This window comes from Puma concolor, chromosome E3, assembly GCF_028749965.1.
Source record: "Puma concolor isolate L17-30 chromosome E3, mPumCon1.1.hap2, whole genome shotgun sequence".
Classification (NCBI taxonomy): Eukaryota; Metazoa; Chordata; class Mammalia; order Carnivora; family Felidae; genus Puma; species Puma concolor.
This window is the reverse complement of record NC_141682.1, coordinates 30,395,221-30,683,578: the sequence shown is the minus strand read 5'-3', so window position 1 is coordinate 30,683,578 and position 288,358 is coordinate 30,395,221. Positions and strand designations below refer to the sequence as shown.

General features: G+C 46.2%; 3 protein-coding genes across 11 annotated transcripts; 1 reads left to right on the top strand and 2 right to left on the bottom strand.

Moving 5' to 3' along the window:
* Nucleotides 1–49,754: 49,754 nt before the first annotated feature.
* Nucleotides 49,755–218,806, bottom strand: PARN (poly(A)-specific ribonuclease). 3 transcript variants are annotated; one of them, XM_086691171.1, is made up of 24 exons: nucleotides 218,641–218,805; nucleotides 218,115–218,192; nucleotides 216,609–216,688; nucleotides 216,076–216,143; nucleotides 215,910–215,991; nucleotides 208,435–208,495; nucleotides 203,377–203,542; nucleotides 202,121–202,186; nucleotides 201,350–201,388; nucleotides 199,992–200,034; nucleotides 196,905–196,985; nucleotides 192,625–192,681; nucleotides 188,557–188,634; nucleotides 184,202–184,245; nucleotides 183,065–183,107; nucleotides 182,001–182,076; nucleotides 179,442–179,552; nucleotides 179,053–179,122; nucleotides 157,790–157,845; nucleotides 156,298–156,384; nucleotides 153,156–153,230; nucleotides 92,167–92,356; nucleotides 61,253–61,446; nucleotides 49,755–50,835 (listed from the first exon to the last, which is right to left on the bottom strand). In XM_086691171.1, exons 1-24 carry the CDS (start codon nucleotides 218,657–218,659, stop codon nucleotides 50,783–50,785), a joined length of 1,917 nt encoding a protein of 638 aa, XP_086547297.1. In that variant the 5' UTR covers nucleotides 218,660–218,805; the 3' UTR covers nucleotides 49,755–50,782. The 3 variants fall into 3 exon arrangements, with proteins under 3 accessions (XP_086547297.1, XP_086547299.1, XP_086547298.1); XM_086691172.1 differs by lacking the exon at nucleotides 49,755–50,835 and adding an exon at nucleotides 60,544–60,855; XM_086691173.1 differs by lacking the exon at nucleotides 188,557–188,634 and having other exon boundaries at nucleotides 218,641–218,806.
* Nucleotides 218,807–222,366: 3,560 nt separating this feature from the next.
* On the top strand, nucleotides 222,367–256,329 carry BFAR (bifunctional apoptosis regulator). 7 transcript variants are annotated; one of them, XM_086691168.1, is made up of 9 exons: nucleotides 222,479–222,496; nucleotides 235,295–235,354; nucleotides 236,785–237,121; nucleotides 238,675–238,879; nucleotides 239,949–240,118; nucleotides 242,807–242,951; nucleotides 250,808–250,981; nucleotides 252,920–253,122; nucleotides 254,998–256,329. In XM_086691168.1, exons 3-9 carry the CDS (start codon nucleotides 236,859–236,861, stop codon nucleotides 255,188–255,190), a joined length of 1,353 nt encoding a protein of 450 aa, XP_086547294.1. In that variant the 5' UTR covers nucleotides 222,479–222,496; nucleotides 235,295–235,354; nucleotides 236,785–236,858; the 3' UTR covers nucleotides 255,191–256,329. The 7 variants fall into 7 exon arrangements, with proteins under 7 accessions (XP_086547292.1, XP_086547291.1, XP_086547294.1 ...); XM_086691167.1 differs by lacking the exon at nucleotides 222,479–222,496 and adding an exon at nucleotides 222,537–222,602; XM_086691166.1 differs by lacking the exon at nucleotides 235,295–235,354 and having other exon boundaries at nucleotides 222,367–222,496.
* Nucleotides 256,330–258,798: 2,469 nt separating this feature from the next.
* LOC112853142 (group 10 secretory phospholipase A2-like) lies at nucleotides 258,799–273,780 on the bottom strand. The gene is made up of 4 exons (XM_086691164.1): nucleotides 273,669–273,780; nucleotides 270,530–270,680; nucleotides 268,706–268,812; nucleotides 258,799–258,999 (listed from the first exon to the last, which is right to left on the bottom strand). Exons 1-4 carry the CDS (start codon nucleotides 273,721–273,723, stop codon nucleotides 258,848–258,850), a joined length of 465 nt encoding a protein of 154 aa, XP_086547290.1. The 5' UTR covers nucleotides 273,724–273,780; the 3' UTR covers nucleotides 258,799–258,847.
* Nucleotides 273,781–288,358: the final 14,578 nt, after the last annotated feature.

The window sequence follows — 288,358 nt, the reverse complement described above, 5'->3', positions numbered from 1 at the left end:
GGCCATCTGCAGGGCAGGGCCAGGCCAAAAGGGGTCCACAGGGCTGTTTTGAACTCCAGGAGAGAGAGAGAGAACTTTCTGGGAAGTGGGGTTAGAGGGTGAGTGATGGGGGGTGGGAGATGGCTCCTAATGGCGGGGGTGGGGGGTGTTAGGAAGAGAAGAGTCCCGAGAAGAGGTCAGATCCACAGCAGTGTCCCCAGGTGGCCGCAGAGTCTGGAGACCTGGGGGGAGTTGGCTCCTAGGCAAGGGAGGCTTCGGGTGGGGGAGGGGCTGGTCACTGCTGGGGAGGGGGATCTGGTCTCTCAGTGTGCCTGGGGGACGGGGGTGGCCGTGACTGTCCACCCCACCTCATCTCCTCAATGGCATTATTACTTCAAGAGATTTTACAATGATGTCTTGACCTTGGGGGGGGGGGGGAGTCACTTCTTGCTCTGAACCTCAGTTTCCTCAACTATAAAATGGGTCCAGTGGAGGCATGAATGAATGTCACAGGATTGCTGCGGAGGCCGAGTGAGGTGGTCACAGCCATGCCCTGAATGCACGTGGTGCCAGGCCCTGCACTAAGGACTCTGTGCATACCAGATCCTTCAAGATTAGACCACCATCACCACCCCCATCTGGCAAATGAGAAAGCAAGGCACCGAGAGCTTAAGAAACTTGCCCAAGGTCACGGAGGCATTAGCTTGAAGAGCTGTGATTCAAATGTGCAGGTAAAGCACCAAGTTTAAGGCCCTCAGAAAACATTATTTTGAAGGTGATTTTAAGTTTTCTCTTTTTTTTAAATTTTTTAATTTTTTTTATTTTTGAGGGAGAGAAAGAGTGCAGGCAAGTGGCAGCGGGGCAGAGAGAGAGAGGGAGACACAGAATCCGAAGCCGGCTCCAGGCCCCGAGCTGTCAGCACAGAGCCTGACGCGGGGCTCGAACTCATGAACCGCGAGATCATGCCCTGAGCAGCAGTCGGACCCTTAACCAACTGAGCCCCCCAGGCGTGAGGGTGATTTTAAGTTTTAAAGTATGTGCACACAGCTGAAGCCCGTGTTGGGAAGGAAATGGAAAAATGTCTCTCTGTTCCCATTTGAACACCTGCCCACGCTTAGCCATAGCTGGGAAGGTGGGGACCGGAGGGGCCTGGCTAGTCCGGGCCAAAGACCACAACTCCTGCCAGAAAGAGCCAGTCAGATTTGGCAAATGGGGTGAGGGGAGCTGGGAGGGAGCCCCCAGCCCAGCCACCCCAGTGGCTGGCCTTCTCGACATCACCTGTCACAGAGGAGCCAGAGGGCTGCAGCAGGGGCTTGAAGGCAAAGGGCAGGCCTCCCGGCTGCCAAGCTCAGAAACAATGCCCCCCTCCCTCATCACTGTGCCATCAAGCCTTTATTTCCCCCTCTGCGCAATGGGGCCAGTACTATCCAGGGACTTTGAGCTGTGGCCAGTGCTCCTAACACGTCCACAGCCATCCGTGACTTTCCTTCCCTCCTGAAGCGTTTCTTCCCCCCAGAGAGGAAAAGAAGGCCATACCACACAAAAATGAATGGCTGGTGTGTGGGGGAGAGACAAACGGCTAGAAGCAGCTAGAAGCGATGTCTCCAGCCCGAAGCTTCTATCTAGGGTCCCCTTCTGAAAAGCCCTGAGGAACTCTGGTTTCCACAGGCACTGTCAGCACGGGGTGCTGAGTCACCGAGAACCTTGGTCAGTGGTTCCTGACTGAGGGTGCATACAGGCACGGGGCAAATGCAAGCAGAGCCCTGGGGACCCTGCAGAGGCCCTCCCACCAGCCAGGCACCCCGAACCAAGGCTCCGCACCCAGGGAGCCCCAGGGTGGGGCCGAAAGCCTTCACTTATCGCCGATGACCACCTCCTGGCTAGCTTTATGGGGCAATTTCTGGAGCGTCTGATCCAGACTTGAAGAGGTTCCTTGCGGGATCAGAGGCCAGCTGGAAGGACATGATGGGACAGGGACGGAGGGCAACGGGGAGAAGGTGACAAAGCCCCGGGCTGTCATCGTGAGAAATCCAGAAAGACCGGTCTGGGCCAGAGGCTAGAGTGAGCCATCCTTCCATCCCACACCCACTGCCTGCGGTCAAGGCTTGTCAGCTCCTGCGGGCCGGGCGGGGAGACCATGACACCTCGGGCTCCTGGCACACTTTGTCCCCTCCAAGCCATCCCCCAGTCTCCATGGCACTCCCTAACGAGGCCTCTCATTGCCCCCAGCTGGAACCACAGACTCACAGGCCCTCAGGGAGAGGCCAGGGACCCAGGAGTGCAGGAGGCAGGTGGGAGACGACAGGCGTGGTGGGGGCTGTGAACAAGGGGGCTCCCAGGCCCCCAACGCTGGACAGCAGTCACTTGGCTCCAACTGGTGCTTGTCATGCAGGAATGTGGGCCCAGGGCTGCCAGAGTTTTCTGTTGTCCCAGCAAGTCAGACACCTGGATTATTTTTTAATCCTGATTTATAAACGCCGCAATTCCAAAAATATATATAGAATCTAGGGGCTGGACAAGCCACGCGAAGCTGGACTGTAGCCGGCTCCGCCCCTCGGCCTCGGACAGAGGGAACCCTGGTGGACCAGCCTCTGGCCGCCTGCCCAGGCCCCTCTCCTCCTTCTCCTGCCCTCAGGGAATCCTAGAGGAGCTGCAGTTCGGACACAGACAGTGGTTCCCAGCTTCCTCCACTACCCCTCGCCCTTGGAGTTTCATCTCACAGAAAAGCATCCCTGAACTCCCTGGGGTGAGGGGACCCCATTCCCTGGGGCCCCCAGAGCCTTTTAAAGTCATGCAGCACACAGGATTCAATTAACTGCTTTCCTCCCTAACCCACTGCTGAGCTGGTAAAAGCATCTAAGGAGATCAAAAATGTACATATACTGGTTCAAATCCCACCTCATCCCTAACATCCAACATGACGTGGCCCCTGGCAACCTCTCTGAATGTTACCCCCTCCCTCATTTCACTCTCTAACAGCCTCACTAATCTTTCAGCCCCTGAATGTGTCAAACTCCATCCTGCCTCAGGACCTTTGCACACACTACTCTCTGTGCCTGGAATACTTTCCCAGCAGATCTAGAGACGGCTTGAGCCGGTGGGTGTGCGTGGGTGGGAGAACACTCATCTGCCGGCCGTCCCCAACCATACTCCCTTGTAAAGTGACCCCTTCACTGGCTTCAAGCCACCCAATCAGGCCAATATCACAGATTATTTCATACCTCAGGGCCTTTGTCCGGGCAGTTCCCGTAGCCAAGGATGCCAGTTCCCACTTGGTCCCAAGACCAGCTCCTTCTCAGACATTTCCTCCCTCCCCTTTCCACCTCCCCTACCACTCCATTCCTTCCACTCTCGTAAGATTAACCCCTTTGAACCCTGTATCAGTTCTCCCCTTCAGGCCTCAGTTCTGGGGTCATCCCCTTTGAGAAGCTTTACCTCCCAACGTCTCCAGGGCAGGTCTCCCCGAGACCCCTGGCTGGTTACTCCCTGTCCCTTTGCATTGCTTTATTTCCTTCTGGAACCCATGGCTCCCTGACATCACCTTGTTAATGTGTTCCTTTCCCTGGTCTCCCCGGGTGGATGTGAACGCCACAGAGCCAGGGCTTTCATCGATCTCCTTCCTGCTGCCTCCCCAGGGCCCCGCAAGCAACCAGCCGTCAGTGAGCGACAATAAACACGTTATGTCAAGGCCTCTTCAACAGGCTTGCTATTTGGAAGACATTCAGATCTTGGAAATTATTCACATCGGAGGGAAAACAACTACATCTCAGACGCAAGAAAGTATCGTGTCTAAAGTAGGTACCCCCTCGGCACCCTTGCCCCCTACGAGGACATGTCTGTGCTGTCTTCTCCTGGGCGCCCTGTGCCTGGCCCCAGGCGGCATCTCGGTGGCTCAAGGCTGTGACCCCACGTTCCAGGCCCTTCCTTCCGCAGAGGACGAATACGCAGTATGAAGCACGGACCAGATCTGCGAGTGCCAGGCCAGCACGACCTCTTGTAAGAGGCTCAGGCAGCAGGTGGCATTTTCCTTATTTTTCAGATGAGGAATCTGAGGCTGGCTCGGGAGGCTGAAGATGAGCCCCCCCACCCCCACTCCCCAGTCTGCCCCTTGGGCTGTCATGGGGAAGCTCAAGTAGGGACAGGAGGAATCAGCTAGAATGCCTGCCAAGAAAGCTCAGCTCCGGGCCCAGCCCCAGGCCAGGGAGCCGCTTCCTGTGGCCCTGCCGGGGTGGCCCCAGAGGAGAACCTGCTGGAATGTTTTCATCCACATGCACAGGCAGTGAATCAGCGGGGCCTGGCACATGGACAGATCTGCTCGCGGGCCCAGCCTCTAGGGGACATGGCCTTTGCCCCCAGGCCCGGGGAGGAGCTGCCCTTCTGGCCCAGCTCCCACCTCAGGTTCAGTCTTCTCCTCTTTAGACCTCACACAACAATGCTGCGGAGGCATTTTCTGTAGAAACCAGCGATCCTCTGACTTGGGCTGGGATCGGGGAGATACGTGGTACCTCGTGCCCCAGAAGGGCAGCCGGTCCATCTCTCAGCTGACCCCAAACCTACCCCATCTGTAAAACAACAACAGTGTGAGGGGCTTCAGGCCATGCAACTGGGCTGATGTCATGACTCTTTCATACCCCAGGGCCTTTGCACTGGCTGCGCTCTCCTCCTGGAACACCTTCTCTGCCTTGTCCCAGCTGCTTTGTGGACATTTCCCTCCTGAAACTTTCCCCAGCTCCTCTTTACCCCCCTCCCCTGGTAGAACTAACCCCTGTGTACCCAGGGTCACTTCTTTTTTTTTTTTTTTTTAATTTTTTTTTTCAACGTTTATTTATTTTTGGGACAGAGAGAGACAGAGCATGAACGGGGGAGGGGCAGAGAGAGAGGGAGACACAGAATCGGAAACAGGCTCCAGGCTCTGAGCCATCAGCCCAGAGCCCGACGCGGGGCTCGAACTCGGGGACCGCGAGATCGTGACCTGGCTGAAGTCGGACGCTTAACCGACTGCGCCACACAGGCGCCCCTATCCAGGGTCACTTCTATCACAGCACCTCTAAAGGGGGATTCCATTCAGCAGTCCATACATCTGCACCGCTTAGCCATGCTCCTGATACTTGGAAGGGGTCAAGGGCATGTTCAATATCAAGAAGACACTCCCAAGACGGAAGGACAGGGGGTGGCACGCCAGGTCTTCATGAATCCCCAAGAGTTGCCTCTTGACCGACACCAAACCCATGGGATGGGCCTCAAGGAGCCCCCCGCTTCTTCCTGGCCTTTATCTGGGGACCCATCCCCTGTAGTACGCACCTCAACCCTCAGAGTGAAGGACAAAGACGGCTGAGGCGTCACCAGGCCAGGGTTGACCCTCCTCTAAGACAGCCCTCGATCCAAAGGGCCTCTGTCCCATCCCTCTGTCTCCTAGAAGCCTCGTTCCATCACCCACGTTCAGCACGGGCCCCAGCAAAGGCAGAGCAGAGGGTGGCTGGAAACACCATCCTGTCCCCTGCCTGTCCCCTGAGGGTAGCACCTGGCTCTCCGCTCACACCCAAAGGCAAGTGCCTGATGTCTAGACACACTCCCAAACAGGTGTGAATGATGAATGAAGGAAGACCCGCGGGTTGAGGGTCCAGCAACCTCCAAACACGCACGTATCTGACACTTACTGTATGCCGAGCCCTGCCGGAAGTACCCTCCTATTTTGTGGTTTAAGCCGCAGGAGGCCTCAGAGAGACACAGCGAGGAGCCACAGAGCTGGGACCCCGGTGGTCCGAACTTTATCCTACTTTAGACACACCAGTTGGTCGGGGGTCAAATGCTTAACGGCTTGCGCCCCCTGGCCGTTGGGGTCCTGCCAAGGAGACACGAGGCCGAGGCCCGTGCAAGTGCTGGGGAGACCCCGAGGGGAGCTGATGCACACCCTGAGGGGCTCCCCAGATGTCGGCAGGGGGAGTCTGCTCTGCGGGGCCCAGGGATGGGGAGCCCCGGGCTCCGCACCCACACGAGGGCCACGGGAGCTACTGGCCAAGCTGGGTGGGTGTGGCTGCGTGGTGGGCACAGGGCCCGGCTCACGGTCACCCTGACCTCCGAGGCAAGCCAGCTGGGAGTCACTCTTTCCAACCCAGGCAGCAGAACTTGGCTGTGGCCGCAGCAGGAAGCCCAAGGTAAAGGAGGCTATGGGCTTTTGTTTCCAGCTGCTTCCACCAAGATTGCATTTGCCAAACTTCATCACTGTCTCCCCGGCCCCTTCAGGTCGCTGCATTGGTGTGTGTTATCCCCACAGTCACTTACCTAATCCCCTTTACAAGAGGGGCCCTTAAAAAATACAACCGTTATGCACTTGAGATGGAAATGTTCTGTCACTACCTGGTGAACTCCCAGCCCAAGGGGCCACTTACACCTGCCCTCGTGGCTTTAAAGACAACATGTAACTGTAAGAATAAAGCATGGCTCACCACTGTACCCTAAGACCATCATACATTCATCAGGAGTACAAGTGTCCCATTCTAACTTCTGGGAAAGGGTCTTAGTCACTCCTTTCTCAACCCCCAGACCCAAGAGGTCCCCTTTCTAGGCTTAAAAAAAAAAAAAAAAAAAAAAAAACATGAGGGGAGCACCTTGGTGACTCAGTTGGTTAAGCAAGTGACTCTTGATTTCGGCTCACGTCATGATCTCATGGTCGTGGGATCAACCCCTGCCTCAGGCTCTGCGCTGACAGTGAGGAGCCTGCTTGGGATTTTCTCTCCCTCTCTCTCTGCCCCTCCCCTGCGCTGGCACCCACGCTCTTGCTCTCTCTCACTCTCTCTCTCTCAAAATAAATAAACTTAAAAACGGAGGGAGTTCTGGCACATTCTTTTGGCCCTCTGTGCAGCAGGCATGAGATGCGGGGTTATAATCCAGAGTCATGTCCCCCATGTCTTCCCCGGGCAGAGACCTTGAAACCTGAGTCCAGCTGGCAGTGAGGTGCTGAGAAGAATTCCACCTGCATTAGAAGCCAGGGGCCGAGTATGAACCCCAGGCTGTGGCTAAGTCTCCCTGTGACTGTAGCCCATCCTTCCCCCTCGTCTGGGCCATGACTACAAGCAGGTATCGGCCTCCCAAGGGGATCTGACCTCCCTAAAGCTCCCAGGATGGCTGCCAGCCTATCCTGAGCACTCAGTAAGGGACAACAATGACTAGTAATGCCCCTTCCATTCCGACATCAAAGGGGGAGGTGTGTGCACCTCATAGCTGAGGGGCATGGACAGAACCATCCCAGCCCTGGAAAAATTCCCGATGCTAACAGGGTAAGAGAGGCCAGCAGGCACTGCTCAGTAATGTTCAGTGGTCTCTTGCTGTCAGGATACCACTATGGCCACTCCCTTCCAGGGGTCCCTGCCTCAGTCTCTCCATCTGTGAAACAGACAAGACTCCCGTTGAAGCAGAGACAAGAAGGGACTGAAATTCAAACACTGCCTGGGTTTGTGGATTTTTCATTCTAGACAAAGTCTCTCTGGGTGGGTAAGGGAAGGGACACACGGTAACCAGCACCATCCCAATTGTGGGGACCTGGGGTGATTTCCCCAGCACCCCCTTCAGCCTGGTGGAAGACGTGGACCCCATATCACCCACAAGCCCAAAGTGAACCCTGACTGGCTTAAACCAATCGTAGTCCTACACATAGCGGCCCAGACCTAAATCAGTCAGTCTGGGGCTGACACAAGGCTCAGGGGTGGAGGGTAGGGCCTGCAATCAGGACTACATTTAACAAATAACAATACAAGACACCCAATTAAATTTGAATTTCAGTTCAATAATTTTTTTTCAGTATAAGTATATCCCAAAGTATAGTCCACTTTAGTGTAAGTATATCCCAAAGATTGCATGCGACATATTTATGCTAAAAACTTACTCATTTTTTTATCTGAATAACTGAGTGTCGTGTATTTTATCTGGCAACCCTGCTTAGGACTCTGCTTAGCCAGGACACTGAACAGGAAGCAAGCCTTCTTGCTGTGGCTGCTACCTCCTATCCACAGAGGAAGGTGGCAGCCAGTGCACAAAGGAAGCCAGGAGGAAGGCTCAGAGGGCAGGGCTTTGCTGGGTCTCCTCCATCACTGCCCGGTGGGGTGCTCACTTTCCTTCACTGAGCATTGGAGGACCAGGCATCACGCTAATGCTTTAATTATGTTACCTCTTTGTATGTTCGCAAGAAAGCAAGGACAGGAAAGGAAATGAGTTCAGAGTCACTTGGTAACTGTGACTCAAGCTGCACCCAAGTAATTCTGCTCCTAGGGGGATAGCCTGAGCCACTGCACTACCCTTTGTAAATGTCCCTCACCTTGCAGGGGTGGGTATGGCGTCAGGAGGGCAGTGACTCCTAGTGATTAATGTGTATTTAACCTAAACTTTATGGGTCAGGAAACACAGAGCAGGATGATGCTGTGACACCCAAAGAGTGTGGGACAGGAACAGGGAGGCAGGCCACCAGCCTGAGGTTGCCCGCAGCTCCCGGAGAGGGACACCAGACCTAGAAGGAGACCTGTCCTGGTCTCCTTCCCATGAGATTCTGTTCCTTTTAGGAATAGAAGAATCATGATGGCAAATCCCACAGTGGGGTGGTACAATTCCATTGGGATTCTAGTCCAGCAAGGAGAGGGTGTGGGCCCCCAGGGCTGGGCTGGGCTCATTGGCCCTTGGGGTACAGACCCAGTCCCTGAGTCTGTGCTGGGTGAACAAAACAGAGTCTGGTTGCCTCTGGGCTCACACTGCAATCTTCAAAGCCAGCAGCTCTAATGCTTGGGGGTAAGAGGTGGGGTAGGAGGAGAAAGGAGGAAAGAATGTTCTGGAAGCTGGTGGCCCCCAGCCTGGGGTTCTGTAGGGGGGCATGAACCCCAAAGGCCACTTTGAGGCCCTCTGGAAGGAGCTGGGGTCTAAGTCAGGGGTCTAATAAGTCAGGCTTGGAGGCCCTAAGGTAGCCAAGACCAGGGTTCAGGAGACTCCCTCACTGCAAGGGAGAAGGGTCAGGGGTCAAGGGCCAGAGTATCCCCACCCTCCCAGGCAGATGTCAGGAGAACTGCCCTCTCCACTCTGACTGCAATCCCAGGCCAGCTGGGGCCCAGAGGCACCCCAGGGCCCTGAGCTTCCCCCCAGGCCCTCCCCAGCCAAGCCGGCTCAGACCTCAGGCTCCACAGACAGCTGGCCCGGTGGTCCAGGCAGAGTCTTAACTGTGGGATCTCACCACCCTCTGGCCTGGGCCTGCACTGGAAACAGACCACAGATGCCTTCCTTCAACTTGTATCCAGAATATATAAAGCACCCTAACCCCTCAGAAACAGGATGGCAAATAACCCGATGAAAAATGAGCAAAATATCTAAAGAGCCGTTTCTCCAAAAAAGGGATATAAAAAAAAAAAAGTCCACTGAGCACATGAAAAGATGCTGCCCAACCACAGGAAGGACTGCAAACGGGCACCAGGACTTGGGGGGCAGGGGGTGAAAGTCGCACAACTGCATCGTGGTCGCACGGCTCTGTGAATTTACAAACACGGAGGGAGGCACGTTTTATGATGTATAAAGTAGATTTCACTCAAGCTTGTTAAAAAAGAAGGCCTCCCAGGAGCACCTGGGTGGCTCAGAGGGGTGGGCGTTCCGGTCACGATCTCGCGGTGTGTGAGTTCGAGCCCCGCGTCGGGCTCTGTGCTGACAGCTCAGAGCCTGGAGCAGGTTCAGATTCTGTGTCCCCCTCTCTCTCTCTCTCTGCCCCTCCTCTGCTCACACTGTCTCTCTCTCTCTCAAAAATAAACATGAAAAAATTTAAAAACACAAAAAGAAGCAGGCGGCCTTCCAGAGGTATATGAAGACCGCGCCCTCCCCCAGGCCCCCCCCAGCCAGACCCTGCATGAGGCCACCAGCAGCCTTCCGGTGCTTACCCATCTGTAAAGCAGGAGGAGGGGACCTCCCTGCTGTGGCAGCCACCCCACCTCCTCCAGGGCCGCCAGCGGATGAGGCCCCCAGGGCTGCCAAGGCAGGGAAGGAGCCCCACCGCTTGGGTAATCAGTGCATTGGGAACAGGACCGCTGGCATCAGGCCCCCTGCCCCCCTTAGCCCTTTCTCCCCGACGGCTGGCATCAGCCACATTCAACCCCCACCCCCAGGCTCCCTGAGCAGACGAGAGCCCCTCACCCCTGAAATGCCACAGGGCAGAGCGGCATCCCAGCCCCCAGTAGCTCAGGGGTAGGAGGCATGGCCATTCAAAGGCCAGTGTGGCCACTATGAGCTGGTTTGACACCCAGCAAATTTGGTCACCTCTCAGAGCCTCGCTTTTTTAGCCCCCAAACTGCCGTAATAAGGTAACAGTGCCCACCTGATGGGCCAATGCAAGGAATAAGGTGATGGACACAGAACTTTCTGGGATCCTCGTCTCTTCACTGGGTCTCCTCCTGATGTAGGAGCTGGTGCATGGCAGGGCCCAGGGGTGGGTAGAGGGGATGCATTTTGCTTTTTGCTTTCCCCCTCCTACGGACAATTGGCCCCTCATGTAAAATGGTGCGGCTGCCGTGTAAGGCAGTCTGCCGCTTCCTGGGACAGTTACACATCGAGGTGCCCTGTGACCTCCCAATCCCGCTTCAGGAATACACCTGAGAAGGCTTATGTGCACACAAAACCTTGTGCACAAAAGTCCACAGCAGCATTATTCCCAGGGGCTGCGTGTCCATCAGCAGAAGACCGGATCGACGAAACCACACAGCCACGCATGGACTGTCCTCCAGCCACAAAAAAGCAGGCAGTTTCAACTCGTGGGGAGGCATGTGTCCTGAAAACCTTACACGACGTCGCAGAAGCCGGACAGACAAGGGCACATGTTCCCCGATTCCATGATTCACATCAAAGTCCAAATAGGGGAATCTGTGAGACAGCGAGTACGTGAGTGGTTGTCTCCAGCCAAGCTGTGCTGTGTGGGCGGGTGGGGAGTGGGCAGGAGGGTGATAGCTAAGCCCGTACCGAGTTAGTTGTTTGTTTTCACGGAGCTGTTGAAAATGTTCTGATTATAGTGATAGGTTGCACCTATCTGTGAACACACAAAGAACCAATGAATTTTACTTTAAGCGACGAAAATGGAGGCTATGTGACTTATATCCGAGTAAATTGTCTTAAAAAAAAAAATCCTGGGGTGCCTGGGTGGCTCAGTCAGTTGAGCATCTAACTCCTGATTTTCGCTCAGGTCATGATGTCACGGCGGTACGTGAGATCGAGCCCCGCACTGGGCTCCGTGCTGTTCACGATTCTCCCTCTGTCCCTCTCTCTGGAGTTTAGATTCCAAAGGATGTTCAAGGCCACTGGGTCCAACTCTGTCCCTAAAGACGAGCAAACTGAGGCAGGGGGAGAAGGAGAGATCTGCCCACAGGCACTGGAGCCTGCTGGGGTGTGTGTGATTCCCCCGAGTGGGGTGGGGTGGGGGGAGCACTGGGGACACAGGAAGGGTGGGTGTCTCTTGGTTGAAGGCAGGTACCCCGCCTCTACTCTAATCCTTCAAGCAGCCCAGGATCCTTCATTTCTGCCAAACTGAAGAGGCAGGAGGGATGGGTGTAGACAGATCCCCTGACGGTGCAGAGAAGGTGGGTGATGGCTCAGGCGTGTCAAATAATCCCCTCATTTTACAGAGACTGAGAGAGGCTCCGAGGGGTGAGGGGGCTCATCCGGCCAAGGTCACAGAGCAGGCAGGACACAGGGCAGGGCAGCTGTGGGATCCCAGGTCCCACAGATGGGAGGGGCCCCTGTCCCAGGCTGGGGGAGGGGAAAGGGCCACTCACCCCAGGCCATGGGGGTGGGAGGGGTGGGGATGCTCTCTGCTGAGCCACCATAGCAAGTCCCAGGGGCCCCTGCCTCCGGGCAGAGCCCCAGCACCCGTCTCCACCCCGTGGGGTCTCTCCTCCCCTGTGGGCCTGGGAGCCCCCATCTCTCCTGTCCACTCCCCTCAGGGGCCTGAGGCCAGTCCCCTCCTTGCGCTCACCCTCCCCCGAGTCCTGTCCCTGCCCAGTGCACCTGCGGGGCTCTCACAAGGAAGAGTAGCAGGGGTACCCAGGGGCTGGACTGTGCTCCCGTGTGCTCCCCCAGCGCCGGAAGCACCTGGAGATGGGGTGAACCCATCCCAGGAGCAGGAGGGGAGGGACAGACCTCTGGACCACCAGACCACCAGACCACCAGACTTGTCCTTGGCTCTGAGTCAAAGAGCCCAGAGGGATCCGGGGAAAATGGGGGCACCTGTCAGATAGGCCTTCGCTACCCCCTCTTAAGCAGCTACTTCCCCGCCCTGGATCCGTCTTACCAAACCAGACCCACCAGGCCGCTCTGCTGTTGTCAAGCCTTCAGTGGCTTTCCAGCACCTGGCACGGGGTGCTGCCATGCACCTGGCTCGCCCCATCCTCTGAGGCCTCCTTGCTTTGACACTTTTCCCAACTGCCCTTCCCCCCGTTTTGCCCAGATCATTTTATCCAGTTACTAAAACTCAGCTCCAAGCCCACAGCAATCACCCTTGGTGGCCTGGGGGAACCTGCCTCACCTCTCCTCTCTTTTCATCCTAGAAAATCGTGTCACCTCAATACATCATCTGAATGGCTCGGGCCTATGATTTGATTTGAACTAGACCCTCACGAGGTGGGTCCAGTGTCCGGATTCTGTAGGCCAGGGGGGAATTTAGAGACTGTATGACAAAGAGTGGGCAGGACCCGTAACAACGTGAATCGACACTTCCACAGATGAGAACAGAGCCCAGAAAGAGACTCAGAATCTAGTCTGCAGGGAGATGGCCTCTCCAAACAGCTGGCAAAGGGTTGATCAAGCCATCAACCAGTTTGGAAACTGAACAAAGTGAGTTCCTACTTCACCTAGAAACAATGACCAATAGTCCATTAAAGAGACACATTGTAAAGGGACAGGGTGGGGGAGGGGGTGCCTGGATGGCTCAGTCAATGTCCAACTCTCAATTTCAGCTCAGGTCATAGGTTGTGGGATCAAGCCCTGTGTCGGGCTCTAAACGGAGCATGGCGTCTGCTTAAGATTCTTTCTCTCTCTCCCTCTGTCCCTCTCCCCCACTCATGCTCTCGCTAAATAATTAAATAATTAAAAATTGAAAACAACAACAGAGTTTTACACATTGTAAAAGCTGAAAGAAAACAGACACACCAGGGACAATGAACACACCCACTATTCTGGTCTTGGTTTCTGAATTCCACCTCTTCTTCACTGAGGACTAAGGCTCTTGGGAGAAATGGTGGATCCCAGCTGAGCTTAGGATATCTTAGGTCAAAAAGCGCGAAAGCTATCAAAGACAAGAAGAACCCAAATGGGGCTTTTGAACATCAGAAAGACTAGTAGCCATAACGAACTGTAATATATTCAGTAAATAAAAATCCCTGTGTCCACACTGAGCCTCCTCACTCACAGATTCGGTCTTTGCGAATTTAGCTGCTCACTGAAATTTATTTGTAACCCCCAAATCAATATGGTACTTTCAGTCATTCTTGGACACGCACAGAGTTGTACAAAAATGAGTCAATGGGATGCCTGGGTGGCTCAGTCGGTTAAGTGTCCAACTTCAGCCCCGGTTATGATCTCGTGGTCTGTGGGTTCGAGCCCCGGGTCGGGCTCTGTGCCGACAGCTCGGAGCCTGGAGCCTGCTTTGGATTCTGCGTCTGCCTCTCTCTCTGTCCCTCCCCAACTCATGCTCTGTCTCTCTCTCTCAAAATCAAATAAACATTAAAAAAAATTTTTTTTTTAAGAAATCTTAACGAAAGCTGAGTCATCCATCAGACACGCGTGTTCCTAGCTGAGGTTGAATGAGGCAGCACTCTGCCTTCTTGTTACAGCTCTCCGACTGTAAGCAAAAGTCCTTTCTGTGGTCTATGCAGTGCCACGCTTTTCACATTTCTGTGGTGTTTTGTTGGTGACTCTGCTGCTTAAAATGACCCTCAAGCATAGGAAAATGAAATTTTGTTCTTGAGGATAATAATGTATTCATCTGCCACAGTACGGTGCACCTGGCATCTAGAGACGCCTCGGTCCAACCCCTGGTCAGAACATGGCGGCTGTTATGACCACCACTTGAAGTCAGCCCTGGGCGAGGGACAGTGTGTGCGTGGGGTCTGGCTGCCCAAGTTTGCATCCTCTGGCTGTGTGACCACAGGGAATTTGCTCAACCTCTCTGCACCGATCTGTAACATGCTGACAGCAATAGCACCCAACTCACAGGGCTGCTTGAGGATGAAAGGGGGTAAGGCCTGCGAAGGGCATAAAGCAAGTTCTCAACAACGTGAGAGGTTTGCAGATGTGGAAAGAACAGGTCGGCTTTCCACAGGCCGATTGTGACCAGTGACTGACCACGGAAGGGCTTCTAAGGCCTCTTTCTAAGAGGCATGGAGTAAACACACACACACACACACACACACACACACACACACACACACACACACACGTGAGGAGTCTACCTCCAGATCTGTGGACATATACGGACACACAGGCAATCAGTCCTCATTACTCAGTAGCAGACGTTGTGCGTGTAAAACTACTCGCCTACTCGCGAGAATTTATTTACAACCCCAGCATTGATATTCGTGGGGCTCTTGCGGTCATTCAGACATGCGCCGAATGGCAAGAAACGCGCACGTGGCCAGCTGACGCTGAACAAAACCACACCCTCTGCCTTCTTGTCTCAGCTCTCATCCTGTCAGCAAACGTCCTGTCGAGATCTGTTTAGTGCCCCATGGGAGGTTTTGGGCGGCATTTTTTTGTGCTGTTTGGTTGGCAATTTCAATATTTTAAAACTTTTTTTTTTAATGTTTGTTTATTTTTGAGACAGAGAGAGAGAAAGAGAGTGTGAGCAGGGGAGGGGCAGAGAGAGGGAGACGGAGGACCCCAGGCAGGTTCTATGCCGACAGCAGACAGCCCAGGGCAGGGCTTGAACTCACAAACCGCGAGATCACGACCCAAGCTGAAGTCAGACGCTTAAACGACTGAGCCACCCTGGCGCCCCGGCAATTTCAATACTTTACATGGCCCCCGAGCGTAGCGCCGAAGTGCTGCTTAGTGTCCCCAGGTACCAGCAGGTTTGGATAAGCCTCACAGAGAAACCACACATTAGGTCAAGTTCATTCAGACACAAGTTACAGGGCTGCTGGCTGTGACTTCAATGTCCATCAATCAACAACGTGTATTAACTAAGGTGATTAGGGGGTCTCCAACCACACACACACACAAAACCAGTTTACACACCGGTCAGTCGATAAAACCGTGAGCTAAGCCTGTACAACCCCTAAGAGCAATGGCTTGGGATTTGCTAATCCCTCGTTTGCAGTAAATCTGTAGAATATAAATACCGTGAATAACGAGAACCCACTGTGTATGATTTACCATTCCGATTATGCAGAGGAGAAGGATGGGCTTGGGAGAACGCAACCCCTCTCCAAGGTCACAGGGCTAGCTGTCCTCAGACGTGGGATTCAAACCTGGCTCTGAAGACGCCCATTCTGCAGCCCCTCCCCCAGAGCCCAGGCATCTGGAACCTTTAGGGCTGGGGTTCCCCATGGCTGCTCAACCGTGATGCTGCCTCCATCTTGGCACACCCACGAAGTGGTGCGGAGCCTTGTTTCCCAGCCTGTCCCTGAACAGGTGGCGATGAGGGTTAGGGGGCAGCTGCCTATTGGTGGAGAAGCAGGTGGCTGCAAAGGGAGCCTCGTGGGCGGCCGGTCACATATGGCTGACTCATGGAGGGTGGCCAAGGGTTAAGGGAGGCCCAAGGAGACCGAGTCTGAACCCTGCTCTCCCCCGGTTGGCTCTGACCTCAGGCCGGCTCTTTAATGCCTTTAAAGTCTATAAAAGTGGAGCTAACTTCACCTCTCTCAAGGGTGGAGAGGCACACTCAGGACACTTCGCCTTGCATCTGAGAGGCCAAGTAGCACAGTGATTCGTGTGCGCCTCTGAGCGAGCTCAGGGACAGGAGCAGGCCTTAACGCCATCCATTTCACAGATGGGGAGGCGGAGGCTCAGTGCCACGGACCCACAACACACAGCGTTTTTGCTCTCATCACACGCTCCCAGTGCGAACACAGGGTGGGGAAGGGACACCGGGATGCCAAGGCCCCTTGGAGGACAGAGAGGAAGACTAGAGGGGACCTGAGTCTGTCACAGAGCTCCCCCGACCCCTTTTATCTTTATCTGTTTCTAACTAAAGTGAAGACAACAGATGGGGCTGGGCACAGCCCACAAAGGCTTGTCCCTCCCCTACTATGTCCCAAGCACCAGGCTGGACAGAGTGATATGTGGATGCCGGAGCCTCGGGAGGCCACAGTCCAATATGGTCTATAAATCCCTGTGTGCAGGGGGCTTGTGAGGCCGAACAAGAACAGCTTTTCACTGGAAGTAGAGGGTTAGACCAGCTTTCGCCTGCAGGATTAGCAAGCCGCCCGGGAGGAGGTGGTTTGAGGAGTCACGGTGGGGGACGGGGACAGCCGAGGAAGAGGAAGGGGGGCGCACGTGGGCGGTGAGGGCATCTTTGAGAACAGGGGTCAGCAAGCTGCAACCGCCAGGACCAACCTGGCCCACCTCCTGTGTTTATAAGTAAAGTTTTATTGGAACACGGTTCATTTACATAATGCCCGTGGCTGCTTTCCTGCGGCAACAGCCGAGTTGAGTCGCTCCTTTAGAGACCAGATGGCTCCAAGAGCCTGAAGTATTCACTACGTGGCCCTTTATGGATACAGCACGCCCGCCCCTGTTTCAGCATTTCAGAAGGCACAGGAGGTTAGGGCTTGGTTAGTGCTGTCGTCTGCGATCTTTCCAGCACCTGGTGCGGTGTCCAGCCCAGGGTGGATGCTTCGGACGTGACAGGAAGCTGCTAATAACATCACTTTCTAGCTCTGTTAACGTGGGCCATTTCCAAGCACCTACTCAAAACCACATCTTCCAGACAAGTCAGTATCCAGCAAGTATCTAACCCTTGGTAGAGCAATGGGAAATAAGGAGGGGGCCCCCACCCAGTGCGGCCCTCACCTCCTTCTCGGCCGGCCTGTCCCCTGGCGTGGCTCATCTCCTGCCCTGCCCTCGGTGGCCTGGGGCTGCCCTGCAAGCCCGGCCAAGCCTGTGAATCACCGTGGACTGACTCACTCTCTGTCTAAAAATACATATTGTCTCATGTTGGCGGGTACCGCTTTGATCACTGTTTGCACTCAATCTGGTCTTTTTCTGCTTGACTTTTGAGCCGTTTGCAGGCAAGACCTGGGTTTTCGACACTCTGGGGCCCCAAGGTCAGGCTCTGTCTAGCATCTGGGAGGAATACCTTGGGTCCTGGGTTCACATTCTGTGCTACCACTCATGTGCTGTGTGACAAAGGCAAACCACCCAACCTCTCTGAGCTCACGTTTCATCCCGTGTTGCCGGGACGGGATGAGAAAAGCTGGCGCTGCCGATACCTGATTACGGGGAGGGGAAGTGACCGGCCCGATGAACCCCAGCCAGACTTTTCTCTGCCAATGAAATCATTTGACATCATTTCAGCATCCAAAGAAATCAGGAACCTGAGCTGACACCGAGTCCCGGATCTCAGTGCCAAGCGCTGGGAAAGCTCCGGTTACAGAAAACAAGTGAAAACCGCAGGCCCTGGGCTGAACGTGGAACTAATTTGGGCAGCAGTGAGGAATAGCGGAACATAACCCGGAGCCTGGGAGGCAGAGCTATCCTGAGCCAGGCCACTGTCCAGGTGGGGAATCTGGGGCCTCTTGGAATTCTCCAGCCCGTACTTCTGCACAGGGCAGGGTAGAGAGCAGGGGCCGGGACGGGGACCCACCTCAGGACGGCTGGGTGGAGACGTGGAGGAGTGTGGGTCTCATGGGGGAGCAACTTCAATCAGATCCTGGCTTCCCCCGCTCAATGCCGTGTGACCTGGGACCTGTCACCTCACCTCTCTGAGCCTCGGCTGCCATAGCTGTGAAGAGTAAGAATCAGGAGTACTTCCCTCAGAGGGCTTTGCACGGTGCCCAGGACCGAAAACAAAAAGCCCTCAGCAAGTTAGAAATGTGGAAACGTGACAGGCCGGGAGGGGCAGTAGCATCCTCCTAATTTAGGTGCTCGTTCAACAGATCCTTACTGAGCATCGATTCTGTGTCACACATAAGGCTACAGTGGGAAACAAGACAGACCCAAGCCTGCCCCCAACAGAAAATGAATAAATAATGGTGCGAGATAAGAGAAAGTATATATTGGTCTCTCCCCTGGTTCCTGCCCCGGAGCCCTGGAAACCCTTGTCATTTCCTAGGTGCTAAGAGAATCTAATCCTCTAATGAGGAGATTCAGGGCGGGCTCGTGGAGGCTGACAGTCCCAGAAGAAGAGGGAGGCGCTTGGCTGGGGAGCCAGGGCAAGAGGTCTACCTCAGACGCGACTCAGGGAAGGGCCGTGAGAAGCCAATACCTGGGCAGAGGCCTGACTTGAACGGGGCACAGTCAGAGGATGAACGGGCAGGGGGGGTGGGCACCGGCCAGGCGAGCGGCACCGCGGAGAAACTGAGGCACGACATGACTGCAGGAAGTGCTGGGGGTTCCTCAGGGCTGGGGCCAGGCCGCGGGCAGGATTTTGGATTATGCCAACCATCCTGGGGAGCAGGTGAAGGGTTTTCGAATGGGGCCTACACCATCCACAAGCCCCTCCCCTCCCAGGAGAGGGTCTTTCCCTGGAGCACAGGGCTGACCCAGGTGGCCCTCCACAGGCACAAACTATTCCAGGGGAGAGCATGGCCCAAGACCAGAAATGGGCCAGGCCTGGAGTGGTAGCCTTGAGGAGCCTTGGGGACTCCCCGGCCCATCCTACAGAGGAGGAAACTGACACCAGAGAGGAGAAGCGACTTTCCCCAGGTCACATGATGAGTTAGTACCGTTCATTCTTCTTCTCTTTTATTAAAGTTTTTTTTTTTTTTACATTAAGAAAATCTTTTCAACGTTTATTCATTTTTCAGAGACGCAGATACACAGGGTGTGAGTGGGGGAGGGGCAGATAGACAGGGAGACACAGAATCCGAAGGAGGCTCCAGGCTCTGAACTGTCAGCACAGATCCCGATGTGGGGCTTGAACCCACAAACTGGGAGATCATGACCTGAGCCGAAGTCAGATGCTTAACCGACTGAGCCACCCAGGGGCCCCTAGTCACCATGAATTTTTTTTTTAGTTTTTTTTTTTTTAATGTTTATTTATTTTTCAGACAGAGAGAGACAGCATGAGCAGGGGAGGGGCAGAGAGAGGGAGACACAGAATCTGAAGCAGGTTCCAGGCTCTGAGCTGGCAGCAGGGAGCCCGATGTGGGACTTGAACCCACAAACCAGGAGATCATGACCTGAGCCGAAGTCAGATGCTTAACTGGCTGAGTTAACCCAGGCACCCCTACAGTTTGTTTATTTTGAAAGAGACAGAGACAGTGTGAGTAGGGAAGGGGCAGAGAGAGAGGGAGAGAGAGAGAATCCCAAGCAGGCTCTGTGCGGTCAGTGCAGAGCCTAACACGGGGCTCAAACTCATGAAACTGTGAGGTCATGACCTGAGCCAAAACCAAGAGTGGGACGCCTAAGTGACTGAGCCCCCTAGGCACCCCACCATTCATTCTATCCCTCTGCCCAGAAATCATCTGCTGAGCACGTACAGCGTGACCAGCCCCGGACAAGCATGAGGGAGAGAGTGGGGAACAGTAGGACACAGCCCTTGTCCTGACACTGCCCCGACTCCAAAGATGGGACATGCAACCTGACAGAGCAGCTGGCCCCCCAAATCCTCCGCCTCCCCTTCTCCCAAGCCTGATTTGGGGGTTTTGTGATGGGGGGGCCAACAGGTGACACACACACCCCACACCCACCTGACCCCCAGATGCAGAGACATCGCCCAGTCCTCCTACCTTATCTTTGGGAGCCTGTCTCAGAGCAGTGGAACCAGGGAAACGATCTGTCCCGGACAGAAGGACAGATGGAAGGGACAGATCAAAGCAGTCAGCCTCTCCCATTCACCCCACCTCTACTTCTCCACTGGGATGTCACCAAGGGACCCTCCAGCAGGAGCCTGGCCCATTCCCAATTCTCTAGTTGGTCCAGCCTCTGATTCTGTAACAGCTGCCCCATGAGTGATGCCAACTTTGCCCGTGGAAGGAGGTCCTGAGGGAGGGGTATTTAAGGTACAGGTGGAGAGGCAGGGGACATACCAGAATGGACGCAGAATATGACAAGAAACCGTGTTGCCTGTCTCCCAAAAGCTCCGTGAGCTGGGTGACAGCAGGAAGGGGTGAGTGGGTGGGAGCCCCTGTTCCCGAGACACCGATCTCAGCTGCCAGGCCCCGACCAGGCAGGTCAGCACAGGGACGGGATGAGCTGGACCTGGGTGCAAAACATCTCCACTAGAGGATTCCAGCATGGGCAGCACATAACTGCGGCCAGCACCATTTCCACCTGTTGCAAAAAGGGAGCTCCTTGGCTCCCATCCAGGGCTACTGTCCCTCTCTCAGCCCCAAGGTCCAAGTTCAGGGGCGGCAGGAACTTTCTGGGGCAAGTGACCACTCTTGTTTTGCTGGGACATAGGAATGTCCCGGGACATAGGAATTCTAGTGCTAAAACCAGGGCGGTCCTGGGCAAAGCAGGGCGTTTGGTTCCCCCACTGGTGAGAACTGAGATTTGTGCAGAAGCTTCCTGACGGCTGCATTACCTCCCCTCCCCTGTTACTCTGCGGCCGGCACCAAGTATTGGCCTCCGAGTCGGAAACGACCCTTTCAGTGTCAACTGATACATTCAGGAGGGCAGGAGAGGCAGGCACGTCTGTGCCCCAGCAACCCCTCTTCTGGGAGTTTCCCCGGAAGAACACGAAGAACAATTTGCACAAGGAGATGTGCAAAGGGTTGCCCCCTGGGTATTGGATACTGACCTACACTATGACACGGATGAACCTGGAAATCATGATACAAAGCGAAAGAAGCCAGACACAAGTAAACCCATGTTGCATGATTCCATTTGCATGAAATACCCAAGAAAAATAAATCCAGAGAGACGGCAAGTAGGTTAGCAGTGGCAGGTGTTGGGGGGGGTGGTACGCTGGAAAGAGGAGGGACCGCTTAGTGGGCACAGGGTTTTCTGGTGGGGGGAGGTGATGAAAGGTCTTGGAACTTGACAGAGGTGGTGGTTGCATGTTATGAACTCACTAAATGCCATGGAATTGCTCACTTTCAAATGGTTAGTTTTTATGTGATTTACACACACACACACACACCCCTTACTAATAATACTGAGACCTAGAAGGCACCTGCCTTCCCCCCATGCCCCTGGTACAGTGACTGAATGGGAGTCTTCTTGTTCCCCACCCCCCCCACACACACACACATTTAACCTGCACCATGCCCTGTGTCCAGGGGTCAACGGCTGGGCTGGCAGGACAGGTGCAGAAGGCAGTCCCTCAGGGTAGGGCGGTCACAGCCTGCCCTGCTCTGGCCTACATATCCCCATTTTATTTGTTCTTCTTTTTTTGTTTTTAAGATTTTATGTTCTTAAATATTTCTCTTTTTTTTTATGTTTATTTTTGAGAGAGAGAGAGAGAGCGAGCGAGCATGTGACGAGCGGAGGTCAGAGAGAGAGGGAGACGCAGAATCTGAAGCAGGCTCCAGGCTCCCAGCTGTCAGCACAGAGCCCGGTGCGGGGCCCGAACTCAGGAACCGTGAGATCATGACCCGAGCTGAAATCAGATGCTTAACTGACGGAGCCACCCAGGAGCCCCTAAGATTTTATGTTTTTAAATTAATCTCTCCACCCAGCATGGGACTCAGACTCACAACCCCACTATCAAGAGTCCCACACTCCACCGACTGAACCAGCCAGGTGCCCCTCCATTTCTTCTTCCCAGCTGAGACTCAGCCAACCTGCCCACTCTTGCCAGGCCCTGGGAGCCCAGTTACCTGGAGACAACCAAAGAGGATTTGACTGTGAACCTTTATGTGAAAAATTTACAAGTGAAAGCATATAATGTCTGGGATTTGCTTACAAGCCTCCAGGGGGGTTGGAAATGGGGGCAGGGAAGAGGGAGGAAAGAGAAAGGGGAAGATGTTGATGATGGGGGTTGGGCAGGGGGGAGCTCATGCGGCCTCCTCCCTGTTTGGGACTAGCTAAAATCTCCCCAACAAGAAGGAAAAACAATGCACCAGAATAGGATGGATAGATGCATGACACAAGAATGGAAGGACAGGAGAGAAACCGCGTGTAGGAAAATGCTCATGAGTCCGTGTTGTGGTTTGAAAATTTTCCTAACAACATGTTGGGGGAGAAAGTAGCAAAACAAAAAATATGTTTAAAGAGCAAAGATGCGGGGGGTGCCGGGGTGGCTCAGTTCGTTAGGTGTCTGACTCTCGATTATGGCTCAGGTCATGATCTCGCTGTTCCTGAGTTTGAGCCCCGCATCAGGCTTTGCCGTGAGTGTGGCGCCTGCTTGGGATTCTCTCTCTCCCTCTCTTTCCGCCCCTCCCCGCGCTCTCACGCGGGTACATGCACTCTCTCTCCCCCTCGAAATAAATAAATAAACTTAAAAAAATACTATTTAAAAAATAAAAAAATAAAGAGTAAAAGTGCAAAGCCTTCAATGGCCCTCATTTCCCAGGACCACCTCCCAGGGCTCAGCCAGGCAGCCACCCTCCACCTGGCCCAGACCCCAGACCTGCCTGGTGTGCTCTCCCAGCGAAATGAGGGTGCCCCTCCTGGGGTAGTCGAGGGGTCTGGACTTCATGCTGGCACGCAGTAGGCACTTGGGAAACGCCGCCTCCAACCCTCGGCTCTGGAAGGCCCCTCCGGTGACGCCCAGATTCCTGGGGATGCCTGGTCACCCAGCATTTCCCGGGAGCTGGAAGCATCCACTAATAGGAGTGCCCTTCTTGTCTGCACAGGTGTCTCTCAGTCCCACGGTGCAGAAATATTTCCCGCATGCAGGCCCTGGGCTGGGTGCCGGGCTCAAGTGCTGAATCTAACCGGTCCTTGCCTATAAGAAACCCCTTCAGAGACGAAACAGTTGCAACCCAGTCAAACGCTCCCAGGACCCCGAGCAGCAAAGCAGGCCCACACCAGCCTGGTCAGTCGTGCACCATGGGCAGGCCTCAGACTGCCGACTCCCAGCGAGGCCCCGAGGAGGCCGGGGCCTCAGCACAGGCGAGACCGTGGATCCAGATTCGGGAGCCCTGGGCCCCTCCCTGGCTCCGCGGCCCCTTCCTCCTCCTCGGTGAGCCCGCCTGAGCCCCCGGCCCTGAGAGGCAGAAGCCCCAGGGTTAGTCTACAGCAGCCACAGTGGAGAACGAAGGGCAGCTCAGGGCAACGGAGGAAACAGAAGCGTCTGCTCCAGCTAGAGGCCGTGGCCACCATTCAGGGCCTGAATCAGGACACCTCTGAGGTGGGGGGGGGGGGCACCCAGGGCACAGATCTGGGTCCGCGTTCCTCAGTTTGGCCACCATCACAGCTGCGTTCTCCTCAAGCGCGGCCCAGGGCCCAGGGTTATGCTCAAGGAGCTCATTCCGCCGCACAACCACCTCGGGAGGCAGGCGCCATAATGGCCCCCAACGTGGAGGTGGGGAAAGTCAGGTACAGAGAGGTTAGACAGCTGGCCCAAGGTCACCCAGAGCCAGGCCTTGGCCACTGCCTCCTCAGGGAAGGTCATTGACCACTTCACATACATCATCTCCCTTAAGCCCCAAACTGCCCGAGGAAGGAAAAAATCATTGTCTCCATTCTACAGAGCAGGAGACTGGGGTTTGGTAACGCCGGGAGCAACTCAGCGGGGAGACAGCAGGGGGAGGAACGGCGATGATCACGGCAATCATGGCGGCCATACTCGTGTCTTACTACTGTTGTAACAGTTACCACAAGCTCAACCACTTAAAATAAGACAAATGTATTCTCTTACAGTGTTGAAGGTTCAGGAGTCTCCAACCAAGGCGTGAGCAGGGCTGCGCTCCTCCAGGGGGCTCCAAGGGAGAAGCTACTTCCATGTCTTGCTAGCTTCTAGAAGCTCCGGCATGGCGTGGCTTGCAGCAAGGCCTTGCTCCATTTTCAAAACGCATTCTCCCAGCCCCTGGCTCTGTCTGCACATCTCCTCTCTCTCCTCTGATCCTCCTGCCTCCTCCTCGAAGGACCCCCATGATGACATCACAGGCCCACGGGATAATCCAGGAGCACATCCTTATCTCAAGTTCCTTAATCACATTGTAAACGCCCCTCTGACCAGGTACATTAACATATTCACAGGTGCCAGAAATTAGAGGGAGTCACAGGCACCTCAGCAGATAATATACTTCCCACTTGAAAGGGCACACAAGAGGGGCACCCAGGGGGCTCAGGTGGCTGAGCGTCCAACTCTTGATTTCAGCTCAGGTCATGATCTTAAGGCCCCTGAGTTGCAGTCCCTCATCGGGCTCTGTGCTGATAGCGAGGAACCTGCTTGTGGTTCTCTCTCTGCTCCGTCCCCTGCTCGCTCACTCTCTCTCTCTCTCTCTCTCTCTCTCTCTCTCTCTCGCTCTCAAAGTAGGTAGATAAACAAACAAACGAATTAAGGCATATGAGATCCCTGGGGATCTTGTTAAATTTCAGGTTGTGGTCCAAGAAGTGTGGCCTCTGGGCCACAGGATCAGCTTCACCTGGATACTTGTCAACAAGCAGCTGAGCATCCGACTTCGGTTCAGGTCATGGTCTCAACTCTCGGTGAGTTTGAGCCCCACCCCGGGCTCTCTGCTGTCAGCCTGTCAGTGCAGAGCCCCCTTTGGATCCCTCTGTCCCCCTCTTTCTGGCCCTACCCCACTGTGCTCTCTGCCAGATCAATAAATATTTAAAAATTAAAATAAATCAGTAAATAAAAATGCCGAAGCCATTCTTTGCTGCTGATCCACGCAAAGCCAGACGACTGGCCAGATCTGGCCTGCTGGCCGTCGTCGGCAGATCCCTGATCTGGAATGTCGGCTCCAGGAGAGCACAGATGTCTGTCTCGTGTTTGTTCGCCGAGCACCTAACAGCTGCTGAAAACGTCTCTGATGAATGAAAGTGCAACCCTCTCATCTGCACCCACAGCTACTTGACCGAGGCGATCATTCTTGTAGCCAGGCTTGCAGAGGAGACTCTGATGAGAGTATTTTGTCTGGATTTATTGACGGGAAAAAGGGCGCAGAGAGGAGGTGTCCCAGGACGTGCCGCTGGCCTCACTCTGGCCCCATCTGTGTCCTTCCCGGCAGCCTGGGGAGCTCCCTCCCCTGCAGCCAGCACCACAAGACTGCGTGCTGGCTCCCGCCACGTTCTGCTCCCGGAAACAGCAGGTCTGGGGTCCTTCACGCAGCCACACCTGGAGCCAGGCCTCGAGCCAGGTGGAGGAAGCCGACAACCCTCTCCTTTGGTGGCTGGGAACAGCAAACGCCTGGGCAACCAGGAAGCAGCTCCCCCGGGTCAGAGGACGCTGGTAAACGCTACAGCAGGTCAGGGCCTGGTAAACAGATTCCCTTCGGGGGTCAGTCCGGTACCATAAACATGTGGAATGGGTGGAGTGGAAGCCTCAGGCGCCAAGTTGCTGCCACTGCCACAGCGGTGACAGCTTTCCCGTTTGGTGTCTTTTTAAAGCTCTCTGGGGCCAAGGGAACACATCAGCCTGAATGATGCCAGGTGTCTCCTCTCGATTTTACAGACTGTGAACTCCCACCCCAGGCCCTTTGCCCATGCCGTTCCCGCAGCCTGGAATGCTCTTCCTGCCCCCATTAATCAGCTCCTTCTCAGACTTCAAGTCCCAGAGAACCCTTCCCCAACACAGGCACCTCACGCGTCCCGTCACACTAGCAATTTCACATTTTAGCACGTGATGATTTCATCAACGTCTGTCTGTTCTCACGTCAGTTTTCTAGCGTTGCCGTAGCAAACGACCACAATCTTGGGGGCCTCAAACAGCAGGAATTTCTCCCTCACAGTTCTGGAGGCCAAAAGTCCAGGATGAAGGAGTCGGCAGGGCTGGCGCCCCCTGGAGGCTGCCGGCGAGAATCCATCCCACGACTCTCCCAGCCGTTGATGGTTAGCAGCCATTCGTTAGCTTGTAGACACATCACCCCAGTCCCGACCTCTGTCTGTCTCCTTCCCTCTGTGTTTCTCCTCTGTGTCTGTGTCTGCCTCAGATCCGCTCTCGTCTGTGAGCAGCCGTCAGTGGACGTAGGGCCCATCCTAAATCCAGAATGACCTCATCTAGATTTCTGCAAAGATCCTATTTCCAAATAAGGCTGCGTTCATAGCTGCCCGGGTCTGGGATGTGAGTGTGCATAGTGGGCCACTGTTCAACCCACTGCAGCCTTCTTCCACTGTCAACTCCATGAGGACAGAGCCTACGTCCACCAGTATATCCCCGGGACCTGCCACACAGCTTCACACACCTTCAGTGGTCTGTAGATATCTGTCAAAGGCAGGATTGGCTATGAAATCTGTGGGGCCCAGTGCAAATGAAAATTCAGGCCATCTTGTTAAAAAAGCAACAGGAAGGGGCACCTGGGTGGCTCGGTCGGTGGAGCGTCCGACTCTCGATTTTGGCTCAGGTCATGATCCCGCGGTTTGTGGGTTCGAGCCCCTCCCCCCCCCATCAGGCTCTGTGCTCTCTTCTTCTCTCCCTGCCCCCCTTCCCCTCTGTCTCTCAAAATAAATAAATAAACATTAAAAAAAAAAAAAAAAAACGGGAATTTCACGATGGTGACCACAGAGGATTCAGCCTAGCTCGGGATCAGAAGGAAAACAACTCTAGGAGGTTTGCCCACAGTTGAAACGACTCACAGACTTGGCCTGAGCCCCTGTGTCAATCAGAGCAATGTTTGCTGGGTGCTTGGCCCGGAGCGCCAGGAAGACATGCTGCCTTATCCCCATTTTACAGGTGGGAGGCTCCAGTTCAGGGTAAACTGCCCTGGGGGGTCACTGCCATTTTCTTCCCGCTCCATCTGACTCCAGAAACGGAGGTCAGCACCTTGCACCTTACAACCCCTCAACAATAATGCCAACACCAGAGCCGTAACCCATGCAGCCCCTTGCCCCCATCTCTTAAACACAGAGCGGTGACGTGCCCAAGGTCACACGATCGGCATGGAATGCAAACCCAAGCGGTGAGCTTCCCGGGTCCTTGCCGCTCACTGCTTGGCGATGCCCCTCATGAGGCTCACGTGGGGTCACACACAGGGGCCAAGCAAGGAACGTGCTACCCTCGTGGGCAGGAGACACCGATCCGGTAGGTGGGGAAAGCGTCTGGGAGTCAGCCCTCCCCACAAGCGCCCCCTCCAAGGCGAATCCAACGCAGGGGCGAGGGCACAGAGTGAGGAAGCCGCCTGGGCCCCGCCGACGTGGCCCTAGCGTATGACCTGCTGTCTACACAGCTCACCTCCTGGAGCCTCGGCTTATAAAGTGGGGGCAATGTGGCACCTGCTTCATGGGTGTGTTATGAAGACTGGATAGTTCATAAGGCACCGGGTACAAATCGGCACATGATTAAAGGCTCAAAAACTGCCTATGGGCATGTGGGACACAAAGTATTCGAGTCTGTCAACCTGCTCCCAAGGAGCCGTAACAAACCCCAGCCCTAGTGAGGGGGGCCGTCCTTTCTGGCTTGCCCAGAACCAAGGGGTTCCGAGGATGCAGAGCTTTCAATGCTAAAAAGGGACAGTCCTGGGCACACAGGGATGAGCTGGTCACCCTAGGCCCTAGCTGCCCAAGGCCTTCTCACAAAGAAGCAGAGACTTCTCTGTGAGCTTGAACAAGCCGGGGAGGGCTGGTGGGGGGGTGCAGTGAGGATGATGTCCCAAGGGAGATGCCATACGGGCTCTCCTTTGAAGTGGCCCCAGCTGCAAACATAATGTGGCCTTTTCTGCTAAAGCCTTTCATCGGCTGAGAATTTCTTCTTCTGGAAAGGGACCCAGGGTCCCACTCAAAGTCTCTAGGGGATGGGACAAGAAGTCCGTGGCTCAGGAAAGCCCCTACGTTGGACTCCCAGGGCTGCAGTAACAAAGTGTCACAGACGGACTGGTGGCTTATGCTCTCACGACCTTGGAGGCTACAAGTCCGAAGTCAAAGTGCTGGCAAGACTGTGCTCCCTCTATAGACTCTAGGGAAGAATTCTTCTGGCCTCGTCCAGCTGCTGGTGGATGAAAAGCCCTTGGTCTTCCTTGGCTTATGGAGGCATCGGTCCCCTCTCTGTCGTCAGCTGGCATTTCTCCCTGTGCGTGTCTGTGTCCCAATTTTCCTCTTCTTATAAAGACACCGGTCATTGGATTTAGGGCCCATCCTAATCCAGTGTGACCTCATCTGAACCAGATTACATCTGTCAAGGCCTTCTTTCTGGGTCACATTCACAAGTGCCAGGTAGACATGAATTTGAGGGATGCTCTTCAGTCCTGTAGAGACCCCTGCTCCGCCCCCACCCCGGACAGGGGATCCACCTGCACCAGGCCTGGATGGTGGGTCAGGGGCTGGGCCCCATCCACTGCCTTGGTCTGTGCCGTGGCAGTGGAGGAACCTAGGCAGGAGGAAGAAGGCGCTGTCGGTCAAGGCGTGCCAGTGGCCAGGGTGGGGGCTGATGGCGATGGATGATGCAGTGGCATCTTTTCTCCTCTTTGTGGCATTGAGGCCGAATTTTCTTTGGAGAACTTGCCCCTTCCCCGCTCTCGGTTCAAGAGGTTTGGGTAGAGAATACCACGCCTAGTTCAGGTGTGGCCTGGCCAATCAAAGCAGTGCATCCCATGTGACACAGGAATTGGCTCAGGCCTGGAGAGATGACCCCATCAGCACCAAGGACACTCGACCTGGGCTTCTGTTGCGACTTACCCTAGGGAAGCTGACAAGTTGGCAGCCATCTTGCTGCTATGAGGACAGAACGTGCATTTGTGTGAAACCACCCCAGAGAAAACTAGAGTCAGTACAAAGGATTCCTGATACCCCGTTTGAGGGCCTGGATCCAGCTGCTCCTGAAGCTCCATCTACGCCTGCACTGTGGGAGAGAACTGGGACACGGTGCGAAAGCGCCTTGAACCAACGTATTGACATGGAAACTGAGGTCCGGGGGCGGGGGGGGCTGGGCAACCTTCCCAAGGTTATTGTTCTGACACCTGTATTGTAGCAGCTGCTGGGCTAGACAAAGTTTGGTCCCTGCTTAGTGGAAGACAAGGAACAATTACAGTGTCAAGGGACAAGGCCACTTTGAGCATTTCAGTCCCCAGGCCTACCCAGGAAGGTAAGAATCAAAAAGAGGAGTTCAAGCATGGTCCCAGATCGCAGAGGGATGGAATGGGGTAGGGGGATTCAAGTGGACATGCTAAAGAGGGGGCTGGGAACAGTTCCCCAAGACTGGGGAGGAGCCTGGGGCTTGGCAGAGGCCCCTGTGGGGAGACAGAGGGTAGAGTGAGGGCTCTCAAGACTACGAATGTTCTTTCTGGCTGCTGGGAAGGGGCCTGGTCCCCACCCTTGGCTCAGGAGTAGTGGAGCGACCACCTTGGAGGGCTCCGGGCACTTAGAGTCAGAACACGGGGTGGCCTCAGTGTGGATTCGAGACGAGAAGGCCTTTCCATGCGTGTTCTGACTCCATACGGTCCTGAGACTCTCTCCCCAATGTAAGGAGCGAGGGCGGGAGCCCCGGTACCAATAAACAGATAGTGACTCAAAACACATTCCCCTTGACTGAGAGGAGTTAAAGACAGACATCCTGTCCACCCAAAAGCCATCAACGCCACCCAAAGCCATCAACAGATTCTATTACACACCACTCACAAAAATGAACTCAAAATGGATTCAAGACTTAAAGATAAGAACTGAAACCATAAAGCTCCCAGAGGAAAACACAGAGAAAAATGCTCCTGGACAGTGGTCTTGGCAATGAGTTTTGGGACATGCCACCAAAAGCACAAGCAAGAAAAGCAAAAATTACCGAGCGAGACTCCATCAGACTAGAAAGCTTCTGCAGAGCCAAAGAAACCATCCACAAAAAGATAAGGCAACCAGAGATGGGAGAGAATATTTGCAAATGATACATCTGATAAGAGGTTAACATCCAAAATATATAAAGAGCTCCTACAACTCAGTAGAAAACAATCCGTGTTTAAAAATGGGCAGAGGAGGGGCGCCTGGGTGGCGCAGTCGGTTAAGCGTCCGACTTCAGCCAGGTCACGATCTTGCGGTCCGTGAGTTCGAGCCCCGCGTCAGGCTCTGGGCTGATGGCTCAGAGCCCGGAGCCTGTTTCCGATTCTGTGTCTCCCTCTCTCTCTGCCCCTCCCCCGTTCATGCTCTGTCTCTCTCTGTCCCAAAAATAAATAAAAACGTTGAAAAAAAAATTAAAAAAAAAAATGGGCAGAGGAGAGGTGCCTGGGTGGCTCAGTCGGTTGAGCATCCCGCTTCGGCTCAGGTCATGATCTCACTGTTTGTGGGTTCGAGCCCGATGTCGGGCTCCGTGCTGACAGCTCAGAGCCTGGAGTCTGCTTCGGATTCTGTGTCTCTGTCTCTCTCTGCGCCTTCCCTGCTCACCCTCTGTCTCTGTCTCTGTCTCTCTCTCAAAAATAAATAAACATTAAAAAAAATTTTTTTTAATGGGCAGAGGAACTGAATAGACATTTTCCCACAGAAAACATACAGATGCTCAGCACGATGGATCATCAGAGAAATGCACATCCAAACCACAATAAGGGGCACCCGAGTGGCTCAGTTGGTTAAGCGTCTGAATCTTGATTTTGGCTCAGGTCATGATCCCAGAGTCATGGGATCGAGCCCTGTGTCAAGCTCTGCGCTAAGTATGGAGCCTGCTTGAGATTCTCTCTCTTCCTCTGACCCTCTCCCCACTCGTGCTCTTCTCTTTAAAAATATGAAAAATTTAAAAAATCTTGATAAATAAGTTCTGGGGATCTAATGGATAGCATGATGACTATAGTTACTAACACTGTATCAAATGATTAAAAGTGTTTGTTTTTCAGGTGTTTTTGTTTTTGTTTTTATTTATTTTGGAGAGACAGAGAGTATGAGCTGGGGAAGGGCAGGGTGGGGTGGGGGAGAGGATCAGAAGCGGGATCTGTGCTGACAGCAGAGAGCCCAGCTTGGGGCTGGAACCCACAAACTGTGAGATCACGACCTGAGCTGAAGTCCGTAGCTTAACCGACTCAGCCCCACCACCACCCCTTTAAAGTATTTAAGACAGTAGATCTTAAATGCTCTCACCACGAAAAAGAACAGGTGATTAAGTGACACCAAGGGATGCCATGCGGGGGGGTTTAGCTAAGATATGGTGGTAATCATTTTGCAACATGTAAGTGTATCAAATCAACACTTTGTATTCCTCAAACTGACACAATGTTATGTGTAAATTCTATTGCAATAGAGCTGGAAAATTTTTCAAATAAACAAGTGTTTTTAAAAGGATTGTGATGTTAGGTTTCTTCCTAGGTATCTTATGGTTTGGGGTACAATTGTAAATGGGATGGATCCCTTGATTTCTCGGTCTGCTGCTTCATTATTGGTGCATAGAAACGCGACCGGTTTCTGTACATTGATTTATATCCTCTGACTTTGCTGAATTGATATATCAGCTCTAGCAGTTTTCCAGGGGAGTCTTTTGTGTTTTCCATGTAGAGTATCAAGTCAGCTGCGAATAGCTGAAAGTCTGAGAGTCTGTACATTGAACACTGTAGAAAGCGTATGAAAGAAACTAAAGAAGACCCAAAAAAACCGGAAAAACATCCCATGCACATAGACTGGAATAACAAATAAGCTTAAAATGTCTATACTACTCAAAGCAATATACACATTCAATGCGATCTCTACCAAAATAACACCAGTGTTTTTCACAGGGCTAGAAAAAACAATCGTAAAATTTGTATGGAACCAGAAAAGACCCCAAATAGCCAAAGCAATGTTGAAAAAGAAAGCCAAAGCTGGGAGGCATCACAATCCCAGACTTCAAGTTATTATTATAAAGCTGTAGTGATCAAGACAGTATGGCACTGGCACAAACACCGCCACAGAGATCGATGGAACAGAATAGAAAACCCAGACACGGACCTACAACTGTGTGGCCAACTAATCTCCGACGAAGCAGGAGAGAATATCCCCTGGAAAAAAGACAGTCTCTTTAGCAAACTGTGCTGGGAAAATTTGGTAGTGACATAGAGGAAAATGAAACTGGACCACTTTCTTACACCCTACACAAAAGTAAATTCAAAATGGATGAAAGGCCTAAATGTGGGACAGGAAGCCATGAAAATCCTAGAGGAGAAAACAGGCAACAACATTTAACTTCAGATGCAGCAACATTTAACTAGACATGTCCCTGGAGGCAAGGGAAATAAAAGCAAAAATGAACGACTGGGACCTCATGAAGGTAAAAACTATTCCTTGCACGGCAAAGGAAACAGTCAACAAAACTAAAAGGCAACCGATGGAATGGGAGGAGATATTTGCAAATGACATATCTGATTAAGGGTTAGTATCCAAAGTAAACCAAAGTCCAACTCTATAAAGAACTCACCAAACTCAACACCCAAAAACCAAATAATCCGGTGAAGAAATGGGCAGAAGACATGAACAGACACTTTTCCAAAGAAGACATCCAGATGGCCAACAGACACATGAAAGGATGCTCAACGTCACTCACCATCGGGGAAATGCGAATCAAAGCCACAATGAGATACCACCTGGCAGAATGGCTCACATTAACAACTCAGGCAACAACAGATGTTGGCGAGGATGCGGAGAGAGAGGATCTCTTTTGCATTGTTGGTGGGAATGCAAACTGGGGCGGCTACTCTGGAAAACAGTATGGAGGTTCCTCAAAAAACTAAAAATAGAACCGCCCTATGACCCAGCAATTGCACTACTAGCTATTTATCCAAATGATACAAAAATGCTGTTTCAAAGGGACAAACACACCCCAATGCTCATAGCAGTGCTATCAACAATAGCCAAATTATGGAAAGAGCCCAAATGTTCATCGACTGATGACTGGATAAAGACTATATAATGTATATATACAACGGAGTATTACTTGGTAATGAAAAAGGATGTAATCTTGCCATTTGCAAAAAACATGGATAATAAGTGAGAGAAAGAGATATCATGATTTCACTCATATGTAGAATTTGAGAAACTCAACAGATGAATGTAGGGGAAGGGAAGGAAAAATAAGAAAAACAGAGAGGGTGGCAAACCATAAGAGACTCTTAACTACAGAGGACAAACTGAGGGTTGATGGAAGGTGGGGTAGGGGGAATGGGCTGAATGGGTGATGGGCATTGAGGAGGGCACTTGGGATAAGTGCTGGGTGTCACATGTAAGAGATGAGTCACTGGGTTCTACCCCTGAAGTCAAGACTACACTGTATATTAACTGACTTGAATTTATATATATATATAAATATATAAACAAGTTAAAAAAAAGAAAAAAAGGAGTGTGACGTTTGTGGAGTGAAATTCATTCATCTAACTAATGATGGCATATCCCAGCAAGAAGGCTACTGACTGCTAACCCCCACCAGCCTCTAGCCCCTCTATCTGCCTCTTCTGAGCCAGGGGTCAGCTGTTAAACACACACAAAGCACTTAGAGCAATCTCTGACTCACAGCACGGCCACATAAATGCCCGTTCTTACTATCACTGTTATGACCCTGTCTGGCACTTTCCAAGCCTCAGGTGAGAAGTCCTAAAACACCTGGACATCCTCCTGGGACAAAAGTCTCTTAAAGTGCTGAATATTAGACAGAGGGGGAAAAAAATCAAGTTTTCTTCCAAATCTTTAAGGAGGAAAAAGTAAAGATGCATTGGTGAGTCCCTGAAACGTCCCCTCACCAGCCTCCCTCCTTGGGCTGCTGACCTGACGGAGAGCCTAACCTTGTCATTACTCCCTTGCCACTGTTTTTAGAAACCATGGCCAGTGGCTACCTGTTTCCTCCCAAGCTGGTGCTTCCTGAGAAACCTCTTCAGGGCTCAGTTTTTGCACCAGCTTCACGCAGAAGATTCTGGGACCCACCCCACAAACAAGGTGAGGCCACCATGTTCTCTCCTCACTGGATTCCCGGTCCAGCCCAAGACAGCCATGCACCCAGACCCCCGCTGCCTTCCAGTTGAGGCTGGCTCCCACGATGAAACCTAAGAGAGAACAGTCCTGCTTCGCTGCAAACACACGACCACCCACGACAGTGAGAAGTGGGTGCACACAGAGCATGGGGTGGGGGAAACCAGGCTGAGAGAGGGAAACCATCCCAAATGAATCCTGGTGGGCACGGGGTCCCCACCCGGACACCCTTTGACCAGTGACTTTTGTACCCACAGCTTTAGCTCTGGGGTTACAAGGCCACACCCCGGGGTCTGAACAGGTGAGGGCTAGGAAGTTGCCGCTGGCTAAATACTGATGCCAGGGTCACAAAAACGCAAGGTAATGTTTCCTACGGATGACACAAGAGGCCCATTGTTAGCCAACAGCCAACTCACTCTGTCTTTCCAGTGTATCAAATTCCTAATAGAGAATATAATGGCAGAGCTCGGTGTGGAGAAAAGCAATCACCTGGGTACGGGTCTATAACTCTGTCGCTAAGCTGAAGACCAATCAATTACTCATCGCCAGGACTCAAACTAGGCACATACCCACCTCCCTGCTGCTTTATAAACGCTCCTGTTCTTTATCAGAGCAGAAGTGTTAATTTCCTCCTCTCCTGCGCAAAGCCCCCCTGGGCATATGCGTGTGTGCCCACACACCCACTCACTCACGCGGCTCAGTCTGCTCTCCCTTCCCAGAGGAGAGGGTGTTAAACCACTCCACGCGTCATTTTGTTGTGACAACTTTGTAAAGTCAGAGCGCTTGGCCTCTCCATGCCTTACCTCCCCAGGTCACGCCGGACTTCTCAAATTAGGTGTTCGCGGAGACATGAGTAGACAGTTCTCTGCTCATACAGCGTTCATACTGGTAGAGTTCCTCTGCAGGAACCCGGTAAGCATTTGCAACATCATGCTAAAAACCTATTTAAGTCAATTTTTCAAATTTAAGAAAGTGTGTTAACACAGCATTCTTCTGTAAGTTCTTGTATATCCTAGTTCACTAACGAAAATAACAAGCCGGAATATTGGCATATTTTATCTTTCATCATTAAAGTCTTGGGACTTGTCCTTTGTTTGTTTGTTTGTTTCTCCCTGGAATATTTGTTTTCACTGAAAGGCCTTGGTCGTTATCAACCCATTCTGAACAACTGAGATTTTCATTGTATGTGAAATGATTTGGGAGCCCACCTTCTTCCACAGTGAAAAAAAAAAATCCCTACATCCTTGAAGGTTGTAGGGATACAAGGGGAGACTCAATTCTTGAGTCTCAAGGGGAGACTCAATTCTTGCCTTAGTTAGGTGCACACATTACTGTGGAACCCAGGGGAGCATTCTCTAGATTTTTCTCCCAGTTATACACATGGAGAATAGGCTCTCAAGACACTGTACAGACCTTAGGTCTTTCTGGTCAGGTAAGAGGAAAAGTCCTCAAAAGCTCAAAGGGAAACCGGGAGAAAATACGGTGCTTATTCACTCAAAAACCTCCTCATGTCCCATAAACCCGACTTCAACTCCTCTTGGGGAGAGAAAATTGGGTTCAACTAATGCAATTTCTTTAAAAGAGAAAAAGAAAAAGAAAAAGGAAAAGGAAAAGAAAAAGGAAACAAAAAAGACAAAGACAGACAAAGACAGACACAGACAAAGACAAAACCAGGGAACTTCACAAGTGCTCCAAACCCTGGGCTCTGCCTCAGCAAGAGCAGTGCAGAGAGAAGGTAGAGAAGAAGGCAAGGATATCACTCCAGAGGGGTTCAGAGCGTAAGACGGGGGCTGGATTAAGCCCCCTTTCCTCTGAAGTCTCACCGTTTTGGGAGCCCAAGAGCCGGCTTGGGGACCTTTGGTTTTGCAGGAGTAGTCACTCTCCAGGCTGGATTTGGTGGAGTCAGTGGGGGTGTGAGCTGTGGAAGGGAGAGGGAGGAAGGGAGAAAGGAATAAAAGTCATAGCACAACGGTATCTCCTGGGGGAGTTTGGCAAGAAGCCTGGGAAGTAGAGTCTGGACGGTGGCCCATCACGAATCACCTCGGTCTGGGCCCTTTCTGGGTGCAGGTAGACCGTAGGTGGGCAGTCTACAGACTTCCCTCATTTCATCCTTACAACAGGTAGGCAGGGGCGGGAGTGACTACTGGCTGCTTCCCAGGCCCATCTTCCCTTCCTCCTTACTCACAGAACCCTGGGAATGTGTTCACTTGGGAAAGTGTATTAGTTGGTTGTCGCGTGTAACAAAAGAGCCCAAAATTTAGCAGCTGAAAACAACATGTTTTGTTTCTGTGGGTCAGTGTTGTGAGCTTTCTGGATCAGGTGTCTCAAAAAATTGCAGGGGCGCCTGGGTGGCTCAGTCGGTTAGGCATCCAACTCTTGGTTTCGGCTCAGGTCATGATCTCACGGTTCATGAGTTTGAGCCTGTGCCGGGCTCGGTGCTGGCAATGTGGAGCCTGCTTGGAATTTTCTCTCTCCCTCTCTCTCTGCCCCCTCCCCGTTCGTGCTGTCTCCATCTCTCTCAAAATATATCGATAAACTTAAAAAAATAAAAACCAAATGAAACTGCAGTCAAGATGGCCCACCAGGGCTATGGAAGGACAGCCTGGATGTCCTTCCAGGCTCACTCGTGTTGCCAGAGACACCAGTCCCTTTTGCCACATGGATCTCTCCATAGGGCAGCTCACATGTCAGCTGGCTTTCCTCAGAGCAAGAGAGGGCACCCAATATAGAAGCCGCCATCTTTTTGTAACCTAATCTCAGAAGTGACCTCCCCACATTTTTGCCAGATTCTATTGATTAGAAGGAAGCTACTAGGTCTTGCCCACACTCAAGGGGAGGGAATTGCACAAGGGAGTGGACAGCAGGAGGCAGGGATTGTTGGGGCCAATTTAGAGGCTACCTCCCACAATTACCTTTCCCCCAGACTCTCTTGCAGCCAGACATGACCACGTGACTCACTAGTAGCCAATGGAACGTAAGTGGAAGTTTTATGGTGGACTTCGGGGACGGCTTCTAAAAAGGTGAGTCATGGGTGCCTGGATGGCTCAGTCGGGTGCATGTACTACTCTGGCTCAGGTCATGATCTGACAATTCATGAGTTCGAGCCATGCATCGGGCTCGCTGCTGTCAACGCAGAGCCTACTTTGGATCCTCTGTTTCCCCTCCCTCTCTCTGTCCCTCCCCCTTTCACACACACACACACACACACACACACACACACACACACTCTCTCTCTCTCTCTCTCTCTCTCCCTCTCAAAAATAAAAATTTAAGAATATATAAAAACTTCTTTAAAAGGTGAGTCAGAATGTACCTCCTCATTCTTACAGATTGGAATGTAATGGCTGGAGTTCTAGCAGCCACCTTGGACCATGAGTAGACCTTTAGAATGAAACTAGCGCTGGAAGACTGAAGGAGCCCGGGTCCATGATTTCACAGATCTATCCTACAAGCCTTGACTGCCTGCCTTGGAAGTCTTTGCTTTGTTTTTTGCAAATATCCTTTTTGTTTTTTGTTTTTTCTTTTTTTAAGTAGGCTTCACGCCCAGTATGGGGCTTGAACCCATGACCCTGAGATCAAGAGTCGCATGCTCCACCAACTGAGCCAGCCGGGAGCCCTTACATCCTTTTTCTGAATTAAATTTTTTTAATTGTGATTTTATATTTTGAGTTAAAATACACATGACATAATATGTCCCATCGTAGCCATATTTAAGCCTATAGCACAGGGGTACTAAGTACATTCACACAGCTATGCAACCACCCCTGCCATCCTCCCCCAGCACACTTCTCAACTCGTAAATCTGAACCTCTGTACCCACTGGACACTAACTCCCCACTCACCCTCTCCCCACACCCTGGCAACAATCACCCTTGGATGTCTTTTACGAGTGTTTCAAGCCACCATATGCAGACCCCTGTCGCTCACAGCTGAACCAGTCTCAAGCCCTATTGCATTCTTATCTCCATTGTACAGAGCAGAAAATTGAGGTTCACAAAACGTATCCAAGGTCCAAAGCAAGCAAGTAATTGAACTTGGTCTTTTTTTTTTTAAGGAGGCTCCATGCCCAACGTGGGGCTTGAAGTCACAATTCTGAGATGAGGAATCACAAGCTCCAATGACTAAACTGCCAGGTGCCCCCATAGCCTGGTCTTGACTTCTAATTTGTCTCATGACAAAATGTATCCTTCTCCCGATGCTTCTAGGGATCTGTGGGGGGAAATCATCTGAAGCTCCCGCCCCATCTTCTAGACGGTTTATACCACGTGAAGGCAAGCGGAAGACAGAAGTGGTCTATGATTGCAGCAAAGCAGTCCCTTTGCTAGGGTGGGAAGCAAAGATGGCTGGCTTTATTCGTCGTGTCCCCCATCTCTCCTGTGGGGACACTCAGCAAGGAACACTGCGGACCGGGCAGTTGTTGGTTTGGGAAATGTTCCCAGCTTCAGAAAAAGTGATAGAGAAGGCTGGATAGAGCAAGAAGTCTGGACAACAGATGGTCTGTGTTTGAAGCCAGGGCAGGAGGCTACGGGCCATATGCAATAACGCCCTCTCGGAGCAGAGACCGACTTACACGCTCCAAGGCACAAGGCTGTCCCCTCTGGAGAAGAGCCTCGTCAGGCCCCCCCAGAGTAGAAGGGCAGGCTCTCGCTGAGACGGGGCATCCCCCAAGCAGTGAACTCCATTTCAAACCCCAGAACCTGCCAGAGACAGCAGCCTTCCATCAACCAGAGGTCTGCATGGCCTCTTTGTGGGTAAGGACTTTCTTCTCCTTCCATGCACTCACCCCATTAACGAAGCTTCCTGGATGAATGGGGAAGAGGGATTTGCCGTAGGTCAGTGACAGTTTCTCCAGGGCCTGAAAAGCCTGGACTTTCTCAACCTAAGCTATACACACCCGTTTGACTCTGCATTAGTCTACAGCCGGTCTATATACTGGCGAGCTGTTTTCACAGACTACAGGCCCCCCCTGTGCCGAAATATTCCCTCTCATGGTCGGGGCTTCTATAGTGGCAAGGGACAGAAATGTAACTCAAATTGAGATAAGCGGGAAGAGGGAGGTGACACGCTGATGGACGTCACTGGAAGGGACGGGGTGGAGGGATCCAGTGGTGGGAAAACACGGATCCAGGCCCCCGGGGATGCTGTCTATATTCATTCCCAAAGCGGGTGGCCTCCTCGACTATGGCGGGTGGGTTCTCCACGCGACCAGAGAAATGGTTGCCCAGCAGCCTCGGGTCACCTTCTTCCAGCGCAGCGCCCCAAACTGCCCAGGGAGTGACTGGCCCCTCCCGGGGAGACGGGGGCACTCTGACCGGCTGGCCCCGGGGCGTGTGCCCACCTCCTGGGCCCTGCTTGCAGGGAGGGGGGCTGTGAAAGGCAGGTCTTGCCAGAAGCACATGAGAGTTCAAAGAAATGGGATGCTTCCAGAAAAAAAGACAAAAAACAAAAAACAATCCATTTCTGCGTCAGTCCAGCATTGCAAATACGTAGATGCAGCTTTGTGCTAAACCCAAGTGCCCTACAGCCCCAGCTTGTTGCAGATGCTTGCTCTCCTGAACCGGGCAGCGGGCTCCCTCCCTCTCCCCTCCCTCTCTCCCTCTTCCCTGCTTTCTGTCTTCCTGACAGTCTCCCCTCATCCTTCCCACCTGCTTGTGTTTGCAGGGAGATCTTAACCACCAGCTGGGGTGTTCCTGGGGGGCAGACCCCTCCATTCTCCCCGCAGCGCTCCCCTGAGCACGCACTTTCTCCGTCGGCAGAGAGGGAACCCCCACGCCAGTCCCCACCTAAGCCTCCCCACAGCTGCCCTCATGCCCTCTGAAGACAGAAGAGCTGCCTGTGAGCCGGGCTGCTAATTCCAGAGGACCCTGGACCTTTTCAACTCCTACCGCAACTCCTCAGAGAGCCACAGCGGCGTTGACAGTTCTTGGCCACAAGGAGCAAAGTTAGAGACCCCATCCAGCTCCTGCAGGAAGGGGCAAGCGGGTCAGATTTGCTTGATGTGTCCCAGTTCTACGCAAGGTGACCTGGGGTCTGCACTCATTTATGGGGTGTTTTTTTTCCCCCTCCAAACTACTTGGGCCATAAACTAAAATGCTCCTTTCCAAGGAACATGACTCTGTTGTGACCCTGCACGTAGCGTGGCCAGGAGTCCAGGGCAGAGGACCACCCAGATGGCTCTCAGGCTTGGCCCCACCGCGGTGGCAGGAGGTCGGCCGACCCCGACAGCGGTCACTGCCGCTCCCTCGCTGCTGCGGACAGGCCAGGGTCGCTCTCTTAAGACAGTGCCAGATGAGCACGGAACAGAGAGAGGGCGAGAGCAGCCTTCCGGAGTCACGATGGACCTCAGGAGTCTGTCCTGCCACCTTTCCTTCTTTCACAGCCACATCTCAACCCCCGCTGGGCTGTCAGGCTGGTGTATTAAAGGACACCTTGCTGAGGGGCACCGCCCTCGATCTCTAGAAGTCTGCGTTTTCTGTCTAGCCACACTTTCTCCTGCTGCGCGCCGTCCCATTTTCTTAGCCGTGTCACCCGTGGGGGGGCAGAGCCGAGAACGAACACGGCAAAGGGGAGCCGGGCCCGCAGACCTGCTGGGTTTCCAGGCACTGACTTGAAACCTTCCTTTTTGCCCTGTGTTTCCATTGGCCCCACTGGTGACGGTGGAGCCCCGGTGACAGGCAAGACTGCTTTTAAATGTTTGGCTTTTCTCGCTCTTGCTCCTCAGTGCTGGGGTCCAGAGGGAGGCAGAGGAGCGGGGCCGAGCTTTCCAAAGGCCCCGCTCAAGCTCCGCGCAGAGGGACATTTGCTTCCAGAATGGAGCCATTTCTCGGCATCTCGGTCTATTTTTGCAGCAGGGCCGGCTGCCCCGTGCCAAAGTTTCTTCCCACAAATAGAACTTCTGGAAGGGCTTCCTGGTTTCCTCTCGGCTTTCAGACACCTCTTCACATTTCATTTGGCTTCCCTTCCGTGGCCCCAAAAGGGAATATTTGCAGCCTCTTCTGTTTTGATGGCAGGCCCTCTTGAGACCCTCCACGGGGATGCCTCTGGGGTGGTGGCAAGCCTTCAGGCTCTTCGGTCTGGCCTCTGGTATCCCCCACTGCCACTCCCTGGAAGCTGGGCCACCAAGCCCCAGGGGAAGCCAGAGGGCCAGTGTGGATCCCAAACTGTAGGCTCTCTGCCCGCCCCGCCCCCTCCCGCCCGGGGCAGGTGATAACAGACAAAACACAGGTGCCCATACTCAGCGTCCCCTCAGACCCCTGCCCTCCCGAGCGACTCTGGCCCCTGCCTGTCACTTGACACAGGACTTGAGAGCTCATTGCATAAAGTGTCACAGAACTCAAATGATCTACAGCTGAGACGCTCACCTACCTACCAAGGGATGTCAGCAGTCCGGAAACTCTAGAAGAAATCCTTAGGAGTCAAAATGAAACACGTGGAGGGAAACAAAAGATCGCCTCACTAACCGGCTAGGGATGGTCAACCAGGCAAGAGTTAGGTGGGTCCAAGAGCAGCTTGGGTTTGTCCAAGTACAAGGCTACAGGAATCGGGGGGAAAGCTACTACACAGCTTCGGAAGATTTCAGAACAGCAACAAACCCAATCATTTGAAAGGCGCCCGCGTTATGGAAGGATCTCAACTCCTTCTCTCAAGCGGTGTGGCTATGAAGGGCACAGTTTCTGGCAGACAGACGGGGTTCCAATTTGAGTTCTGCCACGTACAAGCTGTGTGATGTTAGGCTGTTGCTAAACTGCTGTAAGCCCTCCTTTTCCCTTCCGGAGGGAATAATAACAACAATAATAATAAATAATAATAATAATAATGTGCCTGGCACATAATACACCTCTTAAGTACAAATAACAATTGCCTAGAAGAGCCAGATCCTTAACATGAAAGAGTAACATTTTCCACATGGTTCTAATTATTCACCTAAAGATGCGAACCAGCTAAGGTGACGATGTTGACCGTGAGCTGGAGATGGAAGTGACCTTGCCCTTGGATTTGCTCCCGGCCCTCACGGAGTCAGTTTATAAAGCATGTGCATTACCCTTGCAGCTTTCCCAAGACCGGTGGCTCCCAGACCTGAGCAAACACTGGAAATACCCAGAGGGCTTGTTTCCAGACAGCTGGGCCCCGCCCCTGGAGTTTGTGACTCAGTAGGACTGGGAGTGAGGTCCAAGAATTTGCATTTCTAGCAAGTTCTCAGGTGATGCTGACGCAGCTGCTGGGAACACACAAGCTTCAAAGACCAGGGTGTGCCTTCCAGCTCTGGATCCCCTTCAGGGCTTCGTCGGGTGAAATGACTGGCTGGCTGGCTCACTGGGCAGGTGGGCCTTTCCCACACCTTGCCGCTCAGAGTGTGGAGGCTTCTGGTGGGATCCTAAAACGGAGATCGAGTTGGCCATGCATGTCCAGAGCCTTTATGATGCCTCTGCTTCCTGATGCTGTAAATCCTCCTCTGGGAAGCTGTCCCTTAAGGAATTGTCTAAGACGCAGACAAAGCCTTATCATCACCTGTAGCTTGGACGAGGAGGTGGCAGGTCTGGGGATGGACAGGGTGGGGTGGGGTGTGAAGAGAGGGGAACTTGGCCACAGTCCAGTGCACGGACTTCAGCCGGACACGGGACGTGCCCCCATGAGCCAGCGGCCCCGATTCCCTCAGGACGTATACTGCTGTCACTTCTTTATTCCTGTTCCACGTGATGCCCCTCATGTGGACATAAGGCAGTGACAAGTCTTGATTAGGCACATGGGCATCACTGGGGTTTGAATTCCGGCTCTGCCACTGGCCGTGACCTCCAGAGAAAGTCACCTAACTGTCCGGAGCCTCGGTTTTATCTTCAGTGGGGCGTAAGATATCTACATGTCAAAAAATCACAAAGCATTTAGAATAGAGTATGCTTCTATATGCATTCCCCAGTATGATTACAGAAAAACACACAGTAGGGTAGACAAGAAATTTTACTTTCTTTCTTTTTTTAAATGTTTATTCATTTTTTAGAGAGAGGGAGAGAGAGAGAGAGAGAGAGAGAACTCACACACAAGCAGGGGAGGGGCAGAGAGAGGGAGACACAGAATCGGAAGCAGGCTCCAGGCTCTGAGCTGTCAGCACAGAGCCCGACGCGGGGCTCGAACCCACGAACTGTGACATTATGACCTGAGCCGAGACCAAGAGTCGGATGCTCAACTGACAGAGCCACCCAGGTGCCCCAAGAAATTTTACTTTCAAAAAGCAAGGACTGAAGACTGGAGGAGGAGTTTACTTTGAAATGGAAAGTTCCAGAGCACAGGGGTTATGTGTTTTCAAACAGGAGACTCTTGGGTTTTTCCCAGTGTAAGTGAATGACGGCAGCCAAGTGGACAAAGACCTATTATCTGGGAGGGGGTGGCGGGGGTCCGGCTGGAGGGACAGGAGACTGAACTTGAGCTGGCGTCCTTGTCCTGGCCGTGAGCTCAGATCTGGGCAATCCCCGACTGCAGATGCTGGGCCTCACAGCATGCTGCCTCGGCCATGCGGTTTCTCAAGCCGGGGTGTCCGTGGAAAGGCTTCCAAGTTTAAGAGACAGTGGGCAGACAGAAAAGGGGAGACGATGAGGGCTCTGAGGCTCCATAAGGTGGGGTGCGCCCGATTCACACTCCACAGAAGAGGGATTCAGCTGCGCCATGGAGTAATGATGGGGGTTGTAAAATGAAAACACCCAAGGACTCTCCACCTCCCCGACTTAGATACAGCCTCCAAAAGCGGCACAAGGCTACACTCCCAGACCACGATCATTCATCAAGGTGGCTTGTAGGCACAGAGCCCCCTTCAACAAATGAAGGGCAAGCTTCCGGGTAAGATCAGCCCTTCCTGAGTCCAAGGAATGACGCCGGGTGCCCAGATTCTGGGTGTTGAGAATTAAGAGGCTAGGCTGACCGGGCCACAGTGCACAGAGGGGAGGAGATATGAACACAGTTTACTCTCCTCGTCACTGTAGGAAGAGGGAGGGAACCCCCTTCAGTCAGTGTTTTTTGGAGGTCTGGCCATTTGCCAGTAATGAAGATTCCACCTGCTGGGGAGGCGGGACGGAGAGTTGCTGTCTCCACCGTCCTTGTGCTGGAGCAGGCAAGCGTCAAGAGGCAGGCGCCTGGTCCTCCTGCTGGCCTCAGAAATGTGCAATTACATCCCCACAGATGGATCCCACGAGACAGGTCTGGGTACACTGGCTTCCTCTGCACGGGGTTCCCGCGTGTATACGCATCACACACACAGGCGAGGTTCTCTGGCTCCAAGCTCTCTGTTCTAGTATTTCCCTATGTTCTCATTTAAAAGAAACAGGCATAAGGGTTCTATCTTTTTTCTGAAACACATTCCCTTCCTCAAAAAGAAAAAAAAAAAAAAGAAGAAAAAGAAAAAAGAAAAAAACGGGGGGGTGTCTTTCTATTTTATTTTTCTTTTTTAAATGTTTTATTTATTTATTTTCAGAGAGACACATAGAGTGTGAGCAGAGGAGGGGCAGAGAGAGAGAGACACACACAGAATCCAAAGCAGGCTCCACGCTCTGAGCTGTCAGCACAGAGCCTGACTCGAGGCTCCAACCATGAACTGCGAGATCGTGACCTGAGCTCAAGCCAGACGCTCAAATGACTGAGCCCCCCAGGCGCCCCTAGTGGGGGACTCTTTCTAATTGTCCTTTCTTTTATGACAGAGTTGTCTTGTCTAACACATTTCAATTTTAAATTGCCTAACCCTGTCAGCTTTTGTGAATGTTTTCAGCAGGGACAGCCACACCAAGAGCTTTTACTCAAGTTCAGGGCCATGGCCTGGCTGAGACCGAGGGGGGCCCGAGACGGAGATGGGCAAGCGGCAGAAGACAGACTGAACTGCTCTCACCAGGGACCAGACAACTTGCAGGCCAGGGTGGCTCACAACCAGGGGAAACACGAACTGGCCTCCAGGTATTCCATTTCCCCTCCTCGACAAAATCGGACGCATCAATTTACCCCATGAATCATTTGGGGGGAAATAAAGATTTCAGTCGAAGTCATGAAACTTAGGTCAGGAGATTCAAAACAAAACAAAACAAAACAAAAAACATCCAAAAAGACTGGACTATTTTTAACACTCACTCGTTTCCCAGGTCAGGAGAGAGTGGCCTGGCCTCAGCAGGAACCAAGGATCACAGCATTTTCCTCTCCGCGTCAAGCGAACGGCCCTAAGATGTCAGAGTGGGAAATGCACATGCAGGAACGCATGAGAGCCTCTCTGTGCTGCTGATTGGCCAGAGTGACAGTGCACTTTAAAAGCACACAGGATGGGGCACCCGGGTGGCTCAGTCAGTTGAGCGTCCGACTCTTGATTTCAGCTCAGGTCATGATCTCACTGCTTGAGGGTTTGGGCCCTGCGTGGGGCACTGCGCTGACAGTGCGGAGCCTGCTTGGGCTTCTCTCTCTGCCCTTCCCCCACTCACACTCTCTCTAAATAAATCAATAAATGTGAAATAAATTAATAAAAAAAACAGATAAAAGCACACATGCTAAGACCCAGCTTTGTTAGTAGGTCGCAAGATTTTTGTGCAAGGCACCAAAGCAATCCAATTGGAAGAGTGTTCTTTACAAATGGGGCTGGAATAACCAGATATCTGCATGCAAACAAAGGGACCTCAACTCCTGCCTCAGGCCATACACACAGAATGAACGCAACACGGATCGGACACGTAATCGTAAAGCCTGGAACCCTAAAGCTTCCAGAAGAAACATGAAAGGATACCTTTACAACCTGGGGGTTTCTGAGAAAGGGCAGAGATCTGGCATGATATCCCCACAGATGGGTCCCAGGAAGGAAGGAAGAAAAATGTACGAAATAGATTTCATTAAAATCAGAAGCTTCTGCCCCGTGAAAGATACTGTTAAGAAAATAAACAGGCTTCTGGGAGGTTGATCCTGAATGTTCTCACCACCAATTAAAAAAAAAAAAAAAAAAGGGGGCGCCTGGGTGGCTCGGTCGGTTAAGCGTCCGACTTCGGCTCAGGTCATGATCTCACAGTCTGTGAGTTTGAGCCCCACGTCGGGCTCAGTGCTGACAGCTCAGAGCCTGGAGCCTGTTTCAGATTCTGTGTCTCCCTCTCTCTCTGCCCCTTCCCTGTTCATGCTCTGTGGCTCTCTGTCTCAAAAATAAATAAACATTAAAAAAAAAATTAAAAAAAAAAAAGGTGATCATGTGATCATGTTGGCTAGCACTATGGTGGTTATTATTTGCAGTGTAGGAATGTATTGGGTCAACACGCTGAACACATTAAACTTACACAATGTTGGGGCACCTGGGTGGCTCAGTAGATTAAGCCTCTGACTTTGGCTCAGGTCATGATCTTGCAGTTTGTGAGTTCAAACCCTGCATCGGGCTCTGTGCTGACAGCTTAGAGCCTGGAGCCTGTTTCGGATTCTGTGTCTCCCTCTCTCTCTGCCCCTCACCCACTCACACCGTCTCTCTCGCTCTCAAAAGTAAATAAACATTAAAAGAAATTTAAACTTACACAATGTTGTGTATCAACTGTATCTCAGTAAGGCTGGAAGAAAAAGAAGGAAAAGAGACAAGCTATAAACTGGAACTAAACATTTACACAATAATTATCAAAGAACTGACGTCCATAATATATAATGAGCATCTACAACTTACTAACAGAGACACAACCCGATAAAGTACAGGCAAGAGGACTGAACAGATACTTCACAGAGGAACACATACAAATGCCCAATAAACACATCATCAGCCATCATCACGGAAACGCAAAGGAAAACTACAATGAGATGCGCGATGTATCTGCCAGGATGGCTGAAGACTGACAACATCAAGTGTTGCCAAAGACGAAAGCTACTGGAACACTCATACATTGTGGGTGAGAATGTAAATGCTACGACCACTTTAAGAAAGACCTGGGAGTTTCTAGAATGTTCCCAGCAGCTTTATTCCTAGAAGCCCCAAAACGGGAACAGTCATAGCGTCCATCAGTTAAAAACATGGGGCTTCTGGGGGGCTCAGTTGGTTAGGCGTCCGACTTCGACTCAGGTCATGATCTCGCGGTTCAGGAGTTCGAGCCCCACATTGGGCTCTGTGCTGACAGCTAAGAGCCTGAAGCTTGCTTCAGATTCTGTGTCCCCCCCTCTCTCTCTGTTCCTCCTCTGTTCTCTCTTTCTCAACAATAAATATTGAAAAAATTCTCTAAAAAAACAGACTCGGCCACAAAAAGGAACTCCTGACACAAGCAATGGCATGAATGAGACTCAAAAACATCATGCTGAAAGAGGCCTCACTGGAGAGCACACCCTTCATGATTCTATTCCCATGAAGTTCCAGAAAAGGTCAAACTACTCTGTAGTGGAAAAAAAAGCAGGCTGGTGGGTGCCTCTGGGGGGTGGCAGCGGTGTTGGGGTTGACTAGGAAGAGGCAGAAGAGAATATTCTGGGGGTGATGGGGATGTCTGTATCTTGGTAGTTATGGTTGCATTTGCTAGAACTTCTTAATTGGTACACTTAAGATGTGAGCATTTCAGGGGCGCCTGGGTGGCTCAGTCAGTTGGGCGACCGACTTCGGTTCAGGTCATGATCTCACAGTTCGTGGGTTCGAGCCCCCCATCGGGCTCTGTGCTGAGAGCTCAGAGCCTGGAGCCTGCTTCCGATTCTGTGTCTCCCTCTCTCTGCACCTCCCCTGCTTGTGCTCTGTCTCTCTCAAAAAAATGTTAATTAAAAAAATTTTTTAAAAAAGATTTGAGCATTTCACTGTAAGTTTTATCCCCACTGACTCCCCCATCATCAACAAATATTAAACCCTGGCTAATGAGAAGCATGCTGAAGTATCTGGTAGGGGGCGTGCACCCAAGTTTATGACTTCCTTCAAAATACATCAAAAACTAGGCTGAATTGGGGCACTTGAGTGGCTCAGTTGGCTGAGTGTCTGACTCTTAATTCTGGCTCAGGTCATGATCTCACGGTTTGTTTGAGCCCTGTGTGGGGCTCTGTGTGGATGGCATGGAGACTGCTTGGGATTCTCTCTCTCTGTCTCTATCTCTCTCCCTCCCTTCTTTGCCCCTCCCTTGCTCTCTCTCTCAAAATAAATAAACAACACAAACAAAAACTAGGATGAACCGATGGAAGAAGGGATAGCTGGTTATGTAATAATGCAAAGATAGCAAAATAGTAGCTGTACCATCTAGGAGGCACGTGAGTAAATGGGTGTTCACTGAGTAATTCTTTCAACTTCTCTGCATGTTTGAAATTTTTGACAACAGAATGTGGCGGGGCGGGGGGGGGGGAGGTACTGAGTGAATTCAAAACTACAGAAAAGGACAGAACGCAGCATTCAGTCTCCACCCCAGCCCTGAAATCAAAGGACCACAGAACTATCTGCAGGGAAAAACGGAGGTCCCCACTTCCACACCCACCTGCAGCTTTGGCTCCACAGGTAACAAAAGCCAGAAACACAGATCCATGATCATCATATGGCCCTGGGCCTCCGCCTCGAAAGCCAGAGCACCACCCTAGGGTTTGATGCCCCAAGAGACATCGAGAAAGCCTGTATGTGTGTGTGGGGTGGGTTGAGGGCCAACCCAGGACAAGTGTTCCAAGTGACGGGGTCCAGTTGGGAAGAAAATAGGGGTCTGAGCACGGATGAGGGCTCTGCCATGTATTTAATCCTGAGCCAAATCCCCGGTGACTCAGCTCCAGTTGACAGACGACGACACAGGGTCTCAAAAGCGTCATCTTCAAATCTAACTGCCATTTACCGCGCACTTGTGTATGCTGGGCCTTTTACGTGATTTCCTTTAGTCCTGGCAACCACCCTGAGAGGCAGGTTTATCGCCCTGATTTTATCACTGAGGAAACAGAGGCGGGGAGAGGGCAATGTGTCCGAGAACCCACGGCTGGAGCTGGGGTGCAAGTCCAGCTCTAGAAGGCTCCAGAGCACAGGCCCCTTCTAGCACGCCCCCTCCCCGAGCCCTCCTCTGGAGTCGGAGCAGCCGTGTGTGTGTGTCTGTGTGTGTGTGTGTGTGTGTGTGTGTGTGTAAAGCTTTCTGAGCAGGGAGAACCGGGCTCAGGGTGCCACGCAAGTGTGTTCCTCAGGCCACACGTACTTCTCCGACGTGCGCCAATCACAGTCTGTGGTTGGTTTTCCCTCTTGTTTACTACGTTAGAAAGTATCAGGCACTACCTGTTCCTACCTGTCAGTTTCTGAGACCCGGCACAGCCCTGGCAGTGCCCTGTAAGCCTCCTGTAGACATCAGCCTTTATCTGCACCTCCCTGTGCACCACCCCGCTGGGCTGTGAGCAGGGACGAAGCTCTAGAAGGGGTGGGAGCTCCTCCCAGACAAGTTTGGGTTTGTAACTCCGCACAAACTCTTGGGTAAGGCAGGGTGGGGGAGGGAGGGGAAGCGCTAAGAGGCTCTCAACTGGGGAGAGTGTCTCACTGATCCGAATTCACACAGCACCACTGATGGCAGAGGGCTCCACCCGCCACGCAGGACACCCAGACCCTCCTACACAGCCACTCTCCACAGGGCTTGGCTCCAGCAACGGGCATCTGACTCGTTAACGCAAGTATAAGGAGTTGGAGGTTAAAAAAAAGAAAAAAAAATCCACGAACACCAGGCTTCCTGACTTACCAGAGCTTTTTAGGGGTGATCTTTAGAGAGAAATACATCTATGTAAAGATCAAATACGTCATTCGCTTACCAAAAAGAAACAGGAGAAAACCAGAATCCTAAGAAAATTTCTTTAATTTTCATCTCTTGGAAATACATTTTTCATTTTTATTTTCCATGATACAAAAAAAATGTTAAATATCTAACAATGATCTACATGAAACAGACCTACGGAAATACATCCATGAAATCCTGTCGCTGCTGTGATCTGTTTCAACAGAGAGAGGGCTGGTACACGTTGTAATCTGTGATTTCACACACACACGCACACACACACGCACGTGTACACACACATGCCACCTTACCCCCGGACACACTCCCGAACAGAGACGGCGAGCAGGCTAAGGTACGGAAAAGGGAACAAACACAGCACTACGTGTAAAAACAGAAGTGAACTTTTTGTACTCGTCCAGTTCGCCTTGAGAAACTCACAAGTTAGGAAGAAGGACTCTAAATAAAAATGCCCCAAAGGCCAAGGCATATGGTAAGCGTCTTTATGGGTGGACGGCGTTAGACATTTTCCTACTGGAAAAACAAGCTGGAGTGCTTAGTATTTTCAGGCAGCTATGGCGGGAAGTGGGCAGACGTGAGGGGTCTCTCCACGGGGGAGACTGTAACCGCGTGCTGCGGAGGCCCCCAAATCTGCGCACGAGAACACGAAAAGAAATCTCTCGAAGCAGTAAAGACTTCAACCCCAAAACTCACGATCCGGCGCCCAAGAATGTCGGCTCTTCGCTTATTTCACAGCCGACGATCCCCACCAGGTAGGTTCTTAAACGCGCTAAAATTCATGACACTGGAAAAGGGGTTTCACGTGAGCAACAAATCATCAACTGGTTAATAATGTGCACATTCAAGACGGCCTACAACCGTGCTGAGTGTCAGCAGACAGTTTACATTAAAAAGGAAGAAAAGAAACACAGCCACACAAATAAAAGAAACTGGGTTTTTGCCAGGACACAGACTTGGCTTCAAACCCCTCCCATACCACATTTCATGAAATTAAATACAGTATGGCTTCTGAATGTGCCAGCTGGGTCCTCCTCAGCCACGGCACCAGCGATTTGTTTTCCTTCGGGTCTCGGTTACCACGTGTCGGGAACCTCGAAGAGCTTGGCAGGGCTGCCCCGGAGGCCTCCTGGGGGGGGGGGGAAGGACAAAACAAGGTGAACAAGAAGAGGGACAGCACCTGGGGGACCAAGCGACCGGCTGGGAGCAGAGCGCCCACTGCCAGCCGCAAAGGCCGAGGCAGACGGGGCTGGGCTGGGCAGAGATGGTTCACAACAGGCCTTGCCCACGGACAGCAGTGCCCAGCAGACGGCGGCGACCCCACAGAAACTTCGCACGTAGGATTAGGGACACACCTCCCTGGACGGACGCCTCTGTTAACTTCACGGGGGTTAAAGCAAGGATGCTCACATATCTCTCGGGGAGCACGTACTGTATTCTTTGCCACCACACTGGGCACTTGGTTCATTTAATCCTTTTTTTTTTAATGTTTATTTATTTTGAGAGAGAGAGAGAGAGAGAGAGAGAGGTTTGTAAGCAGGGGAGGGGCAGAAAAAGAGAGGGAGAGGAAGGATCTGAAGTGAGCTCTGTGCTGGCAGCAATAAGCCCAATGTGGGGCTCGAACTCCTGAACTGTGAGATCATGACCTGAGCTGAAGTCAGCTGCCCAACAGACTAAGCCACCCAGGTGCCCCTCCTTTTTTTTTTAAGCAAGGTTTACACCCAACATGGGGCTGTATCTCAAGGCCCCAAGTTCAAGAGTCACATGCTCTACTGAGCCAGCCAGGCAGCCCTCCGTTCATTTAATCTTCATAAAAGCCCAGCATGGTGGTACCAGTATCCCCATTTTACAGATGCAAGAGCAGACTCAGAGAGGCTAAGTAAGATGACCAGTCTCACTGCCAGAGAGCGGCTGAGATGGGACTGGCTCCTCCCATGGCATGCAGGGCCCTGTCGCGTCCCAGGACACCAGGCTCCTCTGTGCTGGGCCGTACCGGCACCCAAACGAGAAACCCGAAGGGCTGGCGGCTTTGCAGAGGAGAGAAGCTGACCTATGGGGGTTCAGAGAGACCCCAAAAGGCAGCCTTTGCAGAGTCTGGCAACACTGGCTAAGCCCTGAAGGTCCTCTCCAGTTTAAACAGTTTCACCAGGCAGCTGGAGGCTCTTCTCCACTCAGGACACTCCCTGGAACAGCAGCGGCACAGCTGGTCTGGGCCTGGACCAGGCATGCCCGGGGCTGAGAGAAGGGGAATCAAGTCAGGGAAGAGCGTGTCTGCGATGGAAAGTGGGACAGACCGGGGCGGGGGGGGAGGGGGGGGGTGGCCCCGGGGTTCAGGCAGGGCTGGCAGGGAAAGCCGGCAAGGCTAACCCCAGCGGCAAATGCTCCAGCATTCCAAAAGGAGAGAGGGCTCTGACGCTTGCCTAAAATGGGAAGTTTAGGGGCGCCTGGGTGGCGCAGTCGGTTAAGCGTCCGACTTCAGCCAGGTCACGATCTCACGGTCCGTGAGTTCGAGCCCCGCGTCGGGCTCTGGGCTGATGGCTCAGAGCCTGGAGCCTGTTTCCAATTCTGTGTCTCTCTCTCTCTCTGCCCCTCCCCTGTTCATGCTCTGTCTCTCTCTGTCCCAAAAATAAATAAACGTTGAAAAAAAAAATTTTTAATAAAATAAAATGGGAAGTTTAAAACACGGAGGAGGTGCAGCGTCCTGCAAAGTAGGAAATCATATGGCCACCAGTGGCCACCTGAGGGACAGGAAATGTCCAAAGACAACCAGATCTGAACACACCAAGTAACACGGGATCTCGGTCACCCAAGGCAAGAATTTCCGCGTGGGATCACTGCCGGAGATACAGTGTGGACAGATGGGACGAGGGGTCCAGCAGAGGGACACTCGGGAAGTCTTCTGCCCTGGGTCTCATCTCTGTGTCGGACACTCATGTGTCGGCACTCACAGTAAAGACCGTGAGGCCCCTCCGGTGAGCAGTGATGAGGGACAGGAGATGTTCTGGGGATCCAGGTTGATCAGAGAAGGAAACGCAGAGAGGCTCCCCTCCCCAGAACAAGGAAATACTGCAGACGGGCTGTGATGAGACCTGGCCAGCCTGACCTTCTCAATCATGCATTTATACAATGCCTAACTGGAAGGAGGAAAAGAAACATCGATGAGGGCATTTGTATGATTCACATACCAAAAGAAATATTACAGCAGCCAAAGAGCCATTTTAAAGATTTCTTTTTAATTTTTTTTAATGTTTAATTCTTTGAGAGACAGACAGAGCATGAGTCAGGGAGGGGCAGAGAGACAGGGAGACACAGAATCCGAAGCAGGCTCCAGGATCTGAGCTGTCAGCACAGAGCCCGATGGGGGGCTCGAACTCACGAACCGTGAGATCATGACCTGAGCCGAAGTTGGATGCCCAACCGACTAAGCCACCCAGGCACCCCGCCAATGAGCCATTTTAAAGGCAAGAGCCACACTGCCCAATGTGGGGGACTGAAGTAAATTAAAACTAGCTGCGAGGAAAACAAATAAAACAGCTAAATGGCTGAAAGCGTAAGTCATCCTTACAAGAGCACCTGCTGCTGGCTGGATGGGACTGGGTGTGGGCGTGGCTGCAGGCCGGCAGAAAACACAGGAAGTGACTCGCCCAAGAGCTGGTGAGGAGGAATGGAATTGGCGGGAGCTCTGGATGAGGCCAGCCTGGCTTGGCCATGTGACTAGCTGTATGGCTCTGAACAACTCTCACAGCCTCACCTATCAGTGGGACTGAAGACTACTTTCATGCCACACTGGCCTGCTGTGATATGGCAGTTCCTGACACATGAACATGTTTAATGCATGTCAGGTCCCTTCTTCTTATCAGTAAGGTGGCCCGACACTGAACATGGTCGTTGCCCAGGAAGCCAACAGCCTCCAGTCAAGAAGGGCCTAGTTTCCACTGCCTAAAATGTACAGCTGCTGAGCAACAATGATGTGTCCAGAGGAACCAGAACTTTAAGAACCGTATAAAGGAGACCTAGACCAGAGGGGGCTGGAGGTCAGTGATGGTGTTCTTTCCAGCACTTTCTGGAAAGGGAGCACTGTAGACTGAGGGATGAGTCTCAAAGCTAGTGGGTAAGGAGCTGGGGTCAGTGTTCGGGGGAGCTCATTTTCACAGGCCTGTTTTACTAAAGCGCAGAGAATTACTCTGGAACGATTCTTTTTAAATGAGTATCTCAGGACATCTGCCTCCTGCTAGAATGGATCTCAATGCATACCCTGCATCATACACGAAAATTAACTCAAAATGGGTTGTACATCTAAATATAAAACCTAAAACCATAAAACCTCTAGAAGAAAACACAGGAGAAAATCCTTGTAATGTAGAGTCAGGCAAAGACTTCTTAGTTGTGACACCAAAAGCATAATGCAAGGAAACAGACATGATACAATGGACTTCAGCAAAACTGAAAACTACTATTTGGAAGATAACATTAAGAAGATGAAAAGAAAAGCAGAGTCTGGAAGAATGAGCAAAACCCAAGAGGACTTGGATCCAGAATATACAAAGAACTCTCAAAACTCAATGAGAAGAAAACAAACAAGCCCATGAAAAAATGGGCAAAAGATGTGAAAAGACATTCCACCCAAGAAGAGATCTGGATGGTAAATAACTGCACAGAGACATGCGTAGCATCATTACTCATTAGAGGAAGTTCAGGTCAAAGCCATAACGAGATATCACTACAGACCCACTAAAATGGGCTACAAAGGACAATCCCGATACTGGTGACCGTGCAGAGCCGCTGGAGCCCTCACACGCTGACAGCGGGAATGCACGATGGTGCAGCCACTTTGGAAAAGGCCATGCCAGTGTCTTATAAAGTAAAACACTGCACTTACTACCTGACCCAGCAATTCCACTCTTAGGTATTTACCCAAAAGAAATGAAAACTTAGTTCAAACAAAAACCTGTTCGCAAATGGTTACAGCATTTTTTTTACTTGCTTAAAAGTGGTAACAACCTACACGCCAACTGGCAAAATGGACTGACAGGGATACGTCCATAAAAAGAACACTACTCAGCAGCAAGGAGTAAGGAACCACTGGTAGATGTAATAGCATGAATGTATCTCGAACGCATTTGGCTGAGAAAGAAGCAGATCAGGGCCAGGATCTAGGGGTGGGAGGAGGGATGGAGGCATGAGGGAATCTTCTGGAATGATAAAACCATTCTCTCTCTTGATCACAATGATGGCTGTACACATGTGTTAAAATTCCTCAAATTGTGCACCTAGAAGTGAGGACTTACTGTACGTAAACTGTATCTTTTTTTTTAATATGAAATTTATTGTCAAATTGGTCTCCATACAACACCCAGTACTCATCCCAACAGGTGCCCTCCTCAATGCCCATCACCCACTTTCCCCTCCCTCCCACCCCCCATCAACCCTCAGTTTATTCATAAATTGTATCTTAATAAAGCTGACCCTTAGGAATGTTGCTTCAAGATCCAACAAAACTGGGGCACCCGAGTGGCCCAGTCAGTTGAGCGTCCGACTCTTGATTTTGGCTCAGGTCACGAACTCAAGGTTCATGAGATCAAACCCATGTCAGGCTCTGTGCTGACAGTGTGAGGTCTGACTGGGATGCTCTCTCTCTCCCTCCCTCTCTGCCCCTCCCCTGCTTGTGCGCTCAAACACACACACTGTCTCTCAAAATAAATAAATTAACATTTAAAAAGAAAGCTAAAAAAAAAAACTGGGGCGCCCCGGTAGCTCAATCAGTTAAGCATCCGACTCTTGATTTCAGCTCAGGTCATGATCTCACGGTTGTGAGATCAAGCCCCATGTCAGGCTCCACGCTGAAGACTGCCTGAGATTCCCCCTCTCTCCCTCTACCCCTCCCCTGTGTGTGCCTCTCTCTCTCTCAAAAAAAAAAAAAAAAAAAAAGCCAAAAAATGTAAAAATAAAATATGCTATTAATTAAAATGATTTGACTGAGAGTTTTTTAAATGGGGAAAAACACTGGATACTAAATTGCCTAAGAAGCATGATGCCAACCAACTACATATAAAAATCCCAGACAGACTAAAAACACTTATGAACAGAGTATCAGGCAACCACGGGGCTTCATTTTCTTCCCGTTTTTCTTCATTTTACAGATTTTCGTAGTGAGCGCACGATTTTTATTAACAAGACCACAACAGAAAATGAAAAGTGGTCAACACAGCAGGTGACCGTTGGTGCTTGTGTACCTTTCTCCTGACAGAGCTGACAGGGAGAAATTCTAAGAGGTAAGAGATTTCTTCCCTCAGGTGAATCCAGAGCAGAATCTAAAAAACTACATGGTACCCTGGAAAAGTGCCATCATATCATTTTCTGCAGAGTGGAATTCTGTATACAGAAAGATCCTTTGGGGTGTTACACAAACACTTTTAACCGGGAAACGTTCCAAAGTGCCTGGTGAGGGGGCGGTTTCCCACCCCCGAGAAGGCAGGGTTCCCGGGTGGCTTACGGGGAGCCCTGGCGGGCTGCCATGAGGAATGGGGACTGAGCAGCACACACCTCATGGGTCACACGGAGGCCGTCAACCACATTTCCATTGAGGAATTAAAAAGCTTGGCTGGACCTCCTGAGCCTGGACTGAGTGCTCAGCAAAGGCAGACTGAGTGACATCTAAGTAGATCCTCCATTTTCCATGCTGTAACCTTACGGGTCTAAGCATGAAAGGTTCAACAGATTAGTCAAGACCCCAGTGAAACTGCTGGTTCTTGGTAAACATTTAAAGGTCTAATGTGTTGTGTTTTAAATGTAAGGAGGAAATGGGGTGTCTGGGTGGCTCAGTCGGTTGAGCGTCCGACTTCAGCTCAGGTCATGATCTCACAGCTCGTGAGTTCAAGACCCGAGTGGGGCTCTGTTCGGAGAGCCCAGAGCCTGGAGCCTGCTTCAGATTCTAGGTCTCCCTCTGTCTCTGCTCCTCCCACGTTCACACTCTGTCTCTTTCTCTCTCTCTCAAAAATAAATAAAACATTAAAAATAATGAAAAAAAATAAACGTTAGGAAGAAAAAGACTTGTAGCGGCCTATCATATGACGAAAAGGATCACCAGGGAGAGTGTCTCTGGGCACTCCTCTGTGCGCTCACAGGACCCGAGAGAACCCCTGGGTACTGGTCCATCAGTATTTTGAGGACGGCCAGTCTTGTCAGCATCAGGACAGTGGGGGACACTATTCACTTATCCTCGAGAACAAGTGTGCTGTAGAAACGCATCCATTAAGCACTGCCCAGAGAACATTTCCCAGGGATACTTTATTCCAGCATAGATGACACGCGGAACTGGGTTCCTTTATGTGCCAATGGAGAATGTACCTTGAATTCTCCCAAGGAAAAGTAGATAACACTACCAATCTACGCTAATCATTAAAAATCTGAAAGGAGGGACCTACATTATGTGTAAGATTTTGGGGCGCCCGGGTGGCTAAGCCAGTAAAGCGTCCAACTCTTGATTTTGGCTCAGGTCATGATCTCACGGTTCGTTGAGTTCAAGGCCTGCATCAGGCCCTGCACTGACAGCGTGGAGCCTGCTTGGGATTCTCTTTCTCTGCCCTTCCCCCTGCTCATGCTCATTCTCTCTCTCTCTCTCTCTCTCAAAATAACTAAAAAGTTTGGGTAGATTTCACATACTGCAGAGTGGTCCAGTGTGTGAGCCCTCCCCACGGCCCCCAATACCAGCTATATTTTGCTTTGCAAGTTTCTAATTCTTTGAGCCTGTTTCCTCTCTAGAAATTGGAAATAATGACACCTATACTTTACAAGCTTCTTATACGGGACAGACAGTAAAGGATGCTCCTGGCACAATGCTTGGTACGTGATAAATTAACAGTCATTCCTTTTGCAATTTAAGTCATTTTATTAGCTGGAAAGGGGTCTAGTGAACTCCTGTGTATCTTAGATATTAAAATGTATAACTTGGGGCGCCTGGGTGGCGCAGTCGGTTAAGCGTCCGACTTCAGCCGGGTCACGATCTCGCGGTCCGTGAGTTCGAGCCCCGCGTCAGGCTCTGGGCTGATGGCTCAGAGCCTGGAGCCTGTTTCCGATTCTGTGTCTCCCTCTCTCTCTGCCCCTCCCCCGTTCATGCTCTGTCTCTCTCTGTCCCCCAAAAAAAAAAAAAAAAAAAAAGTTGAAAAAAAAATAAAATGTATAACTGACACAGAAGACAATTTTGTGTGGGATTCACTGAGCACCAATTGCCCCAGGACTGCTACTATAGACAATATTCTACGGTCCTACTTTTTGCAACTTCCTCCTTGGAAAACAGCAAGCTCCCTAACAGATGAAACGCTTTCTTTTACACTTTTTGTGCCTTTGCTGACAGTGCTGGGCACCCAACACACCTTCGTGAATCACCTGAGGTCCTGTCAAGACACTCTCGCCAGGAGGAGAGCTGGGAGCTGCCTGGACAAGACAGACCTCCCCAGGCTGCACCGAAGTGTCCGACCCGGTAGCCGCACACCCCCCAACCCTCACAGCTCCTGGAATCCTCTGAACCCTTCAGAGCTTAACACGGACCCTTTGTGGGGTCAGACTTTTGTATTCTCCCTCGATACAGGACCTCGTGAAAGTCACCGAAGTCATTGACTCCACAGGTTCAGAGCCTGATATCCCGACCCACATCCTGCTGACAACATTAGCACTAACTGCTTACCACAAAGCAGCTAAGAATGACCCGTTAAACTCCCAGCTTTGTGCTGCTGGAAGGTCTCACTCGGTGAATGCTGCTCCAGAAAGCCCAATTATCTCCAGGTCTCTGGTTCAATTAAAAGCTGTCAAGATGTTTTTCTCTTTTAGTGGGACTGGTGAAGAAATACAAAATTTATCATTTTTTTTCTTTTTTAGCCCCTAATTTGAGGCCGTGACAGATTTACTGTCAATGGGAGGAGAATAAAAACCTATTTTAATGACGGCATTACACATTCGAGACCCCAAATAGCTTGTAGAAAGTTTTCACTTCGCAAGATTAAAGTTATAAAAAGGAGCTAATCTATTCATGTGGTCTATTGTTAGGTATTCTAATGTTAATACCTTTAAGATTATGCTGAGACAGAAGGGGGGGAGACCACCTGTCATCCTGTCCCTGAGAAGTAACAGATAAGCTGAAAATTCAGAAGAGAATGAGGTCAGAAGGAAAAGAATACGGCACGCTGCTCCTGATCTCTGAAAGTCATGCCAACATTTAATATGAACATTCGCCGAGCAAGGACAATGTGCCAGTGGTAAGAAGGTATCACAGGTGAGGACGAAGTATGGTACAGATTAAAAACTTCTCCAAAGTCAATTTAGGGAAGGGAAGGGTGGCAAGTCAAGGAGAACCCGGGATTCAAGGAGGCAGCTAAAATAAACAATCTGATGGGGCACCTGGGTGACTCAGTGGGTTGGGCACCTGAATCTGGCTCAGGTCATGAGTTCGAGCCCCACGTCCGGCTCCATGCTGACAGCTCAGAGCCTGGAGCCTGCTTTGGAATCTGCGACTCCCTCTCTCTCTGCCCCTCCCCCGCTCACGCTCTGTCTCTCAAAAAATAAATGTTAAAAAACATTTAAAAAAATAAACAATCTGGGCTTCAAACAGGAGTTCAGTTTTTAGTTGAAGTTAAACCTCAGCATAATGTATAAAAACATATGCAACATTTCTGCTGCTTCTTTGATTTCATTATTATCAAGGAGATTCAGAAAACTCCCTGTGGTCAGATCAGGCCACATGTAAAAGAAGGAACTGATTTGAAACACGATGAACTCTTTAGCTTGTGTATGAACCAAGTTCCAGGGCTTTACCACTTTCCTTTGATTTGACTGTAGGTTCTGCTGCCCAGAGACCGCGGTGATCCAAGACAGAGGAGGAACCACGGGGGCTCGGTCAGCGGCCCTCCCGCCCTCCCATCCGGAGCAGAAAATATGCAACTGTGCTTGTAAGCCCTGGCTTTCCTGCAGGGCAGACTTAAGGGCTCCGTGACCTTGGGCAAGTCACGTTAAACTTTAAGTTCTCTATTCTCTGAACTGTAAAATGGACCATGGTGACTACCTCAGAACACTAGAGCCAAGCACTTCTGCCGGGCATGAGATGCCAGGCCGGACCCTTAGCAAGCAGGGATCAGCAGGGGACGTAACTGTCGTCCCTGTGACAGCTGGTGGACCCGGTAGGTGATGGCTGGATCTCCCGGGCAGGGAAGTGGCCCCGCGGACAGCAAGCCCGTCCCTCACGTCACGGTCCGGCGCCGTAGAGGGTCTGTGCACGGAAGGCTGGGTTAGGTCATGAAAACCACCCCCACAGCATCCGGGTGGTGGAGAGAATGTGGCATTCGGCTTCGGGCAGGCCTGGTGCTCCTGCCACAGCACCTAGCACATACTAGGCTCTCAACATGGGTTGGCCTCCGGTTTCCTCTGCTTCTTATGTAATTCTGCTTATGAGAGAAATCCAGACTGCCTGGCGTTTTGCTGGGAACGGTGAAAATTCTGCCGCTGAAAATAACACGTGTAGGAGTAGGCCTCCGTGCAAATTGAAATGCACATTTAAAATACCAAGGCTACTTACACACATCAGCAAAACCTCTAAACCATGGAGGAGAGAGAGAGGATTACCAAAATGGACTAACCATCTTTAACTAAGAAGGCCCCTGCCAAGCCTTCCTCTATCAAGAGACAGGGCTTTTTAGGGATTCCTCAAATTAAATTAAATGGATCCTAAAAGCAGCTGGTCCCATGGAAAACTACAGCAGCCCCCCTCATCTGCGGGGGACACATTCCAAACCCCCCAGAGGAAGCCTGAAACCTCTCTAGGTACCACGTGATTTCCTGCACATACACATGCGGGATAAAGTTTAATTTATAAACGAGGCACGGGAAGAGATCGACAATGGCTAATAGCAAATGAGAACAGTTAGAACAATGTACTATGATGAAAGTTCTGTGACGTGGTCTCTCTCTTAAAATAGCTTATTCAGGGGCGCCTGGGTGGCTCAGTTGGTTGAGCGGCCGACTTCGGCTCAGGTCATGATGTCACGGTCCGTGAGTTCAAGCCCCGCGTCGGGCTCTGTGCTGACAGCTCAGAGCCTGGAGCCTGTTTCAGATTCTGTGTCTCCCTCTCTCTGACTCTCCCCTGTTCATGCTCTGTCTCTCTCTGTCTCAAAAATAAATAAACATTAAAAAAATTAAAAAAAAATAATAAAATAAAATAAAATAGCTTATTCACCCTTCTTGTGAGGATGTGAGATGATAAAATGCCCTCGTGACAAGACGGAAGTGAGCTGAGTGACGTAGGCACCGTGACCTAGCATTAGGCGACTGTGGACCTTCGGACGATACATCTGACCTTCTGACAAGGATCACGTGCTTCTGGACCTTGGTGGACCGCGGGTCACTGAAGCCGTGGGAAGCGAATCGTGGACAAGGGGAGACTACTGCACATGGGCTTTGCCACCGACCGAAGCCCTGCTATCATTTCTCGCCCAAAATATGAGTTTCTAGAGCGTTAAAGAGTACACACCTCCAGAACTTGAGTAAGACCTTATACAAACCTGCTGGCGAAAGCTCCTTCTTCATCCTTTTTAATTTCTTGGCCTTTTTCCTTCCCTCGGAGAGGGATTCTGCACAGGACTCTGTCTGCTCCAGCTCAGTGTCAGAAATCTCCCCTGATATTCTGGTCTCCAAGTCAGCTTCTGCTGGGCTGGGGCTCAGATTTCTCTTTCCTACCGTGCTGGTCGAGGTAAGACTGAAAGGCACACAGAGGAACGACATGAAAGGTGTGGAGACTATCAGGAAGACGAGCCTATAACGTGTCTTAATACTCTTAAGTCCATTACCACTTCACTAGCAGTCAACAACATGGGTGGCTGCCACCTGCAAGTACGAGTTAAAGACCTTAATGCGAACTGAAATCCAAAGGTTTCCCCATGCAAGTCAAGGTTATCCAGGAGCACGTTCTACGTTACGCTTGTGTCCCTATGCGTACGAATCGAAGCTGCTCTGAGTGCTTCAAAGGACAACATTTTTTAAAGAAAGTTCCTGGTCTCTGTTTGGCAGGAGAAGAGCAGAACAGAAGAGTAGAGCTGAGATAACAAGATAAGAGTCGTCGTGGCGCCACATTGGAAGACAGCCCTGTTCCCTTCATGACTGCCTCACGGACACACGGGACAACAGGGCACTTCTTGAGTGTGTCAGCTGTCACGCTGCTCGTCATCTGAATACACTTACAGGGCAGAGCCCACCTTCACAGAACTCTCTTCTATTCCAAAGCAGTGACTTGTCAAATTTATAATTAAACCTGGCTTCTCTTTTAAAGCTTTATAGGATGTGACATGTTGAATTAAATCAAATTACATGTCCTGATTTCTCCTTGAGAAAATATGTTCCCTGAAATATAACTTGATAAAAACAGAGACCGCATGGCCGATGTGAGTCCTGTCTCCTCTAAATGGGTCTTATAAATAGATCTTTTTTTTATTAGAGCCCCCAAGTTATGAGAAACATTTAAGAATCAACTCATTCCACTTGAGGGCGGCCATTCGGGAACAGGGAGGGGGCGGGAAGGCAGAGAGCAAATGCGTACATACCCCTATTCAAGCCTTTTCTAGGAAGTGAATACTTAAAACGCTGCATACAAAACAACACTGGCCAGCCGATTATTCCAGTTCCTCCATGTTACTCCTGCACTCACAGCTGCTCTGTACTTTATACTCGTTCACTCACGTGAAGGAGAGGAATAAACTGCTTCCCTGGTGGTTCTTAGAAGCCACACGAGGCAGAACAGAGCTCAGAGCACACGGCCTCGAAAGACTAGCTGGCCCCTTTTTCACACGTGTCCTCTTTTTCACATACGTTACATGCACTTTTCTGAAACACCTCTTTTATGGAAGGGATATTAAGGGGGTATACCAATGGTAATATTTTGGGAGGTTATTAAAAATTCATGCTGAAGTTTACGGTTTAAAAACCGGTAATACCTTGGGGCGCCTGGGTGGCTCAGTCAGTTAAGTGACGGACTCCTGATTTCAGCTCAGGTCATGATCTCATGGTTTGTGAGTTCACACCCCGTGTGGGGCTCTGTGCTGACAACATGGAGCCTACTTGAGATTCTCTCTCTTTCTCCCTGCCCCTCCCTTGCTCCTGCTCTCTCCCTCTCTCTCTCTCAAAATAAATGAACTTAAAAAAGTTTTTTTTAACATTTATTTATTTTTGGGAGACAGAGAGAGACAGAGCATGAGCAGGGGAGGGGGAGAGAGAGAGAGGGAGACACAGAATCCGAAGCAGGCTCCAGGCTCTGAGCTGTCAGCACAAAGCCTGACGTGGGGCTTGAACCCACGAACCACGAGACCATGGCCTGAGTCAAAGTTGGACGCTCAACTGACTGAGCCACCCAGGCACCCCAAAGTAAATGAACTTAAAAAAAACCCTGATAATATCTTTTAAAAGTTTTCTTAAAGGGGCACATGGGTGACTCAGTCTTAGGTTAAGCGTCCAACTTCAGCTCAGGTCATAATCTTGCAGTTCATGAGTTCAGGCCCTGCATCGGGCTCTGTGCTAACAGTCCAGAGCCTAGACCCTGCTTTGGACTCTGTGTCTCCCTCTCTCTCTCTCTGCCCCTCCCCTACTCACTCGCTCTTTCTCTTTCTCTCTCTCTCAAAAATAAATAAACAAAAAGTTTTCTTAAAGACAAAAATAATTTTGGCCGGTTTCTGAACATTCAGAAAATTCAAAAAGTGTTAAAAAACAATAAGGACCTGCTTTTCTACCACAAAAGGGGAAGGGGCCAAAAAATTCCTCTGTACTGTAAATCCTGGAACCTGGTAGCCTCTGAGACATAAATGTTTAATGAAAACTCAGCTGGGACTTTGAGAAATACAAAGTCTAGAAATAGCCCCAACTGCATCATAGAAATCTAGAGTATGATAAAGGTAGTATCTCAAACTACTGGGCCAAAGATGAACATTTCAACACTTTTCCAGGGTTGGAACAGCTGAAAAAGGATGCATCAGACCCATTCTTCACTTGGTACAAAAGAATAAACACCAAATGGATCAGATATCTAAGTGTAAAAAATGAAATTATCTAGGGGCGCCTGGGTGGCTCAGTTGGTTGAGAGTCCGACTCTTTTTTTTTTTTTATGTTAGTTTTGAGAGAAAGAGAGAGAGACAGAGTATGAACAGGGAAGGAGGAGAGAGAGAGGGAGACACAGCATCTGAAGCAGGCTCCGGGTTCTTGGCTGTCAGCACAGAGCCTGATACAGGGCTCGAACTCATAAACCGTGAGATCATGACCTGAGCTGAAGTCGGAAGCTTAAGTGACTGAGCCACCCAGGTGCTCTGAGTGTCTGACTCTTGATTTTGGCCAAGGTCACAATCCCAGGATTGTGGGATCAAGCCCCGCATCAGGTTCTGCACTGAGCATGGGGCCTGCTTGATTCTCCCTCCCTCTCTCCCTCTCCCTCTCTCTCCCCTGCTTGCTCTCTAAGTTAAAAAGAAAAAGAAAAAGAAAAAGAAAAAGAAAAAGAAAAAGAAAAAGAAAAAGAAACTCTCTAGTACCACAACAAAACATGGGTGAATTCTGGGTATACAAAAAGGCTTTCTCACTATGACTCACAATCCAGATGCAATAAAAAATTTATAAGTTTGACCTCATAAAAACCTTTTGCATGGCAAGAAATGAGACGAGCAAAATCAAAAGGCAAATGAGGAACCAAGAAAAAATATCTGTGACATACATCACAGATGAAAAGTTAATGTACCTGATATACAAATAACTCTCAAACTGAAGAGAAAAAAGGATAAAAAATCCTACAGAAAAATGGGCAAAGCTATGAATTCACTGTTATGGAGGGAAAGGTGACAACATCTAACAAAACTATGTATTCATTTACTCTTTGAGCCCACAATCCCACTTCTAGGAATCTGGAAGGCACACCTCCAACATTGCAAAAATATGTAGGCACAGGGGATTCGTTGCAGCTTACGGTTTGTTTGGGTTTTTTTTAACTTTTAAAAAATGTTTACTTATTTTTGAGAGAAGAGACAGAATGTGAGCAGGGGAGGGGCAGAGAAAGAGGGAGACACAGAATCTGAAGCAGGCTCTAGGCTCCGAGCTGTCGGCACAGAGTCCGACGTGGGGCTCAAACCCTTGAACCCTGAGATCATGACCTGAGCTGAAGTCAGGCGCTTAACCAACTGAGCCACCCAGGTGCCCCACTGCAGCTTTATTTGTAATTAGGAAATACAGCCAAAATGTCTAAGCATGGGAAATTGGTTATGTAAACTGTGTACACATAATCAATGAAGTTCGGAGCAGTTGTAAGAAACAATGAAGATCTCAGAACACTGATAGGGAAGGATTTCTAGTAAGGAAGGTGAAAAAATGCAACTTATGAACCCAGTACTCCCCATCTGGAGTGGGGTGTGGGGAAAAACCCTTAAGGAGTTTTGCATCTTCTGCTGTTCAGTGAGTGAAACCATTCCGAAAATACTTAGATGCGTTACGGCACTGAGTGAATCTGAATGCGCTGATGTTGCTGGAAGCCAGACATAAAAATACTAGAATGGGGGAAGACAAGGAAGAGCCTCATGGGGATGGAGTGGAACGGTTTTTAAAACAAGTACGTTACATGTGCGCATCCACACACGTGCATGTGTGCGCACCACTATGTGGGTGTGCACGTGTGTATATCCGTGCGCTACCCACTGAAAGGGCCTAGGAGCAAGGAGCACATCTAGTGTCCATATCTTAACTTCTAATACCATAACCTGAAAAAAAACCAGGGCTTCTCGAAGAACTGGCCCATTCCACAGGTGGCCTAAAGGAGGCACAGAATGAGCCTGGAACATCCCACAATATTACCACAAAGGAGGAAACTGCTCAAGAGATGATGAGGTGTGTATGTCACGGGACCTAAGGACCAGGTGGAGAGGGCTTTCACTGGCCAGATATTTAAGCACCAAAATAATTAAAAGGCAATAACAAATTCTAAACTGTTGAAAACATAGAAATCCATGGGTTTAGAGAATACATAATACAGGGTAGGGGGGAGGGAGAAGGGAGAGCTCTTCTAGTTGAGTAGTAACTATGAAATGGTAATGGCAGAAGACAAATGGAGTTCCCAGGTGACCCTTCTGCAACCATCACACGAAGGATGGTTGAGGCAATTATCATCGGTAGCTGCTACATCTGAGGAGATTTTTTTTTAATTATTATTTTTTTAAGTTTATTTATTTTGAGAGAGAGAGAGAGAGAGAGAGAGAGAGCATGCGCGTGCAGTGGAGAGAGGGAGAGGATCCCAACCCAAGCAGGCTTCACGCTGTCTGCACAGAACGCAACGTGGGGCTCAAACTCACAAACCCCAATCATGACCTGAGCTGAAACTAAGAGTGAGACGCTTAACCAACCGAGCCACCTAGGTGCCCCATCTGGGGAGATGTTTTGATGAAGAGGAGGATATCTTCACGGTCTGAAAGTGTCTCCCAACACAGTGATACCGTCACAAAGGCACAGCATCACTTATGTACTATTCCGGTCAGGACTGTGTGACAGAAACGTAACCATGATGAAACATCAGACAGACCCAAATGAAAACCATTTTACTGAAAAAGGGTGCTGAGGGGAGGTGCTGGTGTTCCTCAACAGTGTCACTGTCATAAAAGAGACCAGAGAGCCACCGAAAAGTAGATGTTAGACATTCTCACAGACTGGGTCTTCTAACGGACGGGGGAAAGTGATACAGATAATGCTAGATCAAGTAATACAACTTGGATATGAACAGTATATTAAAATATTATATCAATGTTAAATTCCTGGGGCCAGTAACTGTGCTATTATTTACATGCAATGAAATTCATTCGTTTTAGGGGTACAGTTTGGTTAATTTTTGCAACTGTGTGTACAACTATGTAAGGACAAAGACAACAGAAACAGAAGAGTTCCTTTTCTCTAAAAAGATTCCTTGGGCCACTCTGCCCCGAATTCTCCGATCTGCCTGCAATCCCTATAGTTTCGCCTTTTCTAGGAGTTGGTATACGTGAAATCACACAGTCTTTGGTCTTTTGTGTTTGACTCTTTCACTTAACACTATACCCTGAGAACCAGCCATGCGGCTGCAAGTGCTGCCATTTTATTCCTTCTATTACTGAGCATCATTTCACAGTATGGCCATACCACAATTCGCGTGCCAGCAGACGGACATTTGGGCTGCCTCTTACATTTCGCTGTCATAAATAATAATACCGTGAACACTTGCGGAAAGGCTGTTCTGGATCTTTTTTTTTTAAGTCATGGTAAAATACACATAACATTAAATTCACCATGTTAACCACTTTAAGTGTATAGTTCAGTGTTATTAAGTCCATTTGTAATGTTGTGAAACCACCATCACCATCCATTTCCCGTATTCTCAGTTTGCAAAACTAAAACTCTGTACTCATGAAACGGTCACTCCCTGTTCTCCCTTCTTCCCAACCCCTGGCAACCACCATTCTTTCTTCCCCTTTGATTTTGACTACTCTAACAGGTATCTCATATAAGTGGAATCGTGTAGTATTTGTCCTTCTGTGACTGGCTTATTTCACTTAGCACGATGTCACGCAACGTTCATCCACGTTGCAGCTTGTGTTAGAACATCTTTTCCTTTTAAGGGTGAATACTATTCCATTGTGTGCTTATCCATTCATTTGTCAATGGACATCTGGGATGCTTCCGTATTTTAGCTGTGAAAAATACTAATTTGAACCAGGGTGTACAAAGACCTTACTTTCAATTCCTTTGGGCATATACCAAGACATGGAATTGCTGGATCAGACAGTTAAGTTTGTTTTTAGTTTTGAAGGAACCATCATACTGCTTTCACAGCAACATTCCCAAACACAGTGCATAAGGCTCCAAATTCTCCACATCTTCTTTAACACTTGTTCTTTTCTGGTTTGCTGTGTTTGTTTGTTTGTTTGTTTGTTTTTTACGGTAGTGATCCTAATGGGTATAAGGTGGTATCTCACTGTGGTTTCCATTTACATTTCCCTAATAATTAGTGATGTTGAGAATCTTTTCATGAGCTTATCTATCGGCCATTTGTATATCTTCTTCAGAGATACATCTATGCAAGATCTTTGCCTGTTTTTGAATCAGGTTGGTTTCTGTTGAGTTTTAGTTCCCTGTAAATGCTAGATATTGATCCATTATCGGAGACAGGAGTTCATTCTGTGTATGGTGTAAGGTAAGGGTCCAACTTCATTCTTTGCATTTGGATATCCAGTTTACCCAACACCACTTACCGAAAAGTCTGTCCTTTCTGCACAAAATGGTCTTGGCATTATTACATCAAAAATGATTTGACTGTATATGGGAAGGTTTATTTCTGGGCTCTCTATTCTATTCCATTGGTCTCTGTGTCTGTCTTCAGGCCCATACCACACTGTTTTGGTTACTGTAGTTGTGCAGTAAGTCTTAAAATCAAAGTGTTAGTCCTCCAAATTTGTCCTTCTTTTTCAAGATTGTTTTGGCTACTTAGGATTCCTTGAGAATATATATAAATTTTAGGATGGACTTTTCTATGTCTGCAAAAAATGTCATTGGGATTTTGATAGGGATTGCACTGAATCCATAGATCAGTCTGGCTGGTACTGACATCTTGACAATATCAAGTTTTCAATCCATGAACATGGGGTATCTTTTCATTTATGAAGATCTTCTTTCTTTTGGCAGTGTTTTGTTGTTGGGAAGACAGAGCCAGCTCTCTCCATCTTCCTCTTCTTACAAGGGCACTAATTCCACCATGAGGATCCACCCTCATGACCCTATCTAACTTTAACCACCTTCCAAAGGACCCATCTTCTAATACCATCACATTGGGAGGTAGGGATTCAACACATGAACTTGGGGGTGCAGGTGCCACAATTCAGACTAATAGCACAAGGTCACTAATACTTTTTTCCATCTTTTCTTCTAGAAGTGTTATAGTTTTAATTCTTAAATTTAGGTCTATGAGCATTTCAAGTTAACCATGTATATGGTGTGATTTAAGAGAAGTTCAATTTTTGCATACCACTACACAATTGTTTCACAACTATTTGTTGACAAACCTAACTCTGCCTCCTGGATTATCATCACCTTTGTCAGGAATGTCAAATTTTTCCAACTTCCTGACAGTTATTAATCTTGAGAGTTTGAGAACAAGAAGTCAGAATTCCTGAATAATAAATTATTCTATACTTTTCATAGCACTTTACTACATGTTTTTAAGTAATAGTTATAATCGTAAATAATGAATCACCTTTCTGTGACAGGGTTATATTTAAAGTTTCAGGGATCAGTTCAGTAAAATAAGATATAATAATAAATGTATGGTTATTATGATTACAAACTATATAGTGTGACAAAATTATGTATTTCCATAACATGTAAAAATAATCTCTACCTGATATATATATTTGGTAACAGAAAACATTAAAAGGATAAAACACTAGCACTGAATGGATGCCCAATAAACATCATTTAAAAACTAAAAAATGGAGCACCTGGGTGGCTCAGTCAGTTAAGCATCCGACTTCAGCTCAGGTCATGATCTCCTAGTCCACGGGTTTGAACCCCGCATCGGGCTCTGTGCTGACAGCTCTGAGCCTGGAGCCTGCTTCAGATTCTGTGTCTCCCTCTCTCTCTACCCATCCCCCATTCACGCTCTGTGTCTCTCTCTCTCTCTCCCTCTCTCTCTCAAAAGTAAATAAACATTAAAAAAATTTTTTAACTAAAAAATGTCACAAATATTTAATAATTAAATATTATTAAAATATTAAATATATATATTATATTATATTAATATATATTAAATATAAAAATATTAAATAATTAAATAATTAAAAATAAATAAAGGTTGAAAAAAAAATTTTTATTTTTTTATTTTTTTTTTCAACGTTGAAAAAAAAATTTTTATTTTTTTATTTTTTTTTTCAACGTTGAAAAAAAATTTTTATTTTATTTTTTATTTTTTTTTTCAACGTTTATTTATTTTTGGGACAGAGAGAGACAGAGCATGAATGGGGGAAGGGCAGAGAGAGAGGGAGACACAGAATCGGAAAGAGGCTCCAGGCTCTGAGCCATCAGCCCAGAGCCCGACGCGGGGCTCGAACTCACGGACCGCGAGATCGTGACCTGGCTGAAGTCGGACGCTTAACCCACTGCGCCACCCAGGCGCCCCGAAAAAAAAAATTTTTTTAAAACAAAAAATAAAATAAAATAAAATACATAACTACTAATTGCTACTATTTGTCTTATGACAAATAATCCAGATGCAGAAAAGTTTCTTTCATGTTGTGCTGAAGTTGGTCAAATTGTTCTGAGTGTGTCCAAAGCAAATACAAGCTGGGTGTTAAGATTACATATTGCTTCATGTAAGCTCATTTCCTCTTTGAGGGATGAAAACATTTTGTCTGCTTGCCTTGATTTTGGTTTTGATATTGCTTGGCCTAATTCATATTTTGGATGAGCTGATTGCACATCAAAGTATTCCACGATGCTATTTACATCTTGCCTTTGCATTTCTTCCGTAAAGGTAATTACAAAGAACTGTAGCCTTACAGCAAATATTCAAACACTAGAACGCCACTGGATTCCATTAAGATGACATAACATTTGGGTATCCTGGCAAGGTCCATAGAGCTATTACAGAGAAACATGTTTCAGAACTGCCAATTTAAAGACTGCTTCCAAAACTTATTATTTCTTGGAACAAGATTTGCAGGATTTTTATAAAGTGTACTGATGTGAGTAAACTCATTAATATGTTTTTATTTATAAAAATGACTCACTGTTAGCAACAGCCAAGGCTACGACCATACACTTACAACATGGTGGCAGTGACGAATGGGAATGACGGATGTGACCGTGGCCCCTTCTGCTCCGTACGATCCTGTGCTGGTCTCTGAAATGCTGACCTTAACCTTTGACACTGATTCCACTCTTGCTTTCAACTTCATGTGAGTGGATTCCTTTGAACTAGTAATACCTATGTTGATCATTAAACTTTAAGGCCCACAGATTTTCTTCCTTTATCCTGATTAGTTGACTGATTTTTCTCACAACTTGGAATAACATAAAATGTCCCTAGAGGGGTGCCTGGTTAGCTCAGTCGGTTGAGCATCCAACTCTTTATTTCAGCTTAGGTCATGATCCTCTAGTCATGGGATTGAACCCCACATCGGGCTCTGTGCTAAGCATGGAGACTGCTTAAGATTCTCTCCCTCTCCCTCTCTCTCCCTCTATCCCCTTCTCTCCCTCTGTCCCTCTCCCCCACTTGTGCACACTCTCTCTCTAAAATAAAATTTAAATTTAAATTAAAAAAAAAAAGTCCCTAGAAATGTCAGGAAGAGATTCCTGCATGGAAACGCTGCTGGAACTCAACAGACCATAAATGTGTGGTTGTGTTTCTGGACACTCTATTCTGTTTCATCATCTATTCGTCGTTCCGTATGCCAGCACCACACTGTTATTATATCTGCAGCTTTATAGTAAGTCTTAAAGACAGAGGATAAGTCCTTCAGTTGGCTGGGAGGTTCATGCTGCTGGATAAAATAGCCATTTTTCGTTTTAAAGGGCTACCCGGTTTACAAAATTCTCTCGTTTGATACTTGGAGATGAACATTTTAAGCTGGATGTGTGTTTTCATTCCCCTATACAGGCGAGAAACCTCACCTTCAGAGTAAGTGACTTCCCCCTGGTTGGACAGCCGGTTAGGTAGATCTGAGATGGTCCTCCCAGTCCGAGAGGGCCTTCAAACTGCTTCACTACCTACCCGCCCTGCCCAGTCCCAAGTTCCCAGCGCTAGTGCTCCTTCTGTAGGTCCACGTGAAAAAAGAGGCCCTCCGAAAAGTTTCCCTGGACACCCTGCAGAGCCCGAGAGGCCCCTGCCCCTGTTTTGTTTTCCTCTGAAGACTCATCTCTGTCCGGGCTTTGCATTTACTTCTTTGCTTGTTTATTCTCTCTCTCTGCCACTACCATGTAAGTTCCGTGAGAACAGGTTCTCACAATCCTTGATGGCCAGGGGCCTCTCAGTACCTGGGTCGGGGCTATCAGTCAACCCTCTGCAGTCAAGGTTTGCTGAAGGGATGGAATAAATGAAGTGAATGCTTCCCCTCTAAGAGCAAGAAGGCAAGCGACAAACAACAAACTGCTCATTTCATCCTCAATTATGTATGATGTTAACATGGTTTACATTCCAGTATATAGTCAACTTTCCCTATCTGTCTGGATAAAAACACATTCCCTATGAGATATACCTAACGGAAAGAAGGAATCTAATCTCCCTCTGAGCAAACTACCTCACAAAGCAAAATGAACTGGAAAAATCTGCGGAAGTGGGAGCTAGAAAATGCATTTTTATTGTTCTCACAAATTCTCATGCTGAATTCAAATTCCACGAGCATGAGTGTCTCTGTGTTTGTGGGCATGATCTGGGTGGCCAGGGGAGGATGTTTACTAGGCTACGCTCCATTCAGAAGGCAATCCCTTGGACACAGCTGATGAACTGTGACTCTCATTTCTAACAAAGAATTTGAGTTTGAAAAGCAAAATTAAAATCAAATAAGGTATGTCTGTATGCTAGCTACCCAGGATTAAGGGATATCTCTTAAGGAATGAGAGAAGCATTATTCCCCCCTCATATGGGGGAAGCAGGGAAAAGAAAGAGAATATATGAATATATTGTGTGAGTATGTGGCTCAGTCCTAGGTATCAAGTTCACAGTTAAACAGGAGATTGGCCTAAATAAGTGAAAAATTGGTTCTGGTTGCAAAGAATCAATGGCATTCAACGTGGTTTGAACTCACTTTAATTCAACACAGAAAAAATTAACTGATGATGCACAGAGAAATTAATAATAATTCCTAGATAAGGAATTTATACTCAACACATAATTAGTTGAAGCCAAATTCAGAACAAACATGTGAAATTTTCAGAGGCTGGGATGAAATTTACTTTCGCACTAAAGTTTACTTTTGTCTCTGATGAATGGATTTACTAATCAAATCAGTAATGTGAGCAAATCAAAACAACTCCCCCTATACCAAAAGTCCAACTATTGCAGAAAATAAACAGCTTTTTAAAAATTTCCAGGAAGTTAAACACGACCAGTTGGACACACATATTTATCTGTAGAGAGATATAAATAACTTGACCAAGGCACAGAGAACAGGAGAGGCAGCATCAGAGGACAGGATGTCAGCTCACTTTGGAGACACTCTTTGGAGACGACAAGGACAAAGAAGAGTGCCAAAGAACTTTGCACAGAGGAGGAAACAGAAAGCTAAGTGTTGTATAAAAAGCTGATTCACTCTCAGCAGAGCCCTGCAAAGTCTCAGCAAATAAGAGGCACCAGATTCCTAAAACAAGGAGGTGACAAGACAGGAAAGGCCTCCTAGGATCCCCGCCCCTGTCCCAGGGAAGCCGGAGACCAGCATACCCCCAGGCCAAGAGGAGTGGGGGGGGGGGGTTTGCTTTCTCCCAGAGGCACTAAGCCCAGAAGTGCAGAGTGGGATTGACTAGGACAATAAGGAGCGGTGAACAGGGGAAGGAGCATCCCCCACATCCTGAGAAGGGAGGCCCCCAGCTCCCTCCTGCCGATCAGTACTCAGAGCACCAACAGTCAGGCTCACTTCCCCCGAGGTACAAATCAGAAAATCAACATCTAAAAATACCTGAATCCTTACAGCTAATGCCACAATGTTGAATACTTTTGTCCTAAGATCAGGGATAAGACGCCAAGGCTGGCTGTCACTATTCTACTTAACAGTGTGCTAGAGGCCCTAGCCAGTGCAATAAGACAAGAGAAAGAGATAAAATTTATATATGGGGCGCCTGGGTGGCTCAGTCGGTTGAATGTCTAACTCTGGCTCAAGTCATCTTGAGCAGTTGGTGAGTTCGAGCCCTGTGTCGGTCTCTGTGCTGACAGCGTTGAGCCTGGAGCCTGCTTCAGATTCTGTGTCTCCCTCTCTTTCTGCCCCTTCCCTGCTCACGCTCTGTTCTGTCTCTCCAAAAACTAAAACAAAACGTTAAAAAATTTTTTTTAAAAAAGAAAAATTTAGGGGTGCCTGGGTGGCTCAGTCGATTAAGTGTCTGACTTCAGCTCAGGTCCTGATCTCACAGTTCGTGAGTTCGAGCCCCACATCAGGCTCTATGCTGATAGCTTAGAGCCTGGACCCTGCTTCCAAATTCTATGTCTCCCTCTCTCTCTCTCTCTCTCTGCTCCTCCCCTGCTCACACTCTGTCTCTCCTTCAAAAATAAATAAAAACATTTAAAAAAAATTTTTTTTAAAGAAAAATGTATATGGTCCATTGGGCAGGGAAAAATACAGTTGCCTTTACTTACAGATATGGTTGTCTAAACAGAAAATATCAAATACTCTATAAAAAGTTATTAGAACTAAAAAAAAAAGTTATTAGAACTAAGAAGTGAATTTAGTGAGTTTCAACAATACATGGTCAAGATATACAAATCAACTGTATTTCTTTATATTATAAATGAATGAATGGAATCAGAACTTGAAAATACATGACGTACAATAGCATCAAAAAGCAAAATACTTAGGGACAACTGTAATAAAGCATATGTAAAATCTGTATGGTGAAAACTATAATAAACTGATGAGAAAAATCAAAGAAAACCTCAACAGGTGAGAAGATATACCACGTTCATGAGTTGGAAGGCTCAACACAGTTAAGATGTGAATTCTCTCTAAAATGATCTATAGATGCAACATAACCCCAATCAGAGTTCTAGCAGGCTTTTTTTTAGTTTATTTTTTGAGAGAGGGAGGGAGAGAGAGAGAGAGAGCGAGCACGCGTGCTCGCAAGTGGGGGAGAGGCAGAGAGAGAGGGAGAGAGAGCATCCCAAGCAGGCTCCACAGTGTCCAGTGCAGAGCCCGACGTGGGGCTCGAACTCACCAACTATGAGATCGTGACCCGAGCCGAAGTCAAGAGTTGGGATGCTCAACTAAACGAGCCACCCAGGCACCCCACCTAGCAGGCTTTTAGGAGAAGTCAACAAAATGACCCTAAACTTTATGTGGAAAAGTGAAGAACAAAAATGAAGGATTTAGTATCTGATTTTAAGACTCCCTGTAAACCTGTCGTAATCAAGACAGTGTGGTGCTGGTAAAAGGATAGACATGTAGACACCTTTTGACAAAGAAGTCAAAGTAATTCAACATAGGGCAGTGTTGCCAAGACAAATGGACACCTATGTGCAAAAAATGCACTTGTGCCTGTGTCTTACGCCACACAGAAAAATCAACTCGAAATAGATCGCGTGCCTAAACATAAAACCAAAAACTGTAAAATTTACAGAAAAGAAAATAAGAAAGTCTTCCTGACTCTGGTTTGGGCGAGGGTTGCTTAAGTAGATCACAAAAAGCACAAGCCGTAAAGAAAATCGGAAGCCTCAGGGAAAACACATGTAATTGCAAAGCCAGCTTCTCACCTCATCGCTCCACAGAGAAAAGACACCAATGACATTAGCCTCCACACCCACAGCTTCTCATCTCTTTTCAGTTTATTCTTACAGAAACCAAAGGAGTCAGATATTTGAAGAAAATCTTCAACACAAGAGTCAAAACCCAGAGCAGACCAGCATAAAGAGAGAATCAACTCTGAGGAAACAGACAATGCAGGGAGGCGGGAAAACTTTAACCACTATGGGCAGTCTTTCCACACACTATTAGGACCATAAAAATGACTGGACAAGCCTACCATTTTTCTAAGTCAAGGGATAAACAGAAAAACTAAGACACAGCAATAATTGCATTACTTGAAAAAAGTAAGTATCAAAAGAAAAGAGTGGAGAGTGGTTGGCCCTCAGGGAAAGGAGGAGGGCATCAGGGACAGCTGCTTTCAATTATAAAATTTTTCTATTACTTGGCTTTAAAAAACAATGTTCGTGTATTTCGCTGAAAACATTCGGAAAGAAAAAAAAGCCAAGGACTTCCCGAAGATGCACTTGGCGTTGTGAAAAACCTTCATACCAGTAGTAGGTCCTTACTTGTCCATGTTAAACGGGCATGCTCAGCTCTCCTACACCCACTGCCTTTGAGACTTCGAATAAGACACCGCTTTTCAGAGCCTCCAGTTCTGCTCTCTAACTCCAGGGAGAGCGGACGAGATCACCTTCAAGCATCTTCCGGCTCCACGAGCGTACAGTGTGATCAAGTAAAACTTTTGCTCACACAGTTACAGGTGCGACCGAGTCCTTCAAAGAATCTATCACATTTCTTCGCAAATGTCCTACAATGTAGACTAGTCTTCAGTCTACACTTCCATCCGTCAGAATTAGTGTGGTAACACAGGATTGCATAGTTTTGAGCATTTGCAAGTAGAAACGACTCTTAAGAAAAAAATTAAAACCAGTTACCCAAACAACAATGAAATTCAAAGCATTAGGATTTTAATCCTATATATTTTTTAAGACATCCCATCTCCTTGGAAACTGGTGTTTTTTCTCTTGACTTTTTTAAAGTTCATTTATCTTGAGAGAGAGAGAGAGCAGGGGAGGGAAAGAGAGAGAGGGAAAGAGAGAATCCCAAGCAGGCTCTGTGTGGATGTGGGGCTCGAGTTCACAAATCAAGAAATCATACCTGAGCAGAAGCCAAGAGTTGGACGCTTAACTGAAAGAGCCACCCCAGTGCCCCAGTTTTTCTTATAAACCCACCAAATCCAACCTGAGAAGGAAAAAAAACCCATGTCAAGTGAGCATCAGGCTCAAATTTGGAAGAAAACTGTTCCACAAATGATGAAGAAGAAAGTAGGTAGGTGGGATATCATATTCATGAAGGATCCAACTCTTCCTCCCTGGATGGGCACTCACACTTACTGCAGCCAAAATGGTCTCAACTAACGGAGAGGGAGACACGGGCGACGAAAGATAGTAAAAAGAGAGAGAGAGAGAGATAGAGAGAGAGAGAGAGAGAGAGAGAGAGAGCGCGCTACTGACCACATGGAAAATGCCACTCTAAAGTCTAGTTAGTAGTTTCACTACAGCCATCAATTCCACCATTCTGAACGGACATTTGCATCACATATTTAATCAAATTAATGCTGCGATGACTTCATTAGCACTACCGATCTGACTTGATGAATCAACAGGGTATAATGGCTTTACCAGGACAAGACAACATCATCTCTGCTCCTTCGGAACAGAGGACCTCCCGGAAGCTGTTCTGACATCAGGAAACCACACGCTTCTTGCATCCTGGTTCGGGTTTTGAAGATCCTTCTGGAGTAATTTGTGACTGCAGCACGCTAGAATCAAATCCCTTCCAAGAATTTACAACCGTTCATCTAAGATGACGACCTCATGATTGCTCCCAAGAATTCCCTGATTCTTCTACCAAATCGAGGACAACTGATGTGATACTCAGAAAATGGTGGCCTGAACACGGATTTCTGTAGCATGAGATTAACTGCCTTTTATGTTCCCTTAAAACATTGTGATAAGGCACACGTGAACAATCTTCTGCAGAGCTGATATTCCAAGGATCCAGTCAATCTACACCCACCTTCATACGGCTCTTTCAGTCTAAACAACAAGACGATAAAATAAAGTGGATTATGGTATAATTATAAAAGAATGTCATTCCTTTCAGCCTTGTTTTTAGCAAAGAAAGCATTCCTAGTATGATCTATATTTTTCAAAAAGGAAAAAGCAGGGGCGTCTGGGTGGCTCAGTCAGGTAAGCGGCCGATTCTTGATTTTGGCCCAGATCGTGATTCATGGTGGTGAGATCGAGCCCCTCATTGGGCTCCGTGCCGGGCAAGGAGTGTGCTTAAGGCTTTCCCTCTCCGACTGCCCCTCCCCCTCCCACCCCTGCACATATAGGCATGCATGTTCTCCCTCAAAAAAAGAAAAAAGGGAAAAAGTAGTCTTCAGGACCTTTCCCCAATACGACACTAGGTTAGAAGGTATGTTCCCAGGGTGTTATGAATTCTCTTATCCATTCAGTTACTTAAACCTTTCTTTGAGTGACCACCAGGCATACGTTAGGTCCTGGAACGCAGTATAAATAAACGGTAGCTTTTCCCCAAGGCGGAGAATTCCCGAGGATCCCAGGTGGCCTGGACGGCATCTCAGAAGGCATTTCTGGCAGCAGAGAAGGATCACAAAAGGGTGTATGAGGAGGGGGCAGACACTCTGGAAAGAGTACAAATGGGATCTGGGATGAGAGCAATGAGGGCCCGGATCCGGGTTCTGTCATTTACTGGTTTGGGGACTCCGGACAAATTCCCGTACTTTGGTGAGTCTCAGTCTCTTCAGTTAAGGAATAGGCTATGACGAGGACGAAGGAAGAAAAAGAAATACAAGAGCCCAAGCTACAGTGCCTGGCACGTGGCAGACACCCGGACAACGGTGCCTTTGCTGTCCCTTCGCTGTCCCCTCCCTGTCATGCGGTGGGCATGGGTGGGCATGTTTTTGGAGATGATGCTGATGTGAGTCTATAGAGCCGGGGTCCAAACCCTCGCAACCCATCAGGAAAGGAGGAGAGACAGAGACAGAGAGAAGGGGGAGCGGAAGGGAGTCGCAAGCAGCCTGCACAGGTCGTACGGGCCGCAGGGGGAGGAGGGCAGGTGTCCAGCAGCCTCCCCGGCGGGCGTGAAGCCATCGGCCAACTGCCACCTGTCCGACTCATGGGTGCGTGGAACCTGCAGATCGTCAAGAACCTCCCAAACGCCCTACCCTGTTGGAAATGTACACGAGGCTTCCACAAGACACGGTTCCGTTTTCTTCCCCAGCAGTATGAAAACTTCACATGCACAGAAAAGTTTCAAGAAACGCACAGTAAACATCCATTTAGCCATCACTTAGACTCTACGGTTAGTTCTACTTTGGGACTGAAGATACGAAAATATACAGCAAATTTTAGTTCTTTTGCATTTGGGAAAAGGGGCACAAAAGGGAGGCTGTGAACGCTCCCATCTGGCAAGCATCCACGTGCTGTCTGCACTACCAGCAGCGCGACCGAGCGAAACGGAATCTGTGCTTCGGGGATCCTTGAACAGACAAAGCGGAGCCCCTCAAATCTGTGGACGGCATTTACACCCGGAAGCGCCTACGAGCACAAAGGCCAACGTGGTGCTGGGCCACAGCAACCATAGCTGGGCCTCACAGCTGACCTTCGCCAAATGAACACAAACCTCCTGTTGCTTCTGCTGACTTAGGATGGACTAGCAGAACTGAAAAAAATTTTTTTTATTAGTTTTCTTTATTTTTGAGAGGCAGAGAGAGACAGAGTGTGAGCGGGGGAGGGGCAGCGAGAGAGAGGGAGACACAGAATCCGAAGCGGGCTCCGGGCTCTGAGCCGTCAGCACAGAGCCCGATGCGGGGTCCGAACTCACGAACTGTGAGATTAAGACCTGAAGCTGAAGTCGGTCGCTCAACCGACTGAGCCACCCAGGCGCCCCCAGAATTTTTTAAAAGCATACAGTGTCAAAAAAAGAACTGCCAGAAAAACGTGAAAAATGTCTATACTTCAAAATTCATCTACACAATTTTCACATTTCATATTTTATTTCAGCTATGAGTACTACAAGAAATACAGAAATAATCCTAACTGCACTGATCTGCGGAAATGAAACAGGAAATGTGTTTTTCTTTAGTTAACAGACATATAAAAACAAGTACTTCCCTGCCCTATCTAAGCCTGCCGAGGGCAATTTCAATTGTTAGCACCATTAAAAAAAATTATAATCGGGGCACCTGGATGGCTCAGTTGATGAAGCATCTGACTCTTGGTTTCAGTTCAGGTCATGATCTCAGGGTTGGGGAGTTAGAGCCTTGCATTGTGCTGACAGTGGGGAGCCTGCTTGGGATTCTCTCTCCCCCTCTCTCTCTGCCTCCCCCCCCACTCATGGTCTCTCTCTCTTTCTCTCAAAATAAACTTAAATGTAAAAAAAATTATACTCTTACATGAAGATAAGTATGAGGAATGTAACACATTATTAGAAACACAGGTAATTACTTTTAATTATGGTTGATCAAATAAATAACACCAAGCATATGGAAAGAAAACACCAATTCTCAAACACCACTGCCATTATGAGACATGAACACGTTTCCAGTCATCAGAAGTCGTGTGAGCGCAAGATGCTATTCAACTGAGCTTCCGTGTTCTTTAACATAAAATCTTGACAGGACATTCTGCTTTCAACTGTGAAGGAAAAGAAGCCTTTTCCATTTTTTGCTTTTGTCAGTTTTTGCAGCGTTGACGCTTCGTACTCTAGATCTGTTACGGGAGACCTTCATCTACAAATCAACCCATCTGGGTGCCAGCCACACGACAGCCCATACAACAGACGAGAAAAGAAAGGCCAGATCTCAGCAGCGTATTCCAACCAAATTCAACAACTTCTCGTCTTATCTTGACAATTTTTCATCTACAAACACATTTAAATAAAGTATAAAACAGATGAGCAGTAACTGAAAAAGATGACTTCATCCCCTCTTTTTCTATCAAATTCATAATTTTCTATTCAAATCTTTAAAGTATTCTAGGTCTATCATCAGCGCCCTCCCTTCCCCAGGTACCGCGAGAAAGAAAGGCTCTAAAATACACATAACATGGGGCACCTGGGTGGCTCAGTCGGTTAAGCATCCAACTTCGGCTCAAGTCACAACCTCACAGTCCGTGAGTTCGAGCCCCACGTGGGGCTCTGTGCTGACAGCTCAGAGCCTGGAGCCTGCTTTGGATTCTGTGCCTCCCTCTCTCTCTGCCCCTCCCCTGCTCATGCTCTGTCTCTCTGTCTCAAAAATAAATAAAACATTAAAAAATAATAAAATAAAATAAAATACACATAACAAAATTTACCACCTCAACCATTTGAAACGTGCAGGCCAGTACCGTTAGGTATGCCCGCAATGCCGCGCAACTGACCTCTTAACACTCTTTCCATCTCGCATAACAGAAATTCTACACCTGCTAACGCCCAGCTCCTCACTCCTTCTGCCCCCCCGCGCCCCCACCATGGTGGTCACTATTCCACCTCACGCCCACGAACGCGACAACTCCAGGTTATCTCGTCGGAGGGGAATCGTACAGTATGTGTCTTTGCGAGACGGACTTCCTGCACTGAACGCTAGGTCTTCAAGGTTCACCCATGCTGTGGCACATGTCAGACTCCCCCTCCTCTGTGAAGCTGACTAATATTCCACTGTATGCATCAACCACATTCTGTTTATCCAATCTCCTTGTGCCTCTTTTTATATGATTCTCAGGAATCCTATGGACGTATCTCCTCCGAGAGAAAGCAGTGGTGTCCTGATCTACCGGCCCAAGAGAAGTTGAAGGGGAGAGACGAGCTAAATCAGTTCCTTTCTCCCTAATGCTGGCCAGTGGATGGGACAAGGGATATTTCTTAAGAGTTGCTCCTAGGGGCGCCTGGGTGGCGCAGTCGGTTAAGCGTCCGACTTCAGCCAGGTCACGATCTCGCGGTCCGTGAGTTCGAGCCCCGCGTCGGGCTCTGGGCTGATGGCTCAGAGCCTGGAGCCTGTTTCCGATTCTGTGTCTCCCTCTCTCTCTGCCCCTCCCCCGTTCATGCTCTGTCTCTCTCTGTCCCAAAAATAAATAAACGTTGAAAAAAAAAAAATTAAAAAAAATAAATAAATAAAAAATAAAAAAAAAAAAAGAGTTGCTCCTACATCCTGTTTTAAAATCTCTCAGGTTTTATGTCTTTTTAAGTTTATTTATTTATTTTGAGTGGGGGAGGGGCAGAGAGGGAGAGAAAATCCCAAGCAGGCTCTGCACTTTCAGCAGACAGCCCGACACGGGGCTCAAACTCACAAATGGTGAGATCATGACCTGAGCCGAAACTGAGTTGGACCCTTAACTGAATGAGCCACCCAGTCGCCCCTCCTAGGTTTTATGTCTTAGGGACATTCTGTGGTAAACCCAATTTGCATGGTTAATCATTCCATTTTATTAGTAACTATGTACTTTAAAACTCTGTATTTTATATTAACCAGACTCTAGTTTTATGCTCCGTGTTTAATTCCAATATCTTAAAATACCCCCTTGAGACCAGACTGATCCTTTCTTCCAACTGCTCAGATGTGGAAAGGAAGAAGCAGGAAGGCTGAGTGGAGGGCCGTGGTCATTTTTCCTCAGTTATTACAAAAAAATCATTCAGAACAGATGTTAAAGGTCTCCACCAGCTTTGCAGTCTGAAAGTAGCACAGCCCGCAGAAGACAATTAGGCCTGGCCAAAATCAGCAGAGAGGAGGGGAAGGCAGCAGAAAGAGCTCTGTCTATGGCAGCACCAGCTCCAGGATCCGGAACAAGGCATGTCCCTCTCTGAGTTTTCTTAGGAGGCAAGCAGGACACACACTAATAATGCCACCTGAGTCTCCCCCAGGTTCTTCCTCAGCCCTGGGTGAGGACAGAGAAATCACTGCTCTTCTCGTAGGCACCTCAGGATCTTAACCATGGTTCCTCCTGCCCTTCCCTCCAGTGGCTGTCCCAGGCTGAACACACCATGCGTGTCTGTCCTTTCTCACCGCCAAGTTATGTTCCTCCGGCCTCGCTGTAGTTCCTCTACTTAAAATCAACCCCTCAACCCATCGAAGCCCAAGACTGGATTCTACTAAGTGTTGAACATACCAGGGGATGACACTTCAGGATTTTTGATATTTATTGGCTTGTACAGGGTCATTCCTGTTTCTTTTAAAATTTTTTAAAAACTGGGGCATGTGGGTGGTTCAGTCCATTAAGCGTCTGACTCTTTCTTGGGAAAGAGTGTGTACTTGTGCGCATGTGCGCAAGTTGGGCAGGGGCAGAAACATACACACACACACACACACACACACACACACACACACACACACAGAATCCAAAGCAGGCTCCAGGCTCCAAGCTGTCAGCACAGAGCCTGACGAGGGGTTCAAACCCATGAACCGTGAGATCATGATCCGAGCTAAAGTTGGAGGTTTAACCAACTGAGCCACCCGGGCAACCCAAGCGACTGGCTCTTGATTTTAGCTCAGGTCATGATTTCACAGTTCGTGAGTTTGAGCCACACATAGTATGGAGCTGCTGGGATTCTCTCTCTCCCTCTCCCCTGCCTATGATCGCATGCTCTCTCTCTCTCTCTCTCTCTCTCTCTCAAAAAAAAAAAAAAAATTAAGAAAAATTATTTTTAAGCTAACAATTTTACATTGATGATGTAGATGATGACTAGACATCTAAATCCACTCCCCAAAGAAGTAAGGTTGAAATTCAGAGGTTTCAGACTTAGGGTTTAACACACGTTTTTTTGTTTTGTTTTGTTTTGTTTTGTTTTGTTTTCTTAAGAAAACATAATTTATTAAAATGAGACCGCATCTCTCTCAAACTTGCAGGCTCACAGGTGTAGATGTGCTATGTTCCTAAGAGGCAACATAATGCACTGTAAGTAAGAATTGTGTGTCACTTCAGCTAAATTATTCAGCTTCTCTGAGGCTCAACTTTCTCATACATAAATTAAAAATATCACCAAGGGTTTCATTGAGTTGTTAAACAGATTTTTTTAAAAGATGTAAAGCATCTAGCACAGTGCCTGGAATGAAGAATCTGCTTAAAAAACAAATATATATGAACATTTTCTTGCTTTTCACTTAGGTCCAAAGATATTCCAAAAGCAGGCATGGTGTCGGTGAGTTTTACACCTTCACACTGATGGGACAGAGGAAGAGATGGGAAGGTGAGAAAAGGGAAATGAAGAATGACGCCTCTCAAAAGGAGCACAGGTCATGGATTCATTTTTCACAAACCATCTGACATACAATCTTCGTGAATTTCACCATGAGGTTGATCCCATGAACTAGGAACACACACCAGACTTAGCTGTGTGGGATGTTCTGTTATGGAGGCTCAAGAACACTAAAGCCATCTGCAGTGCAAAGAATCTCATTTCACCTAAAGCAGAGTAACAGGGACCTCCAAGACACATGGCTAAATAAAGAACGGAAGGTAGAGAAAAGTCCATACGGTCCATTCCCATCTACCTAGCAGAAGGTGAGGGTTTATATATGAAGTTGCTTAATACATTTGTAAAATAGAAGAATATACTAAAAACTAACAAAACTGGTCGCCACGAGGGAGGGAGAAAACCAGCTGGGGAAGGCAGGGAGAAGAGCTGAGGAGATCTGACTCTGGAACCACATAAATGTTCTGCATACTTATAAGGCAAAACTGATTTGAAAAAAGGCAATCCCTAAAGTTAGAAATGAAACAAACATAAATGTTTATTGAGCTGGCAGATTAACCACACAAAGGAATTATCTCAAGTGACTTTAAAATAAGGTGGTTTGTTCATCTCTAGTCAGATACACTCTAGGGGGAAAAATTACTGCAAAAAAATTATTTTCAGTAATTATATTACTTGTAGTGGTACTGTTATAGTTATTCTGAAATTATTATATATAATAGTATAAAGCAAATAAAAAAACTACTTTAATATCACTGAGAACCATAACGGTCAACATAAGAAAAAAACAAAAAAACAAAAAACTCCTGAAACCATTATTACATTCTATGTTAACTAACTTTGATTTAAATAAAATTTTAAAAAGAAAAAAGAAACAAAATCTTAAAAAGTTAAAGAAGTCCTGGAGTCTAACTGGAATTGGAAATAACAGTATAAAATAATTTTAAAAAGAAAAAGGAAAGAAAGAAGGAAGACTTCCTTGTTAGCCCTTTTAATTCAAAACGGCTATAAACAACAATGAATCCAATATCAATAAACACCCTGAGAACCCAGATTACGGTTTCTAAATACCATTTTCCATCAAAAGGAACAGGCCCCTTGGAGAAATGGCTGATTCTAAACATAAGGGAGGAAATACACAGAAGAGCCTGGGATAAAAAATACTAGCAGTGAAAGAGGCTATTAAAGGCTACTGGGATTGTACCAGAAGACTCAAGAGACAACTCAAAATTGTTTCCAGTGCTCAGAAACAAGATAATTAGAGCATCAAAAAGAACAGCAACAGTGGGGCATCTGGGTGGCTCAGTCGGTTAAGCCTCTGACTTTTGATTTCAGCTCAGGTCATATCACAGTTCCTGAGTTTGAGCCCCGCATCAGGCTGGTGCTGACAGCGAGAAGCCTGCTTGGGATTCTCTGTCTTCCTCTCTTTCTGCCTCTCCCCTGCTTACATGCTCACTTTCTCTTTCTCTCTCTCAAAATTAAATAAACATTAAGAAAAAAAACAGCAACTGTAATGCACTAAAATACATAAAACATATGTATTTTAGAAACCTCGTGATTCAAACAAACAAAACAAAATCTCACTGCCCACTGTTAGAAGGTGATAGGAAACCAAATAATTATCCTGAAAACTGGTTTTTACAAGGTGTTTTGGGGGGGGGAGAGATTAAACAATTTATTCTGCTTTTCCTATATGAACTGTATCTCCAGGTAACCAAAGAGATGATGAGAAGAAATTTTTTATTTTATTTTGAGAGAGAGAGAGAGAGTGAGTGAGTGAGCAGGGGAGGGGCAGAGGGAGAGAGAATCTTAAGCAGGATCCATAAGCAGCACGGAGCCCGATGCAGGGGCTCGATCTCACAACCCTGAGATCATGACCTGAGCCGAAATCAAGAGTCAGATGCTTAATGGACTAAGCCACCTAGGCACCCCAGAAATTTTTTAATTTAGTAAGAGCATTTGGGATAAGAAATGAAGTAAACTAGAATATTACCATTTGCATCCTTAATGAAATAATGAATGTAGCCTTTGATCATTAATGGTCAGTAAAACCATCAGGTAAAAAGCTGATAGGGAACTTTACACTGGATGGACCAGGATGGCAACATCTGAAGCCACCTGATCAATCTTATCACAAAAAGACAGACAAGTAGACAGTTGGTGCCACCCAATGTGATGTTATAGGAAAAATACATCACCACCTATGAAATATTCTTGCCATGAGTTCAGTCCTGAATCTGACCAAGTTTGTAAATCTCACTACCAGTTCATTTCAAATACAGTAGTCGGGGGATGTGTTAAACTTAAAAGAATATACCAGAATGTGGGAAATTCTACAGAGCTAACAACCTACCTTCTTAAGCACACTGGGGGTTGGGGGAGAATCCACAGAGGGAATTCTAAATTGAGAGAAGATGAGACATATCATCCAAATGTAATACACAAATTATTTGGAAACTAGAGCTCAAACAAAACAATTGTTAAAAAAAAATCTGTAGGGCACTTGGGTGGCTCAGTCGGTTAAGTGTCTGACTTCGGCTCAGGTCATGATCTCACAACTCATGAGCTTGAGCCCCACTTCCGGCTCTGTGCTGACAGCTCGGAGCCTAGAGCCTGCTTCGATGTCCGTGTCTCCCTCTCTCCACGCCCCTTCCCTGCTCATGCTCAGTATCTCTCTGTCTCTCAAAAATATATATAAAACATTTTTTTTAATTTAAAAATTAAAAAATTAAAAGTTAAAAAAATAAAAATAAAATAATCAGTGAGCAGGAAATTTGAACACCGGCTCTCTGATATTTGGGAGTCATTGTTAATTTTTTTGTTGTTACTAGCAATGTAGTTCTGTTTTTAAGTGACTGCCTATCTTTTAGATACATGCTTACATAGACCTATGGCTGAAACAATAGTCTGTGATTTGTTTCAAAATGACCAGAAGGGAGAAGGAGAGAAAGAGTATTAATTAAAATAGGACCGTCCACACACTAACTGTTGACACTCTGTGATAGCACGCTAAGACTTTCTTATATTATTTTTACTACTTTTGTTTATGCTTGAGATTTTTCTGTAACGAAAGCTTTGGGATTCTTCTAAGCAGAAATCCAAAAGGGCCTCTCTTGTGCTTCCCAGGATATTGCTTTTAAATGAAAAGATACAAGCTCTTAAGACGTTTTCTTTGCTGGTGTGGGGACTACAGTCAAGACAATTGTCCCCTATGTGGCACGTACCTAGAGGCAATCATTTGAGTCCTTTCTTCCCTTGAGGACAGGACTGGATCTACCAGAACTGGGAAGATGCAGGGGGGCGGGGAGGGACATGGTGGAAAGAACAGGGCTCTGTAGATAATCCTGATATCAAACCCACATCTTTGCCAAGAGCTGTTTAATTTCCCTGAGCCTCTGGGAGAGGGGGACAGACCTCACCTCCCTCATGATGCTTCTTGTGAGCATCACAAGAGCGAAAACATGACCTAGCCCAGAGCCCACACTGAGGAAACGGACACTCCAGTACTTATTCATCCATTAATTCACAAAAACGTCTGCGAATGTAACTCTGGGTCAGACTCTAGGGTAGGTGCGAGAGATAAAAAGACACAGAAAACGTGGCACCTGCCTTGAAGGAAAACAGGAAAGCAGATTATTGGTTACAGTGGGAAGAGCAATGTATTTATAGTTCTGAGAGGATAAAATTTTATGATCTAGAATTCTCTATCCAGCAACATTATCAATTATGAAAGTGAAACAGACACATTTTCATAGGGTTTACTAACCATACACTATATACGCAAAAAAAAAAAAAAATCAAAATCACTCAAGCAAAAGGAAATTGCTTCTCTCAAAAAGATCTACACAAAAAAGCCTGGGATATTTAGAAGCTTCTTGGTTGGACAGCAAAGTTTTATGACACAGCAATACACTTTCTTCCCCGTGGGCCCTGCTGCAACTTTTTTCCTTCAGACAATTGCATTTACATAATCATAATATAAACAGGACGTATGCCTGTTGCCATCTCTTAAAATCCACTTCTCAAAAGAGCACAAAAGTAGAGACACAAAAAAGTAGTGAACAATATAAATAATATAACGAACGCTGGGGACAAGAGAAACAGAGAGATGGAAGGTAATATGCACGTGCTAAATTTGTCTTTTAGAGAACTGACCGAGGTATATTGGTCAAAGATGGTAAGAGAGGTAGAGCGGAAACCACCGAAAGAAAAAGGAAAAAGGGCACGTGGATGGCTCCATCAGTGAAGCATCCAGCTCTTGATCCCAGCTCAGGTCACGATCTTGCAGTTCGTGAATGCGAGCCCTGCGTCAGGCTCAGTGGTGACAGTACAAAGCCTGCTTGGGATTCTCTTTGTCTCCCTCTCTATGCCCCTCCCCCATGCTGGCTCTCTCTCTCTCTCTCTTTCTCTCTCTCAAAATAAAGAAATAAACTAAAAAAAGAGAAAGAAAGAAAATGGAAGAGTAGCAGGCACTGGGAAGAAGAGGCGGGGAGGGAGGAGCAACGATTCTCTCCTCTTGCATTTTATATACTCCTGTCCTAGGCAAATCTTTAAAGATTATGTGCGTTTATCATTTCAATGGTTTAAAAAGTGTCACGGGAAACATCATCTCTGCTCAAACGTACCCAACCCACAGGCTCGACACTGAATCTGCCGACACCCGCCCTTCCCAAATACAGGAAGGGTTGCAAGGTGGCTAGCCGAGAAAACTTCAGGAGCCCTCCCAGGAAGTGTAAGGTCTTTCCAAGGGAACATGCAAACTGGGGAAACGTCATTTGGACGTCACGTCTGTTCCTAAAGTACAGAACCCAGAAGCAGACAAGAAGGAAAACAACGGTATGTCCCCCAGGAGAAGCAGCAGCAGTTAAAGCTGAACGGAAGGAACTAGTGGTTGCCAGAGGGGTGTGGGGGGAATGGGCGAAACAGGGGAAAGGGATTAAGGGGTGCGATCTTCTAGTTACAAACCAGTCACGGGGGTGTAAGGCACAGCAAAGGGAATACAGATAACAGCACTGTAATAACGCTGTATGGTGACTACACTTATCATGATGAGCACTGAGTCATGGATACAGTCATGTACTGAATCACTGTATTGTACACCTGAGACTAATATAATATCATATGGCAACTACACTTCCATTTTTTTTTAATGTTTATTTTTTTGAGAGAGAGATGGAGCATGAGCGGGGGAGGAGCAGAGAGAGAGAGAGAGAGGGAGGGAGACACAGAATCCGAAGCAGGCTCCAGGCTCCGAGCTGCCAGCACAGAGCTTGGCGCGGGGTTCGAACCCACGAACCGCGAGATCATGACCTGAGCCGAAGTTGGATGCTTAACCTACTAAGCCACGCAGGTGCCCCTACTTCCATTTTTTTTTTTTTTAATTTAAAAAAAAAAAAGAAGAAGAAGAAAAAGCTGAACGAAGATCTCTGCCGTGGACCAATGGAGCCAGGGCAAGAAAAAAGAAGCAAGCGATGGTCAACAAGGAGCTTGCAAATGCACTGCCCAGTCTCTGAGAGTGAGCTGCCACCAGGGTAAAATGGGTGGCGCTCGGCTACAGAGACATTCTGAGACAGTGGGAGGGGTGCGGGGGGCCTGAAGGCGAGAGGCCACCCCTCTAGTCACAGAAGCGGGAAGGCAATGAACGTGTAAGCAAAGGACCAAGACACAGAGGACAAAAAGGGCTGAGACCCAGTCGGATGCACCACGGGCTAGTGGTTTCCGATCATCCTGAATCACAGGGAGAAGAGCTTCTGAGAAATTCTAGAGTAGGTACAGGCGGCAGGGAGGAGGTTAAAAGGCAGTGCCCACTGAAATGGTCAGGGATCTTTTCTGCATTTGGTGCACCGTCGTTTACGATTTCATTGCAGTAAAAGGCATTCGTAGGTCTGCTTGTGACACCGGTTCACCCATTCTGGTCTTTATTATATGTTCCTTATCTAAAATTTCTCCAACCAGGGGCATTTCAGCACTCTCATTCACAGGTTGAGAAGAAACTACTTGCTCCCTGAGGAGAAAGTCAAAGGGTCTCCAAAGCGTGCGTCCATTTCTTCCTCGCATTGTACATAGTAAATACATCTGGAATTTAAGACCCAAATGAACTTTAACAAAATGCCTCTTTTAAGATGAGAAGACAGAGGCAGATACTGGGCTCTGGAAGGGTATTTACTAAAGGGAAGAGCGAACGATGTCATTTCCAAGGTACCGGAAGAGCCTGAACTAGAACCCTTGTCTGCTAGCTGCCTGGGGAGTCAGCCGCCTCGCCCCTCCACGGCCTCGCCCCTCCACGGCCTCGCCCCTCCACGGCCTCGCCCCTCCATGGCTCCTGCTGTCTCCAGGGCATTTTTCAGTAGGAACAGAGAAAACACCTGTCCCACATTTATAAGTAAATGTGCAAGCAGCAGTCTGACAAAGCAATGGGTCCTGGAATACAGTCAGGTTAATCAGAATTCTTGGTCTCTAAAGGGCAGCCCCTCCTTTTCCCTACTGTAATAAGCTCATTTGGTCACTTGGAGAAAGCCCTAACTTTTGACGACAATCATGTGGAATCTGAAAACCGTAACTCTGATGTATGCTTTAGCGTTTCTTACATAAGCAGGAATTCCCAGGAGCTACTACATTGTCAAGGAAGGCCGCAGTGGAGTCTCACAGACAGAAAAGACTAGAAAGAAGAGACGAGCCAAAGGGTTTTTCCCAACAGGTGAAAAATGCCAAATTGCAAATAATCTGTAGATAAGACCGACCCAAATCTCGAAAGGGCAAGGTGGCTTTGAGGACAAAGTGGCTTTGAGGACAAAGTGGCTTTGGAAAACCTTTTTCTCTAATTACAGAACATTCTTGATAAAATGAGAATGGTAACAGCACCTGCCTTTCAGGAATCTTTCGAGCATCAGTGTTTACTTATGGGGACTAAATACCTATTAGGGAGATTTTAAGTGTTTAAGTATCTACTGTAAAGAAGGATTCTTCAGACACCGTGCTAACCTGTATTTATTTATTCAGATTTCATGCCACCCAACCAAATCTCTCCCTCAAGCAAATTTATGTCCGGTCCAGTTTCTCAGAATCTCAGCCCTAGTTTTGTCCAGTTATCAACCTAAACTTCTTGAATATTCTGGACACTGAATCTCTCACCGGAAAGAAAAGAAGCATGTGCCTTACCAATGCAAGCAGCTGGAGAAACTAATGTCCATTTCTATCAGCACTGCTAATAGCCCCCGGGAGAAGCTCAGCGGTGGTGACAGCGCTCCCAGGGTCTCGGAGTCCACTCGCTAAGGCTGAGAGAAGTGAGGCACGCAGCTGCAGGGGTCCTTCCTCTCGACCATAAGGGCCCCCACAATCTTAACTGTACCTTTAACTAGGAAGGCCTGAATTTTTGTGAGTATACGTATGCCATTTTTATCATGTTTTAGACCCTTATTTTCTTTAAAAGTATTGACTGTTTAAAAAAAAAAAAAAAAAAAAGGAAGGGGGCACCTGGGTGGCTTAGTCGGTTAAGCATTCAACTCTCGGTTTTGGCTCAGGTCATGATCTCACGGTTCATGGGACCGGGCCCCGGGTCACACTCTGTGCTAACAGCATGGAGCCATTTTGGGATGTTCCCTCTCTCCCTCTCTCTGTCCCACCCTTGCTTGTGCTCTTTCTGTCTCTCTCAAAAAGACATAAACTTAAAAAAAAAAAAAAAAAAATCTTTTCCTTAAAAAAAAAAAAAAAACTCTGAAATAAACATCTTAGACCTATGCATTTTATTATATATTAATTATATCTCAATTTTTAAAATCTCTAAACAACCACTTAAAATGCATGAAGGATCAGGGGGCCTGGGTGGCCCAGTTGGTTGAGCATCTGGCTCTCAATTTCAGGTCGGGTTATGATCCCAAGGTTGTGGGATCGAGCCCAGCTTTGGGCTCCGCACTGGGCATGGAGGCTGCTTAAGATTCTCTCCCTCTCTCCCTCTGCCCCTCAGCCCCACTTGCACGCTTTCTCTCTCTCTCTCTCTCTCTCTCTCTCTCTCTCTCTCTCTCTCCCCCTCCCCCTTGCTCGCACACACTCTTAAAAAATAAAAAAGAAAGAAACAAAAAGAAAAAAGACATGGAGGGCAATCCAAAATATTAACAGTGATTGTTTCTGGGTGGTGGGATTATGGTTCATACTTTCTTCTTTAAGTTCACACTTTTCTAATCTTCATCGTTTTCTGTAATGAACTTTCCCTCCTGGTTTTCTACACCTGTATTTTGTCCTTCTACTAAGAGACAGCATGTGACCAGCCTATATCTTCTGAAGGAAAGGTTATGGGTCATGAGGGGTAGTAAGTCAAGTTCTCTTTCTACAGCAGGGATGTGGTTCAGTGTCTCCATGGGATCTGCAAGGAGGCCGGACACTCAGGCAGGGGCACGATGGTGGACCGGGGGGAGGAAGGGGGCATAGACTGGACACGGAAGGGGTTCAGCTCTGATCCTGGTTCTCTCACTGGACTGGCGGGCAGGTCAGAGAGCCCCAGCTGCCGCACCCTCAATTGGGAAGAACACGTATCCGGTCTGCCTCAGTGGGGCCGTGTGAGTGTTAAGCACAGGAGTTGGGTCTACACGGCACGGAAGGAATGAAGGTGGCAATAACTTCTGGTATGACGTGGAGAGTTAGAAAACACTCTTTCTCACAAGTCAGAATTATGACTTCTAGTCCTGTGAGAACAAGAAAAGCCGTTGCTAGAACAACTCTGCCCATTTAAATCAAGCACCGAGAACTCTTACCTATTGGCGTGGGGATAGTGATTCTGCAGAGCATAGGATATGCACTGAGTGTTTAACCGCTTTCTCTCAACCTCCTTCCAACTATCTTCTGTCCACTTTCTCTTGATCTGCTTCTCCTCGTGTTTTTTTCCCACATAGTCAGCATAGGTCTGGATCCGATAGCTTTCCGCGTATTTGCTGGTATTGACGGCTACGAGGAAAATAAAAAAAATCCATGTAAAAATGTCTGGCCTTGCCCTGGAGATGTCACTTTCAAAAGGTGGCCAGAGGTAGTAAAAGAAACCAGGGATTCAGGTCTGAGTTCTGACCCCAGCTGTGCCATTTACAAGCCAGGTGGCCTCGGGAATGTCCCACAGGCTCTTCAAATCTGTTTTCTCATTGGGAGAAAAGAGAGCCGTCATACCCCAATCTTTGTGATTCTGTGCAAGTGCTCTGTAAACTATAAAGAACCATTACGAGATAAGTAAAGTGCATCTGCAGGTAACATTACTGGCTTGAAAATTACTCATTTTCAGAGTAAGAAAATGGGAGAAAAAAAAACCCACTAAGGGAAAACTGTAAACTCCTCCTTGTTAGAAAGTGAAAATGAAAATGAAAGCAATATTGACAGCAGAGCTGAGACCACCGTGTCCGATATGGAAGGTCTACCCTATGTCTGTGCCCAGTGCCTTCCATACGAGATGTCTAACCTCACAACACATTCGCAAGCGAGGCACAGACGTTGGGTGGCTGCCACAGGCCACACGGCGGGCTGGTGGCAGCGCTGGGAAGCAACACCAGGCTGCCTGGACCCGAAGGCCAGGGCCCTTCTTGTCACTCTGCACGTCACTTTCAACTGTGCAAATTCAAGATATCCCCACAAGCACGCCTCTCCTCCTTCCACACCGAAAGACTGCTAATTCTCTGCAATGTGCCTCTGGCTGGCGGGAGCGCTTGGAAGCTGGAGCTCATTCCCTCCTTAGTGCTGACATTTCACTAAGGCCAGGTCACTTTTCTTACAGTCTTCGCTGCCTGCTCTTCAGAGGCTGGTGGACAGAACGCTCTGGGAGCGTGGGACCGACGACCCGGGGAAGACCTGTTGGTGGCCGGGTGGCCATTTTGCTGGTTCTGGCTTCTGCAGCTTGCGCATAGACTCTCCGAGCCCACGGTCACCACCAACAGTGACTGCCCACAGTGGCGGTGAGACGGCGAGAGCCTGGCCATGCCGGCAGGGGCCGTTAAGGGCAGACCTTCTACCTGGACAGCTGCAAAAGCACCATGATGTCTACAAGAGGGTCCGTGTCCCCACTCCTGGCAACGTCCTGGGTGCGGAGTAGTTCTCAGTAAATAACACGCAAACAAATGCACGGCAGTGACAAGCACGCACGGCCCGTGAGCACATCAGAACCAGACAGGGGACTCCAGGACATCGGGGACCTTAAATCAGAGGGAAAGACAACTGTATGAGAGGCAGAGGCTCCACATATCTGACACCTAACGCTTCTCACCTTCGCTCTAAGTGGGCCAGATTTGCCTAAAACTTCTAAGCACAGCAGTGGTTTACAGAATGTCATGCCCTAAACGTTTAGCCATCTGAGGAGCAAAACATAACAACAAAACAAGAAAGAAAGGAAAAAAAAAAAAACCAACTCCACTCTTGAAGAAAAACACGTATTTTTACTAAGAAGTTTGCTGTAACTTTTCAAATAATCACTCTAGAGTTAAAGAGGAAAAAAGGTGGGAGGGAGGACCCTCAGAGTATTACAGAACTTCCCTATTACAGCGAGTCTCCCAGAGAAGGAGAGTGGGTTGCTGAGATGTGTGCTCAAGGCGGCGTGCCCTGACTCACTCGCAAGAAGATAAACAGAAGAAGCATCCAGTTTTGGAGACGCACTACCGGCCAAAGTCACTCTGAGCACAGAACCACAGAAAACGGGATCCTTTCTTGAAAATCTTACTCCGTGGGACAGCTACTTCTGCTGCTTTCAGTGGACTGCATTTCTGACTTTCTCCGCTCACTTAACCACCCGACCATTTATGCATCCAATACACATCAACCACCCATGCTTCCCACCTGGCCACTGCTCGCTGTCCCGGGGACCGTGTCAGATGTTCGGGAGAACGAGACACAATTTCCACTCTCTGAAGCTTATCCTGTCACATGCAAACGTCACGTGGAGGGGATTTCACTGGAAGCGTAAGACCACCTTACTGACACGGGTTAAACTTTCAGCGTGATCTATGATGAGAACCCAAAGATTCTATCATCACTGTTCGGTCCTGATGGTCGGCCAATGAGCAGCTCCCGAATTTCCTTGTCTTAAATTCCATTCCTTCTTCCAGCAGGTTTATTTTGCGAGCATGCCCCAAAGGGATGACATCTGCAATGATTCCTCTCTCGAGTTTCATTTGGACTCCCAAGTAAAAGAGTAGGCTTGAGTCAATATTCCCCATGAAAGCAAAGGTGATGATAGGGTCATAAAGGAGCCAAGATGATCTATTTAACAGTATCTGGTCGTTTCCAATAATCCAGCGCGCAGCCCCACGGACAAATATTACAACAAGCCCCTGACCACGGTGGGGAATTTACCCGAGAACATGTGGAATGGGGATCACTTAAAAGGGGAAACAAATAACAAGCCACTTTTCACCGCTGGCCTTCACATGGCAGTCATTTACCAGCATTCCTTCACGTCCCAGCAGCTCCAGAGCTCGCGGCCTTTCATCTGGAAGCCAAGCTCTGGCTCACAGCCACCCCTCCTCGAACGGATGAATCAGCAAAATGAATTGGCTGTCAGTTGTGTCCTCCAGTGGTTCCAGCTCGCCTGTCAGCAGCAGCATGTAGCGAGCCGCGCGGTAATACTAACCTTTTCCAAATTTGTCAGGGAAATGATTCAAGGCCACCTTTTGGTGGTGCCACTTGGTTAGAGCCTCTGGGGAAGCGCGCATGCTAACGGCCCTCCCCACCTCCTTGGAGGGGAGCCAGGGCAGCCCCGCCCACCACAGCTTCCCTGGGCCAGGGCCGCTCATCTCCTGACACCCGGCACGCATTACAGCATTTCATCTTCACGGGGGCCCCGCAGGGAAGGGATGCTCTAGTCACCACCCAGGGACAGAGACTGACATCAGGGAAGCCAGGCTGCTGGCCTAAGGTCTTGTAGGCAAGTGACAAAGCTGGTGTGGAACCAAAACATGACTTTTTAGGTGATACCACCATGTGTCTGCCATATATTTGTATGTACTTATGTGGTTATTTAGATTGATGGTTGTCTTCTAAAATGCTTCCTTTACTAGGGGTTTTAAAGAATGTTTAGATTTTTCCCTAAAAATTTAAGAACTTTCTATTACTGTCACGCAAAGCCTCTGCAACGAAGTTGGTGGATACGTTAAGATTATGGATGAGGTGACTTAAGATATAGATTCCTTCCTAACTTGATCTATAGACTTAATTCCACATTTTAATAAAAGATCGAAAAAATTAAAAATGAAATTAAAAACAAGTATCAATAGAAAACAGAACAGGGTGACTGGGGGAGGAGGTGAAGTACAAAGGGGATGAGGGAATTTTGGGGGGCGATGGAACAGTCTTATTATATCTTGATTGCGGTGGTGGTTACAGGGCTATATGCATTTGCTGAAACACAGAGTTGCGCAACAAAGAAGGTATTTTTACTCTACAAAAATTATACCCCAATTATTCTGTGGAATTGGAAAGGTTGATTCCAAAAGTTAAACAGAAGAACAAATGGGCCAACAATGGCCCAGACATTTCTGAAGAAGAATAAGGAAGGGGGACTTGCCTTGCTAGCTATAAAAGCTTCCTTTAAGCCAAAGTAACTAAGATGGTGTATAAATACACAGAGATCAACAAACTGACCAAGGGTACAGAAGAGCCTAGAAACAGACTGATGCATCTTTGAAACTTTGATTTTTGACAGAGACAACATGACAGAAAATGTGGGAAAGGAAAAGTTGGAAAAATTGTTTATCCATAGGAAAAAAAAACGAAATTGGATTCTTAGTCACATCACGCTGAGAAATCAACTCCAGATGGATGAAGAAATGAAATGTCAAAAGCAAACTTTGAAAACTTGAAAAGAAAATATAAGTGCATATCTTTTCTGAGCTTGAAGTAGGAAAGAATTTATGAAGACACAAATAACGTTAAGCATTAAAATAGGTCAGTTAGTAGGACTACATTAAATAAAAACCTGTCCATCAGCAGACACTTTAGAGAGCAAAGCCAATCCACAAACCGGGAGAAGATGTTGGTAATGCGTGGAACTGGTGAAGGTTTAGCACCAGAATACATAAAAACACCTACAAATCAGAAAGAAAACACCCAACACAAAAATGGGCAAAAGACATGAAAAGCATGCACAGTCATTTCACAGAAAAGGAAGCACAGAAAGCCAATAATCATTTAAAGAGATGCTCAAGCTTAGGCAAAGTCAATTATGAGCACAGTAAGATCTCACTTTGTGCCTGTTTTGTTGGCAAAAACAGAAAAGACTAAGAGCAATGATGAGGAAGATGTGGAGCAATAGGATCTCCACCGGTACCACCGCTATGGAAGACAATTTAGCATTCTCATTTGAAGTGGACCATGATGCACATACCCTATGACCCAACAATTCTACTCCTAAATATAAAATACTACGTATTACAAGGTAAATACAAGGATTCTTTTTTTTTAAAGAACACACTGGTTATTAACAGCTGGGGGGCAGCGAGGGAAAGAGGAAGGGAGGGAGGGAGGGAAGGAGGGAGGGAGGGAGGGAGGGAGGAAGGAAGGAAGGAAGGAAGGAAGGAAGGAAGGAAGGAAGGCAGGCAGGCAGGCAGGCAGGCAGGCACAATCCAAATGTCCATCAGCAGGTGAATGGACAAATTGTGGTATATTCCCACAATGCAATACTATGTATCAGTAAACACAAATGAACTACAACAACATATAATAAAATGGATAGATCTTAGGGATGTAATAGTGAATGAGAAATTCAAGTCTTAGAAGTTCATTTGCAGAATGACACCTTTTTATTGTGTTCTAAAACAAAAATCAAACAAACAAAAAACATATCCCAGGAGGTGTGCGGGTGTGTGTGTGTGTGTGTGTGTGAGAGAGAGAGAGAGAGAGAGAGAGAGACAGAAACAAAGACAGAGACAGTCAGAGAGACAGAGAACAAAAAAGCAAGAAAATGATCAACACAGCTTTCAGGAGAGGGGTCGCCCCCGGCAGGGAACCAGAAGGATGGGGCCGGGAGGAACAACAGAAAGATGTAATTTATTAGCAGTTTAGGTCCCTGGTTGAGTGGCAGTTTCACAGATGTTCCTTACATCTGAAACAAACAAATTCTTCAGGTTTTCTGTAGTTTACCCTGTCCAAGTACTAAGGGCCGTTTCTGGGACAGATGCTCCAAGTTGGAAGGTGTCTCAAAGACAAGGTGAGAGTCTCTCCAGGTTCAATGTCCTCAGTGATACGGCGGTGCCGCATCTCCAAACTTCCTCAGGAAGCCAGGCACATCAGTGCCACCTGGCCACCTGACGGCTGAGGTCGGTAAGGTGTACCATCAGCCCCACGTGTGGCGTCTGCAACGGCCATCCACAGCGGACATTAAGTTCTCAATGTCTCACGCTTCATTCTTACTAGTCTAATCGCTCTGGGAAGGAGAAATTTACTGGATGCTCCCTCCGCCAGGCATAGGGAATCCTGTGGGCGTTATCGTGACTACACAGGTGAAGAAAGTGAGGCTCAGACCAAGGGACTAGCCCAAGGACCTGAAGTGCTTGGGCTAGGATCCAAACCAAAGCCTACATTCTTTTCATGACACCATGGGCGTTGCAAGGGTCCCAGATGGGTTAATGCAGGCATCTACCTCTGTCTTTCAAGAGAATCAGAGTCTGTCTCTCCACAACAGTTCTGTGTACCTGACAGAGAAGACTGGTAAGCCAGTACGTTCACCCACCAGCCGAAGACGCTCTGCAGACGCAGCCCGCAGCCCGACTCCCTGGGCGTCAGCGTGTGCTTTAACCGTCATGCCTGCCTACGTCAGACACTGGAAGAGGTCCTCTCCCTCCTCCTCCCACGACCGCAGCTCAGGGCCCTGCACCACGGTGCTGTCATTTTGGGTTGTCACCCCACACCAAGGTGACGCCAAATGTTGTTTTGTGTTTGCTCGTTTATCTAAATATGAATGTGGTAAACACGAGTTTTCTCACGTTCCACCTGATTTTGACCAGGTTGGGTTTACAACAGCTTGACCACCTTTCCCCGTTTACCAGACAGAGCATGGCAGCTGTTCTCTTGGATCCTACTGGAACCCAAACTTTAAAGTCTTTTTTTTTTTTTCAACGTTTATTTATTTTTGGGACAGAGAGAGACAGAGCATGAACGGGGGAGGGGCAGAGAGAGAGGGAGACACAGAATCGGAAACAGGCTCCAGGCTCTGAGCCATCAGCCCAGAGCCCGACGCGGGGCTCGAACTCATGGACCGCGAGATCGTGACCTGGCTGAAGTCGGATGCTTAACCGACTGCGCCACCCAGGCGCCCCGCTTTAAAGTCTTTAGAGAAAGGAGTTCAAAACAAAACACCAACACTCGACCCTAACGGTCACTCTGAACATCTTCCTGTGTTTGTGAGTGGACATCCCCTCCATCGATCAGAGAGAGCAGGCCCAGCCCGAGGCCAGGGCAGGAATGGGGGACCGAACACAGGTGCGCTGCTGTCTGAACAGGTCACGGCGGTGAGCCGGCCAGCCTGGACAGCGGCGGCCTCTGGTTTACCCTCTGCTGTCCCTCCTTCCCCTCCAGAGCCAGGCCCTTCTCGAGTCTTGCTGAGAAAGTGCCAGCGTGCTAGGGTGCTGTCCAGGCCGTCAGCCGCAGCCTCGCGTGGCCGGCTGCCGGCCTCGATGCCCGCTCTTTCCTCACTCTTACCCGACAGGCCCGGGTGCTCTCTGAGGGCAGGGCCTGTGCCCTAGCCATGTTTTTGGCAACTAAGACTGCGGCAGGAGAGGGGTGGGGAAGAAGCACAGCTTTGATACTTGTTGGCAGCCTGTGTCCATCCGAGAGGGAAAATGCAGAACCTCTTCGGTTAAGAAGTCCATGCTGAAGCCCGAGCTGGTGTACGAGAGCCCCGGATTGCAAGCGAGGCTCTGGCTCCGGCTCTCAAGACGGGCTTCCCGGGGCAGTGACAATCGGTGCACGTCACCCCGCCTGAACCTCACAGCGACACTGGGAAAGCAAGGCATGAGCACTGCTGACAGCTGAGACTGGGGAAGCCTTAGTCACCGGGTGAGGACTCAAGACCCACAATTCCTGGTTCCTTGTTCTTCCTTCCATGCAGTGGGCACTTCTCCAACAGATGGTATTATCTTTTAAGGATTTTATTTTATTTTTTAAAGGAATCTCTACACTCAAAGTGGGGCTCAAACTCACGACCCGAGATCAAGAGTTGCATGCTCTGGCGACTGGGCCAAATTATTTTTTCAAAGCGCTGAGGCTAAAAGAGTGAGACCTTGAATAGCCAAAGTAACACTGAAAAAGAAAACCAAAGCAGGAGGCATCACAATCCTGGACTTCAAGCTGTATTACAAAGCTGTAATTATCACGACAGTATGGTATTGGCATAAAAACGGACACTCGGATCAATGGAACAGAATAGGGAACCCAGAAATGGACCCACAAACGTATGGCCAACTAATCTTTGACAAAGCAGGAAAGAATATCCAATGGAAAAAAGACAGTCTCTTTAGCAAATGGTGCTGGGAAAACTGGACAGAGACATGCAGAAGAATGAACCTGGACCACGTTCTTACACCATACACAAAAATAAACTCAAAATGGATCAAAGACCTAAATGTGAGACAGGAAACCATCAAAACCCTAGAGGAGAAAACAGACAATAACACCTTTGACCTCAGCGGCAGCAATTTCTTGCTTGACACGTCTCTGAAGGCAAGGGAATTAAAAGCAAAAATGAACTATTGGAACCTCATCAAGATAAAAAGCTTCCGCACTGCAAAGAAACAATCTAAACAAAACTGAAAGGCAACTGATGGAATGGATAAAAATATTTGCAAATGACATATAAGATAAAGGGTTAGTATCCAAAATCTATAAAGAGCTCACCAAACTCAACACCCGAAAAACAAATAATCCAGAAGAAATGGGCAGGAGACATGAATAGACACTTTTCCGAAGAAGACATCCAGATGGCCAACAGGCACATGAGAAGATGCTCAATGTCACTCCTCGTCAGGGAAATAGAAATCAAAACCACACTGAGATACCACCTCACACCAGTCACAGTGGCTAAAATCAACAACTCAAGAAACTACAGATGCCGGGGTGTAGAGAAAGGGGAACCCCCTGGCACTGTTGGTGGGAATGCAAACTGGTGCAGCCGCTCTGGAAAACAGCATGGAGGTTCCTCAAAAAAACTAAAAATAGAACTACCCGACGACCCAGCAAATGTACTACTAGAAATTTACCCAGGGGATACAGGAGTGCTTATGCATAGGGGCACTTGTACCCCAATGTTTATAGCAGCACTCTCAACAACAGCCAAATTATGGAAAGAGCTAAATGCCCATCAACTGATGAATGGATAAAGAAGATGTGGTTTATATACACAATGGAATGCCACTTGGCATTGAGAAAGAATGAAATCCTGCCATTTGCAGCAACGTGGATGGAACTGGAGGGTATTATGCTAAGTGGAATAAGTCAGGCAGGGAAAGATACCATATGTTTTCACTACTCATTTGTGGAACTGGAGAAACTTAGCAGAAGACTATGGGAGAGGGGAAGGGGGAAAAATAGTTACACACAGAGAGTGGGGGAGGCAAACATAAGAGACTCTTCAATACAGAGAACAAACTGAGGGTTCATGAGTGGGGGGCAGGGGAGAGGGGGAAATGGGTGATGGGCACTGAGGAGGGCACTTGTTGGGATGAGCACGGAGTGTTGTATTAAGCGATGAATCCTGGGAATCTACCCCCGAAACCAAGAACACACTGTACACACTGTTTGTTAGGTGACTTCACAAAAAATTACATTAAAAAATAATAATAATTAATTAATAAAAGGGTGGAAACGAAAGCCCTCAAGGCCTGTGGAAGAGGACGCACAGAAATAACGAGGGAAGAGGCAGAGGGGACGTGATGCTGTCATCTCTGCTTCCCCGAGGTCCCCCACGGAGCGGCTGACACACAGGAGGCACCCGGTAAGAGAAGGCGGCCGGGGACCAGGCTACAGAAATGTGAAGGCGGAGGGAGAGCAGAGCGCTACCGAGCCCGCTCAGGGCTCCTCACCGCCAGGGCAGGCGGCGCCCCTGCGTGCTGACAAGGCTGAGAGAAGGAAGTGCGTGTGACCCTGGCTCTGCCACCTGCAGGCCGTGCCCGTGACTGTGTTCTCTCCACATCACCCCCTCCATTAAAGACAGACGGCCACTCACTCTGCCCGCTGCTCCCATGCCTCATGTCACCTCCCAACTCTCTAATTAAGGCCGAAGAAGTGGCAAGGAAAACCCACTCTGCAAAGTGCAGAAAGGCTGGCATGTAGATGGGATGACATTGACTTAAAACCTTAAAACCCCTCTGACTTATTTAATTTTTTTTTTTAACGTTTATTTATTTTTGAGACGGAGAGAGACAGAGCATGAACGGGGGAAGGGTCAGAGAGAGGGAGACACAGAATCTGAAACAGGCTCCAGGCTCTGAGCTGTCAGCACAGAGCCCGACGCAGGGCTCGAACTCACAGACTGTTAGATCATGACCTGAGCCGAAGTGGGACGCTTAACCGACTGAGCCACCCAGGCGCCCCCCCACCCTCTGACTTATTTAAAAGGAAGGCAACGAAGTGACAAAACCATAGGTTCTGAGGCCACAGAGGCCTGGGTTCAAATCCTGCCTGAATCTTAACGTGCCCCCTGGCTTCTTTTCTTTACCCATAAAATGGGCTTCCTTACTTACTTTATGAAGCGGCTAGAAGCGTGGACACTGTGCATGCAAAGCTTTTAGCACAGGGCCTGGCACATAGTAGGTGCCTCGTTAGGGAGGCTACTGCTGTTAAATCACAAAACATGTAGTTCGGACAAAGAGAACGGCGCTGCGGCCCATATGGATGTTCTACAGCTGACACGGAATCAGCGAGCTGTAACTCACCACGCTTTGGTGTGCCCGAGGCGAGCGTGGCCTGACATCCCCGAGTCCGCACTAGCTCATGGGACACGCCGTCGTTTAGAACACGGATGCCATCTAGCAAAAGCTTTCCCACGCAAAAGCGTGGAAACCAAACGGAAAACGGGGGGACCGGTATACCAACCGTACTCGACAAGTGTAAAATCCAGAAGTCTGTAACTATATTTTTCAAAACCGTACTGAGGCCAAAACAAATCCAATCGTTTTCACTAACTCTGCTGACAACACCACAGTCAGCTTTACAGACATTCACCTCAATCATTCATTCACAAACACAGGCGCCGCGTGATGCGCTGGGCGCCGGGGTGTGGCAGGAGAAATGGGACATTCTCCGCCCTGAAGAGGCCCACAATCTAGAGGAGGACAGGAAGGGAACAGATTGGTAGCAAACACCAGGTAGGCAAGAATCCAGGCATGAGGATGTTCACATGAGGGCAGGAGGGAAGGAGAGGGGAGGACCAACACCAACTGGCTAAAGGTAGACTTTGAGGGCGAGGGTGATAGTTGGGCTCTAAGCCCCCGAGGCCTAGGCCTACGCCAAGCGCCTTAGCATCCAATGAACGAGGTCACTAAGGAACACTGCTTCCATTAACTGGCTGGTGTTGCGTTTGTTCTTTTTCTTTTCGTAGTTCCTAGCTGAAAAGTCAACGAGAAATAAATAAAGCTCCCATTTACTGAGTATTTACTGTCTATAAGAACTATGTTAACGCTTTACAAACAAATGTACTTAGTTCTCACTTGGTCACTTCTTCGTGCATCCATTAGTTTATGAATACAGACACTGATGTATTAAATTCTCATTTGTCCATTCATCCATCTATCCATTCATTCAGGAACAAACATGCCATCCTCTAAGCCTCAGCGACCGGGGCTGTGAGGGTGGGTCAGAGACACAGGCCCTGTGTTCGCCGGGAGACAGACTGTGAACAGAGCACCACACGTGTACGGAGGGATGGAAATGGAGAGGCGCTCTGGAGGCCCCACGGGGAGCTGGCCAGGCCCAGGATGCGGGGACGGTTCCCTAAGGAAAAGACACTGGGCTCTTTCCTGAGACTGGAATGTTGGGAGGCTACTTGGGGGTGGGAACTGTGTTCCGGGCAGAAGGAACATGAAGTGACCAATCTATGAATGAGGAAGCACAGCCTTGGCCGAGGAAGTAGAAGACCATCATGGCGGACACGGAGGAGGGGGCGGAGAGGAGCCCACGCTAAAGCTAGAGCGAGGGGCACAGTGCAACAGCCTGAGGCCACGCTGCATGCAGGGGGAGTCACCACGGGGTGTTTAGTCAGGGGGAGGGATGTGATCTGATGTGTGTTTCTACAAGACCGCTGCCCCTGATGGGGCAAGAACAAGAGGAATGGAGACAGCCCGAAGTAAGAAAAGAAGTCATAACAGAACTCCAAGGAACGCCAACACTTCCTCATCATACACGTGGGGAAGCACAGGCATGGGCGCCCGGGAAGCCACAGGCCAAGGAGGAGGGGGACTAACCTAGAGAGCACGGCTCTGTGGAATCCAAGAAGGAATAGGACAGGGGACTGAGTGACCAAGGCCAGAGGAGGGGAGAGCCTGGTGGCTTTATGGCACAGAGGTCACAGGGACATTTGCAAGAGTGACTGAGTGGTGCGCGGGGTCCACCGACAGCCGAGTGAGGGAGGACACGGGGCAACACATGCACGGCACTTGACTTTACAGAAGGAAAGCCATCATCAGGAGCAAAGGCGAACTGGGATCTTGCGAGTCTTTTGAAAAGACAGAAGGGATTCAGCAGGTTTCCACGCTGTTGGGAAGAAGTCAACGGGTGGACACAGGGACAAGGTGCAGCACAGGGCGCCGGAGAGGACACGGGGCCCCGGGCACACGATGGGATCTGCTTCTGAGAGAAGGGAGGTGTGGCGCAGAGCTTTAGGAATCCAGGGGTAGGAGGCAGCACCCGGAAGTTGGCTGTTTCCTGGGTGAGCACCGGGGTGCAGATCGAGAGAACGGGAGAACAGCTGTGGGGCCAGCTGCTGATGAGATGAGGATCCGGCCTGAGACAGCGGCCATCTGTGCGGACTTACCGACGCGCCCCTGCACCTTCTCTTCAAAACAACCCCACGAGCTGGGCAGTAAACTCTATTTTGACAGACGCCCCTGACTTTGATGCCATGCTTCTATGACTGTTTTAACCTACCCCTCACGGCCGTCCACAAAGCAGCGGCTCTAAACCTTAGCCACAAAAAACAAACGAACAAAAAGCAGGTCTCAAGTGCTGACACAGCTCCTTACAAGTGGTGTTGAGGCGTGGAGACCAGAAAGGAAGAAGGGATTTCACGATGGAGTCACACAGGAGTGGACCAACTTCCAACAAAGTTTAAAAGTGAGAGTTACTTTGAGGGAGAGTGGGGGCGGGGAGAGAGAGAGAGAGAGAGAATGCCCCCCACCCTTTTATTTAAGACACACAACTTAAGGGGTGCCTGGGTGGCGCAGTCAGTTAAGCGTCCGGCTTCAGCCAGGTCACGATCTCGCGGTCCGTGAGTTCGAGCCCCACGTCAGGCTCTGGGCTGATGGCTCAGAGCCTGGAGCCTGTTTCCGATTCTATGTCTCCCTCTCTCTGCCCCTCCCCTGTTCATGCTCTGTCTCTGTCCCAAAAATAAATAAACGTTGAAAAAAAAAAAATTAAAAAAAAAAAAAGACACACAACTTAAAATAGGACTTGGGAAGAATCCCATACTTACTAGTCTTGGTCAACCTGACAGCTGAAAGACCTAAGTAATTTACACCATTCTTCATCCTCCCTGGGAGAAGATCAAGATTGATGTCTCAACTACACAGGAATAATTTAAGGTAAAATCAAAGATCTCCGAGATTCTGCAGCACAGCAGATTTGAAACATCAGACCCTAAACGTCAAGACCACTGAATAAATTCTACTCCGGGGAAGACTAAATATAAATAGTACATGCCTCAGTTACACTATTTTCTAACAGTGTCTTTAAGGTCTGGCCATATACATCACAAAGGAGCACAAGTGAAAAATCATCATGGCTTACGGAACGGTTACCGTGCACAAAGTGTGATATTAGCTCCCACCCCTGGTATGTTACCCTATATTCTGTAGGATCTTAATATATTAATCTTAACACACACTCCGTCTGTAACCCTACCTCCACAGAAGTGCCCTATCGTGAACATGACAAGACAGAGCCCCAGACGAGTCACTTGCCTGATGTCACAGTGTTAGACAGTGGAAATGGACAGACTTAAGTCACCGCGGGCACAACGCCCCTGCATCAGAGTCCTTGGGGCTCCAAAGGCAGCAGTGCGCAGTAAGTTTTAAGCTGTGACAGCATCGCCAAACAATACCCACCTTGACGACACGCAACCCACTCTGATGTCTTCTGCTCTGTTTCTTTCTACCTTCTTTTTTCATACTGCTGTCGACCAGCATTGATTTCCTGGCCCACAAATGGGCCCTGATCCGAAGTCTGAGACACCCCACGGTTCACTGACGCCCACCATTCAAAACGGCATTTCTGTGCGACAATGAGCTTTGTGTTCTCAAAGGTTAGTCAACAAAGGAACTTTTAGGACACAACCTATTCACCGACCAGAGCATGCCTGTAACTGAACTGCGTGCCGGCTGGAGGCAGTGGCTGGGCCCACAGTCCGACTTAAGTGGGTTCTCTAATCCGGACTAGCTCTCGCTAACACTTCGGATGCCAGATCCAGATATGCGCCCAGTATCAACGCACACCACACACGCCAGGACAATACTTCTGGCAGCTTGTTGCGCTGTTTATGAAGCATTAAATCTGCCACAATGTCAGTGCCATTGCGATAAAGCATAAGCATCCCATCTTCCCTCTACTTCCCAAAGCCCTGTCTGCAAAAAGCCTGACAGGGCAGCTCCATTTTCAGATTTAAAGGTTTCAGGAGTGAAAAGCTTAAAGTCTGTTTGTTTATAAGCCAACCAGATACGGGATGCTGGGCTGTAATATTTACACCTTCATTAAATGTCTCTGCTGGATGTTTTGATGTGGTTTTCATTGGATAAAGGCATTTATTTACTTACACCTCATGACTCAGCTTATTCATTAGCCAAGTGAACCGGGGAGGGAAGGAGAGCCCTGGAGAGACAAGAATGACAGGCCCTTATCAGCCAGGCAGGGCCAAGCCATCTCACCTGCAAGGTGAGTCATCACCCCTGGGAGGGAGAAGCCTTTCCCAATAAGGAAAGGATTCCACATAAACCCTGACAGTTCTGCGTGTGGGTCCCGTTAACTGTTTCCTGTCATGCCGCCAGTCTGGCCCCACTCGGCGCTCTCATGATGGCACCACGAGGCCACCATGTGAACGCGAACGTTCTCTTGAGCTCTACCTTTCATCTCCTCTACTCTACGCCTGCGATGTGCCTACAGAACATTCTGAAACGCACCCGCCTCCTCAGCGTCTCCGGGACACCCCACGTAGGATCTGTCACCACCAGAAAGGTTCGGAAAAATGCCAAAACAACCTCACCTAACACTGAGGCCAGCCACCTCCGCGCCTTCACGGAGCCCTCCTGGCTGGCCCGGGGCCCACCCTTTGTGGGGAGGTAATCAGTTCAGAACAAAAGGAATGAAATCTGCTCTTCAGATACAGGTTGCCTTGACACAATGAAATGCATTTGTTGTAACTGGCAATGCTTGGCCTCAGAAGAGAAGTATCCAAAAAGAAATCACACACTTCTCCAAAGGGCAAACAAAGAATTACAAAGTGAAGTCTCATTTTCCACATCAAGTTTACTCTGCTTTGCTGAGATGTGCCCAAAGACTAATGTATTTCACGGGTGGGTCCCGTGTGTAGGGGACACATTAAAACGCTAAGGATGCCCAAACATGCCAAAGGGGCAGCAGGAAACTGGATGAGAACTATTTCAATTTCCAAGCCCCTCCCCACTCAGCACTTAACACGTTCATTCTGCGCCTGCATCATTTTTCTCCTTTCATGTTACCAAATCACTTCTCTAGGGACTTCACAATCTGAGGGAGACTGGTCACCTCTTTATTTGCTAAGTAAGTCTGTGTCCCTGTGATGGCAGGCTCCCGGTGCCAGGAATCCGTGGTCAGCCCGACAGGCAGTGTTGGGCTCTGACGAGGGCATGTCAGGCTGTCAAAAGCTGCTGAGGCCGACTCAGTGACACTTCTCTCCAGTCAAACATATGTATACACAGGAGAGCGAGCGGGAGAAGGAAAGAGAGAGAGGAAGAGAGGGACAGAGGGACAAGGAGGGGAAGTGGGCGGGGAGAGCCAGGAGAACAGCTTTTCCCATGTGGTAAGTGCTTTCGGAAGGCGGTGCCTCCCAGAAAATCAGAGAACGAGTGCTTCTCTGCTCCTGAACATTTGAAGAACCTACGAGCCTCTCTGCCAGCAGGAGAAAAAGGAAGGTTTGGGGGGTTTTTTTTTTGAAGTTTTATTTATTTATTTTGAGAGAGACAGAGACAGCGCAAGTGGGGGAGGAACAGAACGAGAGGGAGAGAGAGGGAGAGAGAGGATCCCAAGAGAGTTCCACACCGCACTGTCAGCACAGAGCCTATTGCGGGACTTGAACCCACGAGCCATGAGATCATGAACTGAGCTGAAACCAAGAGTCAGACACTTAAGCGACTGAGCCATCCAGGCGCCCCGAGGTAGATTTAAAAACTTTTTTTTAATGTTTTCAACTATTTTTGAGAGAGAGAGAGAGACAGAATGCGAGGAGGGGAGGCACAGAGAGAGAGGGAGACACAGAACCCGAAGCAGACTCCAGGCTCTGAGTTGTTAGCACAGAGCCGGATGTGGGGCTCAAATTTGTGAACCACGAGATCAGGACCTGAGCTGAAGTCGGACGTTCAACCGACTGAGCCACCCAGGCGCTCTGATTTTTTTTTTTAAGTTAAGCTTTCCTGCCTCGAGTTGTTACTATCTCTTAAGTTGTTCTAAATACTCATTTTGTCTTCTACATCCTAAGGAGAAAGTAATGTAGATATTTTTGTCTATTTGGACATTCAATGCCAAATCCAACTGGTTAGATAACGCAGCCAAGTGTCACACTTAAAAACATTTAGGGGTGCCGGGGTGGCTGAGACAGTTGAGCGTCTGACTCTCAATTTTGGCTCAGGTCATGATCTTGTGGTCCTGAGATCCACCTGTGTGCTGGGCATGGAATCTGCTTAAGATTCTCTCCCCCTCTCTCTCTCTCTCTCCCTCTCTCCCTCTCTCCCTCTCCTTCTCCCTGTGACTCTTATCCCTGCTCGTGTTCTTTCTCTAATGAAAATTAATTAGTTAATTAATTAATTAAAAACATTTACATGCAGAAAAGAAAAAAGCAATTAAAATAACTACCTACGTACATAAATAACAAAGCCGTTTACATGAAAAACAACAACAGAGTGGCAAGCGTCATGACATCACTACACTTTGACGTATTTTGGAATGTTGTGTAACATTTTTCTCTTAAAATTCCCAACGACCCAAGGGTTTCCCGCAACGTCAAAACAGCCGACACAAACTGGGAAGCTGGACAATGGCTTCTGAAAATCTCGTATCGATCCAGAACGCAGAGTGCTTGATCATGCGGCATCCGTGGATTTTTAAAAGTACTCTACGTTTACTTCTCCCTACAAAAACGGTACCGTCCTTTAAATCATACCTCTGAGGCCCCGCATCTAGGGCCTCTGACACCAGCCGTCTCGATTGAAGGCCTGACAGCTCCAGCATGTTTGTGTAGTGACTGGACGTGCTCACGCTGCCTTTGCAATGGCACCGTGCTATGACCATAACGGAGGAAGACGGGAGTGTGCGACAGCGACGTCCCTGGGACCCGGAGGCAGAGCTCCACAAAGCACATTTTCTCAGCAAGCTCACACACAGCGCCCTGTGCCAGGATGGGGCAGCCGTCAGAGGCCTTCAACCGCAGGACAAGGACGAGCCAGGCTGGCTCGTCATCAAAACCAAATCCGTAGCAAGGATGCGCCTGGCCACAGACTGCTGCTACGCGGCTGACGCTCAGGGAGACCGGCCACGGGCCTGATTCACAAATGAAGTAATGCTGGATGTAAATTAAATGATAATTAAATTAAAAAAAGAAAAACAAAGTAATGCCGACTCCTCTACACAAAAGGGCGTGTTTTCGGGAGCTAACTCCCCTCAGGACTCGATGTGGGAGTCAAACCGTCCAGCTGCTAAAAACATTTAGGGGTGCCGGGGTGGCTGAGACAGTTGAGCGTCCAACTACATGACACGCAAACGAGAACGGAAAAGACAACAAATGTCAAAGCGCAGGCGAAGGCATGAACACTAAAGAGGCCGGCCCGCAGAACCAAGTTTATCCGCTACTCCTCCCGGAGCGGTCGGCAGGCGCTGACGCAGGGCTTCTGGGTACGGGAAGGAGGAAAGAAATCCCCACCGCCCCACGTCCACATTTTCTCACAGCGGCGGCCGGCGGAGTCCCGAGGGCGGGCCGGAAGGCTGCATCCCGGCGCTCCGCGGCTCCCCCTGCGCGTTCTCTCCCCACAAACATGGGGGGCGGGGGTGGGGGCAGGGGTGAAACGCGAGGAGTAGCTACCTGAAGGCGGCCTTGCCGATCAGGGGGCATATTCTTTCTCCAACTCCAGGCAGAGCGCGGCCGGCAGGCACCGCAGTTGCCAAAGAGAGAGCTCGGGCAGAGCCAGTCCCCGGTTCCCTGGAAGCCTGGACTCAATGCTGTGTGGGTTATTTAAGGGAGGAAAACGGTGTGATCGCCTCACGGTTTGAAAGACTTTCCTAAGACCGCGTGCGCACAGGCCCAGTGGGAGGATGTGTCTTCTGGGCTTGGGCAGTTACCGCTGGACTGAGTGGCTACCAGCACTTGAGCCTCCCCAGACGACTGTTGTCTTATCTTTGACAAGTCAAGGTGTTTCCGCATTCGGTTCGGGGGCGGGCGACCAGCGCTGCGGAGTTGCAAGAGTGTGCACGTGTGCAGGGAGGCTAAAGAGGAAGACTGCGTCAAAGTTACCCTTGAAAACGTTTGCCCTTTGGGGGCACCTGGGTGGCTCAGTCAGTTAAGCGCCCCAGTCTAGGTTCTGGCTCAGGTGACGACCTCACGGTTTCATGAGTTCCAGCCCTGCGTCGGGCTCCGAGCTGACAGTGTGGCGCTTGCTTGAGATATTCTCATTCTTTCTTTCTTTCACTCCCTCTCTCTCTCTCCTCCACTCCCCTACTCACGCCATCTCTGTCCCTCTCAACATAAATAAATAAAACTTAAAAAAGAAGAGAAAATGCCCTTGAGAGGTGCCACACTGGCATCCCACGTGGCTGTTCCTCCCCTCAAGGTCAGAACGTACACCGCGTTTCCTCTTCCCTCCCACACCAGAGGCGGAAGACAGGGCGCACGTGAGGACCACGCAGCTGACCACACTCTAGACAGCTCGCTACGGGCAGAAGGGGAGAACTGATATTCACATGGCAGAAGCAGATCCGTATTTCCCATTTCATCTCCGACTCACTTGGATGCATCCTTTCACTGGGTGGAGCGACCAGCAAAACCAGTATTGCTGCAAAAAAAAAAAAAAAAAAAAAACCACCTCCCCCAAATGAGTAAGTTTGAATGGCTGAATTTACTCAAGCTTAAAAATGTTATGAAGCAACTGTGGTTGGAAAACTAGTGACTACACAATCCACGCCTTGTGCCTGTCCTCTAACCACACACGCCCAGGCCAGTTCTCGGAAGACAAGGAATGTGTTTCAGTCATCCTGTATCACCAGTGACGTTTCTCTGGGAGAGAATATCTCATACGGTTACCTCTCTGCTTCCGAACAGCCCCGTGCCTGCAGACTTACTACAAGCCACTGAATAACCACATCTGAACTTTCCCGGAGCATGGATTTTACTGGAGATCGGGAAGGAAAAGCTGAATAATTAATCTGGTAATTTAAAACATTTTAATACTAAAATAAAAGATGTATTATAGAGTGGAATTTTTTAAATTTGTGAGAAGGGTTTAAATAAAACACGAGACTGCACAGAAATGCCAACTCCTTCCTCTATCTCTCCTTCCACTCCCCCACTCCTCGCCCCCAATGCCCTTGAGCGTTCCTACCGGCACTCCTTTGGTGTTAGGGGTATTTAGTGGAAGTTCAGGATTTTAAGAATCACGTTCTCCCACAGAGGCCCTTGGGAATAAATACTGGCTGAATGAATGACCAATTCTCTTTTCTGCTAGAGTGAGAATATAAGAAGGAAGAAGGAACCCCCACTTTCTCTTGGCAGCCAGGAGGTGGATGTAATATACATAGAGAGTAGCTTACACAGGACAATTTGTACTCTAGATTCACAAACGACATTCATGGCGCTGTTAGAGGAGTTCTCTATAGTTAGAAGCAGTCCTGGAAAGAGCTGACTGGTATGAGAAAAGGGTAATGGGTAATGCAATATCTACTTTTCCAGCAAAGGTGCCAGAAACGGATGTATCGTGGACCAGCTAGGAAAGGCAGGGGCAGCCCGTGCTATGAGGGTGCGCTCTCAAAGTTCAAATAAATCTGTCCAAAAGGGGTTCTGACCCACGGAGGTGTGGGCACAATGGAAGGTGGGAATCCTGTCCTGCAAGCTCACACCCCATCCCTCACTGACCGGACAACTATGTCTTGGCCTGGGTGAAGGGGTCCCCTTGCATCAGTCAGCTAGCTCGTCTGAATGGTACGGACCAGGGCCTGGGGGAACTTTGAGCAGCGGGGGCCACGTGCACCAAAGGAGCCGCTGACACTTGCTGAGACCACATCCGGCATGGTCCACACCGCTGACACTACCCTCTGCTCCCCACATTGTGTAAAAGGAGAAAACTGAAATCTGCGAACTGACTGGACCAAAGTCTTGCAGCCTATGTAATGCGAGAAAGTGGCATTCCCAGACAAGGCATTCGGTCACTCTAGCGACCAAAGCAAGGAAGCTGCCACGCACTGGCCACCTACGCTAGCTGTTCTCGGACATAGGGGACACAGTCCCATCCCGTCAGTCCTCTCTGTGTGCCTTCTGCAGCAGACAGTCCACAGACTGTCAGTGAATGTTCTATCTACATGAGAAGGGGCTTAAAGAAGCTCATATCCTTTGACCTCGTGATTCTTCTTTTAGGAAACCAGTCCATGAAAACAACCTAAGATGAGAACTGATTTTTTTATGCACAGAGACGTTTGGAGGTGAAAATGTATATACATACATTTAAAAAAACATAAATAGGGGCACCTGGGTGGCTTGTCAGTTAAGGCTCTAACTCTTGGTTTCAGCTCAGGTCATGATTTCACAGTTTGTGAGTCTGAGCCCCACAATGGGCTCTGTGCTGATAGTGCGGAGCCTACTTGGGATTCTTGCTCTCTGTTCTTCCCCTACTCGTGCTCTCTCTTGCTCTCAAAATAAATAAATAAAACTTAAAAAGAGAAACATAAATAAACCTCCTAAATGTTCAACAGTAGGGTAAAAGCTAAGTAATGTGCTAGTCATATTCACTAAAAGTTATGCCTTTCAAAGGGATAATAACCAAACAAATAATCAGTAAGTTCTCTGGCTAGTTATTTGGACAAAAGTAACTTGGATGCCTAGCCCACAGGTTACAATACTGATGCACTCAAGCAAATATGTGCTGATCACCCACTATACGTGAGGCACTATTTTCGGCACTGAAAATACATTTAGAATAAAAATCTCTGCCCTTCTGGATGGTGGTTAGATGGGTATGTTCACTTTGAGATAATTCTTTGAGAAGTACATTTATGATACATGCAGTTTAAAAAAAAAATTTTTTTTAAGTTTGAGAGAGCATGAGTGGGGGAGGGCACAGAGAGAGACAGAGACAGAGAGAGAGAGAGAGAGAGAGAAAGAGAGGGAGAGAATCCCAAGCAGGCTCCGTGCTGCTAAGTGCAAAGCTGGACATGGAGCTTGAACTCACGAAATCATAAGATCATGACCTGAGCCAAAACCAAGAGTCAGACGCTTAACTGACTGAGCCACCCAGGTGCCCCAATACATGCACTTCTGTGTATGTTAAACTTCAATTAAAAAAAAAAAAAGTCCTGCCTTCATGGATTTTGCATTCCAATAGAAGAATACAGACACTAGGGGCACCTGGGTGGCTCAGTTAATTAACCGTCTGACTCCTGATCTTAGTTAGCTAAGGACTTGATCTCAGAGTCATGAGTTCAAGCCCCGCATTGAACTCTGTGCTGGATATGAAGCCTACTTAAAAAAAAAAAAAAGAAGAAGAAGGGTGCATGGGTGGCTCAGTCGGTTAAGCATCCAACTTGGGCTCAGGTCATGATCTCATGGTTCCTGGGCTCAAGGCCTGCGTCGGGCTCTGTGCTGACAGCTCACAGCCTGGGGCCTGCTTTAGATTCTGTGTGTCCTTCTCTCTCTGCCCCTCCTCTGCTCACACTCTGTCTCTCTCTGTCTCTGTCTCTGTCTCTCAAAGGTGAATAAATGTAAAAAAAAAAAAAAAAAATAGACACACTAAACAAAAACTTGAAAATACACCATAGATGAGTCGTGCTTTGGAAAAAAGGAAAAGCAGGGAGTGCTGAGATGGCTTTACAGTTTTAAATGACATAGAGAAAGGCTTCCTGATGAGGAGGCAAATGAAAATACTGAATGCCCAGTTACAGCTGAATTTCAAATAAGCAACAGATCATTTTTTAGTATCAGTACATTCTATACGATATCTGAGACACACTTATTTTAAGCAAAATCTGGCAACCCTAAATATTTACCAACAAGTGTCATTTGAGCAAAACTCGTTCCTATTGGATTAAATATTTCATGCTTCTAAAGAAGATGCCAAAGGTAGAAACTATGAAAAAATAAATTAATAGCTGTTACTATGGAAAAATGCAAAGGTGTGGTGTAGTCAAATAGACCTATGTGAGGAAGTACATGACAAACGGGGGTAAATATCTGCAAACACAAAACCCAGAATTAATCTCCTTAAGCATCCATTTCTTCTGTGAAATGAAGGGGGGAAATCATACCTGTGTTCCACAGAGTTGTTAGGAAAATTTGATAACAGCATCTAATATCTAATAACCGATGGTTCGCTGAGTATTAAAAATAAATCACAATCATAACATAAGTATACTTACAAATCAGTAAGAAAAGCACACAATTCTCTAAATAAGAAGAACCAATTAAACTGTCAAAGTAACCCCAGGGCCGCTGGGACAACAAGTACACTGAACAGATGATATCCTTGCACGAGTCTTATCTGTGGAGTGCTTATTAATCACAAAGGGGGAAAGCTACAGGGGAGAGAGAAGTCACCACCTAACGAGCTCATCTACTGCAACATCAGTAATAATGGAACACACTGTCGCTGAGAACACATCGCCTAGGTAAGACTCACGCCACAAGCTCTTACTTGGAATCTTATGGGACGGACAAAGCACACAGAGCAAAATGACCACTGGGCTGAACTCCTCAAGAATGTCAACGCTGTGAAAAACAAAAACGTGCTGGGGAACTGTTCTAGAATAAGGAACACTGAAGAGCCATGAGGACTAAATACGTGATGACTGGTTCTTGTTTCAAAATAATAAAAAACTCTAATAGGCATTAACTGGGACCTAAACCAAGATCATGCATTTCCTACAAAGAAAAATACACGCACACACATTGATATACGCTATTTTGTTATGAATGTACGTGTATATGTGTGTGTGCACATGTATGTGCCTGGAGACTAAGGGGGAGTTAAAGCAGATACGACAAAGTTGCTATCTTATCTACAGGTCTGAAACTTCTCAAAGTATAAAGTTGGGGAAAATAGCAAAAACTAAACAAAATAAAATGCATCAAGTCCAACTGCAAGGAAAACAAAGAAAGAAAATACATCCTTCCTCAGCAATCAAAGAAGTGCTGATAATGTTTTGAAAAAAAAAAAAAAAAAAAAACCTAACACTGGATGGATTATAAACCGACATAACACCTTTGCATGGGGCAAACTGGCAATATGAGAAATTCTGATTTGTAAGCCTTTTATAAAACCAAAAATCGTGCCACAGACAGAGACCAAGTGACACTCCAGAGACTTGGAATTTTGCACATGGAATTTCTTCTTTCATATAACATTCTTGTGCCCAAAGAGGTCTGACAGTGTTATTGATAACACTACAAATGAAACACAGCTTAAAAACTCCATAATAATATTGTTGGGTAAATCATGGTATATCGACCCAGACTGATTTAACGAATGCAGCCAGTTTTCACAGAGTTAAAATAACTTGAGAAAACTTCTCACAACTGTTATTGAAAAAAAACAAAACCTCAAGCTCTGTGTATGGTATGATTCTACCCACATAAGATAAAGAGGCAAAATACAGCAAGAAAATATGCCTGAATGTCATCACGATTATTTCTAGGTGATTTTGTTTTTTAATTCTGTTGGTGTGTTGTGTGTCTCTACTTGATTTTCTACAATGAGCACGTATTCAGGGCACCTGGGAGGGTCAGTAGGTTAAGCTTCCGACTTCCGCTCAGGTCATGATCTCACAGTTCATGGGTTCAGGGTGCACTTCGGGCTTTGTACTGACAGCTCAGAGCCTGGAGCCTGCTTTGGATTCTGTGTCTCCCTCTCTCTCTCTGTCCCTCCACTGCTCATTCTGTCTCTCTCTCTCTTTTTCAAAAGTAAAACATTAAAGAAATTTTATAATGAGCATGTATTCTGATTTTTTTTTTTAAAGTATTTTTAGGGGCATCTGAGTGACTCAGTCGGTTAAGCGTCCGACTCTTAGTTTCAGCTCAGGTCATGATCTCACGGTTCCTTGGTTCGAGCCCCACATCAGTATGGAGGCTGCTTGAGATTCTCTCTCTCCCTCTCTCTCTGGCCCATCCCTGCTCGCAGTGTCTCTGTCTCTCTCAAAATGAATAAATCAACTTTAAAGATAAATAAGTAAATAGGGTTGCCTGGGTGGCTCAGTCCGTTAAGCATCTGACTTCCGCTCAGGTCACGATCTTGCAGTTTGTGAGTTCCAGCCCCGTGTCGGGCTCTGTGCTGACAGCTCAGAGCCTGGAGCCTGCCTCAGATTCTGTGTCTCGCTCTCCCTCTGCCCCTCCTCTGCTCATTCTCCCTCCGCCCCCCCCCCCCCCCGCCGTCTCTTTCTCTGTCAAAAGTAAACATTAAAGAAAAATTTTTTTTTTTTTTTTTTTTTTTGGGACAGAGAGAGACAGAGCATGAACGGGGGAGGGGATCAGAGGGGAACAGAATCGGAAACAGGCTCCAGGCTCTGAGCCATCAGCCCAGAGCCTGACGCGGGGCTCGAACTCACGGACCGCGAGATCGTGACCTGGCTGAAGTCGGACACTGAACCGACTGCGCCACCCAGGCGCCCCTAAAGAAAAATTTTTTAAAGTGTCTTTTAAAAATAAAAGACCTTGGGGCGCCTGGGTGGCGCAGTCGGTTAAGCGTCCGACTTCAGCCAGGTCACGATCTCGCGGTCCGTGAGTTCGAGCCCCGCGTCAGGCTCTGGGCTGATGGCTCAGAGCCTGGAGCCTGTTTCCAATTCTGTGTCTCCCTCTCTCTCTCTGCCCCTCCCTCGTTCATGCTCTGTCTCTCTCTGTCCCAAAAATAAATAAACGTTGAAAAAAAAAAATTTTTTTAAATAAAAGACCAAAAAAATTGGCAATCTTAGACTTGAAACATAGTGAAATTTTTGTTACTGTAGTTACCTTGTCTGATGACCTGAAAACTGGGTGCAGGGAATACAGGCTCATGTTCCTACAGTGCTGTCCTCTGTAATAACTAGGAGAGAGCTCTATTTAAAAAGAAAACTTTTTATCTGGCCGCGGTATAGCAAAGTTTCTGAAAATTATAGAGGAAGGCTATGAGTTATGAATAAGTTTACACAAATTATTATTAATATGCTGAAATGCTAGATACTCAAAAGGATTGATTTAATGCCAGCCAACACCGAAATAAATGCAGTCTCAATATTTTATTTAATTAATTCGGTGTTTGGCTATAGCTCAACCTCAAAAATCCTAATCGAGACACAACCAAAATTCCACAATTCATTTCATTTATGACTACTCACTGGCTTAAGAGATCACAAAGTAAATGGAAATCCCTCTATCATTTCTTTTTTAAAATTTATCTTTTTGGGGCGCCTGGGTGGCGCAGTCGGTTAAGCGTCTGACTTCAGCCAGGTCACGATCTCGCGGTCCGTGAGTTCGAGCCCCGCGTCGGGCTCTGGGCTGATGGCTCAGAGCCTGGAGCCTGCTTCCGATTCTGTGTCCCTCTCTCTCTGCCCTTCCCCTGTTCATGCTCTGTCTCTCTCTGTCCCAAAAATAAATAAACGTTGAAAAAAAAAATTTATCTTTTTATTTGAGAGAGAGAGAGAGAGTGTGCATGCGGGTGGGGGAAAGGGGCAGAGGGGGAGGGAGAGAGAGAGATAAAGAGGGAGGGAATCCCAAACAGACTCCATCCCAGCACGGAGCCTGAGGCTGGGCTCGATCCCATGACCACGAGATCATGACCTGAGCCGAAATCAAGAACTGGACGCTCAACTGACTGAGCCACCCAGGCGCCTCTCTATCATTGTGGAACGTATGCAAATCAACATCTTAACTTGACAATTTCTACCATTTGATAGAATTTAAAAATTACTCTTAGAGGTATAGTATTCTGAGAATAATAAAATCATTATGAGGATCCCGGAGGTAAAACTTCCAAATAAGCTGAATGACTAAAAAATAAAAATTATTCTGAAATCATACGTAAAGTTTGCCATAAAATAAACCACGTAGTGGACTGTGCGTACTGAGACGAATCTCCCAAGAAAGCCCCCTCTACTGAGAAGGGAACCTTTCCCAGGAGGCTACAAGCTGCCAGACTAAACAACACTGTGTCAACCTGCTTCTCTGACTTCCCCGGTCGGCCCCCTTGTCCATGCAGACAAGGACACCACCGCACAGACGGGTACTCTGACTCCAGCCTCCGTTGTGAGAATGTCGTCATTACACTGGCCATGCTGCTTCCCCACAGAAAGAACAAACAGTGTGCACTTAACAGTTACTGAACTGGGGGTGGCCAGAAGGGGAAGAGAAGACTCTATCCAAAAAATATGATGTATTGCATGATTAGTTACTAAGTTTCTCTGCAGCTAGAAGAGATTATTTTGAAATGTCACAGATGGTAAAGCACTGTAACTACCAATCCACTTTCATGGGAAGGAATACTTGGGGGACGAAATGTTTAAACCCTTAACCCTGCCCATCTCGTAAGAGCTATCAAATGAATATCAAATTGTAAACTCTGATCATTCTTGTTATGATTTAAAACTCACAAATATTAAGCTCTAGTACTTGATCAAAGATCACAATATCTAAGAGTACCTGAAAAGCATTTTTATTTGTAGTATTAACTGAAACACTGTGTTAGGGTAAAAATGTATTAAAGCAAATTAGAGACTTGCATAGCTGAAGTAAAAAACAAACAAACAGAAGCCTACAGAATCTAGTGTTCCAGGGAGAAATTCCTTTCACAAGAAAAGGTGCATTTCTGGGGCCCCTGGGTGGCTCAGTCGGTTAAGCGTCCCACTTCGGCTCAGATCATGGTCTTGCAGTTTGTGGATTTGAGCCCTGCGTCAGGCTCTGTGCTGACAGTTCGGAACCTGGAGCCTGCTTCGGATTCTGCGTCTGCCTCTCTCCTCTCTGCCCCTCCCCCGTAGGCGCATGGATGTGTGCACTGTCTCTCTCTCTCAAAAATAAAACATTAAAAATTTTTTGAAAACAAAAAAAGAAAAAGTGCATTTTCTAACCCATGTGGGAGGTGGGGCGGATTATATATATTTTTCTAGTCTTGAAGGAATAAACACTCGGGTAGCAACTTTCATTAGTAGGGAAGAATATGGTTAAGTGCCCTTGTTCCTCCTGGTCCCTAAGAAATGGGCTTCACAACTCTCCAGAGTGGAGGTAGACAACCCATCGTGCTACCATGGTCCTAAATTTTCTTTCAGTAGAAAGTTCTAACTCCTTATCCAGAGCCAATAAACAAACAAAAACATCCCAACAAAACAGTGACAGAAACAGCTGGCAGAAACACTTGTATTCAGTGAAGATTCCCAGAAATCCAACGGTTACTAATTTAACCTACTCAGTATTGCCACGGGGCACTTTCAAGCTTGTCTGCTGCCTAAGACTCTTCCCTGGAGGGGAAATACAACAGCAGAGGGCTGGGGATTTGTTCTTTTGTGAGGAAAAGAAAAGGTCAGGGCCATTTCCAAACCTTGGGGGTAATAATGAGTTTCAGCAAACAAATTTCAACAAGAATTGCAAAAAAAGAGATATTCTCCTAAAACTATAAACTGCCATCCAGGGCAACTCCTAATACATATTATAATAGCTAATTTAACCAGTACTGTGTTTTTCTATCATTCTTACAAATTCTAGAAAAAAATGAAGGCTGGGAAAACTATTTACTTAGGGATAATTAAGTCCCTGTGTAGAACCACAAATGATACAGGGATTTATAAAAATTCACTTTTTTAAAAAGTTTATTTAATAATTTTGAGACAGAGCGAACAAGCAAGCATATAATTGGCAGTGGGGGGCGGGGGGGAGGGGTGGTGGTCTATGACATCAGCACAGAACCTGATGCAGGGCTCGAACTCAGGAACTGTGAGATCATAACCTGAGCCGAGATCAAGAGTCAGACGCTTAACTGAGCCACCCAGGAGGCCCTAAACACTCATTTTTTTAAAGCACAAGAAGAGAGATTAATCTGTATGATTTGAAGAGGAAAAAGGATGATCTAGGCAAGGAAATAACTGCTTAGTGACAATGACAAAGAAGGAAGCCCAAACCGACAGCCGGACTTAGTTCCTTAATCTACCATTCTGCTTTTCCAAAGACCACGGGAGGTCCCTGCATTTGGAGCCCTGGGTCTGCACACAGTGGAAGCACAGGGCATCAGACCATGTACCTACCACCCCCTTTGTGACATGGTGTTTTGACTTAGCTATGCAGACAACGCTTATCATCCAGCCAAGCTTGCTCTTCTGTTAGGATAAACCAGGAAGGAGGAAAGACAAGAGAAGAAAATAAACCCACACAAAGAGCAGAAAAGGTAGAAAAGAACCGAACCACAAAGCAAAAAAAAAGGGGTTCACCAATTTCCAAAGTTCTGAACGCCACCCAATCATGAGGTTGTACAATAAGGTACTTTCTGGATCATTTTCCATTTCAAAGTCCCAAGAACACACAAAAATCAGATCACAAATTCTTACTCTTATTTTATCTACAATCTATACAAATATTTCTTTAAGTTGTACAATGGTCTTCCCTTATACATAAAAAAATTTTTTTTTAATTCACTGCCAGCTCAGACTATAAAGCACAGACCTCGCTTATCTCCATGAGCTAACACAGGGCAGGGCGGAAAGTCCAAGGTCCTGTTATCTTTTAAAGGTCAAGGATGAGATAGCTTGGCTCATTCTAGGGACACAGTCTATATCCCTAACACCCTGCTTGGAAATGAATTCTGCTGATCACAAAGAAGGGGGAAAGAGAGTCTAGACATATTAACACATGTATATTCCCATTGCTGAGAAAACCCCAAGCCACATCCTATTTGATGGTTCGTTAAAAAAAAAAAAAAAATTTCTTGGGATGCATTCAAGCAAGAGATGATTACAACATTAGTCAGAGAGGGTAGCTGATAAACACATCACACATAACATAAGCTTGAATCAACGCACTGAAATCAAGACAAAGTTAAGATTGAGATCTCTTGGCTCTCGTATGCCTCTGCAGTTACTACATTTAACAGATTCAAGTTGAGACCCATGGACCCAAAGGGTTAAATGCATCCAAAAGTAATTCTAAAAAAAACCTCCAGGGTCTAAAAATAAGTGATTTTATTTTCTCCTTTTGGAAGGCATATTTTAAAAGCCATTAATTGTGTACAAAACCCAGCAAGACACATAACTTTGTCTTCCGTTCCCTACGTAAGAGCTACTAGCACTTAGCTGGGCGCTTCCGAAGGGCCAGGCCCGGGCTGAGTGTGGCGCTAGTCAGCCTCTCACATATCGTCACCCAGCCTCCAGGCCTGTGACAAAGCAGCTACTGGGAATGGGGCTCCATTCCCAGGAGGGGAAGCTCCTGATTCCGTGGAGGGGAGGCTCCCTGACTTGCTATAGGTGGGTGGGCAAAGTAGGATTTCAGCTCTGTCTTAAAACAGGAGGAAGCCTCGGCTCAGAAAGACTGCACAAGTAACTGGCCGACGTCACACAGCCATTAAGAGCCAGGACCCAGAAGTCACACAGGCCTGTCCATTCTGCCCTAGTGCCTTGGATACTTTTTTTCATCCATACGGATCTATAAAACTTGACCTTTCCGAGGGAGACTAGCACTGAAAGCAACCATCTAGTACATTTTAAAGGTTTCCTCCCCCCCTTCTTTTTTTAATCTTACAACTAAAATAAATGCTTCTCTTCCAGGAGCACTTAAAATAATATTTGCCAAAATTCAGCAAATAAGTGTACTAGTAAGAACAAAAACATCACAGTACCATAACCTTGCTAACACATAATGCAAACATGAACCATTTACTGTACATAAGTTCATTTTATCCGAGGGCTCTCAAAATCGCTATGAGGGAACCATTTGTGGGCCATGAAGAATGGATTCCATTGTTAATCATTCTAATGTCATGCTGGATGTCCTGTAAAATCCTGTGTTTACTATACATCTTGTGATAGACCGTACTGTCTAGGTTCTGACCCAAGCGACGTGACTGTGACTGGTATAGCTTTCCGGAAGTTCACCAAGAGCTAGTCGAGGGCTGGGCCTAAAGGGTCTGCTGGGCGGGCGGCTGCACCCAGCTGCCTGCTCACCTCTCGCCCGCTCACCTCTCTCCAGCTCCCCGCCGGGGCTCCAGCTGCACTGGCCTTCTTCCAATTCCTTGAACTGAACAGGTCACCCTTGCTCCCGCTGGCCACTGAGTCTTTGAGAAAGGTGCTCCGTCTTTCTGGAACACTCCCCACCACGGTCACAAAGCTCATACGCCACTGTTCCTTCATTTTTTAGCTCAAAATTCTCCCTTGGAGAAGCCCAACCCGACTGCCCCGGACTAGCTCTGCATCCCTGCTCTGCCCTCTCATACAGCACTTTCCCCACTTGGACTAATTTAAGTCCCCTCTCCCACTAGCCCCCAAAATTCCATGAGGGTGGGGGCAACTTGCTCTCAGCACTATCCTCAGCACCGAGGTGAGGGCCCAGCATGCATGCACTCATTAAATAAACCTCTGCGTGCCGAGGGTGGATCCGGTACTGTTCTAGGATCCAGGGATCTTTCCTGGACCTTAGGTTCTGATAAGGGGAAACAGACATGGGGCGGGTGGGGCGGTGCTGGCAAAATGGAAAACCAAACAGTCACATTGCTTTGGAGAACAATAAGGCAAGGAAGCAGGCGGGGATGGAAGAGTGACTTTTCAGTGGAGTGAGGCAAGGCAAAGCACCACGAAGAATTTTTGAGCACTGATTCACAGGAGCTGAGGTGAGAGTGTGAGTCACCAAATTTCTGGGGGAAAGATCATTCCAAGTGGAGGAAGGAGCCAGTGGAAAGGCCCACAGCAGGAGTGAGCCTGGAACAAGCCGGCATACAGTGGGCACTTGATAATGACGTTCTGTACAAAGGAGACGGGGCACAGAGGAGCCATGTGAAGTGAAACTATTCGTGATCACAGCTGCAGAGGTGAAGCAAAGTTTTCGTCACAGAACTCCTCTGTTGGTAATAACATGTCACGTGGTCCAGGGAACACACTCTTTACAGGAGGCCCAAAGCAACACTTGCCCGTTCCTTACTCTCCCCTTGAACCAAATTTGCCCATGTCATTGTGTTGGTCAAATTCTAAAATACGTACTTGCTGTTGACTCTCACTGTTCAGACATAAGCATTTCACGTATAACGCGGACCCATGGACTGGGGAGATGCTCGCGTCCTATTTTCGTATTTTGTGGTTTTTAATTTTTTAATGTTTATTTATCTCTGAGGGGGAGAGACAGACAGAGCACGAGTGGGAGAAGGGCAGAGAGAGAGAGAGAGAGAGAGAGAGAGAGACAGAATCCAAAGCAGAGGCTCCGAGCTGTAAGCACAGAGCCTGACTCAGGGCTCGAACCCACAGAGGGTGAGATCATGACCCGAGCTGAAGAAGAACGCTTAACCGACTGAGCTACCCAGGCGCCCCTCACTTCCTTTTTAAACAATGTCCCCAACATAAACATGAAATGGCTGTAACTCACCTCAGGAAGTGAATCTCAGGTACGCTTCACTGCCGTTAGATCACTGGACTGACAAGTGAGCTCAAGTATGTGTACAAGAACATATTTTATTGCCAATTTAATGTTTCTTCAGGGGTTTTAGTAGTAAAAAGAAAAAGAGAGTACAGCCAAAATGAGTAACAGAACAGGACTGTGCTCAAATCCCATGGGAAGTTATTATAAAGAAGCAGTGGAAAAATTATCCCTATAGCGGGTGAGAGCAGGCCAGTCAGACATGCCTGCAAAAGAGATGAAAACTGAACCTAATATTTTGAAAGGAACTGAAAGAATTTAAGACCATGATCTAATGCACGAGGACAAAATCACAAGGAGAAAAACTCAGAAAGGAGGTGACGGCGCTTAAGAGAACAGAACTCAAGAAAGAATCAGACACAAAAGAAATACTTTTATAGATGACGAAATCGGAATACAAAGGTGAGTACGTGCAACGTGTCTTAGGAGAGAAAAGATGAGAAGGAAGACACGTTTTAAACCAAAAGGAATGAAGAGATTCAAAATGACATGCAAGAAAGTGACACAGAAGACAGGTAAAAAAAGGCCCAGATGGGTTTGTGTTTGCACAGACAAAGACAAAAGCAACGGAACAGAACAATGCTGACAATGCTAACTCAAGACAACTTGGCTGAAGTAACCAACAACAAAAAAAGACACGGTTATTTCCTGCACAACAAAAAGACACACTGCAGGGCGCCTGGGTGGCTCAGTCAGGTAAGCGTCTGACTTCAGGTCACGTCATGATCTCGAGATTCGTGAGTTCGAGCCCCACATCGGGCTCTGTGCTGACAGCTCAGAGCCTGGAACCTGCTTTGGATTCTGTGTCTCCCTCTCTCTCTGCCCCTCCCTTGCTTGTGTGCTCTCTCTCTCGCGCTCAGAAATAACAAACGAATAAACTTAAAAAAAAAAAGAAGTCATTTAGAAGAGAAAAAAAAAAAAAAAAACCAAATTGCCCTAACACTCCAAGAGAAATGCTATAAGTCAGAAGGAAATGGAATACCATATTCAAAATACTCAAGGAAAGAATATTTGAACTCTTCTAAATAAAAATATATATCTAACTAAACTGGCTTTCAAACCAACATGCCAGAATTCTGGGAGCATTTTTCCCACGACTTCCTAAAAACCTTACTAGAGAAGAAGTTTCAGATAGCCAAACTGAAGAAGCGTCATCGGAGGAACTAAAAGGGAGCATTACATATTCACCTGTCCAACTAAGACCAAATGATGGCTGTGAGGGAGAGAGTGTGGTGTGTAAGGGCCATTTGCTCTGACAATGCAGGTACGGTATAGTTATTTAAAAAGAAAACAAGAGGGGTGCCTGGGTGGCTCAGTCGGTTAAGCATCTGACTTCGGCTCAGGTCACGATCTCACAGTCCGTGAGTTTGAGCCCCGCGTCGGGCTCTGGGCTGATGGCTCAGAGCCTGGAGCCTGTTTCAGATTCTGTGTCTCCCTCTCTCTCTGCCCCTCCCCCGTTCATGCTCTGTCTCAAAAATAAATAAACGTTAAAAAAATAAAAAAGAAAAAGAAAACAAGGGAGGGTATACAAGAAAAGCAGAAAGAGAGGGGTGCCTCCCTACAGTTAACAATGGTGAGTAAAAGGGTATTTCTTCGAATCAGATACCCGGGAGAGGGAAGGCAGGGAAAATGAAAGATTACGGGCTAAATTTCAATACTGCTCACCGTGGGAAACCAACAGACAATGACAAAAAGTAGACCAGATAAAAATACTACATAGTGTTAGTTGTGGCAGATTATAAAATGGCCAAAAATTCTGCCTTATTTTTATGGTACACCCTTTGCAATGTGGCTTTCCTACTCTTTTCATCAAGAGTAAACTTACTTCTCCCTTGAATCTAAAATTGTCATGTGATCTGCTTCAGCTGAAGGCATATTAACAATCATCACGCACAGAAAGGGTACTAACAGATGATAAAACAAGGGGGTGGCTAAGGAATTATTTAGTGCCATTAGAATATGCAGCCCTCAGAATAAAAATGTGAGGTTGCTCTAAAAAAAAAAAAAAGACAGGAAAATAACCAAAAAACATACTAATTAAAGGAGAAGAGAATAAATAAAACAGACCATATAGAGAAAGACTATCTGTATAAAAGACTTGTGCACATACGTATGTAATATAAAATAATGACAGAACTGAGGAAGCTTTAAAACAGCTATCAGATTGGGCTTCCATCAAGGGAGATACTCTAAGCTAAAAAGGAATGCAAAAAAATATTAAACTATTCTCAATGTCATACTGTTGGTGAATGCATTGGTTTTGTTATTCTGAGACTGCTGGGTATGTATTTTCAGATAATGCAAATGAATAATTATATGCTATTCTATTTCTACCATTCCTGGTATCATTAAGAACCAGGATTCTTCATATAGGATAAAGAAGATATATATGTAGGACACAGAGAGGTTAAATAAAAAAACTGTAGTCTTGATGCTGAATAAGGAATACTAGTTTGAACTCAAGATGTATTTTTACCTGAAAGAGAGAGAAACAAAGAGAAAATAAATTTTCTTAGCTCTGTCTATTAAAGGCTCAGAAACTACGACCAACCGAGTACTGGTTAGCTAACTCTAACACTCAGGTCGTGGTTTTGAAACAGTATTTTAATGAAAAGTAACCAGAGCTTCTTGGAGAAGTGCTGATTGCAGGCAGGGGGCAGAAAATGTACAAAATGAGCCTAGGAACATCTTGTCATATCACAGGGCAAGTCAAAAGGACTCAGCCAACCTAGAGAGGCTCTCACTTGCACTAGATCACTAGTAAGTGTCAAACTGTAAATGACTGCATCACACTGAAGATATTTAGATGTCATATGTCCATGAGTTCATAAGGACAGTAAAACAAAGTAACTAACTGACTGGTCACCAATGGAGAATTCTAGTAAAGCAACTCACTTTTTCAACAAGCAGTAAACAAAAGAAAAGAATCAAATATATATTCTGCTTTTCCTATCCCAACTGCAAGCCACACAGGAGGGAAGTGAGAGTTTCTCTATATAGATGTAGCCCAACAAATACAGGAAAAGCAATGCGAGAATTACAATAGCTGCCATATAGCAACTGCTAATGAAATAATGGATCTAGGTTAAAGAGGAGGACAGAAGAATACGTAGAACAACACAAGGGGATACGATCAGTCAAATCAGGACTGCGGGAAACTGCAGACAAGTGACCCTGTCTCCTCAATAAATGAGAGGAAGAGACTCTGAGAGGGACCTACAGGTTAAGAAACCTAAGAGACATTTCAACAATGGCAATGTGTGGCCCTTACATGGATCTTGACTCAAACAGAAAAAGAAAAAGTCATATTTGTGAGATAATTGGAAACTGTAACAGCAAATGAATATTTGATGGTATTAAGAACTTATGTGTTAAGAGCAATAATAATATTGTGGCTATGTTGCAAAAAAAAATTGTCTTTAAGACATACACAGTGGAGTATTATTTTTTTACCAGTGAATATGATGTGGTATCTAGAACATGCTTCAAAGTAAGACAAAAAGGGAGAGAGTGAGGGTTGGTGGAGATCAAACAGGATTGGCCATGGTAGGGAGGAAGGGGGAAAGGGTGAGTCCTAGAAGGGTTCATTATGACACTGTTCTGTCTTTTCTGGCTATCTTTAAAAGTTATCTACAATAAAAAGTTCACCCAGGGGCGCCTGGGTGGCTCAGTTGGTTACGTGTCTGACTTCAGCTCAGGTCATGATCTCGTGGTTTGTGAGTTCGAGTCCCGCGTCAGGCTCTGTGCTGACAGCTCAGAGCCTGGAGCCTGCTTCGGATTCTGTGTCTCCCTCTCTCTCTGGCCCTCCCCCACTCACGCTCTGTCTCTGTCTCTCAAAAATAAACATTAAAATAACAACAACAATAACAACAACAAAAAACAGTTCACCCAAGTAGACAACCAGACCACGGGAGCCTCTGCCCTCCCCTCCTCATGCCCCTCAAAGAGCCTACAAGAATTTTCTGTGGCCCAAGACTCTCCATCGTACTGGCCTCTATGGTAATTATGCTGCAATGCGTTACCCTTCAGTTTTCCACTCTACTTCCCCAAAGAGCTTAATTAACTAAGGTAAAAGATTTGTCAGAACGGCATTTTCGCTTCTGCTGCTTTTCAGCTCTCCCAAGAGCTGTTATAACAACACACTCTGGCAAACCAAAGCATTCTCTTTTCTTTTTCACATGTTAAAGGAAAATAGAGCACTTGACATGCAACAGACCAAGTTCCTCTAATCTTTTTTTTCCAGAATAATCCAGACGAGGCCTAGGCATCAGCTAAGACATCTTTGGCTTAAGTCACAATCTGGCTCCCCTGGAACATTCACTCTCATGGGCATTAGGAGTTCAAGCAATAAATGGAGCCAACACATCCCCAAACTCAAGCTTTTATAGCAGTTTCCTGAAAGCAAACCAGGGTTGCCAAAAAATTCAACGGCCACAGGTCCCAGCCACCCGTGATCCTCCAGCAGGGCAAACATCCGACGCGTGGTAAAATCTGGACAGAGTCACGCATCAGTAAATGAACACGTGGAGCCACTGAACATCCGTGCACACCAACAGACAAATACGGCTATTTTCCACTCGGAATCTCTGTGAAATATCACCAGGGGGCGACGTCAAAGGTAAAAGCAGTTCAGCAGGTAAAAGCAAAACAGCCCGACCCACCACCACAGGAAGACCCACAGCCACAGCCGTCACTTATATCACGTGAAGAAGCAAAGAGAGGGAGGTGCCATCGAGGAGGCCGAGGGAGCTAACACACGATGCAGCGTTTCCTCCCACCAGAAACACACAGGAATGGCAGGGAAAGCAAACTAGCACCACGTTCCCCCCTCTAAACGTCCAGCGGAGCTAAAAAGAAAGAAAAGGAAACCCTTAGGCGTCACCAAGAAGAGAACATAAAGCCAGGAGTTCAGAAGAGAAGCAGCAGAGGCGGTCCTGAGAGGAGGACCAGAACTGGGTAGAGGCCCCAACACCAGCAGCCACACACAGATCCAGACCCGGGTGCAGGCGTGTGTGGGCGGGAAGCTGACCCGAGGGCCCCGCACCAAGCCGGGCACACAGAAGAGCTGCCCTCTCACAGAGACCAGCCAACTGGCCCGGAGAAGGGCCGACCAAATCTGTCCCTGACGAAGGCTGCAGCTGGGAAGAGAGAAGAAATCACACCTCGAGCCTCCTCCACAAGTGGGTGTGACAAAAAAAGAAACAAGCATGGTAAACAGTAAAGATAAATTGACCAAGTTCACCATTTATAATTTTTTTAAGTTTACTTATTTATTGCTGAGACAGAGAGAGAGAGGGAGACCCAGAATCTGAAGCAGGCTCCAGGCTGTCAGTGCCAAGCCCAACGCGGGGCTCGAACTCACCAACTGTGAGATCGTGACCTGAGCCGAAGTCAGATATTTAACTGACCAAGCCACCCAGGCATCCCGACCAGATACACCATTTAAAAGACAAACATTCGGGGCGCCTGGGTGGCGCAGTCGGTTAAGCGTCCGACTTCAGCCAGGTCACGATCTCGCGGTCCGTGAGTTCGAGCCCCGCGTCGGGCTCTGGGCTGATGGCTCAGAGCCTGGAGCCTGTTTCCGATTCTGTGTCTCCCTCTCTCTCTGCCCCTCCCCCGTTCATGCTCTGTCTCTCTCTGTCCCAAAAATAAATAAACGTTGAAAAAAAAAATTTTTTTTAAATAAATAAATAAATAAAAATAAATAAAAGATAAACATTCTTGGGGCGCCTGGGCGGCTCCGTCGGTTGAGCATCTGACTCTTGGTTTCAACTTAGGTCATGAGCTCACGGTTCGTGGGTTCGAGCCCAATGTCTCCAAATGAAGAGCTGACACGACAGTGGGAGCCTGCTTGGGATCCTCCCTCTCCCTCCCTCCCTCCCTCCCTCCCTCCATCTCTCTCTCTCTCTCTCTCTCTCTCTCCCTTTCTCTCTGCCCCTTCCACGCACACGCACACTCTCTCTCTCAAAAATAATAAACATTAAAAGAAATAAAGTTGGGGGCGCCTGGGTGGCTCAGTTGGTTAGGTGTCCGACTTTGGCTCAGGTCATGATCTCACAGTTCGTAGGTTTGAGCCCTGCATCAGAATCTGTGTGGACAGCTCAGAGCCTGGAGCCTGCTTCGGATTCTGTGTGTCCCTCTTTCTACCCCTCACCTGCTCATACTCTACCTGTCTCTCCCTCTCTCTGTCAAAATTAAACATAAAAAAAAAAAAAATTAAAAAACAAAAAAGTTAAAAATTAAAATAAATAAAACACAAACATTCTCAGACTGAAGAGACGCAAATCTGCATCTAAATGCAACTCACCAAAGACATATACGCACGCCTGGAGCCACGCAGAAAGGCTGGAAGTAAGAAGACGTACAAAGACATCTGTGGCAGATACTAGCTTAAGAAAGCAACAACTTACTAGCAACAAGTTATATCAGACAAAATCGGGTTCAGGTCCAAACCATGAGACAACAAATCACTAATTAGAAGGACAACATTCAACTATCCAAAGCAAAAATGGACAGAATTACGAGGGACAACCAACCATGTCAAAAGCATTGTAGGAGTTAAAAAAAAAAATCCCAATTATAGATTTATAGATCAAACAAACAAAAGTAATTCGCAAATAAGTAAGACGTTAAAACTACATATTTAACAAGCTGGATCTGCCGGACATATGGAACCCTACACTTCACAGTTAGAAAACTATACTTTCTTTCCAAACACACTTGGAATTTGTACAAAAATGAACCTGGTCTTATAAAGCAAAATTCAACCAATACCATAGACTATCTTTTTCTTTTTCTTTATTTATTCTTAAGAGAGAGTGTGTGCACAGAAGAGGGGCAGAGAGGGAGAGAGAGAATCCCAAGCAGGCTCCACACTGTCAGCACAGGGCCTAACTCAGGGCTTGATCCCACGAACCATGAGATCATGACGTGAGCTAAGATCAAGAGTCGGATGTGTAACCGACTGAGCCACCCAGATGTCCCTAGACTACCTTTTTTTTAGAGGCACTAGTGGAGGAGAAGGGCAGAGGGAGAGACAGAGACAGAGAGAGAGAGAGAGAGAGAGAGAGAGAGAGAGAGAGAGAGAGAGAGAATCTTAAGCAGGCTCCCCGCTCAGTGCGGAGCCCGACTCAGGGCTCAATTCCACAACCCTGGGATCATGACCTGAGCAGAAATCAAGAGCAAGACGCTCAATCAACTGAGCCACCCAGGAGCCCCTACCCAAGACCGTCTCAACCACAGTCTGTAACATGATGTGAATAGAGCCAGGAACTCTGCGGTGAGGACTGGGGTACAAACTGGAACAATCCTCACTTTCTGCCCCATTTCTCTGAGCACAGAACAGTCTGTCCTCCAGCTAACTTAACACGAATATTGTATATACGTAGACTTCCTGTACGACCACAGGAAAGGCTATACGTTCATATAGTACAAGGAATGATTATGACACAATATCAAAGACAGAGCAGCTAACCACATGAGGAAAACAAAACCTGCCTGACCCCAGTGTCTCCTGGGAGCCATGAAGGATCAAGGAGACAACAAAGGACTAAGTCCTTCAGGGGAGCCCAGAGACGAATCAAGTAGCTGGTTCTAACCTGTGAGCTTTATTTAAATTCTCTTTCTTCCTCAGTCTAAAACGCCTAAAACATTTCAGGAGCTGTTGTTTCCCCAGGACAACTACCTATGGATTCTTTTGTTTTGTTTTTCCTTATCAGTAAGCTCTCAAAGAAAAGCCGAGGCCTGAAGGCAAACCAGTATATTATCATACCCCGGTCCGTCACCGGCAGTTGAGATAATCAAGATTCATTACCGGGTACACCTTCCTGTCCAAACATGAATTATGAAAAAAGATCTTTACTCCTAGGGGCAGCTGCTCACCGAGGCTGCTAGATGGCAGCGTTAAGAGGATTCGATTTATCAAGATAAGAAGCCGAAGATCAAGCTCTGACATAATCACTTTTCCAAATGCTAGCAAGCATGGCAGGGGAAAAGTTCCCTGTATTCAAATGAGAAATCCAATGAAAATTTAGAGGAAAGTCTTTAAAGTTACTTAAAATGCTTTCCTGAAAACACTTCCTCTCCACTTTTATGTAATTTCGCACACATTTTTCCCTTAAAATGTCTCTGAAGCAATATTAAAACTGATTATCGACTGGTTGTAAAAATTTCTCCAAGGAGTGAACATCAACAAAATATAGTCATCGGTGGTGCCATTCAGACCCTGGCCTATGGTTATGGTGTGTATCTTTCCTCATTCAGATCCACCAAATCTTTCTATTACTAGATACTGCGGTTGCGTTTTACATATGTACGTATATACATCCTTTCAAATACAGCCCGACCCAGTATATGTAATAGCAAGGAAGAAAGGTCTAACTTCATGAGGAAGGACAAAAAGGAGGATTTAAACGATGACAGATTTTAAACCAGTCTAAGCTAGATATTTTCCTGAACAAATACTACTACTCCTAAGTTTTTTAAAAACCAACACACGGGGGTCTTGAAGTATTTCCTTGTTTCTGCCCGTCTGACGTGATCCAGAATACTTACAGATAATCTTGTCACAGAATTTCAGTCTGGAGACCTCTGGGGAAAACAACCAGATTAGGTTCCTATGCCACTCTTAACTACAGATGAGGAAGGAAACGCACCAATGGATACAGGCCATTCTCTGCCAAGAAATGAAACAGATGACGCCCTCCCATCTGAAAGATAGGGATGTGTCTGGAAAATGCAGGAAGCCTGGCTTGAAGTTGGCCAAGGCTTGTCAGTGTCAGTAGTTAATACTGATAATGGTCCCGTCGATGCAACGGTCACCAAAGGGGCAACCCGTCCAAGACAGCAAGGCAGGGCACCCCATCGTTCCCAGACGGAGGCAGGGTGCGCAGACACCCCACTCCGATGAAAGTCGGTGAGGCCGTGTCTGTGGAACAGGCTCCCGGGTGGATGAGTGAAGGCGGTGGCGGGCCAGCCGGGCGGTCACGGGGGCACAGGACGGTCCGGCTGGGCACGTCCACCACATTCCCTGCTGCCTCTCCTCATTATCGCCCACCTGGAAAGGGGTCCTGCAGGCCAAAGGACAGGTCAGAGCTGCGCAGTGAATCCAAGGATTTGATTCGCTTGACAGGGTGAACACGGCACTTTCCTTCACTGTGGCTCTACAGGGGGAGGTCCGTGCGGCACGTGTGCAGAGGTGCGAAGGCAGAACACAGAGCGCGACAGATTTCTACTCGTTCCTTTCCCAGCCACCTGCTGAAAGAACTAACGGAGTCCTCCACTAGGTTATACTCTTCTCCCATCTCAGTCCTTTCTTCCCTCAAGGGTTGAAATTTTCTCACCAGTTAAAGTGAGCCTGAAATGAAAGGGCCGGCAAGGCAAACCACGTGGCCGTGCTTCTGCCAAACCTCACCCCACGATGGAAACAGTTAAGGTAGAAGTGCATCGGAGGACTGATCTGGAGACAGGAGGTATCGAGAGAAAAAGACAACATCATCTTTGACTACAGTCAAATTCAAGGCACAGAATAAAAAGCACAGAACAGATATTTGGGGCTCCAGGGTGGCTCAGCTGGTTAAGCCTCCAACTCTTGATTTCAGCTCAGGTCATGATCTCACAGGTTCATGAGTTTGAACCCCACGTCAGGCTCTGCGCTGACAGCGTGGAGCCTGCTTGGGATTCTCTCTCCTTCTCTCTCTGCCCCTCTTTCACTCTCCCTCTCTCACTCTCCCAAAATAAATAAATAAAACCAAAATAAATAAATAAAAGCACAGATGTTCAATACACAAATAAATTTAATCTCAATCCTTTACCTATAGGGACTACAATTTCTAAAAAGTGACCAAAGTTGTAATAAACTGAGAATATGGCTCGACATTCTCGTCTCACCAAAGAAAGACCCTATGTCTCCATCCACCTAATCCTCTATGACACAGCCAGTGAGTATGCAACTCAACTTGCGACACTGCGTCGCGGAGACAACCCAGTGCTCCTGTCAAGTAAGGGCCAGGATGCTCTTATGAATAGGTACCTGCCCTTGTAAAACAAATAAAAAGCAGGTGGCCCAGAAATCCTTTTCCCTAAGGGCTCTGGGCCAAACCCCCTGGAGGAGAAAGGAAGGCAGAAGGGAACAAACGGCGGTCTGTGACCCACTGCTCCCACAGAAAACCAGGGTTAGGTTCCTTCGAGGCTTTAGTCCCATCTCCGTAAACCAATCAACACGCACTCCTGATTTATGCGTGCTTCTGTTCCAAGACACCTTACTTGATATACATTGTTGGTTCATTAATACTGAACTTGCTAACAACAGCACAATGACTCGTGCCTGGACGAAGCGCGTCTGACACCCATATGTGCTCCAGAAGGCACATCCCAGGCTTCTCGGGCCCAAGAACACTTGACAGCATTTGCACACTGTGCCGGGGGGAGGGGGGCATTTCAGAGAGCAAGACCAACCGGCAAAAAGCACAAAGATGTAGAAAACGTGGCGCTAAACAGACTGTGCGAGGACACTCGTTTACAGTCTGAGGGCTGCAACGGGAAGGCAGAGTGTCTCCTTGTTCAACCTCCACTGGGGAGCACGTGCGTTGGGCGACTAGAATTTTCAGCACTCTGCGCAAGTCAGTGAGTGACCGCAGAAACTCCGAGAGTGCTGATTTTGAGGTTGCAAAAAAATTTTAACGAGTAGGTGAACTCGCAAACACAGAATCTGTGCAGAATGAGGACTGACTGTACTTTGGAGACCGTCCCCAGACCAGCTACCCAAACCAAGTCTGAGGATAAATCCATAGGCCGACCTCAGAGCAATCTTACAGAATTCTCTGTGTCTGCAGAACTCTCCTGTTACTGAGGAATCTGCTGGAGAGCCACCCTCCATCACGGACAGCTGAGCCAGGAACTGTCAGGTGGACCCACCGAGAAGGTTCGGGGGGAGAGCCCTCATTACAAGGATAAGGGATTCATTAGAATGGCAGTCCGGCTGTCGGAAGCCACGGAAGAGAAAAGGAAAGACAACTAAAAACCACTGTGGCAACAGTTCGGGCCTTCTGTTCAAAAGGTACAGGCAGGAGAAGCTTCTAACTGGAAGTCCCTTACAGCAACAAACGTGGCCTCACCTGAAGGCCACATCATCCTGCAAGCTGAGCAAACGCCAAGAGCTTATTTTAATGTCTGAATTTCTGATTTTTCGTGTTTGAATATTATTTAATGTCTGAATTAATCCGATGTCCCTTCTGAAAGGGGTGACATGGGGGGAAGAAGTGGACACTGACCAAGCAGCTGGTGCCAGGCACTGTGTTGAGAACATTACCTTTATGACCTCCGTCAATGTTTCCCAGCCCTGAGCGGTGGATCTTTCCAACGTCAGGTCGCAGCTGCAGGCTCAGAGAGGTGCAATCGGGCACCCAAGATCACACAACTTTACTCCCAAGTCCATCATCCCATCTGGGTTTCTTTCAAGAGGTTAAAATAAATCGAGAGATGGCTCAGGTATTTCAAGCTGAACGCTAGTTCAGGGTTTAATTAAGCCCTGAACCACGCACAGTATCTCTTACAAGTTAATTCATGAGTCTTCCTCTAAGTACTCAGATCTTTTCCAAAAAGAGAACAGGAAAAAATGTTTTCCGTCTATGGAAACTGTTCTTGTCTCTATTCAGAAATCTTCAAACCAAATCATGGAAGACTGCACGCAGATGAAATGCATGCTACGGGAGATGATGGCGAGGGCGTGATCCCCAGCTGACCCACGGGCTGGCTCTGGGCCCTCGGAGGATCCTCACCCCCTCCCCTGTCCTTGCCCGCCTACCGTTCCCACAGTGGGAGCTGTTTCAAGGACACAGCCTTGAGACCACAAGGTGGTGTTGCAACCATCTGGGCAGTATACGTGACTGAACCTCATTAAGGCCTCTACATAAACTTGGAAGATTCTGGCCGGCAGGAGCAGAGATCTATTTGTCTTGCGGCGCCCGTGACAAGCCTCGTAAGTTCCCTTATTAAACCTGCTGCCTACCCATTTGGGGCGGTCTGCCTCTTTCTGCTGTCTCCCCGTGTCCTCTGTGAGTACGGGGGTCAGTTTACAAACGCACATAGCACCTAAAGGATGTTTTCACTCTGACTCTAACAGTATCACTTTACCCCAAGTGCAAAGGTGGCCCCGAGCGAGCACCTTAAAACCAGGGCCCCTGTGGCAGCTTTCTATAGCCCCAGGTCCTGAAGGTTTGATCCCTCGAATGTTCCTTGTTGCCTATCCGGCGACACACTGCATGAGGGGTACACGGCGCACACAGCCTGCTAAATCTGTCTGCATTACTTAGCATGAATAAGCATTCGGCTGACAAGTTTCCCTTCAAGAGGGAACGGAGGACTGGCTTGCCAGCACGCCAGCACCATCTTCTGGTTGGTGAAACGTAACTAAGACACAAAGTCGGCTGTGGAGTTAAACAGCCCTTCAACAGTTTGGTAATTGACCCAGAGGGGAGGCAAACTAGAAAATGAAGCTTTCACAAAATCTGAACCATGTCAGTGGTAAGTAAACACCCTAAGAGGCCAATCATGGACAGAAAAAAAAAATTATTTTTTTTGTTTGGGGGGAGGGGTAGGGAGAAGGAGACAGAGAGAGAGAGAGAGAGAGAGAGAGAGAGAGAGAGAGAGAGAGAGAGAGAACCCTTAAGCAGGCTCCACACCCAGCTCGGGCCGATGCAGGGCTGGATCTCACTACCGTGAGATCATGACCTGAGCTGAAATAAAGAGTCAGACGTTCAACTGAGCCACCCAGGCGCCCCTGAACAGACACAATTTGAACAAGGGGTCCCTACTGGTTGTCATTCCACTTCTGGAAACTTTAGAGCCCCACCCAGCCTCTCAGCCCTCCCACACTGCAGAACCTGTCATGCCCCGTGAAAGAGATTCCTCACCATGTCCCCAGGGTCACACCCATACCCTGCTGGGTGTGCAGAAAGCCTTTCCCGTGGCTCACATGCCACACCGAAATGTGACGGGGCCAGCCACCGCCACCCGGGCCGTCAGAATCTGGCCCTTTCCGACCACACCTCCCACTGGTGCTGGATGGCAGGTGGGGAGCATCACCCTGTCTCAGGGGTCCTCACAAGTCGAGAGAAAGATGGAAGATGTGACTCAACCTCGCTTCTGTGTCCCCCAAAGTCGAGGACTCCTCAGGAGGTGGCGTCGGAGATGGATCTTGGGCCTGAGGTAAACGGGGCCTCCTACTACACAGCTGCTACCACCGCCAAAAAGAACCAGCCCAGGAGACCCCATCGTGAAGAGACCGGACGGCTGCAAGGAGCCTCTACACTCCCCACTGCTTCCTAGTCTGTGCTGCCACAAGGGACCCCAACAGCTGGCTTCCAGGCCTGCCTTCTTCAATGCAGCACCCCTACCTCCCGGCCAAAAAGGCCCTTGGCTGTGAGATAATCAGATAATGACATCCGTCCTCCTTCCACAGGGAGGCCCAAACAAGGGGGACGGACAACAGGGTCAGATGTTTAACCGTAATCTCCCTTTCCTGGTGACAAGCGTAAAGGTCTCCTCCTGGCCCTTGGAGATGTGATGTAAAGGAATGAACGTGCCTCCTAGGTGCTGTCCACACGAACCTGTGGCGCCAGACTGGTCTAGAGACAGGAAGCACCCGAGGATCAAGATCTTTGTCCGTTACCCTCACTTCCTCCCCCACTACTAACACCAGCTATCGTGCTCTGCATGCATGGCGGTCTCCTAAAGCATGCGAGCTCAAACCTTGGGGACCAAACCTGCAATGATATTGTTTTATTACAACCTGGTACACATACACGTATATCTGCATGTACAGATTTATACCTAAAAAGGTTACATGAAAAAAAGCGACCCTTGGGAATGCAAGCTGGTGCAGCCACTCTGGAAAACAGTATGGAGCTTCCTCAAAAAACTAAACACAGAACTACCCTACGACCCAGCAATTGCATTACTAGGCATTTATCCACGGGATACAGGTGTGCTGTTTCGAAGGGACACATGCACCCCCATGTTTATACCAGCACTATCCACAATAGCCAAAGTATGGAAAGAGCCCAAATGTCCACCGATGGATGAATGGATAAAGAAGATGTGGTACATATACACAATGGAGTATTACTCGGCAATCAAAAAGAATGAAGTCTTGCCATTTGCAACTACGTGGGTGGACCTGGAGGGTATTATGTTAAGTGAAATTAGTCAGTTAGAGAAAGACAAAAACCATATGACTTCACTCATAGGGGACTTTAAGAGACAAAACAGATGAACATAAGGGAAGGGAAGCAAAAATAATGTAAAAACAGGGAGGGGGACAAAACAGAAGAGACTCATAAAAGTGGAGAACAAACTGAGGGTTATGGGAGGGGTTGTGAGAGAGGGGGTGGGCTAAATGGGTAGGGGGCATTAGGGAAATCTACTCCTGAAATCATTGTTGCACTGTAGGCTAACTAATTTGGATGTAAATTTTAAAAAACTAATAAAAAAAAAAAAGCAAGCCTACCTTTATTATATGGGACTCACTCTGAAATTTCCTAAATCCTTCCTTTTATAAAAATGCTGCTCATGCCCTCCCCCGTTCATGCTCTGTCTCTCTCTGTCCCAAAAATAAATAAACGTTGAAAAAAAAAATTAAAAAAAAAAAAAATGCTGCTCATGGGTGCCAGGGTGGCTCAGTCGGTTGAGCATCCAACTCTTGATTTCGGCTCACGTCGTGATCTCACGGTTCAGGAGATTGAGCCCTGAGTCCAGGCTCTGTGATGAAAGCATGGAGCCTGTCGGTATTCTCTCTCTCTTCTCTCTCTGCCCCTCCCTGACTTGCACGCACACACATATGCACGTTCAATCTCTCTAAACATTTTTTTAAAAAATTTTTCTAACCTTTATTGATTTTTGAGACAGAGAGAGAGAGAGCATGAATGGGGGAGGTTCAGAGAGAGAAGGAGACACAGAATCTGAAACAGGCTCCAGGCTCTGAGCTGTCAGCACAGAGCCCGACGTGGGGCTCGAACTCACGTACTGCGATATCATGACCTGAGCCGAAGTCGGACGCTCAACCAACTGAGCCACCCAGGCGCCCCTAAACATTTTTTTTTTTCAACGTTTATTTATTTTTGGGACAGAGAGAGACAGAGCATGAACAGGGGAGGGGCAGAGAGAGAGGGAGACACAGAATGTGAAGCAGGCTCCAGGCTCTGAGCCGTCAGCCCAGAGCCTGACGCGGGGCTCGAACTCACGGACCGCGAGATCGTGACCTGGCTGAAGTTGGACGCTTAACCGACTACGCCACCCAGGCGCCCCTAAACATTTTTTTTAAAAAGCTGGTCATGCTCACTAAAATGATTTCACAACCCACAGAGAGAGTGTGAAGCAGCGTCTGATAAACGTTGTCGCCAGCATCCACTTTCATTCGGCCCTCTGGTGCTTGCACGTGCCTCCCTCTTCTCAGCTAACCCAGAGGCAGCCCTCTCAAGGACCACACCCAGGCCTCTCCTCAAAGCCTCCCCAGCTCAGCGCCCAGCACCTTCCCAGATTCCAAGGATGTAAATGAACAACCACAGCTGGTTCCCACCCTAGTCTACTGAGACAAAGCGAGCGCGACAAGATTTGGCTCAGACACCTCCCCTGCCCTGAACACAAAACACCTGCCACCGGCATTCCTTCATTCGGTCATTTACTCCCCACCCTGACTCGCCCCAGAAATGCTTCCGTAAACAACATTTAACAGTTTATCAAAAGATGGATCCATCAAGTGGAATTTCTTTTTTTTATAATCTTGTTTGTCAAGGGATAATTTTCATGAAGTCTAAATTGGGAACCGAAGTGCACTGTCACCAATTCTTGGAAGCCAATGGCCCATTTATTACTCTGTGCAGCATTTATAGAGGTGGCAGCTTCCCAGATAAATTCAATTTGGCCTCAGTCTCTCAGAGAGGGCTATGAACTAGAGTAAATGCAAAAACCACGCTTCTAGACTTTTAAAAATAAATAGAACTTGCTCGAATATGTCCGTCTATTTCTGACTCGGTACCACAACGCCACCATACACATATGGAGGAGTGCCGTGGGGACGGGGGAGCCAACTCCGACAACAATGAGGCTTTCCAAAGGCGGCTCCCTGTTTGGTCGACAAACTTGGCACTCAACACCTGGAAATTCTCTCAAAAGCCCCGGCTTCTAAAAGAAAACTAGTCAGACGTAGTATTTTATTTTTAAAACTTGATTGAATTAAAACAAAACAAAGCAAAACACCGAACCAACCTTACAGCAAGATGTGTACAAAGGGTAAAATTCAAACACACAAACTTCTGTGTTTCTACCTTCTAACTTCCCCTCCAGCCAATCCACCACATGGACCCTCTGCTCCAGTCCCACCAAAGGATGCGCCAGTCGTGCTCTCCAGCAAAGCTTTCTGAGCCTTCCTGTACCAGGTTACCTGCCGGGGTGAGCAAAGGCGTCACCTGCTCCAGGAAGCCTTCCCTGTCCCCCCCCCCACCCCCACCCCGTCTGCAACTCCACGCCAGGCGGGGCGGGTTCTCCCTCATCACGGCACTGAGCGCGTGTGGACGCGCTAGCTGCCTAGATACCCATCTGCATCATTAGGCCATGAATTCCTTGAGTGCAGAGACTATTATTTCATATCTATTCCCATCTAAATTTAGTCCCTCCGTTCTTCAAGAGTAGACCGGCAAATATTTATGCAAAGATGAACACTGCAGATTTCAGAAGAAAACCATGTAATTAAAAACTGTGCAACATACCTTCATAATTATTCTCTTCTACGTTGTTACTATAAATAACACTAAACAATTAATTATTAAAAATTATTAAATTTTTAATGATTTTAAATTATTAAATAATTATTTTAAATCATTAAAAATAAACAATTACCGAAATCAGATGTCCTGTAAGTGGCTCATATTTTCTTTTTGCTACATAATATGCTGTCATAACTTATTTCCCTTCCCCTGTTAACTACATGGTAATAAAGGATGCATGTGGGGAAAAAAAACTCAGTTTTAAAGTTTTATTTTAATGTGTTGCCTTTTCTAGGCTCCCTTTTCCTAATACTACAGCAGGTTGCTCCCTGCCTTTGATGCAATTAGAAAACAAACCAAGGGGCACCTGGCTAGCTCAGTGGGTTAAGCATCCCAACTCTTGATTTCAGCTCAGGTCATGATCTTGTGGTTCCTGGGATTGAGCCCCTAGTTGACTCACGGCTGACAGCAAGGAGGCTGCTTGGAATTCCCTCCCTGTCTCTCTGCCCCTCCCCCACTCACAGTGTCCCTCTCTCTCCCCCTCCCTCTCTCTCAAAAATAAATATGTAAACTTAAAAAAAAAAACAGTACCCCACATTTCTCCAATTAACATGTAGAAAGGACAAAGGCCATTCCTTCTAACTGGACAGTGTTAATATAAAGCCTTGTTACTAAACAGTTATTTTAAGCAATGTTTGCTTCTTATAATCATACAACTTGAAAAACACTAATACCTAGATATATTGAAGTGGGGTATGGAAGTTAAGGCAAAGCCATGGTCTGAAGTGTTAGGGGCCATCACCACCATCAATTATAAGTTACTTAACACTTCAGTTGTCTAGCATTTTCTGGCATTTTTGCTAAACATAATGAAGTGACGTTTAGCCTGCTACTAAAGTGATATCTGGGCTTCTTTCCAGGCCAAACAAGAAAAGACAGGTTGTAAAAATACTCAACAGTGAAAATATTATCAACAAATATCACGTATCAAAAATATTTCATATTCATCCTTTCAGAATAGCAGATTTAAGCCAAGAAATTGAAGGAGGAAAATTCAGAGAAACTAATTCCATAAATTTCAGGATTAGAAAACAGACACATAAAATAACTACAGTCAAACCGTATGAAGGAACTATTCTGCCAGCCGTCTGTTTCAAAAGCCAAATGTTTCCCTTTGCTGTGCTCCTGCACGTATATAAAGGCAAGTAATGTTTCAGTCTTAAATTTAAATATTTTAACACATAGGTAAAACCTGTTCACTCTAGAAAAGTCAGAAAATGAAAAAAAAAGAAAAACCACAACACACAATAAAGCAAAACTACCTGTAATTCCATCACCCCAAGTGACTCGCTGGTGACATTTTTAGTAACAAAATAGTATTTTGTTTTTTTTTTTAAATTTTTTTTTTTCAAAGTTTATTTATTTTTGGGACAGAGAGAGACAGAGCATGAACGGGGGAGGGGCAGAGAGAGAGGGAGACACAGAATCGGAAACAGGCTCCAGGCTCTGAGCCATCAGCCCAGAGCCCGACGCGGGGCTCGAACTCACGGACCGCGAGATCGTGACCTGGCTGAAGTCGGACGCTTAACCGACTGCGCCACCCAGGCGCCCCACAAAATAGTATTTTGAATTAGCCATTGATGTGCCCCCAAATTATTTCACGTATACCATTTCAGATTTGCTAAAACCAGATTTATTTCATTTTTAAAAATAATCAGGTTGTAAAATGTGGAATCACGGATGAGAGAACAACGTAAACGCGTAAAGACGGACACAGCTAACCTACTTCATCAGCAGTTTGCTATTTCTGATGACAAAAACACAACACCTACTGGCACTGGAAGCCTCAGGAACAGCACTCAGGCACAACGTTCACACTGAGTCCTCAAAGTTTGTCTATCAGGGGCCTGAAAACAATCAGACAGATCGGCCTCACAGCTTTAAACGTCCTACTACCACCAACATTCCAAAAATGTACTAAGAGCGACACGGCACTAAATCAGGCACGATTTAGTATTCTGCATAACCTTAAATAGTATGTACGATAAAAATAACAATGAAACATACAACTCCATTCAAGGATACACAGAATTATCTGAGTGTATAAAGGGACACATCATATCCCTAGTCATACAGATTCAGTATGTCCAAATAAAGATGTCAATATAATTAATTGGTTAAGATGTCAGCGAAAAATACCAATGGGCTGTTTGACTGACCCTAACAAAACGATTCTAAAGCTCAATCAGAAGAATAAATAAAAGCTTATTTTGGAATAGGAGTCAAGAGGCCTAGAATTGCTTAAATGTCCAACAAAGAAAACTGTTAAAAGAACAAACTGTGAAACAATACGCAAAGCATACATTACTTTAGATGAAATATACACTTAAATACCATATACACAAGTGAAAGGTAAATCGCAAATATTACTGCAATTATCTTTGTTAATAAAGAGAGGGACACTGGACAATTTTTTGAGTTCTCTGGTAGTTTAAAATGTTACTATTAATAACAATAAATCATCACTGTTTACTAAGAAAAAAATGAGCTGTTTTTAGATTTTTTTTTTTTTGTTTTCATTTGAATCTAATGATTTTTGCATCTCCAGAATTTATTTTAAAAATAAAATTGTGAGTCTGAGCCCCGTCAGGCCCTGCGCTGATGGCACGGAGCCTGCTTGGAATCTGTCCCTCCTTCTCTCTGCCTACCCCCGGCTTGTTCTCTCTCTCTCTTTCAAAATAAATAAACTTGAAAAAAAATGTCTTGAAATGAAAGATAGACTAAGGCATTAATAAAGACACTCTTTAAATTAAAGAATTTAAAATAGTAAACACCTGTCATCCAAAAGGGACATAGTTAAATAAGTTACGTGAAATGCAACGCATCCGAAAAAGAAAACACTCCCAGAAAACCGTGTGACAGCACGAGAAACGCTCATGACCTAATATTAACTAAAAAAGCAGACTCAAAAATGCATCTGAAGTCAGATCCCAATTGATTTTTAAAAGTCATGAAAATACTCATCTCTACAAAATACAGTAACTAAAAAGAAATACTAATCAAAATAATACTAGTATTTATGACTAGGTTGTGAGACCATGGTCGAATTTTCTTCTTCATATTTTCAAGTATTTTTCACATTTCGAACAATGAATTTGATTTACTTCTAAAACTGGGGGCAAGAGAGCACAACAAAAGCAGTTTGTTACAAGTGATACTACAATTAAATATGACAGATCCACTAAATACTCTGATAGTGTAACAGAAAGCCAACATTCTTAGATCCAGACAACATGGGCTCGAGAACACAAAAATCAAATCCCATGCTTTGCTATGGACCAGAAACAATTTAACAGAACATGAAGATTCAGCCTCCAGAGCTCTAACACTGCATCTCTTTCTCCTGGTTACATTCTCACTGCCACAGAACTCATTTTCTTATTGCTGCTTTAAAGCGGGTAATTATGTTAAGAACTTGGGAAGCCTTATCTGGCAGTCAGGAAGCTTTCTGCCCTATTCTCATACCAGCTAATGCCCTAAAGAATACTAATTAGGGAGATTTCAAGTTATCGCTACTCTCTTAAATAAACCTGCCTGATACAGATCTCATAGGACAGATGTGCAACACTGCTAATTCTCAAGATTAAACACATGGGAGAATTAGGAAAACAAGGCTCTTAATAAATATTATTAAAAATTTCCACAGTACTTTCTGCAGATTAAGTGATTTAGAGGAGTTAAAAAAAAAAAAAAAGCCAATTGCTTTACGAAGTTTTCAACAGAAGATATATATACACAAAACAAGACATTCACACTATCTCACTAATAATAATTTTCCTTTGCCAATAAGCCACTACTACAAAAACTTCGCCTGTATAAAAACAAATGCATTGTTTCTCGGATGCAGTACTTACGGCATGAAACTCATGTATCATTTAAACACACAAGTAATTTATTAGGGCCTCCCTCTAAAACGAGCTCATTTAATAGAACCATTAGAAAGTCATGTCACAGCTGAACTCATTTATCTATTGCTATATTTATAATTCAAGATAACTGTTGTACAGTAACACTACACAGAGTTTAAGATTAGGAAAATTAACATGAAAGGAAAAACATTCTTTTTTTTTTTTTTTTGGTTCTTTCTTGAATGTTCTGCACATTTCCTCTTTGACAAGAGTAAATACACAATAACGCACGAGCCAACGATGAAAAAGGCAACAAATAGAAAGAAGCAAAGATATCAAATCCTTTGATTTTGTCTATTGGCATACATGCCTACCCAAAAGGAACTGAATTTAAGTCACTTTTAATTGGTTAAAGGAGCTAAGTCCCAGGTTGTTTGTTGTTTTTTGTTTTTAAATGCATTAACATGATATTTTAAAATGTTATTTAACATGGAGCGCCTGGGTGGCTCAGTTGAGTGTCCAGCTTTGGCTCATGTCATGATCTCACAGTTCGTGAGTTCGAGCCCCGTGTCGGGCTCTGTGCTGACAGCTCAGAGCCTGGAGCGTGCTTCAGATTCTGTGTCTCCCTCTTTCTCTGCCCCATCCCCACTCAAGCTCTGTGTCTCTCTCTCTTAAAAATAAATAAAACATTTAAAAAAATTTTTTTAATAAATGTTATTTAACAAACAGAAAGAGGTAGTTAAGCACGACATAATAATATGGCAGGAAGTGTTCCACCGAAATCATATACTACACAATTGAAAAGCACAAATAAAGGTAATCTGCCTCCAGTACTGGAGAAATATGCTTCTGACAAATCAACTTTTCTGCTGATCTGAGAAAAAGTGAAAAAACAAAAACAACCCCAAGTATCTGAGGGCTCTGGAATATAAACAGAAACAGGTAGATTTTGCAAAGGAGTCAAAAATTGGAGGAAGCCAGCTGGCACAAAGTGAATTTCCTGGGGGTTTGTTTGTGTGTGTGTGTGTGTGTGTGTGTGAGAGAGAGAGAGAGACAGAGAGAGACAGAGAGAGACAGAGACTATGCCCTCAAGGGAAATTGCAGCTAAAGGGGTATAGGGCAACTAAAACTCTGAAAGAAGAATCCTATGTCTTCCTGGTAAGAGGAACCAGAAGCATGAGGCAACCAGTGACAAAGGAATCCCAGAACAGAAGAAACCAGAAAGTGGGAACTCCAAATTTGGTGTATAGCCTCAGCCCATGTGTCTGCATGATGCTTACTTAACCTTTTTAAGATTTTATTTTTAAGTAATCCCTACACCCAACATGGGGCTAGAACTTACGCCCCTGAGAACAAGAGCTGTATGCTCTACCAACTGAGCCAGGTGCTCCAACCCTTACTTAACCTCACATGTGGCAGACTGAAAGCAGTCTGAGCTGAGATCTGAGCCACAGACCTGCCACAGACATGAGTTTGTAGTCTGAGTTTAATTAAACTAAATGCTTGCTAGAACTAAAAATATCAACACTCTTCTGAGGGATCTAAGTGAACACAGGGTCTCCAGAAAAGAATATTCACAATGTCCAGGAAAACAATCCCAAATTACTTAGCATGTGAAGAGCCAAGAATACATGACCCATCTCAAGGGAACCGTGATCAACAGGTACCAACACATAAGTGATGCAGATGCTAGAATTATTAGACACAGACTTTAAATAAGCTATTCTAATTATGTTCAGTGAGGTAAAGGAACAGAGGCTCAAAATAAATGAAGACAGGAAACCTCAACAGAGAAAAAGGAAAGATAAAAATAAACTGAATGGAAATAACAGAACAGAAAAATATAATACACGAAGTAAAATTCACTGGATGAGCTTAACAGTAGAAAAATGAGAACTGAAGGAAAAGCCAGTGAGCTTGTAGATCAACAGAAATACCCAGCAAGAAGAAAAGAAAGGTAGGAAAAAAAATGAACTACTGGAACAACATCAAAAAGCCTCTAACATATAGGTAATTGGAGCCCCCAGGAGGAGATACAAGAGAATACAGAACAGGAAAAAAAATATGTGAATAATGTCTAAAAACTTCTTAAATCTGGTGAAAGACATACATTTATAGATTCAAGCAGCTCAGTCAACACCCAATGGGATAATTACAAATAAAGCCATTCCTAAACACATCATAGTCAAACTGCTGAAACCAAGGATAAAGAGATAATCTTGAATATCTATATTTCTATATGGCAACAATGATGCAATTATTGTACACTTCTCCTCAGAAACTGTTGGAGACCAGGAGACAGTGGAACAACATCTTTAAAATGCTAAAAGAGAAACCCAGAATTCCATACCCAGCTAAAATAACCTACATGGATGAAGACAAAATACAGATATTTTCATATAAAGGAAAACTAAGAGGATCAGCTGCCACAACAGCAGCATTATAAGAAATACTGATGGAAGTTCCTTACACTAAAGCGACATGATACTCTAAAGAAACTTGGACCTTCAGGAATGAATGAAGACATCTGAATTGGTAAGTATCTGGGTAAAGAGAAAAGAATCCACCCTTTTAATATCTTAAAATACATATGACCGCTTAAAGCAAAATTATAACACGACTTTGTAGGATTTATAATGCATGCAAATATTATACATACACCAAATACAGCTTGAAAACCAATGGGGACTGCAATAAATGAACCTGTATGGAATGTAAGCTTTCTACATCATGTGTGAAGTGGTATAATATGAACTCTAATTACACTGAAAAGTTATGAACAGATGTTAAAATATCTAAAGCAACCACTAAAAAATAATGTAAAGAAGTGAGCATTAGAAAGGCAAGAGAGAAATTAAAATGGTATTCTTTAAAAACTTCAAATAACCCAAAAGAGGACAGGAGAGGGAGAAACAAAGGAACAAAAGTAGAGGGAACAAAGAACAAATTTTAAAATGACAAAAGCACTGAGGCGCCTTTGGGCTCTGCGCTGACAGCTCAGAGCCTGGAGCCTGCTTCAGATTCTGTGCCCCCCACTCCCTCTCCGCCCCTCCCTCACTTGTTCTCTCTGTCTCTCTCTCTCTCTCTCTCAAAAATAAATAACACTTAAAAAAATGTGTATGCACCTAATAACACAGTCTTAAAGCTGACACGATTAAAAGGAAATAGACAATTCCATAATCACAGGAGATTTTATTAACACCCTCTCTCAAAAATTAATAGATTAAATAAAACACTGGTAAAGACATTGAATATCTAAGCACCAGTAACCTTTATACACCAAACCATATACTGCAGAACCCACATTCTTTTCCGGGGCACACAGTATGTTCAGCAAGGTAGACCTTACGTAAGGCCATAAAAGCAAGTTTCGGTAAACTTTAGAAGACTGAAATCATAGCGAAACCTCTAATCACAACAGAATTAAATTAGGAATTAGTGTCAAGAGTTCAAGGAAAATTTCTAAACACTTGGAAATGAAGCAATATGCTTCTAAACAATCCAGGGTCAAAGGAGAAATTAGAAAATGCATCTAATTTAATAGTAATGGGATTACAACACGTAATTTGTGGGAGGCACCTAAAGCAGTGCTTAGAGAATAATTTGTGGCTTGCAATGTTTATATTGGAAACAAAAAAGGTCAAAGTCAATGGCTAGGAAAGAGCCTCGGCTACATCCACAGTGCTAGCTGGCTGTGAGGGCTTGCACACCCACACAGAAAGTAAGAAGGTACAGCTGAGAGTAAGAAACGGGGCAGACGTGCAAACTGCTTACACGTCACATATCTTCCCCAACCCAGCTGGCAAAAGGTAGAAGCCTCACCGGCTCGAGGTATTTAAGCACACACATGACCACTCCCTGGCTGACCACTGAGCTATACTGACCCAGGGGCGACCTTTAGGAAGCCAGGGGTGAACAAGTGTAGAAGAACGTTTAAAAATCAATCACAGAAGGCAGCTCTTTCTGCCCATGGGTCCTGTCCCTGTGCTTTAATAAAATCACCTTTTTGTACCCCCCCCCCAAAAAATAAAATATAACATAAATAAAATAAAATAAAATGAATAAAATAAAATAAAATAAAAATCAATCACATAGGGCTCTACTTCAGGAAGTGGGAAAAAGAAGGGCAAAGTAAGCCCTAAGCAAATAAAAGGAAGGAAAAAGGGAAGAAAAAAAAAGGGCAGAAACCCAGTAAATAGGCAATAATAAACAATACAGAAAATGAATTAAAACAAAAGCTGATTCTTTGAAAAGACCGTCGAAATTAGTAACCCCACCAAGCATGATCAAGGAAAAATAAGAACACACATCACTAATATCACATATGAAGCAAGGCATTATCACTACAGACTCTGCAGGCATTAAAAGGAAAACAAAAAGCACAGGTAAATTTTAAAATTATAAGCACCCTTTAGCAAAACAATGCTGACTAATCGCCTCGGGTCATATCCACAACTCAAAGATTTGCCTGTTCTGCGCAAATAAAAGCTGTGCGTTTAAAAGTACAATTTAATATAAACATGCTCATACTCTAAAGTGAAGTGAAGCAAGTTTCTCCCTCCATCCCAACAAACTGTCCTGAACGAGCTCCTAAGGCAGCATATCAGAAATTTATACAACTACCTGCTGGCTTTACAAAATAATTGTCAGATTTCTACCTCTTCTGAAGTGCCTTTATCAATTTCTGCTTTTTAAATATTTCTGGCAGTATGCTATAATTTCCAGCTTTCAACATAAGTGAAAAGGTTTTTTTTTCTCAAGCTATTACTATGAAAATGTATGATGCATTTAGGACACTCAAGACAAAAATACTCAATGTCTAAACATTGAGGGTATGACTAGAAGGTTCTCTGAACTTTTGAAATATTGCTGGGCCCCTCCCTAACAAAACTACATTAGGTATATAAAAATCTTGGGTTTTTTTGCAAGTTTATTTTTATTTATTTATTTTGAGCGAAAGAACACAGGAGAGGGGCAGAGAGAGAGAGGGAGAGAGAATCCCAAGCAGGCTCCAAGCTCTCAGCACGGAGCCTGAGGCGGGGCTCAATCCCACGAACCATGAGATCATAACCTGAGCTGAAACCCAGAGCTGGATGTTTAACCAACTGAGCCACCCAGGTGCCCCAGGAATATAAGAATCTTAAATATGAATGAGCAATTCAGAAGTTACAATGAAAGGTGATTTCTCACTCCAGTTCTTTGAGGAAAATTCCCCAACAGTGACATTAAGTGACATTCTCCATGGTCACGAACTACCTTACCTCAAGAGCTACCGGGGAACAATGCTCAATGTATGGCTTGAATGGGCTATCACCACCTGAACAGCCCAAAGCCACAAGGACCCTCACCTTGATGTTTTGCAAACAAACAAAACAATCAGGAATCAAACCAAATGGCACTCAGTAGAAAGATTTTAATTATTAGTACAACAACGTTCCCTAGAAAAAGAGAACTTTCATATTCAAGATACTGAAAATGTTTTGGTTTTTTTTTAAATCTTGGTTAGACTTAGTATTATCAAAAGACAGGTGTCAGTTTAGAAGCCATTTCTTAAATGTAAATCAAAAATTAGTTTGTAACAGAGCCAAAGAAGCCATTACAAGCTGCTATATAAATAGGCATTTAATGATTTTTCCAATGTTACATTATTGATCTAACAGGCCCTTTGTTTCCGCTGAAATGAATAAGTAATTTGTTTAAGTTAACACTAATAGGATTTGCAGCACATTAGCTATCCTAGGTCTCTCTCATCATCAGAATTACTACTATAAAAAACAGATTTTTACACTTTCAATGAAACTGCATAATTTTAGACATCACGGCAAAAGACCAGAGACATTATAAATATCCATCCCATGTAAAAAGGCATTTTTAAAAAAACTTTTTAAATGTTTTTTTATTTATTTTTGAGAGAGAGAGACAGAATACAAGCAGGGGAGGGGCAGAGAGAGAGGGAGACAAAGAATCCGAAGCAGGCTCCAGGCTCTGAGCTGTCAGCACAGAGCCCCACACGGGACTCAAACTCACGAGCTGTAAGATCATGACCTGAGCTGAAGTCAAATGCTTAACCGACTGAGCCACCCAGGTGCCCCAGCAAAAAGGCATTTCCAAGTCATGATACTTTGACTATCATTTACCCAGCTCAATAAACATTTACTCTCAGCACTAAAAACACCACGGTGAGCAAGAGGTCTGGTTCCTGCTCTCAAAGAGTTTACAGTTCACCAGGGAAGATAATCAAACAAGGTATATCCATGAAGGATGCCAGGCTGCACAGAAATGGGGCCCAGAGAAGGAGACATCCAGAGAAATGGATGTTTAAGCCGACATGAGGCAGGAAACGGGACATAGCCAAGCTCTGGAGGAAAAGGATGGTAAAGAGGTGGCTTGTGGCAAAGAAACTTATGGTCATAGGCACAGCATGTGCAAATGGCCAGGTATTTCTGTTAAGTGTTGTCCTCTGTGTAAGAACCTACAATGGAAACTGAGACTTTACTAGTAAAGCTGCATCTCTTGAGACACAATAGTCACCTACTTCAGGTAGGAGGAAAAAGGTAAAAAGGTCACAATTTCATCTGGGCCTCTTTAATTTCATTTTAATTTCATCTGGGCCTCTTCCCCATGTTACCCACTCAAACACACGTTTCTACTCATGCCACGGTGCGTTCCGGGCACTGGAGAAGGAGTCAGTGGGGAATGAGGCAGACTCAATACTGCCCTGAGGGAAGCAACACACAAAACCAATCAAATGATGTGCCTCCGGAGCAACGTGATTCTGAAATGCAGTTCCCAGATTTCAGGTATCGCTGAATGAAATACTGAGCTCGAAAGCTACCGCTGGAGGCATACTGCGATCGTAAGTAAGGGAGCAAGCATTACTAGACGTCAAACATGGTACCACAGGAACGTCACAAGAAGCTGTGATACCGCATACACATAAACGAGGAGTCTGCTCGTGTGTGCAAGCAAATACCACCAGCTGGTGCTTTACACATCTCACGGCACGTTCGCACACTCTCATTTTTACTGTTCGCAGCAAGGGAGGCCACGCAGATATGGGAATAATCACCTAGCATTTGTCAAGCACCGCTGGTGGAGTGCCAGGCCCCCCACTAATGTCCGTGACCTCACTTCACAAAGTACCCGTCACCGAATCCACCTCTCAGATGAGGAGCCCATGGCTTGGAGAGTTCACATAACCTGCCCAAAGACACACAGCCGACGAGCGGTGGGGCGAGGGTAGGCCCCGGGGCAGTCTGCATCTCCTCTACCCCACCGTGTGGCTTCAGTGTCACACAAGTATGCGCTGTGAGGGAGGTGAAGGGTGATGCTGGGCCAAGGAGGTGTGGCTAGACTTCCAGCCAAAAGTTCTAGTTCTGTGTCCTTGCAGCCGCAAGAAAGTCTTGTTACACTCTCGATCTCAGAGTCCCTTTCCCCTCCCCAAAGTTATCTTTGCCTCTCTAATAATCAGTCCCTCTGGGGGCCATCTCAACAGCCTTTCTAAGGATCGCAAGAGAATGAATCACAGAAATAAGCAAATACCAAAACATTTAACAAGCAACATCATTCACACCCTGTATCCAACACTATTCTCGGTGTCACATGCTCCTGAAGGACATTTCACACTGAAATCCACTACCAAGTAATCGTCATACACGTTCAAAGCTGTGCCAAGCTTCACCTACATCATCTCCTGTAATCTTCACAATAACCCCAATAAATTCATACTGTCATCCTCACTTTACAGAGATAAGCAGAAGCTTGTCAAGGTTAAAGAACTTGCCCAAGGTCATACAACTACAGGTAGGGCAGCAGTGTGATTCCAGAGCCTAAGCTCTTCACTGCAATGTAACCTATATTCCTGCAGTGGTCATATAATTAAGAAGAAACACCAAAATACTCTGATCTGAATGGGCGTACTTGTGGAAGTTTTCATATATAGTTACTCATTTAGTTACATTATCAGAATTATATAGTTTCAGTATGTGGTACCTTGTTAAATAAACAAAAGTTTAATTAGACATATCACTTTAGGGGAGCTTGGGTGGCTCAGGCGGTTGAGAGTCAGACTCGATTTCAGCTCAGGTCATGATCTCACGGTCGTGGGATCGAGCCCCGCGTCAGGCTCTGTGCTGCTGAGCATGGAACCTGCCTAAGATTCTCTCTCTCTCTCCCTCTGCCCCTCTGCCACTCACACAAGCACTCTCTCTCTCAAAGTAAATAAATAAACATTAAAAAAAAAAAGACATAACGCTTTAAAATTCCACACAGCTTACATTATTAAGCACCAGGGAAACTTGAAATCTATTTGAGGAAGCAGCTGTTTAACAACACATATTTTATCAATAACTTTCAATCCTAAGGAAATACATTTTCAGATGGTTAATAGCAAAGTTATTTAGGATCCAGTAAGAGATGTGGTGTTCCATCTTTTACTGTTCTATTTTGAAAGCAAATAAAACATCTTCCAGTGTGTTTGTAAAACAAGTATTCGAGACAAGTTTAATGAAATGAATAGATGACAAAAACATAAATAAATGGAAAAAGTACAGAGACGAACAATGGATACAGGTATCACTTTTTGATGCTCCCCATTCTGCTCAATTTGCCACTTTTAATTCTCAAAGCCAATCTGCAACTCGTTTTAAAAAAGTGCAACGCGAGGGGAACAGAAAGGAGGCAATCTACACGTGATACTGACTGATTACCCCCTTTATTTTAGACACAGCTCTAAACAAACCAGGCAGCAATGCTTGTGAATCACAGGACTGGAGCCACCGCATAAAGAGGGCAAGCTTGCATTTTCATTCATATACAAAACCTCTACCCCAAGCACTCACCAATCTGTACTTGTTCGGGCTGGCTGAGAGAGACAAACGCTGATGTGTCATCAATCCAGGATATCTGAATGTTACCTGTAATAGCGAAATAAAAGTAAAGGGAACATGTGACCCTTCAGATCACTACCAGACGTCACTTGCATGTCTGATATAGTTCAGAATGTGTTAATTTTTTAAAAATTTTCCCCTAGTTTTCCTTTTTAATATTTATTTATTTTAGAGAGAGAGAGAGAATGAGCAGGGGAGGGGCAGAGAGAGAGAGGGAGACACAGAATCTGAAGCAGGCTCCAGGCTCTGAGCCGTCAGCACAGAGCCCAATGTGGGAGTCGAACCCACAGACCGTGAGACCATGACCTGAGCCGAAGTCGGACGCTTAACCGCCTGAGCCACCCAGGCGCCCCTGTTTTCATTTTAATTAAAAAAAACAAATGACTTGTGTGATACTGGACAGATAATCTCTCTGCATCTCTGTCCTCATCAGATGATGACGATGGCACTTACTGCATTAAGCATTTCAGGAGAGGCATAAGCTTTGAAAATTACAACTGGAAAACACAAAAGGAATCCAAGTAGCAAGAAGTGAGAAAAACTCAACGTTGATCTCAAGGCCAGGTAAAGCAAACAGGTAGCAGGTAGACGAGGACCAAAGAAAAGAAGGTGTCAGAGAGAGGAAACCAAGACGGACTAACGGAGGCAAGAAAAAACCGAGAGGGGCAGAAAGCAGTCTAGCGAAACCAAGTGATGTTCACATGAAGAGAGACAGACCTTCCAGAAAGGCTAACCACCTGCAGACAGACAGAAGGCACGAGGGCGCTGGGGAGAAGGAAGGACAGGCGTGGTGGGGCAGGAGCTCGAGAAAACTGAAGGGGAAGCAGAGGCCTAATTATTCTGCTACCGCTCTCCTCAATGACTAAAGTCCCTTCTCTATTGTGTGTGTTTTAGATAAATAATAATAGTCAACATTTATTTAGTCGCTGTAGGCCACAAACTATGCTAAATGCCTTCCACGAATTAGCTCATTTAGTCCTCGTGAAATGCTGAATACAGTAAGTGGCATCATCAGCATCTCCGGTGAGGACACAGACACACAGAGAGATTATCTGTCCAGTATCACACAACTCATTTGTTTTTTAAGTAAAATGAAAACAGGGGCGCTTGGATGGCTCAGTCAAGTTAAGCGTCTGACTTAGGCTCAGGTCATGATGTCACAGTTCATGGGTTCCAGCCCCACATCAGGCTCCAAGATGGCAGTGCAAAACCTGCTTGGGATTCTCTCTCACCTTCTCTCTGCCCCTCTCCCACCCAGGCTTTTTCGCTCTCTCAAAATAAATAAACTTAAAAAGAAAAAATTGAGGGGCACCTGGGTGGCTCGGTTGGTTGAGCGTCCAACTCTTGATTTCAGCTCAGGTCATGATCTCAGGGTTGATGGGTTCAAGCCCCGCATTGGGCTCTGCACTGACAGCGTGGAGCCTGCTTGGGATTCTCTCTCTCCCTTTCTCTCTGTCCTTCCCCTGCTTGTGCTCTCTCTCTCTCAAATACATAAATACACTTTTAAAAAAATGTTAAAAAAAAAAAAAGAAAACAAAATTCTCCCCTGAGCCTTCTACTTAATTTACCCAATTAAAGGTTGACTAAATAGGGTAAGCACTTCGCAATTCGAGAAAGAACGGCAACAACATCAAAAGCTCTCAAAACAAATTAGCCATGAAATTCAATTGCATTTCCAGATCTGTATTTAAATTAACAAGCAAGACCAGAATTTCAGACGTCATTGAGATGGCTGCAAAGACTGGGAAACATACCTTGCTTTGCTTAGGTTTCTAAAAGTTAAGTCTGTAAAGTGTTTTGCTTATAAATTCTAATACATATATGCTTATTTTAGGAAATACAGAAAAGCATAAAGAAGCCTATCTCACAGTCAGCGATGGGGCGCCTGGGTCGCTCAGTCAGGTGAGCGTCTGACTCTCGATTTCAACCCAGGTCATGATCCCAGGGTCGTGGGATCGAGCCCTGTGTTGGACCCCCACTCTGAGCGTGGAGCCTCCTTAAGATCCTCTCTCTCTCCATGAGCCCCATTTCGGGTAAGCTCGATCCCTGCTTGGGGCAAGAAACATGAGCCCTGACTTTCTCTCTCTCTCTGTCTCTCTGTCCCTCATGGGACTCTCTCTCTCTCTGCCCCTTGCTCACTTGTGCCCTCTCTCTCTCTCAAAAAAAAAAAAAAAAAAAAAAAAGATTCTTTCTCTCCCTCTGCCCCTCCCTGCTCCTGCTCGCACTTTCTCTGTCTAAAAAAATAAAAAATAAAAAAACTCAAAACAGTCAGTGGTAATAGCATGAAGCTTCCTTTCAGTCTGGTTTCTATACAAAGTGTTAACAAAAAAGTTATATAGGAATCCTACTTTGTACCTGCTTTTTACACGAAATGTTAAAATATAAACACTTTACCATCTTTTAATAAACTCTTCAGATATTCTTTAAAGGGCTACATTTTAGAGGATATTAGCCCGGTGAAAAGGTACATAAACATTAACGGACAGTCTTAGTATTGGCCATTTAGATTTCGTGCTGCCTTTACCTAAAATTTTAAAGGAGAACAGCTTAAATATTTCACTGGTTAAAGAGGAACTGCTGAAGACTTCAGAAGGGTCATTATAAACCCTCATCGGAAGACTGTTCGATTCCACCTATCACCTGACCTGATGAAACGGTGCCCTACCGCCCTCATAACTCCTATCTCGGTCCTCTTAAACATCTGTGTTCATGTGCTTGGACTATTCAGTGTCAAGCCGTGACTTGCCCTTACGAAACAGACGTTCTCTCTGAATTTAATCTTAAACATGATTTATCCTCTGCCTAGATTTATTTTCCATGGTCAGCACTAAGGGCAGTCACAGTAATAGTATCCTGCTTTCCGTGGATTAATAATAGCACTCTATTGTGGGGCGCTATTAAAAGTTCCTCAGGTCACATTAGCACAAAAATAGCAATATATCAAACCCTGAAATACTCCACGAGTGCGACTAAACTCTTGCAGAGCAATACTCTTTCACGTCCGAGCTGAAGCTGTCATATACCTGTGGCCACCTGCACAGACCAAAAACATAGCAAAATCCTAAAAGTACATATGTCCTTGTGATTTACTTACCAAAGGCACTAAAAAGCTGGTAAAGGTCGCTCGTTTTCCATTCTTTGGGGAATGTCACATGGAGAACATGATCACGTTTTGGTTGCACTAGGAGACAAGTTTTGGGTAAAAGGTTGACAGCTGAAAAGTGAATGATATACCAGTGGTTCTTTAAAGGAACTGCCTCCAAGCTAACTTGAGGAATTGATGTGAAGGACTCATGATTACCAAACAACTCCTAAAAGTATTCTTTGGAACGGCAGCACTCTGCCATCTCACCCTCGACTCAGGCTCTGATACTTTATTGAACCCACAACAATTTGAATCCTGACAATTCTATGCAGACCACAGGAACTCACGAAGTTCCCATGAAAATTATTTAAAGGGGAAAAATAAAAGGCTACTCTGTTCAAGATATTTCACTAAGTGTTTAACTTTCTCCTTTTAATCTAGTTGTCTGCATGTGTAGGTAACGCACAGTCCACATTCAATGGGCTGAGTTTAAGCAGAGGTAGTCCTAGGACTGAACCGCTCTGGCTACTCGTGGCTATAAACCGGGAATGAGGGCACTGAGGTGGCAGAATTCTTGTGACAAGAGTACACCGAAACAGAATTCCGATATGGAATGCAACACCTATGTCCTCTGATCATCACCGCAAGGACTGTTACCATCAGTTACAGTTCTCCCACATCTATATCCAATGGCAGGGATTGAGGCCCATAAACCAAGGTTAGAAAGAGAGCAATGGAGGGGTGCCTGGGGGGCTCAGTTGGTTAAGTGGCCGGCTTCAGCTCAGGTCATCATCTTGCAGTTTGTGAGTTCGAGCCCCACATCGGGCTCGGTGCTGACACCTCGGAGCCTGGAACCTGCTTCAGATTCTGTGTCTCCCTCTGTCTCTGCCCCTCCCCTGCTAGCGCTTTGTCTCTCTCTGTGTCTCTCAAAAATAAATAAATGTTAAAAAATTAAAAAAAAAAAAAAAAAGAAAGCGATGGAAAAGAAAAGTGGCAAGGTGAGGAGGATGAAGTAGAAAACTAATCTGAAGCAGCAGTAACCATCTCCCTAAAGGACTGGACTTCCAAGGTTTTCAATGAAAAAGGAAAATGAAAAAAAAAAAAAAAAAAAAACCCTACCCAACCAAAAAATATACATACTCAAGTAACTGGAAAATAGAGAACTTATGGTTAGTAACACAGCTAACACATCTCAAAATTTATCATGTGCGCTTATGGGAAATGATGAATTTAGAGTTCTGAGTGAAAACGAAATAATGAAGAGAAGATATACATTTTTCAACATTCAACTCATGCATAAACTGGAAAATGTAACTCAAGAGATGAGTTAATCAAGACCCAAGGGTACCATTACGTTAAGCATAGTATTCATATCCACCACAAAATCACTGCCTATTTTTAAGTAAATAAAGCTCTTTCTTCAGTCGTACTTTTCCTGTTATCCCTTCCAGACCACACACTCACATGTGCAGATGCAAAGAGAAAATACAAATTCACTTACAGTCTGGTCCTTCCAAGTTGAGATAGGGGATATCCATGACTCTCATAAGAAATAACCTACAAAAAGAAAAGAAAAACAGGTAATGGGCTAATTTCTACTGAAAACCCGACATAGGCATCTATTAAATTCTTAAGTAGACACTTCTTAAATATATTACTCCATTTCTAAAATCATTTTAAAAAGCTCTTACAATTCACCTCAAAGATTTTTCTCTAGGCCTAAATATTAATCATAAATAGAAAAAAAAAAACAACAACAACCAACCACTAACCTGTGGCATCACTCCACCTACAACAGTTCCTGGCATTCAGCAGCTGTTCAATAAATATTAGCTACATGGACGAAATTAGTGACCAGAGAGTCAAAAGAAAGTCCTCTGCAGGTCTGCTTGTTAGTTGAGAGAAACTGAGAGAAAACAAGTATCGGAGAATGCTAACGATCTTACCGACTTCTGAACAACTGTCCCTACAAATTATAAAGGGAACTCCTATGACTGGTGTTTGGAGAACTGAGAATGACAGCAAATGTGTCTTTTCTTTTTTTTTACTGAAACGGAAAGTCACTGGATGAATACCAATACCAATCTTATTGGGTGAATTGCACAGTCTGAAATAAGTGACCATCTTAGAAGCTCATGCCATTACTGTCATTTAAAACGTATTAAAAGCACAAAGCGAAACAATCCGTGGTAAAGAAAGCAATCATATTGATATAAAACATAGAACAGGCATTTTATGTATACTTTCCGAAACAGATACAAAGGCACTCAAGAAAGCGTATTTGTAACTTACAACTCTCTGTAATACATTTAATTTTTTTATTTGCAAGATTATGGACAAAATATCAGGCATTCCGTTGTTTGTAAGATGATTTTAATAAGCTTTGCTTAGATGACAATACATGGTATGTTTCTGGTGGAGACTGCATTATACAGCAAATTAAAAAGGCAATCCAAGAGCCCAACAAGCAATTAGTTTGGCTTCACTGACCCACAATTAAGGCATATTATTCAGGCATTCAAACGCCAAGCAGGGCATGATCTAGTTTACAAATGGAACCATCAGTATAAATAACACTGTTTGGTTAATGCCAGAAAAAACAAAGCCATGGTACTCTGTGGTTTAAGAACTTGTTGCCTGGCCTACAATTTAATAAACCAAATCCTATGGCTAAGAAACCAATTTTATTTTTAGTTCACTAATTTAGGCTCAAGCATATACTATTCTGGCTCTGGGGGCCGTTTTTGGTTTTGGTTTTTTTAGTTTTTATTTATTTATTTTGAGAGAGAAAGAGAGAGAACGTGAGCAGGGGAGGGGCAGAGAGAGAGAGAGAGAGAGAGAGGGAATCCCAAGCAGTCTCTGCACTGTCAGCATGGAGCCTGATGCGGGGCTTGAACTCACAAACCATGAGATCATGACTTCAGCCAAAGACAGACACTTAACCAACTGAGCCCCCCAGGCGCCCTTGGGAGCCGTTTTACCCAATTCAATCAACACTACCTGGGACGCCAGAAGACACTATCGCACAGAGCACCCGTCACAAAGGAGTCTGTCACTGACGGCAGCTATTACTACTACTGCCGACCAGAACCTATGAAGTTACTCCTGGGTGAGAAGGCTCAATATTTTTATGCTTCATAAAGTTTTCAATTTTCCATTTAGTAAATTTAGAGATAGTCTCCGATTCTAAAAACCAAATTAAAAAAAAAAAAACAAAAAAACCCTTAATTTAAAAGTTAATGCAACATAGCAAGCACCATAAAAATAATTTAAAATGTTTACTCTAATTTCAACAGAAGAATAAAAGCTTGAATCAACATGTTCATTGCTACACAAACACCCCCAAAATCAAAAGTGACCTTAAGGTTCAATAATACACTGGGCTGTCGGTAAATAATAGCTCATCTTCTCTAACAGCATTAAATGATCCAAATTAACAATGAAAATTTTTTGCTTAATGTTTATTTCTTTTTGAGAGAGCGAGGGCATGAGTAGGGGAAGGGCAGAGACGGGGGAGACACAGAATCCGAAGCAGGCTCCAGGCTCTGAGCTGTCAGTACAGAGCCCAACGCGGGGCTCAAACCCACCAATGGTGAGACTGCGACCTGAGCCGAGGTCAGACGCTTAACTGACTGAGCGACCCAGGTGCCCCCACTATTACTTTTCAAACTTAAAAAATAAACTAAAGGCTAGCAGAACTGGGAGGCCCAGGGGAAATAACTAGAGACTGCCAGAGACACCTGACTGAAAAATGCCACTTAGATCAATCTTGTGCCCCATCTTACCCGTCGTGGAGAGAGGAATATAAAGTAAAATCACATGTCTGAGTCTGAAATTGCTTGATTTCTTTTTTAAAGTATCATTTTGTTTCTAAAATCATGCTAAAATCACCTCACTAACACACTGAGAAAATCAATGGTGCTATGAATTGCAACAAGAATTATACTTAAAAAGACTTCCCCAATCCCTCTCACCATCTAAATGTTTCAAACCCTTTTTTGAAAGGTATCTTTTGTCACCCAACATACAGGCTATTTGTTCTCTCATATTTCCTCTGACTGAAATAAATAAAAATCTGTTCTTGGCAAAAAGACTCCACAAAGATTTTTTTTTTTTAAGTTAGTTAATTCCACACTATCTTGTTTGCTCACTCAACACTTTCACTAAATAGAAACCCCTTTCAAATAAATTATTAATAGCGCTTCTCACTCTTCCCCGATGCCTCTGTGTCTGGGCTTTAGAGAGGAATGAATAGCCCTAAACCCTGGAAGAACACGCAAACCAAGTGCGCGTGTGACTTGGCCAACTGCAACTCTGGAGAAAGCTGTGTCACTGGGAAACCGACCCTAAAAGCGTAGCTGAGCGTCGGTGGAACTGAACCAAAGTCAACTCCCCGGTGCCCCCCCCCCCCACCTCTGTGTGCCAGGCTGTCTGCAAGCCACCGCTCTGGTCACATCCCTGCCCTTTTGAGGTAAAAAATTACAACATTTGATTGTACGCTTGCCTCATACAAACTGGCTGTCAAAAGGCCTGAAATGATGTGATCAAAGACTTCACACGGGGGTCATCTGCTTGACGGTGTTCATTCTAACACACGAGACAACGCGCTGGGCAGGCAGAAACGCCGGTAAATACGCTCAGGAGTGTTCCTTGGCCATGAACTGTGCTGAAAAATGCTCTTGCCGAAGGCCTTCAGAATCTGCGGGTGTCAAAGACATTTGGACCAACACTTGCACAACATGGTATTTCTATTTTCGAGAAGATTCAAGATGGCTGTAATTGAGTACAGACATGACAGGGCAGAAGTCCTGCCACATCCCTGCAAGCTTTCTGATGAAATATTATTTTAGCACCTACCCTCTAAAAGGGCTGACGCTACTAACTCCATCAAAGGTTAAAATTAAAACTCCTATTTGGTACAATCGCCAATTTTATACCAAGATCCTATTCTAGGAAACCGTAAACTCAAGTTCACATTCTAGATGCCGCGAAACAAAGTTTACCCTTGTGGGCGTCTGTCAGATTTTTAGTGTTCTCCAATGATTCATGATGCTGTTTATCTCGGCTTTCAAACACGTCTGGAAAGATCCAACAGTAAAGCACAGCAAATTCCAAGGTCTTTTGCTCATCAGACGAGGTAACTTCAGCTCAGCCTCTTTAATGGGCTACTGTGCACAATGTTTTTATCTCTAAAGTTTCCCATATGCTGCATAGCACTCACGAAAAGCCATCTGCCCATATCCTTTCCAGCCCAGGGCAGTATGACATTGGGACCTAGACTACGTGAGGAGGCTTGCTAGTCACTGAAGAAGCTCATTCCAGGTATAAAACTTCTTAGCAGCCCAGAACCTTGAGTTCTAATCAAAATGGGGTTCCCCAGACCAGCCGTATCAGTACCACCTGGGGACCTGTTAGAAAGGCAAATCCCCGGGCCCTACCGAAGACCTACCGACTCAGAAACTCTACAGACTGAGAACCACCAAGTTGAGAGAACAGGAAAAGAGCGTGTTCAATCTCATGCTAATTGCCATTAATGATGATTCAGTAATCAACCAGCATAAGAAGGACCAAGAAGCTGTGCCAACGGCTCCAAAAAAGCATCAGTCTTAATGATGTGTGTACATTAAATGAGTCTGGCTTAGAAAAACACAGAACTACCAAAACAAAAACCAAGGAAGCAATGACATAAGTCTTCCACCACTCCCTGAGACCAGGAGGTCAACTGTGACCAGCAACTAGCTTCTCTGCAAGAGCTAAACTGCGGGGACATTATTGCTGACAACTGTGGTTCTCATTTTTTAGAAAGGCGCAAAAAGATCACTAATATGACTCTCTTGCCAACTTAAGGCAAAAGTCCCCCCGGTTCTGTGAATTGGCTACAGATGAACACCTCTAGCATCACGCGTTAAACTTCAGCACTGACGCGGCACCGAAGATTGGCCAACACTTGGCGTGAGTAACATGCCCGACACACGGAATCAGACACCTCTAACCTTATCGAAATTCTCTGACCTCACCAGCAAGTGTCAGACTCTGACTCTGGCAACCACAAAGCACACTGGGCTGCTCAAAGAAGTACACTTAGATTAAAGGTTATTCTTTGATGACACGACAGCTTGCCTTGGACTATGGCTTCTCTGAACCATCATTCCCTAGTTGTCTGGTGAATAAAAACGGATTGCCAAGCTGATGCCAGTGTTAACCCATTTTGTGCAGCTAAGCTCAAGAAAACAAAGACAGCAGGGGCGCCTGCATGGCTCAATCAGTTAAGTATCTGACTTCGGCTCAGGTCATGATCTCAGGGTTCGTGGGTTCAAGCCCCACATCAGGCCCTGTGCTAACAACAGCTCAGAGCCTGGAACTTGTTTCTGTGCTAACAGCTCAGAGCCTGGAACTTGCTTCAGATTCCGTATCTCCCCCTCTCTCTGTCCCTCCCCTGCTCATTGTCTATCTCTCAAAAATCAACGTTAAAACATTTTTTGTTTTAATTCTTGCTAAAGAAAACAAAGACCTGGGCAGGGGCACCTGGGTGGCCCAGTCGGTTGTGTGTCCAACTTCAGCTCAGGTCATGATCTCATGGGTTTATGAGTTCAAGCCCAGCATCGGGCTCTGTGCTGACAGCTCAGAGCCTGGAGCCTGCTTTGGATTCTGTGTCTCCCCTTCTCTCTCTGCCCACCCCCCCCACCTCAGAAATAAAATAAATAAATATTAGAAAGAAAGAAAGAAAGAAAGAAAGAAAGAAAGAAAGAAAGAAAGAAAGAAAACAAAGAGGGCAAAAGTGATATTCAAAAATGCACGCAAGAAGTCCCAAAGGTGATTCAGGAATACTATTCACTAGAGGCTCAAATCTCGGGGAACTGAAAAGATCATTACAGTTCTTTGAAATTCTGCATAACCATAACTATGTATAAGATCAGCGATTCTATTTGGAAATGAAAGAAAATATTTAATTCTGCTCCCACAGTAACATGCTTTCCAGGGCTAAATCCAAAGGTAGAGAAAGAAAGCAAATCAGAGCGGTGTGTCGATGGCCACTTTAAGAAGCAACTTGGCAGGGGGGTGCCTGGGTGGCTCAGTGGGTTAAGCGTCTGACTTCGGCTCAGGTCATGATGTCATGGTTTATGGGTCTGAGCACCACGTCGGGCTCTGTGCTGACAGCTAGGAGCCTGGAGCCTTCTTCGGATTCTGTGTCACCCTCTCTTTCTGCCCTTCCCCCACTCACACTCCACCTCTCTCAAAAAAAAAAAAAAAAAGCAACTGGCAAAAAATGGTCATGCCCATCACAGTGCAGGGGACGTGGTGACTGACAAGAGGCCCAAACATGAAGGTTAGGTTGTAAGAGGGCCATGATACATCCACCGACGAACCACTGAAAGCCATCTACGTGATGCTGGCCACTGGCTTGAATATCTTTTGGAAATCCATTACTGTATTTTTTTAAGTTACAAAATTATAAAACGAGTACCATCTCAATCAGTAAATGAATCATACTGATCTCAATTAGTAAATGAAACAGACACAGAAAACACACTGCTGAGACATGCTCTAAAGTGAGGGGATTTTTTTTTTTTTTTTTGGCTGGTGGAATTATGAGTGGGTATTTTGTGTTTCAATGAGACAAAAAAACATGAAGCACAAAGTGCCTGGCCAGAAAGACAAAACGTATTGTTGTATGTTTACCCTATCTCATCTGGTGTCTGCGGGACAGGCAGATAAGTACCAGTCTCATCAGACCAGGAAGGAAGAAGGTTCTTCCAAGTTCACTGGCTTCCCTTTGGCCGCCACGGGAGCAGAGACAGGACTCGGGCCCAAAGTTTCTCACTACCAGCTCTACAGTAATGCCCACCCGCCTCTGCTGGGTACCCCTCTCACGTGTGGCTTGTAACCTGAGCTGTTTCCAAAGCCTCGATGTGAAATGCTGAGGCTGGAGCCCCAGCAGGAACAAACAGGGACGAGTCACGTTTTTAGTCCTCAGTCGTTACCCAAGCCCCAGGTGAAGCAAGAGCTTCAGACACAAGGTCCCAGAAACATTTTTTTGGTAATGCTCTAATGGCCGATTAAATTATAACCAAGCCCAGGCACATAATGAGGCTGCCGTTTGAGCAAGAGCTGCGGGGAGGCTGAAATTTCAAGGCAATGGGAAGGACAGGCTGCAAGGAAAGCCAGGCTGTCAACAGACAAAAAGGACAACCTTCTGGGGCTCCTGGGTGGCGCAGCTGGTTAAGCGTCTGACTCTCGGTTTCTGCTCAGGCCATGATCTCATGGTTTGTGGGTTCAGAGCCTGGCGTCAGGCTCTGTGCAAAGCATGCTCGGGATTCTCTCTCTCTTTCTCTCTCTCTCTCTCTCTGCCCCTCTCCCACTCGCACACACACTCTCTCTCTCAAAATAAATAATATAATCTTCAAAGAAAAGAAAAGGACAATCTTCCCCTGTTTGCAATGCAGGAAGAACTGCTACCATGGGCTGCCTGGGCCTCGGGCTTCCCAGGCTTCCCAGGCACAGCTGCCCCCACGCGCGGTGATCGCCCTCAGGAAAACTCTCCAACCGGCACATCCCAGCCTGGGAGACCTATAGGCGCCTGAATACGAGAGTCTGCCTCCTGTAACATCAGAGTTGTACACATAACACCCAGGTCTGAATGATCTAGAAGGATCTCTAATGTTATGGCATGTCTGAATAAAGTACAACAGTGCTCATCTGATCCCTGCCCCCACCCCCCACCACCCCAACAAAAAGAAAAACCTTTAGCCCCCGAACGCCTTGCTCTTCTTCCTAGAAACGCAGGATTTCATTCGATGAGTTAAACATTTGCGTTCGCTCAAGTGCTTTCTTCCAGACTGCGCTTCTGTTCCTAAGAAGCTTTGTCTCAGAAAAGAGCTTTCCAAGTAAAACTGCATTCCCCTCACACCACTGAAGACTGGGATACAGAGATGTGGAGTAAAATCTAATCTCTACACAATGTGAGCAGTGAATTAATTTGAGGCTCGCCCCACGTCCTGAGCCTTCCAAAGGAAAACTGCAACCTTTAACGGCGGCCAGCTCTCCTGTACTTGCAAACGGTCTCGGTATTTCCTTCAGGGCACAGCGGGAAAAGCACTTCATGAGAACCCTGTACGCAAGGGCTCATCATTATACATATTTATGTGCCATAAAAAACTAATCTCATCATCCAGGGTAGGAAGCATGCAGACATCTCTCACAAAACAAGCTCATTTATTTTGCTCGCTAAAGCTCTCGTGCAAAATACGAAGACATCCGCGGGCTGGAAGGGACTGGCTGTGGCATCAGTTATTTTAATTTCACTCGGGCAGGAGGCACCCAATTCTCCATCTATAGTCACTTGATGTTTTGACAAATAGAGCGTTACCCGACATCTGTCCTGAAGCCAACTCATGGCCTTTCTTAAACAGATACAACACTAGAAACAAGGAAGGGGGGTGAGAGCAGCAGCTCATGTGAACAGTCCCCACCAAATGAACCGTATCAAATGGCATCACATAAAAACGTTAAACTAAGCATTATACAAAGAAGTCACGCGTACGGCCTATGGAAGGGTGGACTGTAAAATGTCACAGGAAACTAGTCCCGCAGAACCCAGGGGTCAAAGTCAACATCTCTTATGATCACTGCTCAGGCCAAACCCCAAAAGAAAAGGAAACCCTTCAAAGATACTGGCACCGTCTCTTACAAAAATGAGCAAACCACCACAGAACTGAATCTTTAGAAACCGCGTGCTGTGGAGGAAGAAACCATTCTTGGGCGAGAACAGACCTGGGTCATCCCCGACTCTGCCATTTCTGAGACCCTCGGCAGACAGTCTTAGCCTTAAAATGCAGACATGACTGGGGGGCCTGGGGGGCCGTCAGTTGAACATCCGACTCGTGATTTTGGCTCAGGTCATGATCTTAGGGTTGTAAGCACTGGGCTCCATGTTGGGTGTGGGGCCTGCTTAAGATTCTCTCTCTTCCTCTCTCTCTGTCTCCACCCTTCCCCCACTTGTGAGCTCTCTCTAAATAAATTAATTAAAAAAATAAAATGCGGACATGATTGGAGCACCTGGCTGGTTCAGTCAGTACAGCATGTGACTCTTAATCTTGGTGTTGTTGTGAGTTTGAGTCCCACTTTGGGTGGAAAGATTACTTAAAAGTAAGAACTCAAGGGGCGCCTGGGGGTTCAGCCAGTGAAGCGTCCGACTTCAGCTTGGGTCCTGATCTCGTGGTCCATGAGTTCGAGCCCCACATCAGGCTCTGTGCTGACAGCTCGGAGCCTGGAGCCTGCCTCGGATTCTGTGTCTCCGTCTCTCTCTGCCCTCCCCTACTCACACTCTGTCTCTCAAAAATGAATAAACGTTAAAAAATTTTTTTTAAAATTAAGAACTTAAAGTGGGGACATTATTATTTACCTCTGAGCATTGCTGGAAGCAATTAGAGCGAATGTGAATAAATGATGTAGGGAACTCACCGAAGAGTGGAAGGTGTTCAACAGAGAAGATTTTGGGGTAGCCACTATCAGATATTAGGTACACTGGTGACCCTCGAATTGTACGAATGAAATGTTACATAGTCTTAAAAATAACCACCACCTGGTTTTTCCTTGCTAAAGCAAGGCGAGGAGTACCTAAGAATGCTGACTTTACTACTAACAGCCTATAGTGAGCTGAATGGTGGTCTCCAAAAAGACACACACTCTAATCCCGGTACCCGTCAATGTTGCCTTATATGGAAAAAGGGTCCCAACAGATGTAATTAATCATTGTTAAGCCTCTTGAGAACATTATCCTGGATTATTACCCAAGTGGGCCCTAAATGCCAGCCCAAGGGTCCTTCTGCAAGAGAGGCAAAGGGAGAACACACACACACACACACACACACACACAGAGGAAGCCACAATGTAACCATGGAGGCAGAGAGTGGAGAGATGTGCCCAGAAGCCAAGGACTGCCAGCAGCCACCGAAAGCTAGAACAGGCAAGGGACGTATCCTTCCCCAGAGCCTCTGGAGGAAATGCAGCCCTGCCGACAGCTCGATTTCAAACTTCTGGCCTCCAGGCCAGAAGGGAATAGGGAATAAATTCCTCTTGTCTAAAGCCACAAAGCTTGCTGTGATTTGTTACAGCAGCAACAGGAAAACTAATACAATACCCTTCTGTGGAAGAGGGAGCTGCTTACATACCTACCTGGGGGTTGGTTGATTTTTTTACCTCTACAAGTGATATGTTTATCGTAAGGATAAACAAGTTATTAAGCCGGGGGAAATGTAGTTTAAAGTAAGGAGAGCCAACACAAGGTTGGCACGGCCCAGCAGGTGCACAGCCGCCGTAGGGCCCGCGGGGCTGACAACACAAGAAGAGGTGTGTGTGGTGTGCCCCTTACGTTTTCTTCAAAAGCAGCCTTTTGATAAAGCCACAGACACATCTCAGCTGATCTCCAGCAATCAAGACAGCAAGGTCAAAATTAGACAAGGAGATACTAACTTGAGGCGAGCCCTCTCTTCCCTGAAGAAGTCATGGAAACAACCACAGGGTCCCCGTCTTAAGCCAGACTAAAGGCCTGAGAAGAATTTAATGTGCCCGAGACTCAGCAGTTTTCTACCTTCCTGAAAACCAACGTACTTAAGAATTTCTGGGGTGATCAAACCAAGTCAATTCTTGGAGATTCTTTCTATCCTAGTAACTCGGGGAACCAAAAGTGAAGCAAACATGACTCGGGTTTAAATAAAGGGCTTTGGGGGCATCTGGGGGGCTCAGTCAGTTAAGCGTCCAACTCCCGATTTCAGCTCAGGTTATAATTTCCCGGTTCATGGGATCGAGCCCCAAGTTGGGCTCTGCACTGACAACACGTAGTCTCCTTGGGATTCTCTCTCCTCCCCACCCCCCCCCCCCGCCGCCCCTTCTCTCGCTTGTGCATGTGTGCTCTCTCTCTCTCAAAATAAATAAACATTTTTTATATATTAAAAAATTAATAAACAAAGGGCTTTGGTTAAGGCATGTGAGGATAAAATACATCCTGTGTACTAGAGTAAAACACATTCTGGAAGCTAGGGAGAAACCGGCTCTAATCCTTCTGGAATCTGGGAGGCTGCTCTAAGCATTTGCAGTGCTGCGATTTTACTCCTCATGGTGCCAGACTCCAAGATTTGCACAAATTGGAAAAGTTGAAAATGGACTCTTTTTTTAAGTTTTTTTCTTTTATTTATTTAAGTAATCTCTATACCTAACATGGGCCTCAAACTCATGACCCTAAGATCAAGCATCACATGCTCTTCCGAATGAACCAGCCAGGCGCCCCCCAGACTCCATTTTTTTTTTAAGTTTATTTATGTATTTTGAGAGAGAGAGAAAGCATGAGCAGGCGAGGGGCAGAGAGACAGCAGAGAGCAAGAATGAAGCAGGCTCTGCACTGTCAGCGTGAAGCCCGACGTGGGGCTCGAACTCATGAACGGTGAGATCATGACCCGAGCCAGAGTCAGACGCTTAACCCCCTGAGCCACCCGGGCGCCCCCTGGACTCCTACTGCTTGGCTCTTCATGACGAAAAGGTCACCTCCACAATAGCACCACAGTCCCCTTCTACTCAGTTCAGAATGAGTGATGGACTCTGCTCCCTGTCCCTGGTGCAAAATCCAGTTTTGGAAGAAGGTGAGGGGCAGAGAACATGACCCCTTCATGCCAGCACTGCGAATACGGAATTAAAGGACAACCGCTACATGTTTTTGGGGAAACCAGCCCACTGGACACGAAGGGTCCCACGATCACCACTGCCACGGCCTGCCTCCGTCCCGCCTCCCTGACCTCCTCGGCTCCGGCATCACCGGAGGCTGCTGGGGCAAGAGACGCACACACGGCACAGCTGCTCCCGGTGGCGGACGAACGGAGGACACCGTGTGCCTCACTTGGCTGCCTCGCCGGCCTCGTAAGTCTCCACACACGCGAGCGTGACCGGCACACGGGCAGAGTCTCCGGTTCCCATTCACGACCCAACCTCGCAGCAAGACCTTTTTCACTCCAACGCGAAGACAGGCGGCACTCTCTGAGCAGATCCCGGGCTGCTGTCGTCTAGAGAAAGGTTTTCATGGACATCGTGCACCTCGGCCCCAAGACAACTCAGCGACGCACACACAGCCTGCTTGCTTTATCTACCACTGCCCCTGCTACCAGGAAAAACGAGAATCACGTTCCCTTCTTGGAGGTTCACTTCGGTCAAAGTCACAGCGACAACCGCACTCTGTGTGCCCACGACAGGCCGCATGCCGCACTGAGCGGCCTCGCCGATGCCGCGGTGCAGCTACAGGTCGACCCGACCAGGACGAAGTTTATTAACCCCGTTTCCCAGACGCAGAAGCCCAGCGGCGCAAAGGATGACTGTCCCAGCAGCGTGGCGGGATGGCCCAGCCTGAGGCCTCTGCTCCGCTCGTCAGGCTTCCGCAGACCTGCCAACAAGCAACCCTCGGCCGAGGTACTCGCACAACGTCGCATCCACCGATCTCGAGGTGCGTGTGTCTCAGAAGTGACCGAAACAGAAGACACCAAACAAATGGGAAAGAAAGATGCCCCAGGTGTTTGCAAAGTGTAATCTGTTCTAACAGATTAAAATCTCACTGAAGCAATGAGGTGCTCAAAAAGGAACAGCTCACGAAAAGGAAAAAATTTATAAAGACAAAAAAGTAGATCAGAAGAAGGTCCCAGGAGCTGAGGGGAGGCAGGGGTGAGGAGTTATTGCTTAATGGTTACAGAGTTGCTATTTGGGGTGAGGAAAAAGCTCTGAAAATATAGGATGATGGTTGCACCAAACTGTGAATGTCCTTAATGCCACTGAATTGTACACTTAAAAACGTGTGTTTAAAACAGCAAATTGGATGTTACACATATTTTACAATAATTTAAAAGAAGTAACAATGTCATATACCAAAAACCAGTGGATTGTATGATTTATTTACTTTTTTTAACATTTATTTCTTTTTGAGAGAGGAAGAGAGAGAGCATGAGCAGGGGAGGGGCAGACAGAGGGGGAGACACAAAATCCAAAGCAGGCTCCAGGGTCTGAGCTGTGAGCAAAGAGCCTGATGCAGGGCTTGAACCTATGAACTGCAAGATCATGACCTGAGCCGAAGTCAGACGTTCAACCGACTGAGCTACCCAGGCGCCCTGGATCGGACACTTTAAATGGGTGGATTATATGGTGTGTGAATTTACATCCCAATAAAGCTGTTAAAAAAAAATAAAAAGAAACAGCTTCCCACAGGTCACTAAGTAAATGCTATCTCTTTCCTCTCTTCTCCCAGTAAAAATCCACACCTGGAAATGCTACACAGCACAAAGGCTGAGAAACAACCACAGGCCTCAAAGGACAAAAGCAATAAGGAAAAGAAGAAAACACATTCAGGTCCTCTCCCTGGACACCACTCAGTTACAGGCGGCCTTTCCTCCTCGCCTTCCCTTTGCTGATCAAGGCTCGTAAATGAATAGAGAACCGTACTTTCAGGGTGTGGGCAGCACAGGAGGGATGATCGTAAGGTGTCTTCTATGAAAGTCAAACAGCCCTGTGTGTGCTTCTGGAAGCTGGTCAGAGAAGCACATCCTCCTCCAGGTATAAATGTCCCCACGGCAGCGTAGCAGCCCCAGGCTGACCGGGCACCACGATTTGCCAGCCACTGTCCATTTTACACACATTCTCTCATTCTACGCTCACTACAGGCCTATCAAATGGGCAGGAACGTTCTCCGTTGACAGATGAGGAAGCTGAGGCACAGAGAGGGTAAGTAACTTGCCCAAGGTGGCACAGGTTTAAGAAATGGGACTGGGATTCAAATTCAAACCCAGGTACCTGACCACAAAGACCACAAGTGCACTGTGCTACCACCCGATATCCCAAAATGAAACAATTCTACTAGAGGAGTTAAACAAGTCTTTTAAAATTTGAGAAGCAAATGGAACCAATTATGCAGACTGTTGTGACAGCCCCAGCCATGCCTTACCAATGGTACAAACTGTGTTGTAACTCTCACTTATGTTGGGACGTCAGAAGTCTCATGGTGGGGGAAATCACTGTAACGCTTCTAAGGACAGACTTAATTTATACTCGACCGGAACAGTCAGTAAAGACACATTTGACCCATCAGCCAGGATGCTAAAAACTGAGAGCCAACACAGGGAATCAGAACAGAGCAGGCTCGTCCTCCTGTTATTCCAGCACCTTCTGTATGAGGGAGGGACCACCAGGAAGAGGATAAGCAATCACCTGGCAGGTGATTGGGTAGCACTCTCGAGAGACAAGCAGGGTCTGCACTTCCGAACACTTGTGCCCACGGACAACTCACGAGTGATCCAGCACTCCACGCTGCTCCGTACGAATGGCAGTTGCTAGCAAATGGGGCAAATGAGCGTGGCTCTCCCCGTGGTCAGTGAAAGGGCTGGACAAAAAGGACATATTTTGTTTTCCTACAGTCCTTCAGTTCTGAATCTCTCTGATGTTAAGTGTGATGCACACGCATATATTACAAGGGAAAAAACGATGGCACAAAACAGACACTCAGATCAGTGGAACAGAATAGAGAACCCAGAAATGGGCCCACAAACGTATGGCCAACTCATCTTTGAAAAAGCAGGAAAGAATATCCCCTGGAATAAAGACTGTCTCTTCAGCAAGTGGTGCTGGGAAAACTGGACAGCGACATGCAGAAGAATGAACCTGGACCACTTTCTTACACCAGACACAAAAACTCAAAATGGATAAAAGACCTAAACGAAAGACAGGAAGCCATCAATATCCTCAAGAAGAAAGCAGGCAAAAACCTCTTTGACCTCAGCCACAGAAACTTCTTACTCAACATGTCTCTGGAGGCAAGGGAAACAAAAGCCAAAATGAACTATTGGGACCTCATCAAAATAAAAAGCTTCTGCACAGTGAAGGAAACAATCAGCAAAACTAAAAGGCAACCGACGGAGTGGGAGAAGATATTTGCAAACGACATATCAGATAAAGGGTTACTATCCAAAATCTATGGAGAACTTCTCAAACTCAACACTCAAAAAACAAAGAATCCAGTGAAGAAATGGGCAAGAGACATGAATAGACACTTCTCCAAAAAAGACATCCAGATGGCCAACTGACACATGAAAAAGATGCTTAACATCACTCATCACCAGTGAAATACAAATCAAAACCACAATGAGATACCACCTCACACCCGTCAGAAGGGCTCACATCAAAAACTCAGGCAACAACAGATATTGGTGAGGATGCGGGAGAAAGAGAATCTCTTGCATTGTTGGTGGGAATGCAAGCTGGTGCAGCCGCTCTGGAAAAGTGTACGAAGCCTCCTCAAAAAATTAAAAATAGAACTATCCTACAACCCAGCAATTGCACTATTAGCTATTTATCCAAGGGATACAGGGATGCTGTTTCGAAGGGGGACGTGCACCCCAATGTTTATAGCAGCACTGTCAACAATAGCCAAAGTATGGAAAGAGCCCAAATGTCCATCGATGGATGAATGGATAAAGAAGATGTGGGGGCGCCCGAGAGGCTCAGTCGGTTAAGCTCAGTCCGACTTCGGCTCAGGTAGTGATCTCGCGGTCCATGAGTTCGAGCCCCGCGTCCGGCTCTGTGCTGACCGCTCAGAGCCTGGAGCCTGTTTCAGATTCTGTGCCTCCCTCTCTCTGACCCTCCTCCCCTGTTCATGCTCTGTCTCTCTCTGTCTCAAAAATAAATAAACGTTAAAAAAAAAAATTAGGGGCGCCTGGGTGGCGCAGTCGGTTAAGCGTCCGACTTCAGCCAGGTCAAGATCTCACGGTCCGTGAGTTCGAGCGCCGCGTCAGGCTCTGGGCTGATGGCTCAGAGCCTGGAGCCTGTTTCCGATTCTGTGTCTCCCTCTCTCTCTGCCCCTCCCCCGTTCATGCTCTGTCTCTCTCTGTCCCAAAAATAAAAAAAAATAAAAAAAATAAAATTAAAAAAAAAAAAAAAAGAAGAAGATGTGGGGTGCCTGGGTGGCTCAGTCAGCTAAGCGTCCGACTTTAGCTCAGGTAATGATCTCATAGCTCCTGAGTTTGAGCCCCACGTCGGGCTCTGTGCTGACAGCTTGGAGCCTGGAACCTGCTTCGGATTCTGTGTCTCCCTCTCTCCCTGCCCCTAACCCACTCACCTTCTATCTCTGTCTCTCTCAAAAATAAATAAACATTAAAAAAAAATTTTAAAGATATATAGACATAGATATAGATATAGATATATAGATATATATACATAAATACATACATACACACACAATGAGTGTTACTCGGCAATCAGAAAGAATGGAATCTTGTCATTTGCAACTATGTGGATGAACTAGAGGATATTACGCTAAGCGAAATTAAAGACAAATATCATATGACTTCACTCATGTGAGGACTTTAAGACACAGAACAGATGAACACAAGGGAAGGGAAGCAAAAATAATATAAAAACAGGAAGGGGGAAAAACATAACAGACTCAAACATGGAGAATAAACAGAGGGTTACTAGAGGGGCTGTGGGAGGGGTGATGGGCTAAATGAGTAAGGGGCATTAAGGAATCTTAAGGAATCTTAAAGGAATCATTAAGGAATCTTAAACTCCTGAAATCGTGATTGCACTATATGCTAAGTAATTTGGATGTAAATTAAAGAAATAAAATTAAATAAATAAGTAGAATAAAATAAAATAATGAATAGAGGTTTTAAACAAAAGGAAAAAAAAACAACTTGCGGCGAGCACGTGATTGCTTTCCACAGAGGAAATGGGAAAAAACACAGTGTGTTTTATTTCAGGCATCATAATGACCCCTCCCCCTCTACGCTAATCACGTTTACTGGTACCTACACAACCTTTTGCAAAAACTGCTGTATTCATCTGACTAACAGAACTTTAATATAAATGCTCCAAACCAAAGCAAACTTGCTTCCGCCATGGACCAATCTGAAACACTTCCTCACCACCTGATTTCTCACATGCAAACACTAAAAGGTGGGTACAAGCAAGAGTGAACACTTTCCTGGGGCACCCGGGTGGCTCAGTCGGTTAAGTGTCCGACTTTCTCAGGTCATGACCTCATGGTTTATGAGTTCGAGCCCCGCGTCGGGCTCCGTGCTGCCAGCTCAGAGCCCGGAGCCCGCTTCAGATTCTCTGTCTCCTTCTCTCTCCGCCCCTTCCCCACTCCCACTGTCTCTCTCTCAAAAGTGAATAAACATTCAAAAAAAAAAAAAAAAAGAGCAAACACTTTCCATGTGCTCTAATTTTATATCCACATGATAACCAACTTTCTCCTTTATCATGAAACCATTAACACAAAACACATCCACCACCGCATCTCCTTTTCAGATCCCCCAGCGTGCTAAATTCTCTTACGCTTCAAGAAAGGAAAATAATAAATATTAGGCAATGAACTTTAACACCTCATGCAATCTTGGTAACTTCTATGGGAGATGAATAGTTTTATCCCCAATTTACAGGGGAGGAAACAATTTGCCCAAGAGCCTATCATTCCTTCTTCTGGCTTGTCCTCACCTCGAGTGTAGGGACAAAATCCAGCAATGTCATCCCAGGAAGGCCTAGATTTCTAGAGGAATCCTGTTCCTACTCAGGACACTTGGGTCAAGAACAAGACGGCCATCCTCTACAGCAAACTGCAGGCAAGTCTTCCTTTTTAATTCCCTTACTTGCAGAGATTAGCCAAAATAAAAGATTTGCTCATTTCCTTCCTCCTTCTAAGAAATGAGGTCCATAGAAAACAACCTTCCCAAAAACCTTCAGAAAAGGTTATCAAGCGAGAGTTCAACGTGCCTTGCAGACACAGATGACTATTAACAAAACCTAAGGCAAAAGCCTGATATTGTGCCTTCCGTGGTATGAAAAGAAGTGAAAGCAGAGAGTATTTTTAGCTCTTTCCAGCCTAAAAGGATTTGACCAAAGGATCTTCTCGAAGTTTGGTTTTCCACGCATTGATCAAAACTGACCAACGTTCTAAAAGGAGGTGAATCACTTCCTGCCCAGAGAGCCTACAACATAAACGAAGGGCACACTCCACACAGCCAATCAGCAGCAGCGGTCTGATGCGGACTGCCACTGCTCTACTCCTTTAGGACTTTCCTTCGATTTCCAACAAAGGAAGGAGAAATGTAGGAGGTGCCCGGGACCATGAAAGAGACAAAATGGCAGCATGCAAAATCCTCACAGGACGATCTTCCAAATATGGCTCAGAAAGCACCTCACGCTTCATTCCGTCTCCGCAGACCTCTCCAATGCCAGCTGTCTCAGGGAGCTCCCGATAGCTCTCAATAAAAACTTCCCAAGAAGGCATAACTAATGTAGCCAAATGCTAATTCCGAATAATGCAGAAATAGGTGCAGTTTATTTCCCCCTCAAGGTTTACTTTTTAAACATAAATCTGGCGAGAGAGGAACAAAACGTTCTCTGCATATGTAGGCAGTTAGATTTCCATCCAAATTTATGTTAGGACTGTGCAATATTTAGTTAAGCTCACGCTGAGAAAAGCCTGGTGCCAAACAAATAAACTCTCAGAAAAACTTACAGATTTTTCTAAAATCAACCACTTGAGGGAATGCTGATGGCCATTTCTGGATGTTTCTCTACAAGGGTATCTTGAAAAAAATGGCAAAATCAAGGTTAATGTCATAAATCAAACATGCATGGAAGTTAAGAATGAGGTCACTAACACAGAAAGAGATGTTCAAAGAAGCAAGTGCTTTTCCCACTTTCTAAATGGGTTGAGAAGGGATGACCGCATTTCATAATGTATGTAAATATAACGTCACTACTTTGTACACCTGAAACTAACACAACGTTGCATACCAATTATTTTTCAAAGAAAAATGGATGACTGTACTTGACCATGCTATTCCAATACACAATAAAAATAGTTCCTATTTTGCATTTCAAATCCTGCTGGACTTTTTTTCCTTCAAAGACGAAGAAAATATTCTTCCTTTACAGATGGGGGGGGGGAAATGGAGCAAAAAATCAAGAATTTTCAGTGCAATATCACAGGAGGATTCCTAAATCCTCAACCATTTTTGCTATGCAGCGAGGTTTCAGGAAAAAAATATAAATGAACATTCCAAATTTAAACTGAAACTGTCCTTGGGGCATCTAGGTGGCGCAGTCAGTTAAGTGACCAACTTCAGCTCAGGTCATGATCTCATGTTTCGTGAGTTCAAGCCCCACGTCAGGCTCTGTGCTGACAGCTCAAGGCCTGGAGCCTGCTTCGGGTTCTATGTCTCCCTCTCTCTCTGCTCCTCCCCCACTCACGCTTGTGCGTAGACGCATGCTCTCGCTCTCTCTCTCTCTCTCTCAAAATAAATACATACACGTAAAAAAATTTTTAATGAAATTGTCCAGTTCTCTTGAGTAATAGCCTTGCATATTATCAGCAATAACAAATTCCTCTAGAAATATATCAAGTCTTTGTTAAATTTCTTAAAGCTAATTTTGATTGCTCTTCATGTCGGTCACGCAGATTACTGATAAACTAGATGCAGCCTATTATCAAACCCAATTTGTATCCATCACCTGATTTTATAAGGACTTGATGTTAGTGGAGAAGCAGGATCATTGTTTTAAATATTTAAAAATGAGTAAATATGGGGGTGCCTTAATTTTTGCTCAGGTCGTGACCTCACGGTTCCTGGGATCAAGCCCTGCATGGGGTTCTGTGCTGACACCTGACAGTGTGGAGCTGCTTATAATTCTCTCTCCCCCTCTCTCTCTCTGCTCTTCCCCCACCCTCACGCAGGCTCTCTCTCTCTCAAAACAAACATTTAAAAATTAAAAATACCCGCGTCGGGCTCTGTGCTGACAGCTCAGAGCCCGGGACCTGCTTCGGATTCTGTGTCTCCCTCTCTCTCTGACCCTCGCCCATTCAGGCTCTGTCTCTCTCTGTCTCAAAAATAAATAAACGTTTAAAAAAAATTTTTTTTAATAAAAAATAAAAAATAAACTGATTTTTAAAATTATATTAAAAAAATGAGTAAACATGTCCCAGTTGAAAAATATCACTGAACAATGAACTTAACATCCTGCACATAAAAATGCAAGGAATGGCCATGACCCAAACAATATTTAAGGTCACCTGCACACTCCATGGTCTATGACTTAAGCTGCCCTTTCAACGATTTACAAAGATAAACACAACCCCCAAAATAAAAGTTAAGAGCTAAGAATATTCTGTTTTTCCCATAAGGAATTGGATAGACAGCAAGGGCTCAACTGTTAGCAGAATTAATTTTCCATAAAAAAAGAAATTAAACTGTGTACATTAGCATGATGCACACTGAATAATGTATAGAATTGCTGAATCACTATAGTATACACCTGAAACCAACATGACACTGTATGTTAACTATACTGGAATTAAAATTAAAAACTTAATTAAAAATTTCAACTTGATTTTCAATATATACTACATTGCTTCCCATTCCTCTCTGAAAGACGTTTTGACAGTCAAACACAGTAGAAGGCCACCTGGGTGGCTCAGTCGGTTGAGCATCTGACTCGTGATTTCGGCTCAGGTCATGATCTCACAGTCACGGCAGTGAACCCTGTGCTGGGCTCCACGCTGAATGTGGTGCCTGCTTAAGATTCTCTTTCCCCCTCGTCCCTCCCCCCACCATCCTCGTTCTCAAAATAAAAAAAATAAAAAAAAAAATCAAACACATTTACCTCTGAACTTTCAGATAAAAGAAGATTTAAAAATCAGAAGCCACAGTGTGATAAAATTTACTAACTCAGACTACACAAATTCCAAACCTGTAGGAATCCAGATGTTTGCAATTAACATCTGTCTCTGCAGCATGTCACTTAAGTACAAGCACTGCGATACTAGCATTTATAGAGACATCCAAAGGAGATGGTGTTCTCACTGAAAGAATTGTAAAGTGCTGTGTATAATGTGAGGAAATGATGTAACCAACCCAACGCTCAAACAGTTCTTTCTCCCAGTGGGAATGACCGATGTGGGCTGCCTCATTCTTTCTGGCTCACCCAGAATCTCCTAGAACAAATTCTGTTAAGAAAGCAGGGGTAAAGAAGGCTTAGGGCTCTGGCACAGAGCCCGACTGTGGCCGGCCTGAGGGTCACATCCATAACTTTAGTCTCAACGATGCCAAGAAAGCACAAGCCACACTTTGAAGTCATCATCTCGAGAGTCTTTGAAAATGCTCTGAACTTTGACGTCTCCCTAAATCACACAGACTTCTTCCAACTGTAAGTACGTGAGCAAGCTTTTTACTTCATTGAATCCACGCAGATGAAAGCTCAGGATGAAATGACAATCAAGACACTTCTCCATAGATTATCTTAAAAGCCATTTGTGTAACCAACATCTCCTTAGAAAGAATTTTAATGAGATAATAATGCAAGTATAAATAATAACCTCACGTGTAAAGTATGTTAGCAGTGTTAGGTCCAACTGTGTATACATACACACACACACACACACACACACACACACTCTCTCTCTCTCTCTCTCTCTCTCTCTGAGTCTCCCTTAAAGGCAATTCAAATGCCAAAACCACCAGTTCTTCGTCTTGGAAGAGACCCATTACTTTTGGCAGTGTTTTCTTTCTTTCTTTTTAAGCCAATGTACTTAATAAATTATTTCCCAGAAGGTCAATTTCTGTTTTCAAAAAAACACGTGAGTCACTAGAGATGAGAAATCCTTTATGTAAAAATGCACAAGAGCTCCCAATCACCCTGACATCATGAGAGAACATGGCCACTGGGGCTCTGCTTACTTACTTGTTAAAAAAAGGTTCAATGAGTTTTGATCTGGCAGACACATGAATTTTTGGAGGGCTAAGAAAAGAACCTAATGAAGAAAAAAAGCAGAGTGTTACACACGGTCAAGGAGACAGAGCCTGAAAGTTCAGACGACAGCCTATGTCAATCAACTCTCCCGTTCAGAAGGGTCAGAGGCACTCGTAAGGGCCAAGCGCCAGGCGCCACACCAGTTAAGTGTCAACGGGTCTTCCTTGTGCACTCTCCACGCCCTACCGCAAAGCCCTCCCACTCTGACCTCCAACCGCCCCCCCACTTCTACCTGGGAAAGTGGGCCCCACGTAAAGGGCAGACAGGCAAGATCCGCCCCCGACCGTGGTGTGTTTGGAGGAAACAGGTCTAGTGAGTACCTAGGTAGTTCGCCATGGAGAGGAAGCACAGCCCTGTGATATAAGCGTCATAGCCTGCCTCGTGGAGTTGCTCAGTAGCTGTGTCGTAACTTGGAAAACCTTCTGCACTTTCTAAAGAGAAAAAAAAACAAAGGGTTTTCCCAAGGACATCACACATCATGAAGACTAGTAGGCACGCTACCCTACCACATCCAAATTGCACTGGTATGCTGTATAAATATCCCAGACAAGCAGGAAAAGTCTATCTACTTCTTCATTCTCTCCACACAAGACCTTGCAATATGAGAAAAAAGGGTCACTGAACATGAGAACTTGGGTCTAGACTGGAGAAATGCCTCAGTTACATCATCAGAGACCCAGCCACAGGCCTCCCGATTGCACACGGGCGGGTGCTATTTACGATCATGTATAACTTGCTCTATGACAATGACCTGTCTTCTGCCCGCTTTCTGAGGTCACGAGGAATTTCTTCCCTGATGATAGAGAGACGTAATCGGTATTTCAGTCATGACTAAGAGCATGGATTTGTGGGTCCCGCCGTCTGAGTTTAAATCCTGGCTCCACCATTTATTTGCTATGTGATCTTAGGCAAGTCGCTTCACCTCGGGGCCTCCACTTTGGCAGGATGGAGATGAAAACCTCCCTCATTAGGCTTTTGTGAGGATCAAACGACCTAATGTCAGTAAAGCTCTCACATCGTGCCTGGCACGTGGTAAATGCCTGGTAACTGTCATCCATCAATACCCCAGGTAACCCTCCCAGGAGGCAAAAGACGCCACTCGACATTGGCAACTCTGCCAATGATCAGCACTGCCCTCTGCCACATTTCCAAACGTATGGATCTAAAGATGACGGTACAACTAACTCCCAAACTGGATCAGAACGTGTGATCATGCTGCCCATGGAGGGGCGCTTGGGTGGCACCGTCAGTTAAGCGTCCGACTTTGGCTCAGGTCATGATCTCACGGTTCGTGAGTTCGAGCCCCACGTCGGGCTCTGTGCGGAGAGTTCAGAGCCTGGAGCCTGCTTCGGATTCTGTGTCTCCCTCTCTCTCTGACCCTCCCCTGCTCACGCTCTGTATCTCTCACTCTCTCTCAAAAATAAATAAAACATTAAACAACATTAAAGAAAAATGCTGCCCATCAAATACGGGGCCACTTCTTAGGAGAGACCGCTTTACGCGATTCTTACGTCACACTGATCAATGCACAGATGCTGAGCGCAGTGTCTGGGAAGAGTAACCTGCTTTAGAGTAAATTCTCTGCCACGTCCCAGAATATTACACAGAAAGAATAGGGTAAAACTCTAACTCTTTAAAAAAAAACAAAAAACAAAAACAAAAACAAACAAACAAAAAAACAACTATCACTCATAAATATTTCCTAGCACCATTCTGGAAATGAGTATCAAAATGCTGCAACAAAACCAAAAGCATGAATGGAAATTAACAACAAAAAGACTGTGACTGTTCTTTTTTTTTTTTTCTTTCTTAAAAGAGAGATCGTGACCTGAGCCAAAGTCCGAGGCTTAACAGACTGAGCCACCCAGGCGCCCCTAGACTGTGAATGTTCTTAAGTCAACATAAGGGTCTTTAAGCAAGAATTTTTTTAACCTCTGTATTAAATATTAGACATTAAGCTTTAAAAAAAATCTGTTAACATGACGCCAAGTAGGTAAGAGGCTCTACTCTACCATCAACTGAAACACACATTTATTTCCAAAATCAATGATTTCCATCATAGTGTTAGACAAAAAGGTCTAGGCTTTCCTCCCTCACCCTCCCTCCTTTTCTTAATTCCTTTTTTGGACTATTACCCAGAAAGGGAAACAAATGGCTGTAATCTTGGCTGCTTTAGTACCTTCCATTGTCAATTTCTGAACCATTAGTCCAATTATCAATGTCTTCAGAAGTTTCCAGACTACAGCTAATGGAATGCCAATTATGGTATCAGCAGCAAAATGAGGCGAACGGGAACCAAGGAAGGAACACGTGGCTTGGGTAGGGCCCTACCTGGGTAGGGGCCATGACCAGACATGGTAAAACATCTCTGCCCTGAGAAACATCCCTCCCTACTTCTGGTGTTCCTCGCTGCTGCCCTTCCATAGCTTGGCCACCAATGACGGGAGGCAAAGGTGGAGACCCTCCTTCCTAGACCCCCAGTTCTTGGGCTTTCCTGAGACAAAAAGTGTGTTTCCATTCGACCCCTGGCAATTAAGCACCAACTCTTTGTCTCTGCTTAAACAATGCCCCATAGAAAAGATAGATACATCAAGTTTTGGGAGAATTCCAAGCATTAAGAAATAAAAGCCCTGAAGCTTTAATTGCTAAACTTCTCAATGCAAGGCTACCTGACTGATTAACCTAAAATAGATGTAGGATTATGAGACCAGCTTTGTTCAGAAAGCATAAGTCAACACAGGGCAGGAGCAAGGCAACTCAGCCAAGATCCACAAATGTACACGGCTGGTTTCCAGAGCAACTTCTCCTTCCTTGTGTGATATACGTCAGTAATGATCACAAGGGCCTTGGGCACTATCAGGATCACTTTATATTCTTACCAACTTTAGGAGGGTTGAAAGGTGTCTCTTTTAACCGCTTTTCCAGTTCTGCAAGAGATGTGTTGTTAATGATATCCTACAAACCAGAAAAGCAGAGAATTATGTATGAGCTTAAATCATCTCAGTACAACTTACAGCAGAGATTCACTGAATGTCAGAACCCCCCCCAAAAAAACAAACAAACAAAAAACAAAAACAAAAAACAAACAAAAAAAAAAAACAAAAAAAACCCAGTATCTAGTACTGCCCCCTTGTGTTCTCTGAAGAAACATAAGAGTCATCATTCACTCAATGTGAAAGACAGCCAAGTGTCATTTTCACCATGCTTGGTAAGTATCACCACATGAAAGGTTTTTAAGTCATGTTAAGTACCTACAGAACTTGGGCCAGAAACCTATACAGTTCTGGCATTCATTTTGCTCAGTTATATAAAGTTACTTCACAAAACAGCAGACAACTATACTTTTACCTGAATTTTCCTGATTAGAAAATAGAACCAAAATATACAAAATCAGCAAAATAATGAAGTGTGTGAATGTGTAACCTATTAAAAAATGCATTATACACACACACACACACACACACACACACACACACACACACACACATTTTTAGTAGGCTCTATGCCCAACATGAGGCTTGAACTCACAACCCCAAGAACAAGAATCACATGCTCTACTGACTGAGCCAGCCAAGCGCACTCCCTCAAAAAAACACATTATATATTTTAACATTAAAAACGTTTATATTGGGGCGCCTGGGTGGCGCAGTCGGTTAAGCGTCCGACTTCAGCCAGGTCACGATCTCGCGGTTCGTGAATTCGAGCCCCGCGTCAGGCTCTGGGCTGATGGCTCGGAGCCTGGAGCCTGTTTCCGATTCTGTGTCTCCCTCTCTCTCTGCCCCTCCCCCGTTCATGCTCTGTCTCTCTCTGTCCCCAAAATAAATAAACGTTGAAAAAAAAAAAATTAAAAAAAAATAAATAGACCAGAATTTCAAGCTCCTAGTGGCAATTCGAAACACATCAAAACATAGCTTATCAGTGATAGCTCAAATTTTAAAAATACCTTAAAAGGTTGTGTGCTGGCCATCAATTTTGTATCCAAGAGTCTAAAAACAAAAGAATTTTCAATAAGGCAAACGGTCCAAAACGAATGTTACTCAAATGAAAAGCCTACTGTCCTAAAAGCCGACAGGAGAATTAAACACGTGAGCCATTTTGACATAGGGCCGGCATCTCCACATCAGACTGGGACTCCGTCCTCTCAACCCCTCTTCATCACGAGACTACGGGACTCCACCACACTCAGAGCACAGCTCTAGATTTGCTTGGACCCCGAGAGGGTGTGGGCTATGTCAGTCTCAAGGAGAAAGCAAAGATCTTCCCAAGTTTTTACATGGTTCAAATATGGTTGCAGGTCTAACACCCACCCCCCCGCCCCCCAACACCATTACCAACTGCTGTCCTACCCAGATTTGTACAAAATAAACTCGTGGAAGGAAAAATCTGCATTTGTTAGTTTCATGGTATTCTTGTTATTTGTTAGAATTCGGTTTCAGAGATTAGAATAAGGAAAAAAGAGAAAAAAAGGAGAGAGACACTAATATGAAAACGCTGTCTCTTTTGACATAAATGTGAACAGTGTAGGTAACAGGACAGAATTAGCCCAGAGAGAAGAATGACGGCTCTGCTACCATGCCCATCCCTCTTCAGACTTGTCCTCACACACAGACCCTCGCTTTGGAGGCTCCACATGGCTGACATGGGACCTGTGACACTAACAGGTAAACTCAGAGTTGAGGGAAAAAATCTCTAGCCAGAAAGTTCTTGACAAACTACAGAATACTCTCAACTGGACACCTGACAAGGACAAGGCAGGTTCAACGTATCAGAGAGACAAGAGCCAATCCAAGAAGTCTCCACCGGTTTTTCAGACCGCAGGGTGTGGGACAAGAAGAAATAAATTGCCGTCTATTTTCACTCTGAGTTCAAATTTTGATTTTTAATGGAATAAAACAAACCATCGATTATAAAATCAAACCATCACAGCTGGACCTGTTAAAACATTTCCCAGCTTGTATCAACTGGATCGTAACCATGATCGGGTAATTACTATTATTACTATTTATTACCTGTTTGTATCACAGATAGTAGGAGCACTGTTTTGAATGAAAGACAAAAAGAATCCTTGAAGAAAGCTTACCTGGGGAAAACACATGTTGTCATCTCCTTAAACTCATTTAAGTCCTAAAAAACAACAACAAAACACGGACGATGACTTGCTGTGATTTTACTAAACACACTCACAATACTGCAAACATACATGAACATTTCAAGCTTCACAGCTCTCTCTTCAAACTGTGATACTCACGCGGGCCCTTTAAACTCAACAGCCAGATTCATTTCCAGTTAATAATTACTTTCTGAAAATCTTCACAATCTCCTCACTGACTGGGATCCTATGATCTGAAATAAAACCTTTGCATAACCAAAATAGACAAACTCCAGTATCTTATGGCTGAAACAGGAGGGGGAAAGGTTTCTGTTACACAAAGAAAGCTTTTAGTAATAGCTCTATTCAACAAATCCATCCTAACAGCGAGACTAGCACGGTTATTTAAATAGAATGGTTTATATAGGAAATGGGCATTGTGTAAACTAGGCTATACTGTTACTGAGAACGCCTCTGAAATGCTAGTTAAAAAGGCCATTAAAGCACAGACCTTCCAATATGCAAGATGCATGCTTTCACTGCTCAGAAAATTGCTAAAGAAGCACCAGTAGCAAGTGCCTAAGTTAGACAATTTATTTCCCGGTTTGTTTTGATCAGGAAGTCTAAAGCTGAAGGGAGACGACTCCAATTTTGAATGAACTCATTTACATACATAATTGCCACGCTAGACTGAATCGTCATACTCCTGACCCTTTGTAACTACACTTCTCTTCAGCGTTATTCATGCTTCATAGCAAACTGCCACTTCCAATTAGCTTTCCAAGTCTATAAATACACACTGTATTTAGCTAGTTTGGAATATTTACCAGCTTTTCAGTGGCTGTCGTTAAATTAACAGACAATACGTGAACAAGTGGTTTCAGTGCTGAAGCCAAACAAAAATACAATGACTGCTGTCACCCCTCAATGCCATCACAGAGCCTCAAAAGCAAGAAAAAATTAGAATTCTGGCTCCTTCCAGTGCTAGCATATATAACAGAGCTCTGGACCAATGCCTTCTAAAAGGTCATGCCTAAGTACCAAGAAGATTCTTCAGAAGAGACTCTCCCCTAAAAGGCAGCTCCAAAACATGGATTCTTCAGAACACTTTTAAATGCAAAATGTGTTACTAGTGCATGCAAAAGTTCTCCCATTTTAAATATGTTTTCGCATTTATTCTCAATGCTTCTTCCAAAACTAGCTGGAAGAAAACCATTTTCTCCTTCTGACGGACAGAACACAAAGTTCAATTACTTACTAAGGTCGCCTTAGTAATAAAGCAAGGGATGAAGCCAAGTCTCCTAACTCATGTCCGACTCTGTGGCAAATCACATGCCCTTTCTACTAGAACTGAATTCAGAACTACAATAGTTTCATTCAAGGTGACATTTATTAAGCGCGTGGACAATGTGCTATACTAGGCGTTTGGACCCGTAAACCCCTTCTCCAGAGGAGCCGATCACCTAGAAGAAAGGGGGAGAGCTGTCAACAAAAACTGTAGGCACAAGAGGTACACAGTTCTGTGAGGGTTCAGAGAAAGGAAAGATCACCTCTTGGGCAAGGCAAGCGGGCATGGAAAACTTCACGGAAGATGCATTTGCTGGACCTTGGTAAGACAGGGAAAGCTGCACACAGCAAACGTGGAGAAAATCCAAAGTGGAGGAAATGGTAGACCAAACCACGGACAGGCTGAAGCACAAAGCAGCTCCCAGGAACAAATGAGCCGGGCCTGCTGGCCGAAAGGAGACCAACAAGTGACTAGAAGGCACAGGACAGCTGGGCCAGATCACAGAGAAGCTGGATACGCCAAGCTACAAAGAATCAGCTGTATAGAAAAGCAAAGAATGTGGGATTAGGTTCAGACTTTTGAGCAGGGTCAGTGATGTGAACAGAGCCATATATCAGAAGATTATAAAACTAGCACAGTCGGAAGATAGCTCAATTGTTAACATTCAATGCCTCCTCTGTGCCAAGCTCTATTCGGCGTTCAGACGCAGGATGTAATACACTTTCCTCTTTCCTTACCAATCACTTCACTGGTTTAAAGGTCAAAAAAGTCACGAGAGGAGCTGCTGTACTTGGCCAACAGAAGTGGCTGATCTGCAATAAACATTAGCTGTTTAGATTATACACTGCAAATTCACACCGGTCCTATTTGTTTTGAGACTCACCACTACGAAAACTTTGAGTCCCAGAGGGTGATACAGTTGTTCTAAAAGCCCTGACAGTCCTGAGGGTACAGAAATAGGACAAGGGGAGCAGCAGATCCACTGTATTCTCAGCTGGGCTTTGCTAGACTTTTCCAAAGAAAGCAATCAAGACGGCGATGGAATAACGTCTCATAAGAAACATGAAATAACTCAGGCTTTGCCTATGTATAAGCGACACTGAGCTCTGAAGGAGCTCTTCCAGTCCAGAAGTCATAAAAGATTAATGTGGTGGCAGCTGAAAGCAGGGATTGGCAAACCATGGCCTACAGGCCAAATCTGGCCCATTACCTATTTTTTAAACAGAGTTTTACTCGAGCAAAGCCACACCCATTTGTTTATCCATTCTATGGCCATTTTCGGGCTATCATGGCAGTGCTGAGAACTGTGATATGGACTGTACACCCTGCAAAGCCTAAAATATCTTACTATCTGGCCATTTATAGAAAAAGTTTGCCAACCTTTGTTTTAAAGGATGAGCTGAAAGACAAGGAAGCCTGTCTGGGGTCTGCTAGGCTCCAGATGAGAAGGCTACTTGCAGTTAAAACGAAGAGGTCCAAATGTGAGAGACAGCACGGAGACAAGTGGTCAGGATTCTGTAAGTGACGAGGAAGAGGCCCAACTAATGTCAAAAAACAGTACTGGTGAGAGGGTATCATTTATAATTTATAGTAAAGGAATAAGGAGAGATAACTGGTTGGGAGAGAGTGAGAAGGGAAGAAAGGCAGTGTAAGCTACACATCTCATCTGAGACCTATAAATCACAAACACCTCCTGGTCTGAAGGCTATCCGGATGGAGTCGTGTGGAGTCGGCGGGAACTGTGCACCTGCATCCGGGGAAAGATTACGGCTGGAGATAAAGATGGCACTGTCTTCAGCTGACGGCATGAGTGTGGGTGAGATCCCCGAAGGCGGAAAGTAGGGAGAGCCAATAAAGGAGAGGGGAGGACGAGCAATGGGGGGTAAGCAAGATGAGGCCACGTGCACAGTTGGGAGCAGAGGAGGAAGAGACAGAAGAGAACCTCCTTTCCTGCAGGGCCCAAGAAGCCTGTACCCTGGTGCACTGAGACAACTTGGCTCCAGGAGCAAAAACGGCAAGGTTGACAGAGAATCTAAGGGAGGCAGCCCCACAAGAGGTAATCGTGAATTTTGTAGGACCTGATCCAGCTTGGCTGACCTGCAGCACAACTGGCCTTCAAAGGCCCCATTATAGCTAAAGGTAGCAGCAGCGAACTGGGAGACCACAGCCGTGGCCGAAGAAGCCCCGGCCAGCGCTAACTGAGCAAACCACTGGCGTCAAGACGGAACAAAGGTCCAACTTTGCTCTGGCAATGGCGGATGACTGAAGATTCCCAATAACGGCTTGTAAGTACATCTCTTCAAAAATGTACGACTAAGCACATGAGACTCTCTCCCTGGGAACATGGTGCCTACAAGGAAACAGCTCTCATGTAGAGAACACTGTCATAGTAATAAGGAACTGGGAATTTCTTTCTCTTCTTTTTTTAAGTTTTCATTTAAATTCCAGTTAGTTAACACACAGTGTAATATTAGTTTCAGGCGGACGACATAGTAATTCCCCACTTCCACACATCACCCAGAGCTCATCCCAACAAGTGCACTCCTTCCTCCCCCTCCCGACCTAGCCCATCCCCCACCCGCCTCCCCTCTCATGACCATCAGCGTGTTCTCTACAGTCAAGAGCCTGTTTCTTGGTTTGCCTCTCTCTCTTTTTCTCCTTCGCTCGTTCGTTTTGTTTCTTATATTCCACATGAGTGAAATCATACAGTGTTTGTCTTTCTCTGACTTATTCCACTTAGCATGATACTCTCTAGCTCCGCCAACGTCGTTGCCATGGCAAAGAACCATGAAGTTTTAACACAGCTTGGGACACCTGGGGGACTCACTCCGTTGAGCGTCTGACTTCGGCTCATGTCACGATCCTGTAGATCGTGAGTTTGAGCCCTGCATCGGGCTCTGTGCTGACAGCTCGGAGCCTGGAGCCTGCTTGGGATTCTGTGTCTCCCTCTCTCTCTCTGCCCCTCCCCTGTGCTCACTCGCTCTCTCTCTCTCTCTCTCTCTCCCTCAAAAATAAATAAACATTAAAAAAAAATTTGGACCCAGGCTGAGTCACTTACCGCAGGCAGAGGGCAGTAGAATTGATGAACCGTGTGCATGACATCCAAGAGCATATTGTGTCCAATGACGAGTTTTCCCTACAGAAAGTCAAGGTCAGGAAAAAGACTTCTTGGCACAAAATTATATTGGCGCTTGAGACGGAAATGTGTGGTTCAGATTCTATGAGGACTTTGTCCTAAACTTACTTTTTGACATGGAAAAAAAAAACCTTATATGTGGATAAATAAGTTGGGCCCGGCTTTCTTCCTCTTTAATCTCAGCGTATTAGATCCAGAATGCAAAGTAAAAGCACCAATGACTTTGATTTCATTGATGTTTTTCTCTGCTTTTTATTCATCTTGCCACCTTCAAGAATCAGAAGTAGTAAAATTTTTATTGAAGAGCTCAAAAAAGTAACTGAAAATGCTAACTACCTTGACCTGTCCATAATTTGTCAACAGATTCCAAACATCTATTCTAGGAGTGTGTTCTTTAAAACAACTCATTTATTTTTAAAAGATACATTCGCAAGAACGCTGAAAGGTAAAAATAAATAAACTTGAGTTCTATTAAACAGGATGAATTTCCATTTCCTTCACATCTATGTCAAAATTCATGTGCATTTCCAGTGCCATTTGCTGCTTTGCTTTTCAACCAACTGAACTACAATATGTGTTCAATCAATTACTCCATCATGATAAAAATTTAACTATCAAAATGGAACACTGACCTACATTCAGCCAGCCAGGTGGCACCATTTTTAACATAAAGCATCTGGTCATTACCATGGAGCTTTTGACCGGGTCCCAGTGCACCTCCAGAGTGATACTCCTTGACTCATAGGGCTAACCACAATTCTCTGAAATAAATAATTCCATACAAAATCTTCCAAATCCAACAGACAAGCTCTCCTTTCGGCCACAGCAGTAACTACCACAGTAGGAACCTACTGCCAGATCTGGTTTCTAAACACCATTATCCAATAAAAGGAACCAGGCCTCCGTGGAGACCTTACGGTTCTAGGACTAAGGCAGGGAAAACACAATAGGAGTCTGAACATTCTGTGATGCCAGAGAGTAAGGAGGTGCTCCAAGAAGGATGGGGGCCTGTTCAAAGGACACAGGAGCCAAGCTGAAGAAGCGCCAATGGCCAAAAGTGATACATTTCGAGCAACAAAATAAACAATAAAAATATCAGATTACAATCTGTAGAATAACATAAATTCCTCGAAGTGTGTGCTTCTTTAAACATTTTTTAAATGAATACATAAACATGAAATAAGGGACATCGCTTCCTTACAGAAGAATTCCAAGAACAAGGGTAGAAAGAAAGAAGAAAATATAAACTCACCATTAAAACACCAAAGCAATAATGGCTGCAGACAAAATCCACTGACATGCTGTTTTAGTGGGCAAGAGGTTGAGAAAAAGCAGCATTTTCATAGCCTCAAAGTATCCCCCCGAATTTATTAGCCACAGAGGGACAAATGATAATGTCACAGTACACAATTCCAGCAGATACCAGCTCAACCAGGTGATCAAGGTCAACATCACAAACTATCATTTCCGTGGGATTCTTGCCAAAACTGTACATCCTCAATCCAATCGTGAGAAAAGATCAGGCAAACCCAAACTGAGGGATATCTGACAAAATTACAATCAGCATTCTTTAAGCACATCGAATTACAAAAGACAAAAAGAGACTGCTCAGAGGGCTGAAGACTAAAGGGAAAGGACAATTCAATGCGACGTAGGATCCTGGAAAGAACTGTGAATGGAAAACGGAGTCAGTGGGGAGAGTGAGGAAGTTCAAATAAGCTCGAGAGTCCGGTTCATAATACTGTACCAGCGTTAATTTCCTGGTTCTGATACCCCCGTGGTTATATGAGGCATCAGTGTAAGGGTAGCTGGGCGAGGGATCTACGGAAACTCTACTATTTTTGCAACTTGTCTATAGTTTCTTAAACTATAGAAAATACATATTTACTATGAACAGTGCCAGGGAGAGAATGTGGTGTCATATAAATATTTAAGAGTGTTCAGTGTTCACTGGCTTTACATAGCCCGACTCTGTTTTTAAGGGACGTGGCTTAGAAATATTAAATGTCTGGATTGCTAAGAAGTAGGACTTTTCTTCAGTAGTACGCTTTGTGACGTTAACTACCAACGGTCATCAACATGCTATGAATTATTCTGTAGGAGACAGGACAACAGGGAGGGAAAACCAACAAACACACAGCCAGCGAAGGCATCTGAATATGAACCAGGAAAACAAACACTCTCAGGATGGCTACCAGAGCTCAAAGCCAAATGATGCCCCGCATGTCTGTACAGGCCAGCCTCAGTCAAATTAACCACTTGACTGAAGTCCGCAGGCTGAGTGTGTATAATGGAAGCAAATGTGACCAGAAGACCCTCTTTGCTCCTCTGGATACCTGTTATCCTAGCCACTTCTGAACAGACTCTCACCTTGTTTCTCTCCAGACTCATCTGGCTTTCTATTCCACTCTGACTACCTCACTCACTTCAGACCAACAGCTCCCAGTGAGCTCAGGGCTCTGTCACTGCTGTCTGTCCCCAGTCGAGGACAGTGGCAGGCCTGCCCTCAAGACCTGATCTGACAAGCCCACACCTGGTGGTGGGACAGCCACGGAACTCTGGGAGGATCTCTACAGCCTTAAAGTGTCCTTGATACAAAGCTGGGCATCTAAGGGACAAGATGATTCCGTCTCTAGGGGGGACAATTCCTTCTCCATGGCCGACACTCAAGGAACAGAAAGTCTTAGACTCCAGGCTATTTAGCAACCCAGCAAGCTGCCTGACTCGGATATACAATCTGCAAAACCACCAGCAGCCTGACCCAGTTTATCTGTGCAAGATGTGGAGGCCTCTTTGCCAAAGGAACTTAGGAAACAAGCAAAAATGTCTACCATACCTATCATGGAACCCTCTAGCATATATACACAAATGGTCAACACATTTTGAAAACTCATCAAATATCATCAACGCTATCAAGATAGAAGATTCAGTTACAGTTATACAGAACTCCATTATTTTTGTCCTCTAGATTCTTCTAATTAAGGAACAAAAACGCCCTCAGTCAGAAACCTGATTATTTCTCCCCACACTCTGTCCTTTCTTATTCCACTTCTTACTAGTTTTGAGAATAATAAATGTTAGTTTCACGCAGCCATATAAAGACATTGTAGTATAATCCTATGCATTTTACAAGAAAACCTTTTCTTTTCAATTTTTTAAAGTAATCTCTACACCCAACATGGGCCTCGAACTCCCAACCCCGAGATCAAGAGCTGAACGCTCTACTCACTGAGGAACTAGGCGCCCCTACGAGAAAACCTTCCGAAAAATGGTGTGGATCCAATCAACAATTACAATGTCCCACCCAGTGCATTATAACCAGTCTCCCTCCATACCAGGTAAACATTCTACACGTGACCAAATGGCTCATCCACAATCATAACTAAGCATCTCACCTTAGATGTTATATTCAGAAACCTAGTTAAAAAGAAAAAGCCTGGGGGTGCCTGGGTGGCTGAGTCAGTGGAGCGTCGGACTTCAGCTCAGGTCATGATTCATGAGTTTAAGCCCAACATCAGGCTCCATGCTGACAGCACAGAGCCTGCCTGTGATAATCTCTCTGCCCGCCCCCACCCCTCCCCACCCACCACTCTCGCTCCCTCTCTCTCAAAATAAATAAATAAATAAATAAAAAAGAAGAAGAGGAAAAGGGCTCCTGGGTGGCTGAGTCAAAGGTACAACTCTTGGTTTCAGTTCATGTTGTGATCTCACATTTCATGAGTTCGAGCCCCACAATGGGCTCCATGCTGACAGTGTAGAGCCCGCTTGGGATTCTCTCTCCCTCCCTCTTTCTGACGCATGGTCTCTCTGTCTCAAAATAAACTTAAAAAAAGAAAGAAGAAAGAAAGAAAGGAAGGAAGGAAGGAAGGAAGGAAGGAAGGAAGGAAGGAAGGAAGGAAGAAAGAGGGAGGGAGGGAGGGAGGGAGGGAGGGAGGGAGGGAGGGAGGGAGGAAGAGAGGAAGGAAAATAGATAGACCCTGGTTCACTTACCGAATTGGCAATGGCATGAATAACTCTAGAAAATCCCACAGCGTCATTCAATTCTTCCTAATTTAGAGAAACAAACCAAGGAAACTATTGACGTACATATACTCCTTAGTTGGACAGGTTAAAACCTAGCCCCCAAAAAGCACTGAAATGTTACATCGAGTTAAGACAGCTTTAGTTTCCCATATTCTGTCTCCATCATCCTAAACAACTGCATCTGAAATGATCAATGTATAGACCACTCTTCTGTTTTAGAACATGGAACTAGCAAGGAGCAAAATATTTATTAGTTACTGTACTAACAGTGCCTAGGGTTTACCCATCACTGCACAATGTTTGCTGAAATTTCTATGGCTAGCAAGCAGTCTTAAAAACACAAACTTTTCAGGGTGCCTGGGTGGCTCAGTTAAGCATCTGACTCAGGTCATGATCTCACAGCTGGTGGGTTGTAGCCCCACATCGGGCTCTGCGCTGACAGCTCAGAGCCTGGAGCCTGCTTCGGATTCTGTGTGTGTGAGTGTATGTCTCTCTCTGCCCCTCCCCACTCACACTTTGTCTCTCTCTCTCAAAAAATAAACAAACATAAAAAAAAAAAAAAAAACCCACAAACTTTTCTCAGCTGCCACCTGCTGACCAAATTCAACACTGCATTAAATTCTGAGGAAACCTATCCAGCAGCTGACGGATCCCATCAAGCATTCTCCAAATTCTCCCGGCTTTTTCGTCAAATGCATTTTTTATACAACGTTTACAGTACAACATTCTGAGACCCATCCCCATTCGGTTTTGTCTCTCCTTTCTTCCCGGTGGTGGGTAAATGGGCTCAATTTCTCTATCCTGCGAGCAGCCGCAGCCCCGTCTGCTCTCATCATGGCTACATAACTCAAGTCTTCCCTCTGCTCACTAGCTCCAGCTTCTCTGCCAGCTACCTGCAGCCCTCTGCTCTCTGGCCTCTCCCTCACTGAAGCTGCTCCTCTCTTTCAACAGCTCCCAAAGCTAACGAGTGTTGGCCGGGATGTGGAGAAAACTGTAACACTCATGCCCTGTTGGTGGAAACAGAAAGTGGCACAGTCACTACGGAAAACAGTATGGTGGTTCCTCAAAAAATTAAATACATAGGGGCGCCTGGGTGGCTCAGTCGGCTAAGCATCCGACTTCAGCTCATGCCGTCATCTCGAGATCCGTGAGTTCAAGCCCCGCGTCGGGCTCTGTGCTGCCGGCTTGGAGCCTAGAGCCTGCTTCGAATTCTGTGTGTCCCCGTCTTGCTTGCACTCTGTCTCTCTCCCTCTCAAAAATAAAGAAATGCTTTTAAAAAAAATTTTTAATTAAATAAAGAATTTCCATATGATCCAGCAATTTCATTTCTGGGTATATACCCAAAGGAACTGAAGCAGGAGATATTTGCACACCCTTGATCACAGCAGCGTTATTTCACAAAGATCAAAAAGGTGGAAGCAACCCAGTATCCATGATGCATGAGTGAAGAAAATGTGGCATATACAGACAATGGACTATTATTCAGCTTAAAAAGGAAGGGAATATTGATCCCTGCTACAACATGGATGAACCCGGGGGACATCACGCTAAGTGAAATAAGCTAGTCGCAAAAAGACAAACACTGTAGGACTCCACCAGGTACCAGGAGTAGTCAAACTCCTAGAGAGAGAAAGTAGAATGGTGGGTGGCAGGGGCTGGGGCAGTGGGTAGACAGGGAGCCAGTGTTTAATGGGGACAGAGTTTCAGTTTTGCAGGACGAAAACAGTTACGAGGACAGATGGCAGTGATGGCTAGACAATAAGGTGAACATACTTACTACCACAGAACTGTATGTACACTTAGAGATAGGATGGGGCGCCTGGGGGACTCAGTCAGATAAGTGTCTGACTTCCACTCTGGTCATGATCTCACAGTTTGAGTCTGTGAGTTTGAGCCCCGCCTCAGGCTCTCTGCTGCCAGCAAAGAGCCCACTTTTTAATCCTCTGTCCCCCTCTCTCTGCCCCTCCCCTGCTCGCTCTCTCTCTCTCTCTCTCTGTCTCAAAAATAAATAAATGTTTAGGGGCACCTGGGTGGCTCAGTGGGTTAAGCGTCCGACTTCGGCTCAGGTCATGATCTCATGGTCCGTGAGTCTGAGCCCCGCATCAGGTTGTGCTGACAGCTCAGAGCCTGGAGCCTGGTTCAGATTCTGTGTCTCCCTCTCTCTCTGCCCTCCCCTGCTCACACTCCATCTCTCTCTTTTTCTCTCTCTCTCTCAAATATAAAAATTAAAACATAAAAAAAAAATCTTAATGTAAAAAAAGAAATAGGATAGTAAATTTTATGTGTATTTTGCCACAATTAAAACTTTTTTTTAACTTTTAAGACCGTTTTTTAGAAACTTCACATCACTATGCAAATTTTTAATGACATTTTGATGGCTTCCTCCCAGACAGACTGTTAGCTCTTAGACAGGAAAGCCAGGAATCATTTATTCTTATACCCTCTGTACCTACCATAACGCTTGAACATATGGGGAATATGTTATAAATGGTGAATAATCTGACCCTAATTCCTATACCAAAGTTTTGATTCTTCCTTGTGACCAGAGGTCCTTCTCGTCAAGTGCATGAATTCCTGTGGTGGGGAGTGCTGGGTTGGGGTCCCAGCTAAATATCCCGGTTCCCTTGGGTCTCAAGATTTCTGTCTCTTTCTCCTCTGTCCTCTGGCAAACTAGAACAGATATTTGGAATTCTATCTCTCAAAACTATTACTAAACTTTTACTGCAACACTTTAAAAAAAAAAAAAACAACTCCTCCCAAGGCTAAGCCAACGGCCACATCTCAGTCCTTATCCTTACTCCTCCACGCCTACGTCCCCTTCTTTGAACATTCTCTTTCCTGGGCTGCTGGCCACAATACTCTCTGGGCACATGTTTCTACTTCTGCCTAACATTTAAATGCTAGATCTTTCAGGAACCCACCCCAGACCATCTTACTCTCATTCTTCAGCACATGGGAGGTGCTCCAACCCAGGCCCAGTCTCTCCGCCCACAACAACCACACCTAGCCCTCACCTCACCTTCTCTCCTGCGCTCCAGAATGAAAAGCCTGCCTACAGGACACTCACCCTTGCACATATCCACTGAAGACACACAGGCCAAGGCCTGAGTCAGGACCAATCTCCTGTTGGAACACCCCAGGGGGAGCCGATGGGTGGGACGCAGGGGCTTGTGAGGAGCTGCTACTTGGCCATCTCCCGCCCGCCTCCCTCTCTCTCCCAGGAGGCTGTCATATGGGTTTCTCACCGCTTCTCAGGTTCTGATGAGGCATGCGGGTTTTCTGCCCCACCCTCCTTTGCAGAATGGAGCTACGGCACAGAAAAGCACTTAGCTGTGGTCTAGAATTGACTGTTCGGTAACGGGTAGCCACAACTCACACCGCAGTCCCCTGGCCCCTTTGGTTTCAGTGTCGTCTTTCTGGTGTGTGGGACAGGGACCAGATGTAGTTGGCACCACTGGCTGATCCTCCTTCTTTATATAATAAGCTGCCTAAATCCAACAGTGGCTTTTTGCATCTTTACTGGTTCAATCGGTCAGGTGTGGCCCCTACTCACCCCTGGGTCACCTCCTGGCCTCCTCCACCCACGTATCACTCCAGGCCACCCCACCTGCCATCCGTCTCAGCAGCTCCGATCTCTGGCCTAACTATCGTTCTTCTCTCCCCTTCCACTTTCGCCACCCGCACCCCATCCCAAATTCCACCGATTCTACCTTCTAAATGCTTTCAGGTTCCACCTCAACTGCTACTCACTCACTGTTCTGTTCTCGCTCACCGACACCTCTTGGCCAGGTGACTTACTCCACAGCACATAACAGCAACCAGGAGGAGGCTGCTAACGACGCAGATCCAACCAAGCCATCCTAACCTGTCAAATCACACGTACTACCCTTCGTTTTAGGAAAACAGCAACCGTGCCCGAGGCTCAACACAGCAGTATCAGTTAACGGGCATGAGGTTCCGTGCCACACAATCTGAATGCAGACCAAGAACACTTCCCTCAAGACAGATTCACAAAGGTGAACGGTGGTCAACCACCATGTCAGGCTCCTGTTGGTGGCTATGTCTACACTTTTCACCGTTAAGTTGCTCTCATTCCGTTCTAGGTTTTTCTGCCAGTTCAATTCTGCCGTGATAGGAAACTATTCATTACACTGGAATGTGACACGTGATCTGCAAACACACCGAAAGGACTAAATCAGTACTTAGATGCTGTTTCTCACCAAACAACGTGACCATGACTCCATTACCTGTTCTTTAGCGTGTTTCTGCTGCTCCCTCCTTTTACGTTCCTCTTCATCTACTTTGCTGATGACGATGTATCGCTCCTTCTGAAAGACATAAGCCAGACGTACAACTTTCTGCAAGCAACCGGACGGCAAGCAATTCAGATACTGCTACCATTTGAAGTTATATGTTTTATCACCACACAGCCTTTCATGGGCTAAATACCCTGAAAGCATTTTGAAACGCTGCAGAAAACTGAGCTGATGCATTACAAACCAAGATTCTGCCTCTGCGCCGAAATGACATCCTCCTGCAGTTTATTAACTCACCACCACCGACATCAGAAGTATCAGTAGACTATGAGGGGCGCCTGGGTGGCATAGTCAGTTGAGCGTCCGACTCCTGATCTCGGCCCAGGTCATGATCTCGCAGTTCATGGGTTCAGGACCCGCATCAGGCTCTGCGCTGATGGTGTGGAGCCTGCTTGGGATTCTGTCTCTCCCTCTCTCTGCCCCTCCCCTGCTGTGCTCTCTCTCTCTCTCTCTCAAAATAAATAAACTTAATAAAAAAAAAAATTTTTTTTAAAGAAGTATCAATAGACCATGAGAATAAGACACTTTCCACGACTAACACTAAGAAGTTACACTGCATGTGAACGTGAATTTTTAAATAGTCAGTTTTAAAATAAAATTTCTAACACAGGCAGCAACCTCTTTGACCTTGGCTGAAGCAACTTTTTTTTTTTTAATTTTTTTAATGTTTATTTATTTTTCGAGACAGAGACTAACAGAGTGTGAGCAGGGGAACGGCAGAGAGAGAAAGAGAGGAAGACACAGAATCGGAAGCAGGCTCCAGGCTCCGAGCTGTCAGCACAGAGCCCAAAGCGGGACTCAAACCCACGAACCATGAGATCATGACCTTGGCCAAAGTCAGACGCCCAACCAACTGAGCCACCCAGGCTCCCTGAAGCAGCTTCTTAATAGACACATCATCAGAGGCCAGGGAAACAAAAGCAAAAACGAACTACTGGGACTTGATCAAAATAAAAAACTTCTGCATGGCGAAAGACACAATCTATAAAACTAAAAGGCAACCAACGGAATGGGAGAAGACATCTGCAAATGACATACGTGATAAAGCGTTAGTATCCAAAATCTATAAAGAATTTATCAAACTCAATACCCAAAAAACAAATAACTCAGTGACGAAATGGGCAGAAGACACGAATAGACACTTCTCCAAAGACATCCAGATGGCTAACAGACACATGAAAAAATGCTCAACCTCACTCATCATCAGGGATACAAATCAAAACCACACTGAGATACCACCTCACACCTGTCAGAATAGCTAAAATTAACAACACAAAACCCAGGTGTTGGCGCAGAAGTGGAGAAAAGGGAACCCTCTTGCACTGTTAGTGGGAATGCAAACTGGTGCAGCCACTCTAGAGAAGGGTGTGGAGTTACTTCTAAAAATAGAACTACCCAACAATCCAGCAATTGCACTATTAGATACCCAAAGGGCACAGGCACCCCACTGTTTACAGCAGTGTTATCAACAATAGCCAAACTATGGAGAGAACCCAAACCCAAATATCCATACCGATGAATGGAGAAAGATGTAGTGTGTATAGGCGTGTGTGCACGCGCAAGTGTGTGTGTGTGTGTGTGTGTGTGTGTGTGTGTGTGTGAATACACACCAACGGACTATTACTCGGCCATCAAAAAGAATGAAATCTTGGGGCGCCTGGGTGGCGCAGTCGGTTAAGCGTCTGACTTCAGCCAGGTCACGATCTCACGGTCCGTGAGTTGGAGCCCCACGTCAGGCTCTGGGCTGATGGCTCAGAGCCTGGAGCCTGTTTCCGATTCTGTGTCTCCCTCTCTCTCTGCCCCTCCCCCGTTCATGCTCTGTCTCTCTGTCCCATAAATAAATAAAAACGTTGAAAAACAAATTTAAAAAAAAAAAAAAAGAATGAAATCTTGCCATTTGCAATGACGTGGATGGAGCTAGAGCATATTATGCTAAGCTGAATAAGTGCATCAGAGAAAGATAAATACCATATGATTTCATTCAGATATGGAATTTAAGAAACAAAACAGATGAACATAGGGGAAGGGGGGAAAAGTTGGGGGGAGAGAGGAAAGCAAATCACAAGAGACTGAACGAAAGAGAACAAACAGGGTTGATTCTGGGAGGTGGGTGGGGGTTGGGCTAGATGAGGGATGGGGACTGAGGGCACCTATCATGATGAGCGCTGGGTGTTGTATGTAAGTGATAAATCACTGAATCCTACTCCTGAAACCAATATTGCACTGTATGTTAACTACAATTTAAATTTTTTTTCAATGAAAAATAAAATGTCTGTATCTCATTTCATCGACATTAGAAACATATCCTGGATTTCCAGGTAACGTGTCAGAAAACTAGTCCCTTCTTTCTCATATATTCCATTTTGAATCAAGTAAGCACACCACATTCTATGTCAAAGTTTGAGATTTATCTTCAAGCAAGATTTTTTTTTAATTTACTTCATCTCTCATTTGACATCTGACTCAAGAGCAACAACAGAGAGTGGAAAAAAAAAAAAAAAAAGACTAACAACAAAATTCTAAAATTCTAAAATTTGCTAAAGGAACCCGCCCTCAGCCTCCCATTACCCATCACGGTTCCATCAGCGCACCTTGGGAACACATGCCTGAATGTATTCCCAATGCTCACGCTTATGCCCCAGATTCTAGAATTTCATTTCCCGTGCCCACGTAACAGGAAGCCAGTTTTTCATGCAGACCACTACAGCTTTCTGCCGTAACAAGAACACATACTAACATACTAACAAAGTAACATGTGCATACTTTCAAGTTTACAAATCATGTTCATATCCGTTGACCTGCTTGATCACCACAAAACAGCTGTGATCAAAACAGGCACAGATCACCATCCCCATGCTCATCTCCAGGGTACAAAGGAGGAAGACGAGGCTTAGAGAAGTGAAGTGACTTGCCCAAGGTCACCCAGCTCACAGGAAGCAGAGCCAGGAGTCAATTCTGACTCTCAGCACATCATTGTATCATTGTATGTGTTTGGCCCTGGACAGTTCTTGGGGTTACCTTTTCAGTTTCTAAAGTCTCAACGTGAATGCCTTTGGGATACCTAAAGAAGAGAGAGACAAGAGGACATCACTAGATGAGCCAATGACAGCTAAAACCCTAGGTGTTTTAAAAAGCAACTTGACAGCTATGTTAAGAAGTCTTATTAAATATAAAATAAATACTACTACAACAAAGGCTTTATAGTAAACCTATTCCATAATATTTCAGCTACTGAATGTTTCCCTATGTCTGCTTTAAGAATGCAGGAGTGTAGGGGCGCCTGGGTGGCTCAGCCAGTTGGGTGTCCGACTTCATTTCGATGAAGATCATCATCTCATGGTTGACGTGAGTTCGAGACCCGCGTCAGGCTCTCTGCTGTCAGCACAGAGCCTGCTTTGGATCCTCCGTCTCCCTCTCTCTCTGTCCCTTCCCCACTCATGCTCTTTCTTTCTCTCTCAAAAATAAACATTAAAAAAAATAAAAACTAAAAAAAAAAAAAATGCAGAGCATATCTGATTTCAAATTAACGTTTTAGGACACAGGCATCTTCCTCCCAAATGCAATAACGTTTACTTCCTAAGTGAAATTGTGAAGGTTGTTTTAAATGGTATGGGGCATACACAGAGGAGGTTTGAGAAGAGTAACTCTACTATAGTCTGGCACCAGCGCGTGCATTAGCCAAGGAGAGGGATCTGGAACCCCCATGGAGTCCACTGAAAAGGACAACATGACAGGCCAGGAGCCTAGTCAGAGGACAGTGGCCCTTCTCCAGTCTTGTTCAAAGTAAACTCCAGGTACATACATCACTGGTAGATTCTAATGGAAGAACAAGAGGCCCAAATAAAGTCGAATGCAAACTTCCCCCTGCTCGACAACGATATTCAATTTGGGGTTAGAGGTCTGCTCAAAAATACAGTGAAACAAACGGACACAGCGCCGGAGAAATACAGGCACACAATTTTGGATATTATTTCAGGGGGTTCACAGACCGCCTAAAACGTACCCATGGTCTAACCCCTGCCTGAGAAAGAGCATTCATCTGAGTTATTTCCTAGATCTTAAAACCCAATCTTTATCATTTAACCTTCAAAGAACAAAACACTATACATCCGGAACTTAATGAACCTATCGCCAAAGTGACAACTGAAAGGAAATTTAAAAGGTTTAAAAGCATCCGCTACGAAATAACAACAAAGAAAATCAGTGGGTATTCAAGGAACTTAAGAAGTAAGGGGAAGTTCAATACAGCACTGCCCAAGAACATGGTATGGTCAGATCACCAAGAATCTCAGAAGTGAAAGGAGAGCTAAGACATAATACTTAGTTTTCAATCCTGGGTCCCTCACAGAGCTCTCACATAGAATATAAACACTTACTTCCAGCTCAAAGTCTGATAAATTAGTTTTCTTTGGAACCTATAAAAACAAAAGAGAAGGTACTGATTGGGGCTCATTAAAAGAAAATCCTAACTGATCAAGCACTGGTTAGGAAAGACATTTAATTTTTCAAAGCGACTCCACGAGAAGCGACAGGTCTCACACAAACAAAACCCGGCAGGATGTTTCAGTGGCAGGATCTCCTACCATCTGTCCTCATCAGAATGTTCTTTAATATTATTGTATCGCATGGGTCGAAGAGGGAGAAGTTCTTCTCCAACCCCAGTGTTACTGCCTGCGGCTGTACAAGGAGTTTAAAGTAGACATACACACTGAAACGCTTTTGTGAAGCTAGGCACAAATTATCTGAGCCACTGACTCTGAAACACTGATGTTTTCTACTGCAGAGAGAAATTAAAAGGATAGACGTAGCCCGACGGCGAATTCTTTTCTTTGAAGCCTTTATGTATTAGGCACCCCTCGAGGCTCAAGTAGCTATGCCATGCTAGAGCATAGCTGGAGCATAACGTAAAGTCAAAGATGCAACAACGGGTTTCTCCCCTCCAGGACAGGACAAACTGTTCACTCAGTGTCGCAATATACCAGTGTCCCCAATGTGTTAATGCTAAAGTTAGGGCTTGCATCTTGGGAACATACCTATAATAAAAAGGCCGTTTATGAATGTGGGTTTAAAAACCAAAAATAGAGCACATGCCAGAAATCATCCACTCTCCAAAAAAAGAACATGTGAAAATATTTAGGGCAACTTACCCAGTACATGGCTCTAAATCCAAGTTCTTGTTTTCTTCACTTTGTAATAAATCTTCAATTTTCTCTCTGAGGAGTTAAAATGAAAACATCGCCATCAGTACCTTTCAGGAATGAAGCGACCAACCAAGAGATTAATCATACTCTGAAGCAATTTAAATATAAGAACCCAGGACAATGTAACTCTACCCAATCAGGTTATAAGTTGTAAGTTATACTTAGAGTTATACCTGGTTACCCTTAAAGAAAAATACTTTATTTGGACGTATTCTTTTCGTTGTTGTTATTCATGAGTTCGTGACAACTTCTCAAGGATTCATTGATACAAGGAACTTAAATTTTTACTTTTCTACAGGAGGAGGTGGAGGGTTGAGCAAAACGGGTGAAGGGGAGGGGGAGATCCAGACCTCCACTTATGGAATGAGTAAGTCGCAGCAATAAAAAGAGAACAAAAAGAATACCATCAATGATGGTATAACAGTGATGTAATGGGACAGATGGTAGCTACACTCGGGGCGAACACAGCATAATATATAAACCCGTCAATCACCACCTTGTACACCTGAAACTAATGTAACAACATGTCAACTATACTCCAATAAAATCAAGTGATTAATTTTTACTTTCCTCGTAAGGCAGTTATACTGAAAACCCAGTGAAACCAGACACTCCTCCAATGGCACGCGTACTTGTCAGAAACTTCATTCAAAGAAACAAAACGAGGGGCTCCGGATGGCTCAGTCAGTTAAGGATCCGACTCTTGATTTTGGCTCAGGTCACGATCTCACGGTTTGCTATTGGCCCACAGGCTGTCTGGGATTCTTTCTCCCTCTCTCTCTGCCCCTTCCCTAACCAGGTTCTCGGTCTCAAAATAAATAAATAAGCTTATTTTTTAATTTTAAAAAATGTGGGTATGTTGTAAATATCTGGATAGGCCTGCTTCATTCCTCTGCCTTCAGGGAAACTGGACAGTGCCTATCAGGCCCTTGATCCATGCCTACTCGATCCAACTGGGAGGTCTGCCCACTTACTGAGATAGTCTCTTGCCGGGTGACACGCTACAAGTCTAAGTACAGCACACAGAATTCTATTTTACAATGTGCTGTGATTGCACAAATTCAGACATGACCCAGTGGAATCCTGCCATTCACGATATCACACCCGTGTGTGCAGTGCTCGTGCAGCACAAGCCTGAGACACAGACGTCAGTCCTGCCCCAACATATCTGCGTGATGCGTTCTTCTAGTCCGGGAACTTACACCACTTGGTCAATAAACTTCTTCTGATCCTCAGGAATCGTCACAGGACATTTTGACGCGCTGGGAGATACGTAAGACAGAGTTCCTGCACCATTGGACTGTAGGCGTTTTTCATCATACTGCTCCCTTAACTGTCTTTCTTCTTCCTGATTTAAATAGGGAATTCCTAAGTGTAATTTGGAAAAGAATGCATTAGCAGAGATAACTAAACATAAAAATTTCAACATAAAAAGTTGGGGTTTTTTTTTGTTTTTTTTTTTTTAGCAAACCAGTGAATCTAAAATGCTCCGGCAAGACTTACCATATTTAACTATATCCCAAAAAAAATCAACAGAAAAGACAAATGATTTTGAAATACACTGGTCTTTGCTTCTGCACCATGCATTCTTCTTTCAACAAATGTTTCTTTGGCACTTACACCGGGCCAGGTACTGCAGTAGGCCCAAGGGATCTAACAGGGAACAAAGCAGACAGCTTCTGCTCCATAGTGAAGGGAAGGACTTTTGACAGGAGGATCGGAGAAGGCCACTGAGAGCAAAGACCGCAAGGGTGAGAAGGAGTCAGGCCAGCAAGGAGCCAGGAGAAGAGTATTTCAGGCTGGGGAAAAACGATCAACGCCCAGAGGATGGAATGGTGTGGACAGCTCCAGAAACAGCAAGGAAGCTGGCGTGACCGGAACAGAGGGAACAGGAGAATGGCACAATGTCAGCATGGAGATGGTGGTGTGAGACTGTGCAGGCCTTTACAGGTCATGATATGAATTTGTTTTATTCAGGGGCACTGGGAGCGCCTGGGTGGCTCAGTCAGTTAAGCGTCGGACTTTGGCTCAGGTTATGATCTCATGGTTTTGTGAGTTCGAGCCCCACACAGGGCTCTGTGCTGACAGCTCAGAGCCTGGAGAATGCTTTGGACTCTGTCTCAGTCTCTCTTTCTCCTCCCCTGTTCACTCTCTTTCTCTCTCAAAAATAAATAAACATTAAAAAAAATTAAAGGGGCGCCTGGGTGGCTCAGTCTGTTGAGCGTCCGACTTCGGCTCGAGTCGTGACCTCGCGGTTGGTGAGTCTGAGCCCCGCATCAAGCTCTGTGCTATCAGCTCAGAACCTGGAGCCTGCTTTGGATTCTGTGTCTCCCTCTCTCTCTCTCTGCCCCTCTCCTGCTCACACTCGGTCTCTCTCTGTCTCTCAAAAATAAATTAAAATGATAAAAAAAAAAATTTTTTTTTTATTTTTTAAATTGAAAAAAAAGAACTTGTTTTATTTGAAGAGCAAGAGAATGCCATTAGAAGGTTTTAAGCAAGACAATTACATTATCTGTTTGTTTTTTAAAGAGATCATTTCGACTCCCATGAAGATTGAAGTAGGGAAGCCAGTTAAAAGCAATTATCCAGGCAAGAGATAACTGCTTACATCAGAGGTCAGTAATCTTTCTCTTAAAGCGTACAGTATATGTTTTAGGCTTGTGGGCCACATGGGGAATCTCTGTTGGAACCAATCAACTCTGCTCTTGTAACATGAAAATGGCCACACATGACGGGTAAATGAATGGACATGGCTTTATTTACAATAGGACTTTATTTGCAAAATGGGCTGTGGGTCTTGGTTTGTGACCCAGCTTAGACTAGAGACAGAGAAGATGAATACAGAGATAGGAGAGATATAACCTGCTGATATACTGGAAAGGAGGGATAAAGGGAAGAGGAGAATCGAAAACGCTACCTAGTTGTTAGGTGTAAGCAGCTGGGAAGACAGCAGGTGTACTTACAGAGGTAGGGAACCCTGGGCAAAGAATAGCTTTGGGGCCCAAGACATGAAAATCAAAACCTACTATCTGAATACATAAATAAGCTAAGGGTATATATGAATTAAGGGCTGTGGATATAAGCCTAGTGCTCAGGAAAAAGGTAATGAGATATAAATTTAGGTATCATCAGAATACGGGTGGCATTAAAAGCCACGGGACAGTAATAAACTTTTTTGATGATAGAATTAGAAAAATCACCATTTATCAGTCATACTAATCATTCCATGCAAGAATCATCGGTGAATGCTAAAACTAATTGGCGGAAAAGGCGATCAACATTAATAACACCATCAGTTGCACGACGTTAATGGACTTACTAGCACTGAACTGAATACTTAAAAATGGTTAAGATGGTAAATCCTATGCGCATTTTTCCACAATTAAAAAAAAAAAAAGGTAACACCACCAGTGATGAGACTGAGTACTTGAGAAGGACAAGAGGTAGTGCTGTCACAGAAAGAAAGGCTGGAGGTGCGTTCAGTTACTGGTGAGGAGACCCATGGTGCTCCCAAGGGCAGAGATGGCTAAGGGGAGCTGGAAGCAAAGACCGCTGAGCAACTGGTCGAGAAACAGACAGGACAGGGCATTTGCTGGTCATCCCTGTGGGTGGTGATGTCACCCATAATGAGGAGTTAGGAATGGAGAGAAGACAGAAAGCCGAAGCCAAGGCTGTCGTGAATGCCACACCCATGAAATCAGCAAAAAGAGGGGCCGTAGAGCCCGTGACACATCCCGTGGCTCCTGGGAAGAGGGAATCCACGTGGCTGTCACATGACATGGTAGAACAAGGACACCCACCAATGCCTGCCTGGAGAGAGACAGAGAGAGAGAGAGAGAGAGAGAGAGAGAGAGAGAGAGAGAGAGAGGTAAAACCACCTATGCTCCAGAGGGTGCAGGGGAAGTGAAGCAAGAGTCACCTGATTCCCTTTCACGCAAGGAAGTCAAAGGCACTTCTGAGAAGACGGCCAGAAGAAAAGGGTCTGGATTTGCAGAGCCCGAGTGCAAAAAACTGGTAAGGAAGAGAAGGGACGGTCGAGAACAGATTGAGAGAGTATCAGCCACAGTGTGGGGCTAAGAGTCTGGCAATGACAGATGTCCTGGGAGTCCCGATTCAGTTGTGACGAAAATACTCCGAGGTCTGACTATAAAACAAGGAGAATGAGGCACACACTCCAACTTGGCTGTTTCTCTCCTTTTATGAAAATAAAACCATCAGGCTGGAAATTATACATCCACAGGAGACTGGTTAAAGCAGTTCCTTCAACAGATTTTTGCACTTATTCCAATAGAGCGCTCTAACTACATTTGGAACTTGTATTTGATAACAGCTTTCAGAGTCAAGTTTGAGCCAAAGGGAAAAAAATTTTTAGAATACCCAAACTGTGCTGCCCAGCTGGTTCACTCACTGCATTAAGCGTTTTGGGCTCCAAAATCTTTTTTTTTTTTTTTTTCAAAAAGTCAAAAACATTGGGGTGTCTGGGTGGTTCAGTCAGTTAAGCATCCAACATTGGCTCAGGTCATGATCTCCTGGTTTATGAGTTCGAGCCCCAAGTTGGGCTCTGTGCTGACAAGTCAGAGCCTGAAGCATGCTTCAAGTATGTGTCTCCCTCTCTTTCTGCTCCTCCCCCGCTCATGCTCTCTCTCTCTCTCTCTCTCAAAATTAAATACACATTTTAAAAAATCGATAAAAGTTAAGGGACACCTGGGTGGCTAAATCAGTTAAGCATCCGACTGCAGCTCAGGTCATGATCTCACTGTCGGTGAGTTCAAGCCCCACCTTGGGCTCTCTGCTGTCAGTGCAGAGCCCGCTTCGGATCCCCTGTCCCCTCTCTCTGCCCTTGCCCCACTCATGCTCACTCTCTCTGTCTCAAAAATAAACAAAAAAAAAAGTGAAGGTGCAGCACCACTGAGTCAACTAAAAAACACTATGGTGTGGGTTCTGAAGGGCTCACAAGGAGATCCTGGTGAGGGGAAGAGAAGTTTCTGAATGTGTTCCAACACTTGTATTACAAAAAATCTCCCTCCTTAACTCACTCAATAATTGGGCGTTCACTATGGAAAAAAAATACAATTTATGAGATTAGGTAAAAGTAGTTACTGACCTTACAGCAGCAGGTGCTGAAAACCGCTGGGAAAACCAGAGGCTTTCCTAAACACTTTTCAGGAACAAAAGGAAGGGAAAAACTCCGGTAGGGACTTTCACGGCCAATATTCGCTCATCGAATATTAGGGTCACCTCCCTGACACAGAAGATGACTTGGGCTATGCCCTGGGGACATGAAATGTATAAGATGCAGTCCCTTTCCTAAGCACGTTCGCCCATCTGTCACACGACCCGGTGAGCTGTCATGACTGCGCCGTGTGTGAGGAACTAAGCAACTCTCTCTGAATAATAAACAAGCATCACTTGGAAGAGGGAGTTTTTCATTACGGCATTTACTCGAATGCAGGTCCTTTCTTAAGTCCTCTAACACCTGTCTCACTGGAAGAAAATGGGGGAAACTGTGCTCTCCACAGCGGGTCTGTTAGGCCACTTGAGTCACAACACCAGCAGGAGAATAAATTCCACTCAATCAAATCGGGAATTGGGCGCTGGGGTGTCTCGGTTGCCTGGGCGTCTGACTTGGGCTCAGGTAATGATCTTGTGGTTCATGGGTTCAAGCCCTGCATCAGGCTCCAGGCTGCCAGGGCAGAGCCTGCTTGGGATTCTCTCTCTCCCTGTCTGTCTCTCCCCTGCTCGCACTCTGTCTCTCAAAAAAATAAACAGGGGCGCCTGGGTGGCTCAGTCAGTTAAGAATCCGACTTTGGCTCAGGTCATGATCTCACGGTTCGTGAGTTCGAGCCCCGCGTCGGGCTCTGTGCTGACAGCTCAGAGCCTGGAGCCTGCTTCTGATTCTGTGCTTCCCTCTGTCTCTGCCTCCACCCCACACTTGCACTCGGTCTCTCTCTCTCTCTCTCTCTCAAAAATAAACTTAAAAAAAAAAAAATAAACTAAAAAAAAAATTTTTTTTAAATAAAATAAAATGAGGAGTTGGCATGGCCTCGTTAGGGCAAAATGAAGTACTGTCTACTCTCCCCGTTCGTGGCTGACGAGGCTAAAGGTTTTCAAAGGCATGATAAAAGAGTTGTCTACAACTCTAAGGCTGCACATGGTGTGGCAGGACCCTGAGATTCTGTCTCAGACAGCAGGCACAGAAAGATCATTCTCAATCAAACCCAAATTTACGAGCGCTAAGGAGAAGTCAGATGTAATCTTACCATTGCGAAAAACTTTATTAAAATCAAATCCTTGGCTTGCTAGAAAGTCAATGCTTGAGCTCTGAAACAAGAGTGAACAGAACATACATTTTGGTGATGTTGGTGGCAGATACGTGAACAGACACAGAGAGATAACTCAGACAAGTAAACAAAGGCAGCCAGGCAACGAAGGAGCAGGTCAAAGGTCAGAAAATTAAGATTTCTACTCCAAGGCTGCCATATAATCCATTCACTTAAACTAGGTGGGCTGTTCTCCTTTGTGGCTTACAAACAATATCCTTTGTTTCACAATATTTAAGAAAAATATACTGGGTAAACATCACAGCCTTCCAAGAAGCGGAAAACTCCTGATCACTGTACTGAGTAGGAAACTATAAAAAGAAAAAAAATGTATTGATATTATCTGACCCACCCCCCCCACACTCAGTTCAAGTTTAAAGTAGCTCACATGTAGAAATCCTAACACATCAATATCCACCTCAAGGTAGATTCTAATAACTTATTCTTCACACTTGAGATTAAAATAGAGAAAAGTTTTTGGTAACGACTTATTAAACCAACACATCTCAAATATGCAGTGAGCAACAATACAGAAGTAAATTTCAGTGAAAATATTAAAGATACTACCACACCTGGTACACAAGAATGGCAAACACCACAAAGCTCTGGACTCGATCTAACGGAAGAGCCACAAAAAGGACCGCAGCTACTCTAATATCTCATCAGAACATGAGAGGGCGACACGCCTGGGCCATTTTAATCTGGTTCCTCACAGAACTACCTTTCCTGACCTGTACTGTGACAGGACACCATCAGCCCAGATGAGGGACGCTGTGTCCGCCCCATTACACTCATGACGGTGTTCACGCTAAGCTACAGCTGAAGACAAGGGTTTCTACATGCGTGATTTCCATACGATAACGAAAGGCGCACGTCCTGAGGTCTCTAGCCTGAGCACAGCTCTACTTCCGAGCCCTGGTTTGTGCTGATCCTGTGGACCACAGAAGCGACTGTGTGTTTCCCCTGTCTTAGCTGCTAGGAAGCGCAGAGACTTTCTTTAGCACAAATTCCTGTGTTCTATTCATATTGTAGGAATCCTGTCTTCATTTTTTATTTCTTCCAATTTTTCCTTGACTCATTTTGTAAGCCTTATGCTAAGAAGTAAACACTATATTTATCTTTATCAACAACAGATTCTTCTTAAAAAGTGATGAGATGTAAATGGCAATCTTAACCCCCTACCATACACACACACACACATAAACGTGCACACACACAAACATACGCAAACACACGCGCGCGCACACACACTCGGGTACATGCACGTTATTTTCACCATCTCCAGCTTCTCTGTGGTTTAGAACAAGCAACTTTTCCCTCCACATCTTCCCTTTATATCTTGTTCTGAACCAAGATCCAATGTCTTCTGGCTTGGGCCACAAGCCTCCTTTCTGTCCACCATGCCTCAATATTTGCAGTTCTGCCCACAAAACATTCCCCCACTGACAGAGGCACTGAAAGATGGATTACGGAAAGGCATTTCTGTCCTCCTTTCACTAGACTCCAAAACACCCTAACCTCCTTTCCTTTAAATATCCAGTCAGGGGTGCCTGGGTGGCTCAGTCACTGAACATCCGACTCTTGATCTCAGCTCAGGTCATGATCCCCTTGTTGTTGGGATCTCTCCTGCATGGGGCTCCGTGATGTGAGCACAGCCTACTTGGGATTCCTTCTCTCTCCCTCTCTCTCTCTGCCCCTCCCCCGTTCCCACATGGTAAGAATGCTCACTCCCTCTCTCACAATAAGTAAGTAAACTTTAAAAAAAAATAAATAAAATCAATATCCAGTTAAAACTGCATCTCTTTTCCAGGGCACCTAGGTGGCTCAGTTGGTTAAGCACCCAACTTCTGCTCGGTCATGATCTCACAGTTTATGAGTTCGAGCCCTGCGTTGGGCTCTGTGCTGACAGCTTGGAGTCTGGAGCCTGCTTCAGATTCTGTGTCTCCCTCTTTCTCTGCCCCTCCCCTACTTGCGCTCTGTCTCTGTCCTTCAAAAATAAATAAATGTAAAACAAAAAAGTTCATCTATCCTTTTTTGAAGCTCTGTATTTTCCACTCAAATACCACCTTTCAGGTTACACAAGAGAAATGTACTTAATGCCATTGAACTTAGAATTACTTAAAATGGTGAATTTTATGTTACGTATTTCTTACCATAATTAAAAACAAAAAATCCATTGAACCTACACAATATATTTGTGCTTAGTATCCACTAACTTTGATTTGTCCTAAATGTATCATTTTCAGGATTCCAAAAATAAGCACGGTTATTTGGGATGACAATCTCAAGCCTCTATCAAAATTTTCAATGCATATGCCTTATGATTCAGCAATTTCCCTTCTAAGAAATCTATCCTATAAAAATATTCCTACATACAGGAGGCACCTGGCTGGCTCAGTCAGTGGAGCACGCATGCGACTCTTGATCTCGGGGTCATGAGTTTGAGCCCCTCATTAGATGTAGAGCTTACTTAAAAAAAGGGGGGGGGGGGACCTGAGTGGCTCAGTCTGTTAAGCGTCCGACTTCGGCTAAGGTCATGATCTTGCAGTTCGTGGGTTCGAGCCCCACGTCTGGCTCTGTGCTGACAGTTCAGAGCCTGGAGCCTCCTTCAGATTCTGTGTCTCCCTCTCTCTCTGCCTCTCCCCTGCTCGTGCTCTCTGTTTCAAAAATAAATAAACATTAAAAAAAATTTTTTTTAATTCCTACATATACACAAAGATACACTGCACATGAATGTTGACTCTAACATTATTTAAAATAGAGAACCTTTGGAAACTTTTAAATTCAAATTAAATAAATTACCCACATCCACGCTGTGAAATATGTACAAACTGTGTTCAGTGGAAAATCAAGTTATTTAAAGTGTGAGTATCAGAATGCTGTGTATATTAAAGAAAAGAACTAAAGTTACATACATGTGTGTAGACACACAGATACAGATGGTCCCTGACTTAACAATGGTTCAACTCAGGATTTTTCCACCTCATGGTGGTGCATTCAGTAGAAACTATACTTTGAGTTTTGAACTTGGACCTTTTCCAGACTAGTGATACACAGTACAAGACTCTCTCACGATGCTGGACAGCGGCACCAGCCGCAGCTCTAGGTCAGCCACGCAAACACCAGCACTTACAACCATTCTGTCTTTCACTTTCTTTTTTTAATGTTTATTTATTTTTATTTTGAGAGAAGAGACAGAGTACAAGCAGGGAAGGGGCAGTGGGAGAGGGAGAGAGAATCTGCACTGTTAGTGCAGAACCCGATACGGGGCTCAATCTCACAAAACCATGAGATCATGGGGGTCGGTAAAGCGTCTGACGTCGGCTCAGGTCATGATCTCGCAGCTTGTGGGTTCGAGCCCTGCGTCGGGCTCTGTGCAGACAGCTCAGAGCCTGGAGCCTGCTTCGGATTCTGTGTCTCCCTCTCTCTCTGCCCTTCCCCGGCTTGCTCTCTGTCTCTCTCCCTCTCTCTCAAAAATAAATAAATATAAAAATTTTTTTTTTAAAAAATCACTCTTGGAAAGCTCTTATCACTGTTAAAGCAGATAGAGTTTGGAAACAAAGCAACTGAAGGTGCTCCTTGCAAAATAAGCGTCTGTACGCACAGTGAGATGCTCACACACTGGGCAGGATATGGAAGAACGGGCAGACTGAGAACCACACACACTCCCAGGGAAGGTACCCATCCTGTGGGATGGCAGGTATTTACATTATTTCAAAAATTTTTTGAGTACAGCTGATATATAATATCACGCTAGTTTCAGGTGTACAACATAGTGATTCACTATCTCTGTATGTATGTCATGCTGTGCTCACAAGGGTAGCTACCACCTGTCACCCTCCAAAAGTATTACAACATCACTGATTGTGTTCCCTATGCTGTACCTTTTGTTGCCATCACTTGCTCATTCCATGACCAGAAGCCTGTACCTTCCACTCCCCTTACCCACTTTGCCCATCCACCTACCTCCTTCCCCTCTGGCAACCATCTATATTTAGGCATTCACATTGTTTTCATCTCTTTCTCTCCATTTTTCTAGCTGAACGTCAAATGTTGAATTCACTGACAATAATACGTAAACGACTGTGACATATGAAAATACTCCTCCTGACTCTAGGGTAAGAAACGAGTTTCTTTTTTTAATACCCTCTTCCACATGCCACCTCCTTCCCCATCTCACTCTTTTCTAGCTTTTACATACATGTATACATACACAGAACTTCTTCCACTTACGATGGTGAATGCCCCAATAAACCCACTCTAAGTCGAAAATAGTGTTAAGTTGAAACTGCTTTTAGTATACCTGACCCACTGAACATCGCAGCTTAGCCTAGCCTATCTTACGCGTGCTCAGAACACTTACATTAGCTTGCTATTGGGCAAAATCATCTAACACAAAGCATTTTATAATATGGCATTAAGTATGTCATGTAATTTATTGAATACCATATTGAAAGTGAAACATGGGGGCTCCTGGGTGTCTCAGTGGATTGAACGTCTGACTCTTGATTTTGGCTCTCAGGTCATGATCTCATATTTTGTTTTGTTTTTAATTTTTAAATTTTTTTAGTGTTTTATTTAATTTTGAGAGAGAGAGAGTGAGAGAGAGAGAGAGAGCAGGGAAGGGGCAAAGAGAGAGGGAGACCCAGAATCCAAAGCAGGCTCCAGGCTCGGAGCTGTCAGTGCAGAGCCTGACACTGGGCTCGAACTCGTGAACCCAGGTGCCCTCCAAGAGTGGTTTTTGACCAGACACAATTTTCACCCTGCTCTGTGAGTCAAGAAGCTAACTTCCTTGTAAGATGCAAGTGCTGCAGTCTTAGCATTTTAAACAAAACAGGGGCGGGGTGCCTGGGTGGCGCAGTCGGTTAAGCGTCCGACTTCAGCCAGGTCACGATCTCGCCGTCCGTGAGTTCGAGCCCCGCGTCGGGCTCTGGGCTGATGGCTCAGAGCCTGGAGCCTGTTTCCGATTCTGTGTCTCCCTCTCTCTCTGCCCCTCGCCCGTTTATGCTCTGTCTCTCTCTGTCCCAAAAATAAATAAACGTTGAAAAAAAAAAATTTTTAAACAAAACAGGGGCTCCTGGGTGGCTTGGTCGGTTAAGCATCCAACTTCAGCTCAGGTCATGATCTTGCAGTTCGTGAGTTCAAGTCCTGTGTCGGGCTCTGTGCTCACAGCTCAGAGCCTGGAGGCTGCTTCCCATTCTGTGTGTGTGTCTCTCTCTCTGCCCCTCCCCTGCTCACTCTCTCTCTCCCTCAAAAACTAAACATTAAAAAAAAAATTCTTTCAAAGAATTTTAAACAAAACAGAAACCACCCTAGATTGAGAACCAAAAATAAGAAAATTCAAAAATATTACTGTTCACTTAAAAATTTTTTTAATGTTTATTTTTGAGAGAGAGAGAGAGAGAGAAAGAGAGAGAATGAGCAGGGGAGGGGCAGAGAGAGAGAGGGAGACACAGAATCTGAAACAGGCTCCAGGCTCCAGGCTCCAAGCTGTGAGCACAGAGCCCCACACAGGGCTCGAACCCATGAACCATGAGATCATGACTTGAGCCGAAGTCGGACACTTAACTGGCTGAGCCACCCAGATGCCCCAAAAATACTATCATTCACTCCAGCCAAACAATTCACAAGTTCATACTGAGTGTAAATCTTTTCTCTGCCTTTGCTTTTTCAGACTAAAACACTGTTAACACGCTTAACCCATTGTCCATTTTAGACAGGGGTCTCTAGCCTGTTCAAATCTATCGTATTTTTTTTATTTTTTTATTTTTTTATTTTTTTTAACGTTTTATTTATTTTGAGACAGAGAGAGACACAGCATGAACGGGGGAGGGGCAGAGAGAGAGGGAGACACAGAATCAGAAGCAGGCTCCAGGCTCTGAGCCATCAGCCCAGAGCCCGACACGGGGCTCGAACTCGCGGACCGCGAGATCGTGACCTGAGCTGAAGTCGGACGCTTAACCGACTGAGCCACCCAGGCGCCCCTACGTATTTTTTTTAGGGAGTGGCTAGCAACTAGATTGCATTAAATATCCCAGGTGTAGCCACAGAATAGCTTTGTACAACAGGTAGATTCTTCTGATCCACTTCTAGCGGATCTCCTAGAATAACTGTACTTGTGGTGGCATTTTAGAACAAAGCATCATCCAAAGGTGTCTCATGGCCAATGTCCACTTTTGCCTGACTGACTCCCGGCTAAAGCCATAGAACCCACTTACATTTCTGTCTTCTCCTGGTACCGCTGGAAAACTTTAGAATCTATAAATACTGTCTCATTAGTATCCCCTACTAAGGGAATTGTTAAGTAGTTATCAACCAATTGCTGAATAAAGGCCTACTTGGTAATTTGAGAAGCCAGGTTACAAGACCAAAACTGCCTTCACCTTTTCTCTTCAGCCCCAGACATATGAATAACTCATTATTTCACTTGTTTCTCTCTTGCCATATTACACAAAGAATCTGGTACGGCTCAGTCACTCAGAAGTCTACCCCCCAGGCTTTCCCAGCTGTGTTCCTAGTTACGTGGAAGAGAAGGGAAGGATGGCAAGACTCACATGAACTAATGATGCCACCCGGAGAGAAGCGAAGACACAAGACTGGAAGGGAAAACAAGATCGACCCTCAGCCCTAATCACATTTCCATATACTACACAGCTTTTTCACACCCTCCTTATCACTATCACAGATTATTAAGAGTACAGGAAGAGGAAACTGATATTTAGTGTCAAACAGATGGGTTCCAATTCTAAAGGTGATGTTCTAAAGGGAAACCTCCCTGTATCCTTACCTTGGCTCAGAAAGTATGCCCTCTCCTCCTCAGGGGCAAACCGTGGACTCTTTTTCCTAACTGGGAAACTTGGGAAAAAGAAATAAGCATATGTATGCAGTGTAGCCCCTTCTGGGTTCTCTCTTTTTATTTATTATTTTTTTAATACAATTTATTATCATACTGGCTTACATACAACACCCAGTGCTCATCCCAACTGGGTTCTCTCTTTTTAAACGAGATACACACATACTTATTCCTCTGGAAAATAAAGCTCCACCCTTAGAGATGGGAACAAAGATAAAGGGGTGGGAAGAAGCCTGAAGGACCTGATCTATGGGTTCAAATCAGGGGCCAGACGTTAAAAGTCCCCAACAAAGCCATGTTCCCAAAGTCAGCTTTGCTCACAATACACCTCGTGTTCTGGTTTCCATCTGACTGTTTCTTGCTCTTATCTCTTGATTCTGAAGCAAAGAGGAAGACAGCAGTGTTGTTCATTCACAATCCTAAAACTGCGAGTCAGAGAGGTGGAACAGCTTGCCGAAAGCCCAAAGGTAGTAGTAGAACCGAATTTTAAAAAAGAATTCTGATTCCACGTTACTGCCTCATCAACAATTCATAACAGAAGAAAATCAATTCTGCTACCAACCTGACAAACAAACTTGACATCTGGCGAGGATCTATTGAAGGGTTTCGGGAAAACATAGAAGTTAAATGACTTCGTTATATACCTGGGGGAAATAAGATAAAAGGGGTCTTAGTGGGCTACATTATAGCACGAGAAAAGAAATCCACTGCTTGTTAAAACAACCTACTTTGAATCTGTGTAGTCATACTTAAAAGTGCAAAGGCCAAATTGAAACAGCAAAAAGTCCATGGAATGCTGGAAAAGGGAAACAAAACACCTGTCAAATCAGTGCTGTATATTCAATGTGACAAGAGTACACTCAGGCAGGTGGGGTTTCTAACTACTCAATTGGACTTTTAGCAGAATACTTCCGATTACAACAGGCTACACCTTTTGATTCAGAAGCGTTAACTTATAAATGCTTCTTAATATTTTTCCTGATTAACCACCTATCCACCAACCAGAGCATCACAGTAGGCCAATCTGCAAATGATTACTATCACCCCATCATACTTCCTATCAATCAAATTAACAATGAAAATAGTAAACCTTCCCCAAATGTTTTCCAGCAAACAATTATTTTTGCTGTTGTTTTTTAACATCACTAAAATATCATTTCACAGCTGGGATTAGAGAAGTTAACGTGCAAGTTTATGACAACGTTTCTTTACGATTCAACATAAGGAAGACCAACGTGGGGGAAAAAAGATTTTCACTTACTTTTTTAAGCTTCTGATACCTTTCTTCTGGAGTGTCAAAACCATTTGTTAATGCAGTGACTGAAGGTCCATCACTGATTCCTAATTTTAATAAATAAAAAATTTTAACACTAATATAAAAAGGTCAACTATTCAAAGGCTGTGTAATTTCATTTTCTTATGAATTAAGAGTACTTGAAAGCACTCCTTACTTCACTTTTTCAAAATTAGTATTAATTTCACTGGCCACCAAGCTGAACTCTGTAATAACGAATTCAGAGATGTAAATGCTTCCATTTAGACCCAGTTCCAGGGTCTAAAATAGGTTTCAAAACACAGTAATGACTTAAGAAAGCAATCTCTATAATTAATTAAGTTTTCTGCTTTCAAAAGGATTAATGCATAATCAGACATCAAGGAATCCTGACGCATATTATTGCTAGAGTACAAGTCTTGATTAACAGTTTGGAGAAAGATCTATACACAACAAAGGAATTTTGAAGGTCAAAGAGAAAACTTATTTCTGGTGAAAGCACAGCTTCTCAGTGAACTGACTCCAGCTAAACACTTCATGCTTAAAGGTAAGGAACATATTTCCTTTAGAAAGGTCTGAAGTGTTTTTAACATATAAAATCTGCTAGCAAAAGTGGCTATCTATAGCAATTGTTCACACTGACTTCAAAAACTCAGAAATTAGTCTTTCATCCAAAGGGGGAGAAAAAAACTTTGCACCTGTAAGTGTTGGTAAAGCATTACACACACATATACACCCATGCGGAGGTAGGCAATGAACACTTCCACTAATGCATAAAGGAAAACCTTCATTACCTCCAAGAGCCTGACGCTAAAGTCAGTCATAAAGGAAAAATATCGGATGATTCCACCTACAGGAAGTGCCTAGAACAGTCAAATTCATAGAAGACAGAAATAATGGCTGCCAGAGGCAGTGGGGAGGGAAAAATGGAGTTACTGTCCAATTAGTAGAATACCAGTTTGATAAAATGGAAAAGTTTTGGAGATGGATGCAAGACAATGTGGATGTGCTTAATGCCACTGAACTGTAAAACCACTTAAAGATGGTTAAAATAGTAAGATTTTAGGGGAACCTGGCTGGCTCACTTGGTGGAGCCTGTGACTATCTCCGGGGTTGTAAGTTCGAGTCTCACCCTGAGTACAGAGATTACTTAAAAAATAATAAAATCTTTAGAAAAAATAAAACAGTAAATTTTAGTGATGTATATTTTATCATACGCACAAAAAAGCCTGACCTTTACCCTACCACGTGCATGTCAGTTTTCAGCTGCACCAAAACCATAATCTCTATCTGTAACCCTCACAAACCCAGTGCACGTCTTCCATGCCACTGAAACGCTTAAGAGAAATCGATGAGACTCATATAACCAACGCCCAAGGCCACAAACAGGAGGGGCCAGCAGGCAGAAGTGGGGGGGGGGGGGTCGGGGAGTCAGAGGGTCACGAGGAGCGTTGGCTATGCATCGCTAGCCCCCAGCTTGCAAGCGAGGGATACCTGAAAACTCCCCATCGATGGCGAAGAAGTCGGCCTCCTCTATGGCCTGGTACACTTTTTGAAGATTACTCTTAAAATCTGCGGAGAAACCGAGAAGAGGCTCAGAACCGGTGTCCGGGCTTCCTGCCCAAGAGCTCCTAATGGGAAAGGGAAGGGCTGGGAAGATCCTGAGGCCTCAGGCGGGAGGAGGACAAGTCCTAGAGGGATAAACAAGACACAGTATCAAGTCCCCGAGGGGTGCATGGTGGGAGGGGATCAAGTCCCCAGTGGGTGCGTGGGCCGGAGGAAGACCAGCCCCGAGGGTGCACGGGCCACAGAGGCACACAGCCCTGGGGGACGCCCGGGCAGGACAAGGCAGGACAAGGCAGGGACAAGACCCCCTAAAGCTCACAGACTTCAGGGGAGGCAAACCCCTGAGGGGATGCTTCAGCCCCAGGCCCCGCCAAGCACACCGGCGCTGGTCTGGGCCTAGCAGGCCGGGTGAGGGGGCCTTGAGTCTCGGGGTGATGCACGGCGCGACACGCACTGCTCCTGATTATCTCCATTCTGCAGAGTGGCCGGAACCCCGGCCCCGCCTGGGCCCGCCTCGGCCGTTCTACACGAAAAGTTCCGCTGGGACCGCAGCAGCAGCGAAGGCAGAAGCGGCGGAGACCGCGGCGGCGACTTCCGGAAACAGCGCGCGCCGGCGCGCGTCACGTGTGTCTGCGTCAGCGGCGGGGGCGGTGCCAGCCTGGGCTCTTTTCACTACTTCAGGGCTGGGGAAGGGGCGTGGCTATGGAAATCGCCAAGACTTGGGCTAACTTGCGAGGCCAGACGTGGGACAGCAAGTTCAGATTAAGAAATAATCATGTCTTGACGCCCAATTGGTGAACAAATATTTCCTGGCGATATTATGCGCCAGGCGCTCTCAAACGGGTGGGGATACAGTGTTGAACAGAGGAGACAAAATCTTTGCCCCTTTGGAGCTTAACTTGGGGGAAAAGGGGGAAAGTCAGGCAGGTATCAAACTTGCCACTTGGAAACACAATCAGCGCTATGAAGAGCGAGAGCCCGGTCCTGCAATAAAAATAATGGGGGGGGGGGGGATAACTGGAGGGAGGGTTACCTAAGAGAGGTGAAGAGAATACAAAGCTGAGACCTACTGCACTAGCCACCGGGACTGGCGAACAAAATAGATGAAGTCTTGGTTTGGTTGGTTTGGAGTATACTGTGGATCCCCAGAGCCTACAACGGTGTCGATACATAGTAGATGCTCGATAAACATAGCTGAGTGAATGAATTCACTTTCATCTTTCACAAAAACCGACTATGTAGTTGGTTAGCAGACCAGCTTTCAAAGGCTACCTTTGCCATTAATTAGGTTTGGAACGTATTCATCACTCCTAAACCTCGATCTTCTCATCCACTAAATAGGGTTGAGGATAGGTGATGATGTCTGTGAAGTGTAGAGTGCTGCATCAATGTAAGACAGGATTAGAGTTGTGCCTTGCCACAATTCCCTTGCGTTCACACCTTACTTTGACATTTATTGAGTACAAAATCCGTTCTGTTTTTTGAAGAAAAAAAAAAAAAAAGATGACCATTTCCCCCCCAAAATGCAGTATTAAATATTCTAAAGAACACATAAGAGTCTGGCCATATTTTCCCCACCAATTCCGTCAACAAATTCATTTCCCTTGCCTCATTCAGTGGAAATTTACAAATAGGTAATTATGTCAACTATCTTAATGTGAACAGCGGAGAGTAAATGTGAATTCTAGAGTTCAGGGGAAATGGGAAGGAGAAAAATATAAGTAGTCGAACCTCAGGCTTGAAATATTTCTCTGCCTTTTTTTGTTTCGGCTTAAAAAGTGCAATACAGGGTGCCTGGGTGGTTCAGTCAGCTAAGCGTCGGTCTCTTGATCTCACCTCAGGTCTTCATCTCACGGTCATGAGCTCAAGCCCTGCTTTAGGCTCCACACTGGGTGTGAAGTCTACTTAAAAAAAAAAAAGTCAAATACAGAAAGAACTAAATATATATGGCACTTAAATTTAAATTTTAAGTAATTTAAATAATTTTAAATAAGTAATTTTAAGTAATTTAAATAAAATTTAAGTAATTTAAATAAATACATAAGAAAACTTGCTACAAAGCTACAGTAGTCAGAACAGTGTGGTATTGGCATAAAGAAAAACCTAGAAACCAATGAAATAGAGACCTTCCCCCAAATAAACCCTTGCATTTAAGGACATATGATTTACAAGTGTGCTGAAATCACTCAGTGGGAAAAGAACAGTCTTGCCAGTAATAGTGTTGGGAACACTGGATGTCCACATGGGAGAGAATGAAGTTGGATCCTTACTTTATACCAAAGAAAAATTATATATAAAATAAAAATTAACTCAAAATATGGGCACCTGGGTGGCTCAGTTGGTTAAGTGTCAGATCATGATCTCAGGGTTTGTGGGACTGAGCCCCACATTGGGCTCTGCACTGAGAGAAGGGAGCCTGCTTGGGTCTCCCTCTCTCTCTCTGCTCCTCCCCTGCTCACACATGCTCTCTCTCTCTCTAAAGAAATAAATAAACATTTAAAAAAATTAACTCAAAATAGATGAAACATCTAAATGTAAGAGGTGAAACTATAAGACTCTTAGAAGAAAACATAAAGCAAAAGCCTCCTCACATTGTATTCGGCAATGATTTTATTGTTTAAATATGATACCCAAAGCACAGGCAGCAAAAGAAAAAATAGATGAATCAGACATCAGAATTTATGACACTTGTGCAGGAAAGGATACTATCATCAAAGTGAAAACGCAACCCATGTAACGGGAGAAAATATTTGCAAACTGTATATCTGATAAGGGACTAATATCCGCAATACATAAAGGACTCCTACAATTCAATGACAAAAAGGAACCTGATTAAAAAATAGTCAAAGGTCTTCAATAAACATTTCCCCAAAGATGTACAAATCACCAGTAAGCACATGAAAAGATGTTCAGCATCACTAACACAAAGCAAAACAGTAATGAGATATCCTTTCCCATCCCCTCCCCTTTTTTTGACGCAAAAAAAGGGTGGTTTTATTAAAGCACTGGGACAGGACCTGTGGGCAGAAAGAGCTGCCTTTCTTTTTTTCCAATCCTTTCACATCCCTTCGCTGAGAAACTGAAACCCCTGTGTGCTGTTGGTGGCAAGCTAAAATGGTGTGGCTGCTGTGGAAAACAGTATGGAGATTCTGAAAAATTTTTTAAATAGAATTATCATGTAATGCAGCAATTCCACTTTTGGGCATGCACCTAAAAATATTGAAAGCAGAGGCTTGAATAGGTATTTGCACACACGTGTTCTTAGTAGCACTATTCACAATAGCCAAAGGGTGGAAACAACCCAGTGTCCATTAACAGATAAACAAAAAGTTGTATATACTTAGAATGGAATGTTATCGAGCCTTACAAAGGAAGGACATTCTGACACGTTACAAGGTAGATAAACCTTAAGGATATTATGCTAAGTGAAATAAGCCAGTCACAAAAAGGCAAATACAGTATGATGCCACTCACGTGAAGTACCTAGCGAAGTCACATTGACAAGACATAAGGTCGAAAGGTGGTTCCCAGAGGCTGGAGAGAAAGTGCGGGTTGGAAATGTTTAAAGAGTATGGATTTTCAGTTTGCTAAGGTGAAAAAGTCCTGGAGATGGATGCTGATGATAGATGTACAACTACGTTAAAGTACTGAATGCCACTAAACTGTACACTTAAAAATGGTTAAAATGGTAAATTTTATGTCGTATCACACACACATACACACTGACACTGACACAAATTACCCTCCAGAAAATGAGTTCACACTCCCTGCCCTAGCATAGGACCAGTCTTTTAATTCCTTGCCAATCTGTTATGTTAGAAAGAAAAATGTCACTCCAAATGATCAGTTTAACAAACTCCAGGCCAGTTGTTTAAAAATACCCAGCATGAATTCTCAACGCCCCGAAACAATGGGAGAAAAAAAGGTTCATAAAGTCACTTTAATTCCCGTTCTTAACACTACACAGAGAACTTCCGCCAAAGTCCTGGGATTTTCTGCAAAAAATCTTTGTGGAGAGTACAGTGCGGTATTATTTAAGTTCTGGGTAAAGCTGTTTCCTCCAGACACAGAGACAACCTCCCAAGAGGACCTGAACCAGACACCCGCCTCACCCTCTGGGTGTAACGCCACCGTGGCCCCGAGTTTATTTCTAGAGAGGAACGGGCGGGGCCGGCGGTGGCACGCATGCGCCGAAATCCTCGGCCGGGGAGTGGCCGCTCTAGGCAGCGGGGAGGTCGCGGGGTTGAGAGGGTTGGGAGAAGAGTGCGGCTTCCCCTCTATGGTCGTGGGCCGGGGCACTCTTCTCCCCAGTAAGTCTTCGGTTACTTCCGGAAGTGAAGTGGCCACCTCTTCCTCTGCTTCCGTGGGGGTCCGGGAGGAGGGCGGCGGCCGGGTGGGCCCGGAAGGAACAGAGTGGTAAGCCCCAGCGTGGCGGGAAAGGGCAAAGGGAGGCCCGGGCTGCATTTCGGGGCGGCGTATTCAGGACGGCTGTGGGGGACGGGTTAGAGAAGCAGGTGCGCGGGGCTTTCCTCGCCCAGGCCCGAGTCCTAAGCATCCGCGGTCTCGGCCACCGGGCCCGGACCCTCGCGTGGCCAACTTCCCCGTCCTTTCCCGAGAGCCCTACGTCGACAGGGCGGATCGCCGGGACTTGCCTGCGTCCCCTCAGGGGTCAGGGTCAGAGCCTACCGCTCCAGGATCTCCCCAGGGCGGGAGGGAGGAGGCATCGCTTCCACACATTTTGGAGTGGAACGAAGGGACGCCTGCCTCCCAGGAGCCCCTGCCGCAGCCGTTGGTTGCGCGTCCAGAATTGATCAGGTTGGTGCTAGACTGAGCTACGGGTCTGATTGGAGAGGCAGTTCCTGCCCTAACGCGGAACGATTGCTCCCGTTATAAAATAGGGTAACGGACGCGCTCAAAAGGGAAAGTGAAACCCCAGAGTCGCACTAGGGTTAGGCTAGAACACAGCTGTTATGATTCCATGCTCACGGCTTCTAATGGGAACTTGTACAAAAAGTTCTCGTTAAAAGAAAATATAAAGAGGGGTAAATGAAGATCAGGCTGTGTCTAGCCGAGGCTCTTTGGCGGGGCAGGAGACGGCCCCCCAACTTTGGTGGAGAGGTGATAAAAGTCCAGACATTGTCATGCCCTCAGCTGTCGCCGTTGGGTCCTCCCCGCTAAAGCCCATTGGTCGGTCCTTTGGGGGTGGTCTTGATGTCACCCTCTGAAAGGCCAATAGAAAAGAGGTTTGCTCTGTTCTCCGGACACGCCCCAGAGCCGGCGCAGAGCGCACGTGCGAGTTAGGTAGTTTGGTTTGTTTTTGTCCCGGCTGTTTTGTAAACAGCCTGTCTGGGTGTATGGTGTGTTCTGCGTTTCCCAGCCTGTTTCCATAAACGAGATGGAAAAACTGTCTCCTCCAGTGCTTGGCACTGACGCCAGTAACGTAGCTGACATCAGTAAGGGCAGCTATTAATCATCCTATCACTATTCGGTACTCTTCTTTGACTACCTATGGATAGAGTTTGTTATTTAAACCTCCTTCAGAGTGGATATTATTATCCTGAACTTATGAATGAGAAATATGAGGCTTAAAATAAATGTGACCTGTTTGGCACCCAGGTCTCCATTCCTGGGAACATAACGTTTTAAGTATACAAGACTCTCAGGGGAAATAGCCGTCTAGGAGATGACTAAACACACAAATAAAAGTTACAGTAATGCACAGAGGCAGGAAGGATTAATTTGGGTGTGAGTGGAATTAGCCATTAAAGACTTTCCAGTGGCAGGTGATTCGGGTCTTGTCAATTGAACACTTTTGACCCAGGGATGGTGCATAGCTGGGTTACAGATGAAGGAAACAATGTGACAAAAAAATGCCCAAGGAGCAGGAATTTATAGATGGGACCAAAGTGTAGTGTGTAAGTAGATGAGTAGTAGGGAATAATTGTAATAATAGTAATAACTAACATTTACTTTGCACTAATGTGCTGGCCACTATTCTGAGTGCGGTGTGTATATTATTAACTCATTTAATCCTATCAACAACCCCATCAGTAAGGTGGTATTAATATCCCAGTTTTACAGATGAGGAAACTGAGGCACACAGATTAAGTGACTTGCATGAGATCACACTAGTGATTGGTGAGCTGGGATTTGAAATCGATCATTCTGGCTCCAGACTTTGTGCTCTTGTTTTTTGGTTTTTTTTTTTTTTTAATTTTTTTTTTTATGATGTGCTCTTGTTTAAAAAGTTGTGTTGGGGTACCTGGCTGGCTCAAGCTGTAGTGCATGCGACTCTTAATCTCAGGGCCATGAGTTAAAGCCCCACATTGGGCATGTAACCTACTTAAAACAAAAACAAAAGACCTCATTAAAAAGTTCTGTTGATTTGTGGACCGTAAAGATTCTTAAATGACAAGCTTACAACTATGGGTTTTAGTTTCTCACGGTCAAGACGGTTTTGAGCAAAGGAAATGTTTGATCAGAATTTTGTTACAGCAGGATGATTCAGGCACTGGAGAGAGGAGAGATTGGAGAGTAGAGGAAATGAGCTTGAAAATGTTGTTTAAACTTTATTTTGTTCACACCTTACCTATACCTTGTCTGAAACATGTATTTAGGCACACACGTGTTTATTTATTTGTATGTAACAACTCTCTAGTTCCCAAACTTCTGTGTGCATTAAGAATCTCCTAAGGGGCTTGTTTAAAATGTACACTTCTGGGGGACCTGGGTGGCTCCATCGGTTAAGCATCCAACTCTTGTTTTTTGTTTTTTTGTTTTTTTATTTATTTATTTTTGAGAGAGAGCCCAAGCAAGGGAGGGGCAGAGAGAGTGGGAGACACAGAATCCAAAGCAGGCTCCAGGCTCTGAGCTGTCTGCACAGAACCTGACACGGGGCTTGAACCCGTGAAACTTTGAGATCATGACCTGAGCTGGAATCAAACACTTAACTACGTAAGCCACCCAGGCACCCCAAACATCTGACTCTTGATCTTGGCTCAGGTCTTGACCTCAGGGTCATGAATTCAAGCCCTGCATTGGGCTCCATGCTGGGCATGGAACTTACTTAGAAATAATAAAATAAAATGAAATAAAATAAAATAAAATGTACATTCTTGAGCCTCTCTGTCAGATATCCTTTTTCATTTCAGCTTCACAAAACTCAGATGATTATGTCAGAGGTTCTAAGAAATTACTGTGATAGGGAGTCAGATATATGCTGATTTGATTTTCATCTACAAGTATCCAGAACCCATCCTCGTGCCAGCTACTGCAAATACGATGATAGAATTCTGTGGCTTGGTTCCTCATCTCAAGAAGCTCAGAATTTGATTGGAGAAGGAGAGACTACTCAAACCAATAATTAAAGTATGGTTTCTAATCAGTTTTTTTTTTTATCCCAAGTTATTGGACATCTACAGCATTTAATACGGGATAGGTCGCCGAATATATGCCACATAACATAAACAAAAGAAGAGTCTCTAGGGAGAGCCAGGACACTCTTCTCAGTGTTCTCTTGTCTTGCCCAACATCCCTCACGAGCAGTGAATCACGGGGTCTCAAAGTTCAGGCAGCACGTCAGCCAGTGCGCTAGCTAGCTACCTTTGCCCTAGTAATGTCTGACTCCGTCCAGAAAGAAAATATTTTTGGACAAGGTTTTTTATGGGAAGAGCCTGGAAGTGCTTCTGTTGTGTTCATGAAAGCCACTTTCTGCCACCTACAAGAGGTGTACACAATATTCTCTTATTTTTGCCATGTATGGCCTTTGCCTTGCTTGCATTTGGGCACATTTCATTTCATAGTCGCTAGAAATGTGTGGTCACTCTTTGGACATTTAAAATGTCTGTAGTATTCTACTTGTGTTTATAGTGGTGTCCCCAGAAGTAGACCTGGGGTGCCAGAAATAAGGGAGTTCCCAACTACTCTCACCACTATTTCTTTCTTTCTTTCTTTCTTTCTTTTTTTTTTTTTTTTTTTTTTTTTTTTTTTTTTAGTTTATGCAAGGAATCTCTATGCCCAACATAGGGCTTGAACTCACCACCCCAGGGTCAAGAGTCATACACTGTTCCAACTGAGCCAGCCAGGCACCCCTCACATTTCTTTCTTTCTTTCTTTCTTTCTTTCTTTCTTTCTTTCTTTCTTTCTGTTAACTTTTAGAGAGAGAGTGCTAGTGGGGGAGAAGGAGAATGGCGGGGTGGGGTGGGGAGAGAGAGAGAATTTTAAGCAGACTCCACGCTCAGCACAGAGTCAGACGCAGGGCTCGATCCCACCACCCTGGGATCATGACCTGAGCTGAAATCAAGAAATCAAGAGTTTTTAATGCTCACCCAACTGAGCCACCCAGCACCCTTCACCCCACTTTCTCTTGTGACTGCGTCTGCTTGTCTCACGCAACACCATGCTCATCGAGCCAGAGTTCATGTTCCGAAACGCAGTGGTGTTGTCCCTTCCTGGTTTATTTTCTGCAGTTTGGATTGCTCAGCTTTTGTAGTAGCAGGATAGAAGGGCCAATTAGTTCTTTGAACCAATAACATATTGGTTACCTTATTGGAATAATGTAGTGCTATGAGGTCAGGCTTTAAGTCAGACCATGGTTTAAATTTTTTTTAATTTTTTTTTAATGTTTAATTATTTTTGACAGAGAGAGAAAGAGACAAAGCATGAGCGGGGGAGGGGCAGAGAGAGAGAGAGAGGGAGACATAGGATCCTAAGCAGGCTCCAGGCTCTGAGCTGTCAGCACAGAGCCCGACGCGGGGCTCGAACTCACGAACTGTGAGATCATGACCTGACCTGAAGTCGGACGCTCAACCGACTGAGCCACCCAGGTGCCCCAGAAGTCAGACCATGGTTTAAAACCTGGCTCTGTCCTCTATTAACTAGGCCTCCATTTTTCTCATCTGTAAAGTGGAGATGAGAGCAATAATCATCTCATAGGATCATCTTTCACATGATAAGCTCTCATTAGATGCTAGTGGTTGTCATTCTTCTTTGCTGTCAGGTAATATGTAATGAAAAGAAGTAAATGACCTAGTTAAAAGACGATACAAAGGCAAAATCTTTTTATTCTTGCAGGGAAACATCTTTGCTAAGTAGTGATTGAGATCCTCTTTTCAGGTTAGAATCCCAATAAATTAGTCCTCCGAAAGATTACTCCTAAAACATTAGGTATGTACTATTGTCACAATAAACGTCTTGTTGAACAAAAAGGTAGAACCATAATTATATGTCACTGAACAAAGTAGTTTGAAGATTATGACTTCTAAAGAGTTAACTATCACTACGTGACATCTTTATTTCATTTATTTAAATTCAAGTCTGTTAATATATAGCGTCGCATTGGTTTCAGGAGTAGTATTTAGTGATTCATTGCATGCAGTCTTTATAAGCTGAGGTATAAAAATGCTCCATTTAAACTCATTATGAATGCATACTTCTTTGAACTCAGTGACAATTACTGTATTAATTGACCTCGGGGTGACTAAAGAATCAAACAGTTAATGGCAGTGACACCACCTCCTTCCACCACTTCTTCTAGATGATTCTACAGATCGGTACTTGACCAAATCAAACAGTTTTCCTTCCGAGGGAGCAATAGCCACGTTTATTGCCAGTTCTTTAATCACACAGAATAGCTGGGATATGGTATTCCAGTCCTTTTGTTTCCTTCCTAGATTTTTCAGATAACTGTACCATGTCAGTTAGGTATTTCTTGCGGAAACACGGAAAAGGTTCCAGTGCTAGAGCTCTTGCAGTTGCCCAAGTCGTGACGCTGTGATAATTGTTTCCTGTCAGTTGTGCCAACAGCTCAACATTTTAGAAAAGCTCAATGACCCAGTTCGTTCATGTTGTGCTTTCTAAGACTTTATGCCATTTCTTGACCCTGAAATTTTAGAGATGGCATTTTCCTCAGGAAATAATATCTCTCCAGGTGTTTCTAAAAGTTACATTGGTGAGGGGCACCTAGGTGGCTCGGTCGGTTAAGCATCTGACTCTTGGTTTCGGCTCCCATCATGATCTCACGGTTCGCGGGTTCAAGCCCCGCAAAGGGCTTTGCGCTGACTGTGGGAAGCCTGCTTGGGATTCTTTGTCTCCCTGTCTCTCTGCCCCTCCCCCACCCCCGATCTCTCCCTCTCTCCCTCCCTCTCTCTCTCTCTCTCTCTTTCTGTCTCCAAAAAAATAAACATTTAAAAGTTACATTGATGAGATGTCAGAATAAGTTGTTGATTATATGGCCTGAGCATGCGAACAGCTTTTGGGATTCCTCACTTGGACGGTTTGGGAAGTGTCCCGCCGGAACCATGATGTGGAAGAAGAGACCACAGTTACTGAATACTCCCTTTGTGCTGGTGCTTACACGCGTCTCCTTAATGCTCACGACAGCCCTGTGAGGTCGGAGTGGGAACCCCATGCCTTATATATGCTCATGTGAGATTCAGAGAGAGGGAGTAATTCGCCCACAGTCTCATGGCTCATAAGTAGTGAAGGGAGGGGACTCAGAACATGTCATCTGACTTTAAAACTGAGAAGTATACATCATTGTTATATGATACAAGTAAACAGAAGGAAAAAAAATGTGGTGTAATTACAGTTTCTCAGAACCCGGAAGTAAATACCTCAAAAATATTAAAGCCGGCGTTTTAAACGCCCGTACTAAATATGTGGTTCACAGAAGAGCCCACAAACTCTTCATTCATTTTGACCTAGGTCTCTGGGGAAATGATGAGGAAAAAAGACAACCTAGAATCTTTAGACTTGCCCTCCGATTCACCCACAGCCTTTCACACACAGAGTCTGCCGAGTAGGGGTGTCCGACCTCAGGGTCTGTAACAGAATAGAAGCAATAGTTCAGAAAACTTGGTGAAAGACCTCAGAGGCAATCATTTTCTCAGCAATGATGATAAACAACCTGCCAGCAAATCCAGAGACAGGGAGACTCTCAGCTGATAGAACTCCCAAAGCTTACCAGCCTAAGACCAGTTAACCCAGAAACATAAGCTCATCAGTAGACTCTGCCGGTCTCACCTACGGAGGGGTCACGAAAATGCAAATACCCCCAAGGTCAGGGAGGAACACAAGTGGATGAGGACTTGCAAACCAGAGCAGATAGGCCCTCCCTGAAGAGTGCAGCTGCTGAGTTATGCAGCTTGCGATGATTCTTGTCACTCCAATTGCAATCCCAGTCTTGCTTGATCGGATTTTTTTCAGGAGAAACCAAGAGTCTGCATTTTTATGTGAAATCAGATTTTTTTTGAATTTAAAAAAATTTTTTTATAAAGGTGCATGTATCCTTTCCTTTTTAAAAAAAGGTTTTTAATGTTTTGTTTTGTTTTTTTTTTATTTTTTAGGGGTGCCTGGTGGCTCAGTCTGTTGAACGACTGACTTCGGCTCAGGTCATGATCTCACAGTTTGTGAGTTCGAGCCCCACATCAGGCTCTGTGCTGACAACTGGGAGCCTGGAGCCCGCTTCAGATTCTGTGTCTCCCTCTCTCTCGGCCCCTCCCCCGCTCATGCTCTGTCTCTCTCTGTTTCAGAAATAAACATTAAAAAAAAATTTTTTTTAACATTTATTTATTATTGAGAGACAGAGAGAGATAGAGCATGAGCAGGGGAGGGGCCGAGAGACGGGGAGACACAGAATCCGAAGCAGGCTCCAGGCTCCGAGGTGTCAGCACAGAGCCTGATGTGGGGCTCAAACTCACAAACCACGAGATCATGACCTGAGCCGAAGTCGGGTGCTCAACTGACGGAGCCACCCCTGTTTGTTTATTTTTGAGAGAGAGTGGGAGGGAGAGCCAGGGAGGGGCAGAGAGAGAGAGAGAGAGAGAGAGAGAGGGATCATGAGGATCCAAGCAGGCCCGTGCTGTCAGCGCCGAGCCTGATGTGGGGCTCGAACTCATAAACCGTGAAATCATGACCTGAGCCAAAGTCAAGACACTTAACCAACTGAGCCAGCCAGGTGCCCCTGAAATCAGATTTTTTTTTAAAGGCTGCACCTAATTCAAGAGAAAGGGAGAGAGGGAGAAAGAGAAACAGCATGTGAAAGCCTGCCTGAAGGCCAGATGTCACCACAGTGGAGTGGTGGCTACTGGTGTTGAGACTGTTCCAGGACCCAGAGGGTGGGAGTGCATGACGATGATGCTACGTCACTGTGGAAAGGCTCACCTGGGTTCATCGTGACCACTCCAGGACCAGTGGGATGGCGAACATTTTAAAAGTCTTTATCCTAGTGGATAAACAGTTTTTAACCTTATTTCGGTCTTGGTCCTCCTTGAGAGCCTAATAAAAACTATAGATTTCCCAGGGTGCCAGGCTGGCTTAGACGAGTATGTGACTCTTGATCTCAGGGTTGTAAGTTCAAGCCCCACGTTGGGTGTAGAGATTACTTAAATAGGACTTTAAAAAATTAAGTAAAACCTATCGACTTCTTTAGGCAAGAGTTCATATTACATCCTCATAAGGATAACCGCAAGCTTGGCTTATAATTTCTTTGCGTGAAAAGACCTCTTGACGTGCCTTATAGACATCAGTTAAAGACCCAAGTTTTTATCCAGAAACCACAGCTCTTCAGAGTGGCTCAGTCCCCAGAGGTTTACTGTACTCTTCAATGCTGCGGTGTTCAACCTGTCGTTTTAATCCTGTCTCTGTTTGCAGTCTTGCAGACTTTTCCAAACTCAGGCATTCTTCCCCTTTAGCTTTGAACTAGATAATTAACACTTGTCATTTCACGTGATGCTTAAACACAAACCAAAGTGTATCTGTGTGGACCGGGCACAGGAGTTGGAAAAGGGAATGAATCTCCTCCCCCAGTCCTACCGACGTTACGTTCCCCCACCCCACCCCCACCCACCCCCAGCGTCCTCTCTGAGGCCTCATGTGTGCTTACTTGTGCAGGAACTCAGAGCCAGCAGAGCCTCTCGCTCCTGCCACGGGCCGAGTTTATACAGAACATCTGTAAACATCCTTGGGAACGCTGTGCTCCCAAGAGGCCTTCAGTCATTGCCAGTGCGGGAGGGTGTGTTGACCCACACCTTGGAAGTTCAGGGTTTGAACTGCGTTTTATCCCTGAAGAGCACTTTCTTCCCCTGAAAGTGCTGTTTTCCCTCAGGGAAGTGACCCAAATGCAGACAGAAATAGCAGAAAAGATCAACTGAATTTGGTTAAGATGTGGACTCTTTTCTCTGTTCGCTTTGACATTTTGGATTTAGGGGAAGCTGAAACTAGCAAAATTCCCAAGATGTAATCCAAGTCCATGCCGTTTCTAGTTTGTTAAAGACAGTCATAAGACAAAAGTAGTGACCACCTCAGCTTCTCAAAATACGACTTAAAAATATGCTTTAGGGTCACCTGGGTAGCTCAGTTGGTTGAGCGCCCAACTGCGGCTCAGGTCATGATCTCACTGCTTGTGAGTTCGAGCCTCGCGTCGGGCACTGTGCTGACCGCTCAGAGCCTGGATCCTGTTGCAGATTCCGTCTCCGTCTCTCTGCCCCTCCCCTGCTTGTGCTCTCTCTATCTCAAAAATAAACATTAAAAAAATTTTTTTTTTAATTTTAAAAAACATGTTTTATTGATTTATTTTTTTCAGTTTATTTTTTAATTTATTGTGAGAGACAGAGAGAGAGAGCAAGCAGGGGAGGGGCAGAGAGAGACAGACAGACAGAATCCTAAGCAGGGTCTGCTCAAACTCATGAACCACAAGATCAGGACCTGAGCCGAAGTCAAGAGTCGGACGCTCCAACTGAACCACCCACGCGCCCCAAAAGTACATTTTAGATGTCAGCGTGTGGTTTGTTTTCTCTCAGGAGAAATAAACTTTCAGATCGGGTAAGCTGGGAACGACTGGTACCTTCTAGTTTTAAAAGGCTAATAGGTGAGAAACTAATTTCAGTACAAAGTTGTCATTTCTCTGCAGATTACTCGCAAGTGCGTACAATGGCCTCATTCTTAACTCCCAGCTGCAGTTTGGTCCCTCCAGCTGCTCACTAGACCATCCTACTTGGGAGTCATGTCATCACCTCGAACTCACCTTTTCTAAAATTCAACTTAACCTTCTCTCTGAGGCTTGCTGAAGGGAACCTCTCTTCCTCCCCAGCTCTGACACCTGGCCAGCATCTTTGGTCTTTCTTCTCTCTCGTCCCCAGAGCCTGTAAGTTATTTCTTTAACAGCCCTCAGATAGCATCGATCCCTTTCTTTATCACTTGTCATTCTTGTGCTGTTTTCCCTCTTTATCCCCTCAGTCCCAGAAGTGATGAAACATTTTACTTCTAGGATGTCCTAGCCCGGCCCTCCTTCCTGAGGAGATTTATCATCCTCTGGCACCGCTTTGCTGATCCCATTGCCTCTGAAACCTTTCTCTTCTCCCATTGGCCCACCTCTCATTACCTAGGTACACACGACCCCACATCAGACCGGTAGTTCTGGGTCACTCACTGCTCCCCACGAAGGCACTGAGTCCGGCCCATCTTTCCTGACCCCTCCCCTGCCCCTCCTTCACTTGGGATCTTTCCTCTGACACTGAATCCCGATGAGATCCTGAATGTACCTAGAAGGCAAGCCCAGTGCCCAGCTCGTAGGAGGTGCTCAGTTAATAGCAGTGGTTCAGTTGTTTATTTCCTGGGATAATGGCCCCCTCGTGGCAGTTGTTTAATCAATATTAGCCAGATAAAGGAACTACCTTATGCAAATGATTCCTTTTTCTAAAAATCTGCATAAGATCTCCATCTCCCACTTAGCAATGTGAAGGGACTGCCTGTAGGAAAGCACTTAGGAATTTTTTTAGTGTTACTAAACATACAACTAATAAGTAAATATGATGATCAGAATTGATTTAGAGTTTGTCATTAAGAATATTTATTTGAACTCTTTCTTCCAAAAAGAACAGCTTTTTTTTTTAAGATTAAAAAAAAGTGGTTTTTTTTTAGTTTATTTTGAGAGAGAAAAAGGGTACACTCTCCACACTGACAGTTGGAGCGTGATGTGGGGCTCGAACTCACAAACCGTGAGGTCATGACCTGAACTAAAATCGAGTCAGACGCTTAACTGACTGAGCCACCCAGGCACCTCAAGATTTTATTTTTATTTATTTTTTATTTTTATTATTTAAGTTTATTTATTTTGAGAGAGAGAGCCCAAGCAGGGGAGGGGCAGAGAGAGAGGGAGAATCCCAGGCAGGCTCTGCACTGTCAGCACAGAGCCTGACATGGGGCTTGAGCTCACGAACCGTGAGATCATGACCTCAGCTGAAACCCCCTGAGCCACCCAGGCATCCCATCCCCCAGATTTTATTTTTAAGTAATCTCTGCCCCCATCGTGGGGCTCAAGCTCTGAGATGACGAGTAGCATGCTCCAGGGTGCCTGGGGGCTCAGTCCGTTGTGCGTCTGACTTCGGCTCAGGTCACGATCTCATGATTCATGGGTTCGAGCCCTGCATCGGACTGTGTGCTGACAGCTCAGAGCCTGGAGCCTGCTTCAGATTCTGTGTCTCCCTCTCTCTCTGCCCCTCCCTCACTTATGCTGTGTCTTCTGTCAAGAATGAGTAAACATGGGGCGCCTGGGTGGCTCAGTCAGTTAAGCGTCCAACTTCGGCTCGGGTCATGATCTCACGGTTCGTGGGTTCAAGCCCTGCATCGGGCTCTGTGCTGACACCTCAGAGCCCAGAGCCTGTTTCTGATTCTGTATCTCCCTCTCTTTATGCCCCTCCCCAACTCATGTTCTGTCTCCCTCTGTCTCAAAAATAAATAAACATTTAAAAAAAAATTTTTTTTTTAAGAATGAATAAACATTAAAAAAATTTTTTTTTTTTTAAATAGTAGCATGCTCCACCAACTGAGCCAGCCAAGTGCCCCAAAAACAACAGTTTAGGCTTATACAGAAGGTGGTCCCCCTCTTTACTATAATTTATTATTGTGAATAACAGTATGAATGTAAATATTATATTTTAAAATTTTATATTTTATATTTAATCCTTTAATTTTATATTTATCTTTACCTAATTGTGTTTTTAGTACTGATGAGGACCTTTATTCCACTTTAACACTGAGTTTAAAATTTAGCTGTGTTTATTGTTGGAGTTTAAAATCCCCCACTAGTGTTGTGTCAAAGGGAATACAATACATTTTTTACAATTTTATATGTGTTTTTGTAATTATTATAATATACATTTTTATTAAAAACAATTTGGTATATACAGAAAACCAAAATAATCACGACCCTCCCCCACCCAGCATACCCAGACCCACTACAAATACTTCATTGTATTTTCTTCTGTCTTTGTTTATAGATGTGCTTCTTTATTTTAATACTTATTTATTTTTGAGAGGAAGAGCAAGTGAGGGAGGAACAGAGACAGAGAGACAATCCCAAGCAGGCTCCATGCGTCAGTCCAGAGCAACACCCAAGACTTGAACCCACAAAGCCTGAGATCGTGACCTAGCCAAAACCAAGAGTTGGAGGCTTAACCGACCGAGCCACCCAGGTGCCCCTATAGATTTGCTTATTTAGACTATAGTAGTCTAAGGGTGCCTGGGTGGCTCAGTCGGTTGAGTGTCTGACTCTTGACTTCAGCTCTGGTCATGATCTCACAGTTCATGAGATAGAGCCCCAGGCTCCCCACACCGTCAGGGATTCTCTCCCTCTCCCTCTCTCTGCCCCTCTCCTGCTTGCACATTCGCACGCTCTCTCTCTTTCAAAATAAATAAACATTCATAAATAAATAAGTAAAATATGGTATTCTATAAGCATAATATGTCACTCAATAAAAGATAAGATTCTCATGACTGTATTTGAAAATCAGGCAAATTGCTACCCTATATGGTTTACTCACCACATGTCAGGCTCTGTAGGATCAGATACTTCACTTGCATTCTCCTGTTCAATTCTTAAACCTCCCAGTGGGGGTAAATGCTATTCTTAGGCGCACACACACATACACACACACACACACACTTAAACACGAGGAAGCTGAGACTCCCAAGAAGTCCAGACCCTACAGCTAGCGAATGGCAGAGATTTAGTAAGAACGCAGGCAGCCCTACTGCAAAAACAAGAGCCCTTCTCTACATGATCGCTGTGGGTGATGGAGAGTGATTTACTACTTCCTTTCTCTTCACAGTAGTGAGATGGAGAAACCCTTACTCACCAGGGCCTCCACTGTCTTAATACCAGGAGTAGTGTGAATAGTCATTGCATTAACCCCTGTTTACATCATACACCGTCCCTGCCACTTTACTTTCAACCTCTCTGATCCTCACAAGAAACCTTGGCGGTTTTTATACTGTTAACTACCATTTCACAGTTGAGAACACAGGGCTCAGAGAGCTCAAGTAACTTGTGCACAGTCACAGAGCAAGCGACTCTAACTCCATGGTGTCCTGCACCGTCCTGCCTCTCAATAAAACAGTCTCCTAAGACCCGGATGAGAACGAGAAGATGGTCCTCTGCCATTTGCTTATTAGCGACATTGGCATGTTTCTGTGGCACCCGACTGGCCAGATCCAGAGGGCATGATGTGTGTTCGGGTTGAGTTGGGAGGAAAGGGTATATTGAGCCTCTAGGGAGTTGACCTGACACAGGGCACCTCACAAAATAAGGCTTCACTCACTTCTTGGTACTGTACCTGTGGGAGCCTCTGAAATCACATGTTTATGAAATAAACATAAATAATTATCTACTGGGAAAACATTTGGATAAAAAAATGCATTATTTACATGAAGTACATCTGTTATTGCCAACTTCAGACATTTAACTGGCCCAAGAAGCTGTGTTTTTTTTTTTTTTTTAATGTTTATTTCTTTCTTTATTTTGAGAGAGAGTACACAATGGGGGGAGGGGGACAGAGAAAGAGAGAGGAGAGAGAGAGAGAGAGAGAGAGAGAGAGAGAGAGAGAGAGAGAGAGAATCCCAAGCAGGCTCCATGCTGTCATTGCAGACCCCAATGTGGGGCTGCATCTCATAAACCGTGAGATCATTACCTGAGCTGAAATCAAGACTTGGACGCCCAACTGGCTGAGCCACCCAGGGACCCGCCCCCTCCACCAAGAAGTTGGTTTATGTAAAATCATACACAAGAAAGGACTTTAGAAATGTAATTAAGAACACTGAGGCCAGAGGAATTACATTTTCCAAGTAAGTTAGTGAAAGAGAAGGATCTAGAATTCCCCACTGTCACCAAGTCCCCTGAACTTTCTACTGCATTATTTGGCTTCACCTAATTTTCAGAAGTATGACAGGGCAGAAAGAAATTCAGTAGGTTTATTTGGTTTCTGGAATGTGAATTTTTAGAAGTCAAATTGATCACATTTAAAAATGAGCTTTAATGGGGCCACCTGGGTGGCTCAGTCAGTTAAGCATCTGACTCTTGGTTTCAGCTCAGGTCATGATCTCATGGACATGGGATCAAGCCCCATGACTGTGCTCTGCAAGAAGCCTGGTTGGGACTCTCTCTCTCCCTCTTGCTCTCTGCCCCTCCCCCACTCATGCTCTCACTCCCTCTCAAAGTAAACAAAATGTAAAGAAAAACATTTATAAAAACCTTTAACAGAACGGCAGTAATCTCAAACCCTTGTCCTAATTCTGTTGCCTTTTCTTTTTTTTTTTTTCCTAGATTTAATGATGCTTTGGAGCAGTTTCCTAAGTCTGAAATTTTCTGTGCTTGTGAACCCCAGGATTTTCTAAGAGATGGAGGGGCCTGCACAGAACGATCTGAACAAGATGACCCATGAGGAAGGTGACCCTCTCAAGAGCACCACCCCTCAGATTTCTGTTAGTGAATTTTCATGCCACTGCTGTTACGACATCCTGGTTAACCCCACCACCTTGAACTGTGGGCATAGCTTCTGCCGGCATTGCCTAGCTTTATGGTGGGCCTCTTCGAAGAAAACAGAGTGTCCAGAATGCAGAGAAAAATGGGAAGGTTTCCCCAAAGTCAATATTCTCCTCAGGTAACGCTCGGTCCGTATCGGTAGCCCATACAGCTTGCGCACTATGCTTTGTCTTCATGGGAGCAGCCATGTTTGAGAAGGCCAGAGGCGCAGGGCCGACCCCCACTGTCATTCTAGATCTGCTGGCCTGGGAGTCGGGGGGCTCAAGGACCTGCAAAGCCAGACTTCCTTCCTCACAGGTGACCGTGATTTGTTTGTGTTTATTTATCATAAAGGAAAAAACAAATTCTGGTTATCAGACCATTGCTTGTAATGCTTTGTCCTATAACACTTTTTATCGATTTGTATCCGCTGAGAACACCCCAGGTCTCATAGAGAAAATGGCGTCACCGCACGACTCTGTACGAATCGGTTTGCTACTGATTTTCATAATCTTTGATAAACTGTTCCAGTTTTCATATCAGTAGAGATGGTCTCCCGTGTATAGCTTCACACAACAAATGACAAGACCTTTCAGAGAGAGGGTTCCTTTCTGCTTGCATGCATATTGCACCTGTCATGTCTTCGAGCCTAAAGTCCTTGCTTTTCTTCTGTTGCCTTCCTGATACTAACAGAGTACCAGAAAGTTCCCTGAAAACGTTAACCTAACATTCTCTTTTTCATGGGAGATCCGTTGACAAGCGCTTTGCTCTCACCTCTCAGCCTGGGGTACCTGCAGATTGATCTTAAATTGAAGGAAGGTTCTCTGATTATGTGTAATTGAAAATGAAGACAGCTCCACTTGTTTTCTGGAATTAATGTTGAATAACATCAGCAATACATAGATAACCTTCATTTGTTTATATTCTTTTTAAAAAATGAGAGTGCTTACTGATAAAGATCCCTTTGCCCTCCCCCTCCCCATCTTACACCACGTCCTTCCTTTTCCCCAGAGTCATTTCAGTCATGCCTCTGTTGTGATTTCCTTCAGAATTTTAACGATACTTTTGTACCTATGTGTGCCAGCAGGAAATGCAAGTATTTCCTCACATCAGTGGTGTACTATCTATAAGGCTCCACAGTTTTGTTTTGTTTTTTAATTTTTTTTAATGTTTATTTATTTTTGAGAGACAGAGTGCATGCGGGGGAGAGGCAGAGAGAGAGACAGAGAATCCGAAGCAGGCTTCAGGCTCCAGGCTCCTAGCTGTCAGCACAGAGCCTGACGTGGGGCTCGAACCCACGAACCGTGAGATCATGGCCTGAGCCGAAATCTGAGCACTCAAGCGACTGAGCCACCCTGGCGACCCCATCGTTTATTATTTCCGCTCAACAATATGTATGTCTTAAATTTATCCATCTCGATACAAATGATATCCAGTAAATTCATTTTTAAAACTTTGTAACATTCCATTGTGTGAATAGACCATAATTTGACTGTTTCTCTAACAGTGGACACATCGGTTGTTTCCAGTCCTTTTTGGTGTTACCAACCGGGCCATAGTCAGTCTTGACCATTGTTCTAAAGTGCCTGTATGTTGTTAAATATTGACTGTTAGTTTTATTTTAGCCTCTAAACATCCTAAGTGTATTTAGTCAAACAACTGTCACGTGATTTTTTTTCCTATTCTTCATAGGGATGCCACTGAAAAATTATTTCCTGATGCCATTAGAATGCGATTTGAGGACATTCAGCAGAATAATGACATAATCCAGAGTCTTGCAGCCTTTCACAGATATGGGAATGATCAGGCTCCTTTGGCTACCAACACAGGCCGAGTGAATGCACAGAGAGGTGGGGGATTCTTTTCCGGAGTGCTCACCGCTTTAACTGGTGTGGCAGTAAGTGTACCGCTGTGTTTCTCTGCCCCCTGACCCACTCCCAGTTTTCACTGACATCACTTCTGTGGAAATTGATAGCTTACCTGTATGTGGTCATTCATTGCATGCATTTGACATCCGCTGGGTCAGATGATTCTTCAGGGAAGCTGTGTACTCAAGTAGGCAGTATAATATTCAGGGCCCAGTTCTTCTTAGCTTCGTTCCATTCATCCTCTTCCTCACCCCTGCAATAGTCACCGTGATTATTCCCATCCCATTTGTCCATTTCTTTTATTTTGGTTTTAATGTAAGCTCTATCCCCAGCATGGGGCTTGAACTCACAACCCCGAGATCAGGAGTCGCATGTTATACCGACTGAGCCAGCCAGGTGCCCCAGTTATTCCCATTTTAGAGGTGAGGGGACAGATGCAGGAAGGTGTGAGAACTGGAATCCGAGACCCTGTCTACCTGGGTGGTTGAGTCTTGAGCATAGCCCTTTACTAACATCTCACACGGAGACTGTTTTATTCTCGGTTCCCTGGTACGAAAATTTATTATTATTATTATTTTAATGTTTATTTATTTTTGAGAGAGAAAGACACACACACACACACACACACACACACACACACACACACACAGAGACTGAAGCAGGCTCCAGACTCTGAGCTGTCAGCACAGAGCCTGATGTGAGGCTCGAACCCATGGGCCACGAGATCATGGCCTGAGCTGAACTCAGACACTTAACACCCGGGCGCCCCATGCTACACAAATTTAAAGGTTACAAATTTTCCAGTAGAAAAGGCACATGAGGCAGTTATGCTGGCCAGGATGTTGGGGCCCAGGGTGCTGCGCTCCCAGATGCTCTATGCCGAGTCCTGTTCCCATCTCTGTTCCCTCACAGCCCCACAACCAGCAGAGACAGGGGCCCACCTGGAGTTCTCCTCCGCAACTCTCGGTGCCAGTGGTTCCTTGTACCGACTCGGCGTCGTTCCCGTCAAGCTCAGCCTTCCCTTCCCCGCCCCACACTCGTGAGAAGCTGGCTTCTCTGACCTTTCTGTGTCTTAAGGCCTCTGTCCCTTGTCCCCAGGTGGTCCTCCTCGTGTATCACTGGAGCAGCAGGGAATCTGAGCACGACCTCCTGGTCCACAAGGCTGTGGCCAAATGGACAGCTGAAGAAGTGGTCCTCTGGCTGGAGCAGCTGGGCCCTTGGGCCTCTCTCTACAGAGACCGGTTTTTATCTGAAAGAGTGAATGGAAGGTGAGACGCTGGGTCTTCTGACGTGTCATTGACCTTTTTGTAAGCTGCTTTACTGAGTCATAACCCACATACTATGAAATTCACCCATTGAAAGTGTCCAATCCATGTCGTTTAATGTATCCACAGACATGTGCAGCCATCACCACAGTCTAGTGTTAGGACATTTTCATCACCCCAAAAAGAAAGTTCTTACCCTCCCCTCTTTGGTCCTCATGCCCCCTCCCTCATCCCCAGGCGACCACCATTCTCCTTTCTGGCTCCGTGGATTTGCCTGTTAGAGTAATCCCTGTAAACGGAATCCTTTAGCGTCTGGCTTTTTCACCTTGCAGAGCATTTTCAAGGTTTATCCAAGTTGTCACGTGGGTCAGTGCTTCCTTCGTCTTTTTTTTTTTAGTGTTTATTTATTTTTGAGACAGAGAGAGAGAGAGAGACCGAGCGAGAGAGGGGCAGAGAGAGAGAAGGAGACACAGAATCCGAAGCAGGCTCCAGGCTCTGAGCTATCAGCACAGAGCCCGACGTGGGGCTCAAACCCACGAACCTCAGGATCATGACATGAGCCAAAGTCAGACACTTAACTGACTGAGCCACCCAGGCACCCCTAATCCTTCCTTCATCTTTATGGCTGAGCAGTATTCCCACTTGTGGCTACGCTGCACTTGAGTACCCATCCTTCAGTCGTTCAGGTTGCTCTGTTTGGGGGCTCTCACGAACAGAGCTATTCTGATCCTTTGCATGTGGGTTTTTGTGTAACCCTGTGCTTCCGAGGGCCCGTGCATGTCTGCCCGAGTGCCGTTGCTGGGGCCTGAAGTCACCTTCTGTATTTCCCTTCTTGAGGAAATGTCACACCGCTCCCCAGAGCAGCCGAACCATTTTATGTGACTGGCATTTTGTGTGTTGCTTCTGAATTAGAAAAGAACCATGTATTTTTTTAGTTATTTTAAAATTAACATAGAACTGTAGGGTATGGAAGTGAAATACCCTCATAATTCTACTCTCCAGAGGAAACCACTGTTAGCATGTTTCTGGACATCTTTCTGGATTTTCTTCCATGTTTATACAGAGATACACATAAGTGTATATTATTTGTTTAAACTGGAAATACAACTGTATTAAACAGATCTGTGATTATAGGTACATATACGTATACATATGTACGTACGTATGTGTGTGTACTAGAGTCTCTTTAGTTGATCTCACCAAGGCACGTCTGGGCTGTTTCCTTTTTCCTGTCCCAGACAATTCCAAGCAATGTTGTAGCAAATGCCCTGATACAAGGAATTCCAGGATGGGATTGCCAGGCTATGGGCAGGCCTGCCTCTGCCCATTAGCATGTCCCCGTGCCCCCTTCCAGAACACTGACCATCTTTCTTGGGCTCTTTCCTTCCTTGGAGGGACTGTGTAGGGAGAGTATAGTGTGCCACGCAGTGCTGAGAACAGCCACTCCTGCTAATCTGCTTGTTTCAGATGCACCATCCAGGCCCCTGCCTGCCCACCTCACACCCCAGTCACATTTTCCCCCCGAACTGAACTTTCAACTCTTAACTCTCCTTTGGGAAAGCCACACGCTCCCAGTTGAGTTGTCTGCTTTTTGTAAGAATTGGCGCCTCCCCCGAATTGTGGTTAAAAACATTTTTGTTGTCTACCTGGCTGATACATCTTTGCCTCATTGCCTTCCTTCCAGAAGATGGATTCCTAGAACTGGAATTTCCACGTCAAAGGAAATAAGCCTTTATAACTTTGATCAATGTTTCCAAATCACCCACGAGAGGACATCAGTTTACATCCCTCCCCCAGTGGTTGTGTGCCTGCTGGGTCTCCGCTTGCTGGTGCACAGGGGTGGTTTTAACGATTGGCTCTTGTGGAGTCGGAGTCATATTTTCCAATGGAAGGGACCAGATAAGGGATCTACAAATATTTTTATTAAATTACAACCCCAGAACAGCTACTTTTTTTTTTTTCTATTTATTTACTTATTTATTTAGAGACAGTGTGATCGGGGGACAGACAGAGAGAGGGGGAAAGAGGGAGAATCCCAGGCAGTCTCTGCACCATCAGCACAGAGCCCGATGCTGGGCCTGAACTCATGAAATGTGAGATTGTGCCCTGAGCCAAAACCAAGAGTCGGACATTTGGCCGACTGAGCCACTAAGGCGCACCCCCACCCCCACCCCAGAACAGCTCCTGTTCGAGTCATCACATTTTATTGGATTTCTGTCCAATTTTTTTCTATATGTTACAGAAACATATTATATATAATTTTATATAGAATATTATATTCTATGTAAAATATATACTACATTTTTCTTTGCAAAACAGAGTACCCTGGGAGAACTCAGCTGCTTAGCTGAAAGATCAGAAGTTAGGAGCAAAACGGACCAGGGTGTGCCTCGGCCGAGCCACTCTATTCCTCCAAACCATTTTGTCATGCACGTAATGCTCATAATTCCACCTGTTCTGCAGAATTGTTAAGCGGATTGGTGACGGTTTGTGGAAGTACTTTCAGAGAGTCACTAACAATTAACAAGCATTCAGTAGTTTGCTGTTATTACTGTTACTTCATATACCAGGTATCTTGCCTTACCGGAAGCCCGAAGTATTTGTGTTGATAGGTTGGAACCCTGGGTGTGAAGAGTTGGCTTCCGGTGTATAATCTCACAAGAAATCTACTGCTCCCCTCCCCCCCAACAGGTTGCTTTTAACTCTGACAGAGGAAGAATTTTCAAGGGCGCCATATAACATAGAAAACAGCAGCCACAGAAGAGCCATCCTCCTGGAACTGGAGCGTGTCAAAGCACTGGGGGTGAAGCCCCCCCAGAATCTCTGGGAATATAAGGTGAGCTCTTTGTTTATTTATTTTTAATTGAAAAAAGTAGAGAGAACGGCCCATCCGTCATCTCCGTGCCCGCTGCTTAGGAAAACCACAGACACAACTGAAGCCCCCGGCTCCCCACCCTCTCTAGCGGAACCATGCTCCCGCAGCTGAGCCAGGCGCCCTTACTGGGCGCATTTCCCTCCTTGGACTACAGGTCTGTACACGCAGGCGCTAGGAGCCCTCAGCCTGAACGTGAGAGGCATGAACTGAGCATGTCCTTCTGCAAGTAGCTTTGAGCGTTGACCTCTCTGGCTCCAATTCACGCATTTTCTCTTTTGAGCGTATCTTAGTTCGTGCATTTTCCTGTCCATGCACACGGAGGTTGTTGCCCTTAGAAACAGTGCCGCTGTGGAAATTCTTGGGGAGTTTTTATACTTTATGATTATATACTGAAGCAGGGGATTAGTAGTTCACAGGTAATAGGCATCTTCAGCTTTATGAGGTATTGATAAATTATTCTTCGCTCTGACTGCACCAGCTGATTTCTCCTTCACGAAGAGTTAGCAAATGCTGTGCTATAAAATGAATATTTTTTAATCATAAGATACCTGGAATGTGCCGACATGGCAAATTTCTGCATTTGCATGGAGAAAAGTAATTACACATAACCAGTAAGTTCACGGGAGAAAACGCTCACTCATAATTAAAGACGTGTAAACTGAAACAACCAGATGGCATCGTTTTCACCCATGTTACTGTCAAGGATGAGAGAGCATTACGATACGAAGAAAAAGACACTCGTGGGTGTGGTGGGTGCTAAATTGACGCAGTCTCCTTGTAGAACAGTTTGTCAATAAGTGTTCAAATTCAAACCGCACCTGCCCTGTGATCTGCCGTTTCACTTCTTTGCACCTGGAACACAGGCGGCATGGTGGGGGGTGGGGGGGCGGTCAAGGTGAAGAGCAGGGCTAGGCGCCTGACTGCCTGGGCTGCTCGCTGGGCTTCTCCAGGACACGCTGGCTGTGGAACACCAGCAGGCACCCGGGCCTTATGTGCCCATCTGCTCCTCGGTAAATGACTTCACAGAGTGACAGTCGCAGTGAGAGCTGAAGTTTGAGCTTCATTAAACAAGACGTTCACTGCAGCGTCGTTGGTAACAGCAGCACAAAGAAACCAAGCGAAGTGCCTGTCACCAGGACAGGTTCCATAAATTGGGCCCACCCAACGTGGATCCACTGCAGAAGGTGGTGATGCTGGTGTGCTAATAAGGAACGATGCCCACGTTGTATTGTTAACTGAAAGTAGGGAAAAGCACATTGGAAAATCCACACGTGTACATATCTGTATGTTGTCATATGCACAGAATGTGTCTGGAAGGATACGCAGACTGTTACAGTATTTTCCTCTACGGATTGAGACTTGGATGGAAGAGAGAATTTTATGTGTCACTTAACACATTTCTGTGCCATTTGGAAAACATTGTGTTTACTATGTACACGTATTATCTTAAAACCCAAAAAAACATTAGTTTCAGAAATTTTGACAAATGGGCTTGGAGGTCCTTAGGTAGAAGGTTTGTTGTTTTTTGTGTTATCGCTGTTATTTGTTTAATTTTGGAAAATCCCCGCTTTTATCATAAATTACCCATTTTGTTTATGCAGTAAACTCTGGGCTTTTTGTAGCCAATATTAGCCCTCTGGTAGGTTTTTAGTGTCTGGCAGAACATTCGTGGGGCACGCATCCAGCGATGACCCTCTATTTAAAAAACATACAAGTAATCTTAGCATTAACCAGAGCAAATGGGCACGTGACTCCGCACCCAGTGTGAAAGCAGGCAGAATCTTATCAGTGGGCTCCTTTGGCTCTTCTGTGCCACCAGCCCCTCCCTGCGGGTGGCCATTTGACAATCAGGCAACTAGCCAAAAGGCCGAGAGGTGTGTGATAAGATTCCGCCAACCCTAGTGCCTGGTGCAATTCCTATTCTCATTAGACGGGAAAGAGACCGCTCCCCATTGAAGTGCCTCCTGGTAACCACCTTACTGGGTGGTTGGTTTTCCTTCTTATCTGATAGGAAATAGCCAAGCACTCACCGCCTCAGCACCCACCCTGACGCCAGACCTACAAATCCATAACCTGGTCTTCTCCCTTTCTCTTGTACTAACCATGATGTGGTTGGACACATGCAGACTTTATTTCTGGGACCGGTGCTCCGAGAGAGCTTGCGTATTCAGCAAGAGCAGGATTGCCCCCAGGGCGACGATAGGCGTGGAACGCACAAGTCTCCCGTAATACAGGAGTTGCGGCCCCCTCTAAAAGACCACAGTACATAAACAGATTTATAGTATATCTGTGGTGTTAACATTTCATGGGGGCAGGATTATGGGGAAAAACAAAAAGTTTTTAACAGATTTCTTAAGGGCTGATTTAAAAAAAAAAACAGGTTGGGAAACACTTTTGATAAAGAACTACCCCCCTATTTCTCATCTAAGTTAGGAGGCAAAGATATCTTTAGAAGTTAGGTTTTTGAGGGGGACACCTGGGTGGCTCAGTCGGTTAAGCGCCTGATTTCAGCTCAGGTCGTGATCTCACTGTTCTTGAGTTAGAGCCCTGCGTCGGGCTCTGTGTTGACAGCTCATAACCTGGAGTCTTTGTCAGATTCTGTGTCTCTCTCTCTCTCTCTGCCCCTCCCCCACTCATGTGCGCACGCATGCTCTCTCTCTCTGTCGCAAAAATAAACATTAAAAAAATTTTTTTAAAGTTACATATATTTTTTTTTTAATTTCAAACACACACAATAACAGGATAAGAGTACAAAACTACCATGTACCCTTACCAGCTATAACAACTTATGGCCATGTTCATTTCAGTGATAACCTCCACCTCCCGCCCCTGACTGTTTTGAAAATCTAAGATATCTTATTTTCCCATAGGTAAGTATTTCATTGGGAATCTCTAAAAAGTAAAGACTCTTTTAAAGACAAAACTGAATTATCTGATATCAGGTAACTTGTCGGTATTCAAATAGACCACATCTTTTCTTCTTCCAGTTGACATGTTCCAAACAAGGTCTGCATTTGGTTATTATGTGTCTTAAGTCTCTTTTACTGTCTGGATTTTCCCTCCCTTTTTTTGTCACCCTGCATTTGTTTGTTGAAGAAACCAGGTCATTTTGTCCCGTAGTTTGCCCACATCTTAAATTTTGCTCATTGTCCCTCTGCGGTGTCCCCTGACAGGCTCCTCTGTCACCAGACACGTAATGTGTCCTGTACATCCCATAATTCAGTAGGGAAATCTAGCGGCTTGCATTGGTTTAGGTATTTTGACAAGACTGCTTCATAGCTGGTGGCATCTTCTCCCATTAGGAGGCGCAGCATGGCTAATTGTCTCTCTCTCTCTCTGATGGTAGCAGCCACCATGATCGTTCATCCTTTGCCTGCAAAATGGTGATTCTGTAATTCTGTCACGTCTTCATGTGTTAGCTAAGTACGTCTAAAAAAATTAAATTAAATTTTAAAAAAAAGGAAAATTTCACTCAGCAACCATTTTGATTACCCTAAGCACAGTTTATACAGAAAGGTCAGTTAAATGCTTGATTCTTTCCCTGTATTTACCAGTTTGATAATAATGATTTGGTTCTCTGTTACCTAGATAGGTAACCAGTTTCTTTCTTTAGGATCATTATTAACTAAGGATTTTAAAATTCCTGATATGTTTGAATACCTTTCAGTAATTACTCTAATTGATGCTCAGATTGTCCCATATTTTTGGAGTATAAGTCTCCTGAAATTATTTTGTGTTCTTTTTTTTTAAGATTTATTTTTTTAGCATTTGTTTGTTTTTTGAGAGAGAGAGAGCAAGCGAGCGCACAACAAGGGAGCGGCAGAGAGAAAGGGACAGAGGATCTGAAACAGGCTCTGTGCTGAGAGCAGAGAGCCCAGTGCAGGGCTCGAACTCATGCCCCACGAGATGGTGACCTAAGCTGAAGACAGATGCTTAACCGACTGAGCCACCCAGATGCCCCTGAGCTTTATTTTGAGAGAGAGGGAGAGTAGGGGGATGGGGGTGGGGAGAGAGAGAGAGAGAGAGAGAGAGAGAGAGAGAGAATTCCAGACAGGCTCCACACTGAGTGTGGAGCCCCACGCAGGGCTCGATCCCACGTGGGGATCGATCCCACGGCCCTGAGATTGTGACCTGAGCTGAAATCAGGGTTGACGCTCAACTGACTGAGCCACCCAGACACCCCTTGAGTCTATTTTTAAAATTTAACATTTGAATTGAGGTATAATGTACTTGCCCATGATGAGTCCTTTTGACATGACCTCAAAAGTCTGATACTTTTTAAGTTTTTATTTAAATTCCAGTTAACATACAGTGTAATATTAGTTTCAGGAGTACAATACTTGTGATTCAACATCTCCATACAACACTTGATACTCATGATTAAGTATGCTCCTTAGTCCCCATCACCTGTTTCATGCACACACACAGACACGCGCACACACACACACACACACACACACACACACCCGTAACCATCAGTTTGTTCTCTGCAGTTAAGAGTCTGTTTCGTAGTTGGCATCTCTCTCCCTACCCCCATTTGCTCGGTTGGTTTTTTTCCTTCAGTATGAGTGAAATCATACGGCATTTTGTTTTTCTCTGACTGACTTGTTCGTTCAGCATAACACTCTCTAGTTCAATTTACGTCATTGCAAATGGCAAAATTTCATTCTTTTTTACAGCTAAGTGTTATTCCATTGTATATACGCATCACATCTTCTTTATCCATTCATCAATCAGTGGACACTTAGGTTGTTTCCATAATTTGGCTATTGTAGGTCATGCTGCTATAAGCATTGGGGTGCAGGTATCCCTTCAAATTAGTATTTTTGTATTCTTTGGGTAAATACCTAGTAGTGCAATTGCTGGATTGTAGGTTGGGTAGTTCTGTTTTTAAGGAACTTTTCTTTTTGAGGAACCTCCATACTATTTTCCAGAGTGGCTACACCAGTTTGCATTCCCACCAGCAGTGCGAGAGGGTTGCTTTTTCTCCACATCCTTGTCAACACCTGTTGCTCCCTGTGTTGTTGGGTTAGCCATTCTGACAGGTGTGAGGTGGTATCTCATTGTAGTTTTGATTTACATGTTCCTGATGATGAATGATGTTGAGCATCTTTTCATGGGTCTGTTGGCCATCTGTATTTCTTCTTTGGAAAATGTCTGTTCAAGACTTCTCCCCAATTTTTAATTGGATTGTTCGTTTTTTGCATCTTGAGGGTTTTTTTGTTTTTGTTTTTGTCTTCTGTGTTTTGTTTGTTTTCAGAGTGAGCTAGCACATCAGCGGGGGGGGGGGGGGGGGGGGGCGCAGCAGAGGGGGAGAGAGAGTCTTAACCAGGCTCCACACCCAGCACAGGGCCCACTGACTGAGAGGTCATGACCTGAGCCGAAATCAAGAGTCAGACACTTAACCAACTGAGCCACCCATGTGCCCCTGGGTGTTGAGTTTTATAAGTTTTTTATACACTTTGGATACTAACCCTTTATCAGATATGTCATTTGCAAATATCTTCCCCCATTCTATAGGCTGCCTTTTAGTTTTGTTGATGGTTTCCTTCACTTTGCAGAAGCTTTTTATTTTGATGTACTCCCAATAGTTCATTTTTTATTTTGTTTCCCGTGCCTCAAGAGACATATCTAGAAAAAGTTGCTATGGCTGATGTCAGAGAAGTTACTGTCGGTGTTCTCTTCTAGGATTTTTATGGCTTCGGGTCTCACATTTAGGTCTTGAGTCCATTTTGAATTTATTTTTGTGTGTGGTGTAAGAAAGTGGTCCATTTTCATTCTTTTGCGTGTTGCTATCCAGATACTTTCTTTCCTTATGTGACAGGATGTTCAAGTTATTCTTGTACCTTTTCTATCCCAGACCTGAAATCAGCCATTTCATAGGTTGGGCCTTTTTAAAAAACCTTTTTGCTATAGAATTTCAGGTGCATGCAGAAATAGAAGAGTATACACCTGTCCAGCTTCAGTGAGTATTGACTAGTGGCCATTCTTATTTTTACACACCCCTCCACCCACTCTTACACACCCCACACACCCGCAATGCATGGGGTTATCTTAAAGCATAGCCAAGCATCATATTATTTCACCCTGAAATACTTGAGTGTAAATCTCTGAAGAGAAGGACTCTTTTCTTAACATTTAACAGTAAGCCATTAATAGCATCAAATAAGTTGAATGTGTTTTAACAGTTTCATTGAGCTGCAGTTAACATACACATATTTCAAATGTATAATTTGATAAGTTTCTGTAAATTCCAGTATAATTAAAGTACATTGTTATGTTAGCTTCAGTGATCGTGATTCAACGATTCTGTGCATTACTCGGGACTCATCAAGATAAGTGTACTCTTTAATCCCCATCCTGCTTCACACCCCCCCCCCCGCCCACCCCCCCGCCTCTGGTCACCATTAGTTTGTTCTCTGCAGTTAGGAGTCTGGGTTGTCTCTTTTTTTCTTCGTTTGTTTGTTTTGTTTCTTAAATTCCGCATATGAGTGAGATCATTGGTATTTGTCTTTCTCTGTGTGACTTAATTTCACTTAACATAATACCCTGGAGGTCCATCATATTGTTGCAAATGGCAAAATCTAATTCTTTTTTATGGCTGAGTAATATTCCATGGTGTGTATATACACCACATCATCTTTCCGCATTCAGCAATTTGGTAAGTTTGGACATACTGCACACACCTGTGAAATCATCACCACAATCAAGCTAACGAACATACTCATCTGTCCCCAAAGCCACCTCCTGCCCCTCTGTGATCCCTGCTCCCCACCCCTCCCCATCAAATAAAGTACGCGGTGCTAATGTGGAAAACTGGTTCCGTTTTCTCTTTCTCTTGAGCATCTTGTTATGTGCTTATTTTATTGTATCTTCCTTGGTGAAGTGGCCATTCATATCTTTTGGCCATTTTATTTGATGCTTAGTAGCACCAAGTAAACAGAATCGTCTGAAGTTACTTTTACAATCAGGAAAAACATAAATACACGTTCTTTGTAGCAAAATTGACCAAAGTGATAAAAATGAAAATAAATGGCCCATAATCCCACCTGAGAGCCAGACATGGCTAACGTTGCATTTTGCTCTGTCTTCTTAGACAGTTTTTTTGTGCGTAGTTTAATTGTGCTTTTGTTTATGTATTCATTCCACAAATCTTTATATCTGTTGTGAGCCAGGTGCTGCTCTAGGAAAGGTCACGAAAGAGGCCTGGTTTGTGTGGGGCTGACACCGCAGAGATCGGATTGCCACATGTCTTGGAATCCTTTTTTCACCTAACACTGTAACAAGAGCATCATCCAAAAATGCCCATATTCACTTTTCAATGGGCTGCGTGAACTCTGTGCTGAACATCCACTGTAACTTCATTACTTAGCTCTCAGATTTCACTTTTTCTCTCTTACAGTGCAGCACGAAACATTTTGTGCATAAAGCCTTCTGTATTTCTGATTTCCTTTTAAGCGGTGCCCACTAATACATTGGTTAAATTGAACATTTTGAAGACTCTTTGATACATTTTACAAAATTGTTTTCCAAAAAAGTTGGGTTTTACTAGCAGCGCCTGGGAGTGTATGTCTCAGCACCCCCCTACCTCCCCCACACGCACACACCAAAGCCATGGAGAAGGATTGGGTCTTTATTAAATAGAGCCCGACAGATTGATTCCTTGGCCTCTTCTTGCCACCCATTCATTCATCCATTCATTCAAACCACACACAGAAAAGCTGAAGGCAAAGGGCGTGAGACTGTGGAGGGAGCATGGGTGGGGAGCTGGCTGCCGTGGTTGTGATGTGACCCCACGCTCGCCTTGTCCTCTGCAGGCGGTGAACCCAGGCAGGTCCCTGTTCCTGCTGTATGCCCTCAAGAGCTCCCCGAGACTTGGTCTGCTATACCTCTACCTATTTGACTACACAGACACCTTCCTGCCCTTCATCCACACCATCTGCCCCCTGCAGGAAGACAATTCTGGGGAGGACATCATCACCAAGCTTCTGGTAGGTCTGCACAGTGCCTTGAATGGCACTCCTTGGTGCGGTATGGAATTGGAGACGGGGCTGTAGCTGTCACAGAAGAGCCAACGACGCCCAGCCTTCATTTGTTTTTTGCAAGGAGAGCCCCTCCAAAAGAAAATCAAGCAGAACTTCCCCACTCCCAGAAGCCTGTTTTATTTCCTGCATTGCGTAACAAGAAGGCTACCCTCTGGACCTGAAATATTTACGGGGGGAAAAACCAGCATCGCTTTTGTTATAAAAGAAGATAGAATAAGTTCAGATTGCCTGAGGGTTAAATTTATGGACCTTCCAGCTTGGTGGTCTGTCTCGAAGAGGATCCCCGAAGGATGATCATTTGTCCCACTGCAAGGGAGGGTTAGCATCCATCCTGGGGGCCTCAGAAAAGTAAGCCATTGTCCAGCTCACTGATGGGAGTGGTCACCTCAGCTGACCATAGGCCCCTGGCAGAGATAGGTATCCACGTTGGCTTTTGTGTCTTCAGAATTGTTGCTGGATCCCACTTACACAGGGCTGTCTCTGTGTCTGCTTGGTCATTGCAGGGTACTGTCCTTTGCATTGCTGCTCTTGGGGCAGTCCCTCTGATCTATTTAAATTAAAAGTCACATGGATGTAGGAAGCATCGTGTATGATCCACACCCATAAATGTTAAAATAATTTCTAGGGGTGCCGGGGTGGCTCCCTCGGTCACGCATCCGACTCTTCATTTCAGCTCAGGTCACGATCTTGGCGGTTCATGAGATCAAGCCCCGTGTCGGGCTCTGCACTGACCACATGGAGCCTGCTTGGAATTCTCTCTCTCCCCCTCTTTCTGCCCCTCCCCAGCTCACACGTGCACACACCATGTTTTCTCTCAAATAAACTTAAAAAAACAAAACTACGAATTTCTAAATCTCCAAAAACCCTTTTTAAAATACTAAAGTCAGGTATCTGCCTGACTTGAGCCTTGGATGTAGTTGAAAGCCTGCTAATTAGCCCTTAGGCACAGTGTTTGCCTAATTACCCAGTTTCCTGCTATTACCTGCCCTCTCTGGACTGGGAGAACAGAGACCCCACCTCTTACCTTTCCGTTTTCACAAGCCTCAACAACCCCTGTGCTCACGAGGCTCACTTTCTTCTTGGGATACTTAGTATCTGCTCCATAGTGCACAGTCCTGTTACACTTCCGTAAGCCTTCTGGATGCCTCGATGAGTTGTTTAAATGCTCTGGTTTATTATCTGCTAATAACTGTAGTGAGTTTTTTATTTTCCCCAAAATTACTTTTTCAAAGTGTATGTTGAATTTTCCCATGATCTGTTATCCTACCACAGCAAAGATGTTGAATTTAGGAAATCGTTTGAGCTACCCATGCAGTGATGAAGAAATTTTAAAACTGGTTAATTTCCATTCATTGCAACGTCATTATTTATTTTTTTTATTTTATTTTTTAATGTTTATTTACTTTTGAGAGAGAGAGAGAGACAGAGACAGAAGCATGAGTGGGGGAGGGGCAGAGAGAGGGAGACACAATCCGAAGCCGGCTCCAGGCCCCGAGCTGTCAGCACAGAGCCCGACGCAGGATTCGAACTCAAGAACCATGAAATCGTGACCTGAGCTGAAGTCGGATGCTCCACTGACTGAGCCACCCTGGCGCCCCTGCACCCTCATTATTTATCTCAGGCTTTGGAGTTTTTTTTACTTTTACTTCTGAGCTTCCACAATTCCATAACCAGCATCTCTGTTCAGCTTCCTCAGTAACATTTATCCAGTATAAGATTCTTAAAAGGTGAGTCGATGGGTGGAAAATTTCGTGTTATGTTGTTGGATATCTGTGTGTTTTAGTAAATGTAAAGTTCACCGTGATGACTGCAGTATAGTCTGTAAGAGTCAATCCTGATGATTTTTCGTGTCCACCTTTTGCTTGCTTTTATGTTATTCTAAAGGATCTAAGAGAGCCCACCTGGAAGCAATGGAGAGAATTCCTCGTCAAATACTCCTTCCTTCCATACCAGCTGATTGCTGAATTTGCTTGGGACTGGCTGGAGGTCCATTACTGGACATCACGTTTTCTCATCGTCAATGCCATGTTACTCTCGGTTCTGGAATTATTCTCCTTTTGGAGGATCTGGTCACGAAGTGAACTGAAGTAAGTGTGTGTTTACACTGGAGGTGGCAGGAGCAGCAGGCACTTCTGAGAAAGCGGTCCCAGGTAGTAGAAGAGTCCTCTTGATTACACAGACGTGAAAACACTCCTTGCTCTGATTTGTAGATGTGGCTTAAGCAGCAGATGGGAAAATTTCCTCGTGTCTGGAGGGGGGGGGGCGGGTTTGGACAAGTGTGTCTCCATTTATCTTCTCCCCGTGTGAGAACATACCATGTCATTCCCAGGGGTGGGGGTGTGCGTGAAGGGTTTGATGAAGGAATACGTAAGTGAGGAGAAGTGGGTGCTTTATGGAAAGGGGCAGTAGGGTAGAGCAGAAGGAGATCTGGTGAGGAATTCTGTAGGCATGAGTTCTAATCCTGCTGTGCCGTCAGCCGGGACACTAATAACTTCTCTAGATTAATGCATAAAATGAGAGAGTTGGACCGGGACTCTTGGTTGCAAGTGCCTCTTGGTTGGCTTTCCTTCCTTTTTTTTTTTTTTTAAAGTTTATTTCTTTATTTTTGAGAAACAGAAAGAACAAGCAGGGGAGGGGCAGAGAGGGAGAGAATCCCAAGCAGGCTCCACACTGTCAGCCTGGACCCTGATGCGGGGCTTGAACTCACGAACTGTGAGGTCAGGACCTGAGCTGAAACCAAGAGTCAGACGCTTTACGGACTGAGCCACCCAGGTGCCCCTAAATTGGCTTTCTTAAAAAGAGAAATGCCCAGTCAAGGCTTCCCGCATGGCTGGACCCAGAGACCCAAATGCTGTCATCAGGACTCGCCCTCTCCCTCTCTTTGCTGTGTTGTTGTTCAGCCTCAGCTGACTTCATGCAGGGCCCTTAGTCACTCCGGGCATACATCTGAGCAGCTCAGCAACCCTGGTGGAGAGAGGGCACTTCTTTCCCCATAGCACTGACAGTCGGGGAAGGGGGGGGGGGGGGCACACGCTCCTTTGCTCTGATTGGCCCAGCCTGGGTCACATGCCCACCCAGACCTCCCACATGATGCAGAGTCATGCCAGGCTCTCCTTATCCAGGCTCAGGACCTCTTCTCACCCCCCAACCAAGGGCTGGCTTCATCAGCCCCACCGAGACCACAAGAAAGGGGGTGGCTCCTAGACAGGTAGAAGTAACACAGCCCCACAGCAGCATCGCACCGGCCTTAAACATCCCATGACTCAAAGAGTTCTTGGCCTCGTCAGTCAGTAACAGCCCTATAAATAGTTCCAAAAACCTGACAAGAATCTCCTATTGGTTCATTCATGCACAGTTAGTTGAGCCCCCGCTCTGTCCCGGGCTCTCTGCTGGGCACTGCAGATGTTTTGGTAAAGAAGACAGTCTGGGGGCACCTAGGTGGCTCAGTTAAGCATCTGACTTCAGCTCGGGTCATGGTCTCACGGCTCATGGTTTTGAGCCCCGTGTCAGGCTCTGTGCAGACAGCTCAGAGCCCAGAGCCTGCTTCGGATCCTGTGTCTCCCTCTCTCTCTGCTCCTCCCCCGCTTGTGCTCTTTCTCTCTCTCAAACATAAATAAACATTAAAACAAAAAACAAAAAGAGAAGACAGTCTGGACCCTGACGGCCTACAGCCTCACAGAGAAACCGTGTCTGTGAGATACATACAAGTGCGACACAGCGATGAAGCAGGTGGGGCTGTGCTGGGGGGCCCTCACCTGGTGTGGGGCTGCCTCCTGGGGGTGGAAGATGGGTCGGTCAGGCAGAGGTGCGTCTCAGGCCCCAGGGGAGAGGAAGCAAGGTTGGCGCAGCACAGGCAGCCAGGCTGTGCATCAGGATAAAGGCCCGGCGTCCGAGCACTTGGGCGGCGTCACGAGAGACCCCGTCACGAGTCCACCTCTCAGAGGCTTCTCTTCTTTTTACAGGACTGTGCCTCAGAGGATGTGGAGCCATTTTTGGAAAGTATCGACGCAGGGGCTTTTTGTGGCCATGTTCTGGCCCCTCATTCCTCAGTTTGTCTGCAACTGTCTATTTTACTGGGCCCTGTACTTCAACCCAATTATTAATATCGATCTTGTGGTCAAGGAAGTCCGACGGCTGGAAACCCAGGTGTTGTGACTGGCAGTGCCCAGGCTCTGAAGGATTCTTCCAGCCTCCTTGACATGTGCGCACCGATGCTCGAGTAGGGGGCGGGGGGGGGGGTGGACTTCCTGTTTCTCCGTCCCGCGAACAAGGTGCTGCTTTGTCAGAGGCTACAACCAGGTCCTCTGTCCCTCTGCCTGTGGCATCGTGGCAGCGGGGACTGACATCCCAGAGCTTGGCCGACACAGCGATAGCACCTCCCCCTCCAGCCGCCTTCCTCACAGGGACTTGGGAGGCCCCGTCCACCGGGGCTGTCAGGGACTTGTGGTCCCCAGAGGATGCAGTCTGGCGACTTCAGAAGGCTGCTTGGTCAGCAGTCCCGCTTGCCCTGACCTCAGTGACGGACAGAGGCTCCCAGGGCGAGTTGGCAGCACAAGGCTGAGCCTGAGACCAGGCTTGCTGGGGCCAGGCCTGTCCTCTGAATCAAATTTAGGAAAACGGGAAAAGATTTTGTCATAGGCACAGACAGTTGCGCATAAAAAATACGGAGGAAAAGCCCAAATCCGATGGACGATTCTGTATTATTAAAGAGGTGGTAGGTTTTTCAGATGGAAGCCTCTAAAAGGGTTCGAGACGGAGTGGTGGTCAGACTGTCGTCAGTGTTCTCTGCATTTAATCACTGCAGCTTTGGATCCCTAACTCCCAGGGGGGTGTCAAGGACGAAGTCAGGCAGTAATGGAGGGTCATTCTCATCAGGCGCGCTGCCTCAGTGCCACTTAAAATTACTGTGTGGGGGTTTATTTGGTTGGTTTTCAGGAATTTAATCTGTAAAATCCAGGAGAGCCCTTATGTTCAAGGAAACATTTTGTACTTTGACCTCGCACTGTATTCTCTTATTGTCCTGTTCTGACGTATAAAACAGCAAGGTATAATTACACCAAGTGCTGTAGTTGTAAATATGAATAAGATGAGTCAGGGCCCTTATTTCTTTCTGGTATGAAGACATCAAGTGTGAATTTGAGCCATCTGAAGATTGGCCCCAGAGGTAAGTTTTGTGACTGTGAACCACTCGTTACTCCTTTGATCTTTGAAGATTTCACTCAAACTTTGCATCTGAAAGTTTGAAGAAATCACTTGAAAGTAAAATAAAGATTTTTATATAGATAAAAGTTCTATAGGGGCGCCTGGGTGGCTCAAGTTGGTTGAGCGTCCGACTCTTGATTTTGGCTCAGGTCGTGATCTCGTAGGTTGTGAATTCAAGCCCCGCATGGGGCTCTGCACTGATACCGGGGAGCCTGCTTGGGATTCTCTCTGCCCCCCCCCCCAGCAAATAAACATTAAAAAACATTTTAGGGGCGCCTGGGTGCCTCGGTTGGCTAAGCGTCCGACTTCAGCTCAGGTCATGATCCCACGGTTCGAGTTTGAGCCCCACGTGGGCTGACAGAGTGGAGCCTACTTGGGATTCCCTCTCACTCTCTCTCTCTTTCTCCCCCGCCCCCTCTCAAAATAAGTAAACTTAAAAAAAAATCTTTTTAATTCTATATAGAGAAAAAATTGCTTAGACACTGTGCAGAAAATCTGCATTGCCTGACCAACCTACTAGTCACGCTTAAATCCCCCAGCCTGCTGTGAACATGGAACCAGGGAGCCACCCCAAGGTGTCTTAAGTGAAAGGAGGGACAGTGTTTTTTACCTCCTGCGTTTGCTCGTCAGGCCCCAGGGCTGCCTGACTTTGCGTGTTTCACGGACAGCGACAGGTCTGGAGACCCCGCACAGTATTTGACATCGCTGGTCTGGTGCCTGGCTGAGCCACCGTTCTCCTGTCCAGATGAGCACGTGGAGGCTGGCTGGCATTGGTGGAGCTGGGCCCAGGCCACGCTGCCGGTCCAGTGCCCCCACGTGCACCCTGTGGCCTCACGCTGTCCCCACCTGCTCCCCACATCCTGCTCCAAAGATGAGTGTGTAATAGCCACATATGCCCTGCGAAGGAGGAGGGGCAAAGACTGGCCTAGAGCAAGCGGACTGGGCCAGACTCTGGCTTCTTATTGCCAGAGCAGAGACAGGTACAGTCAGGGCAAGGGCCACTGGCTGCCTCCTCCCTCAGACCCACTCGATCATAGCGGGTTGGGTACATCAGAAGGAGGCGTTGGTCAAAAACATTCAGACCCTTTGATGCAAACACTCCACTTCTGCAAATCTGCTGTCAGGGAGCAAGAATTCCTGATCCCATTCAGGGTCCTTCCAGGTCGAGTAAGAATCAGATTCATAGGAGAGAATCAAATTTAACTTGGTACATACGGGGGAGCCACACGGGCATGGATATTCCAAAGACGGGCAAAACGAGGCCTTTATGTCCATCCTGAACTAAGGAGAAGGGGGTAGGGGTGTGGGACTTCAAAGGGAAGGCATGCCTTTCACGGGGCAAGAAGAGTTGATGTCTGGTAATGAGATGTTTGCCCTGCCATACAGATGGGCCATTCAGATAAAATTTATCTCTGGTAATAACCCTTATTCTAGGACAGACCCCAATTTAGATGCTTCGAGGTAGTTAAGGGAGGGGCAGGGGGTTCTTGTTGAGCCTGCAGGGTCTCTGTTGCTTCAGCTCAAAATCATCTTCAGGCCAGAGTTTCCCGTGTTGGGGCCGCCTGCCCTCGGCCCCTACTCTGGGTTAAGGAACAATCAAAACATGGGTGGGGGGGTGTGGCAAAGATTCACAAGCATCCTCATCACATCAACAATCGATCAAAACTGGAAATATCACCAGTACCCCCAAAGTCGGCAACCTATAAAACAGTAGGTAACCATTTAAAATGAAATTCTGGGGGTGCCTAGGTGACTCGAGTCGATTGAGCGTCCGACTTTGGCTCAGGTCATGATCTCACAGTTTGTGGGTCCGAGCTCTGCGTCGGGCTCTGTGCTGACAGCCTGGAGCCTGCTTCGGATTCTCTCTCTCTCTCTCTCTCTCTCTCTCTCTCTCTCTCTCATAAATAAAACGTTTTTAAAAATGAAGTTATCAAAGGTTTTTTAATGACCTGGGGAAAAACTTAGAAAAATCCCATGTGATGGTCTCAACTGCATTTTTGAACATTACAGAAAACAATGACAGTAGCACACAGAAATGCCACAAGTGGTTTTTCTGGATCGTGGAAGTGATTTTTCTCCCCTCCTTTATATTTGTCTTTGTTTTCCTTTATCTTTGTAAACACTGACTATATACCACTTCTGTAATCAGGAAGTTCAACCATTAGGCAGAGACGGATGGGAAAGAATATTCCTTCTTAAGCTCCTAACTCCTAGACTAGATCTTCCCAAGAGCGAGCACCTTGTTTACGGCCTCGTCCGGAAACCCAGAGCCAGGCCAGGCACACGGTGGGTGTTCCTTCACGTTTGACCACCCGCCACCAGGAGCAGGTTAGAAGACCGAGTTCAGCCCTTTTCATATAAAGGGCGAGCCTCAAAAATGGCACCAAACCCAATACAGCCCCAAGCACGGTTGTGGTTTGTATAAAATAAGCATGGGACTTTTGACCTTCAGCTGGAAACCACACAGGCTCCGGCCCAAGTTCCGGGAGAGAAAGCAAACAAGGGTTGCAGCCTTCACACTCGGCCTCCGTTCCCTCCTGCCAAGAACTGAAGGCAGCTGCTGATGAGCGAAAAAGAGTTTTATTTCCTCGTGCAAAAGAACATTCCACGTCAGGCTGGTCCGTCACACCTGGGCGAGTCTGTCTCACACAAGAAACGCGGGTACAGTAAGTACTTTAGGTTGTACTCAGTCTGGGCTAAGCAGTTAGCGATCTCCTGGTCGCACCTGCACAAGATTTCTTGGCATTCGTTCTCCGCGGGTCCTGGAAGAAGTGGGGAGACTGAGTTAGAGCAGGCGGTGGCAGAGACTCGAGAACAGGCACTAGGGAAGCCAACAACGCTGGAGGCGGGAAGCGTCATACGTCGCATCTATGCGACACGGACAAATCACCGCGTGATCTCCGTCATGGCAGCTTCCGGAGGGAGGTGGCGTCCAACCCATTTTACAGAAAAGGAAATCGAAGTGGCCAGGGAAGCGTTTTCGGATGCAAAGTTCAAAGTCCGTGCGACCTTTTGGCTTCTCTTCCGCATCAATATTACACCGCTTCGGGGAGCCTTGGGCGGCTCAGTCGGTGAAGCGTCCGACTCTTGATCTCGGCTCAGGTCATGATCTCACAGTTCGTGAGATCGACCTCACGTCGGGGTCCACACTGGGGTGTGCAGCCTGCTTGAGGCTCTCTCTGCCTCTCTGTGTCTCTCCCCCAAAACATTTTATATGAATATATATATACTATATATATATGCATATATATATATAGTATATATATTTGCATATATATAGTATATATATATACTATATATATATAATATATATATTATATATATAATGTATAATATATATATTTGCATATATATATAGTATATATATATACTATATATATAATATATATATACTATATATACATATAAGTATATATATGTACTATATATGTGTATATATATATATACATGTATATATATACGTATATATATATATATGTACTATATATATATATATATATGTGTGTGTGTGTATATATATATATAGTATATATATTTGCATACCCCTTCATCTGAGGATCCATTCTGATAAGCAGTAGGTAGGTGCCCGGGAACCATCTAGAGCTTTTTCTGGGGTACCTGCTCTGCTACTTCTTGGTTGTGTGATCTTGCCTAAGCTTTCGGAGCCAAATCCTCCTGGAAAACCAGGGGCATACCCACTTGGCAGGGCTCCCGGGAAGCCTGAGTGACAACTCCCACAGAAAGCACCCAGAAGGGCTTGGCACAGGACATACACTCGGTCAACGTTGGCTCCACCCGCATATCTCTGCCTTCTTTCTCCACATCGCTTCCACATGCTCCTTCTGGAGTGTCCATCTGTCCCCACCAGCCCAGGACCTGCCTGGCACAGAGGCAGCCACCCAAAGTCTCCTTCTACCTTGGTGATCCTCCCACTAGAGATTCCCAACCTGGGACTAGAATGATTTGGTGATCTTCAAGTGGTATCTTACTAATCTAGAAGGTATAATGCCTGAAACAGCTTTGGAAATCCCCCCCCCCCCAACCATGCCACCCGTGGCCTTTTAGTGCTAGCTTTTAGTTATTCACATAGATGTAAATATAAAACCCACCCGCCATTAAATCCTTCCAAATTTCCTTCCAGAGGCACCGTGAAGCACCAGCTTTGGAGTTAACCGGCTCAGCCACGGATGTAGCAGCTCTGTGCCTTCAGACACATCATTTCACCCCTTCCAGATGTTTCCTCAGGCCAACGTGAGCATACTAATAATACCTACTTCTAAGGGCTTCTGGGAGAGTGAGAAAACACCCAACAGGTCATTTTACCCAACGTGTAAAATGCACAGCATACAGCAGGCACTCAGTAAGCTGCAGCTGACCTCCTTAAGGATCGGTTCTTAAAGTGTTCCTTGGAGGGGCGCCTGGGGGCTCAGCCGTTTGAGCATCCAACCTAGGGCTCAGTTGCCATCTCTCAGTTCATGAGTTCAAGCCCCACATGAGCTCCCTGCTGTCAGCGCAGAGCCTGCTTTGTTTGGATCCTCTGTCCTCCTCTCTCTGCCCCACCCTAACTTGTGCTCTCTCTCTCTGAAGCAAATAATTAAATAAAAAAACATTAGGAGCGCCTGGGTGGCTCAGTCGGTTAAGCGTTCAACTTCCGCTCAGATCATGATCTCGCAGTTCATGAGTGTGAGCCCTCATCGGGTTCTGTGCTGACAGCTCAGAGCCTGCAGCCTGCGTCGGATTCTGTGTCTCCCTCTCTCTCTGCCCCTTCCCTGTTCATGCTGTCTCTCTCTCAATCAAAAATAAAATAAACATTTTTTTAAAAAACATTAAAAAAAAAAAAAAGAACTTCCTTCCTTTAAGAAAAAAATTAAAGTAAAATGTTCCTCGGAGACCATTGCAAGGTGAAGCATGAGAGCCAGAAGGCTTGGCTGCACCAGGAGGGAGGGACAGGATGACAGGAGACAGAAGGCAGGCACTCTCTGGAAATCATCTTCCCAGGCCCTGCTGTGAGCAGACTTGATTAAAGGTATTTATCTGCACAACTGCACCCAGGGTCTAAAAGAGTATCCCTGGGGCGCTTGGGTGGCTCAGTCGGCTGAATGTCCAACTCTTGGTTTTGGCTAGGGTCATGATGCCAGGGTCACAGGATTGAGCCCTGCATCTGGCTTCACACTGAGGGTGGAACCTGCTAGGGATTCTCTCTCTCTCTTCCTCCTTGTCTGTCTCTCTCTCTGCCTCTGCCCCTCTCCCCTGCTTGCACTCTCTCACAAATAAACAAACAAACAAACAATAAAATTTAAAAAGAAAAGAGTGTCCCCCACCTGCTCTGCTGCATTTTTTATTGAGGCAATATTCCCCTGACAATATTTACCATTTTCCAGTGCACAAGTCAGTGGAATTTAGTTCATTCACAACATCGCGCAGTCATCACTTCTATCTAGATCCGAAACATTTCTATCACTTCCAGAAGAAACCCCATTTAGAAGTCACTCCCATTTAGAAGTCACTCCCCATGATCCCTTACCTGAGTCCCAGCAGTCTGTCCTGCCAACCACGAATCTGCTTTCTGTCTCTATCCCTATCCTGGACCTTTCACATAAGCGGAATCACACATTAGGTGACCTTTTGCGTCCGGCTCCTTTCTCGTAGCATGACTTTTTCAAGGTTCATCCACCTCGTAGCAGGTGTGATACTTCTGCCTTAACTTTCCAACACAGCACTTACAATAGCAATTAGCACAGACACGATTTCCCTCTCCTCCTCTTAGACTATAGCTTCCTGCTTCTCCTTCCCGCTCAAAGCCTAGCATGAAGACGGGCACAGAGCAGATTCTTACCATCTGTTGGGAGAACAATAGCAAAGCCATACGCCGTTCCCAATTCTCATCCAAGCCCAGCACCTAAAGTTTATTATCCTCATTTGACAGCTGAGGAAAGAGGAGCTCAAAGGGATTCAGTAACTTGTCCAAAGTCACAGCACTAAGCAGAGGGGGGACCCGGATTCCAGCCCAGGATCGGCTGACCCCATGCCTGTACCTGCCTAATGCTATCACCCTTTTCCCTGAGCAAGAAAGTTCCTCTCAAAAGCAAGACTTGGCCTCACTGCTCCATGGCCTTAGGAAAGCGACAGCATCAGGTTATCCAAGAATAATAAAAACTTGGGAGTGCCCATGTGGCTCAGCCAGTTAAGCGTCCGACTCTTGATTTCAGTTCAAGTCATAATTTCACGGTTCGGGGGAGCAAGCCCCGCACCAGGCTCTGCACTGACAGCACAAAGCCTGCTTGGGATTCTGTCTCTCCATCTCTCTCTCTGCACCCCCCTCCCCCCCACCCCGCCCATGCTGTCTCTCTCTCTCCCTCAAAATAAATAAACATGTTTTAAAAACAGGAATAACAAAAACTTAAAAGGAAACGCAGCCCCCAAGGATTAAGTTTAAAATAAAGGCCTGCCAGTAAATATTATTACAGGCTTAAAAAAATGTTAATATACTGAAGCCAGGCCCATAAATGGGAAATGGGCAACATCTGTAATTAGGTAAACAGCTATGTTCGGAATATCTCCAAACAGAATAAGAGAATATTTTTAGCCCCCCTAAAATGCAGAATAGATATTTTGGTTCTTTTCGTTTGGTTCAGGGAGGACAGGTCTGTAAACAGCCATGGGCTCCACCAGCAGACACACCAATAAATATTTTATAGACACCACTTTCATATGATTAGGGGCAAGGGAAACATGCAGGTCGGAGGGAGAAGGCAGAGATCTTTAACAGCTTTCCCTGGCAAGCCCTATTTCACCTCCTCTCTCTGCTCACAATGGGAGGGGGACAGGGGATGTGCCTGGGAGTAGACACGTGACCACCACATTAGGTGAGACACTTCTTTCCCTGACCTTCATTCAGCTTCCCCAACTCTAAGTAAGAGGATTGAAGGAGAGGATGTCTGAGGTACTCTCGGCTCCTAAAAACTGATACCATATCTCCATACTAATTCAGCTTTGCTCTGTGCCAAATGCTGATTCATGCTAGGGAGATACAGCTGAGAGCCCATGAATATCTAAGACCAGCCCTTCGGGTAACCGCTCTGACGGTTTCCTCCCTGCAGCACAGAAGCTGCGGGCTTAATGGAGAGCCATGCCAGAGCCTCTGTTTTCTCTGGTGGAGGTGGCAGGGGTCAGAGAGAGGTTCAGATCAGGAGGACAGCTGGAGAAGGGAGGAGAGAGAATAACAACCCCCATTGGATCTGTTTCTCATGTTATAAGCCCCTTTTTCATCTGTACAACACCCATCTTCCAGGTAAGGGAATGGAAGTTCAGGGAGGTATCCATCTAGGGCCACGTGATTTTCAACAAGGGTCCCAAGACTCTTTAATGGAGAAAGATGAATCTCTTCAACAAATGGTGCCAGGACAACTGGATGCCCACAGGCAAAAGGATGACGTTGGACCCCTACCTCACACCATATACAAACATGAACTCAAAGTGGATCGATGACCTAAATGTAAGAGTTCAAACTATACAACTATCAGAAGAAAAGAGGGGTAAGTCTTCATGACGTAGGATCTGGCAGTGGATTCTTAGGACACCAAAAACCTGATCAACCAAAGACAAAATAGATAAACTGGACTTGATCAAAATTAAAACTTTTGTGCATTCAAGATGTTATTGATAAAATGCAAAGAGAACCTACAACCTGGGAGAAAACATTTGCAAATCACGTATCTGATAAGAATCCAGGACCAACAATATATAAAAAACTCCTATAACTCAACAATAAAAACAACACAATTAAAAATGAGCAAAGGGGATGGGGCACCTGGGTGGCTCAGTCCATTAAGTGTCCGACTCTTAGTTTTGGCTCAGCTCATGATCTCATGGTTCGTGAATTCAATCCCCACATTAGGCTCCGTGCTGACAGTGCAGAGCCTGCTTAGGATTCTCTCTCTCTCCCACTCTCTCTGCCCCTCCCCTGCTCTCTCTCTCTCTCAAAATAAATAAACTTAAAAAAAATTTTTTTAAGGCACCTAACTCTTGATTTCAACTCAGGTCGTGATCTCAAAGTTTGTGAGTTTGAGCCCCGAGTTGGGCTCTGTGCTGACGAGCATGGAGCCTCCTTGGGATTCTCTCTCTCTCTGTCTCTCTCTGCATCCCTCTCTCTCTCTAAAAGTAAATAAACAAACTTTTAAAAAAATCTTTTAAATAAAGCACAAATTTAAAAAAAAATGAGCTAAGGGGAGCCTGGTGGCTCAGTTGGTACAGCACGCAATTCTCCATCTTGGGGTTGCAAGTTCAAGCCACATGTTGGGTGTAGAGATTACTTAAAAGGCGAAACTTTAAGAATGAATGAATGAGGGGCGCCTGGGTGGCGCAGTCGGTTAAGCGTCCGACTTCAGCCAGGTCACGATCTCGCGGTCCGTGAGTTTGAGCCCTGCCTCAGGCTCTGGGCTGATGGCTCAGAGCCTGGAGCCTGTTTCCGATTCTGTGTCTCCCTCTCTCTCTGCCCCTCCCCCGTTCATGCTCTGTCTCTCTCTGTCCCAAAAATAAATAAATGTTGAAAAAAAATTAAAAAAAAAAAAAGAATGAATGAATGAATGAATAAAATGAGCAAAAGACTTGAATAGACATTTCTCCAAAGAAAATATAAAAACGGCCAAACAAGCACATGAAAAGATGCTCAACAGCATTAGCCATTAGGGAAATGCACACCAGAATCACTGAGGCACACACATCACCCCCACTACAAACAAACAAAACACCATGGAAAATAACAAGCGTTGATAAGGCTGTGGAAAAACTGGATCCCTCAGACACGGCTGAATGAGAATGTGATGTGGTGTGGCTGCTGTAGAAAAGTTGAGTGGCTCCTCGAAAAGTAAAACAGAGAATTACCAGATGACCCAGTTAATCCCACTGGCAGTGATGTACCCCAAAGAAATAAAAGCAGGCACTCAAACAAATACTTGTTCACGAATGTTCAGAGTAGCACTATTCCCAGTACTCAGAAGGTGTGAAGAACCCAATGTCCACCAACAGATGAATGGATAAACAGAATGTGGTTGATCCCTACAAACAGAGTGTTACTCATCTGTAAAAGGAAGGAGTTTTAGCTACCTGCTACAACATGGGTGAACCTAGGGGCACCTGGGTGGCTCAGTCGGTTAAGTATCCAACTTTGGCTCAGGTCATGATCTCACGGTTTGTGGGTTCGAGCCCTTTGTTAGGCTCTGTGCTGACAGCTCTGAGCCTGGAGCCTGCTTGGGATTCTGGGTCTCCCAGTCTCTCTGCCTCTCCCCTGCTCATGCTGTCTCTTTCTCTGTCTCTCTCAAAAATAAATAGACATTAAAAAATTTTTTTAAATAAAATAAAATGGATTCCACTTTTTAACTGAAAGGAAGCTGTAAATTGAAAATATCATCCATCCATCAGAAGGTAATCTTAAAAATAAATGCCCCAGTGCCTGGGTGGCGCAGTCGGTTAAGCGTCCGACTTCAGCCAGGTCACGATCTCACGGTCCGTGAGTTCGAGCCCCGCGTCAGGCTCTGGGCTGATGGCTCAGAGCCTGGAGCCTGTTTCCGATTCTGTGTCTCCCTCTCTCTCTGCCCCTCCCCCATTCATGCTCTGTCTCTCTCTGTCCCAAAAATAAATAAACGTTGAAAAAAAAAATTTTTTTTTTTAAAAATAAATGCCCCAGTTCTTTTCTTACTGCTTTGTTTAAAAAACAAACAAAACAAAACAAAAAAAAACAGTAAGATTGCCCTGAGGGACACTTAACATTTTTAACTGCTGTTTTATTGTTCTTTTAATTTCAGAAGTGGCTGGGCCTATAAAATGTACAGTAAGGTTAGGATAGATTCTGTTACAATTATCCTCATTAAATGCATGCCGCTTGGAGGTAAAGATAAGTAGATAAATGGATGGGTAGATAGGAAGAATTTTTTTTCAAGCCAGAATTAAATTGATGAACTGGTGTTCTTGGATATAAGCCAGAAGCCTGTTCTGTTAAAAAAAAAAAAAAAAAAGAAAAAGTAGGGCACCTGGGTGGCTCAGTGATTAAGCATCCGACTCTTGATTTCAGCTCAGATCATGATCTCATGGTCCGTAGGTTTGAGTCCCACGTTAGGCTTTGCACTGGCAGCACAGAGCCTGCTTGGGATTTTTCTCTTTCTCTCTCTCTCTCTCAAAATAAATAAATAAACATTAAAAAAAAAAAATTCAGCAAATATTCCAGAGATGTGAAAGCTAAAGTACCAATGAACTGAGAACTTCTCCTCCACAAAGTTAGAAAAATCAAGAGAATTGAAAGAGGGGGCACTTGGGTGGCTCAGTCAGTGGAGCATCCAACTCTTGATTTTAGCCTGGGTCCTGATCTCAGGATAATGAGTTCAAGCCCCACTTTGGGCTCCATGCCGGGTGTGAAGCCTACTTTATTAATAAAAAAAAATTTTTTTTAATGTGTATTTATTTTTTTTTTTTTTTTTGAGAGAGAGAGACAAAAAGCACAGGCAGGGGAGGGGCAGAGAGAGAGAGAGGGAGACACAAAATCCAAAGCAGGCTCCAGGCTCCGTGCTGTCAGCACAGAGCCCGAGGCGGGGCTCGAACCCACAAACCGTGAGATGATGACCTGAGCCGAAGTAGGACGCTCAACCAACTGAGCCACCCAGGCACCCCTGATTTTTTAAATACTGGCTCAAACTGTTCCAAACATTGTGCAGGTGAGGCAAGATGTTTGCAGGATAAATGTAGCCCACGGGACACCAAACTGCGATACTGTTATCCCTATTTTGAGAGAGGAGCCCACAGTGTTCCAGAGAGAGGAAAGGGTTTTCCTGGGGTCCCCAAATGGTGAGTGGTAGATGTCTGTAGAACACGGACTTGTTTCGCCGGTTCAGCCTTAGGGAGGAAGGGCCAGTGACATGAGCACTCACACTACAAAGTCAGTCCAAGTTCTACTCCCCGCCCCACCCCCACCCTCGTTTCACAAGGAAAGAACCCATAGCCTCTGGTCCTCCTAGCACAGGACATTTGAGGCCAGAGTCTCAGAGCTATAGCATAGGGGGGTCATCAAACCATACCAAGGTGGAGCTCGCCTGCATCTTGAGACTCACCCACTGGGGCTGGGAGGTGAGGAAAGGGAGGCGTGGGCCCCTCTCACTAAGCTCTTGGCTTTCATTTGCTTTTGCTTCCTAACATTTTGTTGTAGAAAATCTCAAACCCAGAAAAAAGCTGAAAGAACTGTTCAGAGAACATCTGCATACCTACCTCGTAGAGTCTACCATTGACATTTTGTTTCACCCGTTACCCCTCCGTCTGTCCACCCACCCATCTGTCTGTCCACCTTTTTATTGTGTTTTGTTTCAATGCCGGTCAGGGTAATTTGCAGAGATCAGGCACTTTACCCTTCAAAAGTTCAGGCTGTGTATGCCTTTCCTTTTCTTTTTTCTTTCAAAGAGCATTTTTTTTTTTTAAATGTTTATTTGTGAGAGAGAGAGAGAGAGTACACGCAGGGGAGGGGCAGAGAGAGAGGGAGACAGAGGATCCGAAGCAGGCTCCGTGCTCTCAGTGCAAAGCCCTACGCGGGGCTTGAACCCACAAACCGCGCAATCATGACCTGAGCCGAAGACGGACGCTCAACCGACTGAGCCACCCAGGTACCCCTATTCCTTTTCTTTTTAAGCTGTGATTCACCAGTAATTCATGAAGACATTCTCTTTGGGGGGGGAGGGGGGAAGGAAAACATTACAGGAACGTGAAATTGCCTTCTGCCACCGCCGCCCCCAGCCTGATCCCGTCATGCAGTGTATCTTTACATACCTTTTTCTGAGCTCTGCAAGTGTCTACACGTAGCCACGGAAAGCAAGTAGGCTACTAGTTTGCAAGCTGCTGCTGCTTTTTTTTTTTTTTTTTTTTTTTTAACAGAAATGGTGCTTTCCTGGACATATCATTCTGTGGTTTGTTCCTCCGCTCGCTACAGTCGTCTTCCGCAGTAAGAATACCTCATGGGTTTCTTTACCCAGGCCCCATCGGATGGGCATGGGGGCTGGAGGTACCTGGTGATATCTCTTTTAGCTTTGGTCCAGACAACAAAGAAATAGGTTTCTTTGTTTGCATTTTTTTTTTTTGGTACGTTTATTTATTTTTGATAGAGAGAGACAGAGCACGAGTGGGGGACGGGCAGAGAGAGAAGGAGACCCAGAATCCGAAGCAGGCCCTTGGCTCCGAGCGGTCAGCCCAGAGCCCCACGCAGGGCTCGAACTCACCAGCCGCGAGATCATGCGCTGGGCGGAAGCTGTACATTTAACCGACTGAGCCACCCCCGTGCCCCTCTTTGTTTTTGTCAGCGTTCCGTGTTGAAGAACGCTTGTAGTAAATCCCCCCGGGGGGTGGTGTCGACCGTTGGAAGCTGGGGTGAGCTATTGCAGCCGGGACGCCCGGGGCCACTCGCGGAAGCGAGTGCGGGTGGTGCTGGGGACTCACCACACACGATGCTCTGATTGACGCACTGCCACGAGTACCGCTCCACCTTAGGGCTGCATCCGGCCTGCTCGGCACGCGTGTAGCAGCAGTCGTGCCGATGACAGCACCTGTGGGTGGCAGACGGGCAGGCCAGCAGGTGGGTGGAGGCGGGGATGCCCTCTCGGCCGTCCTCCCGGGTAAGCGAAGTCTCGCAGGGGGTCAGCATCTTCTGGGCCGAGCTTTGTCCCCGAGAATCCCCCCCTGGGAAATGATTCTGCTGATCCCAGTGTGGGGCGCCCTGGCACGGTCCCCTGGCCCCTGCCTGTCTCACTCTGTGTCTCTGAGCTGCAGCCACACCCGCTGCCTCTCTGTGCTGGGAGTGAGCCGAGCCCCGCGTGCCTCCTGACTTTGCACGTGACCTGCCCTCTGCCTGGGGCAGCTTCCCGCCCATCCTTCCTTCCTCAGGTCTCAGCCCAAGAACTGCTCCCATCCCAGGATGTCATCCAGCCCCTGGCCTCCCCAGTCTATAACAGCGTCCTGGTTACACCCTCTCATAAAGCTAGGTCCTTCCCTTCAGGGCAGGTTTACAATGAGACCCTCACTTTCCGGAGAAGACTGATCAGCTTCTGTCCTCCTCAATGGCCAGAGCCCCAGAGCTCTATGGGGACAAGACCATTTCTGCTCCATTCTGCACAGTTTCCCCCGTGTCCAGCCATGGCCTGCTGCATAAGAGGATCTCAGTGATAATAATAATAACTGGCTGTTGCGAAATTCTGAGAAACATCCACAAATGTCCCTAACCCTGTCCTTCCTTCCTTCATTCACTGGTATTGTCTCCCTCCAGCCACCAGTGGAGTAGCTCTGTGGAGCCCTCGGTGGGGTGGGGTCCTGCAGGGAGAGGTCGGCCAGATTCCGCTCCGCCCTCAAGGAGCCCCCAGGCTGGTGGGGGAGAAACAAGCCACCAGACCCCACGCGCTTGGTGAGAAGTGCTGGAAAGTGGGGGAAAAGGGATGGGGATTCTGGGAGCCAGAGGCCAGAATGGGTATGCGAGGCCCAGCCAGCCTTCGGGGAAGTCTTCCCAAAGGGGGCAGTGCCTGGGCTGCACTTGGAGGGCTTGGAGAAAGCAGACAACCACGCAGGGCCGGCAGCAGGAGCCGGGGAAGGACAGGGAGGAGCCAAAAGCTGTCCTTGACAATCAAATCCTCTAAGCCAGGGAAGAGACTGTCAAATTCTGCCCTCTGCCACCTACTAGCTGTGTGGAAATGGACGGGTGGCTGTGCCTCCCTGAGCCTCCGGGGACGGCCCGCCTGCCCGCCTCCAAGGATGACCAGGATAAATGAAAGCCAGTCTGGAAAGATCTAAACCCACAGCCTTGCACAGAACAGGCACTTCTCACATGGTAGCGGAGTGGAGTGATTAGGGGCACAAATCCAGCCACACTGCCTGGGTTCAGATCCCAGCCCCCACCCCTTGCCCTCTATGTGGCCCCAGACAAGTTACTTCATCTCTCCTGCCTCAGTGTCCTCATCTCTGAAATGGGTTGTTGTGAGGATGAGAGGGGTTCTCAGGACAGATCCTGGTGCATAATAAGTCGGATCAACTTTATGGGTTTTTTTTTTTCAACCAAAGTAATCAGCCCACAGCCAGGCTGGGGGGCAGCCGACACCAAGGTGTGCCCTCATTGGCCATGTTACCCAGGAGGCCCTGAGCCTCCTGCAAGGCTGTACCTTGTGCTGGAATCTTCTTAGTCCAAACAGCAACCTCAGTTGTGGGTATTTCCTTATAGGCCTTAACTACCCCAGGGAGTGGGGGACCTTTCAAGCCCAGGCTGGAGCGTGCACTCACCAGTCGATGGCATCCCGGGGCTGGCCATGGCCACCCAGGCCACAGTAGCAGCCGTAGCTTATGTAGGACAGGGGGTTGCGGGTGCCAACACAGTTCATGGTCCCTGCCAATTCTAGAAGCCCACGCCGGTGCACATGTGACCTCCAGGAAGCTAGGGGGAAACAAAGGTCAGAGGTTGCAAGGCAGGGCTTGAGTAAGGGCACTAGTCCAAGAAGGGCTTGGATGACTGGGTTCGAATCCTGCCTCTCCTCCTTCCTAGCCGTGTGACCTTGGACAATGTACTCAACCTCTCTGTGCCTTGGTTTTCTCATTTATAAAACAGGGAGACAAGGAGACCTCGCTTCATAGAATGAGATGACATCACACATGTAAAACACGTGGCACATGACAAGCTCTGTTATTACTATCTTCAAGGCAGCCATGAAAGAGAAAACAAGTTCCAGAGCCACCGTATCTGAAAGAGCACACCACTGGGCCTTTGCACGGGCTGGCCCCTCTTCCTGGAATGTCCTGATTTCCAATCTCCTGCCCTAGTCAACTCCAGATGAAGTCAGATCGCAAGTCCCACATCAAATATCTGTCCAGTTGCCTGTGCCGGGCACTGGGCACCAGAGATGAGCTCAATAGGGTCCCTGCCACCAAGGAGGGCTCCTCTGCAGGTGCTTTGCTATCCCTGGGTCTCCCCTGCCCTCCCTCCCCCACCAGTCCCCTCCAGAGTCTGGCTCTGGGCCCTCTGCATCTCCTTATTTCCACTGCCCAGGCATGGCTTGCTCCCACATTGGAAGGCCCTGCAGCCTGTGCCCAGCCATTCTCTGGATCCCCGTGCAGCTGTGACACGCAGCCCTGCATTTCACAGATGAGGAACAGGAGAGCCGCGTAGGAAGGACGACCCCCACAGTCAACAGGAACCTGATCTGACCCGGGGGCTCCAGCCCAGGCTTATGACCTCCACACCTTCCTCTTCACCAATAACAGCAAGGGAAGGAGGCCAGGCAGGGTGACAGAGTCGAGGGGCATCGATGGGGCCACGGCTTGGGGCCAGGGGCCCCCAAACCCGCTGTGACCTGGGCATCCGTGAATCGCAAAGCACCTCCTCCTTCTGGTGAAGCAACGAGTCTGCTCTCTGGTGTTTGGTCAAAACCAATCCCTTAAACCTCACCTCCCATCGAGCACTGTGCTCCCCAATTTACAGGCATCTCCTGTTGTCAACAGCATAGCGGCCTTGTCTTGTGGGCAGCCATTACCCCATTTACAGATTGGGAGACTGAGGGTAGGAGATTCCCAGGGCTGGCAAGGCCCAGAGCAGTAACCCCCGCCGGGTTGTGCCTGACTCCTGGGCGTCTGCTCTCCACCGCTCAGGGACTGAGGGTCCAGAGAGGGTTTGTGCATTCCACCCGCCCATAACATCTCAACTCTTCATCTGAAACAAGTTTTCATCACCCTGACTTTTTTTTTAATGTTTATTTATTTAGAGAGAGATAGAGACAGCACTGGCAGGGGAGAGGCAGAGAAAGAGGGAGAGAGAGGATCCCAAGCAGGCTCTGCACTGTTGGCACAAAGCCCGATGCAGGGCTCGAACTCACAAACCGTGAGATCATGCCCTGAGCCGAAACCAAGAGTCGGACGCCTAACCCCCTGAGCCACCCAGGCGCCCCACCCTGACTTTTTGTGAAGAGTCCCGGCCAAAATTAAACCCACTGTTGTTTTTTCTCAGTGGAAAAAAAAAAAAAAAATTACCACATTTATTGGGGCAGGAGGAGAGCGATGAGTTAAACAGAAAAGGTAGAAACGAGTTTAGTTCAAAATTTCGCCTTCCTCTCTGGGTGATCAGTCCTTGCTCTTGTCGAACTGGCCAGGTGCTGCTCCCAGCTGCCCACACCTCTGCCTGTGGCTCCCCCACCCTCCAGATAAAGCTCAGGGGCCACACCACGACCCAGAGGTCCTGTAGGAGCGGTCCTGTCTCACCACCCCCACATGGACCATGCTCACCAGTACCCTCTCCTCCAAACTTCCTATCACATACACCCCCTCGCTGCAAATGCCCTCACCCCATGCTCACCCAGCTCACCTGTCACCTCCTTCTATAATCTGCCTGGTCCCCAGGTGACCACAGGGGTCCTCACCACGCTGGGCTGCTGTCTGCCTATGGGAGTGGCCCTTCTGGACTGGGAGCTCTTTGAGGGCGGATCTCTGCTGTAGACAGGTCCAGATGATCTCGCTGGCACGAAGTGGGCTTCCAGAAAAAGTCCCTTGATCCCTGGATCCAGCAAGCCCCTTGGAACACTCCCAGTCCCGGCATATCTGACAGGGCCCCAGTCCTAACCCCACACCCAAAAGCGCTCCCTAGAGGTCCTCCGCCCTGACCTGACCACACTCTGGCATCTCAGGGTCCTGGGCACAGCCCTACACAGAACCAAGACATGGGGAAGACGCCCAGCACTGGGTTTGGAACCAAGAAAAACACTCCCTCCATGCCAACTTAGGTGAGGCAGGTCATTCTGGGGTCTGTTTGCTCTGTCTGCCCACGACAGCACCAAGGTTATCCAGGCGTCCCGTGGGCCTGAGAGAGAGAGACACAGAGAGAGAGAGAGAGAGAGTGTGTGTGTGTGTGTCTATGTGGGGCTGTCTGGTATGTGTGAGTTTGTGTGTGTGTGTGTGTGTGTGTTCCCTCCGAGGTATCTTTGCCTGTGTCTGCATGTGTGAGGCTGAAGGTGTCCTGTGCCCGCCTGTCTCCCTGCTTGTGGCGCGTCTGTGTATTTTCCTGTGAGTGGTTGTGTCTGTGCACCCCAGAAATAGTCAGCTGCGAGGAGACCTCCCCAAGGGTGATGGCCAGGGGCAGGCGAGAAAGCCACCTTGTGTACTTCCCCTGCTTCTCCCAGGCGTCCCCCAGGGAGTCCTACCTCAGGGACAGGTGGAGTGAAGGATCGGTTCACAGACCCCAGGCCGGGTGTCTGGCGGGGAGAGGGGGGACAGAGTTCCTGGAAACTTGCTAAGGAAAGCAGCAGTGGGGCCAGGAAGGAGCGCTGGGGGCTGTAGGGCTCCGGGGACGCTGGAGAGGCCGATGGGTCGGAGGGTTTGCAGAGGGACGGGGCGGCGGGGCTCCCGGGTCCTCCGGGGCCCCCCCTCCTCACTCACTCACCCGCGCCGAGCCCGAGTCCGGGTCCCAGCACCAGCAGCAGCAGCAGCGGCAGCATTACGCGCGGGCTCAGAGGCGGCGGACTGAGGGACGGCTGCAGGTGCGGGCCGCTCAGGCGGCGGGACTAGCCTCGGGGCCGGGCGCACCCGCGCCCGGACGCCCCGCCTGGCCCCGCCCCCGGCCTCAGCCGGCCCCCACCTCCCCCCCCCCCCCCACACCGGGGCCCCCGGCACGCGGGCGGGCGGGGCTGGCGCTCCAGGACCTCCGCAGCTGGGCCCCCAGGTGGGCAGTGGGCGCGCCCGGCCGGAGGGAGAATCGGGCCCTGGGGTCTCGGACGGGGAACTGGGGAGAATTACGGAGAGAGGGCACGGGTCGGGTCCAGGAGCAAACGTGCAACAGAGGTGCTCTGCTCACGGTGGTCACCTGCAGCCCCCCCCCCCCCCCCCCCCCCGGCGCTCACCTGGGCGCCCCAAAGGAGCACAAGTCTTGGGCGGGGTGGGCGGAACCGCTCTGATGATCTTAAACAGTTTAAATGCGGGAAACGTGACTCGGAATCAACCCTCCGCGACCCCCCCCTCGCCCCCACCCTAGATTCCTAGACGGAGCTGGAGTCGTGGGGGAGGGGGACGAGGCTGCAGGCGGGTCTGAGCAAAACCCACACCGCGGTCCCTTCTCGCCTCGGGCTTCCCATCCGCTCGGGGGCAAAGAAGGGCCGCGAGGGGCGACGACGTGAGGCCTGGGAAGGTCGACCACAGCAGCAGGTGCTCGGTACTGGAGACAGATGACAATCGCGACGCTCACACTCGTTGGTTCTCCTTCGTCTCTGGTGCTAGCCCTACCCAAATTAGTCAGCAATTTCTGTTGATTTTGAGTCATAACTACTTCTGCCAGCGGAACCCCCCACCTTCCCCACCTGCAGCAGCCGAGCTCTGGTGAAGGTAATAGTAACAAAGGTGACGATGGCTCATCAGCTGTCGTGTGCTAAGGGCAGCCGGCACCAGATCTTATCACAACCTCAGACCCCCAGTGTCCCCATTTCACAGACAGACACTGAGGATCAGAGAAGCGAAGAACCAAGAATTAGGAGGGTCCAGATTCAAATTCCTTTTGGCCTGGTGCTCAGTCACCGTCTGCTTCCTTCTATGAAAGCCTGAGACATCAGGCCGTGCAGCTGCCCCACTCTGCGTTCGCTGTCCCCCCACTGCAGTGAGCCCCACTCTGTGTTCACTGTCCCCCCCAATGGAGTGAGCCCCTCAAGGCAAGGCCTGGGCCTCTCTTGAACACCCAGAAGGGGCCTGCCTGACACAGAAAAAGTGTTCTATGCAGGCTTGCCCACTCAGGGAGTATGGGTGTCAGACTTTCCAAAACATGGGGTAAAAAAACATTTTCTTCTCAGGGTCTCCCACGAGCAATGGGAGATTAAGTCACCCATGTAAACCCAGGAGAAATGTTTTTGCTTTCAAGGAATTTCCCAGTCAATATAAACAGAGGAAAAGCCAACTTGCCACAATAGGTCCATTATAATTAAGAAGTCAGGAAAACCTGTTCTCAGCATCAGAACTTGTGTACCCAACCTTGACCACTTTAACTGGTTAGTTAGCCTCCATCATATGCAAGGCTCGTTTGCACAGAATAATCGGCTCACAATTATGTCAAAAAATGGAGGCATCGGGTCCATCCCCAAAGATACTGAAGTCACGCTCTTCTCCATTAACACATTAAAAATAACCAAAATTATAAATCATGTACAAAGGCACCTCAGCTGAATGTGCTAAGAGATGAGGGGATATCGCAGAATGGAATGCAGTCAGAAACGGGCTCACTTCCCAAGGGGGAGTTATATGGACCAATGAGATGTGCCCTGGTGTAGGTCTGAGTCTAAACACGCCTTCAGGTTTCACCCCAGTCCGTTGATAAAAGGTTCTACCAATGTTTGCTAAGTGAAATGATTTCTTCTTCTGACAGAAGTGGGTATCTTCTACGACCTCTACACTTAACATAACTCTCTGCATCTAAAGGGGAGCTTGTGGATCTGTGTGCTTTCTCCAGCCCATGAGACCCGGGAAAACAGAATAGTGAATTCTCAGACTCCCACATCCTCTGACCCAGCTATTTCTAGGGGCTAGTTCTAAGAAAATCAAACGCTCTAAACAAGATTTAGGCACCACATTGGTCACGACCAGAGAGCAAAAACCTAGAAACAACCTAAGTTTCCAACAATAAGACAGTAGTAACTTCATGGGATTTTCATCTGCCAGAATACACATCCATTCTAATTAATAGAGGATGTTTTTGAAGAACATTTAGTGGCCATTTAAGAATACTTTAATTTTTTAAATGTTTGTTTATTTTTGAGAGGGGGGTAGGGGCTGAGAGGGAGGCACAGAATCCGAAGCAGGCTCCAGGCTCTGAGCTGTCAGTACAGAGCCTGACGTGGGGCTCGAACCCATGAACCGTGAGATCGTGACCTGAGCTGAAGTTGGACACTTAACCAACCAAGCTACCCAGGTGCCCTTAAAAATACTTTAGAAAGGTATTTTTTGGCTCAGATCATGATCCCAGAGTCGTGGGATTGAGCTCCAAGTTGGACTCTGCTGAGTGTGAAGCCTGCTTAAGATTTTCTCTTTCTCTCCCTCTGCCTCTCTCCTGCACTCACATGCTCTCTCTCTCTAAAAAAAAAAAAAAAAAAAAAGACAAAAAAAACTTAAACAAGCAGAAAGTTACAGTATAATCCTACCTTTATAATTATAGACTATACAACTGAGACAGAGCCATGTATAAGCATGCCTTTATGCACATACCCAGTGCACATAGATCCATGGGCTCTCTGGAAGAAGAAGGAAAAGAAAGATAGGAAAAAGGAATGAAAGGTATCAAAATGTAATACTGATTATCTTTTTTATTTTAATTCCAGTATAATTAACGTACAGTGTTATATTCATTTCAGGTGTACAATATAGTAATTCAATTCTATATATCCCCAAAACTTATCATGATAAATGTACTTTTTTAAAAAATTTTTTTCCTCTTTATTTATTTTTCAGAGAGAGACAGAGCATGAGTAGGGGAGGGGCAGAGAGAGACGGAGACGCAGAATCCCAAGCAGGCTCCAGGCTCCAAGCTGTCAGCACAGAGCGGGATGCAGGGCTTGAACTCACAAACCATGAGATCATAACCTGAACCCAAGTAGGTCACTCAACCAACTGAGCCACCCAGACGCCCCAGATTCTGATTATTTTCTGAGGCTGGAGTTGCTTGGATCTTATTTTTATCTCTTTATTTTTCAAATTTCTATGAGAACCTCAATTTTTGTGATTCAGACAGGGGAAAAAATCGAAACAAAGCCGTAAGCTTTAATTCAATAAAGATTGTCTCTTGAGGGGCACCTGGGTGGCTCAGCATCCGACTTCAGCTCAGGTCATGATCTCGCGGTTCGTGAGTTCAAGCCCCATGTCAGGCATCTGTGCTGATGGCTCAGAGCCTGGAGCCTGTTTCAGATTCTGTGTCTCCCTCTCTCTCTGACCCTCCCCCGTTCATACTCTGTCTCTCTCTGTCTCAAAAATAAATAAACGTTAAAAAAAATTAAAAAAAAAAAGATTGAAAAAAAAGATTGAAAAGTTGTCTTGGTATTATTCTAAAAACACAAAAACAAAGGCATAAAAGTAGAAATATTCATTGGTTTGGGGTTTTCCGTTTTGAATTTTTTAGAAAACTTCGTATTCTTGTGGTTACTATGAGCTAAGGGAGGAAAAAGGAGGAAGTTGTTGTTTAATAAATATAAAGACATATGTATTTACCTTTCAACCCAGCAACTGAATTATTTTTTTTTAATTTTTTTAATGTTTTATTTATTTTTAAGACAGAGATAGACAGAGTATGAGTGGGGATGGGGCAGAGAGAGAGGGAGACACAGAATCTGAAGCAGGCTCCAATCTCTAAGCTGTCAGCACAGAGCCCGATGTGGGCTGGAACTCACAAACCATGAGATCATGACCTGAGCCCAAGTAGGTCGCTCAACCGACTGAGTCACCCAGGCGCCCCCCAAAGCATCTGACTCTTGATCATGACTCAGCCTCGCAGTGGACTCCACACTGACAACGTGGGGCCTGCTTGGGATTCTCTCTCTCTCTCTCTCTCTCTCTCTCTCTCTCTCTCTGCTCCCTGCCTTCTGCTTGCATATGCACACTCTCTCAAAATAAATAAACAACTTAAAAAAACAGAAATATGAAGCCAATCATTTACCCATGTGATAAAATAACATCCAACCATATACACATATCATTTCAGTGTTAATCTCCTGGTTTTCACATTGTATTATAATTATGTACAATGTAATGATTGGGATACACTGGATGAAAAGTATATGGAGACTTTCTGTGCTATTTTTGCAAGTTCTTGTGAGTCTCTTATCAGTGATCATAAAACAATAAAAAAGAAAGGGGGAAGGGGGGTAGGAAACAACCTGGTTTAAAAATAGGCCAAAGGGCTTTACAAACACCTCCCCGACAAAATATACAGAGGGCAAAGAAATATAGGAAAAGATCCTCCCTATTATAGCAGGGAAATGCAAATTAAAACCACAGCGAGAAAAATAAAACAAAAAATAAAAATAAAACAACAGTGGGATATCTCTACACACCTGTTAGAATATCCAACATCCATAACACTGACATCACCAGATGCTGGCAAGGATGTGCAGTGACAAGAATTCTTGTTCATTGCTAGCAGGAACGTGAAATGGTGCAGCCTCAGTGGGAAGACAGTTTGGCAATTTACAAAACCAAATATACTCTTACCACGTGATCCGCAATTGCTCTCTTTGGGATTCCCCCAAAAGAGCTGAAAGATCGTGTGCACGCAAAAACTGAACACAGCTTGAACCATAACGACCAAAACTTGGAGACAAACCGAGATACCCTTTATGAGGTGAAGGGCTACATAAACTGTGGTACATGCAGACAATGGAATGGTATTCAGCGCTACAATGCAATGAGCTATAAGCCACGAAGGATACGGAGGAGGGGCGCCTGGGTGGTTCAGTTGGTTAAGCGTGGGACTCGACTTCGGTTGAGGTCATGATCTCACAGTGCCTGAGTTCGAGCCCCACATGGGGCTCTGTGCTGACAGTGTGGAGCCTGCTTGGGATTCTGTCTCCCTCTCTCTCTGCCCCTGCCCCTCTGATACTCTGTCTCTCTCTCCTTCAAAAGTAAATAAACATTAAAAAATATATATTTAAAAAAAAAAAGGAAAAAGAGAAATGATATGGAAGAACTTGATAAATGCATGTCACTAAGTGAAAAGAAGTTCTCCCGGGAAAAGCTACATTCTATATGATCCCAACGTTATGATATTCCGGAAAAGGCAAAACTATGAAAACGACAACATGATCCATAGTTGCAGGGGTTCGGGGAGATGAACAGGCATAGCTCAGAGGACTTTTAGAGCAGTGGAAATACTCTATATGATGCTATAATGATGAATCTGGGTCATCATGCTTTTGGCCAAACTCAGAAGGCGCAACACCAAGAGTGAGCTTTAAAGCAAACTAGGAATGTTGGGTGATGATGATGGACCAGCGTAGGCTCATTGAGTGATGTCGATAACGGGAGAGAGTATTCGTGTGCTGGGGCAGGAAGTACACAGGAAATCCTGTACCTTCTTCTCAATTTTGTTGTAAATCTAAAGTTGCTTTTAAAAGATAAAGTCTTTTGGGACACCTGGGTGGCTCAGTCGGTTGAGCGTCCCAACTTCGGCTCAGGTCAGGAACTCGCAGTCTGTGAGTTCAAGCCCCATGACGGGCTCTGTGCTGACGGCTCAGAGCCGGGAGCCTGCTTCGGATTCTGTGTCTCCCTCTCTCTCTGTCCCTCCCACACTCACACTCTCTCTCTCTCTCTTTCTCTCTCTCTCTCTGTCTCAAAAATAAATACACATTTAAAAAAGTAATAAAAAATAAAGTCTTTTTTGAAAAATTCCACTTTCATTTAAAAACCCGCTGTTAGGGGCGCCTGGGTGGCGCAGTCGGTTAAGTGTCCGACTTCAGCCAGGTCACAATCTCACGGTCTGTGAGTTCGAGCCCCGCGTCAGGCTCTGGGCTGATGGCTCGGAGCCTGGAGCCTGTTTCCGATTCTGTGTCTCCCTCTCTCTCTGCCCCTCCCCTGTTCATGCTCTGTCTCTCTCTGTCTCAAAAAATAAATAAACGTTGATAAAAACCTGCTGTTGTAAAGGATGTGTGGTTCTTCCTCCTACCCATTTTGCAGTTAGAGATGAAATGGAGGAGGCAGGACATCATCTATATCCTCATTTTCCTTTTTTTTTTTTTTCCTAAGCCAGTAGTCTTCATAGAGAGGTGCCTGAACCTAAAGGAATGAACAAATTCACTGGGGGTGTGAGAGAAAAGATGGAAACTTCTACTTACATTTCTTTTTATCTAAAAAGAAAGTGAGGGCTGCCTGGGTGGCTCAGTCGGTTGAGCGTCCAACCCTTGATTTTGGCTTAGGTCAAGATCCCAGGGTCGTGAGATCGAGCCCTGCGTTGGACTCCATGCTAGATGGGGAGCCTGCTTGGGGCGCCTGGGTGGCTCAGTCGGTTAAGCGTCCGACTTCAGCTTAGGTCACGATCTCGCGGTCCGTGAGTTCGAGCCCCGTGTCAGGCTCTGGGCTGATGGCTCAGAGCCTGGAGCCTGCTTCCGATTCTGTGTCTCCCTCTCTCTCTGCCCCTCTCCCCATTCATGCTCTGTCTCTCTCTGTCTCAAAAATAAATAAACGTTAAATATATATATATATATGTTAGATGTGGAGCCTGCTTAAGATTCTCTCTCTCTCTTTCTCTCTTCCGCAGCCCCTTCCTCCACCTCTAAAATAATTTTTTTAAGTTTATAAAGAAAATGAAAGATGTGAAACTTTGCTGGTAACTTAATGTAGATGAATACGTGATGTCACAGCCACATTTTCCATGGGTTATGTCAGCACCCAGATCTATTAACAGGAGAGTACAGGAACCACAACAGAAAGCAGCTGACAGTGACATTCTCTCTCACCTGTTCATTTTCAGGATTTTGTGTGTACCCCTATGGGTAGTCACTGGATTTACAAATTATAAAATAGTTCTAACTTGGGGCCCCTGGGTGGCTCGGTCGGTTAAGCGTCCGACTTCGGCTCAGGTCATGATCTCACGGTCTGTGAGTTCGAGCCCCGCATCCAGCTCTGTGCTGACAGCTCAGAGCCTGGAGCCTGTTTCAGATTCTGTGTCTCCCTCTCTCTCTGCTCCTCCCCTGTTCATGCTCTGTCTCTCTCTGTCTCAAAAATAAATAAACGTTAAAAATAAAAATTAAAAAAAAAATAGTTCTAACTTGACCTTCACAAAATGGGCAGAAACCAAAAAACGGCAGAGTTGATGCCTCTTTGACTCCCCCAAGGAGCTCTTGTCCAACTATATTGGAGGTAAAAATAACAATCTAATCATATCTGAAAAAATAATAATCCACCAAGAAAATGGAAAATTATCAAGAAGGCTTCTTGAAGAAAGGCTTTTATGTCCACGATGGTTAACATTGAAACTTACCCTAACTAGGCATTAGGACTCCAGGTATCAGTTAATGACAGGATGATGCTGTTGTGGTTGGTGAGATTTTTTCAAACATCATTTACTTCGTGGAGCACCTGGATGGCTCAGTCGGTCAAGCATCCGACTTTGGATCAGGTCATGATCTGATGGTTCGTGAGTTCAAGCCCCGCGTCAGGCTCTGTGCTGACAGCCCAGAGCCTGGAGCCTGCTTGGGAGTCTGTGTCTCCCTCTCTCTGTGCCCCTCCCCAGCTCATGCTCTTTCGCCCTTCCAAAAAACAAAACGAAACAAAAAATATAGATGTATATATTATTTGCTTCATCTTTATCTCAATCTCTCAAAATTTATATTTTTTGCATTTTCTATTGAAAACCTTCTACCTCCCCAGGGTCCACCTGGGCAGGGAAAACTCCTACATCCTCGCTACAGCAGATGGCAGAAAGCTGGCCTATCCACCAACACCATTCTGGTTTCCCATCTCCCAGGTCCTTCTCTCCCTGCCTTAGCACACATCCAGCTACCTGCTCTCCCTTCTTTACAGCCTCCTCCTCCTCTAAGTCTTTCTGTAAGTCGTTGCCTGGGGCTTCCTTCCTGGCACTGCCCACAAAGCTCCCAAGCCTGATATCTCTCCTTCCCAGGTCAGTTTAAATAGACAGCAAGGGAATGGATGGTCAGGGTGGTGGCTGAAGGTCTTGTCCCCTGCGAAGGACTTTGGTCCTTTTTGCCATTTCTGGAGCATCAAGGAAAGTCCGCCCCAATGTCCTGTGAAATTCCTGTGGCTGCATTTAAGAAGAATGCCCTGTGATCCAGAAAAGCCCCTTCTAAGGACAAGGAAATAATCAGATATATACAATACAACCTGTATCCAAGGATCAGGGCGCCTGGCTGGCTCAGTCAGTAGAGGGTGTGACTCTTGATCTCAGGGTTATAAGTTTGAGTCCCACGTTGGGTGTAGAGATTACTTAAAAATAAATAAAATCTTAAACACACACACACACACACACACACACACACACACACACACACACACGTAAATCCAAGGATGTTCCATATCCACAACTGGGAAACCTAGGAAAAGTAAATAATCAACAATGGGGAGGGGTACAGAATTATATAACCATTCCTATAAGTAGCTACTATGTCCCCATCACAATTATGTGAGGGAAAATGTAATTATCTGAGAAAGGATTGATATATGTTTGGGGGCTAAAAAACTAGGTCACAAGACACTAAGTGTAGTAATATATATCCCTTCATTTGTTAGATGTCTATATGGTGTTGAAAAAAGTCACAAATACTGTATACAAATAATCAAATTTTCTCTGTTGGTTGTTATCCTTTGTGTTTTTCTATAATTTTCTAATTTTTGTACAAAAAAATAAGTATTACTTTTCCAATCCGTTTCTTAAAACTATGTTTTAGTTTCTTAAAACCATGTTTTAAGAAGAAGGTAATTCTTTTGGGGGGTGGCTCCTGGCTGGCTCAGTCAGTGGAGCATGCAACTCTTGATCTTGGGGCTGTAGGTTCGAGGCCCACATTGGTGTATAAATTACTTACAAATAAAATCTTTAAAAAAAAATTTTTTTTCAACGTTTATTTATTTTTGGGACAGAGAGAGACAGAGCATGAACAGGGGAGGGGCAGAGAGAGAGGGAGACACAGAATCGGAAACAGGCTCCAGGCTCCGAGCCATCAGCCCAGAGCCTGACGCGGGGCTCGAACTCACGGACCGCGAGATCGTGACCTGGCTGAAGTCGGACGCTTAACCGACTGCGCCACCCAGGCGCCCCACAAATAAATCTTTAAAAAAAAATGAGGGGCGCCTAGCAGCAGGCTCCAGGCTCTGGACTGTCAGCACAGAGCCCGACGCGGGGCTCAAACTCATGAACCGACTGAGCCACCCAGGGGACCCCTGAAACAGAAATGTTTAAAAATATGTTTTCAAAGGCCAAAAACCAGGCTCCATTTTCCCCACCAAATTCCATGCTTAATCTGTGTCTTTCCAGGACCTTCCTCCCCACAGCAGAAGTTCTCCAGTGAGAGAAGTGGAAACTAATTAAAATAAAGACTCCATAAGTATACTCTCTGTTTCTCTACAAATTTTCCAAATCAACTTTCCATGATTGATTTTTCTTTTTCTTTTCTGTTTGTTTTTTAAATCATTTGAGAACCCCCTTTTGTGTTTCATGTTGCCTCAGTGAAATGGGAATACTTCTGAATAACTCAAACTGTTCTGAATTATTCAAAATTCAAGTCTATATGGAAATAATGTCATTTACTCATGAGAGCATTCCACCTGGCATAAACACTGTGAACATTCTCGTGTATTTTTTCACACTGAATTCTCAGTGAATGGGATGCTTTTTGTCTTCTTTTAACTGAGTCATCGTTTCCAAATTTTCTATATGGAATTATTTTTATAAAGAAAAAAAGCATTTATTCTGAAAAGGGTATATTCACCTTGTTCTTAAAAGTCTAAAATTTAAAACCATGTTGGGGAAATTTAAATAGGATTGCCAGATTTCGAAAATAAAAATACAGGGGGTACCTGGGTGGCTGAGTCAGTTAAATGTCCGAATCTTGGTTTCAGCTCAGGTCATGGTCTTGAGGTTTATGGGTTCAAGCCCCACATCGGGCTCCTCACTGACATTACAGAGCCTGCTTGGGATTCTCTCTCTCTCTCTCTCTCTCTCTCTCTCTCTCTCTCTCTCTGCTTCTCCCCTGCTTGTGGTCTCTCTCTCTCAAAATAAACAAACTTAAAAAATAAATAAATAAATAAATAAATAAATAATATGGTATGCCCAGTTACATGGGGATTTCAGATAAACAATGAATTTTTTAAGTTTAAAAAAATTTTTTTTAATTTATTTTGAGAGAGACAGAGAAAGGAAGAGAGAGAAAGGAAAAGAGAGAGGGAGAGAGAGCAAATCCCAGGCAGGTTCCCTATTCAGAACGACCTGAGCTGAAATTAGGAGTCAAATGCTAAACCAACTGAGCCACCCAGGCGCCCTAAGACTTTATTTTTAAGTTTAAGCCCCACCCCACGTAGGGCTCAAACCCACAACCCTGAGATCCAAAGTTGCATGTTCCACCGACTCAACCAGCCAGCTCCCCAAACAATGAGTTTTTTAGTATATCGTAGACAATATTATGGACAAAATTATACTTAAGAAATTATTGAATGTTTACCTGGAACTCCTGTTTTAACTGGGAATCCTGTATTTAACCCAGCGTTACCGCACCTCCAGGGGTATTATAGTGCTTTATTAAAAAAAGATACTTTAAGGGGCGCCTGGGTGGCTCAGTCCGTTGAGCAACCAACTTCAGCTTGGGTCATGATCTCACAGTTCTTGAGTTCGAGCTCTGTGTTGGGCTCTGTGCTGACAGCTCAGAGCCTGGAGCCTGCTTCGGATTCTGTATCTCCCTCTCTCTGCCCCTTCCCTGCTCATGCTCTGTCTCTGTCTCTCAAAAATGAATAAACATAAAAAAAATTTTTTTTTGAAGATATTTTAACTAATAAAACTAATACATAAAATCATTGTATTACTTTCTAATTTTATACATAATTACCTTCAAATTACTTCTTTTGCAGTACTAGGTGTTGACCCTGGATGATCTTTAGAACAACCTGGGAACTTTTCATTTCTTCTGGTGTAGGATGTGGCCCCCAGAAATTCTTACCAGGCAGGTGTTTTGGAGCAGAGCAGAAGCATCTGTATTTTTTTTAAGTGTATTTATTTATTTTTGAGATAGAGAGTGGGGGTGGGGGCAGTGCAGAGAGAGGGGGAGACAGAACCCCAAGCAGGCTCCATGCTGTCAACACAGACCCAGATGAAGGGCTGGAACCCATGAACTGTGAGATCATGACCTGAGCCGAAACCAAGAGTCGGAGGCTTAATGGACTGAACCACCCAGGTGCCCACATCTGTATTTTTTAAAGCAACTTAGATGTTTGATTCTTCCGGGCAACAGGACTGAGAAACATTCCCTGTAGTAAGAAATATTGCTCACAGCCTCTGTTAATGAGATCCTTCACCACTTAGAGAAGAACACGAAGCCACAAGCTTAATTAGGGGAAAAAATGACAAATTGGAGCCGTAAACGTGAGTCCCTCTGAAAACCCATGGTATTGTAATTAAGGACAATCCATCCCATATATTTAAAACAGGCAAGAGGTGGAGAAGACTTGTATGTTTTATTTCTTCTCTGCAGAAATAGGTGGTTTCTAATGGTTAAAAGATATCTTGCCTGTTTCTTATAATGGCTTCTAATTCCTTGCTTAAGAGCTATTTTTTTTGTAATTGGTAAACATAATAAAAATTTCTTATAAAATGCCTTGGTGTTACTCAGAAGTTGTTTACTTTTCCTTTGAAACAAACACTTCCTTCGTGTGAAGGTAAGATCTTTTTGCTTAGAAAGGATTATAATGGGTATTGGTCCTCAGAATATTTTTTAACTTGAGAAGTATTAGAGAGATACAGTGAGTATCTTAACTGGCCTCTTTCCTGGCATTGTTTTTATATACGGGCAACAAATAGGGTTTAGTGCTTTGATTGTTTCCCCCATGGTGAAAATGAGGGCTCTTCCAGAAAGTAACTTAAATTATTCTGAATTCTTCCTACTTAAAAGTTTATTTAAAAAAAATTGTGTAACTCATGTTTTTTGAGTGCCTCTCTAATCCTAATTGCCATTGACCTTTGGTGCGTTTTCTTGGAGACTTTGTTATGCATGATACGTTTTTCTTTATTACACTTTCATTTGTTCTGTTTTCCCAGGTTCCCTTTCATGATGTATCTTTTTCATAATAAACATCTGTCTTCTAAAAATACACGTTCTTATTTTGAAGATTTTTTAAAAATGTTTTTATTTTTGACACAGAGCATGCGTGGGGGAGGGACAGAGAGCGAGACGGAGACACAGAATCCGAAGGAGAGTCCAGGGTTCTGCCAGCGCAAAGCCCAGCATGGGGCTCGAATCCACAAACCATGAGATCATGACCTGAGCTGAAGTTGGACGCTCAACTGACTGAACCACACAGGCGTCCCATTCTTATTTTAATAAATGGCTAAAATAAATCATTTTGTAGAGAAAACTGAACTGAGGCGGACGACAATTATCCTTCTCTTAGTATATTTCACTCTGGCAAATTTGGAACAGGTAAAACCAGGTGAGGGGCACCTGGGTGGCTCAGTCCGTTGAGCATCTGACTCTTGATGTCAGCTGAGGTCATGATCCCAGGGTCAAGCTCCATGTTGGCCTCTGAATTGAGCTTGGGATTCTCTCTCTCTCCCCCTCTGCCCCTCTCCCCTGCACGAATGCTCGCTCTCTCTCTCTCTCTCTCTCTCTCTCAAAAACTTACTTATTTTTGAGAGAGAGAGCGAGCATGGGCAGGGGAAGGGCAGAAAGAGAAGGGGAGAGAATCCCAAGCAGGTTCTGTGCCTGTTAGTACAGAGCCCAGTGCGGAGCTCGATCCCACAAACCTGAGATCATGACCTGAACCAAAATCAAGAGTTGGATGCTCAACGAACTGAGCCACCCAGGCGCCCCTAAAGTATTAAATTTCTTAAAGGAAAGGAGGAAAGAGTTCAACAGACAGATGGCATAGAAATAAACAGATACCAGTAATTAAAAAAAATGCATTTTTAAAGTTCAAATGGTAGATTCTACATGTAACATGGAGGGGTCTTCGGCTATCATTTCCTTAAAGATCATTGCAAGGAGGTTGGAATTCGTTCATTTCCAGACAGCTCGTACTTTACTCAAATGACACTGATGGGGAGGACTACTTATAGGATTCTTGGACTGACGATCAACATTAAAGCCCAGACAGGGCAGCCTGGGTGGCTCAGTCAGTTAAGCGTCCAACTTTGGCTCAGGTCAAGATCTCACCGTCCATAAGTGTGAGCCCCGTATCGGGCTCTGTGCTGACAGCTCAGAGCCTGGAGCCTGCTTTAGATTCTGTGTGTCCCTCTCTCTCTGTTCCTCCTCCTTCTCCCCTGTCTCTCTCTCCTTCAAAAATAAACAAACATTCAAAAATTAAAAAAAAAAAAAAAAAGATTAAAGACAAGATAGCCAAAAGGAAGAAAGAGCCCACGTCAATCAACTGATGAATGGATAAACAGAATGTCTGTGTAGAAGCTTCTTTTAGGCAACCAGCCTCAACAATGGAAAACTGAGGAAGGTAGGAGGACCCACAGTGGCCTCCAGACTAACTATAAACAGGCCCATCAAGTGACCCAGCTCCAAATATCCAGAAGCCTTAGCTGACCCTTGGGTAACTTACACCTGGATACAGTTACCATAAAAACGAAAAGTCCGTATGTTCTCCTACCTCCTCACCTTCCCTCTCAACTACAGCCCCCACCACTGCCTTGTGGTAGACAAGTCTCTCCCCTGCGGTCCTGCCTGCCACTCCCTTGTGGTGTATCCGGTACATTTCTATTTCCTTTGTTCTGCTCTGGATGAATTCTTTCTCCACCTGGGCCGCCGGATTTCCTTTGTTCTGCTCTGGATGAATTCTTTCTCCACCTGGGCCGCCGGTCTCCCCTCAATCGGGGTGCCCCACAGGCTATCCATTCAATGGAAATGAATGAGCTCAGGAAGGAATGAAATCCTGACACGTGCCACAACAATGAACCTGAACAACATGGGTGTTAACTGAAAGAAGACGGACACTTAAATCTCGAAGGTTGCTGAGAGCGGAAGGTCTTCTCTTCTGTCACTTCTTCCTGCTGATTTGGGGCACAGAGATGTCGCCTATGGGTCAACGTTGGTCAGCTGGGGAGTTTATACATCAGAGTTACGAAAGGTAGAGGTCGCCGAATCCAAGGTGGACAACACGTGTGAATCTCCTTGAGTGGAAGGGATGATCTGGAGGCACCTGGGTGGCTCAGTCGGTTGAGCGTCCGGCTTCCGCTCAGGTCATGATCTCGCACTCCGTGAGTTCGAGCCCCGCGTTGGGCACTGTGCTCACGGCTTGCATCCTGGACCCTGCTTTGGATTCGGCGTCTCCTTCTCTCTCTGCCCCTCCCCTGCTCATGCTCTGTCTCCCTCCGTCTCAGAAATAAACTTTAAAAAAAAATTGTTTTTAAAACCACAAAATAAATAAACTTTAAAAAAAAGGATCATCTGT

What these genes read in the sequence shown, in the direction of transcription:
- PARN (XM_086691171.1), bottom strand. An exon ending in AGACTTTAGAAACTGAAAAG is followed by an intron (nt 196,986 to 199,991) that starts GTAACCCCAAGA and finishes TATGTCTTTCAG; the next exon opens with AAGGAGCGATACATCGTCAT. An exon ending in AGAAACACGCTAAAGAACAG is followed by an intron (nt 192,682 to 196,904) that starts GTAATGGAGTCA and finishes TCTCTAAATTAG; the next exon opens with GAAGAATTGAATGACGCTGT.
- BFAR (XM_086691166.1), top strand. Translation starts at nt 236,859, where the DNA reads ATGGAGGGGCCTGCACAGAACGATCTGAACAAGATGACCCATGAGGAA. An exon ending in AGAATCTCTGGGAATATAAG is followed by an intron (nt 242,952 to 250,807) that starts GTGAGCTCTTTG and finishes TGTCCTCTGCAG; the next exon opens with GCGGTGAACCCAGGCAGGTC. An exon ending in ACATCATCACCAAGCTTCTG is followed by an intron (nt 250,982 to 252,919) that starts GTAGGTCTGCAC and finishes GTTATTCTAAAG; the next exon opens with GATCTAAGAGAGCCCACCTG.
- LOC112853142 (XM_086691164.1), bottom strand. Translation starts at nt 273,723, where the DNA reads ATGCTGCCGCTGCTGCTGCTGCTGGTGCTGGGACCCGGACTCGGGCTC. An exon ending in CGGACTCGGGCTCGGCGCGG is followed by an intron (nt 270,681 to 273,668) that starts GTGAGTGAGTGA and finishes GTTTCCCCCTAG; the next exon opens with CTTCCTGGAGGTCACATGTG. An exon ending in CAATCAGAGCATCGTGTGTG is followed by an intron (nt 259,000 to 268,705) that starts GTGAGTCCCCAG and finishes CACTTCTTCCAG; the next exon opens with GACCCGCGGAGAACGAATGC.